The 275,050-nt window shown below is 39.2% G+C and overlaps 1 protein-coding gene, 1 long non-coding RNA gene and 2 other non-coding genes across 9 annotated transcripts; 3 read left to right on the top strand and 1 right to left on the bottom strand.

Moving 5' to 3' along the window:
* Positions 1-33,541: 33,541 nt before the first annotated feature.
* Positions 33,542-274,227, bottom strand: TMCC1 (transmembrane and coiled-coil domain family 1). 6 transcript variants are annotated; one of them, XM_027042708.2, is made up of 6 exons: positions 274,084-274,227; positions 224,412-224,471; positions 220,091-220,780; positions 57,878-58,812; positions 40,393-40,528; positions 33,542-37,556 (listed from the first exon to the last, which is right to left on the bottom strand). In XM_027042708.2, the coding sequence occupies exons 3-6, from the start codon at positions 220,655-220,657 to the stop codon at positions 37,242-37,244; spliced, it is 1,953 nt and encodes a 650-aa protein (XP_026898509.1). In that variant the 5' UTR covers positions 220,658-220,780; positions 224,412-224,471; positions 274,084-274,227; the 3' UTR covers positions 33,542-37,241. The 6 variants fall into 6 exon arrangements, with proteins under 6 accessions (XP_026898509.1, XP_053074882.1, XP_053074884.1 ...); XM_053218907.1 differs by having other exon boundaries at positions 220,091-220,356; positions 224,416-224,471; XM_053218909.1 differs by lacking the exons at positions 220,091-220,780; positions 224,412-224,471; positions 274,084-274,227 and adding an exon at positions 152,113-152,325.
* Positions 152,299-157,668, top strand: LOC128314861 (uncharacterized). Its single transcript, XR_008297003.1, has 3 exons — positions 152,299-152,432; positions 152,748-152,865; positions 157,471-157,668. It is a non-coding gene; the product is annotated as an uncharacterized LOC128314861 (long non-coding RNA).
* Positions 196,959-197,062, top strand: LOC113594671 (U6 spliceosomal RNA). The gene has a single exon (XR_003415094.1). It is a non-coding gene; the product is annotated as a U6 spliceosomal RNA (small nuclear RNA).
* On the top strand, positions 231,319-231,422 carry LOC113594679 (U6 spliceosomal RNA). The gene has a single exon (XR_003415099.1). It is a non-coding gene; the product is annotated as a U6 spliceosomal RNA (small nuclear RNA).
* Positions 274,228-275,050: the final 823 nt, after the last annotated feature.

The following is a 275,050-nucleotide window of genomic DNA, read 5'->3' as shown; positions in this document are numbered from 1 at the left end:
GCTGAAGTGAAAGTGCTGTGTTGACTAAGACAAGGCACTTGGCCTCTCTGAGCCTTAGTTTACTTGTCTGTAAAACAAAAACAATCATAATAGCACACAGGCCCCTGGGAGGTTTTAAGATGTAAACAACATAACTACCAGAAAGCCTGGTGTGAGGTACATGGCAGGCACTGGGCAAATGCCAGCTTCTCCCCTCGCATTGAGCAATGGTCCACGGGGCCCCTTTTCCTGTCTTGGGCTCCATGGCAGCTTGTGAAGCCACAGCCCACTGAGGGCTAAGCGTTGTACCCAGCACTGCCCTGCATGATCTCATGCCATCCTCACATCCGGAGGATGTGCCAAGGCAGGGGTCATCAAACCCATTTCAGAGATGGAGAAACTAAGGGTATTAGCAAGGTGAGGATTTAAACCCAGATCTGTCTCCAGATTGTGTACATTCTCCCCTCCAGACTCATTAGCTGGAAGTTCCTTCAGGTCAGCATGGGTCACCCGGCAGCCATCCTGTATCCCTGGCTGGGCAGAAGAGGTGCTGATAAGCACTGGGGGAAGGAAGGCAGGAACAAGGAAAAGAACCCACATCTTCCCTGTCCTTACTAAGATGCAGTGGGTCTCCTCCCAGAAGGGATTTTAGAGGAAACCAAGGGGAGATGCATGGTACCCAGGAGGGTGGTTTGGGTGGCACCCAGCATTAACTAACTTCGAATTAACTAACCTGGATTGATCAGTTCTAGACTGACCACCAGCTAATCCTGAATCACGCTATGATTTGGGCTCTTTTTGGTTTTTGTTCAAGACTTCTGATCATATCAAGGAGAAGGTCTCTGTTTGGGGCTAATGTGCCTTTAATGCCTCTCTAACATTTGTCATTGTCCTTTTTTAATAGAGAAAAGGTCTTAAGCTCATTGACATTGACATCAGCCTTCTAGAATTTACCTACGGCCCCTTATTTTCTGGGTTTGGCAAGTGATACTCGTTTTTTCCAAGTATAATAATGATGTAAAGCTTGCTTGATACATGCATTTATTGCAGTTTTTAAAATGTGTGTTAAAGACAAATATGGAGTAGGCTGTAGTCCGTATGGTACAACACACTGAAATATGGGCAACATCGATAAAATCCAGTACCTTTTTAGATGAGGACACGGCGGCCCAGGTAGGGTCTTTGCCTGGACTCCTAGTGGTCGCTGACCAGGCTGGCCCAAGGACCGCAGGCCTGGGCTTTCAGCACCGCCTGGGCGGGGGCTTCCCCATCCTGCCCTGTCCATCCTCAGCAGAGCCATGAGGAGGAGGAGGAAATGTTTTTCTCCTTCAATTGGAAAAAACAACAGTGGGGCCAGGGCTATGCTGGGAGGGGCGCCTCCTGCCCTTCTGTCCCTTGGGCCTGGCCTAAGAGAATGCTTTCCTGCAGGAAATACTCCTGACTCGCTGACGGCTCTGAGCACTGCTTTGGTGACAGGAAGGTGCTGGAAGCAGAATCCTCCGGGAGCCCACAGCACCCCCAGCATGGGCCCAGATAGTGCCAGGAGCCATCACTGCAGCTTCTAGGGAGCTTTACCCATCTCATTTCCTCCCAAAAGCAAGAGGTAGGTTTTATCATCCCCATTTTACAGATGGGGACACTGAGGGCCAGGAAGGTGCCACCACTTACCCGTAGCTACACAGCTTCTTGGCCTTAAACCCTGTTCTTGGCCACTGTGTCCCTCTACCCACCGCCTTGGAGCTGGGAGACCTGAGGTCCAGGCTCAGTTCAGTCTCTAACCACCTGTATGACCGACCGTGGTGGCGCCATCTGTCTTTGAGCCTCAGTTTCCTTATCAGGAAAAGGCGAATACAATCCACCTCACATGACTGCTGTGAGGATGGAAAACATAGGCATGTCAAAGTGCCCAGCATATCAAGAAGTATGGTATCCACTGACTTTCTAGCTCTGAAACACGGGATCCTCTCCCTCAGACTCCTCAAACTGATTATCTGTGCCCCACTCAGGAGACCCCCCCCAGCTATGATAATAGAGATAGATATTATCTCTACAGATAGATAATAGAGATGATGATATCCTCATAGCAGCTGCCACTGATGTGTGTCATGCTGGTGCCATTAAGGGCTCAGATGCACAAGATCAGTTTAATTAACCCTCCACCTGGTCTTCCACCACCACCTGCACTCATTAACATGGAAGCCAAGGCTCAGAGAGGTCTAGAGGCCTGCCTGATGTCACACAGCAAATAGGTGGCCCAGAGTGACTCCTGCCCCCTCTCTAGCCAGCCTTGCCCCTCCACACTGGATCTCCTGTCATTACTACCATGTCCATCTGGAGTGGCCCGGGAGGGGCCAGTGTGACCCTAGAGTGGCCTTGCTGACAGGACATATAGTACCCATCACATTAATGTGTTTAAATTACAGACAATTGGTGCTGCTGGTGTGGCTTTGTTGACACTTCCCCACTGCAGACGCCATGGAAAACTAGGGGGTTTTACCCCTGCTTTGGAGTTCTGGAGTGTTCTCTCCTCTGCCTCTATTGGATGCCACCCTAGGAGTGGGTCAGGGAGGGTGGTAGTGGCTTTCTAGGTCAGGTTTCAGGGCTCAGGAGGGGTAGCCTGCCCTTGCCTGTGAGGACGAGCCCCCTGGTCATTGCTCTCTGTCTTTGTCTCTCTCCCCATGGGGCTGGAGGAAATGGTTCTCATTCCTGTGTGTGAGAGATGCCCTCTCCCAGCTCCGGGCACATGCTTGCCCTCTGTGGAGCGGACGCAGCAGGCTGGGGTGGGGACCCGGAGCCCCCATGCACCCATCCCGGGCGCCTGGCCTGCCGAGCCCCCACGTAGCCCCTTTGTGCTCTGTGAGCTGGATAATGGGCGGCATTCTCAGACGTCCAGTCATGGGTCTGGGCCCGTGAAAGGACCCAGCAGCTCCACACTGAGGCCTCTGTCCAGCAGCAGCAAGGGAAGGGCTGGCTGCCCCAGGGGGCCCCACCCACATTCCCAGGCTGCCATTTCCAGGGGACAGCCCCCCCGGGGCGGGGCTGGCTGGGGGGCAGGTGATCCCCCAGCAGACAGCAGGTGCTCGGTGAATGTGTCCCTGATGACAGGAGCCACAGGGAGGCAGGGAAAGCCCAGAGCTGAGGATGATGGGGAGTCACATGGGCTGAGCACCTACTGTGCACTAGACATTTCCCAGCCAATCCTTGCAAAATCCCCATAGGCCTGGGCTATTGATCCTATATGATGGATAAGTACACTGAGGCTTAGAGAAGCAAGGCAGTGGCTCTGGATTTGAACTCAGGTCCATCTGACCGTGTTCATTCCAGCAGATGTTGAGTAAGCACCTACTGTATGCCCTGGGGCAGTAACTATGCCCTTAGGCAGCAGGGCTAAGGATACACAGAGGACTTTTAGACAACCAGGCCCAGGGGAGCAAGCAAGGCAGGCTTCCCAGGGGAAGTGGCACCTGAGCCAGGTTTATGGAGTACTCACACAACTATTGAATATCCAACATGAACTTCATCTCATGTCTTCATACTGCAGGGACTGTGAAGCCTGGGCTCAGAAAGGGAAAGTGACTTACTCCAGGCCATCAAGTTGTTCAAGGTAGAGCTGGAACTTTTACCCAGGTCTGGTTGTTCCCTTTTCTCCAGGAGTGGGCCCAGTGAGAGTGCAGGGGAACCCCAGTCAAGGCCGTAGGGTTGTCACCCTGTGGTTCTTGGACCTGGGTTCAGATCCCAACTCTGCTTCCTATCTATGTGAGCCAGGATAAGTCCCTTCACCTCTCTGGGTCTCAGTTTTCACACCTGTGAAATGGGTAGAAGAATCCCTTACCTTTCCCAGCTATGGCAATCAAATGAGATAATCCCTGGAGAATGTGTAGCCAGCACCTGGCCTATGGTAAATAATCAATGACATTTGCTATTAAAGACACTGATGGTAAGGAGATGTTACTCCCACAATCCCCCCAGCTCTAACTTTTGGGAAGTCCTGCCCTTGCCCTGTCCTAGTGCTGGATGGCACTCAGAGCTGGCTTGGGTTTTTGTCAGACACCCACTTCTCCCTGTCCTGCCTCCTCCCACCCACAGCCAGGGCCTCATCTCAAGACCCTTTTGCTCCCTCCAGACTATACCCTCCTCTAGGACTCAGTTTTACCTTCTGTAAAATAGGATGATATATCTGCCCCCTCAACAGAGTTGGTCAGTGATGTTCAGCCTCTGCTTGAGGTGGGAGATAGGTTTTCCTTACTGGCTCACTGGAGTCGCTGCTCCTCCAGATACCTCACCTCCCCAGTGCCCACCACCCCTCTCCTCCCTGAGCAAGTGCATGGCAGATAACAAAATAACAATAAATGCCATTTCCATAGCCAGTCTATGAGCTGGGCCCAATTCTAAGCACCTTGCATCTATTAACTTATTGAAACCTGCAACAACCCTACAAAGAGGCTGCCATCATCATACTCATTTGTTGGTAGGGAAACTGAGGCACAAGAACATGCAGTGACTTGCCTGAGGTCACCAGCTGGTATATGAAGCCTGGATTCCAGAGTCCTTGTTCTTAATAACACAGGGTGACTGGGAAAGGCTGGCATGGATGAGCAAGGGCCCCGGTCTTACTGGCCCTTTGGCCTATACAACTCCCTAAAGAGAAACCAGTGTCCAGAGATGTGTTTCCTTTTTTGTTTTCTTGGTGAACATTTACTCATCCCTCAAGACCCAGCCCAAATGTCACCTCTTCTAGAAAGTCTTCCCTCAGGAATTCCTAGGCATCCCTCAAAGCCTACTCTAAGACCCTTCTGAGTAGACTTCCTTGAGCCTTGAAGTGGCATTAGAAGCTCCTCCTATCAAATCAGTTACCACATAGTATGAAGACATAGTCTTCCCCAGTGGACTGAGTGATTCCCTGGATCTTCCAGGGTAAGACACATGGTTGCTATGTTGGGATGGCTGGCTGGCTGTATCACCACCCGAGGCTATCTGCCAAGCTGACAGCCCTTTTTTTTTTTGTTGGAGGCCCCCTCCCTGGGCATTGCCGGACAGACTCTGCCAAAGCTGCCTCCTGACCCCTATTTATCCACGTGGCCACACTGACCATCCACCTTCACGAGACCAGGCCATCCTGCTTTGCCCACTAAGCCTGGGAGACCCACTGGCCCCCAAAGTGAGTTCTCACACCGGCTTCCTGGTACAGTTCCAAAGGCCTACACCTCCATTCCACCTCCACACACAGGCAAAACCCTGGGTGGGATCGAACATCGGAATGGAGCCCTTCTCCCTTCCTGCCTTCCTCCCTCCCTTCAACAGTCATTGACTAAGCACCTACTATGTACCAGGAATCAGGCGTATTATGGGAATCCAAAGGCATGGTCCCCATCCTCAGCTCAGCCTCATGGGGAAGACCATCTTTAATCAAATAACTCAAATAATTATGTCACCACAAAGGACCACCTGTCTTAAGAAGAAGCGATACCAGGTGGTTCTAGGAGAGTTTCTCATAGGCTGATGAGCCCACCTTGGGGTCAGGGAGGGCTTCCCTGGGGCAGTGGCCCTTGAGAGCTGAGATCTGCAGGATGCTGAGGAGTGAGGAAGGTGAAGGGAGAGCTTTCTCAGTAAGGCCTACAGGTGAGTGGCAGCCTGAGCCCTGGAGGAACAGAGTAGAGGCCCACAGGCTCCTGTGGGTGGAGCAGAGAAAGTGTGTCGGGGGGGTGGGGCAGGGATGCTCCACCTGAGGCTGGGGGGCTGGCGAGGCCGGGAGAGCCCTCTATCCACACTGCAAGCTTGGGAAGCCATAGATGGCTTTAAGAATGGCTTTCAGAGGGAGAAGGGTAGGATCAGAATGGCCAGAGGGAAGTCAGGGAGGGGGCTTCTGCGGACATCCAGCCGGGCAATGCCAGGGGCCTATACAGGGGCTGGCTGAGGCAGAAAAGGAAAAGATGGCTTGAGGGCTGTGTAGGAGGTGTGCTTGGAGGCCTGGGGTACCTGGTGTGGGGAGGGGTGAGGAGAGGGAGGCTCCAGTCCTGGGGAGTTCCTGAGTCTTGGGCTTTTGCACCCTGGGGTGCCTCTTTCAGAGTTGGAGAACACTGTGGAGGAACTGGTGGGTGGGTGATGCACAGCTCACTGGGCGGGGGGAGGGGTGGTAAGTTCGAGGACCCCCCTTGACCATAGGAGCCTCCATGGTCACTGGGTGCAGACTCTGTCCTGCAGCCTGCACACAGACTCTTCCCTGTGCCCACACTCCCAGAGCTGGGTGCACACCACCTCAGGCTACTGGTCCTAAAGGGGAAGGGTCTTCTCGCAGGCAGCTTCCAGAGAGGCTGGGGCCTGAGCCCACTGGCCCAGCTCCCCGCCACCAGGAGAGAGGCATCAGGGGCCCCACGGGACTGCCCTGGTAATGAGCTTCCTCCACAGCCTGCACCGGCCGGTAGCAGCCCCTGTGTGGGGATTCCCGGTTTGTGTGTGCGTGTCCGGCAGGTGGGGAGATGGGGGCATGTGCCCAGATGGGGCGATATGCACATAAGCAGGGGTGCAAATGTGCTTTTGTGTGCCTGGGGTGCACATTGGGGTCAAATGTACACAGATGGGGATTCAGGTTCATGTGGGGGATGAATGTACAGCAAGGGTCTGCTTCTACCTTTGTCTACATGTAGTTTCTGATGTGAGCGGCTGTGTGGGCCCATGATCTGGGGTGCCCGATGGGAATTCAGGCCCTTGGAGGTCATCATGACCTCTCAGATCCTGGTGCTGCTGCTCCCCCGGGTAGAGGAGGGTTTCCTCATGAAACCCCATGATTTTTATGATCAACCTTCAATAACCCAATCACTGACTCGTAGAGTTCAGCCTGACCTTGGGTGGCTGGCTTCTGACCTTGGATGGTCTAGCTTCTGACCATGGGTGGCTGGCTCCTGGCCTTGGATCGATGGTCCTGCCTCTGGCCTTGGGTGGTCTAACCCTTAACGTTGGGCAGCCCAGCCTGGGAATAATTACTCAGTCTGGCCAGAGTCCCCTGTGTTGAGGAACTTGGAATTGGTTCTTTAGGGACTTTTGGGTGATGCCATTCCCCATCTTACTCAAGAGCAGCCTCCGCTGACCACAGCTGTGCGTCTCAGCATGAGCCGCCATCCTTTGCCTATACTTCCCCTCGTAGCGTCTCTCACCCTTAGTCAGAATCTGAGTTCCAAAGTTCCGGCAATCCCCAAGTCCCTGGTGTGCAGACTAAGCCCCACCATGACCCTGAACTTCCTTCCTTGCCCTGTCCCTCTGTCTAAGTCTCCAGGATGTCCCCAAGACTTGTCTCTGACTTCTTTCAGGCAGCCTCCCCAGACCTCCTAGGCTAGGTTAGACCTCCTCCCTTGGACCCTCATGGTGCCCTGTGCTTTCACTGTCAGAGCTCCCACATCAGATGACAATGTCTGTTGCTCTGTTTCTCCCACCAACCAGTGGGATCGCAGGAGCTGGATCTTACTGGGGGCATCCTTGTTTCCCCGACATCACTAAGCAGAATGTTGGACTCAAAGCAGGCTCACAAGGATGGATGGATGGATGGATGGATGGATGGATGGATGGATGGATGGATAAGAGGAAATGAACAAATGTTCTTCCATCACTTCCTGGGTCAGTGCCCACTCCATGCAGCTCAGGACAGCCTTGACCTTCTCTTCCTCCCACCCTACTGGCCTCCTGCAGATGTCGTCACCTGCGCTCATCCACCTGCCAGGGAAGGCCAACACCCCTTGCTCTGGCCTGGGGAGAGTTTGTGTGTCTAAAATGCAGATTTTCCAGTGAGGACATGATGTGGCTGGGTTGAAATTTATAGGGTAATGGTGCCAGCCTCACCTCCATTTCCTCAGCTGAGGGCCATGGACAGGGGAAAGCCACGTCGGTCCCTGAGCAGAACAGCGTGGGAGGCTGTGGGGCTAGAGGGATTCCGGTTCACATCCTGCTTTGCCACTTCCCAACTGGGGGAACCTTGGTCAGAGCCCTTTTCCCCCTGAGCCTCTGTTTCCCCATCTGCAAAAGGGGGTAAGGCTGTGCCTCTTGGTTTCACGGGCATCTTGTCATCCCTTGTACACAGCAGAAGGTCGAGACCTACCAGGCCTGAAGTAGAAAAAGATTTTGGAATAAAAGCAGCTGATGTTTATTGAGGCTGCCCAGGAAGAGACACTGCTCCAAGAGGGTCACATGGATTATTGTATTTACCACCTTAGAGGGAGGCAGTTTTAGTTTCTCTTCTACCCATTTTACAGAAGGGGGAGGTGAGGCATGGCAGAGTTAAGTGACTTGTTGAAAGTCACGGAGCAAAGGCGTAGCACAGGCTGGACCCAACCCCAGCCCCCACTGCCATGTGCTCAAGGCGGAGCCTAGGAGCTGCCGACTGCTCTGTCCCTTCCTCCCACAAGCCCAGAGGTCACCAGCTAATCACCCTCCATCAGTTCAGGTCTCTTCCACCCCCAAGACTACTGCATCCATCCAAGCCCCACCCCCTCCTGCCTGGATGCCTCCTCCCACTCCTTCCTCTTGCCTCTCCCCAGATCACTTCTCCACACAGCAGCCTAAGGGATGTTTTCAAATTGTAAATCTGTTCATGTTGTTTTACTCTAATTGAAATTCTGCAAAAGCTCTTAGGGTAAAGTTCCATCCCTTTTTCCTCGTCACAGTCTCTCTGCAGCCATCCAGCCTAACTCCAGGCCCACACATGCTTCTGCTGGTCCCACCACCCAGCTGGTTCTCCCTCTTGCCTCCCTGCTCAGCTTGAGGGTGGTCAGACACCCTCGCACCCCCCCTGCACAGAGCTCGTGGCACACGAGTTAGATGATTATTTGATTAACATCAGCAAGATGTCTCAGGGGCAGGGCCTCATCTGTCCCGTTCTCTGCTGCTGCCCCATGGCCAGACCCTCCAAGTAGGTGCTGCTGCGTCCCTAAACGAGCAATGGGAGCACCTTCCAGCTGGTTTCATGTCCAACAGAACACAGACTTGGGCACAGGCCTGGGTGGGGGCACAGGCTAGTGGAGACTTTGAGCAGCTGCCTGGGGAGCAAGTCCTATTTCCAGCTCCCAGAAACAGGAAGTGAGTCATGGCCTGAGAAGGCCTGCCGGACGCTGGGCACCTCGGGTGAGATTGATGAGCGCCTGGACGGAAGGGCCGGCCACACCTAGGGAAGCAGGAAGGAGCCCAGAGGAAGTGGATAGGAGGGGAGACCCTCTCCTCAGCAGAGCAGGCGGCCATGTGGGGCCCCAGCGGAAGTGGGTGAGGTCACCACAGATGCAGCTACTCAGCCCATTGTCCCATCACACCTGGGAATGGCTGGTGTGGCAGGAGTGGCCACAAGTCCCAACCCCCCAACCCAACTGACACCCATCCTGGATCCCCCAGGGCGGGTGTGAACTTACCTCATTTACTCCCCATATGAGCACAGGTCTCACTGGCCCCATTTTATATAAGGCCAAAGAGAGGCAGGGGCTCGCCAGGGCCACATCAGCAGAGAGGTTAGCATGAGATTCAAACCCAGCTCTGTGTGGCCATGGAGATTCACATGGAGATACAGGGGGTATAGGAGATTTGAGACACTGGAACTGGCCTGGAGGCAGCCATCAAAAAATTCTGGGGCAGGTGTCTGAGGCCCTGGCTGGAGCAGACCAGGGTTCTAGTCCTGGCTCAGTCTCTACCTAAAAACAGAGCCAATCAGGTACTCCTTCCCCTGGCCTCAGTTTCCTGGTCCTCAAGAGGCTTAGCTGCCCAGGCCAGGGTCAAAGTCAGGGGTCTGAGGCTGAGAAGTTCCTCCTGAGATGGGGCTCTCTGGGTAGGGGGCCAGGGGACTCCTTCCTCCCTGAATTACAGCCAGGGGCTCCAGGGACCCCAAGGATGGTTTTGGCTGGGTGCTGGGAACACCACTCTGGGAACCTCCATCCCAGACAAGGGATGGCACTGGCCATCTATGGGCAGTCCTATCAGAAAGGGGAGAATTCAGGGGCACTTCCACTTCCTCAGTGGACCCATGTCACCCCCATCCCTGCCTCTGCGTTCTCACTTCCCCTTCAGGGCCCGTGGGCAGAATTGGGCATCCTCTGCTGGAAAAGGAACCAAGGGCTTCCATAGCCCCAGGACCCCGGCTTGGACAGGCAGTACAGCTACAAATGGGCATCCTGAGGCCGAGCCATGGAGGGTGTGCACCCCCAGGTCATGGGATCGAGGAGAAGCAGAATCGGGCAGGATGAATCCAACACCTGCCTTGGGGGGCAGGGGGTCTGAATTTTCTAAGTTCCCTCGAAGAATGTGTATTATTTGTGTTAAATATAAACATGGGGCAAAAGCCATGGGTAGGGGGATGTGAATTCTGGTGGATTTTTGCAGGGACTCACAGGCCACCTGCAAAGGGGGGGGGGGGGACTTTGAACCCAGCCCAGGACCCGTCGCCTCCCCACAGCTCAGAGGGAGAGATTCAGCTCCATTCTGCAGTGGGGACATAGGGGCTCAGAGCAGCTGGCCACCTGTCTGGGGTCGGAAACCCCAGACCCTTCCCCTCTGGCACAACTTCCAGGGCCGAACTCACTTGAGTGGTCCTCAGGGCCCCCTTCGAAAGCACCATTGGTGGAACCCCAGCTTTGCTACTTCCTGGCAAGTAACTGCCCTTTTCTGTGCCTCAGTTTCTCTTGGTTATTGGTGAGCCAGGCACATGGTGAGTGATGGTAAGGGTCGGCTGCCGTTTGACAGACATTGACCATAGTGCCACGTGCATGCATAATGGGGTGACGGGAACAGAATACTCTGTGTTGGTGCCCAGGGTCTGTGAGTTACTGTCCATAGACAAGCCCCCATTTATTATCCAGCCAGAAAGGTGCAGGTGTTTTCCAGGAAGTGCCTCCCTCTGCCTCCTCTCCCTCTTCTCCAGTCCTTCTCTCCACACCAGACCTCAAGGCCACCAATGGAGCTTAGGCAAAGGAAGCCTAAGCTGAAGCCGGGACCCTCTGGACCCCCTTGTGCCCACCCAGCATTGCCCCCACATGACTGGGGAGAGGCCAAGAGGTTAAGTGAGGAGCCTTAGAAAAGCCTCTTAAATGCTGCCGTCACGGCATGATTTACAGCAGGTTTGAGCCCCACCCCCCCCCATAATTCACTTCTATTTGCAAGACCCTTGCCCCTGTCTCAGAGGATGCCGGGAGAAGGAGGGGGTGGGGAGTGGTAGTGTTATTTTTAGCACCAGTAGCTGAATGGATCCCATGTGATTCATCTGTCCAGGCTCTGCTTTCACCTTTAGGCCCTGGACCCTCCCAGCCAAAGACCCCACCGCCTGGGCACCAACCCCAGCTCCTGCCCTTGCTAAGCTGGTTAAAGTACCCGCAGTGCACCCCCAAGACCTTGCACTGGTACCATTCAAGTTAGTCCCGCCAGGTGGTGCAGTTATCCCCATTTTACAGAGAAGAAAACTGAGGCCTAGGGAGAACTCAGTGCCCGAAGTCACAGCACAGAGTCCCCAAAGTCCAGCCTTTGTGCACTGTCCCATCCACATCCTCTCTGTGCCTGTGCCCCTGCCCCGGCCCCTCCCATCTGAGTCTGACTCTCCCTCTGCTTTCTCCCCTACTGCCTTCTCCCTCCCATATCAAAACTCCTGAGCAGAGAGTGAGGACCGTAGGGCAGAGACTGGGTCCTCCTTTCCCTGCTCGACTCAGGTGGTGTCCCCTCAGAGCCAACTTTAGGCCCCATGCTGAGCTCAGAGGCTCATGCCGAGGAAAGGGCTGTAAATCAATATGAGCGGCTGACAGTGCAAGACAGAACTAGGTTAATGACAGCAAGAAGGTGCTGACACCACTTTAACCGTGGTTGGGGAGGTCAGAGAGGGCTTCCTGGAGGAGGTGATGCCTGAGCTCAAGGAGACATAGGGGCTACCAATGGGGGCAGGTGTTGAGGTGGAGACAGCCAGGGGAAAGACCCAGAGGCAGGAAGAAGCACAGCACATCTCTCCCTACTCTTGTCCTGCCAAACCTTCCCCCTCACCTCCCCTGGCTGACCTCCTCCACCCACACCCATCCTCTCCTGGTGGCTCCTCCAAACACCGGAAGACGAGGTAGGAATCCAATCCCACATGAGGAGAAACTGCTCCAAAGGGGGAAAAAAAACCCACACATTAATTCCATTGTTTCCACTCCCAGATCCTGCCTGACAAATAAAAACAAAACCAAAACCAAACCCCAGCTGGGGAGACTTTATCTGGTAAAGCTTTCAACTAGGGGGTGTTGAATGGTGGATCCTCCCGGACCCCCACGAGGTGGGGAGAGGAGACCCCGTCCCCCTTGGCCATGAGTAGGAAATACCTATGTGCACCTCAGTGCACACGACACAGTCACGGTGCTGTGGGTGCTGGTGCCCTGTCCTAATCATGTCACTTAGTCCCCAAGCAGCTTCCCCTCCACATTCATAAAACTGAGGGACTAGTCCTGCAGCAGAGCTGGGATATGAACCTGGGTCCTTCTGATCTATGATCATGATCAGATCCATGATCTGCTGGGATCACAGCATGGATCCACAGCATGGATCAGATCATGTGATCTGCTGGGATCACAGCACCATGGTCCTGGGGGGTCCCTTAGAACCTTCCCCCCAGGCCTCTCACAGCCCTGTGGGCAGCACCACGCCCCTAGGTGCCAGTTTCAACACCCAGGGCTTCCCATCCCCCATAGTCCTCTGAGGGGGGTGTAGTTAGGCCCCATCCCCCATAGTCCTCTGAGGGGGGTGTAGTTAGGCCCCATCCCCCATAGTCCTCTAGGTGGGTGTAGTTAGGCCCCATCCCCCATAATCCTCTGAGGTGGGTGTAGTTAGGCCCCATATCCCATAGTCCTCTGAGGTGGGTGTAGTTAGGCCCCATCCCCCATAGTCCTCTGAGGTGGGTGTAGTTAGGCCCCATCCCCCATAGTCCTCTGAGGTGGGTGTAGTTAGGCCCCATCCCCCATAGTCCTCTGAGTGGGTGTAGTTAGGCCCCATCCCCCATAGTCCTCTGAGTGGGTATAGTTAGGCCCCATCCCCCATAGTCCTCTGAGGGGGGTGTAGTTAGGCCCCATACCCCATAGTCCTCTGAGGGGGGAGTAGTTAGGCCCCATCCCCCATAGTCCTCTGAGGGGGGTGTAGTTAGGCCCCATCCCCCATACTCCTCTAGGTGGGTGTAGTTAGGCCCCATCCCCCGTAGTCTTCTGAGGGGGGTGTAGTTAGGCCCCATGCCCCATAGTCCTCTGAGGGGGGAGTAGTTAGGCCCCATGCCCCATAGTCCTCTGAGGGGGGAGTAGTTAGGCCCCATCCCCCATAGTCTTCTGAGGGGGGTGTAGTTAGGCCCCATGCCCCATAGTCCTCTGAGGGGGGAGTAGTTAGGCCCCATCCCCCATAGTCTTCTGAGGGGGGTGTAGTTAGGCCCCATCCCCCATAGTCCTTTGAGGGGGGTGTAGTTAGGCCCCATCCCCCATACTCCTCTGGGTGGGTGTAGTTAGGCCCCATCCCCCATAGTCCTCTGAGGGGGGTGTAGTTAGGCCCCATACCCCATAGTCCTCTGAGGGGGGTGTAGTTAGGCCCCATCCCCCATACTCCTCTGGGTGGGTGTAGTTAGGCCCCATCCCCCATAGTCCTCTGAGGGGGGAGTAGTTAGGCCCCATGCCCCATAGTCCTCTGAGTGGGTGTAGTTAGGCCCTATCCCCCATAGTCCTCTGAGGGGGGTGTAGTTAGGCCCCATCCCCCATAGTCCTCTGAGGGGGGTGTAGTTAGGCCCCATCCCCCATAGTCCTCTGAGGGGGGTGTAGTTAGGCCCCATGCCCCATAGTCCTCTGAGTGGGTGTAGTTAGGCCCCATCCCCCATAGTCCTCTGAGTGAGTGTAGTTAGGCCCCATCCCCCATAGTCCTCTGAGGGGGGTGTAGTTAGGCCCCATCCCCCATAGTCCTCTGAGGGGGGTGTAGTTAGGCCCCATCCCCCATAGTCCTCTGAGGGGGGTGTAGTTAGGCCCCATCCCCCATAGTCCTCTGAGGGGGGTGTAGTTAGGCCCCATCCCCCATAGTCCTCTGAGGGGGTATAGTTAGGCCCCATCCCCCATAGTCCTCTGAGGGGGTGTAGTTAGACCCCATCCCCCATAGTCCTCTGAGGGGGGTGTAATTAGGCCCCAATCCCCCATAGTCCTCTGAGGTGGGTGTAGTTAGGCCCCATCCCCCATAGTCCTCTGAGGGGGTTGTAGTTAGGCCCCATCCCCCATAGTCCTCTGAGGGGGGGGGAGTTAGGCCCCATACCCCATAGTCCTCTGAGGGGGTATAGTTAGGCCCCATCCCCCATAGTCTTCTGAGGGGGGTGTAGTTAGGCCCCATTCCCCATAGTCCTCTCAGGTGGTACACCCACCTTAGGCCCATCTGAGGGATGGGGACGCTGAAGCCCAAGCACTGTTCTGGTGGCTCCAGAAGAGGCAGGGGACCCCCAGGGCAGGCTTGGCCCCATGTAGGGCCTGGGTGCCTCCTCCTTCCCTCTTCTCTCCAGGGCTGACCTCGACAGCCCCTGGTTGGGCTTTTCCCAGAGCTGAAGCCGGAAGCACAGGTCCTGAGTGTTTGTTCAGGCCAGGCTGGGGCTCCAGGCAGGCGAGGCGGAAACGGCCGCAAGATGTTTGTCCAAGTGGGGGCTCAGGCTCTGTTGCCAGGAGGAAGGGCCAGAGAACCAGAAGGGCCAAGTCAGCATGCCCTGTGGCCTGGGCGCTTGCCTCCAGGCTTCGCCCTCGTCACCCACAGGGGCTGAGCTGCACCCGGTAGGCACTTGGTGGATAAGCAATCATGCCCGAAGCAGCTGGGGCCTCTCCTTCAGCCAGGGGCTTAGGCCCGCACCCCAGTCCCCCTCATCTCCTCTTCTCCCCCCACCTCCCCCATCTACCCCTCAAGAAATGTGCTGGCTCCACCTCCCAAACATATCAAGAGTCTGACCCCTGCCCACTTGTCCTACCACCAGTTTCTAGCCAGGACCCTGCAGCAGCTTCCTCCCTGGTGACCCCTTCTCCTCTGGAGTCTATTCTTCCCTTAGCCTTGGCGCCAGAGGGATCCTATTAACATGTAAATCAGATCTTGTCTGTTCTTGCTCATCGTGCCTCACCCAGGCCCCCACGTCCTTGGGAGCAAAAGCCATCTGTTCTGTGCCAAATTATGAGCCCCCAAAATTCATGTGCTGAAGTCCTAACCCCCACCACCTCAGCATATGACTGTAATTGGAGAGAGGGCTAATTCCAGAGGTGGTGACTGAGTTAAAATGAGGTCATATGGGTGGGCCCTACGCTGAGAGGACTAGTGTCCTCATAAGAAGAGATTAGGATACAAACGTGGCCGCACACAGAGGAAAGACCGTGTGAGGACAGAGCAAGAAGGTGGCCACCTGCAGGCCAAGCAGAGAGACCTCACAAGAAACCAAACCTGCCAACACATTGATCTTGGACTTCTGGCCTCCAGGACTGTGAGAAAAGAAATTTCTGTGGGTGAGCTGTGGTACTTTATTAGGGCAGCTGGAGCCGACTAAAACGCCATCCAACCCCCTTGACCGCCCCCCCCACCCCGGCCCCCAGTTCCATCTCCTGCTCTCCCCTTTGCTCTCTGCTCCAGCAGCGCCTGCCTTCTCCCTGGTACTCGCGTGCACAGAGAGTGTTCCCACGCCTTAGCGGGCCTTAGCCTTCCTGTTCTGGCTGCCTGTGTGCCCTCTCTCCACACCTCCCCACGGACTCCATTCCCTGCTCAAACACCCCCTTCAAAGACGCCCTCCCCAACCAGAGGGCTCTCCTGCCATACTGTGACCTTCACCAGAGCAAGGGTTGTGTGCCCTGTGCCAGAGAGTGCTCAACACACAGTAGGTGTGTTGTTGAAGGCGAGCAGGCGCCTTTTAGCAACACTGCCCCATCTTCCAAAATTCAGGTCACAAGGGGCATCAGAAGCAGAGCCAAGCCTGCAGATGCCCCATGGACTCAGGGGGTGGCCCCCAGTGGTCCAGCCATGAGAGGCCCTGCCAGGTGCGTGGGCTTCTAAACCCAGCACCTGTGTTCATTTGCCTCTTTCCCCATTCGTCTATCAATGATTCTTCCAGAGGCGCTGCCGTAGACTGAATGTGTCCACCGCAGGTTCATATGTTAGATCGTAACTCCCAATGTGATATAGGAGATAGGGCCTTTGAGATGTGATTAGCTCACGGAGGAGGAGCACTCATGAATAGGATTAGTGCCCTTATAAAAGAGACACTAGGGGCACCTGGGTGGCTAGGTCGGTTAAGCATCCAACTCTTGATTTCGGCTCAGGTCACGATCTGTTTTTCTCTGTCCCTCCCTGGCTTGTGCGTGCTCTTTCAGAATAAATAAATAAACTTAAAAAAAGAGAAAGAGACACGAGAAAATGTCCTTGTCCCTCCTGCTCTGTGAAGGCACATTGAGAAGGCAGCCATGTATGAACTAGGAAGTAGGCTTTTACCAGACACCAAATCTTCCCAGCTTCCAGAACTAATGCCTGTTGTTCATAAGGCACATAGTCCATGGTATCCTGTTATAGCAGCCTGAGTGGACCAAGACAGGCTCTTTATTTGAAAGGGAGGCTGAATGGCCAAACAGGTAGGACTCAGGTTGAACCCCAGTCCCCTCTCTCTTGACCTGGGGTACCAGCTCCTTCCCCTGTGGGCTGGCAGTCTGGGAATGACTGGAACACAGGAAGGTTCAAGGACTGAGGGGACAGCCATCAGTCCACTAAGGTGTGCATGTGGGCTGACTCTGGCCCCAGGGCCCATACCTGTACCTAAACAGTACTTGGAAGGCTGGGAAACCATTGGGACTTCCTTTCATTGGGACATACTAAAGGTGAGGGGTGCTCTGGGTGTTTGCTCTTTTGTTTAGTCAATAAACACTCTCTTGAGGGGTGCCTGGGTAGCTTAGTTGGTTAAGCATCTGCCTCTTGATTTTGGCTCAGGTCATGATCTCATGGTTTGTGAGTTCAAGCCCACTTGTGGCTCTAAGCTGACATCATGGAGCCTGCTTGAGATTGTCTCTCACCCCCTTTCTCTGCCCCTCCCCCATCAAAATAAATAACTTTTAAAAATTAAAAAACATGATTAAGATGATTCCACACCCACTGGAATGGCTGAAATTTACGACTGACACCAAGAGATGACAAGGGCTGGGGCAATGGGAACTCTCCTACACGGCTGGAAGTCTGTGTGTGAAATGGTGTGGCCCCTCTAAAAACCCACTCAGTAGTTTCTTAAAAAGTCAAAGTAGAACTTATGCAACCTAACACACATCCATACAAAAACCTGTACACGGGGCGCCTGGGTGGCTCAGTCAGTTAAGCCTCTGACTTCAGCTCAGGTCATGATCTCATGGTTCACGAGTTTGATCTCTGTGCGGACAGCTCAGAGCCTGGAGCCTGCCTCAGATTCTGTGTGTGCCTCTCTCTGTCCCTCCCCCACTCACACTGCCTCTCTCACACACACCAAAATAAACATTAAAAAAAAACTCAAAACCTGTACACAAATGTTTATAACAGCTCTATTAATAATTGCCCTCAACTGGAAGCCATCCAGATGCCCTGCAACTGGTGAACAGACAAACCAATGGAAGTATAAGCCCTACAATGGAATAAAAAGAAACACACTACTGATGGACGCAATAACATGGGGTGAGTCTCAAACCCTGTTTCAAGTCTCCACGCTGTGTGATTCCAATTATATGACATTCTAGAGAAAGCAAAGCTGTAGGGACCGAAAAAAAAAAAAAAGTATCAGTGGCTGCCAGGGTCTGGGGTTGGGGTCAGGGATTGACTGGGAAGGGGCACCAGGGAATTTTCTGGGAAGCTGGAAATGTTCTATCTTGTTCTGGGAGTTGGTTACAGGATATATACGTGTAAAAACTCATCAAACTTCACCTTTGAGATCTATTTCCCTCTGTATAAATTGTATCTTCATTTTAAAACAAAAGGGGTGGGTGAAAACCAGGCCTCCAGGCGGGCACCGCTGGGGGCGGAGTCGGGTCGCGGGTAGACCCCAGGACAACGCTGTGGGAGGGACCAAGGGCTCATCCCAGGGGAGGGCACGGGCACCAGGCTCTCCGCTCCACACCAGAGCTCTGGCTCTCAGCCGGTCCGAGCCCGGGTAAGGGGAGGCCTGAAGCAGCGCCACCTCCGCGCCCCCCGCGCCCCGTCTGCGTCCCGCCCGCCCAGGCCGAGAAAGGCCGGACGCTGGCCGGCCAGGGTGGGCGGGGGTCCATTGTCCGCACGTCCGCTCCAGCTCGCCCTCTGCCATTGTCCCCGAGGTGGGACCGTCTGCACGAGCCGGGGTCTGGCCTGTGGACGCGGAAAGGAAGCGGGCTGGGGGTGGAGTGCTTAGGCTGCGCGCGAAGACTTCTCCAGCCCGCACGGACCTTCCTAGCTTGGAAGGGGACCCAGGCCAGGCTCTGCGGCCCTTCAGCCAGGGGTCGGCGCGAGCCCCGCCGTGCCCCTCGCTCCGCTCTTCCGGCTGCGCGCGATTAGTGCAGCACTCTCCCTAGAGGGCGGGGCCACCATTAGCTGCCCCCCCCCCCACCACCTTGCCTACCCCCATTAACCCGTTCGGGGTCCTTGAGCTCCTCAGAAAACACAGCTTCGGGAAAGGACACTCCCTCGCGGACGGTCACCTGGGAGCAAAGCTGGGACGAGGGATAAAGGAACCAGACCCAAACATTCCTGCCCTCGCCAAAGGCCCCGCTCTGTGCCAGGCACAGTGGACACATTGGGAAACCAGACAGACAGGTCCTGTCCACAGGAGCCCCCATTCCAGTGGGGGAGTGGGGTGCGCAGCCACAAGGCAACGACAAATAGATGAATGCAAACCTGGGGAGACTCGTGCGGGAGGACTCATGTTCTGGGGGTCGGGGCGGAGGGCCGCGTGGGCGAAAGACCCAAGATGAGAGAAGGCGCGCAGTGGGTTTGAGGCCAGCGGGCCGAGGCACGTGGGGAGTAGGGGGTGAGGTCAGCGCCTTGAGGGAACCCAGACTTTAGGGGCGTGGCCAGATTTGAGGGTCCAATCTAATGAGTGGACGGTGGGGCTTGAACCAGCCGCTTGCTGAGAAAAGGACCTTTTTTTCTAGTCGTGCTCTATCTCTTGCCCTCTCCGGGCTCAGTTTCTCTAGTTGTAGAAAGTATCTGATCTGGGTTGGAAGCTCTGAAATTCCGACTTCTTTCAAACCTAAGATTAATGTGACTTCACATTGTTTCGCACAAGAAATATGCATGCAGCTGTTCACAGAGGCAGACGGACTTAAACATGCTGAGAAATCAAACCGGCACAGCCAGGGACGCCCTGGGTGGGAGGCTGTCGCTGGCGTGTGGCTGGACCCAGGGACATTAGGAGCCACTGCCCGAGGAGGGGAGTTTAAAGGACTCGGACACGAAGGGTGCGTTCCCCGAAAAAACAACCAGGCGGCGACAGAGACCAGGCTTGCTGCATCAGTTTGTTTTGAAATCCTTTCAGTTACAGAGAAGTTGTGAGAATAGTATAGAGGACTCTTGGACTCCCTTCGTAACACTGATTCACCAAATTTTAGCATTCTTACCCACTCTCTGCATATTCAAGTCCCGCTCCAAGCACCGGAGAGTAAGTTCCAGACGTGACGCCCTTGAACCCTATAACCTTCAGTGACTTCTTCCCAAGAACAAGGGCATTCGGTTACACAACAGTTTTCAAGATCAGGTGATTTAATCATGGTGCAATTCCATTACTTAACCTGCAAAACCTTATTCAAATCTTGCCAATTGTCTCAAAGGGGTCTTTTATAGCATGCTCCCTCTCCTTGCCCCAACCATGATCAGGATCCATTCTAGGACCACATTTAGTTGTTTGCTTTTATTTTAATTGAAATTTATCCACTAAGCTTTCCTGGGCTGAAGTAATTTGAGAAGATGGATAGAGAGAGTTCCAGCCTCACCATTCTTAAGTGAATGACCCTAGGCATTGGAAGTGCCAGGTTCCAGGCAAAGCTCATGGGAGAGGCTGGAGGGGAGCAAAGAATGCATTCTGAGACGGAATCTTTCTTTTGTCCTTCTTGGCCTGATCCATTTTCCCAGGCCCTTGGCCATAGGGATCATCCTCGTCACCCAACATAGTCTTCAAATGGACCACTGACTCTTTGAGAATGCAGTTTGTTGCTTTGGGAAGGAAAGGCAAATGCCCCCAACCGAGGCCAACAAAAGGCCAGTCGGAAGTCCTGTTCTCTGTCTGGAGAGGAAGAAGGGCTCTAAAGGGCTCCAAAGACTGGGAGAGAAAGGCTCTTGCCAGTCAAGTAGCCCCCATGTTTTGCTTGCAACAAAATTGCAGGAGGGCCCAATCCTCTAGTCGACCAATAGAGATTAAGCATAATTTCTTTTAACTTTTACTATGGGAAAAGGGAAACACACACAAAAACAGAGGAACCAGTATAATGAATGCGTATTTACCTATCACCTGGTTGCAACAAAAAATAAGGCCTGATGATGGATTACTATTAATGTTGGCATAAAACGCAAAAGGAAGTTAAAATAATTTTAGAGTTACGTTACTCCAATACTACTCCTTCTTTTCTGTCGCCTATTTATGTGACAAGACCTCTGAGTGTTTATACCTGTAAAAATGAGAACACGAAGAGATGAAGCTGAACACTGTCTCATCATAGATATAAGGAATATTTATCCACTGGTACACAAAACCAGGGTGATCTAATCAGCTCATTAAAAATACATTCAAGTAACATTTTGCTTAATAAATATTTATCAACACATAGTGTTTTGATCAGCTGCATAGTAATAATATTTGTAATGTTAACTTTCTGAAATAACATGAAAAAAATTTTTAAATTTTATTTTAGAGAGGGAGAGAGAGGGTGAGTGGGGAAGAGGGGCAGAGGGAGGGAGGGGGAGAGAGAGAGAGAGAGAGAGAGAGAGAGAGAGAGAGAATCTTAAGCAGGTGTCACACTTAGCACAGAGCCCGATGCTGGCCTCAATCCCATGACTCTGGGATTATGACCTGAGCTGAAATCAAGAGTTGGACGCTCAACCAACTGATCCACCCTGGAACTCCCAAAATAACATTTGTTAAACACTTATGGCCACAGAACATTTTATTTAAAAAAAATTTTTAATATTTTTGAGAGAGAGAGAGACAGAACATGAGCAGGGGAGGGGCAGAGAGAGGGAGACAGAATCCGAAGCAGGCTCTACGTTCTGAGCTGTTAGCCTAGAGCCTGACGTGAACCATGAGATCATGACCTGAGCCAAAGTTGGACGCTTAACCCACTGAGCCACCCAGGCACCCCCACAGAACATTTAACATTTTTGAAACTTCACTTTACTTTACAAACTTTTGAAACTACTTTATTTTGTAGTTTTGGTACAGAGAAGTAGGATCATGTGATCAGGTGTAAGACTATGTTACCCGAGGCTGAAACTTTGTGGGGACTGTGGAACTGAATTCAAGTTTCAAAATATTCATTATTTTGAATAGTCAACATATTCAAGAATAATGAGGTAAGGGACACCTGGCTGGCTCAGTGGGAAGAGCACACAACTCTTGATCTCAATGTCATGAGTTGGAGGCCCATGTTGAATGTAGAGATTACTAAAAAAAAAAAAAAGGATAAGAAATTTAAAAAATGTTTAAAGAGCAATGAAGTAAATAAAACTTCATAAATAAAGAAGAGCTTATTCATGTACTTTTTATGTGGGTGATTTGGGGTATCCAATCAGTATGCTTTTTAGATTCACTGGAAATATTACCAATAGTGATGAAACACAATGCCAATATTTAATATATCCTGGGGCACCTGTGTATCTCAGTCGGTTGAGCATCCAACACTTGATTTGGGCTGAGGTCATGATCCCAGGGTCGTGGGATCGAGCCCCATGTCCAGCTCTGCACTGAGCGTGGAGCCTGCTTAAGATTCTCTCTCTCTCCCTCTGTCCCTCTCCCCTGCTCACACTCTCTAAAAATAAAATACATACATACATACTTAAAAATTAAATATCCTGGAAAGCACATTCTTTACGTCTGACTAAACTTTAAAACATTGTAGATGTCAACTTCAAATTGTGTGAGAGGGTGCACGATGTTTCCAAATTCCTTTGGGGAGGCCACTGTAAGTCAGTTTGCAGTTCTCTGATGGATGGCACCAGGGAGCTGGGTCTGAAGTGTGGGAACCCATTGCATACCGGCCTCCCTCCAGACTCAATCTCCTCTTGTATTTGTGCCATAACTGGGAGATTTCTAGTTCAATCACTGACCATTTCACCCTAGATACCTCTGGTTCCGGAGCTGGCAGCACATCCTGAAGTGCCCTCATGGGATATGTGTTGTAGGATCCTGGGGCCCCAGCCATCATGTATCCATCGAGGGGCTGTGGGGTCCCTGAGGAGAGGAACACAGCCCCTCCCTGTTCTCCTCATAGACTTGGGAGTGCTGACAGATGCGTAAATGCACCACCAAACTCACTGTGTAGCTGTTACAGAGGCCCAGCCTAGCTGGTGCTAGAATGGATACTTAGAAAAGGGACTGAAGACCACTTTGCTGGTCTGTATGGGGGAGGTGGTAAGAGGAGAAGCGTTGGTCAAGGAGGACTTCTGAGAAGAGGCACTCTTGAAGGAAGGCTAGAAATTTCCTAAGTGGACAGAGGGACAGAGAACCAGTGGGAACAACATGTGCAAAGGTGTGGAGGTGACAGCAGGTGGCTGTAGCAAGTGGGAGCAGGGCTTCCAAATAATAGCAACACTAGTTTACATGAATCGAGCCTGTACTATGTGTCAGATTCTGTTCTGTTTACTTTGATGCATTAACTCATGAACCCCTCATCACCTCATGAGGCTGGTGTATTATTATCTCCATTTTCCAGCTGCGTCAAAGAGGCAGTGAGAAATGAAGTGATTTGCCTGAGGTCACAGGGAGTCGGACTTGGGCGGAAGGCAGGCTGCAGGCTCTGCCCACATCAAGTGACTTCACAGAGACTATTCCCCGGAGACCCTGCTTCTGTTCTCTGTGCTGACCACCAGGCTTTGCAGGATGAACCAGGCCTTGAGTGTGACCTGCTGCACACTCCCAGAGTGGCAGAGATGCTGTCACCAGTCTGGGCTGAGCCTTGTGGAAAGCAGTGAGATGGCCCCGTGGTGAACCTGTGGCAATTCCTTGTGGCCCTGGTGTGTGTGTTGCACCTCAGGGCCCTTGGCCACCTCTGCTGTCAGCTGCCCACTGAGCAGAAGGCAGACAGGCAGGGACTGTGGCTCTGTTATGTGGCTCTCCTCTCCTGTTTCTCTTCTCCTCACTCCCTCCTGCTATCTAAAAATCAAGGCCTCACCTTGCCCATTGATTCCACCGTTTTCTACCTGGCTTATGTTGGGCAAGACTCCAAAATCTCCCTTGCTTCATTAGCGAGATACCTTATATATTAGATTGGGCCACATGAAATTGCTGAGTTTGTTGGGCAAAACTCAGTTGAGTATTGGAAATTTCACATAGTTCTGTCTACTTGCATCTAATAGGAATACTGGGAGGATTAAACAAGATGATACAAATAATAACTTAGCTCCTAGAATGAGATAGCACTGGACAAAGTCAGCTGTGTGTCCATGCAGGTGTCCTAGCAAAATGCTGTGCTGGTGTTAAGGGCACAGAAGGAAATGAGAGGTGGTGTGTGTGTATGTGTGTAAGTTTATTTATTTTGAGAGAGACAGCGTGAGTTGGAGGTGGGGTGGGCAGAGAGAGAGGAAGAGAGAAATCCCAAGCAGGTTCCGCACTGTCAGCACAGAGCCCGATGCGGGGCTCAAACTCACAAAACTGAGATCATGACCTGAGCCAAAACCAACAGTCAGACGTTTAACTGACTGACCCATTCAGATGCCCCAGAAGTGGTTTATGTTTTAAGGGGCTTGTGGGAGACACATGAATAGACAGGTTAGATCAGGCCAAAAGGGGGGATTAGTTGGAATTATATTGGCACATCTGACATGTCAGACCATGGCGAGGATAGCGTGTGTTGACCGCAGGAACAGCTGGGGCCCACACCCTCGGTGCGGTGGTGTGTGTTGTCTCCCCTGTCCTTGCTGGCCTGGGGTCTCCCTGCCAACAGCTCTCCCTTATGAACTTCACACTTACCTTCTTCTATGACACCAAAGCTAGGACTGACCCTGTCTCAGGTCCCAAGCCTGACAGTCCCAGACTCAGAATAATGGTGATTCTCATGCAGACTGCATGGCTGAATCAGGGAGGTGTGGTTCTGTAAAGGTATCAGCAGGCAATCCCTTCTGGGTCAACCATCACATCTGTCTCCTGGCTGCAAGTAAGAAAACCCAACTCAAAAAGCCTTAGCAATAAAGGAAATTTAGCGGCTCATGCCATTGTGAGGTTCAAGAGATGAAATGGCTTTAAGCATGGCTGCATCCAGGAGTCAAACTGGTTTCATAAGGAACTTATCTCCTGTCTTCATGTCTTGGCTTTGCCTTCCTCCCTCTTGACCTCATGTTTGTTAGACAGGCTGTGCCTGGGGCAACTCTGGGCACACAGAACTTGTGTGGGTAGCAAAGCTGGGGGAAGAGTCCTTCTTTCCCAACACAGTCAGCAAGAGCCTCAGGGCCGACTCTGAACAGCCTGACTAGATCACTTGTCCATCTTTTGGGCCAGGGGTCATGTGGGGTTAGTCTACTCTAACTATGGGGAGCGAGAATGGAGTGAGTGTTTCATGAAAGCAGATTCAGTCACCAGGAGAAGGGGAGTGGTATGGTAAAACCACACATAAACCAAGAGAAGCCATTCAGTGACGCAGGTGCTGCAACAGAGACAGCCACAAAGGCAGGGACATCTGAATGTACGAGGGGGAGTCAGGACAGGCTTCACAGAGGAGTGGTGGCTTAAGACTTGGAAAAATTACACACAGAATTACCATATGACCCAGGAATTCTACTCCTAGGTGTAGACACCAAAAGAACTGAAAACAGATACCCAAATAAGTACATGTACATACACGTTTATAGCAGGATTCTGAACAGCCAAAAGGTGGAAAAAACCCAAGTTTGGCTGATGATTGGATAAACAAATTGTGGTCTATTCATACAGCAGAATGTTATTCAGGCATAAAAAGGAATGAAGTGATGACACATTCTACAACATGAACTTAAAAAAAATTTTTTTTTTGGTAATTTTAGAGGGAGAGTAAGCAGGGGAGGGACAGAGAGAGAGAGAGAGAGAGAGAGAGAGAGAGAGAGAGGATACCAAGCAGGTTAGCAAGGAGCCCGACGAGGAGCTCGACCCCATGACCCTCGGATCATGACCTGAGCCTAAATCAAGAGTTGGGTTGCTCAACCAACTGAGCCACCCAAGCGCCCAGTGAATGAACTTTTTAAACATTATGCTAACTGAAAGTAGCCAGGCACAAAAAGTCACCTATTGGATGATTCTATTTCACCCCCACCCCACTCTGGTGCTTTATTCATTGTCCTGATGATTCCAGTTTAAATGAAACATCCAGCATAGGTAAATACATAGAGACAGGGCCCAGAATGTGATTAGCAGAGGGTGGAAGGGGAATGGAGAGCTAGTGCTGAATGGCTCTGGGCTTTCTTTTTGGGGTGGTGAAACTTTTCAAACCGGACAGAGACAGTGGTTCCACAATACTGCAAATGTACCAAATGACATTGAGTTGTTCCCTTTAAAACTCTGGTTAATTTTATTATGTGAATGTCATCTTAATAAAAAAGGAGCATTTGATCAGGAAAAAAAAGTCAAAATGGACAAATAATGCCTGCTCTCTTGTATTTACCTCAAATGGATCCAGTTTGAGGGCTTGGGGAGTGGAGGGCAAGTACAGGTGAGCAAGACTGACCGCAAGTCGGTGATTGTTGACTTGGGTTCATTGTACTATTCATTGTTTGCCTGTCTTTGAAAGTTTTCTTAATAAAGTTAAATAAAAGAATAAGAACTTGCTAGGTGACAAACAAGGACGGGGATGGTCACTCCAAGAAGAGGGAAAAGTGCATGCAAAGGTGCAGATGAGTGAAGAGGCACCAGGCATGGCCTGATGGGTGGGGCACCTGTGTGAGGACCTGGGACAACCAAGTCCGAGGTCACACAGCCAGTGAAAAGCCAAGCTGCCTGCCTGCTTCCTTTTTTCCTTTCTCTTTATCTCTCTCCTTTCCTTCCTTTCTCCTTTTTCCTTTTTAAGAATAAAGTCTTGGGGCACCTGGGTGGCTCAGTCAGTTGGGCATCCAATTTCAGCTCAGGTCATGATCTCACAGCTTGTGGGTTCAAGCCCAGTGTTGGGCTCTGTGCCGACAGCTCAGAGCCTGGAACCTGCTTCAGATTCTGTGTCTTCCCCTCTCTCTGCCACTCCCCTGTTAATGCTCTGTCTCTCTCTTTTCAAAACTAAATAAAAACAAACAAACAAAAAAAAGTCTTAGGGCGCCTGGGTGGCTTAGTCGGTTAAGTGTCCGACTTCGGCTCAGGTCACGATCTCACGGTTGGTGGGATTGAGCCCCACCCCACCAACCTCCCCTTCCGTAGTCTGCCTGGGATTCTCTTTTGCCCTTTCTCTCTGCCCCCCCTGCCAAATAAATAAATAAACATTAAAAAATAAAATAAAATCTTGGTTTTAGGCAGAAAGAGTCTCAAAGTTGCTAGGTCAGCAGTTGCAAAGCTCAAGCACATATCTTCTCTTATGCGTGGGGCCTCATTCAGAACCCATTTAATCATACTTTGGACATAATTTTGAGTTGGGATATATGGAATTCCACCCCATGGTAGATGAAAAGCAGTTTTTAGAGGGGAAATGGAAGTCTTTTCAGTAATGCAAGCACGTGGGAAATAATGAAATGTGATGGCAGCAGCCTGGGTTGGGAGGTTATAGATAGGAAAGCTAATGAAAAAAGGTTATTAGATAAAAATAGTCATCAAGGAAATGTAAATCAAAACCACAAAGAGATGCCACTTTACACACAGAGGAGGGGTATAATTAAGAAGTCAGATAATAACAAGGGCTGGTGAGCATGTGGAGACTGCTGGTAGGGATGTAAAATGATTCAGCCACTTTGGAAACAATCTGATAGCTTCTCAAAAGGTTAAACATAGTTACTATATGACCCAGCAATTCCACTCCTAGGGAAATGAAAACATATGTTCATTCAAAAACTTAGGTCTGAATGTTCATAGAAGCACTACTATCCACCAACTGATGAATAAGAATGTCGCATATTCATACAATGCAATATTTTTCAGCAATAAAAGGAATAAGGTAAAGAAGCATCTCAAAGGACCACACATTGTAGAATTCCATTTATATGAAATGTCCCGAGTAGGCAGATCTGTAGATAGAAAGTAGATTAGTGGTTGCTTTGTGCTGGGAAGAATGTGGGAAGAGGGTGACAGCTAAGGGGGGCAGGGTTCCTTCTGGAGGTGATGAAACTGTTCTGGAATCAGTGATGCTGGCATGCAACTCTGTGAATATACTAAACACTATTGAATGGGTGTTTAAAACATGTTAGATGAGTGAATTGTATGGTGGTGGGAGTTCTATCTCAGTACATTAAAAGAAACTATTTAAAAAAGGTATAAAGGTAGTCTAGGATGTTTTAAGGCAGGAGCAAGAGCGTCACAAGTGTGCTCCTCTGGGCTGACAACCTGGTCATGGCGATAAAATGAATTTCAGCAGGAAGTGTGTCATATGTTTTGGAAGATACCTACTGAAAATGAGTAAGAGGAAAAAAAAATTCCAGTGTTTAAAGCAGTGTGAGTCAGGGTCTCTATTAAAAGGAGGCTGTCAGGGACCACCTGGGAGGCAGAATGGTGCTTCAGGGAGTTATAACACTTGTGGGTTAAGTTTTAACATGCACAGATTACACATACTCTTTAATTGAGAAAAAGATTCATTGGCAAATTCAAATTTTATGTATAAATATTTTGGGAAGCAAATAAAGCAGTCTTCAAATGAAAAACTGGACTATATTATGATAGGGCATTTATTTATTTTAGGGTGTGTGAAATGGATTAAAACTTTGTTGATGTTTGAAATGCTTACATTTTGTGCTTGAAACACCAACTATTAAAAACACATGTTTTTTAGGGATGCCTGGGTGGCTCAGTCGGTTAAGCATCCGACATTTGATTTCGGTTCAGGTCGTGTTCTCATGGTTGTGATACTGGGCCCCATGTTGGGCTCTGCAATGAACATGGAGCCTGTTTAAGATTCTCTCTCTCTGCCCTTCTCCCCTGCTTGCTCTCTCTCCCTAAAATAAAAAAAATACATTTTTTAAAGGACATGAGAAAATTTTAAGCTGCCTGCAACGATTTCTCTCATAGCCCATTGTAGGTATGAACCTTTAATCATTACAATAAATGAAAAACTAAACGTGATAGAACAGATGTTCTTTCTGTTGAACGCTGGTTCTTGAGATGTCCTGATGCACTAAGAATTCTGACCAGTTGAACACAACTTGCAAATCTCAAAAAGAGCAGCACGCTTTGAGCATTGGCCCAATTATCATTTTAACGCTCCCATCAGTGTGCTATAGGTCAACACCATGATACTTTACATTTAATGTTTCTTTTAGATCACAAAATGTTTCAAACAGTAAAAGAGAACAGAACACCCATGTACCCACTGTCATGCAGACATTTTGTTACATTTGCTTCAAACCCATCCCCTGGCTTCCTGCTCCACCCCTCCTCCCCTATGCACAATCCTATTACGGTCATACCCAGATCTCAGCTACAAATCCGCACTTCATCCTGTCCCAATATTTAACCCTTTGAGTGATTACGGCCAATGCTCTTTAAGGAGATCATGAGCTGGGCAAAAAGTGCTAAGAGTATCATTTTATTGACGAGAAGTAAGGTGACTTTATAGTAAGGACATGAGGGTCCAAAAAAAGTAAGTTATTTGCCTTCTCAAGGTTATACAAAGTCTGAAATCCACAAATCTTGACTCCTTGTCCAGTAAAATTGAATAGTAGAATTAGCATAGGCTTTTTTTTTTTTTTAATGCTTATTTTTGAGAGAGCGAGCACGAGTAGGGGAGGGGCAGAGAGGGAGACACAGAACCCCAAGCTGGCTCCAGGCTCCGAGCTGTCAGCACAGAGCCCAACAAGGGGCTCAAACTCCCAAACTGTGAGATCATGACCTGAATGAAGTTGGGTGCTTAACTGACAGCCACCCAGGCGCCCTGAAATAGCATAGGCTTTAGAGAGGCAGAATCAGCTGAGTTGAAATCGTGACTTTGCCATCGATGAAATGACCTATTATTGAGGAAAAATCCAAGCTTCTTTGTCGGCAGCATGGAAATTATATCAGCTCCTCTTCAGAGCAGGTCTAAGAATTGAAAGTAAAACAAGCAGCACTGGGCCCGGCACGGGATAGGGATTCAATAGTGATTTTTGAATTCCTACTATTAGGGTGCTGGGTGGCTCAGTCAGTTAAGCATCTGACTCTTGATTTCAACTCCGGTCCTGATCTTATAGTTTGTGGGTTTGAGCCCTGCATTGAGCTCCGCACTGACAGTGTGGAGACTACTTGGGGTTCTCTCTCCCTCTCTTTGCCCTGCTTGCACGCTCTCTCTGAAAATAAATAAACTTAAAAAAAAAATTCCACCTTTTAATGAGCACCTGTTAAGTGTCAGGCATCATTCCTGGCATTGAGGATATAGCCATGAACATTACAATGTCCCTGCCACTGTACTGATTAAGAAATCACCAGTAAAATCATTAGCCAACTGTATGTGCATCCATTTGCAAGTTTTTGTTCCCTATGGCCATGTTCTCTTTCTTGTTTGGGTTTTCTTGACACATACGGACTTTTCTGTTTCCCAAACCAACTTCAGAGCAAGGGCTGGCCAGGGACAGCCCACATTCTGGCTACTGGGCCCATCAGGTGAGGATGGGAGACAGGCTGTAAATATGATTATAAACATAAGTAAAATCTTAAGTAGGCTTCATGCCCAGTGCAGAGCCCAACGTGGGGCTTGAACTCATAACCCTGAGATCAAGACCTGAGCTGAGGATCAAGAGTTGGATGCTTAACTGACTGAGCCACCCAGGTACTCCATACTGAAGAGAGCCAGATGAAAGAGACAGGTCCCTCTCTTCAAGGACTTCTTGGTCTATTAATGATATTAATAACTGAGACCATTTGTGGAGCACTGATTTTGAGGTCAGGTGCTGGGTGAGACATTTTAGTCTCACCCATCTAAGGAATAGTGTTTTGTTTTTTTTAAAAAGTAATCTCTAAGCCCAATGTGGGGCTTGAACTCATGACCCCGAGATTGAGTCACATGTTCTACCAACCAAGCCAGCCAGGTGCTCCTGCTGTACCTTTTAATAGAGTCTCAATACCTGCTCAGATGTCATCTTCTAAAGGAAAATTCGACTGGACAGCTTAAACTCAAATTCATAAAGGCAGAAGGACTAGATTTTGCCAAGTCATCTTGCTCTAGGATGGAAGCATTCTAATTCCAAAGGTAACAAAGATTTTTTAAAAAATAATAATTGAAGTCTGAGCTTCTCATACCCCCAATTCTCATACATCAACTAAAGTTTTAAAGCTCCTCCTATTAGAGGATCAAAAGGCAAACAACCAAACACCTCAGGCAGCATTTCTCAATCACTGACAGACTTGGACTGGTGTTATGAAAAGGAGCCACTTGTTCCCTTTGAAAGGACAAGGCTGGGTCCCACTTCTCAGGACCTTGGACGGCTTCTCTTGAAACTTTAGCAGGCAAGGCAGGCTGGATTTCTTACAACCAGGCCACTGCCCCAGCCCAGCCCCTGCTGTTTTTAACTTTGTTGCTGATTCACATTGTTCTAGGGAGCCTATACGTCCTGCAAGGCTCACATTCATTGCTTGAACCACTCGCCTTGGCCTTTTTCACCTCCATGGTTTTAATGATGTTTCTTCAACTTGGAACACCCTTCTCACTCATCTCTACTCATCCAGAATCATCATCTGTCAGCCCAGATACCACTGCCTCTTCCACTGAACTTTTCCCAACTGCCCTGTCAGAACTGCTTCTTCCTCTCCACTCCCACACATGGCTTCTGACTCTATTACAACATGTATTTCATTCTACCATGTTCCTTTTCTCTTGATTTAGCACATCTCCTTAGTCCAGGCTTGCACACAGTGGCTCTCAAATGCTGTTGGATGAACGAAGGGCTGAGCTGAACAGGCTGTATCAGCTACTGAGGTCACATCCCCTCTGGCAGTGGGACATCCTTTTGACCACCAGACCTGGAAATCTAGGCTTCAGGAAAGCCCAGTAGGTGGTCCAAACTGGGTCCAGAGCTCCTTCTAGGACAATGCTAAAGCAGAAAATGACCTATTATAACCTGGTATCAGAAACATTATCAACTCTTCATTTCTCCACAATGGACCTATTATTTTCACTTTAAAAAGTTTTGATATTTTTAAGTTAAAAATAGACAAATACATTTCACATTTAAGAGATTCACATTTTACAGAAGTCAAGCATGAAAGCACCCCGTTCCCTCTCCCAGAAGGGACTCCCTGGGGACAGCTTAATGTTCAGTTTCTTCTGTACACTTACATACATACATTTACACAAACACGAATCTTTTCACATAAACAGGAGACAGTATACTATCCCACAACTGGCTTTTTAATTTTTTTTTTCTTTGAGAGAGAGAGAGAGAGAGAGAGAGAGAGGGACAAAATCTTAAGCAGGCTCCACGCTCAGTGTGGACCCTGGGATCACGACCTGAGCCAAAATCAAGAGTCGGATGCTCAACCAACTGAGCCACTGAGGCGGTCCTAAATTTTTCATTTTCATTTAATGCACTGATTTACATACTTAATTCTGAATGCTTACTGGCCATTCATTTTTCTGTGAACTACTTCATAACCTTTGCCTATTTTTCTACTGAGCTGTTTTCTTCTTGGTTCATGTTAACTCTTATACTCACACGCTGTAAACATTCATCTTTTGTTAAATATGTCGCAGACTATTTTCTAACACAATCCTTTACCATTTCCTAACACTAGCTTTGGGCAAGCCATTTAACCCAGGTTTCAGTTTCCTTACCTAGACAATGAGGACACTGCCTGTGTAAGACTGTAGGGAGAAGTGAGAGCTGCATGCCCAGTGCTAAGCATTATGCCCGGCATTCAGGAAGTACTCAAACATGTGAGCTACTCTTCACTACCTAGACTTGAGGTCACAAGCTGATTAGGTGTTTAGCTTAGCCCATAGAGTTTAAAAATAGTACATTTGAATCCTTTAGGTGAGACATACATTTTCTAGTTGGCCACACCCTCACCTGTCTCCCCAGTTTGTTTTCACAACAGCTTCTCAGATTTGTTACCAGGCTTCCACTCTCCTAAGTTTTTAATGAAAATAAAACAGGCTTTGAAATTATGCATTGTACATTATATAATTATTATAATCAGGCTTGCTCTGTGTACCAGTTATGCACTGCACAACACTGATATATTGTTCACAGTGTAACCCACAGTGGGCAATGTACAACGTGCACTTCTGTACATGGCAGTCCAGTCCACATTTCAAGAAGTTTAAGGCATTCTTGCAGCAATTTAAAAAGCTTTCACAAGAGGCACTCTTTACTTTTACAACACACACTAGGTAGGATCAAGGTGGGAATGATACCTCTAGCATTTAGATAGGATAGGCACAGAGCTAGTAAGCCGGAAACATGGGCCCAAATATCTTGACATTCAGATTGTGGCTATAAAGAACCAAGTCATCAGGTCCCTGCTTGATACCCTGTCAGAGGTAAGATGAGAGCTTCTCGATTTCCAGAGGCTTTTCAGTGATCAACAAGAAACCATATTAAAAATTACTACCTCCAGGGGCACCTGGCTGGCTTAGTCGGTAGAGCATGTGTCTATTGATCTCAGGGTGGTGAGTTCAAGCCCCATGCTGGGCATAGAGATTACTTAAAAAAAAAAAAAAAAATGCTACCCGTATAACAAAACCATAGATGGGATTTGGCTAGGTTATAACCCCTTACATATATATAAAACTTCAAATGTTACATGTTTCACAAAGTGTGTTTATACACCCATCACAACACTAACAAAGCCTACTGAAGAATGCACGGGGATTAGGGAAGATATTCAATGGTATTATAATAGTATTGTAGGGTGACAGTTGGTAGCTATACTTGTGAGCATAGCATAATGTATACAGGTGTCAAATCACAATGCACCTGAAGCTAATGTAACACTGTGTGTCAGCTATACACACAACTTTTTTTCAATTAAAAAAAAAAAGAATGGACAGGAATTATTATACCTATTTGGTCATCACATGAATTTGACGGAGGGCATACTGCCTCTAAAAAACTCCCTCCAAATAACTAAAAGGCAGTCTTACCTACCAGTTGAAAGGAACTATGTCAAAGTGACAGTCTAAAATGTATGTAAAGTCCTGGGAGACAGTGACAGCCACCCATCAGTTATGGTCTCATAACGCATGCGTGCGTACACATAGCTTCTAACCCACAAACTGGTGGAAAGTTTTCAAACTGACAAACTTGTCAATGGAAACTGTAATAAATATGCAAAAATAAAGACCAAAATAAACCCGAGTCCAACCACCTCGTTAATAGCTGAGGTCTTTATTTCAATTTGTATGTACAGTAAAAGTGCTGCTGAGAATATGCAGCAACCAGACAAAACATAAATGTAATTCTCTCTCAACAATTAGCAGCTTAAGATCTATCAACTACAGTGTTAACGTTCACGCGTTCACAAGTGTCATTTCTGTACTTTTCAAATCGTGCAAGTGAGTTTTTATTCTTACACACTTTGATAAAACACACAGTCTAGTAGTCAATCCTACTGAGGGTATCACCTAGCATACACAACACACAGACAGAAATGTTAACTCTTAGAGCCACATTCAAAATCCCCAGTTTCATTTGGGGGTGGGAACCATAATTTTGTCTGTGTCAATTTGCTGATTATAATATTTGGTTTTGTTTTGGATGCATATTTTCCAAAGCTGAAAGGCAACTCCTTGCTGGAGCTCACTTGGAATTCAGCATGTCATCTGACTGTATCCCAAAGGAATAGGAAGTCAGAAACAAAACCAAATGCAGTGAAGACCACATAAAAATATGCTCATTATTAGGGCATGGCTAGCAAGGAAGGCTTGATCGCAGTGTTCTTCTTGGTTATCAGATTTTCAGCTCAACTGGGTGAAGGGGGTACAGGGAAGAAAGAAGACCCGGTCAATGAAGTGTAAAATTTAACCTACTTTTGCTTCTTAAGGAGCCTGTGGAGTAGAAAGCCTTCCTTGCTAGGATGCACGGAGTATATACCAAGGAATTGAAATTGGAGCAGACAGAAGTGCCCTTCAATTGAACCATAAAAAAAGAAAAATGTTAGTTATTCTACAGCCTGAACAGAGTCACCCAGGCTACCACAGCCAGCCTCAAGCACCAGCACTAACAAGTAATCCAGGAATGCTTCATTTCAAAGGGAATGCGTGTAGTCTTTAAAAGAGAAGAAGTGTTAAAGCAAGGGGAAATTTCCACTCACAGAACAATTGTTAAACAACCATTGGAGTGAGGTTATAGAAGGGCTCAGAATAGAGGAGAATCTGGGAATAGCCACAGTGCAAAGAAACACAAAGGCAACAGGTGTGGGCAGCGGGAAGTGGGGGAAGGCATGAAAACAGATGCATGGTTACAAATAGCATTAAATGCAGCTAACTGTTGGGCCTGGTGAAGAAATCAAGGGACAACACAGCTAGAAAGCTGTTACTGTGCCTGACCTAGACTGTAGCTCCTTCCTAAGACAGTTTGAGAGGATCGTGGGCAGTTAGCACAGGCCTGCTTGGCTGGGAGCTCAGGGGTCTGTCCACAGGCGAAAACCTTCCTTTGATAGAAACTGTCCCAACACAAATGGGAGCAATATCAATCCATCTATCACAGTGTCTTCCAGTGCCCACAAAAAACTTAGTAGCCTCTACACAGTTTAGGGGACTCAAAGGTTCTTACAAAAACTGGAGGATTGTGGCTAAAGCCTCTTTTCAATAGCTTTGTGGGGCTCTCTTCCCTACTATGAGTGATAAGCTAAAGCAGAAAGTTAGCAGAAACTATGCTAGTTCGACAAGGTCATGGTGTCCTTTGGCACTCCTGCCTGAAGTCACTGCAATATTTTTAGGCAAAGTTAACATTTAAAATACATAGGCATGGGAACAATTTGTTTTTGGCCTGAACATGAATTGGTTCCAATTATTTTTTAATAGAAAAATCATCCCTGTGGTCCCTGCTCTGGGCACTAATTTTGAGAGGTCAACAGAGCTAACAGGTTGTACTACAATCATCTGGGGATGGAGTGAAGATTGGGGTACCTGAGTTAAAATATCAAAATGGTTATGGAAACAACATGCTGACTCTGAGAAGGCCAGCCTGCCAAAGCCACAGGAGGCTGGAGCTGTCATGTAAACCATCCTCTCAGACAGAGAAGGCAATGCTAATCTAGTTCCAAAACAATTTCCTCGTATGGGAAGAATAGCAAAGCATGCTTTGCTACTCTTTTCAGGGCATATTATGTGCCCCTTGCTCATCACTTGGTTGCACAGAACTGAGGCCAAGAGGGAACAGCATTTGCGATTCAATACTATGAAGAGATTAACCAAGCTTTCCAGATATGTTCTAAAGGCCCAGTCCCATCCTGGTGGAACTGGTTATAGCATGGGGAAGAAGGCTCAGTTCTTTCTTCTAAATTGTCTATAAAAGTCCACTGAGCACAAGTACGTTAGTAAGTCAGTCTAGAGGACTAGGAAGCTGACAACATTTTACACCACAAACTTGGGTCCTTCAAACCTGACAGATCCTTTTCTGTTCTTTAGGGAGAATCACCTTCAGTTGATTCTCTCAGGCAGACAGAATAAAGCTTTGAAATTAAGGATGCTGGGGCCAAAATGCAGACAGAAGGTTCCACATCACTTTGGTTTCAGTAATTAGGGGGTGTTAAGAATAAATTAAGGAAACACGAGGAATTACGTATGACTCTCATAATATAGTCTCGATTTTTCCTAAAGATAACCCCAGCCCAAAGTCACTGGGTGAACATTTTCCTGGGGGCAAAAAAATCTCTACCCTATCATGCTGGTTTGTGGAAACAGCCTCCTCCTCTCCCTGCACACCCTTTTCCTCTCCAACCAAGCCAAACCCATGAAGTGGTGGGGTGGGGGTGGCAGGACACCAAAAAGCAGCAGCCAGAGGAGGAAGTCTAAGCTGCATCTCAAATCAAGGGCATCAGAGGGGAGCATTTATAGCAAGTCTTCCTTTACTCAAACTGTTTCAAGACAAGAGGGAGCAGCACACTTAAATATCCACACATTTCTTCATTTAAAAACATCACTTCTTTATTTCAAAGGAAAAATAAAAGACCCTCCCAACCCTTTCCAAAAAAACCCAATAATAATAATAACAATAATAAAAAATCCTATTAGAAACCATAAGGAAGCACTGAGAGTTTGAGTATTACATTCTTCAAGTATGCTGTTCGGATTTTTTTTTAAAGTTGGTGACTATACACATATTTAAAAAAACCTTAAAAGTGCGGCCAAGGGATTTTGCTTAAAATTAAGTATTTAGAGGGCTACTTCAAAATACTGTAGTAGGGCTTTGCAGTGATCCTTTGGGGCATGATGCTCTCACTTTTGTATCCTAGTAAAGGTTAAGGGACCAGGTTCAAAAGTGATCATACTTCCAGGGTTAGCATGAGTGGCCAACTTGGGTGAGAAAGCCAGGGAGAGATCCATGTGTTCATCCACGGACAAGGACAATCCACCCTGAATCCAAAAATTCAGACATGGAATGTGGTAGGATTTCACAGTAAAGTTAGTCTGGGAGGGGGAGAGGTGGTGAGCCCAGACGAGGCAGGGTGTTAGGTTTAACTGGTTTCCCTAATCAGGTTTTTGCATCTTTTTAGTGGGTTTTAGTGCAGTCCTTCAAGCCACAATTTAGAATGCCCTTCAGTGTGCTCCAGATTGTTGGTTCATATTAAAGGACTGTTTAAGATTTGCATCCCAAGGAAAATCATGCTACATAAAAATGATCCAAGATTTTTGCCCAAAAAACTTCTTGGATAAAATCTAAAAAATACTATTGCAATTGTGTCTCTTGAAGAAAAAAACATTATTCTAAATGTAAACAGATTCACTCAACTCTTTTGTTGTTGTAGAAAACTTCAGAGTAGGTAAGTTGCTGTCTAATTCTTCGCTGCATGCACTCGCCAGAGGGTAGGGGAGCACTGCCTTCTTGTGCCAGCATCATCTGGGGGAAGAAAAGAACCGTTCCACATAGCTGAAGAGGGCATCCCAGTGCTTCCAGAGAAAGGCAATGAAAACCACAAGGAATAAAGTGCTGAACGTCCTGTTGCGAGTCTTCATGAGAGGAACCACGCAGTTGGCTACCGTGGAGACAAAGACCAAAAGGACCGCCATGACTGCCAGAAGGATATTGATGAGTTTACCCAGAAGGTTCCGGGCAGTGGCATTCTCCAGCCCTTCCAGCTGTACCACCTGCTGCTGCTGCTGCTGCAGCTCCATCTTGGAGATGCGGGTCTGGCATGCCTCCAGGGCCTCCTGTGGGCCAGAACAGGGAATAGTTAAGCCTTCTGCTCATACGTACTCCGAGTAGCTGACATGCCCTTCAAGCAAGCCAGATGCTTCTTGAGCTATGCCGGTGATTTTAAATATGTAAGTCATTATTCAAGCAACTTTTATTCACCTGAACTGCTCTCCATTGCATTCTTTGTGGGATGGCTCACAGGAAGTAGTAGCCACACTTAGATTTGGTTTTAAACATTAAAAAAAATTTTTTTTAATATTTATTTTTGAGACACACACACACACACACACACACACACGCAGAGTGCTAGTGGGGGAGGATCAGAGAGAGAGGGAGACACAGAATCTGAAGCAGGTTCCAGGCTCTGAGCTGTCAAGAGAGCCCGACGCGGGGTTCGAATTCACAAACCATGAGATCATGACCAAAGCCGAAGTTGGATGCTTAACTGACTGAGCCACCTGGGTGTCCCTGGTCTTAAACATTAAAAAAAAAAATTTTTTTAATGTCTATTTACTTTTGAGAGAGACAGAGACAGAATGCAAGTGGGTTAGGGGCAGAGAGAAAGGGAGACACAAATATGAAGCAGGATCCAGGCTCTGAGCTGTCAGCACAGAGCCCAAATGTGGGGCTCGAACTCACGAGCTGTGAGATCATGACCTGAGCTAAAGTCGGCTGCTCAACCAGCTGAGCCACCCAGTGCCCTAGTCTTAAACATTTTAATGACAAGACTTCAAATATACAATTGGCTTTTTTTTTTCCCATTTAAAAATCACAAATTTAAGTTGCATAGTTGTGCCACATAAAACATTTCAAATAGGATACATAGTTCCTCTTGATACTTTCCTCAAATCCAGGTCCTAGTCTTAAAGTAACACTGTCAATTTAATGTGTTCATCCTTTCACTTATGTTTAAATGCATACATATTTAAGCCTAGGGAAACGTATGGAATTATTTTTTGACTTTCTATCTTAATATAAATAGTATCACAGTATGGCAACTAATTCATAACTTGTTCTTTTACTCAACAGTGTGGGTCCTGGTGATCCTTTCCCTGTCAATGTGTAGAGATGTACCTCATTCTTTTTAACTGCTACGTAGCATCTTACAGTAGGGTAGGTATTTCATAGTTTATTCAGCCAGTTCCCAAGTGGAGAGATTTAGGTTATTTCCAACTTTTCTACCGTAACAACTATAATGTGAACATCCTCTGAACATCCTTGTACACACTATCTGGTGTTTTCCAAGTTAAGCAAACCACAGACATCAGTGTAAAGGGCACTCTGATCCATCTCCCTAAAAAGAGTACACTTTCCCCCTTTTAGGTTGATCTCTTTAAAAGAGGGCACTATGCTCAAGCAGTAGACCAAATATCTTAAGTAAAAGGTTCCTTTCAAGCCATGAGTTTATATTAAATTTACCCACAACGTTCAGAGGACAGAACCTATCTCCTTAGCTAAGGTCAGGTATCCTGTAAAGTTCAGTAATGGTGGGAGCCCGAGGTTTTTCTGGTCTTGGTTTCAGTGCGTCCTGGTTTCCCAGGACTTGAGGTGAAGGCTAGGCAACTTCAGGCTGAAGCAAGCTAGTGAATGGACAGTCAATGAATACTACCCAGCCCAGAATGATCATGGGAAAAAAACTAAAACATGAACAGAATTCTGAAGTCTGGAGAAGTGGCAGCTGGGCAAATGATCTAGACATTCTCTTGATTCGTTTGGGCTGTAAAAAAGATTCCTGGACCACTTCCCTTCTCTAAGACTAGCTTGTTTCAAGATGCTTTCATATGAAATCAGCAACTGTTCCCCTAGAAATACCTCCCAAGATAAGAAAAAGTTACATATTCTATTTCTTCACAGCATACACTAGAGGGCTAGTAACCTTAAACGTTACTGCCTCATGTGTTATTCTCACAAACTGCTTGGCAATGTGCCTGTAAAAGGCTTGGGTTTGGCAACTAGGACAAAAGCCCTTTTTATAGAAGAAGACAGACAAGGTGGCCATGAATCTTGTCAGAGCAGCTCCTGAAGCAGGAGCCAACAGATGTAATAATGCATGTAATCTTCTATATATACTGAGACCTCAGAACATTTCCTAAGAACTCAAGCAAGCATACCACCCCTAAATGGTATAGACTTTTGAGAAATGTACCTCATTTCAAGAATAGGTAAATTACAGTTAATATAACCTCCTCCTGATATTCTATGTTCTGCATCTTTTTTCCTGAACTTTTCAAATACTATGGTAAAATACACCTAACATTAAATTTATCATTTAATTTTAGCCATTTTAAAGTGTACAATTCAGGGTCATTTAGTAAATTGATAATGTTGTACAACCATCACTACTATCAAATTCTAGAACATTTTCATCACCCCCAAAAGAAATCCCCTATCTCTGTTATTCCCTTTCCCCACTCCCTGTAGCCCCTGTCAACCACTGATCTACTTTCTGTCTCCATAGCCTATTCTGGACATTTCATGTAAATGGAATCACATAATATGTGGCCTTTTGTGACTGGCTTTTTTCCCCACTGAACTTAATGTTTTCTACATTTATCCATCAGTATTTCATTCCTTTTTCTTCTTCTTCTTCTTCTTCTTCTTCTTCTTTTTTATTGTGGTAAAAGACATAGAACATAAAATCTACTACCTTAACCATTTTTAAGGGTACAGCTGAATGGTAGTAAATCCATTCATAATGTCATGCTGCCATCACCACCATCCACCTCCATAGCTCTTTTCATCTATACTCATTACACAAGCACCCCTCATTTCCTTCAATCCCAGCCCCTGCCAACCACCATTCTACTTTTTGTTAGTCTTATGCTTTTACATGTGATCCTTCATGCTAACCTGGATGTCCCGGGCCCGTTCATAGGACTGATATGCGATTTTCTCTTCCATGCTGGCCAATTCCTGCTTCAAGTTTAAGATTTCATTCTGGTGGAGCTCTGTTAGGTCATTTAGTTGTTCTTCTAATCGTTCACATCTAAGAATGGGGGAAAAGTTAGAATTTTATGCATTCTGTATTTTTCCTGGTATTACTCTCACATCCCATCACCCAAATCCTTTCTGCAAAGGAAGAAAACAAAAGCACAGAAAAATTAAGTCAGTGGCCTGGGCTAACAAGGCATGCTAGTGGGTTCAGTTCTCAGTCCCTGGAATGGACAGCTTGTCACAAGGCCATATCATAGCAGCAACATGGTTTTTCCACAATCTTCTCAACACACAGTATTTGCAGCGATGCCAGCAGCCCTGGTTAGCTTTGAGCATATTCATAATAAATGAGGCAGTTCTTACTCTGCTCTGAGCAGCAGAGGGGAGAGGCAAAAAATAGAGGACAATTAAGCAGGTCTCATCACAAGATAAACAGCACATAAATGGAAAATGACCTTCTAGCAGTCACCAGTAGCTTATTCTGATACTGGGTAAGTCACTCACCTGGATATTCATGATTCAGGACCTATCATCCCCATGGCCAAGCACAGCGTCTAGGTCATCTTAGTCAACAAATACTGAGAGTCTGATGTGTACCAGGTATACTGTGGTAAGCAACACAGAATGCCTACCTTCAGTAATTTACATGCTGAGGTGTGTGGTGGGGGAGGGAGGTGAGGCAGAAAAAACAAGACAATTGCAGGTATGGGTAAGTAAAACGTAGTCAGTAGGGGTATACGACAGAGTGCCTGATGGTAGGTTAAGCTGGAATGTCAGAGAAGAACTCTTTCCTGCTCGGCACTCTCCAGCAATGAGAGCTGAAACTTGAATGATGATATGAATGGACTTATAAAGATGTGGGGGGAGGAGTATCTCAAAGCAGAAGGAATAGTAGGTATCAAGTTCTCAAGATGGGAACTAGCTTGGCAGGTTTGGGGGACACAAAGCAGGCCTGTGTGGCTACAGCTGAGAAAAAAACAGAATGGAGGGAGATGAGGTTCCTTGGGAACAGGTCCTTTTCTTCATCTTGTATCTCTAGCACTTAGGACTACCTATGAGAAGGTTATTTATATAAAGATGGAACCTGGGCTGGGCACCTAAGGACCAGCAGGATTGAAACATGTTTAAAGGACAAGATCAAAGATTTTAGGTGGAAAAAGAACATGGGTAAAGGGCAGGAGGTAGAAATGTACAGGATAATTGGAATGATGGATCTATGTTGGAGAGAAAAGGGAAATCTGGCCGTAAAAGGTAGGCATGGGAGTTGGAATTCTGGAACAGATAGTAAATGGGCCCAAAGCAGATTGCTGATTGGGGAAGGGTGACATGAACACAGTGTTTTAGTTAAATGGGTTATGTAGAGGTGAAGAGGACAGACTGGGGTAGGTTGTGTCTGAAAATCCCAGGAACCAAACAAAGAGCTACGTAGGTAGAAGGACAGTTGAAAACTAACCATTAAAAAAGACTTGAAAGGTAACAAGAAATACATTCTAGGTTATGGTGAATAAAACGTAAGCTTCTCTGATAGACAGAGGGCTCAGCCCAACAGAATACACTACCCCTGAATGCTACTTGGGCAAGCACACACCCAACATTAGCACAGAAGCCTCAGAGGGCTTTGTATTAAAAAAATAAAAATGCCCGAACTCAGACACTTAAAACTACCTTGCCCTTTCCTTATTTTTAACCCCATATATAGTACACAAACTTTTAAGGAATACACAGAAGTTTTCAGTTTAAGGTAACTCATGTTGCAGCATCACTGATATTCTCCCTTCCAATAATCTGTATCATACATAATTACATCCTAAACTCCATTCTTTCTCTAAGAAATGAGGATTTTTTTAAAAAAAGGCACAGCCAACACTTTTTATTACTTATTTTTTAATTTATTAGTTTTTCCCCTTTTTTTACTTTTTTTCCACCCTTTATTACTTATTATTTTATTACCCTTTTTATTCAGTATTACTGAATCCTACTGAGTTCTCCTTTACTTTGGATAGGCATTTGTATTGCTTGCTTTCACACCAAAATTCTGTTACTAATGTGATGGGACAGATCAGAAAGTGTTTCCAACCTTTACCTGTAACTAGGGCCAACATTCTCTGTGACTGCCTTTTCACTTCATCTGCTGCCCAAGGCATGTTTTCAGAAACAGGCACCACCTCCAGAACTGATTTTCTACCATATTTTAAGTCCACCAAGTGCCATAAGATTACGTTGATATACTATTGCCTTTACAGGCTCATCTTATCTTAGCTCACTGCTCTGTAGTGTTTTTAGTGTTTGATTATTTCATCGTTCTCTCTCCTCACCAGAGATGGGAAAGAGACTTTATAAAAGGAGTGCTCCAGGGGTGTCTGGGTGGCTCAATCGGTTAAGCGTCCGACTTTGGCTCAGGTAGTGATCTCACAGTTCATGGGTTTAAGCCCTGCCATTAGGCTCTGTGCTGACAGCTCAGAACCTAGAGCGTGCTTTGGAATCTGTGTCTCTCTCTCTCTCTCTGCCCCTCCCCTGCTTGCACTCTCTCTCCGTCTCTCAAAAATGAATGTAAACAAACAAAAAAAGGATTGCTGCAAAGTTACCAGTCCTTTGAGATTTAAGGGAAGGGCTGGGCCTAGCAGCAAATAACCCTCCTAAGCCAAAGAATGATGTTGGGTGGCAGGGAGGGGAGCATGGCAGTGGTGGCAACAAGTCTGCTGATAAAAACAGACCCATGTGACATCTTTTGGCATGTGTTTCGTAATTGTATAGTTCTTTAGGCCTTTCAGGAATGTTGGAGAATCTTATTTGATATTAAACATGGCTCACACATACCATTAGAACAGAATAAAAAGTAACAGCAGCAGCTGCCATTTATTCAGTGCCTACTATATATCCAAATTCATTTGTAAAACCCAAGAAGGCAGTAGGTATTATCTTCACTTTACAGATAAGGAAACAAAGCTCAGAGAGGTAAAGTGACTTGCCTAAGGGAATACAGAAATTAAGTAGGGAGCAAAGATTCGAATCCATGTTCTTTGATTTTAAACCCAAGTTCTTAACCTTTTACACTGTGATGCCACTTCGAAATGACTCAAGAAGCCCAGATGAGCTAAACTCCCTTTGTAGGTAAGAAATCTGAGTCAGGTCTATAGCTGATCCAAATTACATTGCCATACAGGAGCTAGACTCAGCTACAATGACATGATTGTTTGGAGCCTGATGTCAAGGTGGAGTCAATGGAAGGAGGAGTGTAATAAAAACGCTATAAACCCAGAGTCAAAAAGAGAATAACAACAAATGCTGGGGAGGATGTAGAGAAATCTGAACTCTCACAGAGCTGGTGGGAATGTAAATGGTGCATCAGCTTTGGAAAACAGTTTGGCAGTTCCTTAAAAAGTTAAACACAGAATTACCATAAGACCCAGCAATTCCACTCCAGGTATACACTGAAGAGAGATGAAAACCTACTTCTACCTTCTTAGGTATACACAAACATTCACAACAACATTATTCTTCATGGCCAAAAAGTAGAAAGAACAAAATGTCCATCAACTGATGAATGGATAAAATGTAGTGTAACCACACAATGGAGTATTATTTAGAAATAAAAATTAAGTAATGACACATGCTACAATATGGATGAGTCTTGAAAACATTATTCTAAGTCAAAGATGCCAGTTATAATAAACACTGGGGAAAAGTGATTACAGGTATGACAGCCAGGAAAACTTGGGTTTGAGTCTTAGGTCTGCATCTCATAAGCTATATGGTCCTAGTTAGGTTAGCTCACTTTTCTGAGCAAGTTCCTTCACCTATAAAATGATGGTAATAATCTTAATCTTTTATACTCATTTGAGCATGGAGAGGTCATTAAAAAATGTCCAGTTTTTTCCTTTCTGTCTTCACAGTTTTACCAAGGAATATAATGGCCTTTTTGAAAATGTTTCTACTTATTTTTTTAATGTTTATTTACTTATTTTGGGGGAGAGAGAGAGAGAGAGAGAGAGTAAGCAAGCGGGGCAGGGGCACAGAGAGAGGAAGAGAGAGACAATCCCAAGCAGGCTCTGTGCAGTCAGTGTGGAGCTCAATGCGGGGCTTGAATCCATGAACCATGAGATTATGACCTGAGCTGAAATCAAAAGTCTGATGCCTAACCGACTGAGCCACCCAGGCATCCCTGAAAATGTTTCTACTTATTAAAGAAGGCATCACTTGAAAACATGCTCCCTGAAAGGAATTCATGCATAATTTGAAAACCTTTTTAGCCAGCCAAATATTTCCTGTGGTGACTGATTCATGGCCTTAATCTCATTTTAGGCTCATTGCAGTCCACATCAATAAATATCTCACACTCAATTTTACATCTCTAAGATTATCACTATTTCATGTACCTCCCTACCCCTCTAGGGTTGTTGAAAGATAAAAATAGGTTACCTTACTAGAAAGAATCTTAAACTCTGGGGTTTAGAAAAGATCTTAGAAATCTAGTTAAATCTCTTTCAATTGAGGAATTATTTCTATAACATCCCTGACAAGCAATCTCTCCTTGAATACCTCCAGTAGCAGGGTTTCATTTATCTTAAGGCATTTTTTCCCATTAGAGAAGTTCTTTTTAAAATTGAGCTAAAACCCCTAGCTACTTGTAATTCTCACCCCACAGTCTTTAGAGTCGCAAAAAGCAAGCTACTCCCATACCTGTATTACCCCTGATACCTCCATTCAGCAAGAGGAAATAGTTCCCGATATATTTGTATAGAACAAATCCCTGGTAAAGTCTTGACTGCTCTTGTATCTGTCAGTATTATTTGGTGGTGGGGCGGCGGTGGGGGGGGGGGGGGAGGCGGTGTAAAAAAGGGCTAGTTTAATTAAATACAAGGAAGAGGCTAAACAGGGCAAGGAAAGTAGGGGCATCACACGAAGGCACAAGTCCCTCGTCAGTATTGGTTTTTTTAATTTTTTTAATGTTTACTTATTTTTGAGAGAGAGAGACACAGAGTGTGAAGGGGGAAAGGTCAGAGAGAGAGGGAGACACAGAATTTGAAGCAGGCTCCAGACTCTGAGCTGTCAGCACAGAGCCTGACGTGGGGCTCAAACTCATAAATGGTAAGATCAAACCTGAGCTGAAGTCAGATGCCTAACCGAATGAGCCACTCAGGTGCCCCAAGTATCATTTTTAATTCATTCCGCTGACAGTGGTTTCTGTCAGTGCTCTTTCTTTCCACATGCTATTTGTAAAGATATGCTTGTCTTCTACTATCTTAATTCTGGGTGAAGATACAGTGGCCAAGACAGGGCAAGGCCAAGCCAGAGCTCACAGACTGCTGCTAGAGAACATCCCAGCCCCAAACCTGGGAACTGTCCTTGCTAGGGCAACATACACTTTTTTGTACAATATAAAAGGTCAGGTGAGAAGATGAGGTAAGAATCATGAGAGCCTTCCGGCTCCTGTGAACAGTTGGCGGTAGGAAGGCCACGTTGGTGGATGAAGGTTTAAGTTAGCCTATTCAGTCATTTCATCTACTGTTTAGGAGCCCCATATCTACACACCTAGTTGAAAAGCAAAATGCATTCACATTTATGTTTTATTTATCCTAATGTTTCTGGGAGCACCCATCATTTTTTTTCAATATATGAAATTTATTGTCAAATTGGTTTCCATACAACACCCAGTGCTCATCCCAAAAGGTGCCCTCCTCAATACCCATCACCCACCCTCCCCTCCCTCCCACCCCCATCAACCCTCAGTTTGTTCTCAGTTTTTAAGAGTCTCTTATGCTTTGGCTCTCTCCCACTCTAACCTCTTTTTTTTTTTCCTACCCCTCCCCCATGGGTTTCTGTTAAGTTTCTCAGGATCCACATAAGAGTGAAAACATATGGTATCTGTCTTTCTCTGTATGGCTTATTTCACTTAGCATCACACTCTCCAGTTCCGTCCACGTTGCTACAAAGGGCCATATTTCATTCTTTCTCATTGCCACGTAGTACTCCATTGTGTATATAAACCACAATTTCTTTATCTATTCATCAGTTGATGGACATTTAGGCTCTTTCCATACTTTGGCTATTGTTGAGAGTGCTGCTATAAACATTGGGGTACAAGTGCCCCTATGCATCAGTACTCCTGTATCCCTTGGGTAAATTCCTAGCAGTGGGAGCACCCATCATTGATTGAAGGGGACAAAGATAAAGTAAACAGAAATTTGCCAAGTGGCAAGTGACAGGCAGATTAGGGTACAAAATGTTTCTTCCTTCAAAGTTTTAACACTTTTTTTAGCTTTTAAGTAATTTCTATAGCCAATGTGGGACTTGAACTCAACTCTGAGATCAAGAGTCGTGTGCTCCACAAACTGAGCCAGCCAGGCACTCCAACACTCTTTAATATTCCTTTGAAATGCAACCCTTGCATCCCACATTCTTTTCCAGAATTTTAGATCCAAATTCATGTAAGAAATTTAGATTTTTTAGTGTATGTATGTATGTATACACATATATATATAAATATATATATATATTTTTTAAGTCTGTACTTAAATTAGTACATGCTTTACTGACTTCTTTCACCCATTGAGGTCCTTCCGCCCTTGAAGCATATCCTTTAGTATTTCTTTCAGCAAAGGTTTCTGTGAATGGTAATCTTTGTCTACACATGTCTGAAAGTGTCTTAATTTCACTTTCTTAAAAAATAAATTAGGTGGACAGCATTCTAAGATCACAGTTATTCTTCCCTAGCACTTTGAAGGTATTGTTGCATTGTTTTCTGCCAGTATAAGTCTCTTATTTGTTTGGTCCATTTCACACTGAGTTTCTTTCATAAACTGGATTTCCTTGTGCCATATGCAACTTTTGTTTCAAAGTATTTTATGGAGTTCCCTCCTGCATGTATCTCTTTCAGGTTCCTCTTTGGGCTGTATGATTGATGGCTTGGGTTGTGATAAAATAGGTTTTGGATACTTTCACTTGTGAATAGCTAAGATGATTTATTAATAACACCTTAGGCTGCCCCTCACACTTTTATCTGTATGTAAGATAGAAATTCTGTAATTATATAACACTATATATAAATATGTAATACTGTATGTGAATCATAGAGTATATGCAAAAGTCCTTAGCACTTGTTCCCGACACTCTTTTTTTAAAAACATTTATTTCTTTATTTTGTGAGAGAGAGCCAGTGAGACAGCACCAGTGGGGAAGGGGCAGAGAGAGAGGGAGGGTGAAAGAGAATCCTAAGCAGGCTCTGTGTTGTCAGCACAGAACCTGAGGCGGGATTCAATCCCACAAACTGTGAGATGATGACCTGAGCCAAAATCAGTAGTTGGATGCCAAACCAACTGAACTACCCAGGCGCCCCTACCAACACTCTTGAACATTATTATAAGCCAATGTTTATCATACAATGGTCACCAACATGTCAAAGGTTCTGGAAGCCATTTTCTGACTGGATTTGGTTCATCTCATATTATATCTGAACGCTCTCTGTCTTCACTCCTCCCACTTTGTGCCCTCTTTGTACTTCTGTTTATATGCAATCTGTATGCAATTTGTACCAGCTGATGGATCTGCTCAGACTGGGTTTTGGATTCAAACCCCGGCTCTGCAACTCACCAGTGTGGAAGAGGCAATCTACCTACTCCAAAGGGCAACTGTGAAGACTGAACAAGAGTTAGAGGTCAAATGCCCTACACAAAAAAGGAGCTCTGTGGGAAAGATCACAGATATACATTTGGTTTCATTTTTGTCTTATAATCCTCCCAGTTCCCTCCAACAATTCCTAGTGAGGAAGTTCAACAGGACTGCTTGTTGATTGCCATGCAGTCTCTCTCAAGTGCTCTGTGGCTCTACTGTTCAAGGCTTCCTATTTCTGATTTTTTTCTCTCCTCTAACCCTCCATTTCTTCATCTATCAACACATTCTCGATTTACATTTTTAGAAGTTTTCACTGTTCCAGGATATTCAGAGTTTTTCCTATGACATCACACAAAAGGGTTTCTGGGTACACATTCTGTCCTTTTCAAGAAGAAGAAGGAGAGGCACACGCCTCTCTTATTTCATCATCAGGAGGGCCAGCACAGACATACAAATGGGTTCCTGCTATCTCCCTGACTCAAGTTTGCCAGATAACCAAGTCCATTCACTGGACTATTCCAAGCTTTCCTTTAAATTGATGAAACTGTCCTACCTATCTTACTTTCAAGACATCTGTTTTGTACGTGTGAGAGGGAAAGTATCTCAAGTAAGTTTCAACTGATCTTTGCAAATCCCTAAAAAGAGTCGAGTAGAAATGGTTAATTCTCACCATAACCTTGTAAAAAATAAAGTCCTTCAGAGATGGAACAATTTACTCACGGTTACATGAGAAATTAATAGCAAGATCTCCTCAAGCTGAGAGTCTTCCCAAGTATGAAAATATACTACTGTTCCCACAGACAGTACTTTATTAACAATCAGTTAAATAGCAAAGTAGCATTTGGGTAAGTAGAATGAGCTCCATGTCCCCACAGATGAAAACAGAACAACCAACAGGTTAGGAGACTTGCCAAGGTGATACAAAGCTGCAGAATTCAAGGGTGAAGCAAGACCCACAAATGGGTCCACTTGAAACAGCTGCATTAATTCACCAACTAATAACTACTAGCAGTTGCTTCCCTCTTCAAGTCATAATAATTACCTGGAGAATGAGGACTTTCTGAAAGAACAGAAAAGTCACAGCTGTTATTATGTAGCTGAAAGCCTATTTACACTTACAGTTTTTTCTAATTAAAATTTTTTCATGTTATTTATTTTTAATAAGAAACCTTTATTTATTTATTTACTTACTTATTTTTGAGAGAGAGAGCATGTGTGAGGAGTAGAGAGAGAGAATCCCACAAAATGCAGAAAGAGAGGGAGACAGAGTGTGGAGCCAGGAGTGGGACTCGAGCTCACCCGAAGGAGGTTTAAGCTCACCTGATGCAGGGCTGAAACTCACAAACTGTGAGATCATGACCTGAGCCAAAGTCAGATGCTTAACCGACAGGGCCACCCAGGCCCCCCTCATGTTTGTTTATTTTTTGAGGGAGAGAGAGAACACATGAGCAGGGGAGGGGCAGGGAGAGAGAGAGGCGAAAGAGAGAATCCCAAGCAGGCTCTTCACTGTTAGTGCAGAGCCCATGATGGGGTTTGATCCCACAAACCATGAGATCATGACCTGAGCGGAAATCAAGAGTTGGATGCTTAACTGACTAAGCCACCCAGGCACCCTGCACATTTTTTTTTTTTTTTAAAGTGGGCTCTATCCTCAACGTGGGGCTCAAACTCATGACCCTGAGATCATGAGTCACATGCTCTATTAAGCCAGCCAGTCGCCTTTACACTCACACAGTTGTGTTTGGGTTACCATAGTTAAGCACCTCCGATCTGCAGGAAACATCAGGGAGGAAACCAAGAAAGCCATAAACTCTGGGGCTTTTGTAAAATGCTATGAACAAAGAGGTTGGCAAGATGCCCTGGGTGTCTTGGAATGCAGGTCTCCCAGGTTGCTTCAGCACCTTGAAAGAACTTTAATGGGCCTGTCACTGCTAAAACACTTTTGCTGATTTGTTCACCCAGGTCATGGAAGTTTGTTCCTCAGCTTTTTTCACAACCTCACAACCCACAATTTGAAAGCACAAACCTGATCAGGCATAGCAATTTGCAGTCAAACATTTTTCAGTGCCATCAGTCATTTTTATGTGGCTTACATAACCTATATGTGAAATTACGGTCTGAAATCAGGCTAACACAAAGAGCCCAGTAAAGATGATGTGGTGTCATTTTGGGTGGAGGAGTGCAAGCAGGGGAGGAATTTAGGGTTCAGTCTACATCTAGTTAATCACTGTAAGCATCAAAACATCAAAACACTAGCACCAGTAATAACAATAACTACACACCTCCACCCCCCATGCCTTTTTATGTGTGGCATCTGCCTCTGATTCATGAAGACATTTCTACCTTAATCCTTACCTCCTTTGTCCCTAGGAGGTACTTTAATTTGTAATTAAGGAATGGGAGACTGAGAAAGATGCAGTAACTTCCCCTTGTTAGGTTAGTGAGGTGTACTGAGAATCTGAACCACTCAGTTCATGCTTCCTCTTTTTAGAGTTTACTGTTGCCTTTTAAAAAACTTATTGTTCTTATACGACTAATCAAATGCAAAACCTAAACAACAACAAAAGGAAGAAAACATCTATTACTACAGTTCCCACTACTCTCATTAATATTATAATCTCTTTTGCTTTACTTGCTAGTGTTTACTTCCTACCAAAATCCTAAAACAAGGAACTTGGATCTCTAGGGAATTCATAGAAAGAACACCTCTGTCCTTTAATTAAATATTAACATCAAAGACTGAGGTGGAGAGGGGAAGGGAAGGTAAACTGTGTACAGCCTTTTACAAATGTGATTTTTTAAAATCAAGAACTCTCTGTAAGGGATTTTAACCTCTTGATATGACACCAGTTAGAGCTCTCTGGACATGAAAGGAGAGGCAATTCTTGATCCAAGTGTATGATTTTGACTGGCATGTGTCTTCCATGAGACTTCAGTTTAAACACAAAGAATGAGATTAATAATCTCATTTTGAGACTTTTTACTCAAAAGTTCTTCTGAAATCATGACTACAACTCAAAGAAAATTTCAATACGGTTTGAGTTCAACTATTAGCAAACAGAAAGCCTTAAGACTGTAAGATCTTTTTAAAATGTAGGTTATGTCATATTTTGGCAGATGAAATCCACCTCCCCCTGAAGTAAAATCTGCTCTATTTACAAAATATAAAAACACATGTAGATTTTGTTGTAGGTAAACAATAAATAATAATATATAAATTGATAAAGTATTTCAGCCATTGGATTAGTACACACAGTAGTCATCTTCTTAGATCAAAGATAACCTGGTGCTCTTTTGGGTCAAATTCCTGATGAATGAGGAACTGGATGAGTGTCAGGCTGGGAATGCTTCACCTAGTGCATCACTCTTTGGGTGTGGCTCAAAAGTTCAGAGCCATCTCTGAGAGCTAGTGGTGCTTCTCTAGTTGGGCAACAGGTCACTAGGACAGGATGGCTGAAAATCTTGTAGAGCAGGTATTAAGAGAAACAGGAAGAACGAGGTCCTGGTGCTAACACCAATAGGGACCTGAGGTAGCTGCTGCCAGTGTTTGACCAGAAAAGAGACACATAGGTAGGGTAAGGGTATGACCTATAGTGGCAACTTGAATACATTCGTGGCTGAATTAGGGAAAGTAGATGTCTTGTCCTCACTTTTTGTTACTCATTTGTGTTGAAGCCTGAAAAGAAGCTAGGGAACACTGAACTAGTCTTTAGTTGGAAAGTAAAAAGCATAGAATTAGTCCCCCAAACTTTCAGGGTAGGCAGTGCATTATCTTAAAGACAAGAAACAGCAGATGCCTAAAGCATATAGGGAATAAATATAAAAGCTGGTGGGGCGGGGGCGGAGGTGGGTTTCTAGGCAATTTGGAAACTTGGTAATGACAGCTTTCCAACATCCTGGCACACCACAGACTATACTAGGTGCTTCCACATACATTATCTCCTTTAATAATCTCAACAACCATGTACAATAGATATCATTACCTTGTTTTTATAGAGAAAACTAAGTCTCAGATGAGTTACATACTGTCACACAGCTAACTAGTGTCAGAACTGGCAAGTGAATTCAGGCTTGTCCAACCTCAATTAATTACTGAAGTAAAATAATTTTTCCCTCCCTCTCTTCCTCTCTCCTTCCCTCCTATTCTTCCTCTATGACCTCTTCAGTGGCTAAACTGGGAAGAGCAGCACATCTGTAAATCTCTTTTATGGAAGGTCTTATTCTTCATAAGGACATAGTTCAATTGGGCTTTTTTCTTCATAATAGCTAACTTGATCCAATATTCTCAGTTTCAATTTCAACTTACTGTTCAAACCTAGTCTACATATACTCTGGAGACTCTCAGATCAATTTACAGTTGATATTGAGCTAACACCTGGAATAATGGAGCTAAAATCGGTGTCTCTGGTCATATCTTTCTCATGTCTAGTGATGGTAAAATGAAATTATATTTAACTGACCATTTGTTTAGTTAAAACTCCAATGGCCTGTGCTAATTGGGTTAGCCTCGCTACCCATGGTTCCACTGCATGTGATGACTGCTCACAGCAACTGCCTTCTTCTATATTTTTGCTCTTATGATTCAGGGCAATTTAAAATATCCCTGGGCTTAATACAAAGAGTCTGAGAAGCCAGTTTCCAAAGGACAGTAATCCTCTTAAAATAGAAGCTTTCAAAATGGTATTACTGCTTGTGAACACGAGAAGGGTTTTTAGCCTGCCCTACATGACACTGCCATATACTGGCAGTAGCCGAGTAGGGTTGCAGGCCAGATCTCCTAAGGAAAAAACTACAAAAGGAACCTATAAAACTGTCAATGAATGGTTTCCTGGTTCTCCCCTATTTTCAATGCATTTTGCCATGGATCAACTTTTTCCTATGGTGGCTTATTAATATATTACATCCACCAGGGGAACAGAGCTAGTCTTCCAGTTTTTAGCAGAGTAAAATATACGTTAAGCCATTTTAATGTGTGACCCGGCAAAAGTCACTTTATCTTTCTGGGTCTCAGTGTAGTCATGTATAAAATGAGATTAAACTAGATATCTAAGGGCCCCTTCTATTTCTGAAGTACTACATGAACCCAGGTTCCACTAACAAACCTGTGATAATACTTTAATGGGATGCACAGGCTATGTGGACAAGAAGAATCTGAAGTTAGTGTAATTCCATCACCAAAAAAAAATGTCTAAACCTTGTATCCTACTTTCCCAAAATATATGCTCTCACTCATATCTGAGAGCCCAATGCAAAGCTCAAAGACTAAACACCTAATTCCTGATCAAAGGTTGATGCGGAGTTCATATCTAAGCTTTGTTACAGTAGCTTCCTGGGCTGAGTGCATGTGGGTGCTGAAGACATACTCAGCATGGCATAGTTATGTGGGTGAAGAGAGAGAGACTGTACTCCACAGGCGTTTGAATGTTTTTGATTATTTCACAGTAAGTAGATGGCCTTGGGTAAAAATCTTAACTTGGCGCTATTCACAGGTAGAGAGCAATGGGAAGCAATTAAGTGAGTGAAGATACTGAGAAGGGACTCTGCAAAGGAGGAAATAAGGATGGAAGTGAAAGTTTCCTTAGGCAGGTTTCCCCTATTACCTACACTGCTGTAGAAAACTTTGAAGAGCTTTTGTATTCACAGAATTTTATAAAATGTGTTAGAAACAGTGACTCAGCTTTTAGTGAAACACACACTTTGACCTGGAAAAGGGCCCCCATACCCGATGCAGTCAATGCTTCCTAGAGCTAGACTATAGGCTAGTCTTTTAATCATACAGGATTCAGGGTGAGCTTGGGGAAAAAAAGAAATTGTCCTGGCATGAAAACAAGCACTGGCTTTGGAGTCAAGTAAAACTGGGCATGATTCCTGGCTTTACCACTTAGTGAGTAACCTTTTGGCAAAATTTAAAACTCCATTGGGCCTCACTTTCCTCATCTATAAAATGAGGATAATACAACGCACCTGAAGGGCTATTGTGAAGATTAGCAAATTTATATAAACCATCTGGCATTATGTACACCATAGGAATTCAGTAAATGCCGTCAGTGACAGTGTATTCCTCCTCATTTAAGTAACAAGCAACAACTGTACATGGCCTCCCTCCTGTCAACTCATGTATGAATAAAATAAAATATAGAAAATAAACAGAAATGCATCTAGTGCAGCCATGTACACTTTAATTGGTCACAGAAGAGTCCCTTGGGGGGCAGGGAGGAAGAGTCCCTTACGTCCATCCCTAGATAGCCTACTTCCTTCCTAGATAAAAAGCCAAACCTACATACAACAGAGCTGAAGTAGAAATTAGTAAAGACAGGCTGTTGCAGGCAGCTCAGTAATAATGTAGAGATACGGAAAGGAAAAAAAAAATTTTTTTTATAAGAAGTAGATGAAAGAACTTTAAAGAGCAAGCTGTCTAGGACTACTTACTGCAGAGGCACATAACCCTACCACTCTCACGGACCTGAGAGTATCACAGAGCTAGAACACTACTGTTCTAGCTATTTCCAATCAAGTTAAGGTTTGGTGTGGTATTCTGTTAAAAGAAGGTAGAAAAATTCTCCCCAAATGCTTAAAACATGAAAAGTTTTGATGCTTAAGAATAAGCTTCAATGTGTGGGGAAAATTGACCTACCAGAAATAGTTCAAAGATCAACAAAATTAAGTGTACTTACTGGTTAAAAACATGTAACAGAGGAGAAAATTTTAACTGCTCTATACATGGAAATAGTGGTGCAACAAAATAGTTGAGTGAAACAGTTGTGACATTTCTGCTGCCTTTCCCTGGGGAAAAAAACAGGCTTTTTTTCTTCAAGATTCTGTTCTAAGGGATGCCTGGATGGCTCAGTCGGGTAAGCATCTGACTCTTGGTTTCAGCTCAGGTCATGATCTCACAGTTCATGAGTTCAAGCCCCACATCAGGCTCTGTGCTGACAGTGAGGAGCCTGCTTTAGATTATCTCTCTCTCCCTCTTTCTCTGCCCCCCCCTTCTGCTCATGATCTCTCAAAATAAATAAAGTTTAAATTAAAAAAATTAATGAAACATACCATTCATTTGTTTATATTCATTTAATCTTCCCTTTATATATATATACATACATACATATGTATATACATACATACATATGTGTATATATATACATACATATGCATATATATATACATACATACAGTATATATGTATGTATATATATACATTGTGTGTGTCTGTGTGTGTGTGTATGTGTGTGTGTATGGATTCTGTTTTAAGGAAAGACCATTCTAAAGCTGAAGTGATATGACAGAAGTCAGATTATACATTATACTATGTCTTCCCCTGGCCCTCCAAGTTTTACCTCTGGTTTTGAAAATTCTTAAGTTTTCTTTATGCTCTCTTTATTCCATAAAACTAATCACTAACTATAGAGAACCCAAAGTGCAATGAAAGAAATGCACTTCTCATTACCTCACAAGTGGTTTGGACTTGATTCTTACAATGAGGTGATAATGACCAGGTAAAGTTTTGTCCCGTCTGAATTATTTATTTACTTTTTTAAAACATTTTTTTAAAAGTTTATTTATTTATTTTGAGAAAGATAGAGAACAAGCAGGGGAGGGGCAGAGAGAGAGGGAGACAGAGGATCTGAAGCAAGCTCCGTGCTGACTGCAGAGAGCCTGATGTTGGGCTTGAAACCAAGAACTGTGAGATCGTGACCTGAGCCACCCAGGTGCCCTTGAATTATTTTAAATGGATACAAAACTGGGCCTTGGGAGACCTGTTTTTCCTCTCTGATTTTCTCAAATTGGCCTACATCTGACTTGAAGACATAACAAGCTCTGTATGACTTTTAAGCTCTGAAAGAATTTAAAACCAGGAATGTTTAACCATCCGTTCAAAATAAAGGGATCAAAGCAGGCAACTGTGTTTTTAAGCAACTGACTGTGGGATGCCCAGGTCTCAATGTTCAGAGGGGTCTATTTTATTTTATTTAAAGTTTATTTATTTTGAGAGACAGAGACAGTGTGAGTGGGGGAGGGGCAGAGAGCAAGGGAGAGAGAGAGAATCCCAAGCAGGTTCTGCGTTGTCACAGCAGAGTCCAACTCGGGGCTCAGACTCACAAAACTGTGAGATCATGACCTGAGCAGAAACCTAGATTTGGGGAGCCACCCAGGCGCCCCAGAGGGATCTATTTCAATAGCAGCAGTAGCAACTGCCACCTAACATCAATCAAGCACTCAGGGGACCAGGCACTGAGTTATGTGCTTTACATAAATTTTTCCATTTAAATGTCACAATAAGCATATGAAAGGCTGTTATTATTCCTATGTTACAGATGAGGAAACCAAGACTGAGAACTTTAGAAACTTGCCCAGTTTTCAAGGTTAGCAAGTGCAGACCTAGAATTTGAACTTGGAAGTTAGGTTTCACACTGTATAAGAGATCAGGTGTTTTATTTTTAGAGTATATTTGATTGTTAGACTGCTCACTTTAGATATCGTCTTTTAAGTATACGAAAGAATATATAAAACACAAATAATAGTAATATACTTGCTTTTAGAACTCTCTCCCACACTCACCTTTCTTCTCCCTTAAAGTCTCAAGTTAGAAGTCAAGGACAGAAGAGCAAAGATAAGAGGCAGGACTGAATTACTGAATAGTATTTTTACCACCTGAAACCACCCTCAGCTGTAACTCCTCTCAGAGCTAAGTGATGCACATGAACAATTTATTACAAGCCTTAAAATTTTCTCATAAAAGCAAACTTAAAAAAAAAAAAAACAAAAAAAAACAAAAACTTTTTTTTTTTTTTAAGAGGTGAAATGGACCTTAAGAGATCGTCTGTTCAACCCTTGGTATTAGAGTGGAAGAAATGAGGATTCTCTTGAGTTAGTATGTGGGATAGAACCAAAACTCAGGTCTTTCAAGACCTCCCCTGACCTGTGGCTTCTGTAAGACTGGCCCTTAATCTGTATCAATGAGGTGGCCTGTCTCTGCCTGACAGACTTTGGATCTGAATGAGTACTCCATGGGGGATATTTCTCTTTGCATGTGATGGAAACAAGGGGGAAAAACACGTATTTAGAGAACTGAGAGTGGTCTAATATGAATATGGATTGTAATATGGAACAGAAGACCAGCTTTTACCTTTAGCACAGATTATGACTCGAAGCAGTTAGCCCTTTGAGAATTCGCTAACTACTGTAGAACCGTTTCATGTTTAAGTCCACACCCATTCAAACACTTGCCAATTCATAACAAAGGTAATGGACGTTGTTTATCTGGATATATTTTCAGTCTACTCTCTCCACACCAAATGCTTACATAAGTGCATTTAAGGCCAAATATCTACAGTGTTCATTACATTTTAGGCAGGCTATATCTTAGATTTTTCTTAGATTTCTTAGCGTTCAGAGGGTTGTAGATCTTTGAATTCAATGTAGTACAATTGTAGGTTGCAATGATTTGTGGTTCTGTGATTATAAATAGGTGAAATGTCTTAGAAAGTGCAGGCTTCATGTGAAAGTCCTAAACTGGAACAGAATACTAGAGAGCTACAGTAATTGTCATGCTCTAACCAAAATGCTTCATTGGTGTATGATCTTAGGAGTCATTTAACTTTGCTGTGTCTCTATTTTGCTCTCATAGGAACTATGTGGATGCCATAGGACATATCTAAAGTGCTCTGGACACTACAAAAAAAAAAAAAAAAAAGGACACCCTTCTCAGACCTTTTAAAGCCACTTCCCCATATCCAAAGGGAGGGGAACTGCAAACAGAAATAATTTAGGATTTTAATGCCATATAACTTACCTATATCGCTCCTCCTGTAAGGCCTGCATTATTAATGAATAGTCTCTCTGATAATGTTCCTTGAGGGTCTCAAAGGATTCCTCCAGTCTGGCCTGGGTTTCCCGGATCTCCTGGATCTCATGTAGTAGTGCATCAAATCCTGAGCTCTGCATGTCCAGAGTGTTTGTTTTGGAGCTGGATGCTCCTACAGCAATGCCTCCAGTGGTGCTATTGGCTCCCACTGAGCCTGAAGTGGCACTAGAACAATCTTCCTCACTACCATATTTTGGGCTTGATTGAAAGTTTGAAATCACCCCCAAAGCCTTCCCCCCATCATCCACTTGCCCTTCCTCTAAAGAGTCCTTCAGGTTAGGGATGTTGTCTGCACTGCCAAATTTATTCCGGATTAGTGAAGCAATCTCTCTGGGTTTTGAGACTACGGCCCCTGCTGCTGAATGGGTTGCCTGGGAGAAGCTAGAAAGTCCACCTTTGACACTGTCCACCACACCTTCACTGAAGCCAGTCACCTTTGCTCCCACATCCTTCAGACCCTGGTGCATGTCCCTGAAGACATCCTTCGGCTGCCGGGGAATCCCATTCTGCTCCACCTCTCGGAGCTTCCTGTGGTAGTGCTCAAGCTTCTTTTGTAGCTGGAGGATGGTTTGGGCAGATTTCTGGTTCTTCTTCTCAAAGACCTGCTTGATGCGGGCAGCCTGCTGCTTGTCTGCACTGTTGGCAAGCTTCAAGTACTCAGCAACGTTGTCATCCCGGGCTGTTTGTGCAATCTTGATCTGTTCTGTGAGCTTCAGGATCTTCTGCTGCAGATGAGCAATAGCAGCCTTTGTGCGCTGAGGGTCCGGTGTTCCATCCACAGAGTCTGTGTGGATACTGCCATCAGTGCTGGAGGCCACTGCACTGGAAGTCTGGGCGAGGCTGCTTACTTCCAAACGCTCAATCTAGTGTAAAAATAAGAAGTGGATGTTAGAAGGAGCCCAAGAGGACTACCTCTCCGGAATCAATGGGCCAAATGTATTGAAAATTTACATACTCCCAGATCTCAGCACAGATAGTTGACCAAAGTCCTCCTGTCCTATACAAGCCCCATCTCCCTCTTGGGTACTGTCCTTATACAAGTATACTTTGCTTTACACAAAACAGACATATGAAAAAAGATATGCACAAGATGTAAACTGGGGGTGTCTTCCTTTGTTAGAGAATTTATCACAATATTCAAAGCTCCCCTAGTGGATTTAAAGCATGATTTAATTTACATTCTTCACACATACTTTTGTGAAACAAGGTACATCTGCATTTCAATTTAATTTCAATTTAATTATATGAAAAGCATTTTAGTATTCAGACATCACTAATTCCAATCCACGCTCTCAGATTATGGTCATCCAGAATGCTGGTGACAACAGGTATTTTACTGGCTAGATATAAAAGTCCTATTTATCACAGTGTCTTTTTATCCAAAGTATGTCAAGGTGATGGAATTATTCTCTCTATTCTGATAGGGACCCTCAATTGGTAGCTGGAAACAGGTGGTGGTAAGAAAGAGAAGTTACTACTGAAAGTGCCAAGGATAAATGTGGTATCCTGTTAGAGTTAATATCCCAGATCACAAGTAACTGTGATAAACTTGGGCAAGAGAAAGTGAATACTCAGGGAGAGGGACAGTGAGAGGTAAGAAATTAATCAAGTCAACAACTAAGTTCAGGTCTTCTGGAGTTCAAACTTTGTGAATTCTATCCAGTAAAAGGTTTTTTATTAGACAAGGGATTCCAAAACACACACAAAAACTATCCTTCGTATGGGTGAGCAACCACTCAAAGGAGATAAAGAAGAAGGCAAGCTGCTCAGATTTGAAAACTGAAACTATCCAATTTCAAAGCTGTTAGCCAAAGCTGGGAGAGGTCAGGTTTCCCTAACTCAGGATATAAAAACAAAAACAAAACAAAACAAAAAACCTTGGGTGTGGCCTGTGGTACATTAAAGTAGGGCTCATGCAAAAAGTCCTTAGAAATTGCTCTCTACTGAGCAGGAACAGAAATAAATAATAAAAGAACCATTTCAGGGTAATAAAATTCCCAGTATGAGTGTCAAATTACAAATTACCATCTTGGAGGTTAACATCATAACCCTTTACTTGGTCCCCAGCCCTAATCTGTAACCAGCCAACAATTTGATAGAAAGAACTGTAGGCTACCCTCTTATACCAAATGTTAAATATTCGTGAAATGCTGATAATTAGCTTGTCAGTCTTTGTTTTATCTTGGTTATATCTCCTCAGTTTGCCATCTGAGCAGGAATTATGGTGCTCTAGAACTCTAAAAACATTAGTTCATTACTGGAATTAATTTTTACTACTGATATGAATAAAAACTATTTCCTTTTTAGATGAACAAATGAGAAATAATGTGCATTTAAATAAAATCAAAAGATAATTTAAAACTGAAATGAATAGCAAAATGACATTATGTTCCCCTAATAACAAAAATGTCCAGAATAGTTAGGGACTAGCAAATAATTATTTTGTGTAACTTCCTCCATCGGCCCCATTCATTTTTAGGTGCAAGCTAACGAGCAGTGAAAGGGCCAGAGGGAAGCAGCAGAAAGGAGAATGAGCCAGAGTCCCAGATAAGCACGTTGAAAAAAGTTGAAAATGGAGCTTAGAAACTCTCTCTTCAGTTGCACAGGGTTTCCAATGCATGATTTTCTTTCTGAATGGGATTTCAGATCCCATAACTATAGTACGTAATAGACTCTGATTGTGTATTATGTTTAATAGCTTAAATCTACCACAGGAAAAGGAAAGTAAATATGAAATACCACTGACCCAAGACTACAAGCTTATGCATTGTCTAGTTTTCTTAGGTTCTTTGTTATCTGAATATCACCTCACATGTAGTCTCTTGTGTAAAGAAGTGCAGGTACAGAAAACAAGTTTAACTATTACTCAGGGAGGATAAATATTGATCATACTGGTGAAAATATGGCTTTGGGAATAAAATCAAGGTTTTATTATATCTCTAAACTTGAAAAAAAAACCACAGTAACATTTCAATATAATTATTTATAAAATAGATCACAGTTTGGTTGTGATTTTATTTCCCTACACAATAACTAAAGAGGTAGACCAGACTCTTTAATCTGACTTCTGTCCTGAGCTGTCTGGGGCCACACTGTATCTTTCCAGTATATGACTCCCACTCAGAATCATCAATATGCCTGTAAGAGTGTATCTGACAGAACCTACTGTCCTCAGCCTTCAAAGAAAACTAACCCCACAGCTTCTGCAGGAGGGAAGCATAACAGTTGAAAGTATGAATCACTCAATTACTCAGTAACTCTTCCCAATATTGGCAGGCACTATCCTTAAAAAGGAAGGAGAGAGAAGAGGGAGAAATTGTGTGACAGGTGGAGAGGGGAAAAAAGAGGGGAGAAGAGAAGAGGAATGGAGAAGGAAAGAAAAAGATAAACTGAACTATAGATTTACAGGACAGGGGGTGTGAGTACTCTCTTAGTATCTTTTGAGCTATGAACAAAAGCCCTCAGAGGTAAGAGTACTTAGCTGGGAGTCACAAAGGCACCAACTGAAAAAGTGGTTCTCTTTTTCAAAAGCCTTTGCTGGCATATCAGGTATCCATATATAACAACATAAAATTAAATTCCACCTCATTCCAGACAGACAATTAAAATGCAAATGTGAAAAGCAAATTCTATTTTTTAATTTTTATTTTTTTAATGTTTATTTATTTTGAGAGAGAGTGCACGTGGGAGCATGAGTTGGGGAGGGGCAGAGAGAGAGGGAGAGAAAGAAAATCCCAAGCAGGCTCCACGCTGTCAGCACAGAGCCCAACATGGGCTCGATCTCACAAACTCTGAGATAATGACCTGAGCTGAAATCAAGAGTCAGATGCTTAACCAACTGAGCCACCCAGGTGTCTCTAAAAGCAAATTTTAAACCTTTGAGAAGGCGATATTGGAAAATAGGGAAGGACTTTCTTAAACATACATGAAAAGGCACAAATCAGAAAAACAAAGTTATTTAATTTGGCTACATTTAGTATAGTAGTGAAGCATGGTTTCTGGCATAAAACTGCTTGGGTTCAAATCCAGCTTTGCTACTTACTACTCATGTGACCTGGGGCAAGTTGCTTAAACTCTGCATCCATTTCATCAACTGTAAAATGGGAATAATACTAAGGCCCACTTCAGAAGACTGTTTTGAGAATGAAATGGGTAAATAAACATAATAGTGCTCAAAAACAGTCCTGGACACAGAGTAAACAGTTACTACTGGCTATTATTTTTTCTATCATTCTAAGTAGTTCTTTTAAAAAATTCAAGTATTAAAAGATTCTAGAATATACTTCCTTTTAAGATCTTTCACATTTCAGGCATGATCATGGAATATACAGAGTCTGAACCAAAGGAATAATGTAATTCAAGGTACTACAGTACAAGTAATAGTCATCTTTCTTGACTGTTGGTCTTGTGGCTAGGCAGCTGGCTACCTAATCTTGCAAAGCTCACAACAGGCCTATAAAGTAGACAACGTTATTACTAATTTACAAATGAAGTGACTGTGAGGTACTTCTTATTACCTTATCAAGTGGCAAGATTATTTATTCAATAGGGCTTCATGTGACCATAGGCTGAAGGGCTTTCATGAGTGATCATACCTACCAGTGTAGCAAGTCCTGGACACTTATGGCTGGGGACAGTATTAATTTGTACAGAGAAAATCTAGGAGCAAAAACCAGTCTGTTAAATGTATTTTGACTACTTATTGGAAGCTGGGCAAAGTGCTACACAGCTAGAGGTATGGTCAAAGGCTACAATTCATGATCTTACTGTTGCTATAACAAATAGATATGCTGCTTTGTTTGCACTTTGTTTCTTACTATTAATGCATTTGCCAGGGCGCTTGGGTTGGTTAAGCGTCGGACTTGATTTTAGCTTAGGTCACGATCTAGCAATTCGTGGGATTGAGCCCTGCATTGGGATCTGTGCTGACAGTATGGAGCCTGCTTGAAATTCTCTCTTTCCCTCTCTCTCTGCCCCTGCCCTGCTCATGCTGTCTCTCTCTTAAAAATAAACATTAAAAAAAAAAAAAAAAAAAAAAGAATTCATTTGCTAGGGGGTGCCTGGATGGCCCAGTCAGTAAGCCATGTGACTCTTGATCCCAGGGCTGCGGGTGTGAGCCCATGCTGCGTGTAGAGATTACTTAAAAATAAAATCTTAAAAAAATTAATTTGCCACACTTAAATGATCTTTTAACAGATTTTAGTTAATTGATCCGAAAACAGTTCAAGAGAAAATTTAAACGGTGATGCCTCAAAAGACCAATTAGTCAGGGGCAGAGTTGAGCTATCTTGGGGAGAATATTTGATAAAAGTTTTATAATGGCTTGCAATATTCATTTGCAAATACATTACAGATCTATCTACTTTCTCTGAGTATATGGAAGTGTCAGAATATGGGAGCACCCAGCTTTGAGAACAATCATGTATGAAGGAACATGGTGGAAAGAGCAAGGAGTAGAAAGACCTAGGTTCACACCTGGCTTTGCCACCTTACTAGCTAGGTGTCTTTGGGCTACCTACTTGTTCTCTTTGAGTCTAAGTTTTCTTATCTATTCAGTGGGGTTATCATTCTCTTGTGAGATTATCTGAAAAAATGTTAAATATATGTGAAATCAGATTATGCCTGCCAAACATCGTGAGCATTCAAAAAGTTACCTTTTTCTATTCCTTACCTGGTTTATTACTCAAAGGTACATATTTGTAACTAGAAAAGATTCAGAAATCCCTGACTTGACATCACTGCCTTCAATAAAAGCCAACAGCCCCATCCTGTCTACTTAGCGGAATGAAGTCTTTATAGACTTCATAGACTTTATATCTGTGCTTTATAGAATACTGGCTCTCTTTCAGGAAATTTCTGCACACTACATAATCGACATCATTTCTGAGAAAATTAAGCAGGCATTTTAGAGTAAAAGAAGAAGGGTGGGAAGTGGAGAAGTCTTTGTAATTAATCTGAAAACAAATAGAATCTGGACTATTTTGGTTTTTCTGAAAGTGGATCTTTTCCAAGGCCGATTTCATCGAACGGGTTGTGCAGTGTAGCCTTTGCAAATTGAATACTTGGGCACCTGCAGATGCAGCTCCATTATTCTTCCAAAATTTTTCTCACAGGTATTGGGGCCACGGCTCTGACCCAAAACTAGAGTGTGTGGCTCAATTCAAGTGCACTTATATTTAGTGGGGGCAACAGGATAGAATATTGGATTGTTGAGAGACTACCCCGCGCCCCAAATCCAATATAAACTGTAATCCCTAGAGATTCATAATCTTGGTCTTAAGAACCAGACAGAAATCGATCTCCTAATCAATGATAAACACAAAGATACTCTGGTTCATCATATAAATTTTTCTTTTTCTGTCAGGCAGGTTGTGTTGAGAAGGTACAACAGAGGAAAGAGTCCTGCCTTAGGAGCTATTGAATTCTGTATCATTATCTCCTGGAGGCTTGCCTTTGCCAACACCCCCAACACCTTATCCTTAACAAAAAGAAAAGAAACCTCAAGTCAATTAGCACTTTGTGCAGCAAGTATATATTTATTACGGGAAGACTTTTCACCTATCTCCAGCGTCTCACTGTAGAAATGACATGCCCTTCCCTTCTCACAGTAAGCACAACTCTGTTGAGCAATTCTGACTGACATTTAGTCTGCTGTGCAATGAAGAGGAAATCTCAAGTGGGAGTAGTAGAAAATAAAAATGAACTGAAGTTCCACCAAACCCATAGCCAGCAAGCTTTTTCTCTAAGCGTTCCATTTTTACCTTGGAGCTAAAATCAAGATTCAACTTACAGCCTTAAAAACAGGCCTTTTTACCTGTCACAAAGTTTTTTTTCTCACTTGATAAATAATCCTTGTACACAATGGAGTTTTTCCTGTAAGTTCTAGGGATCACTTTTTCATATTTTTATACAGAACTTTGGTTATATGGAATAGTCCTAGGTTCTACAGAGATGTGTTTAGACTACCACAGAGGGGAATAGTGGAAGCAAGTGAGTAGGGTTCCTGGAACCCTGATTACCACTGCTTTCATCTATGTTATATGGGTATTCTGGGAAAAGTTTGCTTAGAAAAATAAAATAATGTTTTATTGCTTAATACTCATGATAATAATCCTGGCCACTTCTAAAGTTGGTACTGTAGTTTAGTTTGTCCCAAACTTCCTTTTTGTGCATTAAGAACCACTTAAGGCCCTATGCGCTTTTTTACAACCAGCACTTTTCAGATCCATTTTCTATAAATAACGAAGTTTTAAAGTAACTTCATGGGGAATACCGTGTATGTGACAATGAGTAGAGGACACGCTCACTGAAATGTGAATTCTGGTGGAGTTTGCACACTAGTTTTGTGGCTAAGGATCCTATTACGTGCCTCAGCAAATGACAAAAAAAAAAAAACCTGTATCATGGATCATTTGAAAACAATGGAAACCTTAAATTTAAATCCACATAGGCTTAGGATCACACCTGTATAATCTGGTTCTTCTGACATGGCATGCTGTTTCACACCTCTGGGCTTCTGGCCATATAGTCGAGGGCATGTTCTTTCCTTTTCTGGCTAACTTCTATTCATCCTTCAAGAACCACTTCAGATGTAACCTCTTCCAGGACATCTTTCCCAACAAACTCCCTCTCCCAGCTGGATTAATGGCTTTCTTCATATTCCCATGTACCTATACATACACTTCTCTCAATGTCCTTATCACATTATGTTGAAATGATCGGGTGGCTTGCTTCTACTGACCTAAGTTCCTGAGGCCAGGAAACAAGTTATATTCATCTTTGTACCCCAAGAAGCTAACACAATTTTTTGTGCAAAAATATCTAGGAAATGTTTAATATAAATGCTCACCAGCACTGCCTTAACGTGCTTCTATCTCTCATATGTCATACAGTGACTAAGCTTATGTTACTACAAATGGAACAAATGCCAGGATTTTTGTAAGAAAAATAGTTTCCAATAGATGATACTCATCCCTCCAAGGCTGCTGAGGAAAAATCAACTGTGTTGAATATCAATTTAGATTATTAACATCCTATCTGGTCTACCCTGCTCTAACCCAACTGCAAAATATCCATTACAGGATCTAGGATTGCTGCTCAGAACTGCTATGTCACAGGAGCACTGGTTTCCTGGCTTACATGAAAGGCATCATTGAGGATTAGCACTGCCAGGCCTGATGTTTGGACTTAATAGATTCATATAAGCCTGGTCAGATGATTTATTGTCATTTTAACAAAGCTTTGCAGAATGTTTCCTATGCACAGGGCCTATGTTAGGCAGTGGAAGTACCAAAAAAACAAAGAAAACACACTTAAGGAGCCTGCAATCCTAGTAGTCAATAGTATGCTCCTTTGTGATGGTTAAATGTTATTTTTGTAAGTACAGGTGCTTTGAGCTCCGAAGGAACCTGAGAGGTCAACCAGTTAAGAAAATTTATTTTACAGGTGAGTAACAGATTGTGAGAGAAACCTCTCTCCCCGATAACTAAAAGAAAAAATAACATATACTGAAAGTGAGAGGTTCAACTTAACCAGGGGGTTTCAAGTTTCAGTTCATGTATGCCACTGGAAGTACCCAAACAGAGACTTCATGCCTGAATGTTAAAAATGTCACATGAGGATATACTGATTGACATTTGCTATAGATGATCCAAGTTTCCTTCTGAGATTATGATTTATTAGAAAGAAATAGTGACTTGGGCTATGGATTATTCAAAAACTATTCTCACAAGACTTCAGAATGATTAGTCTGAAGCACACAACTCGGCTAAGGCTAAAATTAGTTTCTATTTTCTGAGCATTCACTAGCCAGCAAAAGAAGAAGGTGACACAGAAATGTTTTCACTGCTGAGGATTTAAAAATACATATAAAATCCATGTGTGGATTAGCCAATTTGTAAAACTTGCCACCAATGAGTTCCCCATTACAAGGTAATTCCCTACAAATACTTTTATAACACAAGTTTCCTTAAAACAAAAGATTTCTAAGTCTCAGCTTAATCCTATTTATTTCACTCAATTTTGATAAAATGCTAAAGCAATGGAAGAATGTGGAAAACCCCATAGGGTGTGTGATAACTGGGCTATCACTGAACTTTTCAGGCTTGTTCGGTAGCTTAAAGAATGGAGGCTCTAAGGAGGGGATGTCCAAACCACACATCCCCAATCCCATTTCAGGGCTTAAATGCTCTTCTTTCTCTTAAAATGGTCTTAAATACCATTTATTTGTTGACGAGTTCCAAATGTATGCCTTCAGCCCATACTGTGCTTAACTCTAGATCCAGCTACCCACTTAATATCTCTTCTTGGATGTCTAATGGTCATTTCAAATTTACTATGTACAAAACTGAATTCCTGATATCCCCAAAACCTGCTCTTCCTGCAGTCTTTCCCATCTCAGCCAATGGCTACTTCATTGATCCATATGCTCAGATCCAAAGCCTTGGAGTCAACTTTAAGTCCTCTTTCTCTCACATACTCTATCCAGTTAACAGCAACATTAATAATCATAGTTGCTAATACATAAAGTATTTACTATATGCCAGGCAAGGTTCTAAATCTTTTGTATGTTCAGTAAATTGTATGGTTCTTACAATGACACCACTATAGTTTAAAGCTAAGAAAACTAAAGCATAAAGCATAAATAATTTAAGTTGTTCAAGATCACAAAGTAAAGAAGGGGAAAAGCCAAATGTTTAAACCCAGACAGTCTGGTTCCAGAGTCTAAGTTGTTACCCCCTATGTATATTACATTTCTCCAGCAAATGTTTTGGGCTCTACTTGCTAAAGAGACATAAAATCTCACCACATCTCACTGAATCTCCACTGCCACCACTCTGGTATAAGCCACAATTAACTCTCACCTGGACTGTTGCAGGAAGTCTCTTAACTATCACTAGATTAATATTTTTATAATCAATAATCTGTACAGCAACTAGAGTGATCCTTTAAAAACATATCAGGTCATGGGACGCCTGGGTGGCTCAGTTGGGTACATGTCTGACTCTTGATTTCAGCTCAGGTCGTGATCTCATGGTTCATGGAATTGAGCCCCGCATCAGGTTCTGCACTGAAAGACAGTATGGAGCTTGCTTGGGATTTTCTCCCTCTCTCTCTGTCTGCCCCTCCTCTGCTTACACGCGTGCACACATTCTCTCTCTAAAACAAACAAACAAACAAAAAAACCACACATAAAAAAATATGAGGTCACAACAGTCTTTTACACCTAAAACTTTCCAGTGTTCCCTATGTGAGTCAGAGTTAAGGCCAAAGTCCTTACAATAGCCTGAACAACCATGACCTGGCACATGCAGCACATCCATTACCTCCCTATCTGTATCTCCTACTATTCATCCCTTACTCCACTGCCACCAGCTACAATGGCCTCCTTGCTGTTTCTGGAATGTATCAGGCATGTACCTATTTCAAGGCTTTTCCATTTAGTGTTCCTCCTGCCTGTAATACTTTTCCCCACAAACCTGCACAGCTTATTCCATCATCTCCTTTAAGTCTTTCCTCCACTGTCACCTTAGTAGCATCCCTTAGGTGTCTCTGACATCCTGTATGGATGCTGGTCCTTCCTATCTTGGCCAATTTTTTCACAGGTGATAAGCAATAGCAAGATTTCAGTTTTTCTGATAAAGTACAAATAAAGTAAAATTACATAATGAAAATGGCTAGTTCAGGGACTTTGCATATGAATGGAAGACTAGTTCTCTGATGTATCTAGGTATCTGTAGGGTAAAATGTAGGGACAGCCTAGAGAAAATCAGGAGTACATAGATGGAGAAAGGATATCATGATGCTATGATATTAAGGAAGCAGATTATACAAAAGATTGAGGTTTCCTACCATTTAATTCATTTTGCAACTATTCTTTGTTTTCCTTATATAAAGCACTGAATAAAGGTGAATCCCTGCTCTCAAGAAACATATAATCTAGTCAGTGAGACATGAAAATGATCAACTAAAATACAGGTTCAATTAAGTAAATGATGTAGCAGATATGAAGGCAAAGTACTTCTTGAGCATAGGAAGGAGTCACATATTCAGAAGGAAAAGGGAACAGAGGAGGATTCTTGGAGGAGGTAAAAAAAAAAAAAAAAAAGAGCCTTGAAGGAAGAAGTTAGAACTTTTTGATATAAAGAGAAGTGATAAAGAAAGGCGTTTCAAGATGACAACGCAGTATGAACAAAGGCCCAGAAGAAGGAAATATAGTAGCTTCTTTAAGATAATTGAGTAGTTTGTGAGGTTATATAAATAGGGCTCTGGCAGGAGATGAGATCCCAAGGTAGGTCTAAATCACTGTTTTGCACTTTATTCCAAAGGTACTTCCAAAGGGTTCTCAATGCTAATAGTAGCAAAATCTCCTTTGGAATCTAGACTTATAGATCCAAAAACCTGCTTGACTATATTAAAATATGCATGTCCAAAACCAAACACCACAATTCCTCCTACAAACCTGGTTTTCTTATAGTGTTCTCCATCTCTATCTCTCACCTGGTTATAAAACAAGGCCAAGCCAAGGCCAAACTAAACCAAACCAAAGTCCAGGAACCATTCCTGACATCTTCTGCCTTCTACCTATATCCAATTCAACACCAAGTCCTATCTATTTTACTTTCCAAATTTCCATCAAATTATAATACTCTCCCATCTATCTCTACCACCGACAAACTCTTGTTATCTCTTTCCTGGATCACTGACTAATCTACCTGAATTCAATCAGGCTTTCAGTTAAGCTGGAGAATTTTTTTTTTTTTAAGTGCTGAGGCGCCTGGCTGATTTAGTCTGTAGAACATGTGACTCTAATCTCGGGGAAGTGAGTTTGAGCACCACATGACACAGATTTTTTTTTTAAATAAGTTCTAAATCACCAAATGCTTAAATTCTTTTACGTAGCTTACCACGACTTTTTTGGGGGGAGGGGCAGAAAGAGAGGGAGAGAGAGAATCCTAAGCAGGCTCTGCACTATTAGCAGATAGTGGGGCTTGATGCTGGCTTGATCTCTTGAACCAGGAGATCATGACCTCATGAACCAGAAGATCATGACCTGAGCTGAAACCAAGATTCAAATGCTTAACTGACTGAGCCATCCAGGCAACCCCCACCTGCAGCTGCCAACTCTTAAAAGAACAAGTATCTGAATGTGGTCTATCAAGTCAGTCCTACATGATTTAAGCCCTGGATCTATTTCTCTAGCTTCATCTTACAGCATGCTTCCCCCACTCTAGTCAAACTGGTCTTTTTCAACCCCTGCAACTCATCCCTTCTTCTCACCACAGGGCCTTTACATATAGAATACTGCTTACTTGTCCTTTCTTCAACTCTCAGCCAGGAAGTTTGCTAGATGTTTGGGCATGTACTAATGAACAAAACAAAGCATCTCTGTTTTCTATGAGGCTTAACGTCTGAGTGGATAAGAATGGTAGAGATGAAATAACCAGTAATCAAATAATATAAATTATTGAGAAGTACTACAAAGAAGAAAAAAAAGGGTGCTATGAAAAAAGGAATAATGTAAGGGAGGGAAAACTACTTTAGATTGGGAAGTTATAGAAGAATTCTTTGAACAAGGGCATTTGATCTGAGGTCTCAAAGACAGAAAAGGAAGTTATTACTTTAACCAGGTCATAAATGAGGAAAGGTATTATTACCGTTTCATGTGCCAAGAGAATACAGAATTTGGAATTTTATCATAATCAAGGTAAAGAAACAGTTAAGAAAGCAATTCCAAAAAAGACAGAGAGAAAAAAAAGGATTTGTCCTTCACTTCTTAGAATTCACTTGGTTAATAGTTGAGACTATGTTACCAAAAAGTCTTAAGGAAGAAGAGGATGCTGAAGGAATAAAAGATCAGTAAACAGGAAGGGGGCCACCTGCCCAGTAACCTAATGAAGTATATGGATAATTGTATTTACAAGGCTTATATAACCAATGAGTCAGCAAAAAGTCAGATGTCAATGGATCTCTTCTGTGCCCACTCTAAGCAGCTAGGAAACTTGGCTCTCTCTGCTGGAAAGAAGAGGAGCCCAAGAACAAGATCTCAGGTTAGGCTAATAAAACAATCAACATATCTTCCAGCAATACTTACCTAAGTTAGGATGAGGAAAAGTAAACCTTCAGACTTAGAAAAACCTAAGACATAGGATCCAACTTAAAGTAGATTAGAGCAAAGTGATTCTGGTAGGATTTCATAGATCTAATGCAACTCATTTCTTTAACTTGTCATGAAATGCTTGTTAAAGATTCCAAAATCAAGACCCCCAAATCTGTTTTAAAAAAAACCTCGATTTTAAGAAGCAAATGTCTTTATCATTCTTGGGGTCCATAAATATTTAAGAGTTACTTTCTACAACTATCTTTTCTCTAACAAAGGCTAATATGTATGAATGATAACAGAAAAAGTTTTCATAATGACAGAATTGAGTCTGGCAAAGAAAAACATAAAGAGAAAAACATAAATAGAACATAAAGGGATTAAATTATAGTACAGACAACGAGATACAGCACTAACCACCACTTGCTATTGAACAGCAACGATAATGAACCAAGACAAACACCCACCAACGCACTGCTATGAAAATAGCAGACTCCTCATCCTGCCTTCCTCCACCTCCATACTTATGTTCTCAGGCTATTACTGTTCCAGAGGCAACAACTCGTTAAGACCAGGGAGCTTTTATTTTTCCTTTTCTACTTTAGGCCATAGGGAAAGCGGGGGGAAACAAAGGGGGGGGGGGTTAATTATAACTGTTCAAAGAAAAGAAACGATATCTGTTAGTCAGCATTCTTTGCTCTGGAAGTTCCTGGCTTCTGCCTGTTCATAGACATCTGAGAAAACTTGATGATTACCTCTGAAGGTCACAAATGAATGATCAAAAATAATATTTTCCCTTCTGGCTTCTTGGATCACCCCTTTCCATCACATATGATTCTGCAAAATGTGTTAGTTATTGCTAAGAGGCAATTCTATGTAGTTGATATAGAAAAATAAAAATAATAATTAAAAAAACCCAAGAAACCCTCCCCCACAAAACACAAGCAATACATTTATCTTACCAAAACCCCCCGTCAGGCAGTCTGCTGATTTTGCTTGCCACAAAGCTCATCCTTCATTTGGGTACTGCGAGAGCAAGCTTGGATAGTGAAAACAAATCACAACCTCTCTTGACTATGTGCTCTTTCCATTTGTCCCAGCTTCCAAACTGCAGAGGAGCTGTGGCATAGTCTGTCACGGCTGCACATACTTCGTTTCCGAGAATAACGCTGTAAATGAGGACAGCTACCACTGGGAATGCATTCCCCCACCAAAGAGCCAGCCGAAATGAAGCTTCTAGTGCATCCCTGGGCTTCTCACCTTCACAGCCTCAGAGAAGTGCCTTTCACAGAACAGGCAGGTAGAGCCGCACCACATCAACATCCTTGCATAGCCAATCCTCCGCAGTGCCCACCTCAGCCTATGTACAGTTCCGGTTCTGTCTTGTACATCAACTCTTAGAGCTTTCTACATCTGGGAGCCTGGGAGGGCTCTGTGCTGAATAAACAGAAAGCTTCTGCCAAACAAGCATCGTGTGTGTGTGTGTGTGTGTGTGTGTGTGTGTGTGTGTGTGCGCGCGCGCGCATGCGCTTTGCTAGAGCTGCTAATGCAAATGAATAGTTTTACTCTGAGAATGGAGATCACACAGTATCTGCCTCTTTTCTGGAGCTGTGAGCATCTTTTATAAAAAACAAAAGCATCAAACTGGTTGAATTTAAAGCTACAGAGCAGTAATTCACCATTCACATTTGTCTTCTTGTTTAAAACCAGATTAAGGTTTAGAGAATAGCTTAAAGAAGGTTAAAAACATTCTAAATAAATGTTTAGGGAGCCTGGTTCAATGTTCAATCATCATCATCATCATCATCATCATCATCATCATCATCAAAACAAATCTACCCATGTTTAGATAAAGGACTAGATGATTGCCAAAACAATTTCTATGCTTTCCTGAAGTTTCTTCTCTTATTTTTCATTTTAGGTTCACAAAATAATTAAAATGAAAATTGACCAATTATTCACTATGGAGGAAAGGAAAAAAACACTTCTGAATGAAAAGCGCTGGAGTTGTCTGAAGTCTATGCAACAGATTAAAACACCACAATCTTAAGCCCTGCATCACATACCATTTACTGAATACCCATGATACTGCATGAAAGAACTGAACAACTGAAAGAGATTGTTCCTGCACTGAATAAGTCACTTTGGGAGTTAGACCATCAGATCTGAGCTTTTATTTTTTCATTTGTAAAACCAGTTCTGGGGAACGTGCACAGGAAGAATTTTAATGATTATGAAGTACAGTGTAGCATGTACAATGTATAATATGTGGAAACATTTCTCTGAGGTTACTACACAGAAAGGCATCATAAGAAGACAATTTGAGAGTTCGGTGCCTAAAGCTGTGATAATTTCTGTACTTGCATGTAAGTATGGGGCTGGAAGCTCAGGCCAGCACAGTACTAAGAGGTCAAAGAAGGGCTTTCCATCAGCATTCACCAGCTTCATGTAACATTTTTTCATTTAAATCATATGAAGCCCTCTGAATGAAATCCAAAGCACTGTAAATGAATTTAAAGATAATTCTGTGTTGATACCATGGCTCCAGAAATTCATCTTCTATCTCTAGAGACACAGAACTCTGACCCTGACTCTCCAGAACAAAGTAATAAAGAATTTAATGGCTTAATACAAGTTTTGTCTTTGCTTAAAAATTAGGTTGTAAGGTTTCAACAGAGTAAATTTTTGTTTCTACAAAAACAAAAGAAAAAACAATCCTGCACAGCTAGCATCAACACTAGCTAATGTCTGCTTAATTCTGTTTATTACCATTCTTAATATATCTTCTTTTGAGACAATCAGGTTCATTATAGAAAACTTTGAAAACACAAGTGGGCATTAAAGAAAGCAAAAATTATCTGTAATCTCACCACTCAGAGAAAATCCAAACCAAACACTGACGTAAGGCCCTTCTAGTCTCTTTCCCTAACACTGAGATTTTTGAAACATATGTTGAAAACAAAGTGCTATAAGATGAAAGCTGTCTTGTTGGATGAGCCACTGCATGGAAGACAGTAGCCCTGAAGTTGCCCGTTGTATATTTGTAGGAGTCATGATTTTACCACCCCCCCCCAAAAAAATCCCTAAACAGTTTTTGAGGACCCATGAAGACGCCAATAGATTCACCAGAGTTGCCAGAGAAGTATACCTCATTGGCTATGTTAGCCTGGGTACATCTCTTCTTGGCTCTCAAAGTAAATCCCAAGGGGCAACAGAACTTCAATTTTGCTGACTTTCTGGTTTTCTCAATTTTTTTTTCCCTCTTCCTGATTTTGTTTTTGTTTCTGGCTAATGCACAGTTGATAAGTTATTCCTCATTGATGGATATACCTACTGAGAATTGGATTTTTATGGTCCCACCATTTGGTGGTCTATGTAGTAGAATGACAGAGATCTATTTTCTGTTGAGTGAAAAACCAAAAGAGAATTCAGTTTGTTAGACTTTTCTTTTTGTCCACTTGTCTATTTTGAGCTCAATTAAGAATGTTGCACATAATATTAAAGGAGAATAGCTCTTAGAGATCTGAACTGATGAGGTTGTTATGTTTACTTTTGACCCATGACTAAAGCTGTAAAACTGAAGCCACAGCTCTGTATGTAATTCAGAAAGAACTTGACCTCTTAAGTATGAAATGTTTTCCAATTTTTAGAGGATATTGATTAATTTGATTATAATATCTCTTAAATTAAGAAATTCTGTTCTCATTGGTTTTGTAGAGCTCAATAAGCACTTATTTATCAAATTTTTAGAATTTCCAAGAAAATAAAGTGAACCTATAATACTCCAAATATGTTAGACAAGAAAAAGAAATCCTATCTACAGAAACTACTAGTTCAGAAACATTTTAGGAGTCCAATTTCATATAATTAAGATAACTATTGTACAAATCAAGATGAGTTTTGTCAGTTAAGTGTAACACTGCATACATCTTAATTTACTTGGGTTTGTTTTCTCAGATAGAAGGTAATCTGAATTTCCTATAACAGACTTACTGATCAAATAAGCTAGTATTACTCTTCCTATATATTTGATATTTAAAAAATTGAAAATCTGTATTCATCTAAATTGAATAATAATGTTAACAAACTTTTTATATCAATGACAATGATGTGTTAGCTTAAATATCTCCAAGATCTACTGGGTATCTACCCAAAGAAAACAAAACCAGTAATGTGAAAAGGTAAGCACACTGCTATATTCACTGTAGCATTATTTACAATAGCCAAAATACGGAAGCAACCTAAGTGTCTATCCATAGATGAATAGATAAAGAAAATGTCGTGTGTGTATATACACACATATATGTGTGGGGGGAGGGGGAGAATACACACACACACACACACACACACACACACACACACACACACACACACACACATGGGTAGGGGGAGAATCCCAAGCAGGTTCCGTGATGCCAGTGCAGACACACACACACATACATAAAAAAGAATGAGATCTTGCCATTTGTGACCACATGGATACTCCCAGAAGATATATGCTAAGTGAAATAAGTCAGAAAGACAAGTATCCTATGATTTCACTAATATGTGAAATTCAATAAAACAAAAAGCAGAAAAAGATCCATAAATACAGACAACAAACTGATAGCGGACAGAGGGGAGGGTGTGGGAGGGGGATGGGAAAAATGGGTGAAGGGAAGTGGGAGGTGGAGGCTTCCAATTATGGAATGAGTAAGTCACAAGGAAGAAAGATATAGCATAGGGAATATAGTCAATGGTACTGTAATAGCACTGTATGGGGACAGATGGTAGCTATACTGTGGTGAGCACAGCATAATGCAGAGCTGTCAACTACTATGTTGTACACCTGAAACTAATGTAATATTGTATGTAAACAATATTTCAATAATAAATTTCTCCAAGATCTATGGTAATTTAAAATCTTGGACTAATGTTAAATCAAGCTAATTAATAAGTAATTCTTGGTGCCCAAATAATTTCTAAATAAAATAGAATACTAAATGTTATTAAGCATAATTCTAAGTTGATACATGTTTACTTCTTATTTGTATATGCTATTAGAATAGCTCTATCTTTGGGTCATGTTAATAAGCTGTTCATCTTGCCACTATAAGATAGTGTAAAAGAGAGGAGTGCAGCTATATAAAGTCTGCTATGTGTATCCATGAGTTTTACTACTCTACTAACATGCTTGTGTTTGATAGACAGTTCTAATTATCCCCCCCTTCTGTCCAGTTTTCTCTCTGAAATGCAAGTTGTGTTGATATAGGTGGTTGGAACTATATTAGCAACAATAGTGATAGAGAAATACAAGTCCTTTTGCTTTTCAAGGAAAAAGAGCATTTTTGTCCCAAAGTAAAGTGGCTGCCTGTTCCAGAATTTGAAAAAAGGATAAATCTTAGACAGTGAATTTGACTTGCCATGGTTTATACTACTGGGATCTGAAAAAAAAGCCAGGAAATACGTTCAAATTTTGGCAAAATCTGATTCACTTTTGATGAGCTCACTTCCTTGGCTTGGAGATTCAAGGCTTTATCTACAACATGAAAGATTATTTTTTATCTTCTGTGTTATTTGCATTGATAGCAGAATAACTTTCTGGCTTTACATTTATTATTTTTTTTAAAGTTATTTATTTATTTTGAGAGAAACAGAGACAGTGTGAGTGGGGGAGGGGCAGGGAGAGGGAGGGAGAGGGAGAGGGAGGGAGAGGAGGGAGAGGGAGAGGGAGAGGGAGAGGAGAGGGAGAGGGAGAGGGAGAGAGAGGAGGGAGAGGGAGAGGGAGAGAGAGGAGGGAGAGGGAGAGGGAGAGAGAGGAGGGAGAGGGAGAGGGAGAGGGAGAGGGAGAGGGAGAGGGAGGAGGGAGAGGGAGGAGGGAGAGGGAGGAGGGAGAGGGAGAGGGAAGAGGGAAGAGGGAGAGGGAGAGGGAGAGGGAGAGGGGAGAGGGAGAGGGAGGAGGGAGAGGGAGGAGGGAGAGGGAGAGGGAGAGGGAAAGGGAAGAGGGAGAAGGGGGAGGGAAGAGGGAGAGGGAGAGGGAGAGGGAGAGGGAGAGGGAGGAGGGGGAGGGAGGAGGGGGAGGGAGGAGGGAGGGAGGAGGGAGAGGGAGGAGGGAGAGGGAGGAGGGAGAGGGAGAGGGAGAGGGGAGAGGGAGAGGGAGAGGGAGAGGGAGGAGGGAGAGGGGAGAGGGAGGAGGGAGAGGGAGAGGGAGGAGGGAGAGGGAGAGGGAGGAGGGAGAGGGAGAGGGAGAGGGAAAGGGAAGAGGAAGAGGGAGAGGGAGAGGGTAGAGGGAGAGGGAGAAGGGGGAGGGAGAGGGAGAGGGAGACGGGAGAGGGGGAGGGTGAGGGGGAGGGAGAGGGAAGAGGGAGAGGTGAGAGGGAGAGGGAGAGGGAGGAGGGACGAGGGAGATGGAAGAGGGAGAGGGAGAGAGAAGAGGGAGAGGCAGAGAGAAGAGGGAGAGGGAGAGGGAGAGGGACGAGGGAGAGGGAGAGGGAGGAGAGTAGAGGGAGAGGGAGAGGAAGAGGGAGAGGGAGGAGGGAGAGGGAGGAGGGAGAGGGAAGAGGGAGAGGGAGGAGGGAGAGGGAGGAGGGAGAGGGAGGAGGTGAGAGGGAGGAGGGAGAGGGAGGAGGGAGAGGGAGGAGGGAGAGAATCCCAAGCAGGTTCTGTGATGCCAGTGCACAGCCTGATGTAGGGACTCCAACTCACAAACCATGAGATCATGACCTAAGCCGAAGCTGGAAGCTTAACGGACTAAGCCACCCAGGTGCCCCAACTGGCATAGATATTCAATACGAGTGACTAACTAGACAAGACAAAAGAGACTAAGGATTAAATCATCATTTTACCAGCAAAGTTATGTTTGGACCCTGACTGAGAAAACAGGCTCCTTAATTCAAATACTACCCAGAGATGTATCATGCATACTGTATATGAAGAAATTGCTTAATACTATTTTTTCATTGAGTGTTTTTCAGATTTCTCAATACTAATTAACGTTTACTTGAATATGCCCTTGATGAAAAGCAAAACTGAACACAACTTCATTAGAATGCAATATATGAAATAAATTTACATATTGCTGAATAAATAACAACATAATTTGGACAATAATAGACACAAAATAACATACTGAAGTTTAGAATTTACTGACAAGAAAGTATTTTTCCTTCAATAATACAAACCTATGATAGTACTTTTATTGTGTTCAACACTGTTGAGTATTGGGGGGATGCTGTAAATTTCATAGGGAAATAGATTTTATCCATCCAAAATTCCTGGGGAAAAGATGTCTTTTAAAAAGTTCTTTATTATTTCAAATAGTATTTCAACATTTCAAACATATATAAAAGTGAGGAAAATGAATCTTTTGCACTCTTCATCCAGCTTCAATTATTAACTCATGGCCCGCACTTTCCCTCCCCTGCAATTATTTGGAAGCAAATTCCAGACAAAAGATGTTCTTTATAAAAACCAAGGCTACTCATAAAAATGGAGAACAAACTGAGGGTTGCTGAAGGGGTTGTGGGAGGGGGGATGGGGTAAATAGGTAAGGGGCATTAAGGAATCTATTGACATCATTGCTTCACTATACTAATGTGGATGTAAATTTTAAAAAATAAAAAATAAAGTTAAATAAATTGCTTAACTGCAAAAACAAAAAACCAAACCAAAACAAAAACACCAAGGCTAATTCCAGAGGCTTTCCTATATTATTAAAACTGTCAGATCTATAAATATTACTTTATTTTTTGGATAAAATGCCTAATGCTCTCCTTCTCTTTTACTCTTCACTATATTTTATTCATGAAGGATCTACTGGGGAATAACGTCCAAAGACCATGAAACTTGTTCTGCTCCTAGACTGATCTTGATGTTGACGCTTAATGACTGATTGGGTAAGTTTTTCCCTAAGTGGCAAAAGATGGGGAAAAGTAAAGTTGAGTCAAAGAAGAAAAATGATAAATCTAAGAAATCAATTATTAATTGTAGTCATAGATGGCAGAGAAGAGATTTGCAAGCAAGGCTCTGAAGTTAAAATGTGTTGCATCAAGGAGTCTCTTCTGCCCTCTTCCACCAGGCAACCAGTTCAGCTAGCATAAACTTCCTACTGGGATTCAATAAGAGGTAGATTTTTCTTAAACTCCAGCAGCTCTCCTTGTATAAAAGTAAACCTCTACAAACAGCAGTAGGTGGGGGAGCAATAAATGACAAAGCAAGAAACTGGAAAGGTGTTTAAAATCTCCTGAGATTAGTATGGTCATATGAACTTCTAAATAAGGCAAGTTACTTTCTTTTACTGCTTAGAATGAATTAGTTCAGAAAGGAAAGCAAGAGAGGCTTTTGCTGAATGTCCAAGCCAATATCAGAATTATGAGATTTTAGGAAGAATATAAGCACTGACCTTTAGAAACTAGCTAAATTACCTGTTTATTTGGGCTCTTCCTACCTCAAAGGAATCATGTACCATAATGTGATCTACCACATAAGGGGTTCAAAGGTGCTATGCTGTTTCACAACTGTAAAACATCATAAAGCCCTGATAGAGGTCAAGAAGGGCCAGGTAACCCCCAAGTACTGCTTGCAAAGAAACTGTAGAATCGTACAGAAATTTATTTCGTAAAATGAAATAGTATAATGAAATAATATTTTTATGTCATGAGACACAGTATAGAATACTCCAACCTGAGGTCCACAAAAAGGTCAAGTTGTTTTCAGGATTTCCAAAGGACAAATGGAAAGTGTACATACACCCATGACAAAGTTATATGAGCAGATTACAATGAGAAACATTTAATTTTGTCTGGAATTATCACTACTTCAGGTAGTATCACTGCACTAGTGCTGTTCAGAAATGCTAACTGGCTCTACTTTTTTTTTTTAAGGGAAATAATATATGCTGTTTGTAAACAAATGTTTTCAAAATAGCAAGCTCACAAGGAGAACAAATATAAAGAGTCTTTGGTGGGACCAGGTTGATTTAAGTTTTAGTTCTAACCTGCAATGTTGAAAAACAAAACAAATCATTTAAATTAATTTAAAATTCATTCATTCATTTAAAATATAAAGTAAATCATTAGAATTATACCCAAGCATATTCTATGTCTGGAAAACTACCATCTGGAGGCAATACATAGGTAATGTGTTGTTTTAGAAAATGCTTTACACCACAATGAATTTTCTTGCTATACTCCATGAATGTCAGAGGTGCCATAAGCCATCTCTTGAAAATCCTTACTTGATCTATTTTATACCTTCTAAATCCCAGGTGAACAACACATCATACTGAAGTCTCAGGAATAAAAAAATTAAGCACATTTTACATATTCTCAAAAAATATGAAAATTGCTTGAAATGAAGAAAAATGGCATTCCATGGGCAATTTCAAGTCCATATAAGGAGAATCAATTGATTCTTTGTAAAATATTACTAGCCACAGATGGCAGAGTGGGGGTGGGGTGCGGTGGGTGGGGAGGCAAATATGAAGCTATTATATTTTAAAGTAACCTGGTTCATTATTCTTTGCTATTTAATTTTCCCCTACACTGCACAAAGCTCTAGTGGTTCCAAATATTCTTTAATAGCCACATGATTCTAAATAAAAAGATATAACTGGGGCACCTGGGTGGCTCAGCTGGTTGAGCATCCAACTTAGGCTCAAGGTCATGATCTCACTGTTCATGAGTTCAAGCCCTGCATGGGGCTTTGTGCTGACAGCTCAGAGCCTGGAGCCTGCTTCAGATTTTGTGGCTCCCCCTCTCTCTGCCCTTCCCCTGCTCATGCTCACTTGCTCTCTCTCTCAAAAATAAATAAAAACATAAAAAAAAAGGGGGGAGAGGTAACCAAGAAAGAGTAAGAAGCAAGATGAAGACAGATACTATAAATATTAAATGACTATTTATGAAAACATAACTCTTTCCAAACTTCTTCAAGTTTTATTACCAAAAAACAGTCAAATGGCCAATTTCTCATTCCTTTACCCTTTCTCTTAATAAACCATTAGTCTATAGTATTCTATGGTTAACATCATGAAGCTTAGACAACAGACCTTATTATATTAGTAAGATGGTGTTGGAAGGTTGCTGGTCTGCAGAGGAGATGGAATTGAGTCCCTGCATTGCCACCCATCAGTTGTGGACTCGTGTGATTTATGGAGCTTAAATGATTCAAGGCCTACTACCTATGAAACAGGACTGGCATTTGCAGGGTTGAGGGATGGAGATGAAAAACTAGAGAAAGCATAAATAGGATAGTTGAAGAGAACAGATGAACTGTCAAGGGGGAATGAAAAGACTATAAGCATAATATTCAGCAGTTAACAGCTGAACCGAGCATATACTTGATACTGTTAAATGAAGGAATAAGTAAGTAAATCTTTGAGATTAGTTGAAATTTAGGACAAAACAGAAAAATTTTACTCTGTTGTAGATTAGATGATCTCAGAGTTAATATTCACTTGCTTTCCATTTCTTAGATATTAAGTTGTAAAGCATTCTGCTGTCTTTTTCAGTAGTTTTAAATTGAGTGGTCACAAGCTTAAAGAAGAGAGGTGAGAGACCAGAAGGAAGAACACTGAAGCATGGTAAAGACTGGAGTAAAGTGGAGGCAGAGGTAATGCAAAAGAAAAGGCCTGGTGACTCTTCTGAAGAAGGAACCAATAGGATCCGCTGACTGTATATTAGAGATTAAAGAGAAGAATGAATCAAAGATGAGGCCCAAATTTCCAGCCTAAGAGAATGATGATGCATTTCCAACAGGGAAGATTAAAAGAATAGTTCTGGGGCAAGAAAATTATGAATCAAATTCAGATATTTTGAATTGCAATAAGGAAAAAACAGTCACTTATGTTTCCAAATGGTTGGAAAGAACGTAAAGCTGAAATTTTGATCCAAAAAAAGGAAAAAAAGATCTCCTAGAGATATTTCCATGACTGTCAATATTTAATAGAAGCCAAATATGAAACCAAATATTTATATACTCTTCTATTCAAACGTATTTACATTAAATGTGAACAGCATGTTCAAGTGAACAAGTCTGCCGAGGTGAAAGCAAACAGACTTTTCTGAATTCCAAATTCATATCAGGCTTAGAGCAATCAAAATGGCTAAATGAGAATCTGTACCGTTTCTGAAAAATAGCACAAGCACAGGTTCACTACCAAAGTTAAAGCTAAGAAACAACTCACTCCTAGAGTTTCACTGAACTGGATCAATGTACACATAACAGATGTATACACAGTAGTAATAATGATTCTAATTATAAAGGAGAAAATGGAAGAAGATAAGGAAGGTAACACAGCTTCTTCTACTGGGGTCAATAAATACGTCCTAATATAGAGTGTATAGAGAATTAATGTCCCTTCAGATCCTAATTTACATACTAATGTTTCCTCAAAAGAAATTCCTAGCTGTTAAAAACAAAACAAAAAAAAAACAAAACAAAAAAAAACGGAATGGCACCAAATGAGAGCTGTGCAAACGGCATCAGTGTACTAAGGGCATATTACTACCCCTAATGTCTGTACAGCTGGGGTTCTCACTTTCTAATGAGGAAGGAAAAGGAGAAGAGGGAAGAGTAGAGGGAAATATGCCTGGGGACTGTGCTCCCAAGCAAGGTTACTCCTGACATTTTGGCCATCATGGCCTCCATGGGCTCCATGCACTAAACGCCAGCATCACTCATCCCCCCAAGTCTTTGTGTCAACAAAAATACCCTCTCATATTTCCAAAAGCTGGTGGGGAAGTGAGGGTTGGGGGGGGTGCGGTTGATAGGTTACTGGACATCTGAAATCTGACTATATTTTATAATTCAAGAGTTTTCACAAAAGATGGCTTATTTTTTAATTATCTGTAAGCCTTCAATCTTGATTTTACTTGTCAGAATCCAACAACAGATGCCATCATGTTCACTGGCCTGATTTCCTTGACTCAACCTATCTGCAATACTTTTTAAAAAATCTAATATAAAGATAAAATAAGTTGTTCCAAAGAAGAGAGAGGGAGCCCTGTTCTGAGGTTTCTGTATTCAGAATAATTAAAAGCACACAGACTTGTATAGTATTTGAATGGGTAAATTAACACAGGAGACCACTAAATTCTCAACAGTAAAATAAAGACCTGTGGACACAGGTCAATAATCTTTAGTCCTAGTGAAACTACTCATAAAATAAAGCTCCCTAAAGACTATATAAGACCAATTCATTTATGATCATTTAAAAACAATAAGGGGGGATTACATATGGAAGGCCCAATATTCACTTCTGGTTCTCCAGGGCAAGGCAGACAGTGTAGGCTCAATAAATGTCTGTTGAATGTACCACTAAAAACTAAAACCATAAATCATATCACCTCAAACACATGCTTATATTATTTAAGTCTACAGCTAGTTGTGGCTGATTTCTGAATTGGACTCTTCCATTTTTTGTATTCAATGTTTTTACAGAATTACTTGATTGCTAAGCAGTATTTGTTTACAAATTGATTTTAATTGTCTAAGGGTGAGTTAGTTTGAGATTCTACAACCACATAAAAAATAGACACAAAAAAAATAATAAAAAGCTCACAGAATCCTAAATTAGAGTTGCAAGAAACCTTAAAAAATAGTCTATCCCAGGATTAAGTGAATTTGTTAGAAATGTCTGAGGGACAAATTTCTCATATAAGACTAAAGCAGTAAAAATGGAAGACCTTTGTTTTTAAGCCATTATTTAGAAAATTAACATGGAACTGTCTCTAGTTTGTTTCTGACTTCAGTAGCCACTCAGGAAATAAATATTTTCTATCTTTCCACGATGTGTTCTGACAAAATTAGTTTTATCTCCTTATGGTTTAATAAAAATTAACTTGTATAATATTTAAAATTAAAAATGAGAAAAGGCTAAAGCTTTGTAAGGTATTATAAAATTTGCAGACCGCTAATCTAGGGGGTTGAAAAGTCCTACTAAATTCCAATTCCTAATAACTAGTGTTGTCTTAATAACCTTAAGGGGAAAACTTTAATAAGACAAATTTGCCCAGAGTCAATTGACCACAATGTTCTTTTAGTGTCTCTTTGTAAAAAAAAAATTGAGATGGGGATATTGTTAGGCATTTCATTTATTCTTCTCAACTATTAGGAACTCTGTTTTCTCTCAGGGTGTTTCATGTTGTAATTATATTAACAATAATCTGAAACAATATCCTAATATTTAGATAATATTAATAATTTTTGCTTTCTAGAATTTTAATTTCAAAGAATGACTAAGACATCCTGATTCTTCCAAGGTATTGCAATGTAACAGGAACGTTATATGATTTAGGTTAATTAAGATCCCATCAGGCAGACTCTTTTTGGTGCGGTGTCTAAATCACTTTAAAGTGTTAACGAGATTTGCTAGAGAACCTAGTCATAGCATTTAATTTAGTTCCTGTTTGCTTTCTCTTTAACTGAAAATGGTGTTAAGAACAGTTGCCCTTTCCATAAATTACACAAATGTGGTACAGCTCATCACATAAAGTGATGACTTCTGCTTTTCATTTGAGAATACCAAAGGTTCCAATTCTATGGTTCAAAGTTTTAATTATTCTTTTCAGCTGCTTGACATCTTCAACTCTGATTAACCATAGCAATCTCTTTAAGCCAAGGATTTAATGAAGAGGTTGAACAGGACAGGAAGTATCCTGCAGCAAACCATCAGAGACCATGTTCCAGGCTGATATTTATCAGTGTTAGTACTCTTTTCATTCTTTCATTAACTTACTCAGTTATGAATAATCAGTTATAATTTCTCCCCAAAGATATCAAGAAAAACTCCGTTAAAGGCACTGCTGAAATCTACATATGCTGTCTTCAGAGTATCTCTGATCTACTAGCATAGTAATCCTATTAAAAAAGGAAATAAATTTACCCAGGGATAACATAAATTTTGAAAATCTGTTGAATACCATAGTAATTAAGGCTTCTTTTATAAGGTACTTATTTATGTACTTCTGGTCTTTAATGGTAACAATCTAGTGCTAAGTAGACTGAAAATTTGTTTTTAAAAGAATTTACACTACCTAGAAAATATCTTTTTACACCTAATTTTACCTTAAGACTCTTAATGGTTTAAAAATTTTTGATCATCAAGTAAATGTTAAAAGTATACATACACACCTATTTCACTATATTTTTTTTACAAATTTGAAATTCCAATTTATTAATTGGTGGATCACAGAGATTAATCTCATATAACAAAAAGATATACTGCTCTCACTTAAGGCAGATTTTGTTTCTTCAAAACAATATGCAAATTAAAGATTTACATATAGGGTAATATTTATTACATTTACTATTACACTGGACTTAAAAATGGTTATTAAAAAAAATGGTTAAGGAAATTATAAAATGAATGCTTTTCAAAGCAAATAATCACCCTACCCAAAGTAATAAGGCTTTGTCTAAATCTAGATTTTCCTATATACTATTAGTTCCAGTTTAAGTAAGGTAAAATCCCTCATTTACTGTCTATAAGCAGCTTGTAATTAAAGAATCAGGGGCACCTGGGTGGTTAAATTGGTTAAGAGTGGGACTTTAGCTCAGGTCATGCTCTCATTGGTGAGTTCGAGCCCTACATGGGGCTCTGTGCTGACAGCTCAGACAGAGCCAGGAGCTTACTTCGGATTTTGTCTCTATCTGCCCCTCCCCCACTTGCAAGCAAACGCGCGCCCGCACGCTCGCGCTCTCTCTCTCTCTCTCTCTCTCAAAAGTAAATAAACATAAAAAAAAAAAAAGAATAATCAGTTAAGAAATTGCTTTTTAGGGGCTCCTGGCTGGCTCTGTTGGCAGAGCACGTGACTCTTGATCTCAGGGTTGTGTGTTTGAGCCCTACATTGGGTGTAGAGACTACTTAAAAAACCAAAAAAAAAAAAAAAAAAAAAAACCCCACCCCCAACACCCCTGCTTTTTAAATCTAGTAACTGCCTATAACACAGAATCTATGCAAAATTTGAGGCCTGAGTCTGTATTTCTGAGAGCCAAAGGAAAATTTTATTCTTTAAAACAAATCTATACATGTGTATACATGTGTATTCATGTACAAGACATTCATCTGAGCCTCCTAAAATCTAAAGATCTTGAGAGGTTATCTTGTGAAACAGGTTTATATTATAGATGAGAAATAAAAGCTTTGGCATGTTAACTGAATCCCCCAGTTCCTACTTAGATGTGGTAGGGCTGGGACTATAAACCAGGTCTCTTGAGCCTCAGTCTCTCGATAACATCATTCTCCATTTTAGAAACAACAATGCAATCTAGTGCCCTTGCCTCCAAGGTGAAAGTTTTCACACTGATCAAAACTACAACTACGTGGTCAGTGAGAACCAATAAGATTTTTGCCTTACTCTAATCCTGCTTTCATGCTCCAAAAGAAGATCCTGGGTATAGTTCTTCAGAACTTGTTCATTGTATGGGGTATGAACAGTTGCCACCTGGATGTCCTGCACTTGGCTTTTCTCTCTTTATCCAGCTCCAAAACTCAGAGGTAAAGTGGCACATAATTAATTCAGTGGAGAATAACAGTGAGTCAAGATGCAAGCAATTTACCACAACTCATACAAGGGAAAACATAAACAGGCAAAACTTGGATTGTTTCATAAAATGACCTATATTTGATGAAATATGTATGATAAAATGTATGCATCATGAATGTAAACGTAATGATGTAGAATCTAAAAGCAGCTTTAGTTTAAGAAGAAGGATGTAATAAAAGTTCTCTCTTCCACTGCTGCTCTCTTAAATTTTGTAACCTCACTGGCAGTTTTGTTCTTCAAAATGAAAATGGAACGCTCAGAAATTAAAAGAATTATCTGAAGACGCAGAGTTGTGGTAAACTTTCTCTGGATTACCCACTCCCCCATTTCATTCTCACATTCTTATCTGTGTAGTCTGTCTTTCTTCCTCCCTTCATTTATATTCAAGTTAGTTAACATACAGTGTAGTATTGGTTTTAGGAGTAGAACCCAGTGATTCATCACTTACATATAACACCCAGTGCTCGTCCCTGTGATCTTTACTTCTTAAAGATTTCTTTTCTTGTTAACAGCTTCCTACTGTTGCCAGTTCTGTTCCTAATAGCTCTTTTATGAGAATCATCTTGGAGTATTTGATCTTTCATTCTGAACACACCTCATCTAGTGTGTTCACCTCTATCCAGTTCCTTGATAAGAAAGAAGGCTGCACCATATTTGGGGGGAGGTGAGACATCAAAGATATTTAATGTTACTGAACTTCATGTGGGCATCAAAATGATTCCTTCCCATTTTAAAATGACAATACTGTAACACATTTACGTATATCTTGGTAAACTTCTCTGGGTATACTAATAACATAAATTCCATCAGTGTATCAGAGAGTGTATATATTTTACACTTTGGGAGAAATTACCAAATTACCCTTCAGAAAGATTGCAACCATTTGCACTACTACCAACAATATAGTTCTAGGTATCAAACTTTGGTATTTTGATTACTCTGGTAAGTGAAGATCTCATTTTAATTATCAATTGCATTCTTTGTATTAAGGATAAACTTGACCATTGTTTGATATGTAATTTGACCATACGTATTCCTTTTTCTATGAGTTCTTTTGAATCTCCAAGAGAATCTTTCCCTGCTTGCAATCAGGACATAATATGCCTAGATTTTTGAAAAATAGACTACAGAGGAACCACTGGAAATAAAAAGTCAACTTGAGTTAGGCTTTTGCACTCTCCAGAAATGATTGTCTATAAACTTACCCTCACAAGTTTCCACTGAACATAAAATACTTTCTTTCAGCCAAGTATCAATCTAAATAGTTGGTATTCTTTACTTATTCTCAGACTTCCAACAACCACTACACTTTTCATTAAGGGCAAATGAGAATTAAAGGACATAGTCTAATTATATTTCCTGGGTTTATACATCTCAAACTTTCCTATTTGTCTGGAAAGTAATCTGGATTGTTCCCCCAAACTATTTTAAAATCAAAAATAGGCTCCTAAATATATCTAACAGAGTGAAATAGAGGATTAACAGAGGATTCCTTGTACTTTAGGTACTGAAGATGCACGTGCATGCAGTTCATACATACACACTCCCACCCCCTTCCCCCTACATATGGGGATTAGAACTATAAATGTGAAGCTGACAATTATAGTGATAGAGAAGGGAGTATCTCTGAGGTTGGCTTTTCTGCTTTTTTGACCTCAAGACTATATACTGAAGAGAAAATGTTTTCCCTCCTACCTTGAACCCTGTCCCCAGTCCACCTTACAACACACATACTCCTATCTATGTTCAAGGTAAAATTATATGAATTTAAGCCCAATTGAGCCTACTTTTAAAGGCCCACTGTTACTTAACTGCAATCAAATTACTGACATTACTTATTCCCAGGCTAAACATAATTTCCCTTCTCTAAACTTGTAACCTGTATAATTTTTCGACTTTATATTACCTTCCTATTTTTAGTTATTTTTGTAAGTTTTTATATTTTCTAATAGAGACCATGAGTCCTTAAGTCCTAGATTGTGTCCTACACTTTGCTGAACTCCTTAGAGCACCCACCACAGTACTTTATACTAAATGGCCAGTCACTGTTTCATTCTTTTATTAAAAGTGAGTTCATATTTATAAAGTGCTTTGAATACTGCCTGCACATATGTAAGTTTACTAAATAAAATGAAAGAAATGAACCAATTTTCCCCCTCTACTGAATTTTGTCTGTCAACACGATTTTTCCCATCTCCTACCTTAAAGAAACTTTTGACCGCATTTCCTCTACCAGTTATTGCCCACTGCTCCCTATAGAAGTAAAACTATTAAAAAGGTCTAAAACTCAGTCTCCAAATTCCTCTCTTCCCATTCTCAAACTCACTTAATTGGTTTTATCTCATCATTCAACTAAAAACTTTTTGGCAAGATGACCAATCATCCCTACATTACTATATCCAAAGAGGAGTTCTTAGTCCTCACCTTACTTCACCTATCAGCATCATTTGACAGAGCTGATGTTTCTCTTGTCCTGTGAAGAGTTTCTAAACTTGGATTCTAGGACACCATACTCTCTTGATTTTCCCCATCTATCATGAGCCAGTTTTCCTCCTCTGCCTCTTCTCTCCTTTATTTATATTCAATGTCTCTCTTAATAGCTTCATCTAGTCTCTTGACTTTAAATACCGTCTATTGTGATACTTCCTTCAATTTTATTTTCAGCGCAGACCTCCTAAATTCCGGACTCATACAGTCGTTTATCTATTCAACATTCGCACTTGGATGTCTAACAGACATCTCAAACTGAACTCTTGCTCTTCCCACAAAACCTGCCCCACCAGCAGACTTTCATCTGTTAATGTATTCTTCTAGCTGTTCAAGTTAAATCCTCGTAGTCATCAATTTCTCTCTTATATACCTTATATCCAATCCATCAGAAAATCCTGTTTGATCATACATTCAAAATCTAACCAATTCACATTATCTTCTGCTATTTTACTTTAGTCTGACCCATGATCATATCTTGTCTGGATTACTACAATGGCCTCCTCCCTGGCCTTCCTTGGCACCACATAATCTATTCTCAGTACGAAGTCAGAATGATCCTTTAAAAATATAGGGCACCTAAGTGGCTCAGTCGGTCAGGCATCTGACTCTTGGTCTTAGCTCAGGTCACGATCTCAGGGTCTGTGAGTTTGAGCCCTGCATCAGGCTCTGTGCTGTCAGTGTGGACAGTGCTTGGGATTCTTTCTCTCTCCCTCTTTCTCTGGTCCTCCCCTGCTTGTACTTTCTCTTTCTCAAAATAAATAAACTTAAAAAAAAAAAAGTCAAATCATGTCACTTCTCTGCTTAAAATTCTTCAATGTATTCTCTTTACATTCAAAGAGAAAGCCAGTCTTTAAAAATGGCTTCAAGGGCATTTCTGATCTGATCTCTGTGTGGGAGATTAATAGCTACAAATTCATCCAATCTAGTATGCCATTCTTTTACAATTTGACTTCCTCATTCCTTCCATCAAAAAGTGGAATCTATTTCTCCATCCTGTGAAACTGAGTTTGGTCATGGACTTGCTTTGGCCAAATGAAACAACAAATGTGACAGAGCAGAGACTTGAAATGTGTTTGTACATTGGGACCTGCTCTCTCTTGCTGCACTGAGATCTCCAGTAGGCCTTACATTTCAGTTAATGACAATTCCATCCTCACAGCTGTTCAGGCTAAAATCTTTGTACCACATGAAGGCAGGCTCAACTGACATCCAGCACCAACTACAAGACATGTAAAGGAGGCCATCTTAGACCACCCAACCGTACTTGAGCTACCTAGTAACTTCCCGGCCAGATCCCACAAGAACGACCCAACTAATCCCAGCTGAAAGAGCTGACTCACAGAACTGTGAGCAAATAAAAAAGTTGTTTTAGGTCACTAAATTTTGGAATCGTTTGTTATACAGCAACAGACAACTGAGAAGCTCTATTGCATCATTGACACCCCAATTCCTACCACTGCCCTCCCTTCTTGCTCTAGACATACCAACCTGTTTTCTATTCCTGATATATATCAGGAACACTCCTGCTTTTGTTTTGGCTGTACGCTGTACTGGGAATGCTCATTTCTCAGACAGATGTATGGCTAACCCGCTTACTTCTATGAAGTCTTTCCTCAAATATCTTTTTAAACGAGGCTTACAATTACTATCCTATTAAAAATAACAGTCTACCCCCAGCACTTTCGAGCTCACTTACATTTATTGTCTTTATAGTCCATCCTCTTTCTCTCAGGTTTATTATTTGTTATCTTCCCCAACTAGATTGTAAGGTTTAGATGTGAGGGGAGTTTTATTTTATCTTTTAAAAATTCACTGTTTAGGGGCGCCTGGTGGCGCAGTCGGTTAAGCGTCCGACTTCAGCCAGGTCACGATCTCACAGTCCGTGAGTTCGAGCCCCGCGTCAGGCTCTGGGCTGATGGCTCAGAGCCTGGAGCCTGTTTCCGATTCTGTGTCTCCCTCTCTCTCTGCCCCTCCCCCGTTCATGCTCTGTCTCTCTCTGTCCCAAAAATAAATAAACGTTGAAAAAAAAAATTTTAAAATTCACTGTTTAATATAGTGACAGCCCAATGTAAATAACACTTATTTAAAAGGTAAAGCATCTATATATGGCCAAGTGATTACACATGTATGTTCTGAATTGCCACTGTAAATTATGGGCATTTGCATAGAAAACTCAGGCAATGTCAACATTGCCAAGGAGTTGTCTGGAATGTTTGTATTACATATATGACTTAAACATACAGATGTGTGGTGTTGCAGGGTTATTAGGAAAGGAAAAAGGGAATTATTCATCTTTAGAACTGGTCAACGTCTTGAGATATTTTGATCTCATTAAAAAAACAGATGTAAGTTCAATACTGTCCAGCTTTCTAAAATTCTCCCATTTATTTCCTAGAGTCAGATATATTAATCCCTCTGGAGTCTTTCTTCAAAATATTCATTCTGTAGTTTAGAATGAACTCTTCACAAAGCATGTTGCAGTCTCATGCAAGGAGAATATATACATATGAACCTCAATCCATAGAAGTTTGATATATCCAGACAGTCAGAATTACAGAAACAAAGCAAATACCTCATTTCTGAATATTTTAATCATTGTTTCACTGAGACTACTTAGTTCCCATAGTCGACAAATAGTTTGGTAAGTGAGAGGGAGACATGGGTAGAGAAGATAAGAAAACAGTTGCATCTACAATCATTTACTCAGGTACTCAATATATATATATATATATATATATATATATATATATATATATATATATTTTTTTTTTTTTTTAGCAAGTTTTCTCTACTCATGAATTAGTATAATAATGTAGAAAATTAACTAAAAATGTTTAAATTATGTTTTCTGTTCCCCTCCTCCCTTTTGATTATCAGTAAGTGGGGAAAGGAGTTAATTTCTGTTTTTACTATCAGTCTCTACCTCCTACCCTTTTAGGGCTCTAGTACGAATTCTATCTCACCACCCCATTCAACCTAGGCTAACATTCTTAATAACATAGATAAGTAAACTGACCTTTTATAACCCTAGAACAAACAGAGATGTGCCAGGGTTTTAAAACCCAAGATACAAAACAAACAGAAAAAAAGGGTAGAGAACAGAGCCACAAATCTCTTAATGAAGTCAGTATTTAAATTATTAACCATAAGGTGTAAGACAGTAATTTAATATCAAACCTCAGAGTGAAAAATCTGGATCTTAAATCCAATGGCTCAGGGCAAACAATATTAATGTACATTCAGAATCAGGTAACTTCAGAATTCAGAATGTAACTTCAGAATCAGGTAAAACTATAAAAAATCTGTTTTGCTTTAGCATGAGCTCTTAGAAAATATCTATGTATCACTTATAAAACCAACTCAAACAATCATGGTAAAATCAAGCCATGGGCCAAGTTTTCTACTCAAGATTACAGATCAAATGTGAAAATGGTAGTTGTGTTGTATAAAGCTGGATCATCTTCCTATCCAGCTGTATCTCAGGGACCTGTTCTTCTGACCTGGAGACATAAACTTTAGCACTGAGATATGTGCACACTGCCTTTCAATTCAGAAAACTGCCAAGTCTTTGGGAAAAAATACACTGAAAACAAGTAGCTGAGGGATAAGAACCTTTGTTTCTAATGTAGTATTTCAAATGGCTCTAATCCAAATTCTTATTTTTTATGCATGCCTAGCATCTTCAAATTTAACCCAAGTTTTTCCCAAGCTAAAACCCTGCCAAAGGCAAACAAAATTCTTTTGTTCATTGAAGGAAACACTTATTTTCTGATAACTATTTTGCCTGAGAGAGTGAGGATGATATTTACTCTGCACTGAACCAGCCCAGCACACGGGAGAGTCGGAATACTCCAGTATGATCTGAGCATGCCCACACAGCCAAAGAGTGCTCTGTGCATTCTGCCCAAATAGCTATGGGCAAAATGCACAACTAGGAAACACATAACATGCTTCTTGATTATTGCCATTTCACACAAGTCAGTCCAAAAATAGCAAATGCCCATGGCTGAGACCTACTGCTGAAAAATGCTGAGTTTTCAGCAGCTCAAAGCATTTCCTGTGTCTATTTAACCAGCCCCCACTTAAAGCTGTAGAATATAGGATTAAGGAAGAGGTTTAAAAAAAGAGACAGATACACACACATATACAACATACGGTTTCCGAGGAGACTGAGGGTTCCATGCTTGTAAGGGAGAAAGAGGAGGAATATGCCGAATAACCCTCGGGTTTCTCCCAGATTTGAACATGCTGTACTGTGGCATGAGGTCAGCAGAGACTGACTCCAGCCCTGTGAGGCTGAATTCTACCCTGACAAAGCAGTATCACTGTAATATGAAGCAAAAGGATCCAGGGCATGTTGGCAGCTGTACAGACTGGCTGTTCTAGAAAGTAATGACAATTCCAAAACAAGAGATCTATGCTGTCACATGAGATAATCTTCAGCCCAGTTAAGCAATAAGCACCAAAAATACTTGAATCGCAAACACAGGCAGCTCAAAATATAAAAGGTAGGAAAGAACTTTTCTCCTTGAGCCTATTTTGCATCTGGAGGAAATGAACAGGAAGTGGGAAATTTGAAAAGCTACTGGTTAACTAGATTTGTATCACTAATAATACATTGATTTTGATCTGAGCTGAGGCACAGTCTTCTGGACACTGTGACCTAGCTGAGGAGCCCCAAAACTTCTCTGTGACTTTACAACAGAGCAGGGAAAATATCCTGAAAATATATTTTTGGTAATGGATAGATGCCAGAACTGAAGATATGGTAAATAACCTCATTTTTCACACATATCCAGAAGTCAAAGGTTGCTACAAACCTAATGCACATTTATGGTTTCTTTTTAGGTCACTAAGAATCTATACAAGTGTACTGTTAGAAATTCTTGCCTGAAGTAAGAGGAACACTAAAGAGTCTTACCAGGCAAAGGAGCCAGAACACAGAATTTCCGTCAAGAGAAAATATAAGGCAATGCACATGTAATCCTTTAAATTTTGTGGACTCCCTTACGTTATGAAAATTCTACTCTAGATCAGAAGTGACCCAATATTTTTAATAAATAAAATTTAGCCAGGAAACAGCAGTAAACACAGGACACAGAGATGAAACAAAATGGTATGAAAGAACTAACAGTAAAGTAAATTAAGTTCTTGAACAGTTCAGCATTAGAACAGAGTAAATGAAGTTAGAAGAATTTTTTTTTAAGTAGAGATCAAGAGTGAGATCAAGAATCACATGCCATACTGACTGAGCTAGCCAGGTGCCCCATCAAGTTAAAATTTTAAGTAAGTTGAAATTTACCTTATGCCATACTACTGCCTAAAAAAAAGTCTTTCAAAGCTCTCTGTTACTTATATGAAAAAGTCCAAACAACCAGGTATGTTACACAATGATCCTGATGATCATCAGATCCCTGCCTCCTTTTCCCGTTCTATATCTTCTGTGTTCCATTCATAGAACCGCCCATTACTGCCATTTTTTGGGCACAGAAACGGAAAAGTAGGGAGGTTAATAACTTGCTCAGAGTCAAATGGCTAAATGGTAAGGCTGGGATTAAACTAGACTGTACAATTCTGACTCCACACTCTTACCTACTAAGTAGTGACGTTTACAGTAAGAACTCTATCTTTAAGGCATCAGTAGAGACAGAACATGAGCACCTACAAAGATGTTCAGAAAAAGAGAGAAAAGTGAATCACTACAGGATGGAGAAAAGCTTCAAAGGAAGGGGTAGAACTTGAGCTGGGCTGTTCATTCAATTATCTGAGGCACTGTTCTGGAGAAACATCAAAGAACAAACCGATTATGCCTACATCCTAGCTGAGGAAAACAGCTAATAAACAAATGTAATAAAATATATAATATGTCCGTTGGTAATAAGTGCTATGAAGAAAAATAAAGCAGAATAAAGAGGACAGAGGATGAGGGACCTTCTCTAATAATATCTGACCAGAGATCTGAATGAAATCACGTGAATATCTGGGGAAAGGTGTTCCAGGGAGATACCAAGTTCAAGGGCCTTCAGACAGGAATGGTTTTGGTGTGCACAATGAGTGAACAAGGGAGAAAAGACAGAAAATAAGGACAGAGAGGCCTGGTGGATAAAAGCAGGGTGAGACTGTGTTATGTATGACATTGTAGGCTACTGTAAGGAAGTCAATGGGAGTCTTGAGCAGAGTAAGGAAAGGTTTCAGGTTTAACAGGATCACTCTAAGAACAGACAATGCTGGAGTGAGTGAGGGCCAGAGGACATGTACGAAGAGTGCTTAGGAAGCTATTACAATAGTCCACGCAAGATGACTGAAGTCAAGTGCCTATGACATGTTATCTGACATCCATTGAGGGAGCAAGAAACAGGTATTAACAAATACATAATGGAAGTGGGATGGGGAGGGATAAGGAAGAAAGAAAGAAAGGAAAGGCTTTTCACTTACAAGATATATTAGCTTTAATTTTATAATTATTAGCTTACCAATATTAGATTTTAAAAGGACATATACATAATTTAATTATTTATAGATTTCCCAATTTTTGATCAAGTTTTTTTTCTCTATATTTGTACCCAAATACATAATAGGTAATTTTACCATTTCTAATAGAGTTTTCTCATTCATTAAACATCTTACTTGGGGCACCTGGGTGGCTCAGTCAGTTAAACATCCAACTTCAGCTGAGGTCATGATCTCATGATTCATGAGTTTGAGCCCCATGTTGGGCTCTGTGCTGGCAGTGCGGGGCCTGCTTCAGATTCTCTGTCTTCCTCTCTCTATGCCCCTGCCCTGCTTGCACTCTCTGCCTCAAAAATAAATAAACATTAAAAAATATTAAAAACATTTTTTTACTTAAAGATGTAATCCAGTATCTTATTAAGTCTGGGAAACAAAAATATCATCAAATAGGGGAAAAACTGCTACTGGGTAGTTTCAAAATGGGTAGTTTTAAAATACTGGATATGTAGTTTCCCATACTAATAAGTTTTGCTTTAGGTCACTTTATAGAGACCTCTGAAAGAATAATTTACTTTGAACATGAGTTTTTGTTTTGATGTCCAGACTGTCAAAGGAAATTTTGATTCCTATTGCAGGATATACAGGGAACAGTGCCCAGAGAGGTCATTATCAACTGAATAGGAATAATGGCATTTCTGAGTTCTGAGCTTCTTTATGATTTTAACACAAGGCCAATAGAAAATAAGTTTGTGAGGGCAATAAAACAGATGCATAGGTTTTAGTCTACTGCCAAAGCCAGGAGACATGAACTAATGTTTTTTATTTCCTCCTATGAACCAGAATAAGAATAGAAGGGGGCATCTGATAAATTATATAAACCTGTACAGATAAATACAGCACTATATAGCCACAGACTTTAGGCCAAAAGTGAATAGGCATTAGCAGGGGGACAAAAAGAGATCACCATTCATACCTCATCTACAGAGGAAATAGTGTGACTAACAAAGGGATGAAACTGTTACACTCCTTAATTACTCTCTCCAAAGTTCAAGAGAAAATTTTTTAAGAGGAGGGATCCTGTATTAATTTATTCAGTAAGTATTACCATGTGCCAGGCCCTGTGTTTGGCATTTAGGGATGAAAAAAAATGAGTAAGATGAATAGGTCTTGCTTGCTACTGACTTTAGAGATCATTTATGTTTGTATTTTCTATTTCTCAACATTTTATAAAAACTCACACCCTGTTTAGTACCTTCTCATTCTATACTCTGTGTACTCTCCCCAGTCTGGAATCTTTCATTGTTTTGTTTCTATAATTTTATTTTGGACCTAAGAATCAATGCTGCTGTCCTCCTACCATCTTTTTCCAGCTTATGCATTCATTTCATAACCATCTCATTTCTTGTGTTTACCACTGCTTAAAAACAAAAGAATAAAGAAATTAGCAAAAACCAAAAACACCCTCAATTTCTGTAGGATATTTCTGAGTTAGTATTCCTACCTTATATCTTCATTATATAAAAACTTCATTGGAGGCTTTTTTTTTTTTTTTTTGGACAAATTACTTCTTTGGATGCTGTCTGAATATATGTTCCAAAAGTTTCCTTTCTAGACCCCAAATTAATCCCACAGTTATCTGCAGTGCTACATGAGCTCTTTTGTATGTTTTTCAAAATTGAGATATAGTCAATACATATAACATTGTATTAGTTTTAGGCGTACAACACAATGATTTGATACATGTATTGCACAATGATTACCACAATAAATTTAGTTAACATCTATAACCACACATGGTTACAAAAATTTTTTCCTTGTGATGAAAACTTTTGAGATCCACTCTTTCAGCATCTTTCATATGTGAGTGCTTTTGGATGGAAACCCATTCCATGCTGAGGGTCAATTAATGATAGAGTTATGGGGAAAAGTAATTGGGTACACAAAGAATGAATTCAAATCTCTGTCAAGATGTGGGTCTATAATTATCGATACTTATAGAAAAAGAACACATTTTCAACACGTGTGAAACAATCACAGTTTACGTTTTTTAAAAAAAATGACAGGCAACTTGGGCGCACGTGGGTGGCTCAGTCAGTTAAGCATCTGACTTTGACTCAGGTCATAATCTTAGGGTTCATGAATTCCAGACCTGTGTCAGGCTCTGTGCAGACTCGCACTCTGTCTCTCTTTTTCTCAAAAATAAACATTAAAATAATAATAATAATAACAGGCAATCTTCAATTACTCCAAGCACTCACCATCTGTGAGAGACAATAATTTGGAGGTCCCTAATGAGTCAACACTCCCGGTATTTATGCCCTGTGCAGTCCTCTTTCCACACGGACTCTGGGCTTGTCATGGGACGAACTGTAGCAAATGGTGCTTTAGCAAGCATGATGCAGAGACCTGCTTAGTGCTTGGAAATTGGAGACTGTTATTCTGAACACTCCAAAGAACCCACTGGCCATGCTGCAAAAAAGCCCAATCAGCCACATAGAGAGTAGTAAGAGTAGAAGAATCAAGGTCACTGGCCAAGAGCCACAGCTAAACTCTTGAGTCAGTGGCTAATACAGACTGCTAGCCACATGAGTGAGGCCATTTGGACGCTCTGGGCATCCCCAATATCCCAGCCAACACATGGAAAGCAGAACCACCTGGCTAGACCACAGAATCATGACAGATAATAGTTACCACTATAACATGGACTTTTTAAACATGTGTACAGTTGTATGGATTTTAAAACATGCACAGATTTATGTAACTACCAGCACAATCAGGATAAAAAGCAGTTCCATCGTTGTAAAAGACTCCATTGTGAAAAATCCTCAACATCACTAGTCACTGGGGAAATGCAAATCAAAACCACAATGAGATACCACCTCACACCAGTCAGAAGGGCTAGTATGAAAAAGACAAGGAACAAGCGCTGGTGAGGATGTGGAGAAAAGGGAACCTTTGTGCACTATTGGGGGTGAAGGGGAAGGGATGTAAATTGATACAACCACTGTGGAAAATAGTATGGAGGTTCCTCAAAAAATGAAAAATAGAATTATCATATGATCTAGTAATTCCACTACTGGGTATTTACCCAAAGAAAACAAAAACACTAATTCAAACAGATATATGCAACCCTATGTTTACTGCAGCACTACTGACAACATCCAAGATAGGGAAGCAACCCAAGTGTTCACTGATCAATAAACGAGTAAAGAAGATATGGTGTGTATGTGTGTGTGTGTATGTATATATATATATATATATATATATACGTATATATATGTATATATATACATATATATATATACATATATATATACGTATATATATGTGTATATATATATATATATACATATATATATACACATACACACACACACACAATGGAATATTACTCAGCCATAAAAAGAACAAAATCTTGCCACCTGTGACAACATGGATGGACCTAGAGGGTATTACGCTAAGTGAAATAAGTCAGACAAGGACAAATATCATATGATTTCACTTACGTGTGGAATGTAAAAAACAAAATGAATAAACAACAACAAAAAAAATGAACGGCCCCTTAAAATACTCTTAGAGAACAACGTGGTGGTTGCCAGAGGGGAGGTGGTAGTGGGGAATGGGTGAAATAAAGAGTATTAAGACGTACAAACTTCCAGTTATAAAATAAATCACGGAGATGAAAAGTACAGCATAAGAAATATAACATCGTATGTCAATTATACTTCAAAACTAAATACATACATAAATAAATGACTCCTTTGTGTAGTCACACCTAACCCCACCACTAATGCATAATCCATTCTTTTCACCACGGTTTGTCTTTTTGAGAAAGTGATATAAACAGAATCATATAGTATATAACCTTTAAGATGATTTCTTTTACTTAGCATAATGCCTTTGACACTCATGCATCCAGAATGTTGTATGTATCAATGGTTCATTTCTTTTTACTGCTGAGCAAGAGTATGGATGTACCACCGTTTGTTTATCCATTCACTTGCTGAACTACATCTGGATGGTTTTCACTTCTTTGTAATTATGAATAGAGCTGCTCTAAAACCCCGGTGTGAAGGATTTTGCTGAGACAGAAGTTTTTTTTTGTTTGTTTTTTTTTTCAACGTTTTTATATTTATTTTTGGGACAGAGAGAGACAGAGCATGAACGGGGGAGGGGCAGAGAGAGAGGGAGACACAGAATCGGAAACAGGCTCCAGGCTCTGAGCCATCAGTCCAGAGCCTGACGCGGGGCTCGAACTCACGGACCACGAGATCGTGACCTGAAGTCGGACGCTTAACCTACTGCGCCACCCAGGCGCCCCCAGAAGTTTATGTTACTACAGGTTAAAAACCTGGAATGAATTTGCTGGGTCACATGTAAGTGTATATTTAACTTAAAAAGAAAACAAACTGTTTTCCAGAGTAGTAGTACCATTTTCCTTTCCTAAAACAAAGTATGAGGGTAATTGTCAGCATTCCTGTCAGTATCTGAAATTGTTAGTTTTTATTTTAGCCATTAGACTAATGGTATCTCATCATGGTTTAAATTTCCCTAATAGTTAATTTCCCTAATAGTTGATAATACTAAACATTTTTTTCATGTATTTATTTACCATTGTACATTCTCTTTGGTTTAAAAAAAAAAACAAACTAAGATATTCAACCATTTTTCAAATGGGTTGTTTGTTCTTTCCTGGTCATTTCTGGCAATTTTAAAAATATATTCTGAATATGTGGCCTGTGTCAGAAACGTGATGTGCAAAATTTTCTCCTGGGCTGTAGCATGCCTTTTCATTCTCTTAATAGTGTTTTTCAACAATAAAAAAACAAAAAACAAAAAACAAAAACTTTTAATGTTGATGAATTCCTGTTTATCATTTTTTAATGTTATGAATTGGGCTTATGGTGTCATACCTAAGAACTTTTTGCCTCATCCCAGGTCAAAGATTTTATATGTATTCTAAAAGTTTTATGTTTTACATACAGATTTATGATCTATTTTGTGTTAATTTTTGCATAAGGCATGAGATCTAAGTACAGCTTCATATTTTTGTAGATGGATGCTGAATTTGTCCGTCTTTATTTAAAAAACACTATCCATTTTCCATTGAATTATCTTTGTATTTTAATGAAAAATGAATTGGAAGTATTTATGTGGTTTGATTTCTGGACTTTCTATTCTAATAATCTATGTATCTATCCTTTAGCCAATATGATACCATCTTGACTACTGTACCTTTATGAGAAGTTTTAAAAATGGGTAGGATAATTCACTCAACTTTATCCTTCTTTTCCAAAATTGGTTTGGCTATTTTAGTTTCTCTGCCTTTCCACATAAATTTGAGAATAAGTCTGTCTATAATTACAAAAAAAAACTTGCTGAGAGTTTTTACTGGAATTGTATTAAATCTATGGAACTAGAGAGAAATGACATTTTTAGAATGCTGAATCTTCTAGTCCCTGAATATATCTATGTATTTATATCTGTATTCTTTCATCAATGTTTTACAATTTCAGCAAATAGATCCTACGTGTAATATGATTTTTACATTTATACTTAAGTATTTTTCTCTTGCTGCTTTTATAATTAGTAAATCCTTCCCCCCAATTGTTCATTGCAAATACATAAAAGCTCAGTTGGTTTGTGTGGGTTGGCACTGTATCTTTGGATCATACTGAACTCATTTATTAGTAATTCTAGGAGGTTTTTTGTTTGTTTGTTTGTTTTTTTGGTGTGTGTGGATTCCTTGGAATTGTCTATATAAGTAGTCATGCAGCTGTGAGTGGGGGCAGTTTTATTTCTCCCTTTTCCATCCATATGCCTTTTATTTCTTTTTCTTGTCTTATTGTACTGGCACCCACTTCAAGTACAATGTTAAACAGGGAGTGATCAGAGAGGACAACCTTGCCTTCTTCCCAATCTTAAAATTACAAGATTCAGGCTTATACCATAAAGTATAAAGTTAGCTGCAGTTTAAAAATTTTTTTGTTAGATGTCCTTTATCAGTTGAAGAAATTTCCTTCTACACCTAGTTTGCTGAGACTGTTAAATAATGAATGCAGGGGGGCACCTAGGTGGCTCAGTCTGTTAAGTTTCCAACCCTTGGTTTCAGCTCAAATCATGATCTCATGGCTCATGAGGTTGAGCCCTACATCAGGCTCCATGCAGACAGCACAGAGCCTGCTTGGGATTCTCTCTTTCCCCCTCTGTCCCCCTCAAAATAAACAAATTTTAAAAAATAACGAACATTATTAAATTTTGTCAAATGCTTTTCTTGTATCAAGTGATAAAAGGTTTTGATTCTTTGGGTTGTCAACATTGTGAATTACATTGTTTTGATTTTCAAATACTGAACTAGTATTGCATACCTGACATAAACCACACTTAGACATGGCATATTATTTTTTACGTACATTGCTATGTTCAATTTGTTAGTGCTTTATGGAGTATTTTCTCATCTATGTTCATGAGGGATACTGGTCTGCTATTTTGTTTTCTTGTATAGCTTTTTCTCTAGTTTTGACATCAGAGTAATGCTGGCCTCATAAAATAAGAGTCCCTTTCTCTTCCATTTCCTGTAAGAGATCACACAGAGGTGGTATATTTCTTAAGTTTGTGGTAGAATTTGCCAGTGAAACTATGTGATTTCTTTCTCAGAATGTTTTTTGTTTTTGTTTTATTTGAGAGAGCGAGTAAGCAGGTGAGAGGGACAACAGGAGAGACAGAGAATCTTAAGCTGGCTCCACACTCCACACAGAGCCCAATGCAGGGGCTCTGAATCCTTGACCTTGGGATCATGACCTGAGTCAAAATCAAGAGTGGGACGCTCAACAGACTGTGTCATCCAGAAATGAAATTTGTAGCTTAACTACAAGGAGCACCTGGGTGGCTCAGTCAGTTGGACATCCCACTCTTGATTTTTGGCTCAGGTAATGATGTTGCAGTTTGTGAGTTCAAGCCCCGCATTGGGCTATTATGCACTGAGAGCTCAGAGCCTGCTTGGGATTCTCTCTCTCTCTCTCTCTCTCTCTCTCTCTCTCTCACACACACACACACACACACACAAAATAAACTTAAAAAAAATAAACTATAAATTCCATTCTTTAATAGTCATAGAACTATTCAGGCTATCTTTTCAACTTAGGTGACTTTTGGTAGCCCATTGTTTTGAGAATTTGGTCTCCTTCGTTAAGTTGTTGATTTATGTGTTCAGAGTTGTTTATAGTTCCTTATAATCATCTTTTTTTTTTAATGTTTATTTTTGTGGGGGGGAGGGAGGAAACGGGGAGGGAGAGAGAGAGGGCAAGGGAGAAAGAGAGAGAAAGACAGAGAGAGAGAGACTGTGCAAGTGGTGAAGGGGCAGAGAGAGGGGGGGACAGAGGATCCTAAGTGGGCTCTGTGGTGATAGCAGAGAACCCAATGCAGGGCTTTAACTCCTGAACCCTGAGATTGTGACCTGAGCCAAAGTCACTTAACCAACTGAGCCACCCAGGCACCATAGACAATGTCTTTATTTTAACCCTCATTCCTGAAGGACACTTTTGCTTTTGCTAGATATAAAACCTTAAGCAGATAACCACCACCACCACCCCCGCCCCCGGCACTTTGAAAATATAATTCCACTTCTTTCTGTCATCCAAGATTTCTGATGAGAAATCTGTAGTCCTTTGGAGAGTTGTTACCCTATAAGGACTGCATCATTTTTCTCTGGTTGCTTTCAAAATCTTGTCTTCTGTTTTGGTGTCATGATAGTTTTAGTTATGATGTGTCCAGGTGTGAGTTTGTCTTTATTCTTTTTAGGATTTCCTGAACCTAAAGGTTTGAATCTTGAATCTACAGGATTAGGTTATTTGCCAAATTTGGAAAGTTTCTAGTCATTAGTTCTTCAAATATATTTTCTGTACCACTCCTTTACCTCTCCTGCTGGACTGTTAGACCTCTGTCATTGTCCCACAAGTCCCTAAGTTTCTCTTCAAGTTTTTCCTCAACATTCCCCCCCCACCCCAATGGATAATTTCTACTTATCTATCTTCATGTTCATTGACTCTTTTCTCTATCATTTTCATTCTGCTATTGATCCCATCCAGTGAATTCTTTTTCATTTATTGTATTTTTCAGTTCTAAAATGTCCATTTGGTTCTTTACCTCCTTTATTTCTTTGTTGAGACTATCTTTCTGTTCATTCCAAGAATGTTTGCTCTTACTTGCTGGAACATTTTTATCATTGCTGCTTTAAAGTTTTTGTCATTGCTTAAGTCTGTGTTCTTGGTATGGCATCTTTTGACTGATTTTTTCCATGTGAACTGTTTTCCTATTTTTTTCAAATGCCAAGTATCCTGGACTTTTGGACATTATTATAAGATTCTAGGTCATCTTAAAATCCTATGGAGAATACGGATATTTTTCATTTAGTAGGCAATCAACCCAGTTTTCTTCAGGCGATAGTTTCTGACCGGCCTTCTGTGTAGTTTCAATTCAGTTAAGTTTTCAGTCTTTGCAGGGCTATTTGGATCTGTCCCATATGTGTACTACCCTGTTCCCAATCTGGTACCTGAGCTGTGGTCTAACCCATATTTCATTTATTAGAGAGCAGATATGCTGCCTGAGGTTGAATTTCTACATGTATAGCATATGTGTAAGGCCAGGAGTTCATAACAAAATTTAAAGAGTTTATTTCCCAAGCTTCTCTCTTTTACAATCTCCCCAGTAATTTTTGGTTCACTAGGGTTCCCCTTCCTGTCATATAGCTAGAAAGCTTGGGCTTTATTTACTTCACTGTCACACAATTTCCAGAGTGCCTATGTCTGGAGCCAAGCAACTGAAGGAAAAGAAAAAAAAAAAAAAAAAAAGCAAATGGGGTCATTCTAACCTTCTTGGGACCAAAGCTCCACTGATCATAAGGAAAGATTCCCTACCCTCAGAGCTTTAGGCTCCTGCCAGACCCCAATCTACTGCCACCACAGAACTGCTTGAGGCTCATGGCACAGGAGAACAGAGAAAAGAAAAAAGAACAACAGAAGGTGTCTATACTTTCTCTGAGCATTAGAATATGCCTTTCTTATTCTCTGCACCAGAACTGATGGTTTCTCCTGGAGTTCTCTCTATTCACATTGATGCCCACTTCTGGGTTTTAGGCTGTGTTGGATTCAGGCATGGGAGAAATGATAAATTCACTCATACTTCCACAGTACTTCGGGATCTGCTTTTCTTTCCTAATCTGCCTGTTACAATCTACCTTTCAGTATCCTCAAATAGCAGCCCTATCCCAGGTTTTTAAAACTGCAGTCAGTGGGAGAGACCAGGCAAAGTGTACTTGCTCCATCTTACCCAGTCCCTGGATCTTAAGCTACTAAGTTTGGAGGTCATTTGTTACATAGCAATAGATCACTGGAACACAATCCAACTCAAGAAGAAATCATTTAAGTGCAATGCACATGAAATAACACATTCTTTACATTTTTCTTCTTTAGAAAAATCACCAGATCATTATCAGGTAGCTGCTACCAATTCAGTAGTGGAATATTCTAGGCTTTCTTAATTTGGTTCCTAAGAAACAGATTCAGTTTCATTACTGGAGTAATCAAAAATGATAGCAATGACAACAGTGGAAGCTTGTTACTTAGTAGAAGTGGGTTTATTCTGCTGTCAGATGCAATTTGTCAATAAAGGTCCTGACATCTTTCTTTCATGCACTGGCTGATCAGCGTTCACAAGAGCTAAGAGAATCATGGGAGGAAACTGGAATGACAAGGATAAATCTGGAAAGTGAAAATGCCTTATGAGAAATTTTTTCCCTCAAAGTTATTCTTGTACAGAATTCCTAAAAGGTTTTTTTATGGTCTTAAAAACAAAAGTAGTTCACCAGCAACCAGCATTTCATTTAGAACAGTCTAATAAACTGCATAATCAAGCAATGATATTTCCTGAGGGAAAAAATCTAGGTTGTCAATCAGCTCCACTGCCTTTTCATAAGCTTTGCCCAACATAAGCAAATCACTATGAAGAAACCAAAACTAGCTGTATCAAATACCACTTCATATCCATAGACAGGCAAAAATTTCAAGTGTCTATAAAGATGAGGGATAATGGGAACTTCTGGACACTGTTGATTGGAGTTTAAATTGGTACAGTCACTCAGGGATGCCTGGGTGTCTCAGTCAGTTAAGCGTCTAACTTCAGCTCAGGTATGATCTCACAGTTTGTGAGTTCAAGCCTCTCATTGGGCTCTGCACTGACAGCTCAGAGCCTGGAGCCTACTTCAGATTCTGTGTCTCCCTCTCTCTCTCTCTGCCCCTTCCCCACTTGTGCTCATTCTCTCTCCCCGCCCCCCCCCCACCAAATAAATAAACATTAAAAAAATTGGTACACTCTATATAGCAATTTGGCAATGTCTAGTTATATAAACATGAATACACCACACAACCCAGTAATTCCATTTCTAGGCATATATATACTAGAGAGATTCTCTTGTATGTGTGTGCAAGGAGACATTTTGAAGAACATTTATTGCAGCACTTATTTATGAAGCAATGAAATATTGGAAATTCCCAACAGAATACTGTGCAACAATTAAATAGAACAGAACTGTATTTACCCATGTGAGTAAATTTCAAAAGGATGACACTGAGTGAAAAAAGAAGTTACAGAATACTATATAGTATTTATGAATACATGCATATATATGAAAAGTACATAAACATATGTTCATGAAAAATACTGAATTCAGAATAGTTATGTTCAAAGAAGGGGCAATGGGGTGAAGAGTGGTATGCACAAAATTAAACTTTATTTAATACAGCCAAACAGCAAGTTTGAAAAAGCCTAGTAATGGTCCTTGAGTGTTTATTACATTATTCTCTTTATTTTTCTGCTTGTTTGAGATATTTATAATATAACAAGCAAAAAAGAAAAAAATATGAGAACATATATACCAGTTACAATGTAACCAGTTACATGAACACTCATGTTTAGTGAAAAAATATTCTGATAATACATTAGCCAAATACATATACATACAATAAAAACTGTGTTTAACAAGGCTAAGAGAACTAGAGGCTATGAAGTACATTTCAAACTATGCAAATCACAGAGACCAAATGTGAACATGTTTAAGAAAACTGATGATCAGGCTAACTTCTGTTATATCCTAAGTAAGGATCTCATGAGTCAAGGTTCTAACAAAAGCTGAGCTGTTGCTGTCTGTGATCTCTCTGCTTTCCCTAGCATCATCTGTTACAATACTGCAAAGCAGGTTATTTGGCACATGTAGTAGCTTGGTACTGATTCTACCCAAAGCTGGGAACTAGTAGAAGCTGGTCTACTACCTGGGGGTGCTTTTGGAACCTCTGGGAAGGGGAAGACTAGACTGAGTAGGGCCAAAAGACTTGGCTCTTCCCAACAGAATTCAAGTGGTATATTACAGCCAGAGCAGAAATGGGAGTTGCTGCTAGCTTTAATAGGACTTGGTAGAGAAGGGAACAGGGAATCTGTCTTTCTAACCCCATAAATGACCCAGAAGTCTGCCAGGTCACCTAGACTGAGAATGCAGATCTCTTACAACACAGAGTGGGCAGGTAACATGCTCCAGAATCACTGTGTTCACTTGGTACCTACGAGCACAAATGCCAAACTATTCTACAGACTCCTCTGCATCTATAACTGGCAAGATATGTCTATAATTCCTAGGAAGACTGCCAGGATGCTACATTGTAGTCATTCAGGATAGAAAAGACTGTAGCAGTAATTTTAGTTATCACACTTTAGTTAGTTATTCCCTTATGCTAGTAGTATAATGTTGGGCAAAAAATAAGTCTAGGCAGTTGAAACACTGTGATAAAATTTCTCCTCCTTTAAAAAAAAAAATGAAGGTTGGACCAAGTACCAATAACCATTCTTTTGTGTGTTTTTTTGTTCTGTTTTGTTTCTAGCTGTGAAACACATGGCTTTTGCCATATGCTTTTATTTTTTTCTTCCAAGTTTTTATTTAAATTCTAGCTAGTTAACATACAGTGCAATATTAGTTTCAAATGTAGACTTCAGTGATTGATCACTTACCTACAACACCCAGGGCGCATCACAAGTGCCCTCCTTAGTACCCATCACCTGATTAACCCATTCCATCGCCTGCAACTCCACCCCTCCTAGCTCCCCCCACCCTGCTCACCTCCCCTCCAGTAATGGTCTCTATATGATAACCATTCTTTTGAAGTCCTAGCAGCCTTTCTCTTTTTTACTTTCAGTTGCAAAAAATTTCAAATATATAGAAAAAATAGAATGCTATAATGAACAGCCATATATCTACCACCTAGATCCAACAACTGTTAACTTTCTACCATATTTGCTTTGCCTTACACACACATACACTGCTAAACTACTTAAATTGCATATGGTACTCCACATCAAAATACTTCAGCATTTCTATACAAAATTTAAGGTCATTTGCCCAAATACCTACAATATCTTTATCATGTCTACTAAATTTACCTTACCTAATATCATCTAATATCCAATGATATTAAAAGGTTAAAAACTGTACAAACTTCCTAAGTGAAATAAGTCAGAGAAAGACAAATAAGACATGATTTCACTCGTATATATTTAAGAAACGAAACAAATGAACAAAGAAAAAGACAACAACAACAAAAAAACCAGACTCAACTATAGAGAACAAACTGGTGGTTACCAGAGGGGAGGCTGCTGGGGGCGGGGATGAGTGAAAGAAATCAAGGGGATTAAGAGTACACTTATTGTGATGAGCACTGAGTATTGTATAGAACTGCTGAATTGCTATACTGTACATCTGAAACTATTACAGATTACTACTAATCTGTACTAATTATTACTAATTGTACATTAATTATACTGGAGTTAAAAATATCATTTCTAAGAATTAAAATGTACAAGCTTCCACATGATAGAAACTATAGTTTTAATGACACTTTTTGAAAAATACACATGGGACATTTGGACTACTCACAACAGTTCCACTGTCATGAAGGATCTAAGCCCATAGGCTGGAAACCATTGGTCTATGATTCCAAAGTCTTAGGGAAGGAAAAAAATAAATAAATCAACTTCACAACTGTACTTCTTTTTCAAAAGAAATAATTTTTAATTTTCACATTTGGCTCCTCATTTCTAATACTGTATGTTTCAAAACACATGTCCCTGCTTAGGTGCTACATTAATTAAGAATACTGAGGCCTTGGGGCACCTTGGTAGCTCAGCTAGCTAAGCGTCTGAATCTTGATTTCAGCTCAGGTCATGATAACATTCACAATGTGGGTTTGAGCCTCAGGTCAGAGCCTGCTTAGGATTCTCTTTTCCTCTCTCTCTGCCCCTACCCCCCACCCCCACCCCCGCTTGGGCTCTCTTTCATAATAAAGGAACTTTAAACATTTTTTTTAACTTTGTTTATTTTGAGAGAGAGAGAGAGAGAGAAAATATGAGAATAAATGAATCCCAAGCAGGCTCCAAAGCCCAATGGGAGGCTCGAGCTCACAAACTGTGAGATCATGACCTGAGCCAAAATCAAGAGTCAGACATTCAAGCGAGTGAGCCACCCAGGTACCCCAAAATAAATAAACATAAAAAAAAAAAAAAGAATATTGAGGCCTGGAATGGATCTCTGTATTATTATTACATTCTGTTGCAGTACCAATTAGTAATTCAAAATCTACCTTCAAAAAAAATCTGAAATGACTTGTAAAATCTATGTATTTTTTTATAAACTCAATAAAAATTGTAATTAAAGAACAAAAAATACATTAGAAGACAGGGAGACAGATAAATGAATTAGATACATAAAAACTAAGGCTAGGGGTACCTGCGTGGCTCAGCTGTTTAAGTGTCAGACTCTTGATTTTGGCTCAGGTCATGATCCTAGGTTGTGGGATCAGGCTGAGTGGGGCTCCGACTATGCGCTAGGCATGAAGCCTGCTTAAGATTTTCTCTCTGCCTCTCCCTGCTCTCCCTTCTGGTGTTCTCTCAAAAAAAAAAAAAAAAAAAAAAAAGGAAAAAGGCTAGTTACTGCAATTGAATACTTCTGAATTTTCAGGCAACCACAGCAAAAATGAAAATACATTGTACCTTTTTCATTTGCTGTTATAAAAGCACTTAAGAATTTATCAGTATATTTAATTGGAGGCGAAATATGTATGTGAATTTTTTTTAATGCTTATTTTTGAGAGAGAGAGAGCACAAGTGAGAGAGGGGCAGAAAGAGAGGGAGAGAGAATCATAAGCAGGCTCCAGGGCCTGAGCTGTCAGCACACAGCCTGATGCGGGGTTTGAACCCATGAACTATGAGGTCATGATCTGAGCCGAATTTGGACACTTAACCAACTGAGCCACCCAGGCACCCTGCATGTGAATTTGTATATAAGAAAACTGATTAACAAAATCTTTAACAATGATTTCTACAAAAAATGGAAAGGCATTCTTTGTATATGATTCTTATATCCATCTGTAACAAAAATCAAGGGCTTATTATAAAATCATAGTTCAGTGAGTGAGTTTCTATAAATTCAGGCCTGCAGCTTCCTAGTAATCTGACTCGATATTGGAAGAGGGCTGGGATAGTCTAAGGGACAGATGTGTGGCATTTCCCTTAGCATACTGTTGCCAAATATCAAGGATCTAATCTGGGTTTTTGACAGAAGTAGGTCAGCATACATTACAAGGTTGAGCTCACTGGTGAGTGGTCAGGCAATACACTTATAACCTTCACGTATCAACAGCCTAAAAAAATTTTGTCCCTGATTCTGTTTCCCTCCACACCAAACAGGTTTAATGCCCTGTGTTCACAAGGTGTGAGAAGTCTGGCATCACCTTACTGCATAAATTAATGAATGGAGGAAAGAAGCCAGAAACCTAGGCAGTATAAGTTCCGATTCCGTGCTCCTAAACACTACATAAGACCGGCAAGCTAGATTTTACAATCATATATTTACTTTCCTCTTCTACTCTCCATCATTTATTAAATGCACATGTGGTGACAAAATTAGCACACAGCATCAGCTTTTGCTAAAATAATGTTTCTCAACTCAACTGTCTTTTCTTCAGAATCCTAGCTTTGTCATTTCTGAGAAGCAAAGCAGTATAAATGAAAACTCAGGCCTTTGTGAACTCTGATACTCTTATTTCATCTTCAAGTGCTTCAGACTGTCTCACAGAGAGCATGGGCTCTGTATGTATTAGTTTTCTTCCCTATCCATACTTTCATCTCAAATATATTCTCATAGACATCAATCACCATGAATTTCTACGTAGAAATAAAAAGTTTGCAAATCAGAATTAGAGGTCAAAGTCCTTTGCTCCTTCCTGTGCTAGCTGATGATATCTCCAACAGCTCAACTCCATCAAAGAGAAGCATGTCTACTGCTCGCTAATTTAGTAGCAGCAGGATAACAACTAGAGCCTGAACTTTGTACTTGTTGTCAAGAAGATAATGGCACAGGATAAATCAAGGAACAAAAACTGTTCTGTTTTCTTGTACTCTTTTTATGGTCTATCTTATATTTGCAAATAATGTTTCTCATCTCAACCATGGGGAAAATAAGAAGTATGCAATGAGCTGAGAGATTAAAGCCACAAAGCACTTAAGAGTGCTTAGTTCCACAACATTTGGAGATTGGCCACAGACACTTTATTGGTAGGTGAGAAAAGTCTTCAAAGGGTATAAATAGGAGAACTAATTCTAAGAAGTAACCTCCTCATGGTTCAAAGCAGTCTATGCATCTCTATAAGCTGCAGTAGTATTGTAGCCTCTTGTACTTACCTCTTCCTTCCATCTTGATTTCATGACTTCACTAGTTGGTGTTCTGTCTTCCCTTTGTCTCCAGTTATATAACTGTGCTTCACAATATCTAGCTCTCCTGGGATTTATATATTAGTCAAATGGAATACAGTATACCTTTGACCTTATTAATGTATGGTGCTATTCCATCTTGCTTCTGAGATCACCTATCTGAGGACTCAACACCCCTTTGGAATTTTATCTTAACCTTCCGTATGCCTAATAATTTAAATCTCACTGGTCCTACTCTACTCTCTTCCCTTCCTCCACCCACCAGGATCTATAATCTTTCAAACTAAAATCAAGGTGGTATAAAGAAATCATGGATTAAATTAACTGTTCTGATTACTGACTGTACAACTTTCATAATCACTAAACATTAGTTTCTTCCTCATCAAGATAGGAATGTAGCACACCTTGAAGAACTATTTTGAGTACATACACACATACTATCAGCTACTACTTCTACTACAACATTGGATAATTGTCAAATTTCAAGCATAATCATCCCTTCTATGTATATGGCTCTTTACAAAAATTTACAAGGTAATTAATTTGACACAATCTCCATGTTACAAAAAAAAGGCTGAGGCTTACACAAACTTCTGAACCTGGTAGGACCTCAGTACATATCAGCTACTATTCCGAAGGTTAAGTGACTTATTTAAGGGTACATACTTAATATAGGTTAGGATTATCTCCAAGAAATTCTGACTCTTCACTAACATTCTTTTCCCTACTTTGCCATTTAGTTAATTATCTCTACTTCTGTGCTTTTGTATTCATGTGGACGAAATAAAATTATAAATTGTGTATCTCATGTTCTCTGTTTTAATGACTTTTATTATTTGTTCCATATTGGCTATCTTTATGATATAAATTTATAGCTGTTTTTACTTAAACTTCTTTTAAAGTTTCTCTATACATTTATTCTAATAACTGAAGGTTTCATGACTTATTTCAACAGAAAAGGTTGAGACCATAAGGTCATTTCTTAATCTACCACTACAACTTCACCTTCTAAATTCCATATTCAAACTTCTTGAAAGATATCTATTACTTAGGATTTCTGTCAGCCACAGGCAACTGACTCTGTGATCTAAATCACCTGACCACACACTCTTCACATAATTTACCTAGAAGCCAAATCAGAATGCTTTCATTTGTGCCATTTACATCTGTCCTTTGAAAGCAATGCTTAAGAATTATTTCCTTTGCCAAGACAACTCAATGGAGAAAAGAATAGTCTTTTTAAGAAATGGTACCAGGATGAGTGACTATCAAGAGGCAAAAGAATGAAGCTGGACCCTTCCTGATACCATATATAAAAAAGGAAATCAAAATGAATCAAAGATCTAAATAAAAGAACTAAAACTACAGAACTCTTAGAAGAAAATAGGAATATGAAGAAAATAAATCTTAGTGACTGTGGATTTAATCAATGATATCTTAGGACACCAAAATCATAAGGAACAAAAGAAAAAATACATAAAGTAGACATAGTCATAATTAGAAACTGCTGTGCTTCAAAGAACTCCACTAAGAAAGTGAAAAGACAACCCAGAGAATGAGAAAAAAATCTGCATATATCAGAGACTTGTACACATAATATATAAAGAACTATTACAACTCAATGTTAAAAAGCAAACCTAATTAAAAATAGACAAAGGACCTAAACAGACATTTCTCAAAAGAAGATACACAAATGGCCAATAAGCATCATTAGCCTTTAGGGAAATGTAAATCAAACCCAAAATAAGACATTATTACATACCCACTTAGCATGCCTATAATAAAGAAGATAATAACAAGAGTTGGTGAGAATGTGGAGAAATTAAAACTCACACATACTGTAAATGAATGAAAAATGATGCAGTACCTTTGGTAAACAGTCTGGCAGCTCCTCAAATGATTAAACATAGAGTTACCATATGATCTAGCAATTCTACTCCTAAGTATATTATTCCAAGAGAAATGAAGACATATGTCTACACAAAAACTTGTATACAAATATTTATACCATTAGATATTCAGTATTATTCATAAAATCAAGAAAAACTCAAATGTCCATCAACTGATGAATGGATAAAGTGTAATATGTCATATTACTTGATCTATACTACAACATAGATCAATCTTGAAAATAGTGTGCTAAATGAAAGAAGCTAGTCACAAAGGACCACATACTAAATTAATCCATTTAAAATCAAATGCCTTTTGGGACAGCTGGGGGCTCAGCTGGTTGGGCATCCAGCTTTGGCTCAGGTCATGATCCCATAGTTCGTGGGTTCGAGCCCCATGTTGGGCTCTTGTGCTGACAGCTCAGAGCCTGAAGCATGCTTCGGATTCTGTCTCCCTCTCTCTCTGCCCCTCCCCAACTTGCGCGCGCGTACGCGCTCTCTCTCAAAAATAAACAAACATTCTAAAAAATAAAATGAAATAAAATAAGTCTATGCTTCTCCTTGACCAGCTCATGAGAGTAAAAATAAAATAATGTCTGTGTAAATCTATAGAGGCAGAAGCTAGATTAGTGGTTGCTTAGGGCTGGGGTAAATGGAGAGATTAGGCAGTGATGGCTAAGATAGGTATGTATGGTTTCTTTTGGGAGTAATAAAAATGTTCTAAAATTGATTATGGCAATAGTTGCAAAATTTTGTTAACTATAGTAAAAGTCATGCAATTGTGCAGTTTCAATGGGTGAATTGTATGGTATGTGAATTATATTTTAAGAAGTTGTTAAAACCTGTTAAACTTACTTAAAAGCTGTTAAACCTTTAAAAATCACTCCTCCATGAAATATTTCTAACAGGACTTGTTCTCTCATCAACCACACCTACTCTTAAGATCCATACAAGTTTACTACATAGGTGTACTTGATTAGAGACAGAATGATATATACTAAAGAAAGTCCTAGCCAAGGAGAGAAGAAAATATAGATTGAATCCTGGTTTGGGCACCAATTACCTATGGAGAAAAGTTTCACTATGGCCCAGTGTCCTCACCTCTGAGGCCTCTTAGAAAAATTCTTGGCTGAATCAACTGAGAAAGATCTTCATGTAATTTGTACAAATTTGAACTTAGGGAGCACTTAGGAATTCTAGGGGGCACCAGAATAAGGGATAAGGAATTATCTCCACTAAAAGACTCCAATAAAAGACTTCTGGAGACAAGTGTCACCTGTACTCCATGGTATTTGCTATAGTATATCTGTGGAATAGACAGCTACTTCCCTATAAATTTATATGAAGTATTCAGACAAAAAATTAAATCATAAAACGAGAAGCAAAACTGTAGTCACGTTACACAAATGAGCAGTATATGTGTGACTGATACCAGAATTAGAAATATTTATAAAGCTCAATTATTCTGCAATGCACCATGGATTCTTTTAGATAAAGAAACATCTCTTCACCATAAACAATGTATTACTATTTTCATTACAACTGCTACTATCAAAGCCACCAAAAGAATAGTGACCTTTTTTATGTATCAGGCTATTCATATACATTACTTCATTTAATCACTAAAATAACCTGCATTTTAGTTATTTATTGGCTTAATTTTTAAAGCTGAGGAAATTAAGGCTCAGAGAAGGTAAACCACTTGCTTATTACCTTTGCTATTCAACTGATCTTTGATGTTCTCATAGCCTGATCTACCTCAAATGACAAACCAAATCCCAAGGAAGATGTTTTTTTTTTTTTGTTTTTTTTTTTAAATTCTACTTATCCTAAAGGAAAGCAAATACCTTGCTAGCTTCATTTTGGTTCCCATGTCTTTAGAGCCATATTGTGACAGTAGCTCAACAGAACTGGATGGCTTGTAAACTACATATAATACATGGTACCATCTCTGGGTACTGGGTCCTGCAGCTCTCTCACCTAGAATGTCCTCCTATGTTTCTCTATCCAAGATGACTGTTATCTTAAAGGCTCAAATGCCATTGCCCCCATGAAACTTTGAGTTCCCTTTGTGGAAATTCTCTTCCTCTTCCCAACTCTCACAGTATTTCATGAATGAATAATAAAGCACCTGCTCTGAGCCACATCCTTTGTTGGGCACTGAGTTAGTTAGAGAGACTTACTGTATTTTTCAGACCAAGGAAATTAATTATATGTATGTTTTGGTCAGTGTACAAACACTGGCAAACAGGTTAATCTGTCTGCAAAATGCCCTGTCCTGCTAAAGAAAAAATCCTGACTCATAGCTTCAAAAATAAAGATAACTGAAGGTGTGAGAAGCATTCTCGAGTTCAGCTTCTAAACTGTAAGAAAAATTTTAAAGGCACAATCTGCTTGTTATTTATTAACTTATTTTCCAATTCAAGTTTTAAAAATCACTGTTTCTTTTGTAAAACCCAAATCCAAGCTTTTGTGTTTTGATAGGTTTCAACTGCCAAGTTTCATTTGCTTAAAAAACAAAAAACAATTACAGTCATAACAGCATGTAATGAAACCGATCACAGTATAACTTTAAAGACTTTCTTAGGGATGCGTGGGTGACTTAGTTAAGCGTCTGACTTCAGCTCAGGTCATGATCTCATGGTTCATGAGTTCAAGCGCCATGTTGGGGAGCTGGGAGCCTGGAGCCTGCTTTGGATTCTGTGTCTCCCTCTCTCTGCCCCTCTCCCACTTGTGCTCTGTTTCTCTGTCTCTCTCTCTCTCAAAAAAAAAAAGTAAATAAATAAACCTTAACAAATTTTTGTTAAATAAAAGAAAAGCGTTTCTTGCAAATTATCCAAGTTTCTAGATTAGTTAATTTGACTAATACTGTGTTCCATGTACCAAGTTAAATGCAGAATGGGTGATTACACTGCTGATATTTAAATCTTACAATTTCACTTTGTAACTTTAACACTGGTAACAAGTAGGTGTCTGGTGGTCAGGGAAGATGTAGGAGGATGAAGAGCCTGGTTTATTGCAGGGAGTTTTTAGAAAATGAAGTACTCTTAAGTTGAGAGACAACTCAGTTATCTTTAATACTTTCTAAAGAAAGTTGAGGCGCATGGGTGGCTCAGTTGGTTGGGCGTCCGACTCTTGGTTTCAGCTCAGGTCATAATCTCACAGTTTGTGGGTTTGGGCCCAACATCGGGCTCCACGCTGATGGCTCAGAGCCTGCTTGGGATTCTCTCTCTCCCTCTCTGCTCTCTCAAAATAAACTTAAAAAAAAAAAAAAAAACTTTCTAAAGAAAATAAAAATAGCATGTATATATCTCCTTCCTTATATCATTACCCAGATTTCCGTTTATCAAATATTTAATATATAATCTTAATATATTACCACATATAGCGTTTTACATATATTCAGTATAATCCTAATAATAGCCCTAGGAGGAAGTTATTACTACTACTACCTCCAACTCAAAGATAAGCTGAGAGGATAAGAAACTTGTTCCAGGTAACAAATAGGTAATGAAGAAGGACTTTGAACCCAGCTTTTTAGCATATAAAGCCTATCTGTGAACTACTTTCATGATAATTTTTGTTAATTATTTAGAGTGCAGCAAGAATCTTCAAGAGACTTCTCCACTATCACACAAAAATGAAGAAAACAAAACTTCTTAGAAAATATGCACTTCACTATCGTGCTAAATCAAATTAAACTAGATTTCAAGGTACCAGCTACCTTGTTGTCAGAAGCACTATGCAATCTAGAAGGAAAATTCTTTTCTTGGAGTACCAAAGAGCAAAGAGAAAAAAATTTCCCAACAGTTTTAAATATGCATTTAAGTTTTCTGAAACTCACTCTTCTCTTTGGCTTGTATGATGAAATTACAAAACATTTTGTTGTCATGTCCTGCACAAACTGCACACCTTCTCTTGTGGGCTCATATCAGAATAACACCAACAGAGTCCCAGCCATAGTGCTAAAGCAGAGAGCTTTACTCCGCAGCTCAACTTCTGCCAAGAGCAGTTTCACACTTCTCTAAGCCTAGTTGTTTCCACAAGAATCTTCCCCTTCAGAGCAAATGCCCCAATGGGAAACCCTGTATGTCTACCCCTGTGGTGTGTAGCCTCTAGGGCAGCGTTGCCAGACATTCTGGATCCTAAGGGTTTTAGGCTCTTTCTCTTCCTCCATTTCAGCAGCACAAAGCACGTCCCTGCTACCAAAGGAGAGAGAGATACTGCTGAATCTCTCTCCTTTTTGTCTATTTTTAAAGTCCCTGAAAAGGAGAAAAAGAAATTAAGTACTCTTAGAGAAGATTTTATAAATATACATGTAGCTTTAAAAACTTTTAATAATTTACAATATGCAGACTGATGATTACTGTGTAATATCAAGTACTAGACATCCTTGATCCTAAATTGATCCCACTAATAGACTCAATGATAAATAAGATAATCATATTTATATATATCCCAATAAAGATACTGGGAGGCTAAGGAAATTCAATGAAGTATTGCCAACCATCTTACAACAGAAAATGGAAGAATATAGGGAATATATGAAATATATTCTCACTAGTTTTAAAATTAGAGGAAAGCACACCAGGAAGAATCCCAAGCAGGCTCCATGCTGTTAGTGAGGAGCCCGACACGGGCCTTGAACTCATAAACCATGAGATCATGACCTGAGCCAAATCAAGAGTCGGATGCTTAACCAACTGAGCAATCCAGGCCCCCTGAACCCCTACTTTTTGTGTGTAACCCATCTCATATCTCTGCAATCACCTCCTCCCTGGGTGTGGGCACCCTCACCCCACTTGGGCTTGGACACCCTGTGCTAGGATACATCATTCCACCATGGATGCACTGTTCACCTTACTAGGACTCTGATATCTCCTGGGCTCTGAAGCACTGCAGTAACATCCTGATTCCCACCCAAACTCTGCAGTGGCTAGAACACTCTTTTCTCTTATAATAATAACTAGGAAGCAACCTTTAGACTGAATACTATCCTGGAAAGTCCTTGAAGTATCTGGGAAGAGGACTTGAAGAAAAATGAACTTTAAACAATTCTCACACGGCATGAGATTTGGAACTGTATTGTTTTGAATACTTAGGGAAGTAGTCTTATGTGGCACTCCAAGCCAATGAACAGGTCACATTAGATACACCTAAAGATATTCTGAGCATATTACCTAAAGAGACCCAGTACTTTGTGGCAAACCCAAAGCCAAATTCCTCTCCAATCTGTATTAAAATAAATGGCCACACCATTATGCCATTCCTCTGGTATTGTGATTCAGTTCTTGCCTCCTACACACAAATAAATGGATGAGATTTGTTTACAAAAACAAAAGTGCTGGGGTGCCTGGCTAGCTCAGTTGGAGGAGCTTTGCAACTCTTGATCTCATAGTCATGAGTTCAAGTCCCATGCTGGGTGTAGATATGACTTAAAAAATACATAAATAAACTTAAAATTTTTTTTAAAAGCAGAAGTGACAAACAGGAAGATATAATTTCATACAATGTTTTGTAAGTCACTATAACACCTAAGGTTTATTAAAATACCTACAATGGGGGCACCTGGGCGGCTCAGTGGTTAAGTGTCTGACTTCGGCTCAGGTCATGATCTCACGGTCCGTGGATTCGAGACCCGCGTCAGGCTCTGTGCTGACAGATCAGAGCCTGGAGCCTGTTTCAGATTCTGTGTCTCCCACTCTCTCTGACCCTCCCCCGTTCATGCTGTCTCAAAAATAAATAAATGTTAAAAAAAAATTAAAAAAAAAAAATACCTACAATGTACCAAGACCTATATTCAAGGTGCTCTGTATGCCTAGCAAATTTGCATTTTTACAATAACCTAATTTGTTTCTTCTTGCCAATAAGGAAACTGACGTTTAGAGAAATCAAAAGTTGCACTAAAAAGAAAAAAGTTACTCTACTTGTTCAAAATATAATAGTAAGCAATTTGGGTAAAAATCAAGCAAATTTGTTCAAGAATAAAAGACCTCTGGGAAGAGGTTCTCAAATATCAAATATGAATAATTTAAGTGCTGGTGCTATATTAAAAAAATCCCAAAGAAGAGCCAGCCTACTACTTATAGTTAATGGTATTAATGAGAATAAACTATTGTAGTCATAGTATAGGCATTAAATACAAAATCCTTCTAGCCAAATATGAATACAGAAAGCAGAATGGGGGAAAAAAAAAGATTTGGGGCTCTGGGAACCTTAACACAGGTAGAACATGTTCAGTTTCATTTTGATCCTTCAAAAGAAAAAACAAGGTATCTTCACTGTCTGAGAGAAGAAAAACCATAAAATGCTTTAATATGAAGAGTTAGCTAATTTGGTTCTGGATCTCAGCTCATAACATAAAGCCATTTAGATTGATCCTGAATTTGGTTTGCCAAGGCTAAGTTTTAACTATCATTATAAAAGTTTTATTCTGGAGTAGTAAAACAAGATAATAGGGAGAAAGGAATATTTAATATGTAGCATGATCTATTTAATGTTTTTCTGCATAGATAGGACAAATACTTTATCTTAACGAGGCAAATGCATGTCCCAGAAACATACACATATACGCACACAGGGACAGATTGAATCCTGCTAAGACCATCTCAGCTTGCTTTTCTTCTTTTTTTAAAGACCATCTCAGCCCTCTAATATGACGATTCTGTGATTCAAATATTCTGAGAACCTGGGTACCTGGGTGGCTCAGTGGGTTGAGCATGCTACTTCAGCTCAGGTCATGATCTGGAAGTTAGTGAGTCTGAGCCATGAGTTGGGCTCTGTGCTGACGGCTCAGAGCCTGGACCCTGCTTCGGGTTCTGTGTCTCCCTCTCTCTCCACCTGCCCCCAACTCGTGCTCTGTCTCTCCCTCTCTCAAAAATAAACAAATATTAAAAAATTTAAAAAATATAATCTGAGTACCTACTGGGTGCCTGGTTTTGAATCTTGCAAATGTTAAGTGCCTCTCTGTGAAGTTACTTCTTCAGCAGGACACAAGTACTACATTATGATGAACCTTTTGAAGAAAATAAACTCCCTGTTTCAACAGACAGCTTCACTGACCCGTAATAGGTATAGTTTCTTGGACAAGTCGTCATTGACTTAGAGGACTGTTTTCTCTTGGATACATTTCACATGTCTCAAAATCTTTAAAAATATTCATATCCTTTGAATCAGGTGTCCATGTTTTTAGAAGCTATTTCTATGGATACAGACCTTTGTACCACACTTCAATTTTTTATGTAAGAAGTAGGAAAAGAAATCCCAAACATTGTAATGTATTTTCCATTCTCAACATTCAAGCTGAATTCTAAGACTCAAGCTGCCTGTCCTCTATTTACCCTTTAGGAGGGTGAGGCCTTAGTACCCCTTGTTCTAAAACTGAACTGCATTTGCATGTATGGGAGGGGGAGGGGGCAGTAGAAGATATTTATTTAACATGCATAATTTAAAAGTTTGCACAAATGTAGGCAGAAGTTACTACTGACACTGTAAGACTACCTGAATCTTGGTCTCACAACACAGCAACCCTCTATTACCCAGCTGTAAGCAATTAAACTATGCCAGTTCTCTAGGTAGCATTCTGAAAGGAGGAATGATTCTATCAGCAAGAATGCTTTTTCCATGCTCCTTTGAGCTGTGTGACCCTATCTCTTTCCTTCATACTTGGATTTGGGATGTTAAATCCATCAACCATTATATCAATATCCCCATATTCACTGGCACAGAACTGTCAGTGATTCATTACACATATCCCTGCAGAGGATTTAAAAAACAAAACAAAAACAAAAAACAACCCAAAACAGTCATTCACCACCAGAGTCAATACCAGAACTATGTTCTCCTTGGGAGATTATTCTTTAAAGCTTTCATTCTGGATTGAATATATCCCAATTCTTCAGCCATTTTGAAATTATCAGTGAATGTTGACACGATAGATATGTTAATAAAGCTAATTTAATACATTACAACGATAAGCTCCAAATGTCAAAATGAGAAAAAAATCAATTTAAAAGAAAAAGTCACCTAAAACACACTATGAATTAGTAGCCAAAATTATCTCGTTAAAGAGGGGATGGTCTCACATTTTTTGTCAAATGATTACCTAAAAATGTACAATTTTTCAAATAACTTAGATTTTTATCTAAAGTCCTAACGACATATAGCCAATATTTCAAACTAGGACATGAAGAAAAAGTTATTTTAGAAGGCAGGAACAAAGAAATCATGATCTCTAAGGCACTTGTTGTCTTTTATAATCCACATCAAAATGTGTATTCTAGAATTCAATTTTACTTTTAAAAAGCAACATACATTTGCAAAAGTGCTTAGCAAATTAAATCTAGCAATATATAAAAAAGATAATTAATACATTACAACTAAGTGGGATTCATTCCAGGAATGCTAGGCTGGCTCAACACATGAAAATCAATAATTGTTGTAATTCACCATACTCATAAGGCTATATAAGAAAAACCAGATGTCATATCAAGAGATGCAGAAAAAGCTTTCGTTAGAATTCAACATGTATTCATGGCCTCCCAGCACACTAAGAACACAAAGAAACTTTCTTAAACTAAGAGGGGTATCTATGAAAATCCTATAGGTGGCATCATACTTAATGGTGAGAGAATGAATGCTTCCCCCCTAAGACCTGGAACAAAGTAAGAACGTCTTTTTTCACAATTCTAATTCAGCACTGTACTAAAAAGCTAATACAATAAAGAAAAAAAAAAAAGAAAGAACAGGCATACAGATTGGAGGAAAAGTGACATAAGTATCTGGAAAACCCCAAAGAATCTACCAAAAATCCCCCCCAAACCAACAAAAATATACAACTTCCTTGAACTAAAAAAAGTTAAGTTTAAGTTTAGCAAGGTCACAGGATATATAGAAAACACAAAACATATAGAAAATATAGAAAAGTCAACTCACTATTACTATGTCCCAGCAAAGAACTACTGCAATCTCACATTTATAAAAACGGTAACATTTATGGTAACACCAAGAAAATAAATGGTGTCAGAAAAAAAATTTTTTTAAGAACGCTGATACATACTTTAGATCTTACACAAAAATTAATTCAAATGGCTCAGGGGCCTAAATATTAAATTCGATATAAAACTTAAAAAAAAATATATAGAAGGGGCGCCTGGGTGGCTCAGTCGGTTAAGTGTCCAACTTCGACTCAGATCATGATCTCGCAGTCTGTGAGTTTGAGCCCTGCATTGGGCTCTGTGCTGACAGCTCAGAGCCTAAGCCTGCCTCGGATTCTGTGTCTCTCTCTCTCTCTGCCTCTCCGCACTCATGCTCTGTCTCTCTCTCTCTCTCTCTCTCTCAAAAATACATAAACTTAAAAAAAAAATTAAAATACATATATACAGGAAAAAAATCTACAGGACCTAAGGTTTTACATGCAGCACCCAAAGCACAAACCATTAAACAAAAAAACTGATAAATTAGACTTCAAAGTTAAAACTTCTTGCTTTACAAAAAACATCTTCCAGTTGACCCAGAATTCAAAAGAAAATAATGTCACAGTGTTAGAGAACCACAGGCCATGAGATCATCAGAATCCTAGGGGGTTTTGGGTTGCAGAGCTGAACTATCTTATTTGTGAATTTAGTCCACATCCAATGAATTATCCTAACCCAACTGTCTAAAAATAAGACTGAAAATGTTTGGGGACCTCTTATTTCTACTCTGAAAGTGAAATATATACATGTAGGAATCATCACCTCCGTACAAGATTTTTTTGAAAACAAGTTTTTAATGTTTTTTAATTTATTTTTGAGACAGAGAGCATGAGCAGGGGAAGGGCAGAGAGAGAGGGAGACACAGAATCTGAAGCAGGCTCCAGGCTCTGAGCTGTCAGCACAGAGCCTGATGCGGGGCTCGAATTCACGAACCGCAAGACCATGACCTGAGCTGAAGTCGGACGCTTAACCGACTGAGCCACCTGGGCGCCCCACCTATGTACAAGATTTTGAGAGGAATTTTCTTGGACTCTGATTCAGGCATATTCTAAACCATATTTATTTGGAGTAATGTTCTCCTTAGATCTGCAGAAAGCTTAAACCTCTCCCACTAGAGTAAAGACTGAGAGCTAAAGATGGATTGCTGACTGCTTGAAATAAGGAGCAAAGGGAAAGACAGAAATGCAATAAATGTTCTCCTCATCCTTACTTACTTCTGTGTAAATGGCAAAATCAAGTCAAAATAACTCTTCTACTTGATAAAACCACTAATCCCTATGTAAGCTGGAACTGCTTGGTAGGTCTGAGAGTAGACTGATAGAAAGATAATGAGAAAGCAATGCTTTGATGTGTTGAGATTCCATGCCAGAGTGGTAACTAAATTCATTCATTCATTCATTCATTCATTCATTCACATACACAGTCATCCATGCATACATTTTAACTTTATGGCATTTGTTAAGGCTCTGTGCTAGTATCCATGGAGTATATAAAGATGATTATGTTGCTGGAAAGCTTTACGTAAACTAAAGCCTCATATAAGAAAATGTACACTTTAAAATATTTAGCATAATACCTGGCATATAAAAAGCAATCAACAAATGTTGGCCACTATTATAAAAAAAAAAACCATGGTTACATGATATAACAACATTCACTAGACAATTCTTATGATAATTTTAAGTTTATTTATCTTCAGAGAGAGAGAGAGAGAGAGAGAGAAAGTGAGAGAGGGGCAGAGAGAGAGGAGGGAGAGAAATCCCAAGCAGGCTCCATGCTAATGTGGTGCCTGACATGGGGCTTGTTCTCACAACTGTGAGATCATGACCTGAGCCAAAAGCAAAAGTTGGACGCTCAACCAACTGAGCCACCCAGGGGGCTCCATGATAAATGCTTTTTAACAACAGCCTACTGAGATATAATTCACACATCATGCGGTTCATCTATTTAAAATGTACAATTCAACGGTTTTTAGCCGATTCACAGAAAAGTGCAACCATCACCACAATCAATTTTTGAACACTTTTATCACCTCAAAAATGAACCCTGCCTGAACCTTTAGCCATCACCTTCTTATTCTCCCAGCCCTCCCCATCCTAAGTAATACACAGAAGTAGTACACAGTTCTGTAGTACACACAAGTATTTCAATTGGATGCTTTTTAAAAGTGAAGCCTTCTTTTGAAAAGCAAATAATCACTCCTTAGTTTTACAAATGCATAAATATTTTAATTTGCTTGAGGTATGTTATAATAGATGCCAGGACACAGCTCTCCTTCATAATCCAGTTTGAAGATACTTTGTAACAAAATGAAATTTTATTTATTTTTAATTTTTTTAACGTTTACTTATTTTTGAGAGAGAGAGAGAGAGAGAGAGCACGAAGAGGAGAGAGAGACACAGAATCCGAAGCAGGATCCAGGCTCTGAGCTGTCAGCATAAAGCCCGACGCGGGGCTTGAACTCACAAATTGCAAGATCATGACCTGAGCCAGTTGGTCACTTAACAGACTGAGCCACCCAGGCGTCCCCAAAATAAAATTTTAAAAGTCCAAAATCCAAACTTCAGAAAATGATTTTTAAATGCCTATGTATTTAGACATATGGACCTTAATGTGTCCATGAGTTTATTATTAAAAAACAACAAAAACAAAAACCAAGCTTAGTGAGAAAAGTGCCTAATGAGAAATTACTTAAGCAATGAGATGTAGGTATTTTGTTATCATTTATTATAAATCCCACTGATTAAATGTTTCTTCCTCCCTCTTATTGTATCCTACCCTGAGAAACTTAACCACCCACATTTTTTCTAACTCAAGAATAAGATTTGAGGGCTAAATTGCAAAGAAAAACATGGATCTAATTTAAGACTATATACCATAGTTCTAAATGAAATTAATCTATCCCACATGAGAAGATCAGGATAAAATATAACACTGCTATTTATTTAGTTCAAAGTATTTCTATTCTCACATTTAGAAGAGTCAGGCAGGCAAGGTTTCTTCATCCGTACAATAAAGGAGTGGGATTATGTAATCTTTAAGGTCTCTTCCATATCGAAGAAACTATGATTTTCTCTTTCGTCCTTTTGAAAGAAGGCATAAAGAGCTGTACCATGACTTGCCTAAGGCTAAACAGAAGCTTGTCAGTATGGCTAGGGTTAGATCCCAGATTCATCCCTGTATTCACTAGTGATATACAGAGAAGTCAGACTCAGTTCTGATCTAACAGAGTTCACAGTCTAGTAGGGGAGGAAAGGCAAGTGAATGGTAATGGACGTGAAAGAGTTTTAGGTACAGAGCCAGGAGACGGTAAAGGGGTATAAGCTGGGAATTTTGTCTTTTCTTCTTTTAAAGCCTTCACATCTCTGCCAAATCTGATTATCTTATAAAGCAATGTAGGCTAGAACTCATGTACTTATATTCTTAAGATTACACCTGGAAACGATGTAAAGTTTCACATTTACTCTTGACCAGAGGTAAAAATGAACCAAAAATAATTAAAGCACTTTTCTCTTTTTACAGCACATACATGATACTGATTTAAAGAGGGGGGAAATTGCAAATTTTATTTATTTTTTTCAACTGTTTACTTATTTTGAGAGAGGGAGACAGCACGTGTGAGCAGGAGAGGGGCAGAAAGAGAGGGAGAGAGAGAATCCCAAACAAGCTCTGCACTGCCAGCACAGAGATGTATGCAGGGTTCAGTCTTAGCAACTGTGAGATCATGACCTGAGCCAAAATCAAGAGTCAGATGCTTTACCAGCAGAGCCACTCAGGCATCCCCCAATTTTTTTCAGTGCTCTTCATTATTGATCACAAACTTTCCCTGGATCAAAGCAATGAAGAATATCTTATGTACTTTTTCCCTTAGCAATTAAAGATCTTTTTATAAGGTGATGATTACCTAAGGATTATTTTAGCCAAAATACTCTTTCTCATTTTATTATGTTTGTCATGAACTCAAATGAGCCTATCCTACACTGCACTTCTGGTGCCAAATGGAACTTTATTTCCCTTATATTATTAAGGGGAACATTCTGTCCTTGGCAAGCAAATACTTTTGTCTGAGGTTGTTAACTATTTGGGGCTCCAAGGGATTCTGTAATTATCTCAGGCCCAACTAAATGAAAGAGCAAAAAGTTAAAACTGTGGATGTATTTTCTGACGCCTTAAGGATATCAGTTTTATACAATACTTTATTATTGAGAGAGGGCAAGTGAGCAAGGGGAAGAGAGAGTGAGAGAGGAAAAGAGAGAGAGAATCCCACGCAGGCTCCACACTGTCAGAGCAGAGCTGAACTCACAAACCATGAGATCATGACCTGAGCTGAAGTCGGATGCTTAACCGACCAAGCCACATTGATACAATACTTTAAACACTATCAAAACATTCCTTAGCTACAGATTTTAATTATAAAACTTCATCAATTTAGAAAATTTAGAGTGAAAATTTTCCCACACCCATAGGAATCACACTCTGAATTTGAGTTCAGTGATACCACACAGTAAAAGTGAATTTGCAAATGTAATTGTACACCTGAAGAAAAAAATGGAGTATGGTTAGATTGAAACTAAAATTAAATTTTTGGTCCCCTAAGCAGTCATAATTATCACTCTAATAAAAATGAAGAGATGTGGACAACAGAAATATCACTGGCACCACCTTTAGGAGGTTATACAAATCAATTAAGAAAACATATGTACTATTAGTTTTCTGTCAATGTGATACAACCAGACTACCAGAATATAATGTATCAAAATCTCTGGATATCTGACGATCTTCTCTTTAGTACCTCCTTAATTCTAATGGTTCCCAACTAGAATGCTCTCAGAAATCAACCTGATCATAGTGAGAATCGTGGGAATAGCAGAGGAGAGGTATTGTAAGGTAGTATCTGATCCTTGCTTAAAGAATAGGTAAGATTTGGCTAACACGATTAGGGTGGGCTGGGAAGGGAAAGGGAGGATAAAGTGATCCAGGCTGTAAGAAAAATCCAAGTGAAAAACAGAAGCCTGCCGAGTAAACAAAGAAAAATTCAATGAAGCTCAATATTAGACTCACTGGCTAATGAAGTTAAGCTAACTGGTGCTAACTCATGAAACGGCTTAAGCAATAAGCTGAGGAATATGAATTTCCCTCTAAACACAAAGGGAGCAGTTAAAGGCCGTATAGCAAGAGAAAAATGGTAAGAGAGATAGTTTAGAAAGATTTATGTGATGTATGGGCAAAACATTTGGGAAAGGCAAAATTGGAGACAGAGGCAGGTAATTGTTAAAAAGCTATTATAATTGTCTTGCAAGTGATGCTAGCCTGAACTAGGTTACTGACAATGCAAACAGATAAGAAAGCACAGACATAACAAGACGTTTTAATTACAGCAGTATAACTCAAGTGGAGAGACAAAGAACATAATATTAAGAATGCAAAAAATATTTACAATTTATTTAAAAGAAAAAAGGTTATTTTCTTTTCTATAAAAAGAGATCCACAAACATGTAGAAATTCACAGAAAAAAAATACAAACAGCCTATTAAACATATAAAAAGATACTCAACATTGTTCACAATAAAATAGATATAAATTAAAATGACACAAAGAAACCATTACTCACCTATCAGAGTAACACAAATTGGTAAGGTGAGGAAACAGGTATTCTCAGATAAAGCTGGTGAGAATGCAAAATAATGCAATCTCTTTGGAAGGAAGTGTCATATAATTTAACAAAGTTAGGGGTGCCTGGGTGGCTCAGCTGGTTGAGCGTCCGACTTTGGCTCAGGTCATGATCTCACATCTCGTGAGTTCGAGCCCCGCATCAGGCTCTGTGCTGACAGCTCAGAGCCTGGAGCCTGCCTTGGATTCTGTGTCTCCCTCTCTGCCCCTAACCCACTCACATTCTGTCTCTGTCTCTCTGAAAAATAAATAAACATTAAAAAAAAATTTAATTTAGCAAAGTTATTCTCACTTCTAGCAACTAAACCCAAAGACACATTGGTATAGAATATGAAAGATATATAAAAAAGTCTATTCACTGCAGCATTTGTTATAGCAAAGCCCAGAAATAACTCAAACGTCCAAAAAGACAAAGCTGGTCGAATAAACTATAGTCTAATTCTGTAAGAGAATACCATACAGCTTTACAAAGGAATGAGGATTATCTTCTTATCTTGTTACTATAACATCAAGTTAAAAAAAAGTGTGTAAGAATAGTATACTGACATTCTTCTAAGGAATGTGCATGTTTATGTGAGTATGTGTGTATGTGTGAATTTGGGGGTAAATATATATACACTCATGTTTATGCTTTTTTAAAAAGGAAGGCAAAGCTTCCCCATCCCCCTGCAAAAGTTACCTGTTGAGGGAAGAAATGGATAAGTGGAAAGGACAAAGAAAGAAACTAAACTGCTCTGAGTGTATACTGTTTTGCAGATTTGAATTTGGAACCATGTATGTGCTTTATTTAAGTATAAAATCAAATTAAACTGCAACGAAAAAAAAAATCCCTAAATGTAAAAAGTGAATGAAACAAGCCCATGTCAAGTTGGTAAATTAATAACACAGAAAAGATAATTATTTCAAGTGACTTTAAAACATTTTTACCTCAAAGACAAAAAGAACTACAAAGAAATATTACATTTCCAGTTGTCAAATTGGCATAACACAGAAGCAATGGGCATACTTAGTGCTCAAAATGGCACTATTTCCCACCAAAAGTAATGAGCTCATTGGAAGAGCATAACTGATTCTATGTCTGGAGAAGAAACATTTCTTGGCTTTTTTTTTTTTGGTTACATGAGGACTACTGGGGTCATGTCAAAAAGTCTACACGCCACTTTCAAGAATAACGTTAGGGCACTGATCAGTTTATTATTTAGCCAGAAATATCAGTTTATTATGATGTATATATATTGAATATTCTTTCCATAACAATGTCAGTAGGCTGAATAAATCCTCATACTAAAAATACCATGAATGTTCTATTAATACACTATCTTTCTTACCACAGATCACCTTCAACAAATGTACATTAAGGGGCACCCGGGTGGCTCAGTCGGTTAAGCATCAGACTTCAGCTCAGGTCATGATCTCGCAGTTAGTGGGTTTGAGCCCCCCGTTGGGCTCTGTGCTGACAGCTCAGACCCTGGAGCCAGCTTCAGATTCTGTACCTCCCTCTCTTTCTGCCCCTCCCCACTCACTCTGTCTCTCAAAAATAAACATTTAAAAAAGTTAAAAAAAAAAAAATACAAAAAACAACCATCTGAGGGCAAGTGGGTAGTTCAGTCGGTTAAGTGTGTGGCTCTTGATTTCAGCTCAGGTCACGATATCATGGTTCATGAGTTTGAGCCCTGTGTTGGGTTCTGTGCTGAAAGTGTGGAGCCTGCTTGGGATTCTCTCTCACCTTCTCTCTCTTACCCTGCCCTATTCTCTCTAAATAAATAAACTTAAGTTAAAAAAAAAAAAAAAATTCTAGAAGGGCTCCTGGGTGGCTCAGTCGGTTGAGCGTTGGGACTCTTGATTTCAACTCAGGTCATGATCTCACGCTTTGTGAGATGGAGCCCCATGTTGGGCTCCAGGCTCAGCATGGAGCCTACTTGGGATTCTCTCTCTGTCCCTCCCCTACTTACATGCACACACACTCTCTCAAAATATATAAATAAGCTTGAAAAAAAAAGAACATAGAAGCTGTAAGCAAAATAAGTCAGAGAAAGACAAATACCAAATGATTCACTCATATGTGGAATTTAAGAAACAAAACAAACGAGCAAAGGTGGAAAGAAGAGAGAGAAAGAGGCAAACCAAGAAACAGACTCTTAACTATAGAGAACAAATGGATGGTTACAAGGGGGGAAGGTGGGTGGGGTAAAGTGTGAAATAGATGATGGGGATTAAAGAGTGCACTTGTGGAGCATCTGGGTGGCTCAGTTGGTTAAGCTTCTAACTCTTGATTTCAGCTCAGTTCATGATCTCATGGTCATGAAATCGAGCCCTGAGTCTGGCTCCTTGCCAAGCATGGAGCCTGCTTAATATCCTCTTCCACCCTCTCCCTCTACTGCTCCGTTTGTATTCTCTCTCTCAAAAAATATAAACAAACAAATAGTACACTTGTGATGAGCACCAGGTGATGTATAGAAATGCTGAATCATATTGCATACCTGAACTTATTTTTTTAATTAAAAAAAATTTTTTTTCTTTTATGTTTATTTATTTTTGAGAGAGAGAGAAACACAGAGAGTGAGTGGGGCAGGGGCAGAGAGAGGGAGACACAGAATCCAAAGCACGCTCCAGGCTGTGAGCTGTCAGTACAGAGCCCGATGTGGGGCTTGAACTCACGAACCATGAGATCACGACCTGAGCCGAAGTAGGACGCTCAACTGACTGAGCCACCCAGGCACCCCAACCTGAACTTATATTACACCACATGTTAACTAAAATTTAAATAAAAACTAAAAAAAAAAAAGGGGGGGGGAATCTAGAACTGAAAATATAATGGTGAACATGGAAGATAGTGCCCCCTACCTTTATGAAGCTTACCATCTAGTTAAACAATGGCAATTCAAAATATTGAGATTGTACCCTGGTAGTACTGATAGTACCCTGGAAGGTAGTAGAGGGTGCTAAGAGGATGTAAAACAGGGGAAACTAACTAAGAGCTGGTGGATCAGAAAGTCTCTCTGAAGAAATGACATCTAAGCTGATACCCAAAGGACATCCACAAGCTTTTGTATGTTGTTTGCTTGCTGTGGATGAATAATGGGGAGTGGGCAAAAAGAGGGTTAGGAAAAGAGTGTAAGCATAACAACTAGAGCATGACTCACTGAGGATCAAATAATAATTCAGTGTGGCTGGTGGATAGCAAGGGTGGGAAAGGTGAAAGATGAGGCTAAAGTGGCAAGGAGAGGCCATGTCATGAGCAATCTCTCAACAGATCATGTTAAGAGAGTTTCAACCTTATCCTGAGGGAGCCAATGAAGAATTTTCAGGAAAGAAGTGCCTTAATTAAATCTGTCTGCAGCAAGAAATACAAATCAAAACCACAATGAGATACTACCTCATACTTGTCAGAATGGTGAAAATCAACAACTCAGGAAAACAACAGATGTTGGGGAGGATGCAGAGAATGGGGAAACTTTTGCACTGTTGGTGGGAATGCAAACTGGTGCAACCACTCTGGAAAACAGTATGGTGGTTCCTCAAAAAATTAAAAAGATAACTATGCTATGACCCAGCAATTGTACTCCTAGGTATTTATCCAAAGGATACAAAAATGCTGATTTGAAGGGGCACATGAACCCCAATGTTTACAGCAGCATTATCAGCAACAGCCAAATTAAGAGAAGAGCCCAAATGTCTATCAACTGATGATTGGATAAAGAAGATATGGTAGATATATAAACACACACACACACAATGGACTACTACTTGGCCATCAAAAAGAATGAAATCTGGCCATTTGCAACTACGTGGATGGAACTAGAGTGTATTATGCTAAGTGAAATATCAGAGACAGACAAATATCGTATGATTTCACTTATATGTGGAATTTAAGAAACAAAACAGATGAACATAGAGGAAGGGAAGGGAAAATAAAATAAAAATAGAGAGGGAGGCAAACCGTAAGAGACTTTTGGCTATAATGAACAAAGTGAGGGTTGCTGGAGGGGAGGTGGATGGGGGGATGAGCTAAATCAGTGATGGGTATTAAGGAGGGCACTCAATGGGATGAGCACTAGGTGTTATATGTAAGTGATGAATTACTGGGTTCTACTCCTGAAACCAATATTATGCTGTATGTTAACTAACTTGAATTTAAACAAATAAATTAAATAAACAAAAGAAAACAAAACACTGTCTGCAGCATCCAGAATGGATCAGATAAGCATAATGATACAGAAGGAGACCAGTGAAAAGACTGAGGTAGAAATCCAGGTGTGATACTATGGATAGAGACATGTACGTTCAAATACAGAATCAATGGCCTTTACTGGTTGAGGTGGGAGAGATATGCAGGGAAAAAGAATTACAAATGGAAGATAGTGACTAGGTTTCTGTCCTAAGCAAATGGGTTCATAGAGAACCACTTAAAAAGAAATACTGGAAAGGAAGTAGGTTTGGGAAAAGAAAGGGGAGGGGAAGAGGGGGATCAGTTTGGACCATGTTAAACACTGGGTGATTCTGAAACCAGAAGAGATGTCAAATAGGCAACTGGCTTTTTATCATTTCCCACATTCAATCCATTACCAAATCCTGTCAGGTCCACCTTCAAAAAATATAGCACAAATCTGTCCACCTCTCTTCAATACCACTGTTAACCACCCTACTGCAAAGCATCATTATCTCCTTCCATGGTCTCCATATATCCACTTCTATTTTCCAGTCTTCATATGGTAGCCAGAGTGGTGTTTTAAAAAATATAAATCAGGGGGCACCTAGGTGGCTCAGTTGGTTGGGCATCCAGCTACAGCTCAGGTCATGATGATCTCACAGTTTGTGAGTTCGAGCCCTGCATGGATGGGTCTCTGTGGTGTCAGTTCAGAGCCTGGAACTTGCTTCAGATTCTGTGTCTCCCTCTCTCTCTGCCCCTCCCCCACTGATGCTCTGTCTCTCAAAAAATGAATAACCGTTAAAAAAATTTTTTTTTTTTTTATATAAATCAGGGGCACCTAGGTGGCTCAGTCAGTTAAATGTCCGACTTTGGCTCAGGTCATGATCTCATGGCTCTTGAGTTCGAGTCCCGCGTCAGGCTCTGTGCTGATAGTTCAGAGCCTGGAGCCCACTTTGGATTCTATGTCTCCCTCCCCCACTCTCTCTCTCCCTCCCCCCTGCTCATGCCCTGTCTGTCTGTCTCTCTCTCCTTCAAAATAAATAAACATTAAAAAAATTTGTTAAATATGTAAATCAGATCATGTTAGTCTCTACTTTAACCCTTGAAGGGCTTCCTATGAATTTTAGAATAAAAACAAATGTACCATAGTCAAAAATTCTCTCCATGATATGTACCCTTTTTCATCTTTTATTAATTGCTCTCACTTAGCCTTACCTACACTGACCAAGTATTCCCCTGCTTTTAGGGGGGGAAAAATTTTTTTTTTTTTTGGCATTAGGGAATTATCTCACTTTCCTTTATTCTCCTTTCCTCCTTTCAACAAACACACCAGTCTTGTTCCCTGCCTTAGGTCTCAAATATCACCTCCTCAGAGAATTCTTCCCTAACCATGCTCTATCACATTACCTTGATTTACTGTCTTCATTGCACTTACTAGAACTGTAATCTTGTTTATTCCCGATAACATAAGCTCCATGAGAATTGAAACCTGTTTAATCTTTTTCACTGCTATACTTTGTGTAGATGGAATACAGTTGATAACCATTTGCTGAATTAATTAACAAATATATGAATAAAATAAATGGAACTGAAGGTCAGCTCAGAAGAAAAATCTTAACTGGAGATACTGATTTGGGCATCTTCCACACATGAATAACAAATAATGCCAATGAAACAGATATTTCCCATGGGAAGTACAGAGAATATAAGAGGGCTTAAAACAGAGCCTGGAGGAACATCAACATTTAAAGGATGAGCAGAGGAATAGGGGCACCCCAAAAGAAGCAAAAAGCAAGGGCCAGAGAAAAAGGAGAAAAACCAGCTAATATTCCCAAAGTGCTGGAGGCTGTGGAATATTCTTTATTAGAAAGGGAACTTGGCTTTAAGATAAAGTATGTACGTATTCAATGGAGTCAGATATACAGTCAACAAACATTTCTTAAGCGCTTACCATGTGCCAGAACTATGCTAAGGAGTTAGGAAACAGAGATATAAAATTAAACAAGAGAGGTGCCTGGGTGGCTCAGTTGGTTAAGCGTCCAACTTCGGCTCAGGTCATGATCTCATGGTTTGTGAGCTGGAGCCCTGCATCAGGTTCTTTCACTGACAGCTCGGAGCCTAGAGCTTGCTTTGATTCTTTGCCTCTCTCTCTCTCTTCCTCTTCCCCCCACCCCCCCACCCCCGCACTTGCACGCATGCAAGCACGCGTGCTTCTCTCTCAAAAATAGTAAATAAACATTTATAAATTAAATAAAATTAAACAAGAAAATACATGTAACACTATTCAATGACTACTCAAGAACTGACACAATCTTCTCTAAGTGTGCTATGGACAAGTCTCAATCAAATCTTAATTATCACAACTGCTGAGAAGATTAAATAAGATCTTGTTCATAAAGTGCTGAGTATAATATTTGCAACACAACAGGCACCCAATAAATCACAGCTACCACTATTAAATGATCTTCCCTTCACTGATGAAAAAATGTACAAGAAAATGCCAGCACACTATAGCAATTTACAGTAATCTTCCTAGGGGAATAATCCAAATCTATTCTGAGAATACTAAATAAATAAGCAAAGGGATGGGAATTTTTATGGGGAAACTACTGAGAGGAACCATCTCAAGGTTTTTTCCAAGGTTCCAGTTTGGTTTCAGCACAGACACAGAAGCATTTAAGTGACTTAAAAGTAGGTCAACAGACTCACAGACTTCAGTGCATAGCTATTTATTTAGCTTCTCACCCCCCACAGAAAGGACTCAGAGAAATACCACATACCTGCCTTCCCCCTCAAAACACAGGCTCCTTGGGCTTATCTTATTCTAGAACAAGACTTCTTGACTTTTCTAAAAGTCGACTGGTTAGAAGGAATAGTATCACAGTCCAATTGTATATCATTTTTTGTGATTTTATTTTGTCAGATTATATTCTTCAATTATCCCCATGAGAGTCAGAAGTTTGCCTGTTTTTAAATAAAGAATAAATGTACACTAAGCTGAAAGAACACAAATTCCTCTGAAACACTAAACAAGAAAATGCCAGAATACTTCTCACTTAAATTCCAATTGGGAACATGAGGCTGAAATACCACTGATCAATAGGAACCTTTATTTTGCGTGCTATGCAGTCCAACCCCCAACCCAAATGCCTCCTTCCTACCAGCACACACTACTTTCCATTGATTTCCCTCTACTTTAGTTGTTGCTTCAACTCTAGCAATCAAGGCTCCAGTGATATCTTCTGGCCAAAGGAAAATTATTTTTCTTGTTTCTCTTTTGTTCTTCTCTAACAGACCACTAGTTATTTTGTCCAGACCATGTGGGCAGCAGGGCTACAAGGCCTTTTGCCAGTCATACATGCTTAGCAAGCAAAAAGTAAACAAGACACATTCTTCTAAGCTGAAATGTTCTAAAAGCAAACCACAGCCATTTAAGTTTCTTAATATTCTCAGGTAGTCTAGTTACTAGACAGAGTACATTAATAGACCTTGGTCTGGAATAAAAACTAACCAATTCAAAATTTAAACACAGATCTAAGTTTTCCTTTAATATTAAGGCCAAAAGAGCATGGAATTGTAAAGTAAGACACATCCTAATTATATCACTATACATTTGTGCTTGGGCCTCTGTAACGCTAAAGATACTTTTCCATTTTTGGCCTTTGGTCTAGGTGGAATTTCATAATATCTGATCCCTTTGAAATACAGCATAATTGCTAGAGATATACTCCTTTCTCAATATAATATATATGGTCCTTTAAAAAAAGAAAAAACACAACAGCCTAACTCCACCCTGGGGGTTATGTTTTGTTGTTTGTGGGTATTTTTTTCTTCTGAGACTCCAGCATCGAACAACCGTTTTTTGATTTGGTAATTTATTCAGAATTCAATGACTTACAGTACATCGTTCATTGTAACATACAGACACTACCCAGCAGCAATAAATCAACTAAGTGATTGGTCCTGTGCTCCCACAAATGAGTTGATAGTAGAAATTAAATGCCAAGATGTAGGGGCACCTGGGTGGCTCAGTCAGTTGAGCAACCAACTCTTGGTTTCGGCTCAGGTCATGATCTCCTAGTTTGTGAAATCTCGAGCCCTGTGTCAGGCTCTGCACTTACAACAGGAAGCCTGCTTGAGATTCTCTCTCTCTGCTCCTCCCCCATGGGCTCAAGCTCCTGCATGCACGGGCACGTGTGATTTCTCTCTCTCAAAATAAATAAATAAACATTAAAAAAAATTTCAAGATGTAATTTTCAGTTTTAAATTCCCTTGCTGACAAGGGAATTTTACTTTTAAGACATTACTGTGAAATTAAAAGATCTCATATTTTAACTTCATTTTCCACATAGTTGGCTAAAGCTAAGGAAGTCTCTTAAAATTATCTTTTCTATAAACAACCATCAAACAATCATTGGGTCCTTAACAATCTTAAATTCTTTCTCTTTCTCCAGGTTGCATTCTCATCACCTGTATTCACCATTTCACTAAAAATTCTCTTTCCAATACATTATCGTATTTTAAAGAGGTAAAAGGTATCACTTGTGGTACATTTCTGGTAGGGGGAGAGGGAATCAGGGAACCTTCTCCCCTCTAACCACCCCCCCCCACAGCTTTGAAATAGAATAAACATATTATGGCACATTTAACTTCCATAGTAGTTGGTTCTTTAATATCAAGGTAAATATCCTCAAATAGTGGTGGTTATGTAATTAAGTTATAAAACGAACATACTCAAAGTCTTCATGCTCAAAGATTTACCTCTCTGAATTCCTTTTAGACCTTAGAAGATCAAGCAGCCTCAAGAACAGGAAATATCATGAAGTCATATCTTTCTAAATAAAATGCCAGTCATATCAACAATCTATATTTTCAACCAAAACAGAATAATGTGCAGTAAGGTAGGGCTCTTTCTGAAAAAAGGTTTGATCACTTAATAGTTTCAGGAGATCTAAGGACTATTTCTGGCTCCAATGATGATATATCTTACAAGTCAATTACTTTATCTCCCCAACCAGCAATAAGAAGATAATACCACTTTGGTACTTTTATCCCTTGCCTGTCATGCCAGAATAGTTTATTCAATATTTCTAGAACCAAAAAAAACTTTGGTCTGAGTTCACTGCCTCCTTCAATTGCATTTCATTTCAATCCCCTTTTTCACTGCCAGGTTTTTCAAAGAAGCTGCCCACACTCACTAATTCCATTTCTCCATCCCATATTCGACTTTCTTATCACTCTGTTATCTAGCTTCCATTATGTTCTAGTGAAATTTCTCAGTAAGATTTTGTTTTGCCAGCATAATGGGAAAAGCACTGAAAGGGTCAGCAAAGAAGTTGGATTCAAGCCCTCAATTTGACATTTATAAGCTCTGTATATTTAAACATTTCATTTCACATCACTCATTGAGCATCACTTTCCTCATTTGTAAAATGAATGGAATAGATGAAAATCTCTAGAGTCTCTACCTCTACTATATCTACAGTTGTATGATTAAGTTCAGTCAATCTTCACTTTAATTTCTCTTTGGCATTTGACACTCAACATCACCTTCATTCCTTTAGTATCTGCTCAAGAGCCGATTCAGTCTTCACCAAAGACATAATATACACAAACTCAAACTTACACCCAAACAAAGTAACATCAGCTTGACCCAAATCTTCTATTTTCTTAACAATTAAATTCCTCATTACCCAGGGTCTTGGCTTAAAATCTGTCTTCCTTCTTCCATCTCAGTTTCAATGAATTCTGTTGATCTTTCTTCTAAATAATGGACATTCTCCCTTTTTGAATTTCATCATTCATGCCTGATTAAAAGGCTACTACTACCTGTTCTCTCAATCCTGGTCTGTTCACTCTCCATACTATTCAGTTTTCTTTTGCACTGTTCAACATGGTAACCACTTACTACAGGTGGTTATTTAAATCAAGAATTATATTAAATTTAAAATTCAGCTCCTCAGTCACACTAGATGCAGTTCCAGTGCTCAATAGCCACATGTGACTAGTGACTATTATACTGGACAGCACAGATATATTCTCATTCACACACAAAGTTCTATTGGAAGGAGCTATTATCTTAGACAAAATTTCTTAGCACACTATTTTACATCATAGGTTTCCTTCTACCTTAAGAACATGGGCTAGAGGGGCACCTGGGTAGCCCAGCTGGTTAAGCATCCGACACCTGATCTCAGGGTCATGAGTTCAAGCCCTTCATCAGGCTCTGTGCTGCGTGTGAAGCCTACTTAAATTAAACAAACAAACAAAAACAAACCTGGGCTAGATTTCTTTTTTTAAGCTTATTTATTTATTTTGAGAGAGAAAGAAAGAGTACAAGCAGGGGAGGGGCAGATAGAGAAGGAGAGAGAAAATCCCAAGCAGGCTCCAAGCTGTCAATGCAGAGCCTGACGCAGGACTCAATCCCATGAACCATAAGACCATGACCTAGGCTGAAATCAAGAATCAGAGGATTAACTGACTGAGCCACCCAGGTGTCCCCAAACTCTTTGATTTTAGTTGAATTCAAAAGACATTAACAAAGAAATATCTCTTGTTTTGGCAGTATAAGTGCCAAACTTGCTTGGGATTCTTTCTCTCCCGCTCTCTCTCTACCCCTCTCCTGCTCATGCCTGTGTGCGCGCTCTCTCTCCCTCCCTCAAAATAAACTTAAAAAAATAAAATCAAAGAATTTTAAGAAACACTGAAGTCTTAATATATCTACAAAGTGGGACAACAATATTTGTCCTATCTACTTCATAGGATCAAACTGAGTAAGAGGTATGGATAACTTGGATATTTTAAAAAGATTTCATTTATTAAAAAAATTTTCTTAATGTTTATTTTTGAGAGAGAGAGAAAAGGGGACAGAGGAGAGTTAGGAGGTTAATGCAATAAATAGATGAGAAAGAGAATGGTAGGAGAGACCAGAAATATGCAAATTGTAGACATATTAAAAAGTGGAGCTAAGAAGATCTGCTGATGCATTAGGAATGAGAATGAGGCATCAAATTAAAGATTTTAGACCTGAAGGATGGAGATGCCAATAAACAAGAAGGAGAAGACCAAGAAACCCAGGGAGGAGAGAGGAAACCAGGAGCTTAGTTTGGGACACAGTAAGTTTGACATACCTATTAGATATCCTGATGGAGATCTGAATACAGAGTTCAAGGAAAAGATCAGGACCGGGAATGTACATTTGAGAACTGTCAACATTTAGATGGTATTCAGCACCATTAGACTAAATAAAATCCCCAAGAAAGCAGTAAATTGTACTGAACCTAGGGTACAGCAGTATTAATTAAAATCAGGAAAGGAGAAGCGCCTCAGTGGCTCAAACAGTTAAGCATCTGACTTCAGCTCAGGTCGTGATCTTGCCATTTTGAGTTCAAGCCTCTCCTTGGGCATTGTGCTGACAGCTCAGAGCCTGGAACCTGCTTGGGATTCTGTGTCTCCCTGTCTCTCTGCCCCTCCCCGCTCCCACTCTGTCTCTCTGTCTCTTTCAAAATTAAATAAACATTAAAAAAAAAAATCTGAAATCAGGAAAGGAGACTAGGACTGAATGACTAGTGAGGTGGGGGAAAAACCCTGAGTGTGGTATCATGAAAGCCAACAGAAGAAAGTGTTTCACTGAGGATAGAGTCTCAAAGTGCCAAATATTGCTGAAAATCAAGATAATTAAGAATTGATCATTGGATTTAGTAACATAGGAGACCTTGACAAAGCACATGCACTGATGAAATTACAATGCCTATATTTTGAAGTCTTCAAAGCTGTAGAATTAGAGTGGTACTGATAGAGGTAATAGTCTCTCTCACTGCTTACTCCTCCTTTGACTCTTATGGGGAACTACTTTTACTGGTATAAAAGGAGTTGGAAAAAAAGGGAGAGGAACATCTCTAAGGAATGTGTGTCATTATCTTTTCTATACTCTTCTGGTGGTTGCTGAGTACCATTTGATTATCATATGAGTTGTGTATGTTATTTCTTTATTTGTTTTGAGGACAGACAAAGGAAGGAAGCAGAAAACAACTCCCACTTATCAGCACTATTCCTAACAACTTTAATGATAAAAGCTAAAAAAATGTTTCAAAATCCCAACTTAGAAACCAGGATGGAAATTCCATTTACACTGTGTCCCTTAAACTATTTTACAGCAGCCTTTTTTGCCCTTGACTTGAGAAATAGGCAAGGTGGTCCTTGAAGCCACTATATTCACAACTGTACAAAGTCAGACACAAATATATTTTATTGTTAATGCAAACTAGGTTTGTCAAACCTAGTTATAGCTCAAATATTGTGTCACTAGTCTCTTCAGATGAATGAAGCATGAATCCTTTTTCTCAGCTTAAACTCTTAAAGGTGTCAGATACCTAACAGTCTCTATATTATCTAAATATCTAAATGTACTTGCTCACTTAATAACAGAGAAAGGGATTCTAAGTAGTGATGTTTATGCAGGAGTGTAAATGACAAAATCTGTAAGGGAAGAATTTTCTAAATCTCCAAGTCCAAGAAAAATGCAGCCAGATCACAAAAAACTTTCCAAAAGTCAGTACAGCTCTAGCATTTATTTTGTGATAATTCTTTCACACAACATATAGCACTTATTAAAGGTGGTAGGTTATCACCCCTTGACACAGAGCTTTATTTATAAAGAGGAGGTGGGGAGAGAATCCTCTATTTTCCAATATGTGCCCAAACAGAAAAAAAGGAAAGCTACTTTCATGGCCCTGACTATTTAAAAGTACTTACAGTTGTAAAATGTGGTCTGGAATATTACCTTATATTTAACAGTTTTAAGTACTATTCCAAACATATTTGTATCCATTGTTCATTTGTTCCTATGAGGTAACAAGAGTAAACATAATGCCATTATAAGATTCAGAAACTAAAGCACAGAGAAATTAAGTGATTTGCCTGAAATCACAAAGTATGGAAGAACTTTGGGTTTCTACTTCTTGGCTCTTTCCATCACATCGAAAAGATGAATTCAGAAAAGTGGATACCTGTAATTAAAGAACCAGAGTAAGGTGCCAATTTATTGCCATTTCTGATTTTTTGACTTGTCTATCTGGGGAAGAAGATAATAGTCACAGATATTCAACAAATATTTATTTGGTATCTACTACACGGCAAGTCTTATCAGACATGAGATTACTTTGCAGCAGAAAGGAGGCTCGATTAGAAGTAGTCATGGGGTGCCTGGGTGGCTCAGTTGGTTAAGCATCTGACTCTTGATATTGGCTCAGGTTGTGATCTTGCAGTTGTGGGATCAAGCCCCATGATGGGCTCCAGGCAGGACCTGCTTGGGATTCTTTCTCTTTCTCTGCCCCTCTCCAACTCACTCTCACGTTCTTGCTCTCAAAATAAATAAATAAACATTAAAAAAAAAAAAAAAAGAAGAAGAAGAAGAAGTAGCCTAGATGGTGATGGGTGGGGATGGTGGCAGTAAAATGGGAAGAGATGGAAGAAAATAGACAAGGAGACTAGTGACTTTTTTTTTTTTACTGTTTTTCATAAATTTGCTCATGAAACAAATATTTATTTAGCACTTATCAGATATCAGATACTATTCTATGTTTCTACACATAGAAGTGAACAAAACAGACAACCATCCTTATCATAAGGTTTATACCGGGGGTGGAGCACATAAAAGAAAAATATACAATGTATCAGATAATACTAAATACAAGGGAGGGAAAAAGAAAAGAAACTGAAGAGATAAGGAGAGTTGGGGAAAAGGTGTGTGTTTGTAAGAAGCAGTTTCACTATTTTAAAGAGAACAGTAAAAACCTTGCTGAAAAGGTGACCTCTGAGCTGTGACCTCAAAGATGTACAAGAGAAATCTATACAGATACATATCTTCCTTGACCTATAATAGAGTTGCATCCCAATAAATCCCATCGTAAGTTGAAAATACTGTTAGGTGGAAAATGGATTTAATACACCTAAATTATCAAACTTCATAGCTTAGCTCAGCCTACCTTAACTGTGCTCTGAATGTTTACATTAGCCTACAGTTGGTCAAAATCATCTAACACCAAGCCTATTTGATAATGAAGTGTTGAAGAGCTCATGTAACTTACTGGATATTGTATTGAAAGTGAAAAACAGAATGGCTTGTATGGGTACAGAATAGTTCTATCAGTTGTTTACCTTTGTGATTGTGTGACTAACTGGGAGCTACAACTGCTGCCACTACCTACCATCACAAGAGAGTGTCATAGTACATATTGCTAACCTGGGAAAAGATCAAGATTAAAAATTCCAAGTATCACTCATACTGAATGCATATGGCTTTCATACATCATAAAGTTGAAAAATCATAAGCTGAACCACTGTAAGTCACAGGGACCACCTGTATTTGGATGAACAGCTTTATAGGTACAAGGAAAAGCAAATGCAAAGGAATGGAGGCAGAACTGTGGTACGTTTGAAAAATAGCAAAGGGGTGCCTGGGTGGTTCAGTCGGTTAAGAGTCCGACTTTGGCTCAGGTCACAATCTCACGGTTCGTGGGTTCGAGCCCCGCGTTGGGCTCTGTGCTGACAGCTCAGAGCCTGGAGCCTGCTTTGGATTCTGTCTCCCTCTCTCTCTGCCCCTCCCCAGCGCACACTCTGTCTGTCTCTCTCTCAAAAATAAATAAACATTAAAAAAAAAAGTAGCAAAAAAGTAGTGGAGCTAGAGTGATATGTATACAAGAAATTAGTAGTAAGAAATGAAGTAGATGTTAATCTTTATATACAACCTACTATCTCCACTTACTAAGTTCCAAGGTCTAAGTTAGAATATACACAGAATGTACATTATATGCTCTAAAATTTCTTAAAGTCCTAATGGTTGGGGGTTATTGAATATGATGATCAATAACGTCATTTCATAAGACTCAAAATTCAAATAATCATTCACCACTAGCTACTGAGTAGAATGGATCAGATTTCCAACCATGTCCAAAGAGAATTTGTTGAGATCAAACTTTGTGGCTAGTTTCCTAAGTCTCAACACACATACATACTCTACATCAAAGAAAGAATGGGCAGTTATATTCAGGTGTTGTTTGTATCATTTCATTGTGTATCTTCAAATGATTAAAAAACAGGGAAAAATATTAGACAAGTACATTAAGAGCTTGCAGTTAAAATTCCACACAATAAGCAATAATATTAAATGACCCACATATATCATCTCAAGGATAGTTTTCTAGATTTGCCTCTCTGTTCACTCCACAGAAGTTAAGCCATTTACGCTAGCAATCGCATTACCCTGGTTTAATTTCTCCAGAAGAAATATAAACTAAATCTTAGATTTTGAAAGGATGTTCATATTAGAATTCCCTTAAAGCTGATACTGTATTGAAGTTTCCAGTAAAGACAAAGTGATAAGCTTCTTTTGATAAAACAAATGGAAATTTAATGGAAATATCCTGTGTTACCACAAGGCAAGTTCCATTTGCACAGTCTTCTTTTTAACTGATGCATTTTGCAATGGGATTCTGTTACAGGTCTGTGTATAGAGCAAAAGTTAAGTTCTAACTAACCCCAGGGTGTCCAAAAGAGCAAATTTTCCTTTTAATTTTCTCATGTAAGCCAAAATGATTAAGAACAAATCTGAATATTTCATATTATTTTTACATGCATCTTGTAAATACATATAACAAAATGTGTTTCCTATCTTTAAATCTTTTCTTTTTTTCAACATTTATTTTTGGGACAGAGAGAGACAGAGCATGAACGGGGGAGGGGCAGAGAGAGAGGGAGACACAGAATCGGAAACAGGCTCCAGGCTCTGAGCCATTGCCCAGAGCCCAACGCGGGGCTCGAACTCACGGACCGCGAGATCATGACCTGGCTGAAGTCGGACGCTTAACTGACTGTGCCACCCAGGTGCCCCGATGTGTTTCCTATCTTTATACAGCATTCCCAAAATATGCTTTCAGAATAGTATGATTAAATTAGCCCAAAGAGGTTCATTTAAAGAATTCTTAAAGGGTTAGGGATTCTATACTACAAACTTATGTGTTACACAGGGAGGTTATCTTCAATTTGCATGGATGGTTAGGAGAAAGCACCAAGCCTAGAAGAATACCATCTTTTAACCATTAACCTTTAAGTTAACTATTAGCAATCGTTTTCACTGAAAAATAATGAGCTTGAAATTCATGTCTACATTTTGAACTTTTAACATATCTGACTAGAGCTATTATTTAAGAAAGTTATGTATGTGACAAATAGTTTTAAAAAGCGAGTCTACCTCCTACTCCCAACCCAAGTGTTCCCAGGCAATCACTGTTATCTATCCAAAAGACATACAAAATTATGTACATACAAAAAGGGAGGTGGGTACGTGTGTGTGTATTTTAAGTCACAGTTTTAAGGAACAGTCACTTCTTTTCAAAAATACTTATGGAATGGGGTGCCTGCCTGGCTCGGTCAGGGGAGCATGCAACTCTTGATCCCAGGCCCATGAGCTTGAGCACCACGGTGGATACAGAGATACCTTAAACATAAGTAATATAGCTTGAAATCTGGAATTGTGAAGTGTCTATTTTTACTTTTCTTTTTCAGGATCACTTTGGCTATTCAAGGACTTTTGTGGTTCCACACAAATTTTAGGACTGCGTGTTCTAGCGCTGGGAAAAATGCCGGTAGTATTTTCATAGGGATTGTATAAAATGTGTAGATTGCTTTGGATACTATAAACATTTTAATAATGTTTGTTCTTCTAACCCACGAGCATGGAATTCTTTTTCCATTTCCTTGTGTACTCTTCAATGTCCTTCGTAAGTGTTTTATAGTTTTCACAGGACAGATCATTTACCTCTTTAGTTATAGGTCTCTTATTGCTCTTGGTGCGACTGCAAATGGGATCGATTCCTTGATTTCTTTTTCTGCTGCTCATTACTGGTGTAAAGAAACGCCAACAGCAATGTTTATAGCAACATTATCAACAATAGCCAAACTATGGAGAGAGCCCAAATGTCCATTGACTGATGAATGGATAGAGAAGATGTGGGGTGTGTGTGTGTGCGCCTGCGTGCGTGCTGGAATATTACTCAGCCATCAAAAAGAACAAGATCTTGGGGCGTCTGGGTGGCTCAGTCAGTTGAGCATATCCGACTTCCGCTCAGGTCATGATCTCACAGCATGTGAGTTCAAGCCCCGTGTTGGGCTCTGTGCTGATAGCTCAGAGCCTGGAGCCTGCTTCCTATTCTGCGTCTCCCTCTCTCTCTGCCCCTAACCCACTCACATTCTGTCTCTGTCTCTCAAAAATAAATAAACATTTAAAAAATTAAAAAAAAAAAAAAAAAGAACGAGATCTTGACATTTACAATAACATGGATGGAGCTAGAATGTATTGTGCTAAACAAAGTAAGTCAATCAGAGAAAAACAAATACCATGATTTCACTCATATGTATAATTTAAGACACAAAACAGATGAACATATGGAGGAAGAGAGAAAAGAGGGAAACCAACCACAAGAGACTCTTAATGATAGAGAACAAACTATGAGCTGATGGAGGGAGGTGGTTGGGTGATGGGCTAGATGGGTGGTGAGTACTAAGGAGGGCACTTGTTGTGATGAGCTCTGGATGTTGTATGTAAGTGATGAATCACTGAATTATACTCCTGAAAACAGTACTGTACTGTATGTTAACTAAAATTTAACTTAAAATAAATAATAAAACTTAAAAAATACTTATGGAATGACAGAATAATGAAAATACCATCACCTTAAATTCTTAAATTAATACAGTACTTTACAGTTTTCAAAGCACTTTCAAGTATATCAGCTCATTGATCTTCAAAACTAGGAACTCTTGGTAAACATTTCTACCTCAAAGAATCACCTAATTGAGTCATTTACTATATCCATCTTTCTCAGGAAAATAAAACTCAAATCAACACCAAATGATAGTTGTTGTATACTTAAAAAACAAAAAAAGTTGAGGCATCTGGGTGGCTCAGCCGGTTAAGCATATGACTCTTGGTTTCGGCTCAGGCCATGATTTTATGGTTTCATTGAGTTTGAGTCCCACATCTGGCTCTGTCCTGACAGTGCAAAGCCTGCTTGGGATTCTCTCTCTCTCTTCTCTCTCTCTCTCTGCCCCTCCCCTGCTCACGCTGCCTCTGTCTCTCTGAAAAACAAATAAACTTAACAAAATATATTTTTTAAAAAAAGCAACACACTTGCAAGGAGATTAACTCTCTTCTGTCAGTAGCATATTCCACTGTCCCACATCCACAGCCTATAATTTACCATAGTTTTTAAAATTTAAAGAGTTGCCATACATATATTTCTAAATTAGTTTCTCTGTTTTAGCTGATTATTGCCAATATATTTGAATAGGAGAGCCATTCTCTATACCTTACCTATTCCCACTGCAACCACAATATACAGAATTGATCTCACTAAAGATCTCACTTTACTAACAGAAAAGCAGTATCAGTCTTCCTAGTTTGGTTATGTAATGCATCAGAATGATCCTTCAATGCTGATGACACCACTACTTGATTTAAGTCTCCTAAAAGTGGGTTAATAATTCACAGGAAAATATAGCATTTAACTGCTGGCTAATAAAAAATACCAACATTGTATTTCCCAGTATGAAACCAGTTTGAAGAGATAAAATTAAATAAAAATGGCCTTAAAAAAAAAAAAAAAAGAGATGTTGTGCACATTTCCATGACTTAAAAACATCCATCCAGTACAGACTCCCTTGCCTATGTGTTTAGGGTTTCAAACTACATATAGTACCACACTGTACTCATATAGTACTTAACATTAAAAGGGTTCTTTTAAAAGATACTTTTTTAAAAAACTGGGTAAAATCTGTATAAAATTTACCACTTTAGCCTTCAAAATAGTTTTTAAATGTTTGAGAGAGAATGCACACAGGCACACAAGTGGGGAAAGGCCAGAGAAAGAGGGGGACACAGAATCTGAAGCAGGCTCCAAGCTGTCAGTGCAGAGCCTGACATGGGGCTCGAACCCGCAAACCATGAGATTATGACCTAAACTGAAGTTGGACACTCAACCAACTGAGCCACCCAGGAGCCCCAGCCTTTAAAATACTTTTAAAAGACCTTAATTAAGATGGAAATGAAAAATCGTTCTTCCTTTTGATAAGAATACATTCACAGAAAAATTATGTTGAGTCATATATATTATCATCAAGTCCTAAACCCAAAATAAATCAGATAGAAATTCAAAAGAAACTACTTTTGAAAAAAGAATGTTTTTATTAAGAATTCAAATTAGCATCAATACGTCCCGAAATCTTAGGTTTCTTACGTGGATACAAAACTGATATCAAGTAATAGAACACTACCAAATGTAGGAAAGAATAACAATTTTAGACAATAATATTTTCAAGTGCTCTGCAAGTCTGGATTAAATAATTTCAACAAATCTATGGGAGAACAGGAGGGAAAAACCCATATTAATCTCTTCACAGGCCAAACCAAGATATAACGGTATGATTTTTTATCTTCTAAGTTTTTCACCATATAAGAAATTTTAATATAGAAAGAGAAAGCACTCAAACCAAGTAGGAAAATAAATGTGGTATGCATTGAAAAAAGAATCAAGTCATCATTAATTTGTTGTTATTTTAATTATCTTTGACATGGAAACTACATCCTGTGTTGCTATACCTGTCCTAAAGAACTTAAGCCTCCCATAAAAATGTGAAAATAAATGTGAACCCCAAACTGAGATAACTATTTACATCCATATCTAGAAACGTAAAGCCCAAGTTATTATCTTAGAACAAAGTGTATAGCATTTATCTTTCATTTTAGAAGGGTCAGTAAACATATGTTCATATTTTCTTACGTATGCATAAACAAATAGGGGAAGGATAAATAAGAAACTGGTTGCCTAGGGTGGCAGGGATGTAAACCAGCCGAAAAGACACAGTTGGAAGCAATATTTCACAGGTAAGTTTTAATTTTTGAACTTATGAAAATCATTACCATTCAAAAGTAAAATAAAAGGGGAGCCTGGATGACTCCGTCAGGTGAAGCATTCGACTCCGGCTCAGGCCATGATCTTGTTCGTGAGTTCAAGCCCTGTGTCAGGCTTTGTGATGACAGGTCAGAGCCTGGAGCCTGCTTCAGGTTGTCTCCCTCTCTCTATGCCCCTCCCCCACTTGCACTCTGTCTCGCTCTCAAAAATAAGTGAACATTAAAAACTTTTTTTAAAAAAGTAAAATAAAAGGGTGTAAGATTTCACTAGAATAGTCTATCTTAAAACCATTTTTCAAAGCCTCCTCAGCTTTTATCATACCTTCTAAAAAACTGAAGCTTCTGGAAAAAAATAATTTTCTATTACTGATTTAGCACAGAGGCTGATTCGGGGCTTGAACTCACTAGCTACGAGGTCATGATCTGAGCCAAGATCAAGAGTCTGATGCTTACACACTGTGCCATCCAGCTGCCCATCTATTACTGATTTAAAAGATTGGAGAGCGGTGGTTAGAGCCAGAGTGACTTAAGACCTTCTGATTGTATAACTCATCGTATTTCATCTCTTAAACATTATTATAGAAACTCAGGAGTAACTTTTTCTTCTTAATAGAAGTTTTTTAAAAGGCAGTACAGTCTAAAGGTTCACATAAATGCATGCAGTTGAGCTACAAACTATATATAATATGGCTTTATTAAATCAACTATCTTGTTCAAATCAATGTTTTTCTAGCCAAAGGAAAAAACTTCAATTGCAGGAAACACTTACCAAGTTTGATAAATTTAAATCCCATCAGATACTAATTTCAACTGCAGGGGAAAGAGCTGCTCTAAGGAAGTTACCCAAGTTACTAACTATACTGTTTTCTATCACCATGTATAAACATATGGAGAAACATCAGTGACCACGACAGTAGACTGACTAAAACACCAGAAGTTTAGGGAGATAGTTGGTAGGTAGATACAGAATCGGTTTGGAATTAGACCTAAATTTGAACCTGACTCCACCTCCTGCTGATCTGGGCAAATGCTTTAGCTTCTCCAAACCGATTTCTTTAATGACAAAATGAAGTTGATACCACCTAACTTGAAGTTTCATTAGGAGAATTACATGGTTAAGTCCACATTGGCAGGTTCCAGACTATTTTGACTAGCTCGTGTAAAGGACTTAGGGCAAAAAGAAAAAGCTTTCCTTAGTGAATATTTTTGAAGTCACATGTGAGAAAACTATGCAGAAAGAAAATAATCTAGGGTGCCTGGATGGCTCAGTTAAAGCATCCAAACTTCTGATTTCAGCTCAGGTCACGATCTCATGGTTTGTGAGTTTGAGCCCCGAGTAGGGCTCTGGGCTGACAGTGCTGATGGAGCCTGCTTGGGATTCTGTCTGTCTGTCTGTCTCTGTCTCTCTGCCTCTCCCCTAATCTTGTTCTCTCAAAATAAACTCAAAAAAATTATTTAAAAAAAAAAGAAAAGAGTCTAAAGGGTAAAGAAAAAACTTTTCTGGGAGTCAGGTAACTGGGATCTAGTCAAAAAGAGTAAGAGAGCATCCTTTTTAAAAATGAAGATTTTTACTTCATCTATATCTTAGTTTACTTCCTCCTTTTACAAATTCAGATGTGAACATCCATTAGCCTAGAGGAATCATCTAGGGAAAATATCCAGTGTAAGTAAATATGGCTATCAAACTTAAGATAAAAAGAATCTAAATAGGTTTAAAATCACTGCAAATATTTATAAGTACTTTTTTTCAAAAATTTTCCAACAGAATTTATAGATGATCACATGAGTACTTCTTTTTGTTAAAATAGGAAATTGCTTTTTAAAATATGAGATCATCTTAAGACAACTGTATACCTGTGGAAGATTATTTCTTATTGGCAAAAATACTCATTACTAAAGTTGGAATCATATGAAATTGCCATTATTCAACTGTTTCTGACCTACAACAACCTAATTTCACTTTCAGTGTTCAATGTGCGCCAAAAATACCATACACTGGGTTAAGACAGGTCCTGTGATCGCAGGTAACATGGGTTTAACTGAAAAGACAGAACAGAGGTACAGTGCATTCACTGCAATTAAAAAAAGAACACTATTGGGGCGCCTGGGTGGCTTGGTCAGTTAAACGTCCGACTTCGGCTCAAGTCATGATCTCACGCGTGAGTTCAAGCCCCGCGTCGGGCTCTGTGCTGACAGCTCAGAGCCTGGAGCCTGTTTCGGATTCTGTGTCTCCCTCTCTCTCTGCCCCTCCCCTGTTCATGCTCTGTCTCTGTCTCAAAAATAAATAAACGTTTAAAAAAAAAAAAAAGAACACTATTGACCTAACTATTAATTTCTCTTTCGTATATCAGCACCCATGTAGACTGAAACGATTAAGAATATTTTTTTATATTCATTATTGAACATATACTATATATTAAAGGCGTGTGATAGAAAACAAATTTCCTTAGATTTGATCCTAATCATTTAGTGTAGGGCCTAAAAACCACCTTAAAGTGGAGGAGAGGGGTGTTTAAAAAAAAAAAAAAAAAAAAGGAATTGAAAGAGGTAGTTACCTCTCTGAATGCTTTTTATATAATGTGCCTTTTATTTCTTCATGTTACAGAGAAGATGTGCTCCTAATTCTACCCAAAAAGTGTCTTTTCTATAAATCACAGCCAGGCATAAAGCATATATTATATAGCATAGTGTGAGAAGAGTACGGTTCAAAAAGTAATTGGGAGAGAAATATCAGTAGCAAAATACCTAGAATGAATTTATTTTCTAATTAGAAAATTATCACCTGGCTCTGAACTATTTCAGACACTCTTGTGCAGAAAAATCACTGTCCTGAGAACCTACACATCTGTTTTTTAAATGTAGTACAAAATTTGGAAATATATAAACTAAAGGTTGTTCAAAGAGAAACAAAAAGTGATTCTTTTTATTGTTTACAAGAAACCTGGAGGCTTCTTGGCCCACTACCCCCAACACACATACCTAGAAACCTAGAATTAGGGGAAGAGAAGCAAGGGAAATGTATTTTACTACTCATAAAAAGTCCCTTGTTAGGCTTGGCGATCCAAGAAAAGAGATGAAATCTGACATGCGGATGGACCCAAGAGCCTTGCTCATTTTTGCCTGAATGCACACATTCTACACTGAGGTCACCTGTGAGGAACTGAAAGGTTTTCCCTTAAGATAATAACACATTTCAGGATTTAACAATTCTAACAACCAAGAAAGTGAAGAATGTCTACTGATTTACTATTTGTTTAAGCTTCTGTGCAGGGAATGATTGTGACACAATTCAACCACCAAGTGCTACATTTTAAAAACAGACTCAAGAACAGAATGATTTTTGAAATAAAGCTCAACTCTCAGCACACCTCTTTCCAAACTAGATTCTGTACTAGCTAAACAGAGAACTCCAAGACTGACTGGTCCAGAGAGGGTTGACCACGGCCAGGGCTGATTCAGAAAATCGGCAGTCCCTCTTCCAAGAGAGCTTTGCCTGTTGTTGTTTTTTAAGTTTGTTTTCCTTAGGTTAATAGAACTTTTCCCTCAAAACGGCACAAATGAAACCTGCTTTTCAAGCAGAACTCTGTAAAAATGTGATTTGTGAGCCCACTGGTTACTGCTTTTCACACACTCCTTCATTAAGTATGTGGGTTTCTTAACTGCTCATTTTAGTATTTTCACACAGGTCTTGGCTTCCTGCACTGTTTTATGGAAGTTGTCCTCGTTTTATACTAAATTTCGTACAACCGGACGGATTCCACAGACCAATAAGGCTTTCTCATCTTGGTCAACAAGCTGCTAGATTAATTGCTAATTAAAGATGCACTTTTTTTTATCCACTATCCTCTTTCACGCACACCCTCTTGGAAACTGTACCTCAGAAGCAAACTGTAACTTCCTCCAAATTCAGGGAGGACAGCTCTGGTTTTAGGAGAACAAAATCTGGAGTTGCCAGCGCAGTCAGCCTGAAACCTTTGTGTCTGTCAGAGGAAAGAACAAAAGGCAGCGCTTCCTCCCCCTGCCCCTCCTTAGCTCTGGAGGAAGGCAGGCTTGACAGAACAGTTCTAGAGAAAAAGGAAACCACGCCGAACCTAGGGAGAGTTTCCCCTAAACAAACACACAAAGCTACCCAAGCTACCCACCTTGGATAGCTGCCTCCTGAGGCTAAAGCGTTGAACCATGGTCACCCTGAGTAATCTTCAGACAAAGCAATCCACGAAGGGAAGCGTTTGTTTTTTTTAAATAACAGCTTCCCGGAAAACTCGGTGGCGAAACATTCTGAAGACTGTCACAGAAGTCCAAAGATTTTCCCTGGGAGTCTTAGCAAACTTGGAAGCACTTCATTGTTCCATCGGGAGATACCGCAAAGCCTACGTCGGAGAGGGCGGGCGGACGGCGGCAGGGAGGGGCGGAATCCTGGAGCTGCTTCGCCCAGTGCCAAGCTCGGGCGAGCACACTTCCTGTGAGTCAGCCGTGAGGGGTCCAGACACAAGGACCACCCCTTCGCTTCCCACCAAATCCTTAGCCCGGGATGCCGCTGCGGTGCCACCTGAGACTCCGGCGGGGGCGGGGACGGCAAAGGTGGGGGGCGGGGGGGGGGGGCGTGCGGACCTGATGTTCTGGTCTGTGTGGCGGGGAGGAGTGGCGCGCCGGGGTTAGGAAGCATCTGCCTCAAGCAGAAACCTGGCAACTGCGACAATTCCCCCCACCGTCCAGCCCTCCTGGCGGAGGAGGTCCCCCGCAAAGAGCGACACCCCCTTCTCAACCTCCACCTCAGGTAATCTGCTGGGTGAACCAGTGGGATGAAAGGAGGTGGCAAAAAGCCCCGGACTGTAGCAGCGCTGCTCCGGAGACTCCTCCCAGCTGGGCTCGGCAGCTGTCCGGCTTTGTCTAAGGTAATTGGCCGAGCCTTTCCTCTTATTCACGGGGAGGAGTCCCGCCTCGGGAAGGAATGTCAGGTGCAGAAAGGCATACTTCGTGGGTGACTTCAACTTCATTACAGAGTGACTTCAACTTCCTTACGAGCAAAACAAACGAAGGCTGCCTCCTGAGGTAACTGCATTCTCCCATAAGAACAATGTAATTTTTTAAAATCTACACACATAACAAAACGAACAGCTCAGAGTGAATAAATGTAGGTAGAGGTATGAAAATGGCAATCTGAGGGCAGATGCAAAGATAAAAAATATTTTGCTATCGTTCGCCAGTCTCTTCCTATTTGATTCTGCTTCCAGATAATCAACGTAAGGACAGATTCATTTTAGTGAAAATTTCTGCTCCTCTCTGAATTATTACTCTTGAATGATTTTAAAAATGGACCAGAACAGAACTTGTTGGCATATATTAATTTTCCCTGCTCCAGTGATTCTCAATTCCCGGTAAACGGCATAACACCTTATGCTACATGTAGCCTTTGTTGGAATGAACCTACTATGTGCAGTCCCTGGGTTAGGCATTTCAACTCTTCAGATAAGTAAAGCAGGAATATTCTAAAGCCTCAGTATTAGCATGAGGAAACCATATAGTGTTACTACCTTTTTTTTCCCCTTTGGGTAAGAAAAGTAAAAAATGAATTTGAAAAGCCAGATCTTAATACAATGGTTATTCACAACTATGCCCTTGTCATAGACTACCAGTTTCCAAATATCACCAAATATAATGTACAGTTTTTAAAACTTCACCTCAAATATCACATACATATTTCATAATACCTTAGGAAGAGTAGAAAAGATGTACCAGAGTCAAACAAGTAACAGGATGCCACAACTCCAAAAAAGTCACTGTAACCAAAATATATACATAAAAATTATATTCCAAAAACCTTAAATGGAAAAGGGTTAAACATATTTAAACTTTTTCTGAAATTCCAAAGCTAGGAAAACTTTGTGACTGAAAGCAAAGACTCCTTTATATGTAATGCTCAGAGTATGCAATGTAACCTAATATTTAAACTGACTGAAATTTAAGTACAAGTGGAAAGTAGGCTGATAGAAAACCTGAGTTCTGTGTGGTTTTTTGTTTTGTGTGTTTTTAAATGGTGTGATTACCAGTACCTCCATTTTTTTTCCCCCTATACAAAATGAAACTGAGTACTCAAAAAACTCCTGGGAATGCAGGAAGACCTAATGAGATACTGGGGTGGAAATAATGAAGTTCCTTACAGAAAGACATACTGTCTCAAAGATAAACATGAGGTGTTTCTGATATAATCAACTAGAATCCCAGATAATTGCTAGACTGCAAAGAATTGCAAGATTCTTTCTAACCCACACCTCCAAGGGGAGGTGGAAAGGGGATAAGTAATTACAGAAAACTGTCAAAAGTCTACGCATCCAGGTACACAAAAAATATCAATCATGAATTAAACAGGATATAAATCCTCAAAGGTCCCAGATACACATAAAAAGACTTACAGACTAAAAGAATGGTGTCTTCATTCGACGAGGAACTTATTTTTTGCCTAATAAAATAAAGATAAACCTCTAATTAATTGTTCAAATGCAACAAGACCTGTTAAAAAACATTTGAGTGTATGAATGCAATCCAGTCCTTAATAAAACAACAAAAAACTGAAAAGATCTTCAATAAACATAACTGTTCGGGGGGAAATCTCTGCATATGATCTATTTTGAGGTGTCTGGCAGCATTTTAGATGAAAATAGCAGACCAACATCAAAGATTATGAAAGAAGAGCTAGAAAGACAAAATGTATGACCTAGAGAAAAAGCAACAGCTCTGCAATAATTCTCTTATTACTCCAAGACCTGAATAAACAATGTAATTTTCAGTAAGCTGTGACTGAAAATCCCCATCTCCTATACTCTATGTGGAAACACACAGGAACTGTCCATGGGGTTCTTAATCAATCTTTTCTGGATCACACACTTTTTGTGGATCTCTTCAAAGCTATGAACTCAGTCACTGGAATGACATACATGAAATTCATGAATGAACAGACACAGTGTTTTTGACACAATTCCAAATGATCCATGGATTCCCCTAAAGCTTGTCCACACATCCATTTTAAGAACTCTTGTTTCCATCATAACTAAAAATGAGATGAACATCAATCACTTTCTTCTACTTTCCACCATAGGTAAGAGTTCTAAGTAGGCTTCAGAAACAGAAAAAAAGTCTGCCTTTGACATGTTGGCCTCAGTTCCCATTCATTACATTTTCCATATGTGTTTGTCAAATAATAATAATCTACTTCCAAAGCCACAAACAGTCTTTATGAAATGGTATTTTATTTTCGTTTTTAGCATCTTCATAGAAAAACCAAGAAAAATATTTTATTCTCCTTGTTTTATGTATCATATATAACCCCACAATTATCTTACTACTACACTTCAACCTTTTGTGTATGTATAAACCTACCTACATGTGCTTGTTTTTACCAAACTAGGACTATACTGTTTTCTGATTTGCTTTATCACTAAAAAAAAAAAAATCCAAAACAATCAGCAACCAAAAACATACAAAATACCTTGGATGAATACTTATAAAACTTAAATAATCATCCCAATTTAGTTGGTTTCCATATTCAAAACACTTGCCCCTCCTTTTGCAACTTCATTCTTAAAATTCTAAACCCATTTTTTAAATAAATTGATATTAAAGTTGTATACTACTGAATTCCATGTAATACAAACTACACTTTTGCAGAGAAGTAAACTAAAGTTCAAAGAGGTTTTCAAATTTGACCCTAAAATCAGAGTTGGTATTTGAGTCAGAACTAGAACCCCAATACAAATTTCATTGTGTTGCTTTTTTCCATTACATCATGCTTCCTCCTTTTTTTAATAAACTAAAACGCACTAAAAACGAACACTACTTAATATATTCATACGGTACACTTTTTTAGGAAACCGAATAATTATTCTATTTAAAAAATGTGAACCTTTATACTTTAAGTTAAATGAGTTTCCCTAAAGCCTGGCACAACTTAATATGCTTACAGTTTCTTTCCCTATCTCCTTAGTGTCCATTCTTATAATAGTGTTATATAAAATAAGTTATATTGTTCAAACATTGTGCGCTTTAACCAGCGTCCTGTAATAACCCAGTAGAAGTAACAGTGCCAGCTACCAGTCAATAAAACTAAGCCTAAATTTAAGAGGCGAAATTTCAATATGCAACACCATGTCATTTCAGAAAGCCCCCTTTCATTCATGCACTAAACCAGTTATGACACCCTTTACTTTTATGGAGGTCTTAGTAAGCAAACAGAAAACCTAAACAATTGTCATAAACATGGCAAGTGCTATAATAGCAAGAACAGTAATGACACACGGAAGGAGTAATGAACCTTTATGGGACAAAAAAAGTCTTAAATCTGGAGTCTAAGGTTGGAGAGGAATTTTGCCAACAGACAAAAAAGGAGAAGGGCATCCCATGCAGAAAAACAAAACAAAACAAAACAAAAAACTCCACAAGTTAACACAGAGATGTGATTCAAGTGGTTAGTAAAACTTAGTTTTTCGCATTAACAAGGCAACATGTTAGCCTACAGCATTCAGCATATTTTTTTTGTTTGCTTGGTCTAAAGTGTAGACTGTAACAAAATTAAGTTATTCCTCCTTTCTAAATTTCATGTTGGGGTTTACCATTTTTTCTATAAACTGCCCAAATGGGAATAGCCCATCATTAACAAATAATAATGTGATAGGTTCACTCTTTATGTAAAGTTATGACTCTTAGTTACTGCCTGCATTTAAGGCAAGGAGGAAGGAAATCTACTTCCAAAAAATTTAGTAAATCATGCTGCCAGTTTTGGACACACTGGTAATTCAACCCCCTTAAATGATACAAGATTTATATCTTGCAAAAATTAATTTCACTTGGCAATCCCACACTAGATAACAATACAGATACCACATTTCATCTACACAGATTAAGTAACTTGTGTAGTTATTTATAAAAGCCCCAAGCCACTGTCATAACTCTGAAAGTGGTAAGAAGTTAAAAGATGTTGATGATCAAAAAATCTGAATACCTCTTGTATTCAATTCCATTAACTACCTCATGGCGATGACTGAATTTAAAGAGCAGCCAACCACATCAAAAAGCATTTTTATTTTGATGAACTGAACATGGCTCTTTCAAATAGGCTAAATTAAGGTTGCCTCCTTTTCTATCAGCAATATTTTAGGGTTTGCATTTATTTCCTCCAAAAAAATTCATGCCATGCATCACCTGCAGTAAATATATACAAGGCAAAGGGAGAGAAGAAAAGGTAGAAGAGCGAGAGAGGAAAGAGTTTATTATGTGCCAAACAACTAACAACCAAGTGCCAAACAACTAACAGGGCTATTATTTACTATGTTGCAAAGAGCACTCAGTAAGATCATATGTACAGAATAATTAAACACTACAGAAACAAGTCCTTCAAACAGTTTACAAGGTGTTCCAACTGCTGGTCCCTGCTTTCCCTCTCCAGACATCTCACACTGCTTTCAACTTGATAACTCCAAATCTCAACTTAGATGTCTTTCCTCTAGGAAAGCCTTCTCTTCAACCTTCACCAACCCTGTTATCCACCTCATCGGTTGATTCTTCCTTACTACACTGTAGAGTAATCCTCCCTTATCTGTGGAGGATACATCCAAGACCTTCAGTGGATGCCTAAAACCATGGATAAGTACTGAACCTTATACATGCTGTGTATTTTCCTAAACTACATACTTATGATAAAATTTAATGTATAAATTAGGCACAGCTAGAAATTAACAACAATAGGGGCACATGGGTGGCTCAGTCAGTTAAGCATCTGCCTCGTGATTTCAGGTCAGGTCACAATCTTAAGATTCGTGAGATCAAGCCCTGTGTTGGGCTCTGCTCTGACAGTATGGAGCCTGCTTAGGATTCTCTCTCTCTCTCCCTCCCTGCCCCTACCCGACTCATGCTTTTTCTCTCTCTCACACACACACAAAATAACAATAGCCAGTAATAAAATAGAATAATTTAACTATATACTGTAATAAAAATTATGTGAATGTGCTCTTTCAAAATATATTATTGTACCTTCCTTTTGTGATGATGTGAAATGATAAAATGTATACATGATGAGATGAAATGAAGTGAATGATGTAGACATTGCATTAAGCTACTACTGACCTTCTGAACATATGTCAGAAGGATCATCTGCTTCTGGGCTGCAGTAAAAAGCAAAGCCATGGATAAGGGGGACTGCTGTATTACAATCTGTTTGTCTGCATCCGCCTCATCAAAACAGAAGTTTCTTAGGGGCAAGGACCCTAATATGCTCATAGGGGTATTCTGGCAGCTATTAGGTCCTTAAATATTTATTGAATAAATGGCTTAAAAATATAAGGCAGTGTTCAATGGCTCTACACAACTTCAAAAGTTTCTAAGACATTCTGGGTCTCCCACTCTGTCCCTCAACCATCTCTCATACCCCCAAAGTCCCTGATATTTCCACCTAATTAAATTCTACTTACTCTTCTATTCCACTTTTGTAAGAATTAATTTTATTAACCATTTGTCAATTGCTTATCTCCCATTTATGAAAGACTTTACAATTTAGTATTTTTGAATAAAATATTTCCTGTGAAAATTCAGAAAATAGAGTAAAATATAAAAAGTAAGAAAACTTTGTTCAAAATATCACCATACAGAAGTAACTACTACTAATGTTTTGATTGATTTTCATCTGGGATTTTTCTTGATCTTTAAATATGTAAGTAATTTATGAATGCTTAATTGTTGTAACCGCTGTTATTCATTTATCCTTCCTTTACAATGAGGTTATATACTATTTACCTATAAAAAAAAAGTATGCTGTATTGGGGTGCCTGGGTGGCTCAGTCAGTTAAACATCTGGTCATGATCTTATGGTTCATGAGATAAGAGCCCTGCATTGGGCTTTGTGCTGACAGTGCAGAGCCTGCTTGGATTCTTTCTCTCCTCTTCCCTCTACCTCTCTCCCCACCCTTGTGCTCATGCACGCACACTTGCTCTCTCTCAAAATAAAAAACATTAAAAAAATTATGCAGTATTATCTTCAGGTTAGCTTGGTTTCTTAACTAATATCATAGTACACATATTATTTAAAACTTCCTTTGCTATGGTCTGAATGTTTGCGTCCTCCCAAAATTTATAATGTTGAAATCCTAAAGCCCAATGTGATATTAAGAGGTGGTGCCTCTGGGAGGTACTACACTCATCGGTGGGGTTAATGTTCTTGTAAAAGAGATCCCATAGAGCTCCCTAGCCCCTTCCAACATGTGAGGACACAACGAATAGTCTGCAACCTGGGAGAGGGTCCTCATGCTACACTAGCACCCTGATCTCAGACTTCCAGCTTCCAGAACAGTGAGAAATAAAATTCGATTGTTTATAAACTACCCAGTCTGGTATTTTGTCATAGTGGCCTAAACAAACTAAAATATCAGCTTTTAAAAGTTCAACAATTTACTCAGAAAATTTTGTTGGAATATATGGATCTCTACTATTGCTACATATTATTTCATAGTAGACACAGAATAGTTTAGTTTATTATTCTCTTTTTCTTGATGACCATTTAGATTATTTCTCATTTTTGCTAGTACAAACAATACTGCCTGTACATGCCCACTTCTGGACATGTGGTATGTTTTCTCCAAAACAGATACTAAGATATGATCCTACCCATTCAAGGTCCAGCCCAAACTCTATAGAAGCAAACCCTGTCCATTTTAGCTCACCGTCATTTCTGCTTCTGCAGAACTCATAGTGATAGTTCTTATACTTTTGTATTTGCTACTTAGGTCCTATACCGTTATTTAGTTTTTTAAGCATTAAGCATAGAATTATATCTTATATACATCTATATACATGTATTATATCTCATATACATTTTGTATGCCAACTACATAGTATCTTAGAGTAAACAATAAATATTTGTGGAGTGCCCTGAAAACCTTAAAAGAAACCTTAATCTTGTCTGGGAGGATAGATATGTAACTGTTCCATTACCTTATTTCTTTATTTCAATATAAAAGATCACATAAACTTTAATGTTTAAATATTACTGCTTTCGACCTCATTTTCTCCATCTGTAGACCTTACAAAGGAGAAAACCAAATGCCTTACCCAAGTCCAAAATACTGCAACTCCCTTTTAATTTCATGTCTTATGAAGAGAACCATTATCTGGCAGAATTTATACTTCAAAAAGTGATACTAGGGAGAATGACAACAAATTGGCAGACTAGTAAATATAGGCCTTCCTTCTCCCGTAAAGGCACTGAGTTAACAATACATGGACCAAAATACTGGGATGAACTCTAGAGAATAGGTAAAAGCTATAGCACCCATACATGATAACATGATAAACAAGACATGATAATAGTAAAACGTGTAGGAAAACTTACAGTGTTTGGTGCACCCATTCATGCTACTTCCCCTGCACAGCATAGTGTGGAAGACCCAGGAAAAAAAACCCCATGCCAAGGTTTTTCCTTCAGGAACACAAACAGACTAAATGTCCTACATTCTGGCTTGCCCGAGGGCTGCCTGAAGGACTGGTTTCTGTTTTGCCTGACTCAAAGCGCTGCAAAGACTGGAAACAGAGCTGGAAGATGCTGCAAATAACACGAAAGCAGCACCCTAGAGTTGCATTTCTGCAGGCAAATGCCAGGGTGGGCTAAAATCACAAAAGGTTTGGGAAGTCCTGGAACCTCCAGTCAGGCTAATTAGTGAAGATATTCCTATGCAGAAATCCGGTATACAAAGACTGGGATAGGCAGCTGTTTTTCAAATGCCTATATCCCGGCCAAAAACAAAACAAAGTACACACACACACATACACACACACACACACAGAAACAGATATACTTGGCCCAATTAAAGGAACAAAATAAAACTCCAGAAACAGACCTTACAGACCTACTTAAAGTACCACACATCTATAAGGTATCAGACAAAAAATTTTAAATAAATCATAAAAATGCTCAAAGAACTAAAAGAGAACACAAACAACTAAAAGAAAACAGGAAAATGAGAATATCAGCAAAGAGACAGAAACTACAAAAAGACACATTCTGGAGCTGAAAAGTACAAAAAACTAAACGGGAAATTTCACTAGAAGGGCTCAACATCAGAAATGAACAGGCAGAAGAATCGGTGAACTTGAAGGCAGGTCATCTGAAATTGGAGTCAGAGGAGCAAAAAAAAAAATAGAAAAATGAAAAGAACCTAAGGAACTTATAAGAGGGAAACTACTAAGTTGACCAAGCTTTGCCATTATGGGAATGTCACAGATAGGAGAGAGAAGAAAGGGACAGAGAGCCTTATTTGAAAAAAAAGTAGCTGATAACTTCTTAAATCTGAGGAAAGAAATAGACTCACAGATTAAAGAAGCTCAAAATGCTCCAACTAGGATAACTCCAAAGAAAACTACACTGAGATGCATTTTAATCAAACTTTATCTAAAGTCAAAGACAATCTTAAAAGCAGCAAAAGCAATTAAATTCATCACATACAAGGAAGCTTCCATAAGATTGTTAAGATTACTGAGCAGACACTATACAGGCCAGAAGGAATGAGATGATATATTTAAAATGCTGAAAGAAAAAACCAAAACAAACAAAAAAAGCTTTCAACCAAGCATACTGTATCAAGCAAAAAAAAAGTGGGGGGGGGGGGGGCGGAGTTAAGACTTTCCCCAATAGGGGCGCAAGGGTGGCTCAGTCAGTTAAGGGACTGAGTCTTGATTTTAGCTCAGGTCATGATCTTGCAGCTCATGAGTTCAAGCCCGTGTCCTTTTCTTCTGTCCCTTTCTTCTCTCTGCACAGACAGTGCAAGAGTCTGCTTGGCTCTCTCTCTGCCCCTGCCCCACTCGTGCTTTCTCTCACTCAAAATAAATAAACTTAAAAAAAAAAAAAAGACTTTCCCAAATAAATTATAGCTGAGAGACTAAACTAATAAACTAAAGCTGAGGAATTAAAATGATAAACTGAAGCTAGTGCATTGCAATTAGATCTGTTCTACAAGATATGCCAGAGGAAGTCCTTCAAGTTGAAATGAAAGGACAGTAGACAGCAACATAAAACCGCATAAAAATATAATGGTCTCTGGTAAAGGTAAATACATGAACAAATATAGTAACATGTACACTCTAAATCTGGTGCATAGAATTTTAATGACAAAAACATAAAATTGTGTAAGTCTATGTTAATGGGTATACAATATGTAAATATGTAATTTGTGACATTAATAACATGAAGCAGAGGATGGAGTTGTAAAGTAGTTTCTGTATGTGATTTAAATAGTTTATGGGAATGTAAGCTGGTGCAGCCACTCTGGAAAACAGTATGGAGGTTCCTCAAAAAACTAAAAATAGAACTACCCTACGACCCAGCAAATGCACTACTAGGCATTTATCTAAGGGATACAGGTGTGCTGTTTCAAAGGGACACATGCACCCCCGTGTTTATAGCAGCACTATCAACAACAGCCAAAGTATGAAAGAGCCCAAATGTCCATCGATGGATGAATGGATAAAGAAGACGTGGTGTATACACACACACACACACACACACACACACACAATGGACTATTACTTGGCAATCAAAAAGAATGAAATCCTGCCATTTGCAACTATGTGGATGGAACTAGAGGGTATTATGCTAAGTGAAATTAGTCAGAGGAAGACAAAAATCATATGACTTCACTCATATGAGGACTTTAAGAGGTAAAACATGAACATGAGGGAAGGGAAACAAAAATAATATAAAAACAGGGAGGGGGACAAAACCTAAGAGACTCATAAATATGGAGAACAAACTGAGGGTTACAGCAGGGGTTGGGGGGGGATGGGCTAAATGGGTAAGGGGCACTAAGGAATCTACTCCTGAAATCGTTGCACTATATGCTAACTAATTTGGATGTAAATTTAAAATAATAAAAAATAAAATTAAAAAATAAAAAAAAATTAATAGTTAAAAAAACAGTGCTATCGGGACACCTGGGTGGCTCAGTCAGTTGGGTGTCCGACTTTAGCTCAGGTCATGATCTCACAGCTCCTGAATTCGAGCCCCACGTCAGGCTCTGTGCTGATGGCTCAGAGCCTGGAGACTGCTTTGGACTTTGTGTCTCCCTCTCTCTCTCTCCCCTCCTCCACTCATGTTCGGTCTCTGTCTCAAAAATAAATAATCATTAAAAAAAATTTTTTAAATAAAAATAAAAAACAATGCTATCACTTTAAGATGTTTTTAATTAAGACGTAATTAAGATGTAATTGCAATGATCACTGCAAAGAAAGTACCTACAGATTATAAACTAAAGGAAATAAGAAAGATATCAAAGCATTATCACAATAGTAGTCCCTCTTTCTAAATTCTGCTTTCTGTGGTTTCAGTTACCTGTGGTCAACTGCAGTATGGAAGCAAATGATCCTCCCTCATATCAGAAGATCAACAGTAGCTTAATGCTATGTCTCAATGCCTATGTCATTCACCTCACTTCATTTCATGGCACAGGCATTTGATTATCTCACATTAGCATGAGAACAAGGGTGAGAGTACAAGAACAATAAAGACTTTTTGAAAGACAGACCACATTCAAACAACTTTTATTATAGTATATTGTTATAATTGTTCTACTTTATTGTTGTTGTTCATCTCTTACTGTGCCTAATTTACAAATTAGTTTTTATCATAGGTATGTATGTATAGGAAAAAACATAGTATATATAGGGTTCAGTACTATGCACAGTATCAGGCATCCACCAGGGGTCTTGGAATGTATCCTCCACGGATAAGGATTGGGGGGAACAATATTTATAAAAAACAAAACACAAAGGAAAGCAGTGAGAAAGTAAGGGAGGGACAAAAAAAGCTGGAAGATATACAAAAAACAATTAACAAAACAATAATTTTAAGTCCTTCCTTATCGATAATTACTTTAAATGTAAATGGATCTACACAAAACCTGAACACAGATGTGCTTATATATCTGCATATGTGTATCGGTAAACAGATGTATACAGCAGCTTTATTCATAACTGCCAAAACTTGGAAGCAATCCAGATGTCCTTCATTAGGTAAATGGATAAACTGTGCTATATGCAAACAACAGAATATTATTCAGTGATAAAAAGAGATGAGCTACCAAGCCATGAAGACTCATGGAGAAATCTTAAAATGCATATTACTAAGTAAAAGAGGACAATCTGAAAAATTGCATACCATACAATTCCAACTATATTACATTCTGGCAAAGGCAAAATGATGAAGACAGTAAAAAAAAAATCAGTAGTTGCCAGAAGCTGGAGGTGGGGGGTGAAGAAAGGGATAAAGAGGCAGAATACAGGATTTTTAAGGCAGTGAAAATACTGATACTTTAATAGTGGATGCATGTCATTATACATTTGCCCAAACCTATAGAATATATAAGACCAAGAATGAGCCCTAATGCAAAAAATGGGCTTTGGGTGATTATGATATGTCTGTGTAAGTTCAACAATTGTAACAGATGTATGACTCCAATGGGGGAATGTTAATAATGGAGGCTATGTGTGTGTAGGAGCTGGGGTCATCTGGGAAATCTCTGTAACTTCCTCTAAAATTTGCTGTGAACCTGAAACCGCTCTAAAAAAAATGAAATCTTTTTAAAGGATGCAAACGGATTAAGCTCCCCAATCAAAAGATCTGACTGAATTAAAACCACAGGATCTAACTATATGCTGTCTACAAGAGTCTCACTTTAGAGCTAAGAACAAACACAGGCTAAGAATGAAAGGTTGGAAAACGGCCCATAAAAATGGTAACCAAAAGACAGGAGAAATGGTTTTATGAATATCAGACAAAACAGACTTTAAATCAAAATCTGTTGCAAGAGACAAAAGAGGGCATGATAAACCAAAAACATCTAACAGTTATAAATATTTATGCACCAAACCTCAGAACTCCTAAATATATGAAGCAAATGGAAAGAATTGAAAGGAAAATAGCAACACAACAGACTTCGATACTCCATTTGCAAAAATGGATAAAATAATGAGACAGAAGATCAATAAGAAAATATGATTTCAATAACACTATAGACTAATTAAAACTAACAGACATATACAGAACACTCCACCCAACAACAGCAAAATATACATGCCTCTCAAGTGCACATGGAACATTCTTCAGGACAGACCACAGGTTAGGACACAAAACAAGTCTTAACAAATTAACAAAGTTATCTTTTCTGCTCACAATGGAATGAAATGCAAGGAAAACCAGAAAGTCTACACTTGTGTGGAAATTAAACAACACACTCTTAAACAACCAATGGGTAAAAGAAGTCACAAAGTAAATTAGAAATACCTAAAGACAAATGGAAATGAAAATACAACATATCAAAACTTATGAAGTACTTACGAGCAAAGGCAATGCTAAGAAGGCACACTAGAGTAGTAAATGAGTACATTTAAAAAGAAGATCTCAAATCAATAACCTAACCCTACACCTGAAGAAACTAGAAAAACTAAATCCAAAGCTATAAGAAAATAATAGATTTTAAATCAAAATCTGTTATAAGAGACAAAGGAGGACATAATGATAAACCAAAAACATTAGAGCAGAAATAAAGAATAGAACAAAAGGAAAAAAATCAGTGAAACTAAGAGTTGCTTTTTTGACAGGATCAACAAAGTTAACAAAGCTTTAAACTGGATTAACTACATGAGAGAGAGCAACAGCAAACGAGGGTGCACACACAAGCAAAAGAACTCAATGAAAATCAGAAACGAAATCAAGGACAGTATAACTAATGCCACAGAAAAAAAGGATTTTAAGAGAATACCATGAACAACTATTAGGCCAACAAAATGGTTAACTTAGGAAAATATGCATAAATTTCTACAAATACACAACATAACCAAGGCTGAATTATCTTGAAGAAATAGAAAATCTTAACAGATCAGTAACAGTAAAAGAGAATGAATCATTAATTTAAAAACTCTCAGGAAAGAAAAGCCCAGGACCAACCAGATGGCATCAATGGAGCATTCTACCAAATCTTAAAGAAAAATTACCATGAATCCTCCTGACACTCCTCAAAAAAAAGTTTACAAAGAGGGAACACTTTCAAGTTCATTCTGTAAGTTCAGAATTACCCTTATCCAGGGCTCCTGGGTGGCTTCAGTAGGTTAAGCTTACGACCTGGCTCATGTCACGATCTCACAATTCATGAGTGGTTTATGAGTTCCAGCCCCGCGTAGGGCTCTGTGCTGGTAGTTCAGAGCCTAGAGCCTGCTTTGGATTCTGTGTTTCCCGCTCTCTCTGCTCTTCCCTCGCTCAGACTCTGTCTCTCTCTCTCTCTCTCAAAAACAAACATTAAAAAAAATTAAAAAAGAATTACCTTATCCCAAAGCTAGACAAAGACACTACACAAAAACTGCAACCCATACCAATATTCCTAATGAACATCAATGTAAAATTCCTCAGCAAAATACTAGCAAAGTGAATTCAACAGCACATTAAAAGGTATATACACTAAAACCAAGTGAGATTTAATCCTGGAAAGTCAAGATCAACATATGAAAAGTGATTAATGTAATATGCCACAGTAACAGAAAGAAGGAAAAAAACATGTATCATCTCAACTGATGCAGAAAAAGCATTTGACAAGACTCAATACACTTTCATGATAAAAATGCTCAAAAACTAGTATTAAAAGGAAACTACCTCAACATTTTAAAAAGCCATTAATGGAAAGCCCACAGCTGACATCAGACCCAATGATGAAAGACTGAAAACTCTAAGATCAGAAATAAGGCAAGGATGCCTGCTCTTGCCACTTCTATTCAACATACTACTGGAAGTCCTAGCTGGAGAAATTAAGCAAGGAAAAGGAATGGAAATGAATAGACACTCAAATTAGGAAGGTGAAAAGTAAAATTATGTCTGTTCACAGATAACATGAACTTATATACAGAAAACCCTAATAAAAAGAAGTCGGGATTTTCACAGAGATGTTAACACTAATAAATGAATTCAGCAAAGTTGGAGAATACAAAAGCCACACACAAAAAATCAGTTGTGTTTCTATAACTAACAACGAATAACCTGAAGAAATTAAGAAAATAATTCCATTTGAAATAGTATCAAAATATTTAGGAATAAGCCTAAACAAAAAGAAATGAGTATACACTGCAAACTACAAAACACTGCAGAAGCAAAGTTAAAAAGACACAAGTAAAAGGAAAGATATCCTATATTCATGAATTGGAACACTTAACACTGTCAAGGAGTACACACTACTCCAATCAGTATACAGACTCAACAAAATCACTACCAGTATCTCCATGGCATTTTTTTTGCAGAAATAGAAAACTCCATCCTAAAATTCATATGTAATCTCAGAGGACATGAAATAGACAAAACAATTTTGAAGAAGAACAGAAAACTCATTCTTCCTGATTTCAAAACACTTTACAAAGCTACAGTAATCAGAACATGGTGAGACTGGAATAAAGACAAAGATCAATAGAAAAGAACAGAAAATACAGAAATAAACCTTTGCATATATGGTCAAATGATTTTTAATACAGGTGCTAAACCCACTCAATGGAATAAAGGATAGTCTCTTCAGCAAACTGTGCTGGGAAAACTAGATAATCACATGCAAGAGAGAAATTGTACCTTCATCTTATACCACATACAAAATTTAACTCAAAGGACACAAAAGGCAAAAATAGACTAATGAACTATATTAAACTTAAAAACCTTCATGTAAGGGAAACAATCAACAGAGCAAACAGGAAACCTCCAGAATGGGAGAAAATGTTTGCAAATCATGTATCTAATTAAGGAGTTAACTACGTAAAAAACTGCTACAACAACAAAAAGCAACTGATTAAGAAATAGACAAAGAAACATTTAGAGAAGAACTAATGCCGATTCTTCTGAGACTGTTCCAAAAAACAGAAATGGAAGGAAAACTTCCAAAATCATTCTGTGAGGCCATTGCCTTGATTCCAAAACCAGACAAAGACCCCACTAAAAAGGAGAATTACAGACCAATATCCCTGATGAACATGGATGTAAAAATTCTCAACAAGATACTAACAAATCAAACCCAACACTATAGTAAAAGAATTATTCACCATGATCAAGACGGATTTATTCCTGGGCTGCAGAAGTGGCTCAATATCCACAAATCAATGTGATACACCATATTAATAAAAGAAAGGATAAGAACCATATGATCCTCTCAATAGATGCAGAAAAAGCATTTGATAAAAGAGAGCATCCTTTCTTGATAAAAACCGACAAGAAAGTAGGGATAGAAGGATCATACCTCGAGATCATAAAGGACTTATAAGAAAGACCCACAGCTAATATAGTCCTCAATGGGGAAAAATAGAGAGCTTTTCCCCTAAGGTGAGGAACAGAATAGGGGTTGTCCACTCTCACCACAGCTGTTCAACATAGTACTGGAAGTCCTAGCCTCAGCAAACAGACAACAAAAATAAATAAAGGGCATCCAAATCAGCAAATAAAAAGTAAAACTTTCACTCTTCACAGATGACATGATACTCTGTGGAAAACCAAAAGACTCTACCAAAAAACTGCTAAAACTGTACATGAATTCAGCAAAGTTACAGCATATAAAATCAATGTACAGAAATCGGTTGCATTTCTATTCAATAATGAAGCAGCAGAAAGAGAAATCAAGGAATTGATCCCATTTACAATGGCATCAAAAACCATAAAATACCTAAGAATAAACCTAACCAAAGAGGTAAAAGATGCGTATGCTGAAAACTATAGAAAGCTTATGAAAGAAATTGAAGAAGACACAAGGAAATGGAAAAACATTCCACGCTCATGGATTGGAAGAAAAAATCGTTAAAATGTCTATACTACCCAAAGCAGTCTACACATTCAATGCAATCCCTATCAAAATAACACCAGCATTCTTCACAGAGCTAGAACAAATAATTCTAAAATTTGTATGGAACCAAAAAAGGCCCTGAATAGTCAAAGTAATGTTGAAAAAGAAAAACAAAGTGGGAGGCATCACAATCCCGGACTTCAGGATGTATTGTAATACAGCTGTTGTAGTAATACAGCTGTAATACAGCTTTGTAAAGCTGTAATCATCAAGACAGGATGGTACTGGCACAAAAACAGACCCATAGATCAATGAAACAGAGTATAGAATCCAAAATGGACCCACAACTATATGGTCAACAAATTTTCAACAGAGCAGGAAACAATATCCAATGGAAAAAAAGACAGTCTCTTCAACAAAGGGTGTTGGGAAAATTGGACAGCAACATACAGAAGAATGAAACTGGACCACTTTCTTACAGCATACACAAAAATAAACTCAAAATGTCAGACAGGAAACCACCAAAATCCTAGAGGAGAACACAGACAGCAACCTCTTTGACCTTGGCCAGAGCAAGTTCTCACTAGACACGTGGCCAGAGGCAAGGAAAACAAAAGCAAAAACGAAGTACTGGAACTTCATCAAGATAAAAAGATTCTGCACTGCAAAGGGGAAACAATCAACAATACTAAAAGGCAGCCTACAGAGTGGGAGAAGATATCTGCAAACGACATACTGGATAAAGGGCTAGTATTCAAAATCTATAAAGAACTTACCAAACTCAATACCCCCAAAAATAAATAATCCAGTTATGAAATGGGCAGAAGACATGAACAGACATTTCTCCAAAGAAGACCTACAAATGGCTAAAAGACACATGAAAAAAATGCTCAACATCACTCATCATCAGGGAAATACAAATCAAAACCACAATGAGACACACCTATCAGAAAGGCTAAAGTTAACAACTCAGGAAACAACAGACACTGGTGAGGATGCAGAGAAAGAGTAACCCTCTGACACTGTTGATGTGAATGCAAACTGGTGCAGCCACTCAGGAAAACATGGAGGTTCCTCAAAAAGTTAAAAATAGAACTACCCTAGGATCCATCAATTGTACTACTAGATATTTATCCAAAGGATACAAAAATGCTGATTTGAAGGGGCACATGCACCCCAATATTTATAGTGGCACTATCAACAATAGCCAAATTATGCAAAGAGCCCAAATGTCCATCAACTGATGAATGGATAAAGATGTGGTATATATATACAATGGATTATTACCCCACAATCAAAAAGAATGAAATCTTGCCATTTGCAACAACGTGGATGGGACCACAGTGTATTATGCTAAACAAAATCAATCAGAGAAAGACAAATACCTTCTGATTTCATTCATACATGCAATTTAAGAAACCAAACAGATGAACATAAGAGAAGGGAAAGAAAAATAAATTAAGATAAAAACAGAGGGAAGCAAACCAAAAGAGACTCTTAACTACAGAAAACAAACTAACAATTCCTGGAGTGGGTGTGGGGATTGGAAAAATGGATGATGGGCATTGAAGAGGGCACTTGTGATGAACACTGGGTGTTATATATAAGTAATGAATCATAAAATTCTACTCCTTAAACCAATATGACACTATATATTAACTAACTTAAATTTAAATTAAGTCTTCAATGGTGCACCTGGGTGGCTCAGTTGGTTAAGCATCTGATTTCGGCTCAGGTCATGATCTCGTGGTTTGTGAGTTCCAGCCCCGGGTCCAGCTCTGTGCTGACAGCTCTCTTTCTCTCTCAAAAACAAATAAACATTAAAATAAAATTTTCTTAGGAGCATCTGGGTGGCCCATTCAGTTGAGTGTCCGATTTCGACTTGGGTCATGATTTCATGGTTCATGGGTTTGAGCCCCACATCAGGCTCTATACTGACAGCTCAGAGCCTAGGGCCTGCTTCAGATTCTGTCTCCCTCTCTCTCTGCCTCTCCCCTGCTCACACTCTCTGTGTCTCTTAAAAATGACTAAAACTGTTAAAAAATTAAAAAAATTTTTTTCTTAAATAAAATTTAAATAAAAAAAAAAGGGCAAAGGACTTAAATAATTATTTCTCCAAACATAAATGGTCTGTAAGCATATGCAAAGATGATCAAAATCACTAATCAGAGAAATGCAAATCAAAACCACAATGAGGTATCACCTCCTACCCACTAGGATGATAACTTATAAAATAACAGAATATAAGTGTTACTAAGTATGTGGAGAAATTGGGACGTTTGTGTATTGTTGAGGGGATTATAAAATAGTAGAACTGCACCATTAGAATAATAGTGGAAAATGGTATGGCAGTTCCTCAAAAAATTAAAAATAGAAGTATCATAACCCAGCAATCCTACTTCTGATTATATGCCCAAAAGAACTGAAAGTCAGGTCTCTAAGAAATATTTGCACACCTGTGTTGATAACAGCATAATTCACGACAGCTAAGATGTGGAAGAAAACCAAATATCCATCAAAAAGCTGAATGGAAAAACAAAAATGTGGTTATAAATCAAAGGAATATTACCGAGTATTTAAAAGGAAGGCTATCCTGTCACATGCTACAAGATAGAGAAACCTTGGGGACATTATGCTCAGTGAAATAAGCCAGTCAGAAAAAGAAAAAAATGCATGATTCTACTTATAGAGGCATCTAGACTATTCAAATTCATAGAAAGAGAAAGTAAAATAGTGGTTACCAGTGGCTGGGGAAAGGAGGGAAAAGGGAGAGTTGTTTCATGGATATAGTTTCAGATTTGCAAGATGAAAGACTTCTGGAGATCTGTTTGGCAACAAGGCGAATATACTTAATACTACTAAATTACACACTTAGAGTTATGTGTTTTTTACAATTTTTTTTTTAAAACACGAAGCTAATTGTATTTCTATTTCCAAATATGCCCCTTGATTCTGCACTTTTGGTTCCTTAAACTCCTCCTTCCTTTTCTTGCATTTAGTCATGGAGATCAACCAACAGATGTCTTTTTCCAGAAAAATGGGATCTTCTCTAAATAATAGGACATTCTCTCCAGATAGAAATGAAGAGTTTTGACAATAACACATCACTGCAGAGCTTTAAATACCCAGTACCAAAAAAAACAAAAAACAAACTTATTGTCAAGAATCCTTACAAATGAACAGCTCCTTTCTGGTTTGTTCTTTAGAATACCTTATTATTTATAATCACACAATATTAAAAAATTATTCTTTAAAAAATAATCAACTTCTTCAGTCCTCATTTAAATTTTATTGTTCATACTTGGCATTTTATAAAGAACAATTACATTAAAAATAACTGCAACATTAAATGAAATAATTCTGAGGTTTTTGTTCTCTCAAGTGGTACCCCACACAATTGTTTACAATGCCAAGAGCGTGTTGAATATGACAGTACCGCAGTCGGAGAGACAAAGGAACAACTCTTCCCTCAAGACTAAAGAAACCTCTCTAGCAGTGAAAACTGAGAACACAGGTTACAAGAAAAGACCCAAGACCATAGATATGAATGGTGAGCAAACCAAGAAACAAGAGAAGGTTGTTTAGGATTGTTATGTCTTTCCTTTTTCTTTTTTTCTTTAAGTTTTATGTACGCAATCTCTACACACAATGTGGGCTCAAACTTACGACCCTGAGATTAAGTCACACGTTCTACCGACTGAGCCAGCCAAGCACCCCTTGTTATGTCTTTCTATTGAGAGGACCATTTTAGCATTATGAAATATCATTCTTTACCTTTAGTAATACTTCTTGCCTTAATATCTAACTTACTTGATATTAACATGGTTTAATCACCTTTCTTTCAGCTAGTGTTTGTATGGTATTATTAGTGTTTTCTGGCCTTTTTAGTTCCATTTTACTATTTATTTTGCATTATCTCCTATGTTCTTTATTCTTCTTTTCCTGCTTCTTTTCTATTAATCAACTATTTTTAATATTCCATTTTATTTCTTCTTTTAGTTTGTTTTACATCTTTGTGTTTTTCTTTTAGTGGTTACTGAGAAAATAATACACATTCTTGACTTGCTACAGTCTAGTTTAACCACATTCCAAACAATATAAGACCTTAACAACAATCTGACCCATTAACCCTCCTCCAACCTTTTTGCTATTGTTGTTGTAGATTTTATTTCTATAATCTTTTAAACCTCTCAACATCATATTATAATTTTTTTATTTTTTTTAATGTTTATTTACCTTTAAGAGAGAAGACAGAGTGCAAGCAGGCAAGGGGCAGAAAGAGAGGGAGACACAGAATCCAAAGTAGGGTCCAAGCTCTGAGCTGTCAGCACAGAGTCCAACATGGAGCTCGAAACCATGAACCTGTGCTGAAGTTGGACATTTAACCAACTGAACCACCCAGGCCCCCCAACAGTAATATTATAATTTTAAAGCTCAACTATTAACTAAGGAAATATAGATGCAAATTATATACAAGTAAACAAAATTAAGCAATACTATTCCAGCTATATTGATATTTGCTGAAATTCTCTACAGATATGTAGTTTGGCAGCCAGGTCTTCAGGGAATGTGTTAGTGTCCAAATTCATACGCAATGTGTATCAAATCAGCACACCATGGAATTTATAGCCTCTGGCCTCGGTAGCGTGAAATTTCTATAACACCAAAGGAACCCTGAGGTAGCTCTTGAATCTAGAAGTTACACTAACTGGGGACCTCAAGTCTCCCTCTTACGTAATATTAGGCTGTCATTTTATTTCATCCTTTCCTCCTACCGGAATGTTTCCAAGAATGCTGTAAGATCAAATTCCTACACTGGACAGAAGGGGCTGTTAACCTGTTGAGATCCTTTAACGCTGTTACATTGAATTCCACAAAATTACAATTTTTGTAAGCCAAAACTTCTTTCTCAACTATTGGCAATATCATATGGTCCAAAGTAATATTTAAGTGTAAGACTTAATAAGACCCAGGGTTTAGTTTAACTTAATCAAGATTTCCTTCACCCAAATCAAGATTTGTAAGAATAGTTTTAATTTCCAAAATCAAATTTTAAGAAGATTATTCTGCCTATAACATTCTAGGCCAATGAAAAGAGAATAAGTTCATATTTAGCTACTTAGTAAAGAGAATTTGAGGCAGAAGATAACTACAAAGGTGATTTTGCTATAGAAATGCTGTCCTTTTAGGGGCTACATGGAAGAACCAAATGAATTCCAGTCTTTGTCTTTTCTATTTCACAATAGTGGCTCTCTATATTTTTCTTTTTTCTTTTGTAATTTAAAATGTGTGTAAGCATGTCTATAGGATAAATTTCTAAAAGCGGAATTATTAGACAAAAGGAATTATACATTGTTAGTTTCAAGTGTATACCATGATTTGATATTTGCATGTATTACAAAATGATCATCACAGCAAGTCTAGTTAAACATGTTACCATAAATTTTTTTCCTTGTGATGACAGCTTTTAAAATCTACTCTTAACAACTTTCAAATATGCAATACAGTATTTTTAATTATAGTAACCATGTTGTACATTACATCCCCATGATTTATTTGTATCTTTTGGTCCCCTTCACCAATCCCTAATCCCTTACCTCAGGGAACCATCAACTTGTTTGTTATCTATATTCATGAGCTTGGGGTGTTTTTTTGTTTTTTGCTGTTCTTGTTTTTTGAGTTTCTACATATAAGTGAGATCATACAGTATTTGTCTTTCTCTGACTTATTTCACTAAGCATAATGCCCTCATGGTCCATCCATGTTGGTGCAAATACCAGGATTTCATTATTTTTTATGGTTGAATAATATTCCATGTATCATACATATTAAATACACAAGTACACATACCACATTTTCTTTATCCATTCAGTCACTGACGGACACTTAGACTGTTTCCGTATCTTGGCTTTTGTTAATTTCAAAAAAAAAAAAGATGAAACTTTTTGTGACTTGTAATTTGGGGACAAAGAAGACTTTAGAGGGCATATCTATATCAAAGTCCCTCAAATTTCTATTCTAATAAAAGTTTCTCCAGAGGGGAGGCAGCAGTAGATAAGAGATGTCAATAAAAATTTGGAAGGTAAAAAAAAAAACAGGTGGTCCGGTAATAAATGACTTAGCTTCCAGCTTTTTTCCAGTTAGGTAAAGGCTTGGCAGGGTAGTGGGTAGTATGGGGAAATCAACAAGAAGCAAGCCAATTTATGCTAAAACTACAGAAAGGTCAGAACTGAACAAAAGTATTAGGGGCTCCTTTAAAAGCCTGGGTGGCTCAGTCGGTTAAAAGTCCAACTTCGGCTCAGGTCATGATCTCACGGTTCATGGGTTTGAGCCCCACGTCGGGCTCTGTACTGACAGCTCAGAGCCTGGAGCCTGCTTAGGATTCTGTGTCTCCCTCTGTCTGCACCCTCCCCTTCTTGCTCTCCCCCCCCCCCCAAAAGGGCATAGAGTTGAACCTGGAAACAGAAGAATTGGTTAAAAGTATTTATAATGAGCAGTCAGATAAGCACATCACTCTTCTAACACACAGGTGATCAGCCCAGAGGTTTACTTTCTGGTGAAACTGAAACAAGGGACCAGAAGGATTCCAGAATGACAGACTCTAGACAGAACTGAGGACTGGGGTGAGGGACCATTCTGAGGACAGAAGGATTCAAACTGATAGATGACAATTTCAGTCCTCTTCCCTGTCTCCCAAAACACACGTAGCCAGGTATATTGCCACTGCCATCATCCACTCACCCTCAAAGGCAAGAGTTTGAACAATTCCTCTGGAAAAACCAACTGAAGACAAGACCCAAGACACTGACAACTAGAAGAGCTTACAATAAAGTGGGTCTCTGCCAAATTACTGTATAGTAAAAACCATCAACCCAAGAAAGCCTTCACAAAGGAGAGCTTCCCAGAGCATTTTAATGCCTCTCTCAAATAAGGAAAAACCATGAATGACTAGACTTTTAAGAAAAGCCTCTATTAAAGAAGACAGAGACTAAAACACCCAGAAAAAAAGAAAACTCCAAAGAGAGGCAATATAGGAAGCAAAAGAAATTATCCTCAGAGACAAAGAAATCTATAAAAGAAGAACAAGATGTAATGGGGGAAACAGTATTCAGGGGTGCCTGGGTGGCTCAGTTGGTTAAGCACCCAACATCAGCTCAGGTCATGATTTTACAGTTTGTGAGTTTGAGCCCCACATTGGGCTTGCTGTTGTCAGTGCAGAGCCCATTTCGGATCTCCTGTTCCCTTCTCTGTCTCTCCCCTGCTCCTGCTTACACTGGCTCTCTCAAAAATAAATGTTTAAAAATAAATAAATATTAAAAATGTTTTTAATAAAGAAAAAAGAAAAAGTATTCACAGAAGAGGAAAAAATACTTAGAAAATAAGATGGGGAAAAAATACTTAATAGAAGGATTAGGAAATAAGTTTTAAGGAAATTTCCCAGAAATCAGAATGTGACAGAAAATAAAGAAAGAAAAATGCAAACAAAACCAAGGAATGTAACAGGAGATCCAATTTTCGACCAACAAAAAGAATACAAACTTAAGTTGGGAAAAAGATTAAACAGTGTAAGTGAACTACAGCTATATGCAATACATGGATCAACCGCAGACACATTATTTTTGCAAAAAAGCAAGTCATACAAGACTCTCTAAACTAATACCATTTTAAAAACCCCAACAAGTACCACTAAACAATAGTTTTGTTTAGTGTCACATACATACATAATTAACTACCTTTTAAAACGTAAAAGTGAATGAAATACAAGATTTTGGACAGTGGGAGAATCACATATAGTTTCAAGAGCATAGTGATGGTAACATTCCCATTTTTAAGTTGTGTAGTCAGTTCATAGGTCATTTGTTTATTATTAGTTTTTTTTTATATAAGAAAGCAGCACCTTTTTAAAAAAAATTTATTTATTTATTTTGAGAAAGAGAGCAGGAAAGGCAGGGAGAGAGGAAAAAAGAGAGAATCCCAAGCAGGCTCTGCACTGTCAGCACAGAGTCTGAGACGGGGCTTGAACTCACGAACCATGAGATCATGACCTGAGCAGAAACCAAGAGTTGGCCACTTAACTGACTGAGCCACCCAGGCACCCCTTAAGTTTTTTTTAGGTATGAATAAAATATTACATAATAATTTTTTAATACAATAAAAATTTTTAAACAAAATCAAGTTTTCCAGTCAGACAAGTGTGTGGCAAGTTAGTGGGAGATATGGGGAAAATACATTTTTGGTTAAGATGGAACAAAAATTAATACAAGATAGTTTTCTAAAACAAGTACTTTCAGATCTTTTTTTGAGTTCTCCAGATCAAAAGGACCCACAACTATCTAGCCCAACAAAAGCCACCTCACACCAAGAACATCTTTGTAAAACCCAGGACAATAAAGGCTTTTTAAAATTCTAGAGAAAAAAAAAAAAGATGTTATCCAAAGGATCAAGAATCAGTATGGCATCAGATTTTTCAGAGCAATACTAACAACTAAGACACAATGCTTAAAAATTCTATGGGGAAATTATATACAACATAAAATCCCACACCAAGTCAATGAAGTATCATAGTAAATGAAGGATTAAATAAAGGAATTTTGAAATGGGCACAACTTCTAAAAAATGATCTCTTATGCATCCTTTTTCACAAGGTTCCTGGAGAATATGCTCCATGAAAAATAATAAGCCAATCAAGAAGACAACATTAAATCAGAGAAACAGGGAATCTGTTATTGATTAACAGATGAAGGAGTCCCAGGACAAAAGGTGTGCAACAGTCTTTGAAAGCAATCCATTCAAACTGGAGAAGTAAGGGCATCAAGAAAAAGATGAAAACTAGGAAGAATACACAACGTTTCTGAAAGTATCGAGAGGACTTGTAGTTCTTTCAGAATTTGGAAATGACCCAATTACAGCTAGAAAGAACAATCAAAATGGAAGCAATTAACTCCAGGGACAACAAAAAAATTATATAGAAAGGAAAAAAATGTAACCATGTTCTACTTATAAGGTTCAAGTTGTTGGAAGGGAGCAAAATGTGCCACCCTGCAATATGTCTCTTTGGCATGTGGATGATTCTAGGTTGATTATTTTTAAGAATAAGAAGGCTCACAAAGAAATTTTGACTTTCCACCTAAATGCCTGAAAGTATTTAGATAGAGGGCCTGCTCCAGGAAGGAAGCTATCACCTTAGATAACTACAGTATAATCTGAACTTGGCATGGTAGACAGGGAGGAATTTAGCAAAGTCTGTTAATATTCCTCTCTATAACCCATTGTTTCTGTATGATCCAGCAAACATTTGTTTACCATTTAATGTTTTTCATTTTCCTGTGAACTGTCTTCTTCTCCCTTGAAGTCTCAGCCCCTACCCACTTCTCCTTAGCTCTACAGGACATATAAGCCTCAACTGCCTAACTGCCCATGAGTCTCATTCTTATGGAGCCCATATACATATGTAATTAAATATGATTTTCTGTTAATCTGACTCATGTCAATTTATTTATTTATTTATTTTTAAAGTTTATTTATTTTCAGAGAGACAGAGGAAGCTTGAGCAGGGGAGGAGCAGAGAGAGAGAGAGAGAGAGAGAGAGAGAGAGAGAGAGAGAGAGAGAGAGCGCAAATCCCAAGCAGGCTCTGCACTGTCAGGACAGAGCCTGATGCAGGGCTCAAACCCACAAAACTGTGAGATCATCACCTGAGCCGAAATCAAGAGTCAGATGCTTAACTGACTGAGCCACCCAGGTGCCCCTCAATTTAATTCTTATTAACTCCAAAAGAACATTGAAAGAGAAAGGAAAAACGTCCCATCCCCTATAGTTTTGGTATAGTTGGCAGGATCTTCACTAGCTGGAAAACTTCTTCCTCCTGAGACTGCTGCAGATGAAGAATCCTGGGATCTCTGACAAAAGCCCGCAGAAGGTTAAGATTTCTTACCAGTCATCCTCCTAGACCTCTGTCCGTGGGGTCTGGCAGAAGTGAAAACAGTGAAAGCCCTTTGTTTCTTTCCTTTCTAAATTTACATTAGGAGAAAATATTTGTGGAAAATACTTGGGCATAATAACTCTAGTACAGTTGGTAATGAATATTCTTGATTTTTTGAAGGATTCCTGAAGGATTCTTGACTGATCCTTCAACTCCCAGAGATGGTCACTGTTTTTGTCTCAGTGGTGTCATTTGTCATAAGGAGTAAAAACCATAGGATAGAACACAGGCATATACCCTATAGGGCTGTTCAAGCCGGCCTCAGAGACTGGTGAGTTGACAGATCTCGCCAGACCATCATCTGTTTAAACAAACTTTGCTGTGGGTCCCCTAAGTAAAAACTAGATGAGGTTTTTCATTTCATCTTGTTATATAAATGTCCTGAAAGTCTGGCTTTGTGACCAATGAGAATATTCTCTCTGGTCTCCTCCATCTGGAAGGTGTACTTGGTGGGGTACACCTTGGGGGCCAACTAGACCAGGGTTCCCAGACTTGAAGTCACAAAACAGCACTTTGTCCGGCCATGACAGTTTTCAGGGAAGTTGATCATAAAGAGTCCCAGACCTTAAGGAGCCTTTGTCATCTCAACCTTCATTGCTTCATTAGTGCTGGAGAAGTCCCATTCCAGTATTACCTGTCTGGTGTTACAGATTAGGGGGTTTTTGATTAGAAGCATCTCATATTCCTGTGAGAGACGGGAGATACCGTTTTCACTACACCATCCTTACTGCCTGTGCAAAGAAGGCCTCTGCTCTCTTAGACTATCTTTGAGAGTGAACTTTCTGGACCTTGTGAGCGCTGCATATTTTAAACTCTCTTCAGAGATGCTTCTTGCATATTTGGTTGAGTCATAAGAAGGCTTACTGGTTTGAGTCACTAATAAAATTAATAGATCCTATTCAGCAATGGCCAGATGATCAATCTTTTGAATAGGAAAAAATTTATATTTAACAACTTTTAGAGAGCTCTCACCCTAAACAGCTGTCCTACTGGCACCTGTGGAAAGATCAAATTAAAAATTGCATACAAAGATATACAACAGTTTAGCGTTAGGGACTCCTTTTTATAAGATAAATGAATAGAAATTACACCAAAAACTAAAATCTACATCCAGGGGTGCCTGGGTGGCTCAGTTAAGCATCTGACTTCGGCCCAGGTCATGATCTCATGGTTCATGGGTTCTAGCCCTGCCCCCCACCTCCATGCCAGTCAGGCTTCTGTGCTGACAGACAGCTGGAGCCTGGAGCCTGCTTCCGATTCTGTGTCTCCCTCTCTCTCTGCCCCTTCCCTGCTTGTGCTCCGTCTCTCTCTCAAAAATAAACAAAGATTAAAAAAAAATTTTTTTTAATTGACATCCAACATAAATTCCCCCCTTAAAATCCAAAGAATTAAGCGTGGCACCTTCTGGCACACTTGGTAATTTTATGTCTGAGAACTAGACCCAGAAACTGTAGGTATGTTAAAAAAGGAAAAAAAAAAAAAAAGGGCAGCAAAATCTTACTAAGATGGTTTTGAGTCCTAACAGCATGGCTTGGCTTTCTGCCTACCCAGGACAGGCCAGGCTATGGATTCTTTCTTTTGGCTATCTGTGGGAGTGACTAGATCTTAAGAAGGTAGTAACCTTTGCATGCTCTTTGAAGATGCCCGCCCCTTAAGTCCATGAAGTTGTTGAATACTACCAGAAATATTTAGTTTGTCTCAGCTAAAAACTGACAAGATATTTAAAAAGATTTTAAGTAGCTCTATGGTTAAAGTTGCTCAGAAATTAGAAGCTTATATTCAAAGCCTGACAGGAACTTTTTTTTCATTCACCTCCACTAAGCTAAAATAAAACTATGCACCCAAAGGGAAAAGAGCAATTTGTAGATAATGTAATTGGATGTGCAGATCAGCCCCTTGATATCATTTAGGCTGCAACCCAATTCTTTGGGAAAAAAAAAAAAAAATGAGAGCAGCTGTCCTAATCTTACAAATATTTCCAAACCTAAAAAAAGCTCTACAGGCGATCCAAAATCCATCAATTCCTTTTTACCAATTTTAAAACCTCCCTTCCCTACTTATCTCAAACTTGTAAATTACTAGCCTCAGTAAACCAAAGTCCTTCTAGGAGGAATTCACCACCTTTCTCCAACTCTTAAAGGTGTAATTCTTGCCCTGTCTTTGAAATGTAAACAATCCAGGAGATATCTAAAACAATGCCCATACTCTCCGAAGAATAAGGGGGGAGAAAACAAAGAGGTAAAGATGACTTTTAAAAAATACAAACTGCAAAAAGGGCTCTTTTGTCCAAACTTTAGACCACAGACTCCTTAAGATTACTTCCAGGGACAAATACAAATCTTAAACATATTCTCCACAAGGGCGCCTGGGGGCTCAGTCCGACTTCAGCTCAGGTCATGATTTCACAGTTCATGGGTTCAACCCCCGCCCCACCCACCCCGCCCCGTCAGGCTCTGTGTTGACATCTCAGAGCCTGAAGCCTGCTTCAGATTCTGTGTCTCCCTCTCCGCCCCTCCCCATTCACATGCTTCTCTTTCTCTAAAATAAATAAACATTTAAAATAAAAATTTTTAAGTCTTCTCCACAAACACTAAAAGACTTTACCCATCTGAGCAAGTAAACTTTATTCCAACTGTTACTTATAAACTAGTGAGTTTTATATAGTCTAAAATAAAATCTCTGTGTTTGTCCATATATACATCTATGTAAGTACATTATAGATAGGATATACAGATATTTCCCTACCTCTGGAAGGTATTCCCAAAATTAATTTGCAAAAGAGCTCCATGTAACTGACTTAAAAATAAGCGCTTATATAAATTCACTCTAAACTCTCAGAAGTATAGAAACTAACCCAAATGCTTTCTTTCTAAGTCCATATGATCTGAGAAAACTCTTTGGTTTTAAAAAAAAAAAAAAAAGGCAGTTTAATTTTCTTGGTTTAATTAATGCAGACATGTCTTTAGGGTTATCAACATTAAGTGTAATATTTTTACTCTACCTAGGTTCACTAATCAAGTTCATGTTATATCTCTTGACAAAATATGTCAATAAGAAAAATGCTTGGGATGATAGCTGCCTTTGTCTAATGTCTCATGAAGTTTTTGTGAATAATGTAACCATCATTACTGGAGCCCCTTGGTGGCTCAGTCAGTTAAGCGTCTGACTTCTGTTCAGGTCATGATCTCACGGTTTGTGAGTCCAAGCCCTGAACCCTGCGTCAGGCTCTGTGCTGACAGTGCAGAGTCTGCTTGGGATTCTCTCCCTCTCTCAAAAGTAAACAAGCAAGCTTAAAAAAAGGTTTTTTTGAGGGGAGGGTGCCAAGGTGGCTCAAAACGCGATCTTGCAGATCTTGAGTGTTAGCCCCACATTGGGCTCTGTGCTGGTGGTGCAGAGCTTGCTTCGGATTCTTTCTCTCTGCCCCTTCCCCACTTGCCCCCTCTCTCTCTCTGAGAATAAATACACTTAAAAAAAAAAAAGTTAAAAAAAATACTATAGCTTATTAAGTGTTCAAAAGCATTTTATCTTAAAAAAAACAATGTACATAACTTAATTTAAAAATACTTTATCGCTAAACTCTGCTAACCATCATCTGAACTTGCAGTGAGTTGTAATCTTTTTGCTGCTAGAGGCTCTTGTCTCAATGTTGATGGCTGCTGACTGATCTTGGTGGCTGTGGCAATTTCTTAAAAGTAGACAACAGTGAAGTTTGTCACAACTGACTCTTCCTTTCATGAATCATTTCTCTGTAGCATGTGACACTATTTGATAGCATTTTACCCACAGCAGAACTTCTGTCCTTGGTTGTCATTTCAACAATCTTCACAGCATCTCCACCAAGAAACTACTTTCTTTGCTCATCCATAAGAAGCAATTCCTCATCTGTTCAAGTTTGATCATGAGATTCCAGCAATTCCGTCACATCTTCAGGCTCCACTTCTAATTCTGGTTCTCTTGCTATTTCCACCACGGCTGCAGTTACTTCCTCCCCTCAAGTCTTGAATCCCTCAGAGTCACCAATGAGGGTTGTATTCAATTTCTTCCAAACTCCTGTTCATGTTAATGTTTTGACCTCTTCCCATGAATCACGAATGTCCTTAATGGCATCTATAATGGTGAATCTTTTCCAGAAGGCTTTCAATTTACTTTGCCTAGATCCATCAGAGGATGGATCTCTATGGCAGCTACAGCCTTATGAAATGTATTTCTTAAACAGTAAGTCTTGAAATCAAAATGACTGATCCGTGGACTGCAGAATGGATGGATGCTGTGTTACCAGGCAAAAAAACATTATTAATCTTGCTGTACATCTCCATCAGAGTTCTTGAGTGACCAGGTACACTGTCAATGAGCAGTAATATTTTAAAAGAAATCTTCTTTTCTGAGCAGTAGGTCTCAACAGTGGGCTTAAAATATTCAGTAAACCATATTATAAACAGTTGTGCTGTCATCCAGGCTTTGTTGTTCCATTTCTAAAGCACAGGAAGGATAGACGTAGTATTCTTAAGGGCCCTACAATTTTCAAATAGGAAAGGAGCACTGGCTTCAACTTAAAAGTCACCAACTGCATTAGGTCCTCCTACCAAGAAAGTCAGTCTTTGAAGCACTTTTGATGCTTTGAAGCCAGGCACTGACTTCTCTCTAGTTACGAGAGTCCTAGATGGCATCTTCTTCCAATATAAGGCTGTTTCATGTACACTGGAAATTTATAGTTTAGTGCAGCCATCTTCATTAACTATCTGAGCTAGAACTCCTGGATAACTTGTTGTAGCTTGGACTTGGTACTTAACACTTTAATATTATAGAGACAGCTTCTTTCTTTAACCCTCATGAACCAACCTTTGCTAGCTTCAAACTTTTCTTCTGCAGCTTCTTCATTTCTCACAGCCTTCACAGAATTGAAGAGAGACAGGGCCATGTTCTGGACTAGGTCCTGCCTTACAGGAATGATCTTCTACCTAGACCACTAAAATTTTCTCCATATCAGCAATAAGACGGTTTCATTTTCTTATCATTTGTGTGTTTGCTGTAGTAGTACTTTTAATTTCCTTCAAGAACTCCTCCTTTGCATTCACAACTTGGCTAATTGGTGCAAGAGACCTAGCTTTCATTCTACCTTGACTCTTGACAAACCTTCCTCACTAAGCTGAGTCATTTCTAGCTTCGGATTTCAAGTGAGAGATGTGTGACTCCCTCTTTAGCTTCAACACTTAGAGGCCATTGAAGGGTCATTAATTGGCCTCATTTCATTATGTTGTGTCTCAGAGAATAGGAAGGCCCGAGGAGAGGGAGAAAGACCAGGGATCTGCTGGTCAATGGAGGAATTAGGACCCCCCACATTACTCTGGCTTATATGAGCATGATTTATGGTGCTTCAAAACATCAAAGATCACTAATCACAGATCACCATAACAAATATAGTAATAATTAAAAAGTTTGAAATATTGTGAGAATTACCAAAACATGACACAGAGACATGAAGTGAGCAAATGTTGGAGAAATGGGGTTGATAGATTTGCTGAACACAATTCAATTCATTAAAAAAAAAAAAAAAAAAAAGCAGTACCTGCAAAGTATAATAAAGCAAAGCACAAAAAAATGAGGTATGCCTATACTTATTTTACTGGAAATTAAAATTTCTAAGGGCTAAGAATTCTAACTAATGTATGTAGTTAAAGCTACTAAAAATTATAAAGGAAACAAGTCTATATACAAGGAAAGTAGCATGTGTTTTCAAGAAAAGGTATGAAATATGGAGGTACTTTTAAGGGAAAGAAAGAAAATTTGTCCTACAGTAAAACTAGTTATGAGACAGGAAATTATAAAATATGAATGTAAAAAACAAAGTTGTAGGTTTGTAGAAAAGGAATATTTGAAGAGAAATTTTAATGAGGTCAAGCTGGTTAAAATTAAAATGAATTTATTTAACAATGAGTTTTATATCAAAAGTATACTGGTGTGAAATCAGAATTTGATTTTTCTCTTATAAAAGGACAAAGTTGGGGTGCCAGGGTGGCTCAGTTGATTAAGTGTCCAACTCCTGATTTCAGCTCAGGTCATGATCTCATGGGCTCAAGCCCTGCATGGGGCCCTGCAATGACAGCATGGAACCTGCTTGGAATTCTCCCTCTCCCTCTCTCTCTGCCCCTCCCCCGACTTGCACACACACATGCACCTGTGCTCTCCCTCAAAAATAAATAAAAAAATTTTAAAAAGGGCGAAGTTTTCTTGGTCTGCTCTCAATAACAAATTATAAAGGGATTTTCTTTACCCTTAAAGTAATCTGCCTACTAGAAAACAGAATTCCTGTGTTTTATCAAAATATTGCCCTATGCTTCATGTTGCTTAATCAGTTTTTGATTACTTAAGAAAACTGAATATTACATATTCTCAATATTAAAAGGGTTAAGTGTTTCCTTTATGCAGCCAGTGAACTTTCTATATTTGCCTGCTAAGTCTTAATTGCCACTTGGATAAATAGATAACTATGTACTGTTCCATAGTGACCCATTTTTAAAGTTTTTTGATATCTTTTGACAAAGTTCCCCCAAATCAAGGAACCTCAAAATAGCTTTGGAAGAGCTCAAAATAGCTTTGGAATTTTTCAAAGGGCCCCTGAAAAACAAATGCAAAAAAATAGCATCTTTTTTTATAAGGAGAGAGAGAACAAATTAGGCTTATTTGAGGGTGCCTGTATGGCACAGTCAATTGAGCATCTGACTCTTGAGTTCAGCTCAGGTCATGATCTCACAGTCATGAGATCGGAACCCCACCCCTACCCCTACCCCACTCTGAGCATGGAGGCTGCTTGCGATTCTCTTCCTGCCCCTTCCTCCCCCACTTGATTGTGTGCAGGCGTGCACACTCTGTCAAAAAATAGAAATTAAAAAAATTTTAATTAAAAAAAATTTTTAATAAACTAGGCTTATTTGATGTTATTACATGGGAAGCATTTGTCAAGTAAGTGATGATAAATCTTATATTGTATGGGTAAATATTATTAATAGAAGTGTTCTAAAAACTATATAAAATTTCTAAAATCCTGATATGTCCTGGTATACTATTATCAATCATAATTCTAGTTATTATCTTAAAATGTTGTATGTCACAGAAATAACCAATTTCCTTGTCAACTCCATTGTAATAAACTCTAATCAGGTTGTTAACCACTAACATTTTTAAGTCTTTTATCATTTACATAGTTGTTTTTACTCAGATACTTTTACAAAAGTGTTCCTGAAAAATGCTTTATATTCAAGGAGATTCATGGAAAAGACTCTAGAACACAGGTTTCTGATAACTTGAAGATCATAAAATTGGACTGAGTAAAAATTTCCAGAACTATCAGGAAAACTGGATTCAAGCAAAAGAATTAGTTATCTATGGGACTAAATAAACGGAGGAGAATAACTATAATTTTTATAACTTTTTGTTTGAATATTGTTGGCTCTTTAATCTTGTTTCCCAGATATAAGGAAACCTTTCCTCTGAAGCCAAATATAAACTTACAGCAATTAGGTAAATTATATCTTTATAAGCATGTTTGAGACATTTATATATTTCTCTGTACCTGATCCCTCCAGAATTTAGAAACTCTCAGTGAATATTCTTATTTTTATGGCAACATATTTATTTGCTTAATTTCAATAAGAATCTGTTCTCCTTATAACAAAAGACAATTGTAAACACTGGTTATACTACCAAAACTTTGATTGGAATGTCGTATTTGAGAGAAAGATGCAGACTCAGATATGACCAAACAGCTTTAAGGAACCAAGGAGGACTACAGACACAATAAAGCCCCTTGGAAAAACTGGCCTGGTACCTTGCTTACAAGGTTCCTAGCAGCCTTCCCAGGTGAATAAAAAAAGGTCACTTCCTGGAAGGTACAGGAACCTCAACATGTTTTGGGGACATTGAAAAGCGAGGAATTATATTGTAGGCAAGGTCTAATGGCAAGTATTTGGCTTGGTTTCTTAGCCTTTGGAGGCTGTTAAAAGTCCAATCTGAAGTTCCCTTTATACACAGTTTCACCAAAGCAGATTTAAAAGAGTCTATGGCGGGGGGGGAGGGGGGGGGGCAGGGAAGGGGGCGCAGCGCCGGGGTGGCTCAGTCGGTTGGACAGCCGACTTCAGCTTAGGTCATGATGTCGTGGTCCATGAGCTCAAGCCCCGTGTCCGGCTCTGTGCTGACAGCTGAGAGCCTAGAGCCTGCTTCGGATTCTGTGTACCCCGTCTCTATCTCTCCCCCACTCATGCTCTGTGTCACTCTGTCTCTCAAAAATAAAGGTTAATTTTTTTTTTTTTTTAAAGAAAAAAAGAGTCTATATGGGGTACCTGGGTGGCTCAGTTGGTTAAGCATCCAACTTTTGATACTGGTTCAGGTCCTGATCTTGCAGTCATAAGATCCAGCCCTGTGTCAGGCTCCACACTCTGATTCCCTCTCCCTCTGCCCTTCCCCACTCTCTCAAACATTTAAAAAATTAGTAAGAAAATATAAGAGCCTATATGATCAATTGCTATTCTTGCTGCATTTATGCAAATAACCAGGCCAATTTACTAAAACTAGACTTATTTTGCAAACAAATTACTTTTAACTTGGCTATCTTTGGTAGAAATGAGAGTGGTTATAGAGAGAAAAAAATGTTTCAATAGCACACCTTTGTGGATACTAGATTCTAATACTGTTCATTCTAAATTGACTAGATCTTGAATTCTTCTAGTTTCTCCAATGTCTGGCTACAACTCTCCAAACTAATGTTTTTAATTTTTCTCCGACCCTTCTGAGTTAGAATCATTGAAAACTAAAACTGCCCTTCCTAAAGTCTTCCAAACTGAACAACTTGATGTAAACCTCAGAGAATTCACCCTAATAATTCATGTTTAGACAATCTTTGTACATGTTGCTATACCGGCCACTGACAAAGTTTGCCTGAAGACACAATGACATAATTAGAGACATTCAAACTATAAAAGATGCTTCAACCCTGACATCTAGAAATCTTCTCAACTGATTATCCTCAAAACTTACAAATTGGCTGATAATTGTTCCAATCATTAACTATTGTTCTTCTTTTCTTCCTATAGAAATGTCTTATTAAGTACCTGATTGCAGGTGTAACACAAGCCTACCTCTGGAAGTCTACCTGCATTACTACCTCCTGAAATGAGTTTAACTGAACTTACCTATTGTCAAGACTGTGACTGATCCACTGAGATGAAACTATCTACCAAGTCAATTTCAGGACTGTAGGGGAGCACAATCTGCTACACCAAAATGTGTCTCTCTAGCATGTGAATGATTCTAGGCTGATTATTTTTAAGAATCAGAAGGCTCATGGGCTCAGTCAGTTAAGCATCCAACTCTTGGTGTTGGCTCAGGTCATGATCTCACAGTTCTTGAGTTCAAGCCCCACAACGGGTTCTTTGCTACAGCGTGGAGCCTGCGTGGGATTTCTCTCTCCCTCTCTCTCTGCCCCTCACCGGGGCTTGCTCTCTCTTTCTTTCAAAAAATACACAAACAAAAAAAAGGAATCAGAAGGGTTACAAAGAAACTTTGACCTTCCCCCTAAATGCCTAAAAGAATTTAGATAGAGAACCTGCTCCAAGAAGGGAGCTATCACCACAGCTAACTATAGTATAACTTGAACTTGGGAGTGGCAGACAGAAAAGAACTTCGCAAAGTCTGTTAAAATTCCTCTCTATGCAAAAAAAAAAAAAAAAAAAAGAAAAGAAAAGAAAAGAAAGAAAAGGGGGTGCCTGGGTGGCTCAGTCGGTTAAGCTCCGACTTCGGCTCAGGTCACGATCTCGCGGTCCGTGAGTTCGAGCCCCGCGTCGCGCTCTGTGCTGACTGCTCAGAGCCTGGAGCCTGTTTCCGATTCTGTGTCTCCTTCTCTCTCTGACCCTCCCCTGTTCATGCTCTGTCTCTCTCTGTCTCAAAAATAAATAAACGTTAAAAAAAAAAAATTCCTCTCTATGCCCCACTGTTTCTGTATGATCCAGCAAACATTTGTTTACCAAACATTCACTCTTTTTCATCTTCCTAGGAAGATTCCTTTCATCTTTCCTTTGAAGTCTCAGCCCCATACCCAACTTCTCTTTAGCTCTGGATAGCATATAAGCCTCAACTGCCTGACTTCCTATGGGTCTCATATTCTTATGGAGCCCCATAGTTAGGTAATCAAATATGATTTTCTCCTGTTAATCTGCCTTATACCAGCCAAAAGGACCTCAAAGGACAGAGGAAAAATTTCCATCCCCCAACCTTGTAAAAATATTTACATTGGCATATGTAAACAGTATCAAAATTTAACTAAAATTTTAATAAAATGTGGGCAGAGAGAAAAGAACTTAATCATCATCTTCTTATAGGCAATCAACAGATACTATCTACAAGAGAAAAAAAAAGACATAAGCATGCTATTTAGAAAATATTGAAATAAATTCCAGGATAAAAATGATTGCCTGAGGAAAAAAAAGAAATAGAATATAGAGTTCTGGTTATTAGAACCCTGTAGTGGTTTCTTTTTTTTTTAATGTTTTATGTGATAAACATAAAGGTTAAAATAAAGTTTCCCTGTGTTACATACGGTGAAGAAAACATTTGTTTTTGAGAACTCTGAAAATCTGAAAAATGGTAGTATATCAGTCTACGGAAACTCCTTCACAAAAAATTTAAGCAGATTTATAAGCAGGTAGAATGTTTTATAGTTCTAATTACATTGAAAAGCAAAGAGATGACTTTTAAATTCTTGGTTTCAACAATTCTCTGAAAGACTAAGGACAAAGAAACATATCTGAAATAATATTAATTTCTTAATTTCATTTGTTCCTGTAGCTTACTGTTGGTCTAAGGTCACAATTCAGTCTTCCTTTGTGAAAATGCTTTTCAGAGTTTCCAGCTGTAATTTCAAAAGCAGTACTAGGACAATACAGAATTGTAAAGCTACAGACAATGAATGATAAGAGAAATAAACTAATGGGAAGAAAAAAATCACAAGCATTCCAATCTTTAAGGAGAAAGTCTCTCTTTTTCCTTAAGAAAAATAGACTTAAAACATTCAATCAAAAAGAATGGCTTTGACATTTTCACACTTAGCATATGATATTGTGATCTGTAATATTTTGTGGTCTTCTATCCACAGTTCTTGCTAATAGATCCCAAAACTCTTGGAATTTCCTGCATATTAACAGCAAAGGGAGCATCTTTTGTTATAATATTCGGTCTTTTGTCCTTAGATCCTGAAATAGCTTCAGAGCATAAAGGTGAAATGAGTGTTGTATTACTCATAACAACCTCCTCACCCTGTTCAACCACATCTGATTTTTTTTTAAGTTTATTTTTGAGAGAGAGAGAGAGAGAGAGAGAGAGAGAGAGAGAGAGAACGAATGAACTCGGAAGGGGCAGAGAGAGAGGGGAGAGAGAATCCCAAGCAGGCTCTGCGCTGTCAGCGTGGAGCCCAACATGGGACTCGAACCCATAGTGAGATGATGACCTGAGCCGAAATCAAGAGTCAGATGCATAACCAACTGAGCCAGCCAGGCACCCATCAACCATACCTGATTTTATGTTAAGGAGGTGTCTTATGGAATGCCTCCACTTAACTTAGGATGGGAGCTGGTTGCCAGAGGAACCAACCATGTGCTCAGACTTGGAACTTTCAGCCCCACACTCCCTCATCTCCAAGGAGTAAGGAGGGCTTGGAGATTGTGATCTGATCAACCATATCTATGTAATCAAGCTTCCACAAAAATCCCTAACCCATGGGGTTCTGAGAATTTCTAGGTTGGTGAACAGATGGGAAGTCCTGGGAGAGTGACACACCCAGAAGGCACGGAAGCTCTGCCCCTCTTCACACATAACTGCCCTTTGCATCTCTTGGCCATTCTGGAGTTATACCCTTTTATAATAAACCTCTAATACAGTAAGTAAAATATTTTCATGAGTTCTCCGAGCCACTCTAGCAAATTTATGGAACCCAAGGAGTAGGTCGTGGGATCATTTGATCTGTAGTCAGCTGGTCAAAACCTGGACTTGCCAGTGGCAGCTAAACAGGGAGGGGAAGCAGTCTTGTGGGTCTATGCCCTTAAACTGTGGGATATGAAGCTATCTTCTCAGATAGGGTCATTATTGCATTAAACTGTAGGACACCCAGCAGATACTGCAAAGAAGTGCTTGGTGTGAGGGGAAAAAACCCACACATCTGTTAATCAGAAGTGAAGTGTACTGTGTACTATAGTAAAGAAGAGACATACAGGAGTGTTTTTTCTTTATATAAAACATCAATTGCTTTTGCAAAGATTTTTTTTCTTTTTGCCAGTTTCAATGGCAGCTATTTTTTTTAAACCTAATTATTAGGTAAATCCCACTAAAAAAGGAAAAAATAACTATTTGGTTAAACTGCATATTTGGTAAACTTAGTCTGTATGTGACAAAGTGTGACTCATCTAAATAAGAAAACTGTTTATTCAATTGATTTTATTTAGTAAAATACTAGAACTACAAATCCTTATAATGATGAAAACAAGAAGCAAAAGTCAAGCTTGTCTTGGATTTCTGTACCAATCCAAAAATCTCTGCACCCAAATGCAACAAAAGATAATGACATAGCAGTAGGAGCAAAAAAATTTTTTAAAAAAAGGATATACATCCCAAACCAGTATGTAGACCGAAGGCAGGTAATTTATACTATGGCCTAAATTCTCCTGAGCTATAATCAGATCATAAAACCTTTATTCCCATTCTCACAAAGCTAAACTTCTAACAACAGAAAATAGCCTGGATTCCATCTTTCTACCAAGAAACTCAAGCAAGATCACCTTATTTGCAAAGGCCCTCTGGAGGAACATTCCTAAGAAGAATATATTAACCTCACGAGTATTTATCTGTTTAAACTTAATTTGATTCAATGTTTGGTATAACTCATCACAAATCTTGTAAAGACAATTTGTGACACCCAAGGAATATGGAAAATGGAAAGAAATTTATCAAAGAAATATTTCCACTAATAAACAATCAGTTGCAATAACAAAATGGGTAGATTGTTTTCTTCAGCTGTTCTGCATTTTTGTAGCAGACAACAGTTCCAAGCAGTATAAAACGTAGACACTGTTCTTTAACCCAGAAGAATGTATAGTTGTGTCCTGCACAATCTACAATCGTTTGAAAACAAGTTAAATGTTGTTGGAAAACCTCCAGTGAGCTAAAGCCAGAAAACAATGTTTAAGATATTCTACTTCTACACTAAAAGATGGTGGTTATTTGTGTATTTGCATAGCTGCTTAACATATGAGGCTTTTATTAATAAACCAAGTGTATGCTCCCTAAGATTGTATCATATTCTAATAAGCTTCTATTTCACTAAAATTGTAGAAAACATCTCCCAAAGAACATCCCACAGGCCATCCAATGGCCTTTCATTTTGTGTCTTTTATACTTTAAAAAAAAAAGTGCGGGGCGCCTGGGTGGCGCAGTCGGTTAAGCGTCCGACTTCAGCCAGGTCACGATCTCGCGGTCCGTGAGTTCGAGCCCCGCGTCAGGCTCTGGGCTGATGGCTCAGAGCCTGGAGCCTGTTTCCGATACTGTGTCTCCCTCTCTCTCTGCCCCTCCCCCGTTCATGCTCTGTCTCTCTCTGTCCCAAAAATAAATAAACGTTGAAAAAAAAAAATTTATAAAAAAAAAAAAGTGCTACTAAGATGGAAATCTTCTCAACAAACGCAGGATTAGAAATTTAAAAAAAAAATCTCAAGTTCTAATGATGCTAGACACTCTTAGATGCATTGAAGCACAAGGGCTTCTGCCTCTCTGTGAGCAATGACACAGAACAGGGTATTACATCAACCAGGAAAGAAGAAAATCACTACCACAACAAAGAAACTTAAGTAGGTGCTCTGTAGCACTATAGTCACATCCACAATACTCAAATCAAGTACAGTGAAAAAGCTGTAAGCTTATTGCTGGCTTATCTTTGCTAGCTGGATTTCACAAAACCATCCCCTCGCCATAAAGAAAAAAGAAAAAAGAAAAAGGGCAGATGGATGCTAAAGTTTTGTTTTGAAGGCAATACAATTTTGAGCTTAAAAAAGTGAAGCTACTCAATTACATCGCAGAATAAATTATTCTTTAAAAAAAAATTTTTTTTTAATGTTTACTTATTTTTGAGAGAGAGACAGAGCACAGTGGGGAAGGGTCAGAGAAAGAGGGAGACACAGAATCCAAAGCAGGCTCCAGGCTCCAAGCTGTCAGCCCAGAGCCAGACACAGGGCTCAAACTCACGAACCGTGAGATCATGACCTGAGCTGAATTTGGATGCCTAACCGACTGAGCCACCCAGGCGCCCCCAGAATTACTTATTCTTAGTGAAACAGTACTTATAGATTTATTTTAGTAACTTACAGATTTTAGAGGGACTGTGATACTATACGCTTTAAAATAATGGTTCATCCTTAACTTGCTTTCATGTTTTCTCCCTGCCTCTCTCCTTTTATTTGGTATACTAAAGCAGAGTAAAACTCTGTTGATAAAGTTCATTGTTGGAATTCCTTACTTACAGATTTATTCTCCTATATAGTCAGGATATTACAAGAAAACTTAAAACTTTTTCCTATGTGGAGATAGCTTGTGAAGCAGAAACCATAAAAAAATTTTTTTAAGTTTATTTATTTCGAGAGAGAGAAATGGAGAGAGCACGAGCGGGGTAGGGGCAGAGAGAGGGAGAAAGAGAATCTCAAGCAGGCTCCAGGCTCCAAGCTATCAGGACAGAGCTTGGCACTCATAAATCATGAGATCAAGACCTGAGCCAAAATCAAGAGTTGGAAGCTTAACTGAGTGAGCCACCCAAGCACCCCAGAAATCATCAAATTAAAAAAAAATTTTTTAATGTTTATTTATTTTTGAGAGAGAGATAGAGCGTGAGCAGGGGAGGGACAGAGAGAGAGGGAGACACAGAATCCGAAGCAGGCTCCAGGCTCTGAGCTGTCAGCACAGAGCCCAACATGGGGCTCAAATCCACAAACTGTGAGATCAAGACCTGAGCCAAAGTCAGACGCTCAACCAACTGAGTCACCCAGGCACCCCAAAATTCTAAAGACAGAAGTTCTGAGCAGGTTTGGGTGAAGAAGTTGAACAATTTCCTGTTTAGTCCTGTTCCAGATTCACAGCCTAAGTTTCCTACAGTGTTTTAAATGTAAGTGCTCCATCTATGAATTCCTATCTATAGTCATAGAATTCAGGAGTATCAGAGGTTGTTTAGTCCAACTCTCAACTGGAGTCATGGATATGTCCTACAACATGCATGATGTGTGTGTGGTTCTCCAGCTTTTGCCTGATCTTCCCCAGGCAACCTACCTCAAAACTGACAGTTCTGTTGTAAAATCTGTTCTTATATTATGGTTAGCATCACATTCCTAAGGTATATATAAATGCTTTTCATATACATGCACCTGAGTATGTATGCAAGACAATCCAATGGACTGTGGTAAGAAAACATTGTAACTTCCGTTTGTACTTTTATCTCATCATTTTTTAAAAAAACTTTGTTAATATTTATTTATTTTTGACACAGAGAGAGACAGAGCATGAGTGGGGGAGGGGCAAAGAGAGAGGGAGACCCAGAATTCAAAGCAGGCTCCAGGCCCTGAGCTGTCAGCACAGAGCCTGACACCGGGCCCGAACTCACGGACTGCAAGATCATGATCTGAGCCAAAGTAGGACGTTCAACCGACTGAGCCACCCAGGCGCCCCTATCTCATCCTTTTAATTTAATTTTTATATTATATGATGTATGTAATTTATAGAAACAATTTTATTTGTACAATTTAAAACATAAAAATATTGGAGACATGCTAAAGGTGTGGGTGGGCAAAATAATTTGGAAGCCACTCACTACTCTTGACAGTTAATGGCCTTTCTTTTATTATTTTTTTTTAACATTAGGTCGTGGAATTACCATTTGCACCAACACGAATAGACCCAGTGGATATTATGCTAAGTGAAATAAGACTGACAGACAAATACCATATGATTTTAATTCTATGTAGAATCTAAAAAACAAAACAAACAAAACAGCAACTGGTTCACAGATACAGAAAACAAACTGTAGGCTACCAGAGGGGAAAGGGTTGAGGGTAGGCAAACCAGATGAAGGGGATTAAGAGGTACAATCCCCTCTATAGGGCTATAGGGAATATAGCCAATAATATTATAGTAACTCTGCATGATGACAGATGGTAACTAGACTTATTATAGGGATCATTTCATTATGTATGAAAATATCAAACCTCTATGATGTGCATCTAAAACTAACAGGATATCATATGTCAATTATACTTCAATAAAAACAAAAGAATTAGTCCCATAACCTGGCTGGTAATTAAAAATAAGACGGTGGAATTATATTAGGAATAACCAAGAAAACCGTGTTTAAAACACACTGCAGGCAGTAAGAAGCATTGGTGTAATGCAGAACAATTGGCATGTTATTTCAACTAACATACTTTCAGCAATACCAGAAGGTATCAGCAGAGGGCCTTTAGAAATCATAAATAAAGCTTTCTAGTGACATCTTTCTCAAGTAAGCCAGGAAATTAATTAATTCCCTGCTACTGATACTTGCTAAAAAGATTTATGTTCAAATTAAATTGTCAACATCTGATTAAGACTCTGGCTCAGAAATCAAATATGAGAATTTCTCTCCAATTAAAAAAATTCACATCCAAACCAGGAAAGCAATATTCAAATGTCAAATATTGCTTTCAAGATTGCAACTCTGCACTGTAGAATGAAATTTTTCTAACAGCCTCAATGAAAGTGCTAATACTACTTTTAAAAAATATAGGGGCACCTGGGTGGCTCAGTTGGTTAAGTGCCTACTTCAGCTCAGGTCATGATCTTGCAGTCTGTGGGATCAAGCCCTGTGGCAAGCTCTGGAGCCTTCTGTGTTTCCCTCTCTCTCTGTCCCTCCCCTGCTCGCCTTGTCCCTCTCTCTCAAAAATAAATACAAAAAAAAATTTTTTTTAGGGGCACCTCGGTGGCTCAGTCAGTTGAGCATCCGTCCAACTCCGGCTCAGGTCATGATCTCACAGTTAGTGGGTTTGAGCTCTGCGTCAGGCTCCGTGCTGACAGCTGAGAGCCTGGAGCCTGCTTCAGATTCTGTGTCTCCCTCTCTGTCTGCCCCTCCCCTGTTTGCACTCTCTCTCTCTCTCTAAAATAAACAAACATTAAAAAAAATTTTAATTTTTTTTAATCTATGTGAAGTATAGAAACATCATAACACAAATATGCTAGAGAAACAACATTTTCTATCTTACCATCCTAAAAAGAAATAAATGGCTAACAACAACTACAATAACTTTTTCTTCTTAGGCCCCTACAGACCCAGACCACTCCTCTGTCATCACATCTGATTTCCTGGGAGATAATTTATTGCAATCCCAGAGACTTCTTTTACCTTAGTAAGCTGAATTTCGAGCTAGAAATTCTTTTTTTTTTTTTTTTTTTAAGACAAAACCTCTTTGGATTTCAAGTATCACCAGACATTAAAGAAAACACCTTACGAAAAAGAACTGAGCACTGATTAAAAAACAAATGTACCTGAAGATCTAAGTATAATAAATGACTGGATTTTTAAAAATGTCACAAAAATACAGCCATACATTAAATAATACTACAAATATAAAATAAGAAAAATTAGGTGCTGAAGGTAGGAAATATTAAGTGACATTCTCCACCCTTAATACTGTATTAAAAGAAGATATAATTTGAAAGCATTTTAGTCTTAAAAGCAAATATTTTAGAAACAGATAAGTTTTTCAAAAAAGTGTTCTTTTCTAACATTCTCAAAATTACTAAGCATCTGTATTTTTAAAGCACTATCTATAAAAATTTCAATTGTGCTGAATTAAATTCTATGAATTTCACCAAATGAAAATTAAAATTATGAAAAAAAGTCACATTGTAAAAAGGAAAAACAATTTCAAAATGGAGTTGTGTATATTGAAAGAACAGGACAGCACCTTAGAATTAGGGAAGTGATAGCTCAGCTCTAGTCCCTGCTAAATACATATCTGGATATTGTGTTCTGCACACCACCATTTAAGAAGAATACAGAAGAAGTGGAATAATCAAGAGCTGATGGACCAATATGACTAAATATTCCAAATTATGATGTGCAAGAACAGCCCCATGCTTGCTTCAGCAGCATATATACAAAAGTGGAACAATACAAGTGATTAGCATGGCCCATGCACAAGGATGACATTGAAATTTGTGAAGCATTCCCTATTTGTCATGGACCTCTGAGGTCCTTAGTGAATTGCTGAAACCACAAATTTATATCTGTGACTGTCAAGAATTTACTTGATGTGTAGTTTTCCAATGGAGCCCAGGAAGACTCCAAATTCATCTAGCATCCCAAGAATCCCCGTAATCTCATACCTAGGAAGTACTTTTAAGCCATTCTTTTAGGCCAACCTTCTTCTTGAACTTATCTACTCTAGGCTTATATGTGATTATTCTTGCCAAGACCCACAACAACAGAGTAGTGGTCAAAGCATGACTTTTGGAGCTACGCATGGTTCTGACATCCAGTAAATTTCTAACCAATTGTGTGAACTTGGTAAGTCACTTCAACCTCAATCTTCTGTTTTCCTCACTTATAAATAAAACAGAGACAGTAATATTTCACAGTACAGTGTTTATAGTAAAGATTCATTATTGCATTCTAGCATTTAGAATGCCTGGATCAATAAATATTTGTTGAATTAAGAAATAGAAAGAGAGCCTGCATGGCTCATTAGGTTAAGAGTCCGACTCTTGATTTCGGCTTAGGTCATGATCTCTGGGTTCATGAGTTTGAGTCCCATGTTGGGCTCTGCACTGACAGCATGCAGCCTGCTCAGGATTCTTGCCACCCCCGCCGCCCCCCCGCAAAATAAATAAATAAGCATTTAAAAAAGAAAGAAAGAAAAAAAATATCCCAAAGACTAGAGATTATTAGCCTAGAGAAGGGATTATTCAGAAACACACATTATGAAAGAAATTCATGCCTGCAGAGGCATTACATACTGTGACTGGCCCTAACTGAAGCAATGCAATTTAATACAGATTCCAGTTTAATATGTTAGATTTGTCTAACAGAGGCATGCCTGGTAGAATGGGCTTCTTTGGGAGATTTTGAGAAGCCAGATAACCACTTGGGAAGAATGTTACAGAGATGAATAAAATGACTATAGAAGTCCCTTCCAACCTAAGATATTGTGTTAATGAAAGGTTCAAAAAGATAAGTGGAACTTTCTTTCGTACAATGCTCCAGAATTCTTGTCTTACCCCTCAGATAGTTGTAGCAACTTGGCAGGAGAAGCAACACCAAAAACACAGAATTAAAAAGAATCATTGCTACTGTCACATTATCTGCCAGTTAGATTACCTGAAGCAAAGATAAATAAATAACCTTGCATTTCCTACTTTCAGGTACTGTTCAGAGGTTAGACTCTGGAGGTGGTGACTTCTGGAATTACAACAATTTCACTGTGGCCTTTTGACAGTGGATATGGAAAGTAATGGGAAACTTCTATTCTTCTATCTAAATTTCTACTTTATTCATTTCTACTATAAGAGTTAATTATCAAGCTTCAAATATTACTTTAGATTTCTAAGACCAATTGATTTTTTGTTTTTTTTTTTCCCTTAGGTGTTTTAGGAAAATTAGTCTCCTTAGATGGATATTCCAAAGACTTGGAAGGTTAACCAACTTTTTGGCAGTCTAGGTCCTTCTAAGATCTTCTATACCCTCTGCCTTTATATCACACTGCTCACATTAAGTACATGATAAAAATGTACACTATTGAGCCATATGTGCTATAATCAAATGAGCAAAAAAATTAGACTTAGCTATGTACTAGCTCTCTGGTCTTAGGCAAGTTTGAAATTTTGCCTAGCCCTAATTACTTTATAAACAAAACAAAACAAAACAAAACCAGGAGATCAGACCTACTTCAAAAAGCTGACATGCAATATAAATTACATTATATACATGAAAAAGGTCTTGTATAGATACTTGATAAGCTGAGTACAATCCTAAATAATACTATTAAAACAAATTCATTTCCACAAAACATTCTTGCAAATATCACGGACAACCATGTGGAAAAGATTCTCAATCACTGAATGAGTCACTGAAATTCAGTATTCTCAGGGCAGGTTTCTTGGTATTTTAAAGCAATAAGAAAGATGACGGAGGGATGGTTCTTACCTTCATCCCCCTTTCTTAGCTATAATTCTCCAACATTATTTTGTGGTTAACGTGAGACTACAATCATGAGTTCTCTTTTCTACCCTACCCTCAAACCTCACAATGCAGAAATAGCTCCATAGAGACTGTATGGTTAACTGGTTATCTCAGTAAATAGAAAAGGCCTTATTTTAGGGCCCTGTAAATAATTAATTACTCTTTCTTATATTTTTTTAGATATATGAGAATCCAGAATGTCACTGCTCATATTTTAACGATGAACAGTATTAAGGTAACTCTAAGGAATCATTATAATTTTATTTCTATTGCTACTCATCTGAAAAAGAAGACAAGAATTATTTAAAAGTAATAACATAAGAAATCCAACAGGTAGGGGGTGCTTGGGTGGTTCAGTTGGTTAAGCATCAGACTCTTAATTTCAGCTCAGGTAAACATCTCCCAGGTTCCTGAGATCGAGGCTGTGTGAGTCAGGCTCCGCAATGACAGAACAGAGCCTGCTTGGGAGTCTATCTCTCTTCTCTCTCTGCCCCTCCCCCTGTTCACACTCTCTCTCTTTCTCAAAATAAATAAATAAGCATTAAAAAAAAAAAAAAGAAACCGAAAAGGTAGTAATGAAATCAGTTTTTGTCACTGCTCTTAGATTTCTGCCCTCATTCAAACAAGCTGATCTAGTCACCAATATCTTGAAAAAGAAAAAACTTTCTTTTCACCTTTTCCTTTCTCCTGCTTGACAAAACTGTTATTCTTCAATTTTCTAACATGATCAACAGGATAAAAAGGCAAAAACCCTAAACACAGAATCAGAAGGAATCCAGGGATCTGGAGCTGGTATCACTCATTAGCTGTATAACCTCAAGCAAGTTTTAAGATCTTCAGACCTGTAAAAATGAACTGTAAAATGAGGAGTTTGATTAGGACTGTCCCTAAAGCTCAGCAGTCTATGAGTCTTGCTAATCACTTAGCAACAGAGAGGGATCTATTGGCTGGAAATTAATGTGTCACAAAGTGGCTCATTTTGTAACCCAAAGTTTCTGAATTCTTAACTTCCTCAGTATTACAATTGTGCAATCTGAGTCAGGGCTCCTTACCCCAGTAAGATGTTACTATGATAAAATAAAATATATTTGTCAGATCTTAATAAATATTTTACTTGAAGAATGCCTGGCTGGCTCAGCTGGTTGAGTGTCCAACTCCTGATTTCAACTCCAGTCATGGTCCCAGGATTGTGAGATTGAGCCCTGTGTCAGGCTCTGTGCTGAGCTTGGAGCCTGCTTGGGATTCCCCCTCTCTCTCCCTCAGCTCCTCTCCCCCACTCATGCACATGTACTCTCTTCCTCCCCTCCTCCCTCTCTCAAATTAATTAAATATTTGACTTGATCTTTGGCAGCAGATATGAATATTTTTATAATATCTAAACCAATAAATCCTTGCTAATTCTTTTTGCAAAGAGACTTGTCATAAGATTAATTTTTAAAATCAAACATCTTTTATATATCTAAAATGATTCTACTTAGGAAAAGGGTATTTTCAAAGTCCATCTATATATAAAATGAGAGACACAAATCAATGCAAATATAAAGTATGAAAACTCCAAAGTGAAATATAGTCTGCTCCCGCTGACTCACAAGATCACAGGTCAGAACAATGTAACATCAAAATAAGTCAATTGCTATGACTTCTGAAAAAAAACTCCAATCTGTTCTAGTGATTACCTTATATAATTCATGATCCTGGTCTGTCCTTCTATCTACTTACCTACCTATGAGTCTTTGAGAGCTAACAGTCACAAGGGAAGACAGTTCAACAATTCAAACAAAAAGAGTAGTGGATTTTAGATGCCAAATTTCTGTTCCCTCACAACTAACATTCAAGGCTATATTGCCTCGTGAATAAAAAGGAAAAGCAGAAGTGAGGTCACATATTCCTTTAAAGGTCTAATTATTTTGTAATGTAAAGGCAAAAGAGGTTAGATTTAACTTAAAGAGTGAACACAACTTTGTATTATGTTGAGCCTTCATCACAAAAGCTGCTGTTCCAAACATAGGAATGTAACTCAGATTAAAACAAATGAACAAAAAAACTTTTAGAAGGGACCCTATGATGATAACTTTGCAAAATCAAATTTACTAAGTTCAAGAACACCTTACCTGTACCTTCATTCTTATGACAACCATATTAAATGTCAACCTAAGATCACTATGGATAATCAAAACATCTTTTGGGCCACTACATAAAATACTATAATAAAGGAAACATACACATTTTAAACCTCTAAATGAGGGTTAATAAATCTAAAAGTTCTTTATTTTGGCAACTAAGTTATGCTCTGTAAAGTATCTTTAACAGAAAACAACTCAAAAGCCAAATACATCTCCATCTCTGATTTAACCCCACTTTTCCAAGCTCATAGTATTCCCTTGACAGGAAATAAAATATTCCCTTTGCCTGATACTAAATACATAGAAAACAGCAATATCAATTGGTGTTCAGCAAAAACTGTAATTTTCCAGAATCACTGAATTCTACCCCTGAAACCAATGCTAAACTATATGTTAACTAATAACTTGAATTTAAATAAAATCTTGGACAAAAAAAGATTAAAAAAGAAAAAAATTATAATTTTTCAGCTGCTTTGTGGGAAAATGGGCACTGTCTTACAACTTCTCCCAAACAAATCTTCAGGTTTTAAATTTTGTTTGCCATTAATTTTTTTCTAGCCGTCATTAAATCCTACCTACTCTTCTATTATCTATTCCATTTCCACAATTATCATTTCAGTTCAATATTTACAAAGAGCACCTACTACTATATCACAGTCACTGTACTCAATCTAGCTCATATCGTAATGATCTCCTGTTACTTCTCAAGTCATGCTGTATTTATTAACATCCTGTCAGTAGGACAGTTATCCCCTCATCTCCACCTACTGATCCTGGCCTAAGGGCACCACCTGGTGGTCAGTAACAAGAACTACTCCTCCCACCACCTCATTCCTTCCCCTCTGGGAGAATAATATTCCTTTCAGGTTTTACTCAACTAATTCAATCTTAGAAATCTCCCTTTCATATGAACACAGCTGGATGATATCCTGCTGTGATTTACCAAGGAGGCAGAATCCCTTACTTATATACCCTGCTCTAAATCCACAAGCTCTAAATCTATATTAATATTTTAATAACTTTAAGAATGAGATTGGGAATGAGAAAGAATGGGTGAGCTAATTCAAAGATGAACTCCAGACAGCAGCAGGCACTGAGCTCTCTGTGCCTCTTCCAGAGATGGCCTTGGTTGGGAAGTCCTTTGGGCAGTCTCTGTCCCCATTCCACCTGTGGAAATATGGGCCAAGAGGGACAGCATTCTAAAGCTCTTTCTGCTCCTGAGGTGCCAGCCTGGAGACAAAGAAAGCAGCTGGGGCAGTGCTACATGGGGCCTCCAGTACAGAGGAAAGGTGACAGGCAATGCCTTTCCCTTGTCCTTTGCCCACAGCGATCCAATTCCGTTGCATGGAAAATCCATACGTAAACCTGGAAACCATGATTCTATCAAGATGGCTTAGCCTTTTCAGTGTGAAATCCTCCCAATACTTGGGCTCTTAGCCACCAAAGAGAGGGAATTACCAGGAAGAGTAACCCTACTTCCCCCTTCTACGCTGCCTGCTTGCCCAACCCTTTCCTCTTTTCTGTATTTCCCAGATCGAGCCAGGCATTACAAAAAAATTCTCCTCTCTGCCCATACAATACTGTAAATAACCCACAAAACTTCCCTAACAGCAGCCTAATAAAGGTATATTTTTTAAAAATTTTTTTAACGTTTATTTTTGACAGAGAGAGACAGAGAGAGAACGCGCGTGCGCACGCGCTAGGGAGGGGCAGAGAGAGGGAGGGAGACACAGAATCTGGAGCAGGCTCCAGGCTCTGAGCTGTCAGCCCAGAGCCTGACGCGGGGCTCGAACTCACGAACCATGAGATCATGACCTGGGCCGAAGTCGGACACTTAACTGAGCCACCCAGGCGCCCTAGGTATACGCTTTTTCTAAATTCACCCATAAAGAGGAAAATGATACAGTGAGCTCTGAAGTGATATTAACCTTAACAGAGAACTGGGATGCTAGCTTCAGACTTTCCCTTCATAAGCTTCTTAAGTTTGCATCTACCTTCTCATTCCTTTTTAATTAAGCTTACTCTTTTCTCAGAATTATATATATAATTTGTTATATATTAATAATTTATATCATTTATTGTTACTGTTTTATAAAATAAAGTGTATTTAAATAGCACTGATTAGTATTTTTTCACTATTTAGTTACCACTGTAATTGTGAAATAGGGTATAATATTTCACCTAGATTTTGTAGGAATGGAATTTTGGGGCCAGTCTGGGAATCTACAAACCATTTCTAACAATGAAACTCAAAGTGACTTTTCCCATAGAAATAAATCATTAAATGTTGTTGGTAAATGCTTACGCTACATGACAGTAGCTCAGCTCCACTGAGTTCTGATACCTTAGCTATTTTTTTTTTCCTCTTTTATTCCATCTTGAACATAACTATTAAAAAATATACATTTTCGGGGTGGCCGGGTGGCTCAGTCGGTTAAGCATCCGACTTCAGCTCAGGTCATGATCTCATGGTTCGTGGGTTGGAGCCCCGCATTGGGTTCTGTGCTGACAGCTCGGAGCCTGAAGCCTACTTCGGATTCTGTGTCTCCCTCTCTCTCTGCCCCTCCCCTGCTTGCGCTGTCTCTCTCTGTCTCTCAAAAATAATAAATGTAAAAAAAAAAATTTTTTTTTTAAATATACATTTTCAACATGCAAACCTCCTTTCAAAAATCTATAGTGAGGGCTTCCTGCTTCTAATCACATCATTAGAATTATTTAGTTTCACATTTATAATGCTAAATCAAAGCTCTCTCCCCCCAAACTGACATTTTAAAAATCAGCTACACATAATCGTGCACTCTTCCAATCTTATCTCTCATTACTTCCTCTAAATGTTTTACCAGTCCCCATACTGGTTAGGCCCTAGGGTTCTATCTAGCTCTCTAGAGACTCACAATTGGGGTTTGGTTTTATTCTTTTCCCCTTCTTCTTTAAAGCACACCTGAGCTATTTTGAAACTTGAAATCTGCAGGTATCGTGTTGTCTTAGGATGAAGATTTACCCTTACTGTGCCTCATACTCCTAAGACATCCTCCAAGGAGCACACACTCTATAAAGCCCCTGTCAATAACAGGACCCCATACTTAGCTCTCCCTTCTCTGAACTTCTACCGCCCTTAACTCAGTAACAACTGATTATATTTTGTTCTCTTATTAACGATTTTAGCCACAAAGATGAGTTGTAAGTATGCTGTAGATATTGATCACCCTCAGACCTCCAGGTGGGCAAGCAGAACCTAGAGTGACTAGATCAACTACCCTGGCTATGAACATGTCATCACTTTACCCCGGTGTGCTGGACAGATGTTTATATTTTCTATGTGTGTCATGAAAAAGACTGGGAAGCCCAAGTTTAACTTGTGGCATTTTCAAATTAGAAGTAACAATAAATATTACTCAGTACAATGACCTCATGTGAAAAATGAAGAAAATGAAACCTATGGAGTTTAATTTGTTTAAGGTCACACTGATATTTAATAAGAGCAATAAGACATTCCTAGAATCTAAAACCACAGGCCTCTGACTTCTGGACTTGATTACACCACATCACCCTGCTTCTTTAATTGCCACTTATGTAAATCTTGCCACCCCCAAGACTGTAAGGTCTTTGAGAATAAGGCTATAACACAATTTATAACTCGTTTCTCTCAAAGTGCTAATCTCCAACTCAGGGGTACTTAAGAGATAGCTGTACTGGTGAAATAAAAAGGCTTTATTACAAAGAAATGACCCACTTAATGAAAAATAACTTCAATTTTCATATTCAGAAATTTGTCTGAGTCATGTACGTACCTAAGTTGAATTTGAGAAAGTGGACAAATACACTTGGGGAGAAAAGGTTACCTGAAACTATACCTTAGACTAGGCAATTGACACGACTATTCTAAAAGCCACATACAAACATCTAAGTTTATTAAAAACAAGATAACTGGCCCAAAAGGGAGTCACTTATGCTAAGCCCCACATTACCCAACTGAGAATCTAATTACAGTTTTACCTCTCCCAGAAAGGGACTCATAAACCAACCAATCAGGAATTACCTGATCAGTATTAGTCAGGTAATCTGCCTGATGACCCCCTGCCACCCCCTAAGGAAAAGTAATGTAATCAATTTGCTTTTTTGCCTAGTATAACTTCCTTGTTTCTGTTCCTTTCTGTCTATAAATATAAAATCTTTCACTTTGTACAGCTCTTTAGAGCTCCTTTCTATTTGTCACACACTAGATGTTGCCCAAGTCACTGAATTGCTGAATAAAGGCAGCAAGAACTTTAATTTTACTCAGTTGAATTTTTTAACAATGCAAAAAGTATTAACATTTAAATCATACAACATAAATTTAATCCACGTAAATCAAATTCTAGGAATTGTTCCAAGTATTGTTCCTCACCCATCTGGCACACACAGACAAGAGGTTATGACTCATGGCTTTGATGTGCATGATCATCTCCCATTAAAATGCCAAGAAAGAAAACAATTTCAGTACAATTTCTTTAACTATAGGCTTTTGGGACCTTTTCTTTTGCTCTTCCCTCTGCCAGGCCTATTTTTTCCCCAGATATCTCTTGGCTTCCTCCTATCCTTCAGGTCTGTGCCCATGTATCAATGAGGTCTTCCTTGACCACTCTGCTTAAAATTTCCTGCCCTAGAATTCACTTCCTTTCACAACTGTCCTATTGTGTACAGATTTCTCACACTATCCAAAATACAGCATTCGTATGAAAATTTCTGTAAGTTGAAATGGCATAAAGCAAAGAAGCAATTACCATTAATTTATATGAAAAAAATTTTGATCATTCGCAGAAAAAAAAATAACCTTAGGCTTTTCTGATACCCTAGGACACATCTTGCTAACAGATGCACAAAATAAATTGAGATAAAGCACAGTTGCTCACAGATCCAGTTCAAGGCTATGACAGCTTGATGCTGAGATGCTAAATGTAGTTCCCAAGAAAGGAGCTTGGCAGTGCTACTTTTGCTGCTAGAGTTGTGCCCTCTTTAACTGCTCACTCCAAAACAAATGCTGAGTGCCACTGTCACTTTTTGCCTTTTTTCATAAAAGCAAAAATCCTCTTCAAATTTTTTTCAGTTAGTCAAAATAAACACTAACACAAAAGCAAAAGCTTAATGTTAACTTTTGAGAAGTGGGAGATTACTGTATTTTATTTGCACATTTTATTTACCTCCTCTTACTATATAGTAAACTTGACAAGGGAAAATATTCTTTACTTGTTTTACTCACTCATATATTCTCAGCACCTAAATCTGGAGTGGGCAAAGTATGGGCCATGGCCTGATACTGTCCACTACAGCCAAACCCAGGTATGCCGATTGGTTTACATATTGTGGGAGGCTGCTTTCATGCTACAATGCATTGTTGAGTAGTGACAAAGACCAGATGGTCAAAAATATTTACTACCACTATTTACAGAAAAAGTTTGTAGAGCACTAGCCAAAAACAACATTAGGTCAAACACTCAATAAACATTTACTGAACACAAATGTATGAAAAACAAACAATAGCAAAAAATATTTCTGATCCCTCAGTATTTTAATAAGATATAAAAGAAGAGAAAATAAACTGAGACATCATCATAGAAGCTCTCAGTGCCCTCGCCAGCTCTGCACTTTCATCTGTACAATTTTTCATATTTTATATCATAGATTCAAAGAACAAAGTTGGCAAGAGCACTAAAAATCAGATAGTTGAGTAACTTGCCTAAAATAACTCAGCTAGTAAATGGCAAATCCAGGACAGAAGCCTTTTTCTTTTTAAACTGTTCTCCACTATAATCAAGCAAACTTTAAGGTGACAATTATTTTCCACTCTTCTATTTGAGGATGAGATATAAAATCTAACAATTAATATTACAAGTAATCTGAGTGTTTAAAAGTTTGACTCACCACAAACAATGATTATAGTAGATAAAAACTTGAGGGAACCCAACTAAATGAGCCTATTCTGAATCTGAAGGCCTCCTTTCTCCCCCCCCCAATTCTATTTCCCCCCTTGATGTTATCACTCTATTTTTAAACATTAACAGTATCCTAATACCATGGCACATTTATATACTACATTGAAATTTCAAAGCATTTACTTAATGATAATCTCAATTTATACCATAAACTGTACACTTGACTTCTGGACCACTATGAATCTCACCATTGCTTTGAAACACAGCCTATCTCTAGCCTATAGTGAAAACACACATTCAATAGCCATCTTCTCAAGTCTCATTCTTTCACTGGGTCTTCTATTGCAATAACCTAATAGTTTTTCGAAGATATTTTATGCTGTTGTATAACATTTACCTCATGGCTCATTATTCCTTTCTTCATAGAGAAGCCCTTTCTTAATAATCAACTCCGTTTGCCTTCTAGGGAAACTCTACTTGGGACCTTCAAAGTGACCACTGTTATTTTCTTGCTTTGAGTTCTCTCACTGCTCTATTTAAGACTGCTAAGACCCTGGTTTCAGCCATCATCATTTCTTGCCTAGATTCTACAGCAGACTCCTAACTTGCACCCTAGATTCCCTGTAGTCTATTCACATGGCAGCCAAAGTGATTCTTTAAAAAATAAGATTATAACTCTTATGCGTGAAATACCAATGGCTCCCCATCTTGTTCAATCTTTACAATGTCTATGAAGCTCTACCTGATCTGACCATCTGTGACCTCTCTGACCTCATCTCTTACTACTGTCCTGTGCTCACTCACTGGCCTCTTTGCTATTCCTTTAACATTCAGGCAGACTCTCACCCTGAGGTTACTTCATCTGCCTTGAATATTTATCACCCCCCAGGTAGCCCACCACATGAGTAACTCCTTCATCTCAAATCTTCACTCAAATGTCACCTCCTCAATGAGGCTTACTCTTATCATCCCACTTTACACCTCCCCTCCATACAGTCTTGATCTCTGTTATCTCGTTTTAATTTTTTTGCACAATACTTCCTCATCTCACAACATAACATGTAATTCATTTGTTGTATTTATTGTATTCAATCTCTTTCAATCAAAGTAAACTCCAAAATGGTAGAAATCTCTGACTGTTTTGTTTTCTGATGTATCCAAACTACCTAGGACACTGTCTGGTACATAGTAGGTATTTAATAAATACCGATGAATGACTGAATAAAAGCTTACTCTGTTTCAAAGATTTAGCCATGTGCATTTTATTTTTTTTTTAACGTTTATTTATTTCTGAGACAAAGAGAAACAGAGCATGAATGGGGGAGGGTCAGAGAGAAAGAGGGAGACACAGAATCCAAAACAGGATCCAGGCTCTGAGCGGTCAGCACAGAGCCCGACACAGGGCTCGAACTCACGACCGTGAGATCATGACCCGAGCTGAAGTCGGACGCTCAACCGACTGAGCCACCCAGGCGCCCCAACCATGTGCATTTTCAAACTCACTAATTAGACTTCCTTTCTTGCTCCCCATGTCTATTTACTACTCACTAATTCACTGAACACATAAACCAAGGACAGAAGTATTGGGCACAGGGAGTTCAAATGTGAATAAGATACCTTGTCCTCAGGGCACCTGGGTGGCTCAGTCAATTAAGCGTCTGACTTCTGCTCTGGTCATGATCTCATAGTTCATGGGTTTGAGCCTGTTTGGGATTCTCTTCCTCTATCTCTCTCTCTGCCCCTCCCCCACTTGTGCCCACACACAGACACACACACACACACACACACACTCTCTCTCTCTCTCTCTCAAAATAAAATAAATAAACTTAAGGAAAAAAAAAAAAGATACCCTGCCCTCAGGTAACTCTTGTCTTCACTTCTACCATTAATTCCTTGATCTAAACTACTGTCCTCTCTCACTTGGACTGCTATGATAGCCCTCTGGCTCACCTACCTGTATTCAGTCTGAACCTACTCCAGTCCATTCTATAAGCACAGTCGTATTCTCTAATCACAAAGTTGATATAGTGCTCCCCCAACACACACCTTGTTTAAATGCTTTGATGCTACTCATCCCTGTTAAGTGGGAGAAAAACACCTTAATATTATCTGCAAACATTTGTATGAACTGCACCTATCTATCTCTCCAGCCTTATCCAGTATGCACTTGCATATGTACATACACAAGTATATATACCTGCCATTCTATCATTCATACTCAGCAAACCTCCCCGCCTTCTTAGGGCCTTTGTACCTGCAGTTCAGCTATCTCAAATAAACCTCAGCTTATCCTTACGAGCTCTGTTACCTCCTCAGGAAAGCCATACCCTGACTTCCTTGACTAGGTCAAATTTCTCTATGATAGACTCTAGTAGCACATGTCGCAGTTGAAAACTTAATTTGTTTGAATGACTGTTTAATATGCATCCCCATCTGATTATAAACTCCATGAGAGTAAGAATCACATCTGCTTTTGCTCATCATAATATCTGCAGTGCCTAGCACATATTAGATAATATATATTTGCTGAATAAATGATTAAAACATAAACCAAAATATGGAAATATGAAAACTTTAGAGGAAGAATAAAAAGGGTGGGAAACAAATGCTAGGTTCTATATGTGACAGGGAATGGCATGAGGTAAAGAAGTCCACATGGGCTAGAAGGCCTTGCATGCCATTTTAAGGAAATTTCTTTACTCCTCATGTAATGGTGGAGCCAGTGAAGGACTTTTAAGCAGTGGAAATGGCACCATTTGCTTTGTTTTAGATAGCCCTCACAAGCTACATGCAGCATGAAAAAAGGATTTGAAAGAGCAATGAGACAGCTGAAGGCCCAAACCAGGGCACTGACTTAGGAATGGACAATAGGGACAAACTTGGGGATCATGTGATTGAGGAGTAAAAGAGATCAGAATAACGCTAAGGTTGACAACGTGGGTGACTGGTGGCTCCAGAAAGTCAGATCTAGTGATTCTCAAACTCATGGGACTTATTGCACTAGAATCATGAGGCCTTGATTAAAAACAGGGTTTTGGAGGGGTGCCTGGGTGGCTTGGTTGGTTAAGCGTCCGACTTCAGGACTTCGGCTCCGGTCATGATCTCATGGCCCGTGAGTTCGAGCCCCGCGTTGGGCTCTGTGCTGACCGCTCAGAGCCTGCAGCCTGTTTCAGATTCTGTGTCTCCCTCTGTCTCTGCCCCTCCCCTGTTCATGCTCTGTCTCTCTCTGTCTCAAAAATAAATAAACGTTGAAAAAAAAATTAAAAAAAACAAAAACAAAAACACAGGGTTTTGGGGGCACCTGGGTGGCTCAGTCAGTTCAACATCCGACTTTTGGTTTCGGCTTAGGTCATGGTCTCAAAGTTTATGAGTTCAAGCCCCACATCAGGCTCTGCACTAATGTATGGAGCCTGCTTGGGATTCTCTCTCCCCTCCACCTCTCTACCCCACCCCCCCGCTTTCTCTCTCTCTGAAAATACATAAAAACATTAAAAAAACAAACAAAAACAAAAACACGGTTTTCTAAGCTCCATACCAGACCTTCTAAATCAGAAATTCTGAGAATAGGGCATAAAAATTGTATTTTCAACTAGTGTCCTAAATGATTTCTTTTGCATTCATACAAGTTTGGAAACAACAGAGACAGGAAACATACTAGAAGATAAAAAGGTTTATGAGAGATTATGATGAATTTAATTTTGGAAATGATGAGTTTGAATTACCTATGCAGATAACCAACAGACAGTGAGATAACTAATTCCGAAGATCACAGGACTGGCCCAGTTGGAGACCAATATTTAGTAGAAACTGAAAGTATGACAGCATTTAAGTTCACAGAAGAGTGAAAAGAGTGGTATGGCTATGGTTAAAACTCCAAAGGACACAACATTTAAGATGCAGAGAAAAGGATTTGCTCATTATTCAAAAAATACCTTAAAATGCTATTTCTGCAGGAGATATTTGTATGCAAAATGTTGTCCTACTAGGTGTTGGGAGGGATATCAAAACTAAGATGTGGCACCTCTTGCAAGCCCTGTGGACAGTTCTAGGCCTTCTCTCAATACATCAGCCAAAATGTCAGAGGTCTTATTCAAGTCCGTAAGATTCCTTGTAAGAGTATATGTTTACTAGAAAACACTAATTTGTTTCATTCCCAAAAGTCTTTAACTTAGAGGAGATCCTCAGTCTTCATTACCCACATCAACAACCTAAAGTCCTTCTTCCTTCAAAGCTTTCCCAGATCCTCTGGACAGAATTAATTACTCCTTCCCTAAATACACATTTTTATATTGCTTGTGGCACTTATCACATTGTATCCTGTATTACATGTGGAGGCGGCAGAGTATTACAGAAAGGGGACCAGCCTACAGAAATCAAAACTTCACTCCTTATTTACAAGTTGTGTGACCCTGAAATCATTTATGTTTCCTACTTTGTGAATTAATGACAATAAGGACCTTCATTACCATCTCATAGAAGTACTAAGAAGATCAAGTGAGATACTTCATGTCAAAGTGCTTTATTAAAATTCCTAAGTTACTTTTTTCTTCTATGGGTACATATTCTCTTTCCTGCTAGTTCTAAAAATCTTAAGAGCTGGGATCAAGTGTTATGTACCTATATATCCACTACAGCATTTTTCAGAACATCTTACATGTAACAGACACTCAGAAGTTTGGTCAAATATGTTGAACAGATGATATGAAAGAAAAAAAGAGAGACAAGTTATACCCTACCTCATTCCAAAAAAGACCTGAGGCAGCTGACACGATGTTTCTTTGACCACTCTCCTAACTATCCTGCCAGTAAATGCATTTTCCTTGTTCGTATCATTCCTCTTTCTGAAATAATCCTTTCTCCTACACCCACACACACACACACATCTAAATCTTATTTCTCTTACAAGACCCAAATCAAAGCGCCCACCTCCACTTCCTCCGCTAAGCTTTGTATTCACTCCAAACTAGAAGGACCTTTCATCTTCTCAACTTATCCATACCATTTATCATACAGATAACTTTTATACTGTTTGCTGTATCTCCAACTAGACTGTAAGTTCACTGAGTCTAGGATCTGAAAGTTTTCAAATCCTCGGGAGAACTTTAAAGGTGAATAGTAGGTGTAATAGAAAAAAATCTTTAGTAGCCATTTTTAAAAATCTAAAGGATTTCAGAAAGATCTAAAATAAGACCATCTTATGTATGAAATGCTACCCTGAATTTTCATAAATTGAGTGCCAATTACTGATTGTTTCTGTATTATACATACAAATAAAGCTAATATTTTAAAGTACAGAAGGAAAAAGTACATCGTTTCTATCTCCCAAATACTCAGACCAATGTCCAGCACATTAAAATGGAGAGACCATCTGGTATGGTAGGTAAAAGCAGTTTTTGAATGAAATAATGCCTAGAATACAGATGTTATTAAAACATATCTAATCAAAATGTAAATGCCTGCATTTAGTATTTAAGTTCTGAAACACTCTAGTTGTGCAACATGCTGGCAGTGAAGCCATGGGCATACTTAACTTCTCTATGCCTCTGCTGCTTCATGCAGAAAAAAATAGGGCTGTTTTAGAATTAATGAGAAAACTATATAATGTGTTTAAATATATTGCCTGCTACATAATAAGCACACAATGAATGTAGCTATCATTATCACCACTCCCAGATATTTCTTGATTAATAAATATTTCAGGGGTGCCTGGGTGACTTAGTTAGTTGAGTGTTTAACTCTTGATTTCGGCTCAGGTCACAATCTCACAGTTGTGGGATTGAGCCCTGCGCTGGGACACATGGAGCCTGCTTAAGATTCTCTCTCTCTCTCCCTCTGCACCTCTCTCCCACACTCATATGTATGCACGCTCTCTCTCAAATTAAAATTTAAAAAATAAAAATAAATATTTCATACATTCTACATAAAGGAAATTTAAATATTTTGATTTCTCTATCTCCAACTCAATATAAAAAAGTTACCATAAATTATGGTATTACAACAAAATATGTTGTCATATTACTCAATCAGTAAAAATCTAAAAAAGAGTATTTATGGATATCTAAAACTGCTCAAGGCAGAATTTTAATAAAAAAGGATACAAAATTGTCCATTTAGTAAGATTCTAGTTTTATTTGTATTTTTTTAATTTTTTTTTTCAACGTTTATTTATTTTTGGGACAGAGAGAGACAGAGCATGAACGGGGGAGGGGCGGAGAGAGAGGGAGACACAGAATCGGAAACAGGCTCCAGGCTCTGAGCCATCAGCCCAGAGCCTGACGCGGGGCTCGAACTCACGGACCGCGAGATCGTGACCTGGCTGAAGTCGGACGCTTAACTGACTGCACCACCCAGGCGTCCCTCTAGTTTTATTTTTAAATGTTAATCTTAAAAGAACTAAATTTAAATGTTCTAGGTATTTTGCATATTTAAGTAAGTAGTGTATAGAGAAAACATGCCAAAATATTCGCAATACTTATTTTTGTTTTTTCCTTCTTTTACTCTGTATGTTCAATGTTTTCTACATTAAGCATGCTTCTTTCAAATTCAAAACATTTAACTTTATAACTTTGAAATCACAAAGCACTTACAGAAAAAAACTGCTTTTGTGAATTTGAAGATGACCCTTTAAATGATGTAACTGCAGGACACTGGATATGTCAACAAAATTTTTATGTGGGTAAAAGACAGACACTGGTAAATCCAAAAAGGAAGGGAACAAGAACCTTTGTGTTCAACATGTCATGATTGTTCCAACCAGGTCTCATTTCCATCATTAGGTCAAAGCCATGCTTTGTACATATTAGGCACAAATAAATACCTGCCAAATCTGAATTTAAAAAAGGAATCTAGCTTAAAGGCCAAGAACCTACTTTTAAAACTAGACTTGTTAAGTGGCAGATGGCTAAGGCAGAAGCAGCTGGCTTTCAAAACACAATGGCTACATTGGAAAATCAACTCAACATTTGTCTTAGGGTTATGTTTGTACATGCATACATGTACATGCAAGTCTGTAATAATGCTGTTAACTTAAATGGGACACAGATATCAATGTACTCAAACAATTACCACCAGTATTAAAACATTTCATCCTCAACACAAAAATACAGGCACCCATATTTGGAATTTGAAACAATCTCTCATACTAAGATACAATAAAATAGAAGCTCTCCAAACTAATTTCCACTTAATTAACCAACTTGCCATATCATTCTCAAACTTCATTTTCTCTGAAAGACATGCAGATTTTATCCTCACAGGATAATCAGTGTTCATGGCTGGTACACTATGGTACACTCCCATATACACTTAAGCTGCTACATCAGTTTGTTAAGTTATATTCATTTATAACTAAATAATTTAATTAAATACTACATAAACCAATCAGATGAGCATAAAAGGGTTTGTTATTTCTATGAAAACACAGGTGCTTTGGAAAGACTCAAGAAAAGCACATTGCTTTTTTAAAAACGAATTTAAGGGGCGCCTGGGTGGCTCAGTCGGTTGGGCAGCCGACTTTGGCTCAGGTCATGATCTCACGGTCCGTGAGTTCGAGCTCCGCATCGGGCTCTGTGCTGACAGCTCAGAGCCTGGAGCCTGTTTCCGATTCTGTGTCTCCCTCTCTCTGACCCTCCCCCATTCATGCTCTGTCTCTCTCTGCCTCAAAAATAAATAAACGTTAAAAAAAAAAACGAATTTAAAGTGGGCAAAGCCTTTCAAGAGATTAAAATCTAAGAGGCTGTCCCACACTGCTTCACAAGTGTCACCAGGTTATCACTCCACTTTATAAAAACTTAAAAACTAGAAATTATAATCCATGCAATGAGTGCAAGAAAGGTACAAAAGTCCAATCAGTAGGTTTATATTTTAAAATTTTAAGGCCTTGGTTTTAAGTTAAAGTAAAATATTCAAAATACATACATACCATTTTTTGATAATAAAAACTTCAACTGACTTTTGATTAAGTGACAAACTATTATATTGGCTAATATAATATAAACCCAATTATATTGGCTAAGAAGGTAAGTAGAGAACTTTAGGTTCCACCAATTTGTTGTTCACAAAGAGAATGTAGCCTAAACTTCTAAGAAGCAAATAAAAATCTAGTCAAATTTTATAAATCACAACTAATGTTACTGCATTCTGATTTTACACATGAATAACATGAGCTTTATCTCCCAGACTGGTGATTATAAATAAAATTATTAAAACTATAAGAAGTCCATTCTTAGCAAGTATTAACTAAGCAAATAGCAAACTGAATGAATGGATGACTATTCTGCTAATTCTGAAGAATTGTCAGATCACTTAAATGTCTAGAAATAATTAACATCAATTTTTAGAAATAATCTTCTTTTTAAAATCACCGGCCAATCTTTACCAATTGCATAAAAAATAAATATTACCAATCTTTTCATGCCATTAGAAAAATACAAATTAAAAACCCCAATGCAATACCACTCACAAACTAGAATGGCTAAATTTAAAAATGATGACAACACCAAATATTGATGAGGATGTGAAGAAACTAAAATTTTCATACACTGCTGACAGAAATGCAAAATGGCACAGTCACTTTGTAAGTTAAACATGCATCGTGATAAATATATATGTGGTCTTCATTTCAGGTTCCTGACACAGAGCTCCTGAAACCCTTGGATTTCTGGAGTGTGTGCTAATTGGATGACTAGTAGCCCCAGGATAGCTTTAGGATAGATGCAGACTGCCAGAAAGACCAAGGCTCAATTAGAGGAGTGGAACTTTCATCCCCACCTCTCAACCTCCTGGAAAGGGAGAGGTTTTGGAAATGAGGTAATCACCAATGGCCAGTGATTTAACCAACTGTACATGCATAATGAAGCTGCCACAAAACTCCCTAAATGACACGGTTCAGAGAGCTTCCATGTTGGTGGACACTATGTGTTGGGAGGGTGGTGTACCTAGAGAGACACAAAAGCTGTGCATCACCAAACCTCCCCATCTACCTTGCCCTAGGCAGCTGTTGTACTTTGGTGGTCCTGAATTGTATCCTTTATAATAAACCAATAAATGTAAGTAAAGTGCCTTTCTGGGTTCTGTGAGCCATTCTAGTAAATAACCAAACCTGAACAGGGAGTTGTAGAATAAATAGTTGGTTGGTCAGAAGCACAGGTGGGAACCTGAGACTTCCAACTGACATCTGAAGTGGAACCAAGTCCTTTAACAGTGAGAGCTCCATTAACTCTAACGAGTTACTGTCAGAATTTAATTGAATTGTAGGACACCCGGTTGGTGTCAGAACTGGTTGTCAGCGTGGGGAAAAAAAAAAACATACATTGGGCGTCAAAAGTGTTTTTGAGTTAAAACAAGGCAGACACATTTACCATATGAATCAGAGAAATGAAAACATTAAGTCCTACATACAAAAGTTTATAGCAGTTTTATTAATAATAGCGAGAAAATGGAAATAATCCAAATGTCCATCAACCAGGGAACAAATAAACAAATAGATACACATCAGAATACTACTCAGCAAGGAAAAGGAATGATGCAACAACTAATTCTCCAAAGCAGTATGCTAAATGAAAGAAGCCAAACACAAAAGACTACATACTGTATAATACCACTTATAATAAATTCTAGAAAAGGCAAAACAATAGTAATAGAAAGTAGATCAGTGGTAGCCAGAGGCCAAGGATTAGAGAAAATAGGACAGACTACAGCAAAGGGGCATAAGAAATCAGCGCGGGGTGATGGAAATGTTCCACATCATGACTACTGTTTTATGACCACACCTTTTTAAAACTAATCAACTGTATATTTAAAATTGGTGGGTTTTCATGGACACCTCACTGGCTCAGTCAGAAGAGTGTGCAACTCTTCATCTCAGGGTCATGAGTTCGAGCCCCACATTGGGTATAGAGATTACTTAAATAAGTAAAAACAAAACAAAACAAAACTTAAAAAAAAATAATTGGTGGGTTTTCATAAAAATCCTAGAAGGTAGTAATCTCTCTGACATCAGTGGGAGTAACATTTTTTTAGGTATGTCTCCTGAGGCAAGGGAAACAAAAGCAAAAACAAACTATTGGGACACTTCATCAAAACAAAAAACTTCTGCATAGCAAAGGAAACAATCAACAAAAAACTAAAAGACAATCTACTGAATGGGAAATGACATATCCAGTAAAGGGTTAGTATCCAAAATATCTGTAAAGAACTTATATAACTCAATACCAAAAATACAAATAATCCAATTAACAATGCAAAGACATGAACAGACATTTCTCTAAAGAAGACATATAGATGGCCAATAGACACATGGAAAGATGCTCAACATCATTCATCATCAGGGAAATGCAAATCAAAGCCACAATGAGATATCACCTCACACCTGTCAGAATGTCTAAAATCAAAAACACTAAAGAATTGGTGAGAATGTGGAGAAAAAGGAACTCTTGTTTACTGTTGGTAGAAATACAAATTGGTGCAGCCACTGTGGAAAACAGTAGAGGTTCCTCAAGAAATTAATAATAGAACAACAACGGCATCCAGTAATTGCACTACTGGGTATTTACCCAAAGAATACAAAAAACACTAATTTGAATACATATATGCACCTGTATATTTAATGCAGCATTATTTACAATAGCCATATTATGAAAGCAATCCAAGTAACCAATGACAGATGAATGGACAAAGAAAATATGGTACATATACACAATGGAATACTATTCAGTCATTAAAAAGAATGAAATCTTGCCATTTGCAACAACATGGATTGATCTAGAGAATACAATGCTAAGTGAAATAAGTCAGAGAAAGACAAATATTGTATCATTCCATTCACATGTGGAATTTAAGAAACAAGATGAATGATTAAAGGGAAAAAAAAGGACAAACCAAAAGAACACTTGTAACCAGACAACAAACAGATGGTTACCAGAGGGGAGGTGGGTAGGGGGGGTTGAATGAAACAGATGAAGAGGATTAAGAGTACATTTATCTTGATGAGTAGTATTAATATATGGAATTGTTGAAATGACTATATTGTACACCTGAAACTAACACTATACTGTTAACTACACAGGGATTAAAATAAAACAATGAAGTAAAATCGGTGGATTTTTCTGTAAATACATGTATTAAAGAAACAATTATTAAAAATGTTCCCCCCCTGGCTCTCTATGAAGTTTTCTAAAGCAATATAAACACACACAATATGCTTTACTTACAATTTTTTTCTTTTTTTTTTTTTTGAGAGTGGGGGGAGGGTGCACATGAAAGGGCAGAGGGGCATGGCGGGGTAGAGAGAGAGATCCACACCCAATGCAGGTCTCAATCTTGACCCTGAGCTAAGATCATGACCTGAGCCAAAATCAAGAGTCAGATGCTTAAGTGACTGAGCCACCCAGGCGCCCCTAATTTTTAACATAAAAGTCTATAATCACAGAATCACGAGTAAAAAAAAAAAAATTTCTTAGTGTTCTCTGGTACAGATTAAGACAAATTATATAGTTGCACTGTTAGTTATTGTCAACTAGATTGTATAATCAATGACCAAATGTCCTTTTTATTTCAAAGATAACTATTATGGGGGCGCCTGGGTGGCTAAGTAGGTTAAGTGTCTGACTTGGGCTAAGGCCATGATCTCATGGTTCAGTTCATGAATTCGAGCCCCGCTTCAGATTCTATGTCTCCCTCTCTCTCTGACCCTCCCCCGCTCACACTCTCTCTCAAAAATAAACATTAAAAAAAAAAAGGTAACTATTATGCACATAAATTTATATTATTTTCCTCATTTATACCTTTAATTTTAATGATGTGAATAATTATTCTGATGATTGCTATTCTGGTGAATATGTTATTCAGACAGGCTTAACTTCTTAAAATGACCTACTGTCTATTACTCATTTGTTTCTAATGTCACATTTAGATGGAGAGGTTTAAAGGATTCAATATTTATATTTCCAGGCTAAATATTCAGTAAAATAAATTTGCCTGTGCCAGAAGCAGACACAGTATAAAAGTGAGACTGATTAATCATTAAAACTTAAGGAATACATAAAAATAAATCCAAAACACAGCAAGATGGTGACTTATAGGGCAGACCTGGCCCACAAATATGTTCAGTTTGGCTTCTATACTAACAGGTTAAAAATCAGGAAATGACTAAACTCATTTTCAAATTTCTCAAATCAGAAGACCTGGCAAGACTGGGCTCACAGTCCCAAATCACAACCATCAGCTAAAGCTAAGAAGACATTGCCCCTTTAGACAGGACTTGTACTCTCCACTTTGTCCTAGCCCCATAACATGACTTCACTCATTGTTACTACCTGCCTGGCTACATGTACCTAAGTTTTCAAACCTTATCAGAACTATTTCTACTATGTGCCTTAACTAAGTTATTTTCATAAAACTAAGTTTTACGAAAAGAGCTCCCCCTAAATTTGTTAAGCCTAGTTCTCCCATCCAGGCAAACCTAAAAAACCTGTTTATTAAGAGTAAATTATAAGAATGCATGCACTTTATGACAGAATGCAAAATGTATACTGAATGCTGATGATGTGGCACAGTATATGAAAATTATAACCAATTTTGTATATTCCCATGCTAAGCAGACAAACCCAGATTCTAGAGCTTTCTTGCCTTCATTAATGTAAGAAAGTCAATTCATGTGCAAAACCAAAACAAGAATCATGTTTGCTCCTCTACCATAAAACTGAGCCCTTAACACACAAAAGGCACATGAAAGATACTGAAGGTTTTAGCAAAAGGGTAAAATAAACAGAACATAGCAATATGTTAGGAAGCAAATAGGAATATAATTATAGGGATCCATTCATTAGCTAGAATGAGTATTATTCATCCCATGTATTTAATGAGAAAAAAAACTTTTTTTTACCACAACTTTGAGGTCCTTGCTATCTCTTTTTAGCTACCAAAAAGAAGTTTGGAGAGTCTTAGATATAAAGAACAGTAAGTTAACAGAAAAAGGAAATCTGGCAGACTTACCCGCTCTATAGTTGCCTCATCCCCTGGCAGACATGCAGCAGCAGCAGCACAAGCTATTTCCATCATAGCAGAGCTGGTTGGAGCATCAGTTGTAGATGAAGACCTGGGTCGGCCCGACTGCATAACAGTTGCCATCTCCTGGCCAGATTTCCTGTTGATCTGGGGGCTTCCCTTTGGGGCCTCTGGCTTGCCCCGCCTACTATGTAAGCTTGTCCCTCTCTTCATCTTGGGTGGCACTCGAATCTGCTGCAGGACACGATTCAGAGCTGTGGGGTGGGTGGGGACACCATCAATCTCAGCACATGCGTTCTGGCTTTCCAGATCCATTTCAGGTTCTGGATCTGCCTGAATTTGTTGCACATCGTGTGGAGACACTGATGACCTCCTGCGCTGGTGCTGGAAGAGATGCTTCAAGCCTTGGCCAATCACATTAATGTTCTCCAAAGCATTGTGGGTCATTTTAGACAGCTTCTGTTCTGATTCTGTCTGCTTTCTGGCCTCGGCATCTTGGGATTTGCCTCCAGGATCAGGGTCCTCATATAACTGTTCACTGCCCGAAGGCTCCATCAGTAGATTTAATATGCTTATTTGCAAACTCAAAAAATTTTAAACACACCAAGACTGTCAAATTAGGTAGGCATTTGCTTCAACAGTAACTACACATGCAGCTGTGAGACGGAGGCTTCATGCCTATCTAATGCTTAAAAAAAAAAAAAAAAGAAGAAGAAAAGCAAAGAAAGAAAGAAAAGAGCATCTTATTATAAGTCCATGCAGAATTTTCAGTGTTAAAGAAAAAAACATGCCACTAGCCAAACAAACAGGCAATATCATTAAGCAATCTTTAATCAGAAGATTAAAAGACAGTTTTCTAGATAATGGGTAATGATTATTTTCTAGAATAGGAAAAAAGCTAAAAATAAGTACACAGCAAATGAAAATAGCAATGTTAAAAAAAAAAAAATCCCTACAGGTTTCAACATATGAAGAACTGAATACCAGAGGAGTCATCTTGGAATGGAAACCATAATAATAGTTTACAGAACAGCCATTACTTGGGAAATCAAGAAGGAACAGACCATTCATACGTACAGTCTAGATAAGGCAATTTAATTCCTCTCAGTCACAACCACAGTTAATTGTCCATATGCTGAAACTCAGCAAAGTAAATTCAAAGAATAATAGTGACAAGTGGACATCCCAATCTAACTGTGGATTTTAATGGAAAAGAGAAATTTCTTGTTACCAATCATATTCATCAGTCACTGGTAAACAGGGGTGTTTATTGAGAAGAAAATGGAAACAAAAATCTTGCAAGTTGAATTCTCCGCTGAACACAAAGGACCATCTGGCACCACATGAGCAAATGATCCAGGCAGAATCTGTCTCTACAGAAACTAGAGCTTTGCCCTGTACCAACTATCAAGAAGAGAGCTTCAGAGTCACTCCAGAGGTGGGGAACAAGAAGCAAGACAGTTTACATTTCAAATGGACAAGTGTTGAACAGCTGGGAGTTGGTCCCCACCCCCACCCTACCCTATGAAAAAGAGATTCAAAGAAATCCCTTTCTTTGAATAGTGTCATCTCTGACAGAAGCTTCTCACATATCCACACAAATTAAAAGCAACGAAGTAACACAGTAACTGGGTAGACGGAAGAGTAGAGAAAAAGAAAGGTTAAAATGCAATCACACACCAATATTAAATGCAGGAAATTAAAAGGAAGCTGAAACTAAGAGATGTAAAGTCAGCAAAACTGCCATGGTTATGGAAATCACATGCAAAAAAAAAAAAAGGAAAGGGGATGGTAGGGATGAGATTTAATGGAAAGAAACAGTACTTCTGTATTGAGGTTCTGCAAATAAATAAGTTTGTATTAATGCACAGAACCTGAGGACAAAATATGATATAGGATGTTCTTTTTTTCCCTATTTTCCCTCAATTTTTTGTTCAACGAGCTTTAAAATTCCCTATACTACCAAGTACTTTGAACAGCCTAAGTCACTACTAGTAAGGCCCTATGGGGGTCATGTTCTGGGGATATGGAGACTCCTTGCCACCAAGTAGCAATCTAGAAGGCATAAACTAGCTGGAATGTAAGAGTTAACTGTGAACTAAAGGATACTAGAGTTCAGAGGGGTAGGAATGCAAACCCTCTAGTTTTCTTCTTGGTAACTACTCTCAGAAGGAAGACCTTCTTACCGTGTATATGGCACTGTCATTGTGGCTCTGCTGTCCATATTCTTTCATACTTATTTACTCATCTCCTGACCTCTTCATGACTCAGAGGCATAAACATCACGACAGACTTAAAGACATTTATCTCTCACAGTACCTTCCCACTTTCTAAATACCACAAAATTCTTTGCTCCTAAATTAGGCAAATGAGTAGCAGTCATGAGAACAGGAAATTTCACTGCTTTTTGCTTAAACTCTTTGTGGTCATGCTGAAATCCTGCCATACCACCGGGGCCTCTTGCCCTTTTCCTGATTGCACATTGCTTTTGTTTTTCCTCTTCCCATTGAGGGAGCTCAGAATGAAACCCTTAATCCTTATTAGTTAATGACTGTCTTGGCCTTTACTGGAGTTTTCTGGGGCTCCTTGAGGGCAAAAATATTGCCAATATTGCCAGTAGTACATATATTTAATTATACTCACCTTCACTCATGAGTTTGTGGAGCACACTAATAGTTATTGAATTATTTCCACCCTACAAAGCATTGAGCCCCTCAGAGAAGAAGGGTTATGTAACCAAGATACTCCAGTAACTAATCTGGGCAATTGAGACCCTGAGAAGATGAGAAGATGTGAAAGCAGCAGACTAATAAGGTAGTAATTTACCTTTCTCCTTATTTGTATTCCATTAGCTAAATAATACAACTGATTTTTTTGTTGTATCTGGAAGCAAAAGATAGAAGTTTCTCCCATGAGAGTAAAAGATACCACAATAAAGGAATGGTGTCAAAGTTAGCTGGAAAACCAAATAAATAACGTAATTTTACTTGTCCTATATATAAAGATGTTACCTGTAAACCTGTTTCTTTGGGCAGTGTTATAAGCTAATCAAATGGCCATCTGATAATTAAAAAAAAAAGGGGGGGAAACATAATACATTTTTAACATAACTTCATTTGAGATTTCACTAGCATCTGTACATCATCTTTATTTTCAAACAACTGGAAATGATGACTGATTACAAATAAAAAAATAACAGCATTCCTAAGAAAACCTAGAAACAAGAGTGTCAATTTCCAAGCCAAAGCTTGCACAGGCTATCTATACAGCTGCAAAGGTTATATACTACAACAGTAATAAATTCTGGCATTTCTAAAGGCAAGACATACCTTAATCATACTAAGTAGAGGCCTATTTAGCATGGAACCCTAAAAAAGCAAAATTAAGCTTTAAACATCAAGTTCTAATATAAGAATTTTTAAAAACAACCTGTTGCACTGACTCTAAAATGTACTAGTATTTATACTTGTATCTATTATCTGCATTACTGCTGTGATAACAATACAAACAAAAAATATGGTCAAAATTTTGAAGCTTGTTAAAATTTTCTGTAGGTCAACAGAAAATCTTTAAGGCTACCTTTTGATATACACCAAATATGATGGAAGGTCAAATACTGTGTCCAAAATACCAAAGACAGTGATGGTATACTGCTGACAGTAAGAATGCAAGCACTAAACAAATTCAATAATGTCAAAATTTTTTAGGACTCCTTTATTTTCTCCTTTAAGACAGCAAATTCAAATGAGTAACCCTGCTCAGTTTATAAAACTCTCCAAACAATATATTGAGATGCCTGGTTTAACACAAGTTCAATCATAAAGTATCATAAGATAGAAATGTTGGCTTCACTTTTATTCACTCAGCTTCTCTGAAAAGTAAAGTTTTTATAAGTAAACCAGAAGAAGTAAAGAAAGAGAAAAGAGAGTAGAAGGATGTAAGGAAAAAGAGGGGAAAGAATACAAAGTAAGGAAAAGAGAAGGAAAAGGTAGCTATCTACAGACCAGGTATTTCAGAGAACTTTGTTAAATTCTCCGAAATTTTAACAATTTTTCTAGAAAGACATAATACACCATTACTTCACATTCAAGAAACAATCTACTCTGAATTAAAATCAGAAATAAGTTTAAAAGTTATGTTTTAAAACTCTGGCAAATGTTTAGGAGGGTGCTCTGGAAAACCATTCAAATTATATATAAATTATCTTTATTTCTTTACTTTTTTTTTCTTTTCTGATAGATATGGTGACCAAAGCTTTTTGGCTTGGCTATCAACCAAGTTATTTCACTAACCATAAAGAGTTGTATACTTGCCTTTATCACTCTTCTTCAAGCACTTCTAAGGTGTACAGGAATCCTTTCAGGAAAAGCTGAAAGTGAACATTAAGAATTACAAAGTGAAAAACTTAGATGGGTAGCTTATCTATTACATATACACAGAAAAAAACTGAGTTTATATGTTTATGTTAATATTTATCTTTCACTGGTAGGAGTAGGGTAATTTTTTCTAATATTTTTCAGTGTCTTCTAATTTTTCACAAATGTTATGAAGAAAAATTATAATCAACAAAGAAGATATTTTTGAAAAAAGTGCTAACTTGTTAGTACTTAAGGAAGTGCACATGTAATAAATAGCAATGAATATTTTTACACTCTCATACTGAATTAGGAATGGCTATTAATTTTAAACTTAAAATGAAATACAAAGCAAGCACATAAAGGCAATTTTATAAGCAAATATTTTTTCAAGTAGTTCGCAATTCTAGATCTGTAATATTGCATTCAAAGCTAACTCTTAAAAACTGTATCTACCATGTACAATTGAGAATCAAGATGCACGAAAATTGAAATTTTTGTGGAAAACGACCTTCTGACAGCCATTACCAGAGAAACTATTTAATTAAGCAAGTATTGGGGGAGCATTTGCTTTATGCTCAGCATTATACAGACCAAGTGAAAGCATATTACCCTGCCCTTGAGGAACTCACAATCTGGGACGGAAAGTCAGATTCACGTACTTAAAACAAAAGGAAACTAGCACAAAACCATATTATTAAGCTAAAATGTGTGAAGAAAACTGCAATTAATATTAGAAGATCAGTTAAGAACAGATTTGTTCAGGAAAGCTTCATGAAACTTTTAACTGAGCTTTGAAGGATGAGAAAATGGATGAATAAGCAGGAAGATATGGACCAAGATTTCCATCTAGAAGAGCAGTAAACACAATATGTTTGGGGGCCAGTAAAGATGCTAGATGACTCTACTGGTCTATATACATTCCTAAGGCAACTGAAGAATGGGGTAGCTCGTGGGTAGATGTGAGAGAGGACTTCCTATCACATAGTCTTTTGTACCTTTTGAATTCTGTGCCTTACGACTATTATTACATATTGAAAAATAAACATATTTTTAAAAAGGAAGGAATCACATGTGTTAATCTCTGGGGTAAACATTTAAAAAGTAGTAAAATAATACATAATTACTATGATAATAGAAAGGAAATACAAATTAAAATGCCCAAATGAATGCAAAAAGGAGGGTAGATCACAGAACAAGTAGAACTTAATATAAAAGCAAAACATAAGGTGTCAAATAGAAGCTCAAATATTCCAGTAACTACACTAATATAATCAGACCAAAAGACAAAAATTATTGCACTAATAAAGAACAAAACTCAACTATTATGGTGTTCACAAAAATCACTCCTAAAATAAAAAGAAAACAGTTAAAAATAGGGGCGCCTGGGTGGCTCAGTCGGTTGAGCATCAGACTTTGGCTCAGGTCATAATTTCACGGCTCGTGAGTTTAAGCCCTGCACTGGGCTCTGTGCTAACAGCTCAGAGGCTGGAGCCTGTTTTGGATTCTGTGCCTCCCCCTCTCTCTGCCCCTCCTCCACTCCCACTCCGTCTCTGTCTCTCTCAAAAATAAACAAACATTTAAAAAAAGACGGGGAGGCACCTGGTTGGCTCAGTTGGTTAAGCGCCTGACTCCTGGTTTCAGCTCAAGTCACAATCTCACAGTTTCATGAGTTTGAGTCCCACTTTGGTCTTGGGATTCTTTCTCCCTCCCTCCCTCCCTCTCTCTTTCTCTCTCTGCCCCTCCCCTGCTCACACTGTCTTGGTCTCTCTCAAAAATAAATAAACTTAAAAAAAAAAAAAAGAAAAAACAGTTAAAAAGTATAGGAAGGTCATACAGACATAAACTAAAAGAAAGCCTCTCTAGCCATATTAATAGTACTCAAAGTAGACTTTAATGCAAAAAGCATTTATAGGTGTATAATTCATAGAATTCAAGTATAACTCATGAGTAAGATATAACAATTTAAGATTCATATGCACATAATAACATAGCCTTCAAATATATAAAGTGAAAGTTGGAAAAATTACAAATAGTGAAAAATATCCATAATCATAATGGGGAAACTTTTAACAACTCTGAGTAGCTGACCAATGACTCAGAAAGAGATTAGAAAAGGATAAAAATATAGATTTGAATAGCATGATTAACCAGACCTACACTACCCAATAACTGAAGAATAAATACTCTATCAAGCACAGAGATCTTTTACCAAAATTGATCATATGCTGAGCCCTAAGGTAAGTCTCACAAGTTACTCTGTGACCACAGTGTGGATTCCTAATGTTCAGAGAGTGAAAAGAATCACACTCTTCCTACCCAAACCCCATTTTCTCTTGATCTAACCTCTAGCAATACAGCAGAGATGGGAAGTTGAGCCACACGGGTGAAGGCGGGAAGGAAATACAGGCTTCCAGTTATGGAATAAGTCATGGAAATAAAAGGCACAGCATAAGGATACAGTCAATGTAACAAAGTAATATCGATGTAAAGACACAGATGGTAGTTATACTTGAGGTGAATGAACATAGCATAATGCATAAGCTTGTCATATCACTAAGCTGTATACCTGAAACTAATGTAACACTGTTATGTCAACTATACTCAAAAAAACATACATACATAAATTTTTAAAATACAGCAGGGATAGAGCAACACAGAGGCTGGACAAATACCCAAAACCCGGAAAAAGGGAAAGCTTTCTCTCCAACTAAAGGAAATATAGTCCCAAGAGCATGGGAGAATTCCATTGCAGTTAGGAGGATTTAAAATATAATTTTGACAAACTGCTTAAGACTGAATGTGGGCTAACATGAGGCTGGAAAGCCCCTGGGGGCTGCAATCATAAGAGTTCTCACCCTGATGTACACTTTTTTCCAGGAACTTCAAAAGAATCTCTAATGCAGGGGCGTAGATCTGAGAATATGCAGAAAAAGCTCCTCATCCTTGCCCTCACCCATACCTATGGAGCTTGAAGAGTAGAATAGCCAATGCCAATCAGCCGAGATCTATTTCCCCCATCTCCCTATGGAACAAAAGGCTTAATCTGCAAAGAAAAATTCATCAACTACCCAGAGGACACTGATTGAATCCCACTAGAGCTGAAGGAAAGAAAAAGAGACTGAGGATACTGACACACAATTTTCACTCTCTGTAAAGTAACAATAACCTTAATGCAGGGTGAGAGAGGTTTGAAAAACCTTAACTTTAAAAACCTTACGTTTTAGGGGTAACTGGGTGGCTCAATCGGTTAAGCAAATGACTTTGGCTCAGGTCATGATCTCCTGGTTGGTGACTTAAAGCCCCAAGTCAGGATCTGTGTTGATAGCTCAGAGCCTGGAGACGGCTTCAGATCCTGTGTCTCCCTCTCTCTTGCCCTTCCCCACTCACACTCTCTTTCTCTCAAAAATAAACATGAAAAAAAATTTTTAATTAAAAAAATTTTAATAAAAAAATAAGTAAAATCCTTAGGTTTTAAAAATTAATCTAGACACTGCAGGTGGGTAAAAAGAAAGAAGAGGAGAAACTCTACCCAAGGAAGTGGAATGTAAAGTTTTGTGAAGCCCACATCTACAAGACCCAGATTCTAACATCTGCCTAAATCTGAGGCTTAACAGACCATCAAGAATTCCTCTTATCCTCCATTACCACACTAACAAGCTCCAAATAAAAATAACAGTGGAATATAGCTGCAAGAGACAGGCTCTGAGAAACAGTATAGAGGGAAAATCCAAAGCTAAGCATGGAGATAAGGGACGCTAGGAGACAAAGGACACTAGAAAAACTTGAAGTCTCTGGGTTCCCATGGCAAGAACAAATATCAACTCTGGTAACCATGGCAATAATAAACTTCAAATATAGCCCAACCCCTAACAAATTAACACAAATTCCACCTTAAATGAGAGCAGAAAAAGGGATGCCTGGGTGGCTTAAGTGAGCATCTGGACTCTTGATTTTGGCTCAGGCCATGATGCCAGGGTCTAGCAGAAATTTGCAGTCTTCTTCAAGCATATAAAATATTTACTTCAGTATCTCCTATCCTATACAATATGTTCAGCTTTCAACAAAAAAATTATGAAGTATGCCAAAAACACAGCTTGAAGAAACAAAGCAATCATCAGAACTAGATTCAGATATGACAGATTTTGGACCTAGAAGGGAATTTACAAATTCAGAGACATGGAAATTATAAGAAAGGATCAAGTGGAAATTCTAGAAATAAAAACAGTAACAAAGAACAAAAGTTTATTAGTAGACTTGAAACAGCCGAAAAGAGAATCAGTGAACTTGAAGATAAGCTAACAGAAATTACCCAAATTGAAAAGTAAAGAAGAAAAAACAGTAGGAAAATAAAACAGGAGAGAACATCTGAGAACTGTGGGAAAATCAAACAATGTAATATACACATACTTAGAATGGCAGGAGACAGAAAGAATGGAGAAGAAGTATTAGAATGCCCAAGAACTAAGCAAAATTAGTGACAAGGCACCAAACTACAGACTTAAGAAGCTCCAAAAACAAATAAGATAAATATATCCTCCCCCACCAAAATACACATGCCTGGGCCTATCATATTTAAATTGCTGAAAGGCAAAGAGAAAATCTTGAAGTTAGCAAGAGAGGGGAAAACATATTGCATACAGAGGAACAAAAATAAGGATTATAATAAACTTTGTCAGAAACGTTGCCAAGTAAGACAATGGAGTGACAACTTAAAAATGTTGAAAGAAAAAAACTGCCCAGCCAGTACTCTATATCAAGTAAAAATATTCTTCATAAGGAGAAATAAAGACTCTCTCAGACAAACAAAAACAAAGAATTCATTGCCAGCAGACACACCATACAAGAAATATTAAAGGAAATTCTTCAGGCAGAATGGATACAGGTGAAAAGCTTGGATCTACCCAAAAAATGAATAAACGAAAGTACAATAAAGTCTTTCCTCTTTCAGATTTTTAAAAAAAAATTTTTAACGTTTATTCATTTTTGAGAGATGGAGAGAGACAGAGCATGAGTGGTGGAGGGGCAGAGAGAGAGGGAGACACAGAATCAGTAGCAGGCTCCAGGCTCTGAGCTGTCAGCAAAGAGCCTGATGTGAGGCTTGAACCCACGGGCCACGAGATCATGATCTGAGCTGAAGTCGGACGCTTAACTGACTAAGCCACCCTGGCACCCCTCTCTTTCAGATTTTTAATTACTCTAAAATACAATTGTCTGGAGCAGTGAACAACGTACTGGTTATTTATAGCATATGTAATAAAATATATTAACAACAGTGACAGTGAAAGGAAGAATTAGGAACATAAAATATTAAGATACATGCACTACATGTGAAGTGGTATAATTTGAAGGTATACTAAAATTATTTTAAAACATATACTGTAAATCCAAAGACAACAACTAAAAACCATTTTAGGTGAGTATAAATAAGTCAACAGGGAGGATATAATACTAATAAAAAGCTCAATTCACACTACAGAAGGCAAAGGAAAAAAGAAATGCAACAAATATAAACAGCTAGCAAGATGGTAAGTTTTAATCTAATTATTACTAAATAGTTATTAATAATAACTAATTAATAATTAATTACTTTAATAATATGGTCTAAAAAAACACGAGTTAAAAGACAAATTGTTAGACTGGATGAAAAAGCATGATCAAGCTAAAAGCCATCTACAAAAAGTCCACTAAATATAAAGATTAAGGAGCGCCTGAGTGGCCAGTCGGTTAAGCATACAACTTTGGATCAGGTCCTGATCTCATGGTTCATGAGTTCGAGCCCCATGTCAGGCTCTGTGCTGACAGCTCAGAACCTGGAGCCTGCTTCAGATTCTGTGTCTCCTTCTCTCTCTGCCCTCCCCCACTCACACTCTGTCTCTCTCTCTCTCTCAAAAATAAATAGACATTAAAAAAAAACTTTTTTTTAATATATAAAGATTTAGATAGGAAAAGGTAAAACAATAGAAAAAGATACCATACACTCACCAAAAGAAAGTACAGCCAAATCAATTTCAAAGCAGACTTCAGAATCAGAAAGACTGTCTAGGATAAGAAGGCCACTACATAATGATAAATGGGTCAATTCTCCAAGAAGAATGTAACAATCATAAATACATATGCACTCTAAAATAAGAGCTTTAGGGGCACCTTGGTGACTCAGTCAGTTGAGCATCCATCCGACTCTTGATTTCAGCTCAGGTCATGGTCCTGGGGTGGTGGGATTGAGCGCCAAACTGAATTCCATGCTAAGCATGGAGCCTGTTTACATTGGTCTCTCTCTCTCTCTCCCCCCCACCCTCCCTCCTGCCTTCTGCCCATTTCCCTCACTTGTGCTCTCTCTCTGGAATTAAAAAAAAAAACACATACAAAAAAACAAAAAACTATTAAAATAAAAACTTTAAAATACATGAGGCAAAAACTGATGGATCTAACAAGAGAAACAGACAAATCTACAATTACAGTTAAAGAGTTTTGGGGTGCCTGATGGCTCAATTAGGTGAACGTCTAGCCCTGCATTGGGCTCCACACTAAGCTTGAAGCCTACTTGGGATTCTTTCTCTCTCTCTTCTCCTCTCCCCTAACTCTCTCTCTAAAATTAAATTAAATTAAATTAAATTAAATTAAATTAAATTAAATTAATAAATAAATAAATAAAAAGACTTTCAACTCAGTAACTGTTAAAACAAGTAGGCAGAAAATCAGGAAGGAGACCTCAATAGTACTACCACCTAACTTACGTGACATTTGCAAAACACTTTACCCAATAACTGGTAAATATACATTCTTTTCAAGTGCACTTGGAACACTCACAAAGACATATTATATTCTGGGCCATAAAATAAATCTCAACACTATTTTTTTGTGCTCGCTTCGGAAGCACATATACTAAAATTGGACCGATACAGAGATTATCATGGCCCCTGTGCAAGGGTGACACGCAAATTCATAAAGCATTCAGTATTTTTACAAAACAGAAGAGACTCATAAATATGGAGAACAAACTGAGGGTTACTGGAGAGGTTGCGGGAGGGGGGATGGGCTAAATGGGTAAGGGGTACTAAGGAATCTACTCCAGAAGTCATGGTTGCACTATATGCTAACTAATTTGGATGTAAATTTTAAAAAATAAAAAATAAAATTTAAAAAAATAAATAAAATATTGTTTTTTATGATGTAAAGTACATTCTCAGATCACAATGAAATTACATTAAAATCAATTAGCAAAACATCTGGGAAAGTTGCCCCAAATACTTTGATATTAAACAATATACTCCTAAATAACCCATGGGTAAAAGAGGAAGCCTAGAAAAAAACAGAAATATTTTCAAATAAGTGAAAATGGAACATCAAAACTTGTGGGATGTTAAAACAGTGCCCAGAGAAAAATTTATAGTTTTAAATGCATATACAGTAAAACCCTGGATTGCGAGTAACTTGCTCTGTGTTCTGCAAGACGAGCAAACATTTCTAATAAATTTTAACTTAATGAGTGATGTCTTGTAATACAAGTAGTATGTGACACCGAACATCACATGATTACATGATCGCAACTGAGCCAATGGTTCTTCTCTCTCCCGCTGTCTCTCTCTGCAGGATTGTGGATGATTGTCTCCCATGCTCAGATGCTCCGTCTCAGGCCACAGCGTTTGGCAGAAATCAGGGTTTTTCAGAAGGTTGGAAGGTACCCACAACTGGCACTAGTGTATTTTTTTGTCACTTCAAAGCACCTATAGACAGTCCTTTGCTTTTCCATACAAGAGTAAGCTTAGGAATGCTTTGCTTCATTCTAGGTCAGGCTGCCTGCAGACATAGACCCTTTCCTCTGCTGCCTTGTTGCCAGTTACATTAAATACAGTATCTGACAGCAGTTTATTAATACTGTACTGTAGTCAACATCTTTGTGAGTGTATACAATGGCCCCCATGCAGAAAAAGATTCCATTGGGCCAAAAGATAGCAGTGATTCCATTAGTGATAGTGAACCCTCCTCCTCTCACACCAGTCAGGAAGGTTTTCAAAGGTAAGTGCAGGCTAATTTATTTTTCTTTATATTTTGTATTTTCTCTACTATTTTATATTATATTACAGTATTGTAATCATTTTTATATGAATATTTTTGGGTTGTAGAATGAATCATCTGAGTTTCCATTATTTCTTATGGGGAAATTCACTTTGATACACAAGAGCTCTGGATTACAAGCATGTCTCCGTGATGAATTATGTTCACAAACCAAGGTTTTACTGTATTAAAAAAGACCTAAAATCAATAATTTAAGCTTCTACTTTAAGAAACTCAGAAGATCAAATTAAATCTAAATCAAAGTGAAAGTGAAAGAAAAAAATAATAAAAATTAGGGCAGAAATCAATGAAACTGAGAACAGAAACACAATGAAGAAAAATAAATGAAAGCAAAAGCTAGTTCTTTGAAAAATCAATAAAATTAATGAACTAGTTGTAGCCAGGCTAACCAAGAAATGGGAAAGACACAAATTACCACTAACTGGAATAAAAGAGAGGGGACATTAACACTGACACAACAGATATTAAAAGGGTAATAAATACAACAAACCCCTCTATGCCCATAATTTTGATAGCTTAGATGAAATGAACCAATTCCTTCAAAGGTGACACAAACTACAAAACCTATACAAGGAGAAATAGATAACCTGGATAACTCTGTATCTAAATAAAGTGAATTTGCAGTAGTAACCCCTCAAAAAAAGGGAAACTCCAGACCCAGATGGTTTTACTGATTAATTCTACCAACTATTTCAGGAAGAAATAATGATTCTGCAAAATCTCATAGAAGAAGGAACATTTCATTTCCTGAGGCCAACATTACTCTAATACTAAAATAAAACAAAGACATTACCAAAAAAAAAAAAAAAAAAAATTACAGATCAATACTCTTAAGTGAACATATATATATGAAAACCAAAAAAAAATATTAGCCCCAGGGATGCAAAGCTGACTCAACACTAAAAAAAGTAATCAATGTTAATTCACAGTATCAGACTAAGTAAGAAAGCCGTATGATCATAACAGATACAGAAAAGGCATTGAAGTAAATTCAACATTTATGACAAATACTCTCAAAAAAATTAAGAGAAGGGAAATCCCTTAGCCTAATACAGACTATCTATGAAAAATCTACAAAAATTTAGAAAAATAACATAGGTGGAAATAACATTGCCATGAATTTTAGGAGTGAATGAAGATACAGGAATATACATGCAGAATGTGGACTACTTGTCATTTAGCATCCACACAGAGCTTATATTAGGCATGAATATATATACAGAAAATGTTTGAAACCTACAAATCCTATAATGCAGATGGAGGAATAAATTCACTAGGTTTTGGGTTTATTTTTTAAACTTCATTTTCAGGAACGTACAAATCAAATCCAGGGTTTGCATTGGTAGTTTTTACCTTGTCTTTCTGCCTCTCCCCTCTTCTCTTACCATTCCTGAAAGGTATCCACAAGAACATCCTTGGTTCATTCTGCCTTAGTTCTAATACAACTTGTGAACTTATAACCACCTGAATCTTTTGATCTGCATCCCAAAATCTGGTCTAAGAAGGAAACTGATGAAGAAGTGAATCCTCTACTTTAGCATTCTGACTTAACTCATGAACTAATAAAAATGAAAGCTCTTAACCGTCAAAATACTCCCTTCTTTGATGACACCTATGATCTGAAAATTAGACCCCTTTTTGTTCTGAAGACATAGCCTGGTCCCCACAGAAAAGAAAAATGGAGAGAGGGGAGGATATATATGAGGCTAGTTATTCAGCATACGTAAAGGATAGCTGTTTTAAAAACAAGCCTAGATTATGAATCACAGTGCATTAAGAATGCTCTAGAATTCCTATATGGGTCAGGTCTTAAATCCCATTTTGTGTTGTGTGTGGGTTAAAGATGTACAAATAAGTACGAAACACAGAAAAACCATATTAATAGAAGAAAAAAGGGAGAGAGAATATCTTGATGAAAAAGTATAGATAATCTATAATTAATCTGTCTACAGATATTCCCACCAACTCCCAAAAAGATTACTCTTTACTCCCATGGGTAATTACAATCTCAAGAAGAAGGGGAGGAAAGGAAAGATATCTGGGTTTTCTAAGAAGCCTATAATCCTCAAATACTTTTTGAAATAAAGATGCACAAGTAAATACTATAAAGTATAAACCAGGTATCTATTATCAAAAGTGAATAGTTAATAACCAATAAAGGGAATGAGGCAAATCCTTCCAAATGAAGCTGAAAGAGGGAGCATTTAATCACCTAGTTAAGCAGTTTTGACAAGGGTTCTCAGAAGAGGCCAGAGAAATGTCCCCGAAGAGTCTAAGAATGTACAATGGCAAGAGTCCTGAAATAGCAGGGAAAATATCTTGAAAAACCTTCAAAAGAAAAACATCATGTGACCTGTGAGGAAAGGTGGGGGCGGGAAGGTCGGTGTCTCCCAGATACTTCAGTGTAAGGGCAGGCAAAAGGGGGGAAAAGTTTTCTCGTGTATGTTCTTTTCAAACTAAGAATACAATTCTTTAAGTTTCCTCCTATGGCAATTCTCTCTCTCTCCAAACATAACCAAAAGAAACTTAAATATCATATACTTCAAGCTATTTTTCATTTTTCATCACATACAACAACTAATGCTTTGAATGATGTCAGCTACATCATACTTGGTTTTACAAGGGACTTCCTTCTGAGACCCAAGCATAGAAAGGACTATCAAAATAAAATTCCTGACTTTGAACAGCAGAGGAATAAGTAACAATAAATGAACCAACTGAAGACAATTCCTATTAAGATCATTGAAAATCAAAAAAGAGCCAAAATAGATTCCACAAACCTTCTGGTACAATACATTTATACATTAAATCTTGAAAAAGTTTATCTTTTTTAAAAAATCCTAATTTCAAATTTCTTACATCAAGTATTCACAATTTGTCATTTGAAAGAAACAGGAAAAAACACGATAATCATATAACATGTTACATTTCAATACACCCTGAGTATGTCAAATTTTGTTCACCTGCCCCAAAGCTAATCCTAAATCTCTCCAGAATAAATAAATGAACACAAAGTTTAGAAATAAAATCTAATCATGTTTTTCAGATTTTAAAAACGTCTCCAATTTATGCTCTTTCTCCTTCACTGTAAGTCATTTGAGATGGTTTCAATGGTAACACATACCTTATGCATTGCTACACTGAAAATTTATTCAACCGTTCTATTCTTGAAGTCATTATTTCTTCCCATGCTTCTATTTTGTAAGGGGCAACATTTTTCAGCCACCTCCTAAGGGAATTCGTGATTCAGCAACATCTTTTCCCAACCCAGTCATTCACACTCAAAACAAAATTTTCTGTTGACCTCCACGTTTCATACAGCACTACTGACCAAATGAATAGGTAAGAAACTCAAGAGTTAATAAAGAAATGAGAAAGACACATTAAGTTCAATAGACATTTATCACTTTGAATAATGCCTTCTCCTCAGTCATAAATACAGTTTTATCAAACTTGCTTGTGTATACTCTGTAAATATGGCCAAAGAAAGAGGACCTTACAAAGAACAGGTAGGTACAGTGACTTCTTAAGCTGTTTAGTCAATGAATGAACATACAAACATGAAAATGTAAAATACTAAGAAACAGTGTCACATTAAAGCAAGAAGCAGGGTCAATGAAAGAATGTCTGGTGATTCAGGGATTCCTTTCACAGACTGTATTTTATCTCAGCTTTCTTCTTACTGCCTGACTTTAAAAAAATATTATACGCTCACAAAAATGTTTACAAATCTCTAGCACTTTCAATTCTAAGAAACTGTTTCTCCTAATGAAGAATACTTCCAAAAGAATGATTTTCCTAAAAGGGGTCACATGTGTTTATGTATCTGTATGTTATTAAACAGATTCTCCAGGGCTAATGGACATTCAAAGGGATGTTTCTTTTTTAAATCCTGGACAAGACTGTCTTATTAACAATGAGAGAAATTCAGCAGTGTTAAGACCCTGATCTTTGGAGTGAGCCAGTTATTTAAAGACACTTACTAGCTGTTTATCTTTCTGTAAAATCTTAGATGTTAAGTCTCAGTTCCCTCATTGGTAAAATAGCAATGAGACCTACTTCCTAGAGTTGTGAGAATTATATAAAATAATGCACAGAACATATTTTTCACAGTCCCTGGAATTAATTGTTCCCTAATGATATCTACTAATAACAATAGAAAGAATAAAAGAAAAAAAATAAAAACACAGAGCTCTCTCCTTTTCCTGTAATAATTACATTACCCTCACTCCCTCCCCAGCATTTCTCCTTGCCCTCAACCCAACAATAAGAAACTACACAAGTAAATTAGAAATACCTAAATATGATAACCAAAAAGTTACAAATTAAGAATTATAAGTTTCTGATTCACCACATACCAATTATATTTCCATAATCTTTATTCTATTTCACATCTCACTAATACCTTAACCAGATAAAGTTCAACTCTGGCAATTCAATTCTCTTTTTAATCTAAAAAGTATTTATATATTCAGTAAACTACAGAAGTCAGTCTTCAAGAATGTTCAGGAAAACAGGAATAGTATTTTCAGTAGTGAGTGTAGAACATTCTAAATGCTCAAAACATTATTTAAGTTTATTTAGTTATTTTGTAGAGAGAGAGAGAGAGAGAGAGAGGGATTGATTGAGCAGGTGAGGGGCAGACAGAGAGGGAGAGAATCCCAAGCAGGCTCTGCACTGTCAGTGAGGAGTCCGACTCGGGGTTCAAACTCACAAAACATGAGATCAAGACCTGAGCCGAAATCAAGAGTTGGACACTTAACAGACTGAGCCACCCATGCGCCCCCAGGTGCTTCTATTCTGTTAGGTTTTAACAATATCATCAAAAAGTACCAAGTTCTTACCAAGTGTGCCAGGACTCGTAAAGTCCAGTAAAACACAGCACAGAAACTAAAAAAACCTAACATGAAAAGAACAATGTTATAATAAGAACAAAAATAACTGACAGGCCTCAAATGATTTATCTGCTAAGCATTGTATTTGAAAGCATGGAAGAAATGAATATCATGTTACTAACTCCACCATTCTGCTAGTCCATTACAGCTTTAGGGTATAACAGATATAAAATAAACTGCACCTATTTAACATGTACAATTTGATAAGTTAACAAAACATTTATATCCATAAAACCGTCAACATAATCAAGATAACAGACATTTCCATCAGTCCCAAAAGTTTGTTCATGCCCACTGTGTAATCTTGTCACTCCTACCCTCCTCTCCTGTCAACTATCTTCTGTGATTACAGAGAGTTTTCTAGAACTTAAATATAGTATATCTGCTTTATTTTATTTATAAGTCTGACTTCTTTCATTTAGCCTAATTATTTGAAGAGCCATCCATGTTGTTAAGTATCAGTAATTCTTTCCTTTTAACTGCTCAGCAGTTAAAAGAGAGGGAGACATACAACCCAAAGCAGGCTCCAGGCTCTGAGATGTCAGCACAGAGCCCAACAAGGGGCTTAAACTCATGAACCACGAGGTCATGACCTGAGCCAAAGTCAGACACTTAACCAACTGAGTCAACCAGTGCCCCTATATTTTTTTATTTGAGAGAGAGAGAGCATATATTAGAGCAGAGGGAGGCACAGACAGAGAGACAGAAAACCTCAAGCAGGCTCCACATTCAGCACAGAGCCCAACATGGGGCTTGATCCCACAACCCTGGGATCATGACCTGAGCCAAAACCAGGAGTTGGATGCTCAACTGCTTGAGCCACCCAGGTGCCACCATATTGCTTTCATTTCTCTTGGATAAATACTTAAGAAGTGAAATGGGTGGGTCATATGGTAAGTTTACACTTAAATTTTAGAGTAACTGCCCAGCTGTTCCAGTTCACATTCCCAACAGCATATGAGAATTCTACTTGGTCTGCATTCTTACTAACACCGGACCAATCTTTATAATTATAGCCATTCTAGTATAACAGTACATTATTATGGTTTTAGTTAACACTTTTCTAATGATTTATGAAGTTAAGCATCTTTGCACATGCATATTAGGCATCCATTTATCTTCTTTGATGAACTTTCTATTCAAGTTTTTGTGAGGTTTTTTGCCCTTTTTTTACAAGGTTGTTTGTCTTATTGCGTTGCAAGAGTTCTTTATATACTCTGGATACATATCCTCTGTCAAATACGTTTTGCAAATATTTTCTCCCAGTCTGAGGGCATGCCTTTTCATTTTGTTTTTTATTTATTTTTTAGTGAGCTATATCCGACAAACAACATTATATTAGGTTCAGGTATACAACATAATGATTTGATGTAAGTATATTTTGCAAAATGATAACCATAACATATCACCTCACACAGTTACAAATGTCTTTTTCATTTCCTTAACAGTGAATTTCAAAGACAAAAAGATTAGGGGCGCCTGGGTGGCTCAGTTGGTTGAGGGGCCAACTCTTGGTTTCTGCTCAGGCAATGATCTCACAGTTTGTGGGTTCGAGCCCTTCATCAGGCTCTGCGCTAGCAGAGCAAAGCCTGCTTGGGATTCTGTCTCCCTCTCTCTCTCTCAAAATAAATAAATATTTTTTTTAAAAATACTCAAAAAGATTTTAAATTTGAGGACATCCAATTTAGTAATTTTCCCCCTTCATGCTTTTTGTGTCTTAAAAAACCCTTGCTAGCCCAAGTTCATTAAGATTTTCTCTGGTACTGAAAGACAAATACCGTATGTTTTCACTCTTACGTGGATCTGGAGAAACTTAACAGAAGACCATGGGGGAGGGGAAGGGAAAAAAAAAAAAAAAAAGAGAGGGAGAGAGCCAAACCATAAGAGACTCTTAAAAACTGAGAATAAACTGAGGGTTGATGGGGGGTGGGTGATGGGCATTGAGGAGGGCACCTGTTGGGATGAGCCCTGGGTGTTGTATGGAAACCAATTTGACAATACATTTCATTAAAAAAAAAAAAAAAGATTTTCTCTGGTACTTCTAGAAGTTTTATGATTTCAGGTCATACATTTAGGTCTACAGTCCATTTGAAGTTAATTTTTACATATGCTATGAGGTAAGGGTTGAGATTCTTTTTTTGTGCATTTGTATTTGACTATACCAGCACCAATGATTGAAAAGAGTGAATATTCACAGAATTAAAATGACTCCACTTCCATTCTATACAACCCTTTCCCCTAAAACAAGTCCCTGGCTTAGATTCCATAGTCCATCATTATTAACATTCCCTTATACACATATTCAATTTCTTAGGCCTTCTTCTCCTTCCCTCAACCAGCAACACCCCAATCTTGGATAATTTACCTGCCTATTTCACATACAAAGTGACAAGAAAAGTCATGTTTCCATGCTGACCCAATGACACTGTAAATTCATGTCCACTAATCTCAAATGGGCATTTGATTCTGTAATTCTCTAGTATATTCACTCCCCCATTCTTACAGAGGACTGTTTCACACTTCTTAACTCTCTTCAAATCTAACATCCCTTCTTCTATCCTTAGTCCCTTAATGGCCTACCTTCCTGTGTCATTGAAAAAAATAAGCACTTAGACAAACCTAAACCACATCTACTTCTCCACCGGCATCTGAATCCAATACCATCAGCACTCCCTACTGCTAGTAAGGATTAAATGGTGGTATTCCCACCATGGTCAACTTCTCTACTTATATGCCTATTCAAACATAAACTATAAGCAACTCTTTCTTCACTCTAATCAATTTCTCCCTATCTATACTGGATTATTCCCATCAGCATACAAACATCATACAATTTTTCCCACTTTAAGAAAACATCTCTTGACCCTATATCCACCTTCCAGCTAAAGCCCCATTTCTCCCCAAACTAATCCCCTCCAAAACCCCTGCCCCCTGTCCCTCCCCAAAAAACAATATAGTGACTTGGATTATCTGATGCTGCACTAGGATATGATGAGTAGGAGTCAGTAAACCGGGATTAAGTCTCATCTCGGCCATTAGTTTGCAACATATCCTTAAGCAAAGCAATTAATCTGAGCTTCAATTTCCTCTTGTATAAAACGGAGATACTGGACAAAAATTCATCTCTAAATATCCCTAGAAAATTCTGTATATATCAGCATCTGAAACATCTTTAATGAAAAGGAAAATACATCAGTTGTGCAGCTGAAAAGCTATGAAAAAGATACTCACTAGCCTAAAGAGGAAGAAACCATGAAAAAGTTAACCAAATAACTCAAAGTACAAACTTTACCATAGGAAAGAATACAAATCATTATTGATCACAGGAAAGTGAAACAACTGACCTCCCAAATTATCATCTGCTAGTTCTTCAAAGTATTTTACTTCTTCCAAGGGAACCAAAAGGATTGATGTGGATAAGAACACCCAGCAAAGCAAGTAACTACAGGAACTTTTTCAGAACGACATTAGAAAAATGCAGTTATCCTACCTGTTGTAAAAAAAATTTCTGTTCAAAACAAGGAATAAAAGTCCTAACAGATCTCACCATCAAACTTACCACCAATTAGAACAGCCATGTGTTTTCCTAAAAAGTCAAACCTACAGTTTTCTTAGGCACTCCAAAGAGGAATATCAAACTGGAGAAAAGAAGAAGCTCCAAAAAAAATAAATTGCACATACAATTTAAATATTCTGGGTAAACAGAAATGTTCAAACATTGAGAAGTTTTTTGCCCTTTTTTTTACAGGGCAAAACGTGAACTAAAAGAACTAAAAAATGAACTCCAGAATTAAAGAAAATTACATGCATAATTTTACAAAATCATGTATTTTAGGGTAAGAGAGTCTTAATAATTACCAGTTTAAATGCTTTCCCTACAAGCTCATACTTCCCTAAAGCCCAAAGAACTTAAGTGATTTGCCTGAGGTCATACTACTAAGTGTCTCCTGCCACATCAAAAACCCAGGTCTCGGGACGCGTGGGTGGCTCAGTCGGTTAAGTGTCCGACTTTGGCTCAGGTCATGATCTCACAGTTCATGGGTTCAAGCCCTGCATTGGGCTCTGTGCTGATGGCTCAGAGCCTGGAGCCTGCTTCAGATTCTGTCTCTCCCTCTCTCTCTGTCCCTCCCACACTTGCACTCTGTCTCCCTCTCTCAAAAATAAATATACATTAACAACAACAACAACCCAGGTCTCAAGAGAGGATTCTGGGAAGATGGCAGAGTAGGAAGCACCAGGAATGGCTACCCACCTAGATGACAACTGCAAGAGCAGAATCTGTCTGATGTAACTATTTTGGAATTCTGGAGTCTATTTACGGCTTGCAAATCCAGGGGAAGGCTTACATGATAAATCCAATCAGTTTCAACTCAGCACAGTAGTAGTAGCTACCCAGCCCCTACCCAGCCACATGAAGGGCAGCTGTGCAAAGTTCCTACAGCAGCCTGCACAAACCTTGTGGGAGCTAGGGTGGGAGGCGGAAATAAACAAACAAACTCTGTCCTCCAAATATCAGAGGTCTGTGCCCTGGTCACTGACTATTGTTTCTGATCACAGAGGTGGCAAAGAAGCAGGTGGCATTGTTGTTGCACTTCCCCCACCCCCAAGCTATCACAAGGCCCTCCCCTCTTCAGCAATAGTGACTTCCAGGGCATTTAAAAAGCTAGCATCCTCTTCTCTCCTCTTTCATTTTTCTATTTTTCCTCTACTGGGAAACAGACTCTAAAACCTAAGACATTCAAAATCAACTGCATACACAGGTAAAATCAGAAAGTGACTGCACATTCCTAGGGAAAAGCACAGGATCAGAAAAGACCTGAGAAGACCGTAAGTTTACACCTCAGACTGACCCTTGGCATGGAGGCAGCCTGCAAAGATAAAAAAAATAATAACAGCAAACTCAAAAACAAAAACAAAAACAGCAAACTCTAGGGAGGCAGGAGAACTTGATATCCAGAATTACCACACTATTTGATTCAAATGTCCGGTTTTCAGGGCACCACTCAGGGCACCGAGTAACCGGTTAACTTTTGATTTCGGCTCAGGTCATGATCTCAAAGTTCATGGGATCAAGCCCCAAGTTAGGCTCTGCACGAGAGTGCAGAGTCTGTTTGGGATTCTCTTTCTCCCTCTCTCTGTGTCTCTCCCTTGCTCAGGCTATCAAAATGAATAAATTTTTTAAAAAATAATAAAAATAAAAATAAAATAAAATGATTAACACTTAAAGAATTAAAATCTCTAGACACTTTAAAAAATGCTCAGTGAGAAATGTGAAATCAGGGCGTTTGGATGAAAAACCCTTTTCCACCACACAAAACAAGAAGACAGACATCTTCCCCATGAATTCTGGCAAGGTCAATTCCCACCCTTATTCACAAAATTCTTGGAGAGCTTCCTTGGCCTAAAAAAAAACCCACGCTATTTCACAGTGACTGAGTAAAGCCTGGGTATGGATATGGTTACTTAGGGGACTTGCCTATTTTGATGGTAAGCAAACAGTTCCTTATGGTGTTTCAACAATTCTAAGTCATAAAAAACAGCGGGTATTATAATTCATGACAAAACAAAAGAAGCAAGTAAAGACATCTTGTTATAAACAGAGGCTAAAGTATCAGAAATTATTAGCAATTTAGGAAAAGATAAATATTTATAAAGAAATTATGAGAGCTAAAGAGGAAGAAACTCATTATTCAGTTTCCAAAATGGCCAAATGACTTAGCATGAAAATTTAGTAACAAACCTAATTCATTTTTCAAAATTATTAATCTTTTCAACCAAGTTCAACAAAAGACTGCCAAAGCAAAGAATCTAGAACTAAAATTTTATTCTCCTGAGAAACTGTATATTCTGCTAAAACAACTACATCAATCAACCTTTCACTTTATGATTTTTCTCACATAAATTTTTCTTAAATTTTGGCATCTATGACCGAAAAAGGCTCAACAAGCAATAAAAAACAATTAGTAGTCTCATTACATTGCGGGTACAACCATTACGGATAAGTTTGGCAGTTTCTCATAAATGTAAATATTCAGGGGCACTTGGGTGGCTCAAATGGGTTAAGCAGACAACTCTTGATTTCGGCTCAAGTCATGATCTCACAGTTCATGAGATAGAGCCCTGTGTCTGGCTCCACGATGACAGCACAAAGCCTGCTTGGGGTTCTCTCTCTCCTCTCTCTCTCTGCCCCTCCCCCCACTCACATGCACTTTCTCTCAAAAATAAACATTAAAATTTTTTTTTTAATTAAACATGCAGTTTTCATATCTTCCAGCAGTCTCACTCCCTGGCATTTATCCCAGAGAATGAAAACATATGTTCACATAAAAACTTATGCATGAAATGTTCATGGCAGTATTATTGATAATACACCAAACTGGTAACATGAATGCCCCTCTCCATAGACAAATGTTTAAACAAACTGTGGTACATCCATACTACGGAATATTCATCAATAATAAAAAGGGAGGAGCAATTGATATTGATACATGTAACAACTTAGATAGATCTCAAGGTCATTATATGTTTAGTAAATAAAAAAAGCCAATCTCAAAAAGTTATATACTATATGACTCCATTTATACAATATCCTCAAAATAACAAAACTACAGAGATGGAGAACTGATTACTGGTTGTCAGAGGACAGGGACAAGGACCAGATGGAGGTAGTTTCTCAAAATAGTGTTCTGAATTTATGCAATAAACATTAACTGCCCTTGGACTTTCAAGTTTTTAACTCCAGCCCTGTCTCCAGTGAAATTATCTGCTAGCTTTCCCCCCTCAACTAGCTGATTCACTAAATTAGCAACAGCTAGTAAGGCAAAACATGCCAATGAGGTACTTCCATCTCTCAGTCATTAAGATATCCTTGCAGAAAGTTTAAGAGTAAGAAACGAAGTTAAGATTCAGAACCCACAGCAACTCCAATGTTAGCTGGTTAACAGAAAATCTAGCTATCAGTACTGAACATGCAAAGGCTATGTACAGGAGCCCAAGAATGGCACAGTGATAATGTGTGTTAGCTAAAAAATAAAGTCAAATGGACTAAACATTACTGCATTTTGATTCTAAACCTTGTTAACTGATTAAAAGGCACAACTTACTTGAATAACTTTTGAAGGAGAAATACTACCATATTAAATGCACACAATTTCAAAAACTTAAAATGCAAAAAAGCATTCCTTTTAAAACTGAGAAACCAGGGGATTTAGAAAACACCACCAGTGTGCCTAACCAATGCCTTTCATTTGTTCCAATTTTTATAAATCCAATTTGTTCTGATTTTTCTAAATCAGAATTGGGACTAAAACAGTACTCCTGGACCTTTACTTATCCCAAAATTTATCAGGTGTTTCTAGAGGTAATTAAAGATAAAGTATAATAATCTATTGCTGAAAGCTTACAGAAGTAATTATTTTTTGCAAAAATGTGGTAAGAATATAAGCCTGAGCTCTACCCAAAAGGAAAAGTTTCAAAGTACTGCAGCACCAACCATCATTAAGTAATTTTCTAACCTTCAATTTCCTCGTGTATTACCATAGTACTTATCCTCAAAGAATCATTGTGAAGATTAAATGTAAAATACTTAGGGGTGCCTGGGTGGCTCAGCCAGTTAAGTGTCCAACTTCTCAGGTCATCATCTCATGGCTCGTGAGTTTGAGCCCTGTACCAGGGTCAGTGCTGACAGCTCAGAGCCTGCTTCAGATTCTCTCTGCCCATTCCCCACTCATGCTCATGGGCATGCACGCACCCTCTCTCAAAAATAAACATTTTTTAATAAAAAAAAAATAAGTGTAAAACTTAGAACAGGGTCTGATATGTATGAACACACTAAAATGGAGTCAGGAGACCAGCAGGAGAAGCTCTCATCCCCAAACACTGGTAGTCAATTGCAGACCCAATAGGAAGAAAGTTACTATGCAAATCCATACTATTTTAGCCACTGCTTTACTTTCCCAGCAGAAAGAAGAAAGGTTTTCCTCCTCCCAGCAATAGCCCAGCCAATGAGACTCAGCCAATGAAAAGCCACTACACTCTGAACTCCCAATGGACTTTTTTTTTTTTTTCTGAGACCGGGGGGGGGGGGGGGGGGGGGGGGGGGGCAGGGGGTGCCTGAAGGGGAGGGGCAGGGGGAGAGGGAGAGAATCCTAAGCAGGTTCTACCCTCATCTCACCACCAAGAGATCATGGCCTGAGCTGTAATCAAGAGTTGAATGCTTAACAGACTCAACCACCCAGGTGCTCCAGAACTTTGTTTATAACAGCCCTCCCAATTCCCCCTTTCCTCTAAAAGGGCAGTTGCGATTCTCTATTCTCAAATAAACCTATTTTTGCTGGTAAAGTAACTGAATTTTCTTTTTAAGGTTAACATACAGAATAAGCATAACTAAGTATTAGATTCAATTTTTTTTTTTTTATTTTAGGAAATGCCAGGCACCTATATAGGCAGTGAGAGCAGCAACCTGGCTCCTGCTAGGAATGCTACAGCAGGTGTTGCTCATTTCCCTTGGCACAACAACCTTAACTTCTTTCTTGCTACCCACATTTTTTTTTCTTAATCTGAGAAGAAAAGGAAATCACCAGTCTAACCTAATCAGAAATTAATAGGAAGCTGGAAGAATCAGTAAATTGAAGACAAAAGACAATAGGAAACTACTGTTTTTTATAGATTTAGAGATCTCTTTTTATGACATCACCTCATATTTGTATATCACATTGTAGTTTCAAACTCCTTCTTAACACTATCTCATTTGATCCTCACAACAATCCTGTGAGGCACTTGCTGTTACTTCACATTTTACAGATAAGGAAAATGAGGCTTAAGTGACATGCTGAAGGTCACAGAGCCAGCAAGTGGAAGAGCTGGAAATTGAACCTCTCAACTGCTTTACCACAGCTCTCTCTCTAAATGGGGATAAGTTCTACAATGCTAACATTACAGCTTTTTGAACAGTATCCTCCATGATAATCTCAGCAAATCATAATGAAAATTTAGAATAAATCAAAGAATCATAGGACCTTAAGGATTATTTTAATGTAATCTCTCATTCTACACATGCTTTTACAAAAAGAAAATGTTTTTTAGTACTCAAGATCAAAAAAAAATTTTGTTTAATGTTCTCATGTTTCAAAACCTGGAACATTTGTGGGGATTAAGGGGCTGAGAAAAAGAATAAAAGGATTAAAACATACAAATCCCAAGTTACCCTCCGTTTCCCTGACTACCTCTTGGTTTCCAACATATTTGTTGGGGGGGGGGGGGGCGCGGGGAGACTCTTCTTGACAGGCACAGTTCAAATTTAAGATTTCTTTCTGAGAGTCCACATAAAAACTTGTATACAAATGCTTACAGCAACATTATTCATAACAGCAAAAAAGAGAATCAATCAAAATGTCCACTATTAAACAAATGTCCATGCATAAAATGGACTATTATTTGGTAATGAAAAAGAACTGAAACATGCTACAGAATGGATAAACTATGAAAACACTCTAAGTGAAAGAAGCTAGGGGCGCCTGGGTGGCTCAGTCGGTTGAGCATCTGACTTGGGTTCAGGTCACGATCTCACTGTCCGTGAGTTCGAGACCCGCGTCGGGCTCTGTGCTCACTGCTCAGAACCTGGATCCTGTTTCAGATTCTGTGTCTCCCTCTCTCTCTGACCCTCCCCCGTTCATGCTCTGTCTCTCCCTGTCTCAAAAATGAATAAAACGTCAAAAAAAATTTTTTTAAAAATAATAAGTGAAAGAAGCTAGTCAGAAAAGACAACATTTTGTAGAACTTCATTTATATGAAATGTTCAGAATAGGCAAATCCATAGAGACAGAGCTGCCTAGGACAGGCAGCGAAAATGCAAATACCCTGGAATTAGTTGTACAATTCTATGAATATACTAAAAATCACTGAGGTGTACACTTTAAATGGGTGAGTTCTAAAGTATGTGAAATATACCTCAATGAAGCTAATAAAACAAAATGTTATGAAAGGAAAAATGGGTCAGGCTATGTGCTGACAGCTCAGAGCCTGGAGCCTGCTACAGACTCTGTGTCTCCCTCTCTCTCTGCCCCTCCCCAGCTCATGCTCTGTCTCTGTCTCTCAAAAATAAAAATAAGCATTCAAAGAAAAATTAAAGAAAAAAAAGCCATCCGACTGGGTGGCTCAGTCATTTATTTAGTGTCCAACTTCGGCTCAGGTCATGATCTTACTGTTCATGGATTCGAGCCCCACTTCAGGCTATGTGCTGACAGCTCAGAGCCTGGAGCCTGCTTTGGATTCTGTGTCTCCCTCTCTCTGTGCCTCTCCCTAGCTAATGCTCTGTATCTCTCAAAAATAAAAATAAACGTTAAAAAAATTTTTTTAATTTAAAAAAAAAGGAAAAATGGGTACCTGGTATACAGAAACTCTCTATTATCTTTGCTTAACTTTTCCACAAATCTAAAACTTCTAAAATAAAATATAGATATATAAATTAATAAACAAGATTACATAATAAATAGCTACAGTACCAGGTGCAGGCTAAGGTAGCACCACAAAACTTCAGAAAGATTCACGCACAGTGCCTCAGATAAAAAAGTAGTGAATAAATATTAGATGTAAAAAATGAGGCTAGGCCTTGTTCACAGAGTTACACAATAGCACAGGTAGAAGAAGAACAGAACAGACCTAGAACAAGCTCATCACTCATTTGGCCAAACACATTCCTTTTCCCACCTACACAGAACTTTCCAAATAAATTTCCTTTCAGACAACCCAAAAACTTACAGGAAAAAATCTACACAGAAAAGAAAATGCCTGTAAACAACACTGTCACCTTATCAATGTGAAACTACTCCCTCTTCACCCTGGATTAGGTATTTTTAGAAAAACATTTTAACATAATTATGCCTTATCTATTTCTAAAGGTTAAAGACCTTATCCTCTACGATCAGACCTTACTACAGAGTTCAAGACTCAAATTACTGATGAAACATAAAGTATGTCAAGATTTGTTCTTACTGGCTTCTTAAAATTAATAATAAAGCAAAGTGTTCAAAAAAAGGATACTGACTGGAAAGGGGCATAAAGAAACTTTCTAAAGGGAGGAAAATATTCTACAACTTAATCAGATTGGTATTTATAATTATATGTATATATAATTAAAGATATATATTTATATTATATATAAAACATACATTATATGATGTAAAATTCACTGAGCTATGTATACCTCTTAGATTTGTGCATTTACTAGAAATTATGCATTTTTAAAAATGGAATTAAAAAAATAGTATTCCAAAGAATTATCTCATTATCCCAAAGCATATGATATAGTAAGAGTCAAATTTTTGTCTTCTTTTAGTAAAAATAATCAAGCACACAGAAGTAAAACAATCTTCCTTGGTATCTCAAAATCAAGAAGAAAAACAGGTCTTCCAACTCTGTTATATCATCAATCTAACCTTTGTGCCTCAAAGACAATGAGATTGAATCTTGAGATTCTTCTGAGAGTGAGAAAAGAGAAGAGGGTAGATAGAACCAATTCTAATTACATCAACATACTCACCATCCTCAAATGCCATAACCTTATTCTTCAATGAGAAAATTATTTTAATTTTTTTAAACGTTTATTTATTTTTGAAAGAGACAGACAGTGGGAGAGGGGCAGACGGAATCTGAAGCAGGCTCTAGGCTCTGAGCTCTCAGCACAGAGCCTGATGCAAGGAGCAAACCCATGAACAATGAGATCATGATCTGAGCCGAAGTCAGATGCTTAACTGACTGAGCCACCCAAGAGCCCCAGAAAATTATTTGTAATTGTTTTTTAAGTTTATTTATTCATTTTGAGAGAGACAGGGTGAGTGGGGGAGGGGCAGAGAGAGACAAAGACAATCCCAAGCAAGCTTCACACTGCCAGCATGGAGCCCAATGCAGGGCGTGAACACACAAAACATGAGATCATGACCAGAGCCAAAACCAAGAGTCAGACACTCAACCAACTGAGCCACCCAGGAGCCCTGAAAAAAAAATTTTTTAAGTAAATTCTACATCCAAGGTGGGGCTCGAACTCATGACCCTGAGATCAAGTATCACAAGTTCTACCAAGTGAGCTAGCCAGGCACTCCAAGATAAAATTATTTTTATCCAGAATTGGTTGTGAAATAATGCAAAGAACACAAAAGAAGTTCTCAGGTTCACACTCCCTCTAAAAGCTATCACAATGCTACCTCGTGCTTCATTCTATAGTTTTTCCAAGGAAGTTATAAGGCAACCATACTCTCTTGCCTTAAGTTTTGTCCATTTACGTGTCTACTGTAAGAAAGTGAAGAGTGTACAGATAGGCCTCAATGGACTGAGATAAAGTATGGCTCTTATTTCACAGTCACAAAATTTTAGCGTTGGACCACATCTGAGCTGCCAATTAGCCATTTAATGAATAAACTAAATCCTAAAACAGTTACGGGACTTGCCTAAGATTTCACAGCTGGTAAGAGGCAGAGTCAAAGCTGAATCCAGCCTTCTATTCACCATACTACACCTATATCTCTGCCCAGTTAAAAGCTGCATACTATCTTACCTAAAGTGGTAATTACACTCTGGGTAAAAATGGTTCATATTATCCAAATTCTCATACCCACCTGCCTCACCACACTAATATTTTAATTAATTTATAATCAGAATTGTAACTGTCAACCAGTTATACAGTACCTTCTTTTCTCAGCAGTAAAATCCCCTTAGTAAACCGATTTAATACCAAAAGGTTATTTGGCACATAAGTAATCATGGCATACAGAGAAGGATAGTTTTAAAGAATACATGCAGCAAATTCTTCATGGCAAACCACCTTATTTCGCCAAAGACATTCATATAGCCATTTATCCAATCAGCAAACACTGAATTGCCGACTAGACGGCAGGTACTATATTAGGCCTAAGGAAAACAAAGACATAGATACAAGGGACTCTGGTTTAGGTAGGCAGACAACAACAACAGATTGTGGTAAGAGCTATGGTGGAACAGCCAAGGTCCCAGAGGAGGAACATCTACTCCAATCTGGAGGGTCAGGGAAGTCAGACCAGCTTCTTACTCTCCCAAGCATTAAATTAACATTTGCCCTAGAAGCTCAGGCTTCTCATTCTTGAAATCCATGATTTTAAACCCAGGTCTCTTACTGACATAAAAGTCTTCAAAATCTATGTCTGAGTCAAAAGAAAAACAGCATTACAATATTATCCTATTTATTTAAAACTGTTATAGTCAGTTATAGTCACTGTTACATAACTGCATTTGTATATATTTTCAAAGAGACATGTATGGAAGGATATTTATAAAAACTTTTATGGTAATCATTCCTGTAGGATAGGATCTCAGATTGTTTCAATGTTTTGACACTTTATCTGAATTAATTTTAAGAATTCTCCTACAGGGGTGCCTGGATGGCTCAGTCAGTTAAGCGTCCGACTTTGGCTCAGGTCATGATCTCGCAGTCCATCAGTTCGAGCCCCATGCCAGGTTCTGTACTGACAGCCCAGAGCCTGGAGCCTGCTTCAGATTCTGTGCCTCCCTCTTGCTCTGCCTTTCTCCCTCTCGCTCTGCTCCTACAAGAGTGCCTGGCTGGCTCAGTTAGCAGAGCATGCAACTCTTCATCTCAGAGTCGTGGGTTTGAGTCCCACACTGGGTGGAGAGATTACTTAAAATAATTAATTTTTAAAAATACTCCTATAATTTTTTATTCTACCATAACCAAAGTAGGTGGGACAGAGCAAGCACACAGATAAAAGCTGAATAAACTATTACTGTACTTATATCAACCTGTCTCCCCTATTCAGAGTATTATTTGTCGCATGAGGGACACTAATGCCACATACTTGAGATCTTTTATTTACACTTGTAAGAAGGGCCACTTCTGGGAAAGTTTCTGGAAAAACAAGAAAGGTAGATGGGGACCAAAAATAAATGGGCTATAATCACAATGCTAAAGGTGTTTAGACTTCATTCTGTGGGTGACAGAAAAACACTGAGGGGGTTTTGACCTAAAGATTAACAATCAACTTTTTTTTTTCAACTCCATTCTTTAACCAGGTATCTCTGGTAGCAACTGTGATACATAAACAGGAAACGACATAAAGACAAAGAGATGTGTTAAAACGTTGTGACTATGTTTAAAAACAAAAAAAAGACAAATGCAAATTTTTAGCAGCAGTATCTCTGATGGATAAGACTATAGGCAGTCTCCTACTTTCAGTGTTACACATTTCTATAATACCTGCACTTCTTAAAATAAGCATGTATTAGATTTATAACCAGAAAAAAATAAGAATGGCTATCACAATAGCTCAAAGGGGATGCAGGGAAAATGATGAAAGTTTGGATTACAGGTTCTATAAGAGCAAGAAACTGATCTTACTTACCACTCACTCCCTAGTACCTTGTACTGTGCCTAGCACATATTAGGTGCTCAATAAATGTGACAGAAGAGTGAATGAGTGAACAAATGAACATCCTAAAGGCTCAACGAAGAAGAAACATTTCAGAAGTAAAATACACATTTGTTTATCAACATAAAAGCCAGAACAGGAAAAAATTAAAGATATCCTCAAGTTTTGTGGACTAATTGGCTAAGTGAATGATGAACCATTAATCAAGATAAGTAAAACTAGAGGAAGTATAGGTATACAGGAATGCAAAGAGATCATGGCAAAATGCCAATGAATTTGGTAGAAGGCATTAAGTTTCAGGAACCAGTAGGGAGTATAGGCTGAAGATGGAGATTTGGGAATCACCCATACAAACTTACATCAGAGATCAGAGATACCACATACTTGTTATGGATTCTCATGTTCGTAATCAACAGAATAGGATAGGCAGATCAAAATAAAATACGTGCACTATTCTGGGGGCCCTGGTACCCTGATTTTTTGCCCCACTGATATGTATGTATGTATGTATGTATGTATGTATTTTTGAGAGAGAGAGAGTGCAAAAGGGGAAGGGGTAGACAGAGGAGAAGGGTAGACAGAGGGGTAGACAGTGGGGCTCAAACTCAGGAACCATGAGATCATGACCTGAGCCGAGATCAAGAATCAGACACTTAACCGACTGAGCCATCCAGGCTCCCCTGCCTCACTGATTTTTAAACTTAGATTATTAAATAAATACACCTTAGGTGTTAGAGTCTTAATCTCTCATTTGCTTCCCAATAGGATACAAAGACCCACAGCTATACTTTATATTGTTATCATTTGCTACAAACAGAATTCTGGGCTCACAAATCCAGGACAGATCAGAAATTCAATACACATGGCATTATTCACTATAAACATATAAAATTTATATACTGGTTTTATTAAATATTATCTACTGATAAACTATTGTAAAGTAATAGTTTGTCACTGACTTTATTTTTGAATACTTTTTCATCTTATTTCCAGGATTACAACATGACACTTTCAACTATCCTTACCTATGCAAATCTCTTCCTCCTCCAGTTCATTCTACCTATGAAATAGGGACTTCCCCATTTCCTTTGTTTCAGCTCTACCTCTAGAAATCCACTCTTCCTATCTCAAACTGACCATACTCAAAACTAAGTTCAAAAGGTCAACAAATGGGTTAGACTAGTCTCATAAATGCAGAAACATACAATATAAGACTAATTTGTCCCCATGCTTTTACATGTTATCTTTCATGCCTGTAGTGTTATTTCCTTTTTCCAACATTTATCTAAATAGAGGCCATAGGTCATATCTTAACCATTTCAGCATTCACCTATTCTCTTCTTTCTTTGAGTTTCCATAATACAAATTGAGTGGCCTTCAAAAGTTAGTTATGTTTTCCTCTATCTACATTGAAAAATAAGCCTTTTAGGGTGCCTGGATGGCTCAGTTGGTTAGGTATCTGACTTTGGCTCAGGTCTTGACCTCATTGTTTGTGAGTTCAAGCCCTACATGGGGCTCTGTGCTGACAGCTCAGAGCCTGGAGCCTGCTTCAGATTCTGTGTCTCCCTCCCTCTCTGCCTCTCCCCACTCACACTCTGTCTCTGTTTCTCTCTCAAAAAATAAACATTAAAAAAATTTTTTGCTTTAAAAAGCAAGCTTCTTGAAGAGAGATTCCCTATCAATAGTGAGGATACAGTTGGCATTCAATGAATACTTACTAACAAAATGGAAGCTCTGAATTTGTATCTTACATTTTTGGCTTCCTAATCCTCCTGTGCCTCCACATTGTCATATACCAGAAATAAAATGTATTCTTTTTTCATTTTACTAACAGATATTAGACTAACTTAAATCTAGATTTATTTCATTTTTAAGTTTTTTTATTTATTTTGAGAGCAAGAGAGAAAAAGAGAACAAGAGAGGGGCAGATAGAGAGGGAGAGAGAATACCAAGCAGGCTCCGTGCTGTCAGCACAGAGCCCACAGAGCCCGACTCAGGGCTCAAACTCACAGACCTGGAGATCATGACCTGAGCCAAAACCAAAAGTCAGATGCTTAACCGACTGAGCCGCCCAGGCACCCTAAATTTATTTTACTTTTTAAATATTTTCTTAAATGTTTACTTATTTTTGAGAGAGAGAGAGAGAGAGAGAGAGGGAGGGAGGGAGGGAGGGAGGGAGGGAGGGAGGGAATGAGAATCAGTTGGGGAAGGGCAGAGAGAGAGGGAGACACAGAATCCAAAGCAGGCTCCAGGCTCTGAGCCAGCAGCAGGGAGCCTGATGCGGGGCTCAAACCCATGAACCGTGAGATCGTGACCTGAGCTGAAAATGAAGGCTTAAACAACTGAGCCACCCTGGAGACCCAGATTCTAACAATTTTAAAGATGAGGAATGAGACTCTAATTAGGTCATACAGGTAGTTGGAAGCAAAGGCTAGAACCAAGGCTTCTAACTTCTAGAAAAGTTATTTATTGAGTGACTGATACACATGGAGAATTCTGTGAGGCACTGTATTAGACCAGTGCCCACTCTTGTGTACCAAGACACTTCCCACTGATGTTCAAAAATATTTAAAACATTAATTAAAGCTTACATTCTAAGGAAATTTCTGTATTAGGAGAAGACACTGTCCACATTTCTAAAAAATATGTTAAAAATAAGCAGGCAGAGGGGGGAAAAATCTTTAAATTAGGAAAGAATTTAGAATTTCAAACAACTTACTCTTCCTGTCCTGGCTGTTGTTTACTGTTAAAAAGAGTAAGACCATCAAAAGACATCTCTACCCAAATTTCATGACCTAATAGTTTAAGAAAAATAAGCCTTATTCCTGTTGGCAAATGATCTGCTTTTGTCACATCACACTAAAGCATTAGCTCTGTCACAGGATTAGAGTACAGCCATCTGAGGACAAAAGTCCAGGCAGAAAAAGAAACCATACTGGAATTTGATACAGACCCCTCAGGAATATGGCAGTCAGCTGTTTCAATAGCACCTTTCATCTAAGAATCTCAAAACAAATATTATTTACATTATCAAGAATCAAAACGGTGGCACCATGGCTCAATAAACTAACATATCAATGACCTATAGGGAATTCAATACTGATGTTCTGAAACTCAGCCCTCGGTTCTAAAAAACAAGACCTAGTTACAACTAGGGGGTTAGGGGCACCAACATCCCATGCAGTCAAAAATCTGCATTTAACTTTTGACTCCCTAAGAACTTAACCACTAACAGCCTACTATTGACTGGAAGGCTTACCAATAACATGAACTGTGATTAACACATATTTTGTCTGTTATATGCATTATATACTGTATTCTTACAGTAAGCTAGAGAAATGGAAATATTATTAAGAAAATCATAAGAAAAAATACATTTATAATACTGTCATGTTTTTATCAAAAAAATCCGTGTATCAGTGGACCTGCATAAGTTCACACCCATGCTGTCCCAGGCTCAAGTGTATTTGGATTTTGTCCCTAATTCCTGGCACAGAACTCCTAAAACCCTTGGAATTTCAAGAGTGATAGGAGCACTCTTGTTATTCATAACAAGCCTCTTTTAACCACAAAGCAATTTGTGCTAACAAGGTGACTCTTGGTGGACCCTTACATAGCTAAAGATGGGAACCGGTTGTGAGAGGGACCAATCCACATGATTAGAGGGTTGAAACTTTCAGGCCCTGCCCCCATTATGGGGAAAGGGAGAGTAAACCACCAAGGCCAATGATTTAACCAATCATTCCTAGGTAATAGAAACTTCTAAAAAAAACCCCTGAACAACAGGGTTTAGAGAGCTTCTGGATAAGTGAACACATGGAGGTATTGGGAGGGTGGTGTGCCCAGAGACAGCAGGGAAGTTCCCCATACCTTGCCCAATGCATCCTCTCCACTGTATCTGAGTTGCCCTCTTTATAATAAGCCTATAAGCGTAGGTAAAGTGCTCTTCCTGAGTTCTGTGAGTCATCTCAGCAAATTATTGAATCTAAGGAGAGGTCATGGAAACCCCAGAATTTTTTGCAAAGTTGGAAAGGAGTACAGGTGGCCCCGGACTTGCAACTGGTGACTAAAGTGGGGACAGTCTTAGGAACTGAGCCCTCTAACTTGAAGGATCTGACACTAACTCCAGGCAGACAGTGTTAGAACTGAATTCAATTGTTGGACTGGTATCACAAAATTGGACAATTGGTGGTGGTATGGAAAAACCTACACTACACAAGTAGTTAATTCCACTCTATAAAGTTAAAAAAAAAAAAAAAGATAAGTGGATTTGTTGATACCATCTCCCAGCTTACTTTGCTGCACATGTATAAATAAAAGACCCCAAAATTTAAGCAATATTGTCAGAACAGTTTCTACTGATATAATTAGTAATAATTTTATGCCATCTGGGGTGCCTGGCTGGTTCAGTGGGTGGAGCACGCAACTCTTGATCTTGGGGTTGTGATTTCGAGCCCCATGTTAGATGCAGAGATTACTTAAAAAAATAAAATCTTTAAAAAATAATAATTTTTTGCCATCTTTGTGCCAGGCATTAACCTTAGGTCAAATTATTTCCAATGTATGCAATTCTGAAAGATAGATATTGCCCTGATAACATATGAGAAAACTGAATCTCATCATTAAATTTCCCACTGCACGCAGCAAGTAGCAGAGTACTAAATCTAGTTATAAAACACAAACCCCTGCCTTCTTCTATGGCAACCCTTACTTTTTATAATGTAGTATAAAATTATAAACTCTCTAACAATCCTTAAGAACATTATGCTAGTCTTAAGGGTGTGTGCCAGGCTTGAGATTTTTGAGTAACAGCACAGGCCCCATACCTGTTGGTGTTCACATGAAGCAGTATCCTAGACACCTAGGCATCCTAGTAAAGAAAAGCCAAAGAGCAAAATAATGCTGTGACTCTTTGTGGAGCCAAACCTTCCCCCAGCTTTATCAGTCTTCAAGCAAGTTCTCCACCAGCCACTTTGCTGAACAACCTCACAACAAAGCTGCCCTCAGGAACTGATCATAAGTCCAAGCAATTCCTAGGACTCCTAGAATGTATGTATGCCAATCTCCAGTTTCAGACCTAGCTTGCCCAAAAGAAGACTATTATGGAAAATTTATTATAAGTATCCATAACACAACTGTGAGTCCTGAGAGGGAATGCAAAGAAGTCTCCCCCCCAGCCTTATCTCGCAGTCTGTTGTTAAATCACCTGCCCCAATTCAGTAAATGAAATGTGGAAGGAAGAGGAGAAGGGAGGGAGGGAGGGAGGGAGGGAGGGGAGAGAGACAAGCAGACAGACTAGCCTCAAGAATTGCTATCAAAAACATAATACTGACAGTCCATATACAGATCTAGTATTCTAGTTTTCTACTTTATACACTTTTTAAGAACTGCCTTTTTTGGCATTGTATTCTCTTGCTGGTTGGAAAATATTTTATTTTTTTCTTCCCCAATTATCAAGGAACTAAAGTCAATAAGACTTTTCACTACCTTCTGTTACCAATATGAGCACAAAAAAGAGAGTCTAGAGATTAGCAAATCTTAAGAGCTGGGAGGGGCAAGAAAGAGATCATGTAGTTTAAACTCTTACAGGAACACTTATATCTCCAAAACACAATCATCCAAGCTATACTTGAATATCTCTAATGACAGAGACCTCATAATTTTGTCTATTCCACTATGGGACATACCTTATTGTGCAAAAGGTCTTTTCCATAGTGGGATGAAATTCACCTCCAAATTACCTTCTACCCATGGTCTGTCCTCTGGAGCAAGAGAGATGATCAGTCAGCTCCCTTTTGCTTAAAACAACTCTTAAATTTATTTAGATAGTTAAGTTTCCAAGTATTATCTTCTGTGGCAAAACAGCTCCTGATTCTTCAACCGCTCTTCATTAGATACAGTATCTAGGGAACTCATTCTTGGTCATAATCATATGGACAATTTAGATTATCACTGTCTCACTGAAGTGTAAAATCCGTAAGTGGACACAATACATATAATCAGACGGTACAAGAACAAAGGGACTATTACTTCCCTTAATTTACCACTGTACATCTATAAATGTTCATCAATGTTAGCCTCTTTTCACAACCACATTATACAATTAACTACCTTAGAGGATGGTGGCTTTCAAATGAAAAATCTATTTTAGGCAGATCATTTCTGTTAAAGAGTAAACTTTACATTTCTATCACACCTATCACTTTCATACTTCATCCTGCTTACATTGCCTTGGTTTTCTTTGATGCAACACATCAGATAACACTCCCAGTTTTAGCATCATTTACAAAATTTTTGGTAAGCATGCATATTGTACCATTATTTAAGATCTAGATCTATAATGCTTAGCAAAAGAAGAACTTACAAGCCTGTATAATCACACTGTGCTTTCTGTTTTAAGAGACAGCAAGCGAGCACAAGGAGAGAATCTTAAGCAGCGTGGAGCCCAACATGGGGCTCAATCTCATGACTCATGAAAGATGAGATCATGACCTGAGCCAAAACCAAGAGTCAGACACTTAACAGATTGAGCCACACAGGCAGCCCCACACTGTGCTTTATAACAAACAAATAAGCAAACCAGATTCAAAAGACCAACAAACTGGGAAGAGACATTTGCAACACATACAGTAATACACTGATTTCATTACACATTTCCTACAAATTCATAAAGGGAAAAAAGCAATCAATTAATCAATGAAAAAAGAACCAACGTCTAACATTAACAACCAGATCACAGAAAAACAAAGATAAAATTCAACTTCACTCATAAAGAGCAACGTAAATTTGTGTGATTAAAGTTTTTAATTTTAAATTGAATTCCAGTTAACATTCACTTTATTAGTACACTTTATTAGTTTCAAGTGTACAATACAGTGATTCAACATTTCCATACATCACCCAGTGCTCATCCCAAGTGCCCTCCTTAATTCCCATTATCTATTTCACTCATCCCTCCACCCACCTCTCCTCTGGTAACCATCAATTTATTCTTGATAGTTAAGAGTTTATTTCTTGGTTTGTCTCTTTTTTGTTCCTTTGCTCATTTGTTTCTTAAATTTCACATGAGTGAAATCATATGGTATTTGTCTTTCTCTGACTTATTTCACTTAGCATAATACTCTCTAGCTCCATCCATGTTGCAAATGACAAGATTTTGTTCTTTTTTATGGTTGAATAATATTCCATTGTACACACATACACCATTTTTTATCCATTCATCTACTGATGGACACTTGGGTTGCTTCCATAATTTAACTACTGTAATAATTCTGCTATAAACATAGGGGTACAGGTATTCCTCTGAATAAATGTTTTTATATTTTTTGGATAAAAACCCAGTAGTATGATTACTGGATCATAAGGTAGTTTCTACTTCCTTTTTTTTTTTTCTTTGTAAGTAATCTCTCTACCCGACACATGGCTCAAACTCACGATCAAGAGTTTCATCCTCTACTAACAGAACCAGCCAGTCACCCCTCTATTTTTAACTTTTTTAAGGAGCCTCCATACTGTTTTCCACAGTGGCTGCACCAGTTTGCATTCCCACCAACAGTGCATTAGGATTCCTTTTTCTCCACACCCTTGCCAATACCTGTTGTTTCCTGTGTTTTTGATTTGAGCCATTATGACAGGTGTGAGGTAAAGAGCAATGTAAATTCAATCTGTAATGTAATAACATTTTTTACCTATCAGAGTGACAAAGATCAAAGTGTTGATAACATATCTGATTTGTAAAACGTGGAAACAAGTACCCCACAGATTGCTGATGGGAATATATATTAACTCCAACTCTTTAGAGCACAATTTGGAATTATCTATAAAAATTTTAAATACACCTACCTTTTCTTTGGAGCATGGGTATTCACTGCAACATTTGTAATAGCAAAAGTAGGACACTTAGCTGTCAACCTACAGCCATTTCTCCCTTCTTTCAGAACTCCTATCTGTTCAGGCTGGTAATGTACCCAACCCCAAGAGATGAGCCATGATTAGTTGAAACCCACTATGGCTATCATATTCTCTTTACCAGATAATCACTTCCTCAGACACTCCAGGGGTCCGGGGCAGCAAGCAATATGACCTTCACTGAAATGTAAGGAGACATTGCATATGGCGTTGCTACTCAAAACCACAGCATCTGCATCATGTGGGAGGACATCACTGATACAAATTCTCAGACCCCACTCTAAACCTATGGATCAGAATCTCTGTCAGTGGATTCCAGGAATTTGTATTTTAACACATTCCCTAGGTCAGTCTTACCCACACTCTTAAAGTTCATGAAGCACTGTTTAAGACTTCTGGGAATTATTTTCTCCCATTTTTTTTTTTAACATTTATTTATTTTTGAGACAGAGAGAGACAGAGCATGAACGGGGGAGGGGCAGAGAGAGAGGGAGACACAGAATCGGAAGCAGGCTCCAGGCTCTGAGCCATCAGCCCAGAGCCTGACGCGGGGCCCGAACTCACAGACCGCGAGATCGTGACCTGAGCTGAAGTCGGACGCTTAACCGACTGAGCCACCCAGGCGCCCCGCTGAGCCACCAGGCTCTGGTCCACTCCAGAGTTAATTAAGTTCTTCAACCTCTTCTTACTTCTATCTCTTCTCACTCCCTTGGACCTCATCCAGCCCCCTGGCTTAAATACAATCTTTTTGACAGTAACCTCCGGTGGTACACCTCTAGCAGATCCTCTCTCTTGAATTCCAGACTCATAAACCAGCTACCTACTCAACATCTCTACCAAGTCTAGTAAGCATCTATAATATATGTCCAAAACTGAGCTCCTGTACTTTCCTTCCAAGAAGGAAGGAAAGTAAGGACTGAAGACTTACTCCTTCAGTCTTCCCCATCTGAATAAATGGTGTCCTTAAGGAACTTAGAGCAAAAACCTTGGAATTGTTCTTAACTCCTTCCTTTCTTTCTATCAGTAAAACATCCAATCTATCAGTAAAACTAGTTGACTCTACTTGAAAATCAGACCATGTGTCATCACATACACTGCCACCCCACAATGCAAACTGGCGTCTTCTCTCATTTGAATTATAGCAGTAGCCTCCTAACTGGTGTTCCTTCCTTTACCCTTGCCCAATCATTCACCACCAGCCTATTACCAATACAGCAGCCAGAGGCATGATGTTAAAATAGAAATTGGATCATGTCGAACCACTACCCAAAACCCTCCAAAGATTTCCAATTTCACTTAGCATGAAAGCTAAAGACCTACAAAGGACCAACAGCACCAGCAGTAGCTGGGAACTTGTTAGAAATGATCCCCACCATGGGTAGCCTGGGTAGGTCAGTCAGTTAAGCATCCAACCTCAGCTCAGGTCATGATCTCACAGCTTGTGAGTTCGAGCCCTGCATGGGGCTCTGTGTTGATAGCTCAGAGACTGGGACCTGCTTTAGATTCTGTGTCTCCCTCTCTCTCTGCCCCTCCCCCCACTTGAGCATGCTCTCTCTCTCTCAAAAATAAACATAAAAAAAAATGAACCCCACTTCAAACCTACAAAATAGAAACTGAATTTTAACAAAAACAACCTACATAAGCCATATGCACAGTAAAGTCTGAAACGTATTTCTCTAAGGCACCACAAGATAAGCATCTACCCTCCCCAATTCTTACCATTTCCCAGGCAAGCTTCAGTCTCAGGACCTATCACTTGTCATCTGCTATGTCTAGAATGCTCTTCTCTCATTTATCTGCATGACTTGCTGTTTCACATCTTTCAAGCCTTTACTCAAATGTTCCCTTCTGTGAGCCATTTGCGACCACTCAATCCTTCCCCTTGATATGCCCTATTCCTCTCTCTTGCTTGTACTTTTCTCATTAGAACTTGTCATTAGAAGTTACTTATCTTGTTTATTCTATCTCCCCATATAAAACGCAAAAGAAGCTCTATGAAAGCAGACATTGTTTTTCTTCCCCAGTACCCAGAATCCAGTAAGCCCTCCACAAATATTTTAAATGCATAAAACAATAAAACAAATGAGATTTCTCTTCAAAACACTATCCAATAGATTTTGTAAAGTAGTTTCTTACTGTACAAACTGACATTTTCTTAGCATCACATTCAACAAATCCACTTTTTAAAATACACTTAGCACCAGGGAGCCTTGGGTGGCTCAGTCGGTTAAGCATCTGACTTCAACTCAGGTCATAATCTCATGGTACATGAGCTCAAGCCCCTCATCGGGTTCTGCGCTGTCAGTGGAGAGCCTGCTTGGGATTTTCTCTCTATCTGCCCCTGTCCCACTCACGTGCTCTAAATAAATAAATAAATAAATAAATAAATAAATAAATAAATCTTTTAGAAAAATAAAAAATAAAATCTACTTAGCACCTACCATGTAATTAGGCACTATAAACACTACTGTTCATACATTAAGTATGGAGATTTAAAATATCCGATTCATGACAGAGCTATACCATCAAAAAAGTCTGCAGAAATAAAAACTGCATCTTTGAGTGAAGAGAACAAGTATGTCTACAGCTCTCTGCAACACAGTAACAAGACTTTACACTGGTAAAATAGTCTTCCACACAAATTTTCTCACCTGTCCCTCAACAATCCCATGAGGCTTGTGTAAAGCAAGTAATGATAAGCTCACTTTAGAGATAAGAAAACAAATATACTCTCACTCAAAGCATGGCAGTAACAATGCCAAAACCCGGACTGAAGTCTCTCAATTTTCTGATATCACACCTCCCCTTGCAACTGATATTGAAGCAGACTACAAAACCATACAGCCATATTTTATGCTGAAGATACTAAGCTTTCCCAGTGTCTTTGCAGAATGAGAACAAACTCAGTTCATCAGAATCACAATCTCAACTTGAGGAATAAGAATTCGAATGGATTCCTATTACTTATAAGTCTAACCCAGAGTCCAATGACATTCAGGAAGAATGTTAAGAAATGAGCTGCTATATCACACATCAAGGAAGTTCTTATTAAGTTATGACAATTGCTTTAAAAAAAAAGAGAATGGGAGAAAGGAAGATGTAACAAGTGAATGAGAACAAAGTTCTATAGAGGAAAGAGTCAATGTTAAGTCATTATTGTCTGAGTGCCTAAGTGATGCAGTTTTGCAATAAAAGGAAAAACACATAACTCCTCAAAATCCCAGCACAATAGCTTTCCTTTCTTTGCATAGATGAGGATGAAAGTGTTTCCCAAAAAGCTATTTTTAAAAAAGATACAGAAACAGAAAATCCACATGAATAGAGATCCAACCTGGAAGAATGGAGACTGTGTCTTCTATATCTTGTGATTAAGAGTAGCTGCTCACCAAGTGTCAGCATCTGAAGACTGTGCTAACTGTGGGTGTGTCCTCGAGAGAATAATACCTGCTGGGACAGAGGAGCAAGAGAAGGAGAAATACTACTAAATGCAAATGACTGGCAGGCAAACAGTTACCTGTTGTCAGTCTGAAAAATTTTTTAAGTTGGTATTAATAACATTAAAAGATCACACTGTGGTAATACAAGTGGCCAAGCCCAGGTGGCACTGGGATTATCAATGACAGCTGCAATCAAAGGTACACTTCAGCAGGTAATCCAGCTCTCTGATTAGTATTAAATAAGCAGTATAGTAAAACAAGATATAAAAATCTATTTCATGCTTTTTATAGCAAGATGACGGTCATATAATACAACCAAACCAACACAGAAAACTATTAGGTAGTTTGGCAAACATACCAGGCACTCTGGTGCCTTATAAAACAAATATTATAGAGATGTCTATGTCAGAAAGAAATAAAAAAAATAAATAAATAAATAAGATGCAAAAAATACATAGGTAGGTCTGGCAGAAAAACAAAGTTAATGTGGAAAACAAGAGACAAAGTTAATTTAACACATAGTGTGGCTTTATGTACCCTTTAGACAGCTTACAGAATTAGGAATCTTTTATTTTGGCAGCAAATTAAGACAGTATTTCTTGATACCTGCCATGTCACTGCATTTCTATCAAGCTACAAATTATAGTATAGTAGGCTGAAACGAAATACACTTTATGGGATTAACAGTAGATAACCCAATGCAGAAGAAAAGATTTGGGAATGTAAAGACATAATAATAGAAATTATCCAAAATGAAACCCAGAATATAAGGAAACTGGGGAAAAAAAAGGACACAGCATCAATGAGCTATGGGACAAACTCAAGGAATCGAATAATCTAATAATAATATATGTGTAATTAGAATCTCGGTGGGGGAAGATTTGAAAAAATAATACCTAAAATTTTCTAAATTTGACGAAAATTATAAACCTACAGATCCAAAAGCTCAAGAAACATGAAGAAATGTAAAACTCTGCCAAATCTATTTCATTAAAACCAGAGACAAGGGAAAAAAATCTTAAAAGCAGACAGAGGAATACAGAATGGAGAAAAATATCTGCAAATCATATACTTAATAAGTAATCAATATCAAGAATATACAAAGGATGCCCACAACTCAACAAGCGCGCACGCGCGCGCGCGCACACACACACACACACACACACACACACACACGAGTGCGCGCGCGCGCGCACACACACACACACCCACCCACCCACCCCAATTCAGGGGTGCCTGGGTGGCTTAGTCGGTTGAGTGACCAACTTCGGCTCAGGTCATGATCTCGCGGTTTGTGGGTTCGAGCCCCACGTCGGGCTCTGTGCTGAGAGCTCAGAGCCTGGAGCCTGTTTCAGATTCTGTGTCTCCTTCTCTCTCTGCCCCTCCCCCACTCATGCTCTGTCTGTCTCAGAAATAAACGTAAAAAAATTTTAAAAATATATTGTAATTTAAAAAAAAAAAACAATTCAAAAATAGACAAAGGACCTGAATAGACATTTTTACAAAGAAGATATATAAATGGACAATCAGCACATGAAAATGTTCAACATAACTTATTATTAAGGAAATGCAAATCAAAACCACAATGAGATACCACCTCATGCTCATTAGGATGGCCGCTATAAAAACCACACACACAACTTGAGACACCTGGGTGGCTCAGCTGGTTAAGCATCCAACTCTTGATCTCGGCTTAGGTCTTGATTTCAAGGGCCTGAATTCAGACCTGTGTTGGGCTTCATGCTGGGCATCGAGCCTACTTTAAAATTAATTCATTTATTCATTATTAAAAATGCTAGCAAGAATGTGGAAAAACTGGGACACCTGATGCACTGTTGGTGGGAATGTAAAACAATACACTGTGATGGCAGTTCCTCAAAATTTAAACATATAATTATATGATCCAGCAATTCCACTTCTGGGTACATACCCAAAAGAACTAAAAGCAAGATCGCAAACAGATATTTGTACACTCATGTTCACAGCAGCTCTATTCATAATAGCTAATGTGGAAACAACCCAAATTTCTACTGACAGAAAAATGGATGGTGAAATGTCATCTATTCATACAATGGAATATTCAGCCTTAAAAAGGAAAGAAATTCTGACACATATTACAACATGGATGAACCCTCATAACATTATGCTAAATGAAATAACCCAGTCACAAAAAAGATAAACACTGTATGATTCCACTTCTATGAAGTACCCAAAGCAGTCAAAATCACAGACAGAAAATAGAATGGTGGTTACCAGGGACCTGGAATGGAGAGTTTTGTGTTTTTTTTTTTAATGTTTGTTTATTCTTGAGACAGAGACAGACAGAACATGAGCGGGGAAAGGGCAGAGAGAGAGGAAGTCACAGAATCCGAAGCATGCTCCAGGCTCTGAGCTGTTAGCACAGAGCCCGATGTGGGACTCGAACTCACAAACTGAGATCATGACCTGAGTTGAAGTCAGATGCTTAACCGACTGAGCCACCCAGGCACCCGAGAGTTATTTTTTAATAGGTACAGTTTCAGTTCTGCAACATGAAGACTCCTGGAGAAAGACGGTTTGGATGGTTGCACAAATGATATGAATGTACTTAATACCACTGAACAGTACCCTCAAAAATGGTTAACATGGTAAATTTTATGTTACCTGTATTACACCAGAAATTTTAAAAACTGAAAGAAAAATAAACTGTAGCCAAAAGAAGACAACCACATATTATGCACAGAGGCATGAAGAATGATAGCTAACTTCTCACTGCAAACAATGTGGGCCAGATGACAGTAAGACATCTTTAAAATAGTTAAAGAAAAATATTGTCAACCCAGAATTCTATATGTAGTGAAAATAGCTTCTGTAAATCAAGGCAAATTAAAGACTTCTTCAGACATACAAAAGCTAAAAAATTCATCACCAGCAAAGCTGCACTACAAGAAATGCTAAAGAAGTCCTTCATTCAGAGGGAAATGTACACTAGAAATCTGGAACTACACAAAAAAATAAAGAACATTAGAAATAGTAAACAGAATATAGATACAGTACTTATAAAGTACTTGATTAATAGAACTAATTTCCTAACACAACATCCCTGTAGAGAAAGTCAATATTATCTTTTCTACAACAAATTGTCCCAAGGCACAAGTTATTTGTCCAGTATTAGTGAGTTTTTAGACAAGGGAAATTAAAATATTCTTGGTTCCAGCCCAGTGTTCTATTACACAAACTTTTGAAGGGCTTGCCTATAAAGACACTCTTGGGATAAAGTATGAAAATGGTTAATATATAATTTATCTATATTCCATTGTCTTCACGGAACCTCAAAGTCACTTAGAAGCTTACAAAGCCAATGTTCCTTGCTTTCAGGAAGTATGAAAAACATTAGACTTCAATGAATTGGTCAGGCTACCCTAAACTGGCAAAAGAACACTTCTGCCAAGTCTTCCTGAGGAAAATGAATTTATCAAAGCAAAGGTGTTGAAGCAATAACTGCAAAACAAAGCATCAGGGTTGGGTGCTAAAATAGGAAAAAGAAAACACTAATATTTAATGCCACTCTAATATAGTCTAAACCTCAGAGGGAATGTGGTTAATAAAAATAAAACCTCTATACCACTGATGCCAAATAGATTACAGAATGGGAATCCTGCCTACTATCCTTCTGAATATAGAATGTTAAAAACAACTCATACACTCGAGAGATTCCTTTAGACCACAAGCAGATCTTATTATCCAGCTTCACAATGAGCGACTACTTGCTACTCAGAAATATAACTAAATGGTACACAACATAAATCAGGATGTTCCTCTAACAGAATTCTAGGGAAGGCTACCCACTGTTGCCCCAATGGGACCAAAATTCTTTATTCTGTAAAGACAACAGGAAAATTATGTGATTTCACTATTCACTGATGAATACCATGCCAAGAGAAAGTAGCACTGTAAGCACTTTACACCAAATGAGCCATTGGGTAACTTTCCCTTTAATATGAAAATAAAATTTATCAAAAGAAATGCATTAGTTAAAACATGTTCAAACAAAAACTTACACATGAATGTTCAGAGCAACATTATTCATAACAGCCAAAAAGTGAAAACAAGTCAAATGTCCATCAACTGATAAATGAAAATGTGTTATGTCCATAAAATGGATTATTCATCCACAAAAAAGGAATTAAGTACTGAAATATGCTACAACATGGATAAATATTAAAAACATTATTAAATAAGAGAAACCAAAAACAAAAGACCATACATTATATAATTCCACTTAAATTAAATATACAAAACAGGCAAACCTGTAGGGACAAAAATCAGTCTAGGGATTGCCAGGGGATGGGAAGAGGAACTGCTTAATGAATATGAGGTTTCTTTTTGGGTTAATGAAACTGTTCTGGAATTAGATAGTAGTGGTGGTTGTACAACATAGTGAATGTACTTAAAAGCCTCTGAACTGTACATTTTAAATGGTTAAAATGATGAATTCTGTGTTTTATGACTTTTAGCTCAATAGGAAAAAAAAGTTTGAGTGTTGGTTGTCTAGTACTTGTATCTCCCACTACTTAACAAAATGCTGTGTTCATAAAAATCATTCAAAAATACTTCTTTAAATTTAAAATATTGACATTCTGGAAAAGGCAAAACTGTAGAGACAATAAATAGATCAATGGTTGCCCAGGGGCTGGTATCAGGGGAGTTGAATACGTGATGGATAAATTTTTTAGAGCACTGAAACTATTCTATAGGATACTGTAATGGTTAACATAAGAGATTAAAAGTTTGTCAAAACCCATTCTGTGTCACAGCACAGAGAATAAGCCTTAATGTGTGCAAATTTTAAAATAATCCCTTAAGAAGTAAAGGGATCTCAGCATAGAATGCAGAATGTGACAAAACAATCGAAATCTATTATAGGGGTGCCTGGGTGGTTCAGTGGGTTAAGCGTCTAACTTTGTTTTGGCTCAGATCATGATCTAGCGGTTGGGAAGTTCAAGCCCCACATCAGGCTGAGCTGTTAGCACTGAGAGCCTGCAGCACTGAGAATGTGTCTCCCTCTCTCTCTCTCTCTCAACAATAAACATTAAAAAAAAATTCAAATCTATTATAAACACGAAACAACCTCCCAAAGTAGGTGGAGGAATAAGGTGCTGACCAAGTAATGCTGGAAATGAGTGGAGTCTATAAGACTAAAGGCAAAAGGAACTATCCATAAGCACTGTGCTCTAGTTAATAAAGTTATTTCCCACTGGTATACATATTAAAAAAATTCTGAAACCAAATGTATACTGGAATTGAAGAATTAAGTAAATGGATAGTGGAGGTTAGAATGATCCATGTGGTAAGGAATTAGAATTGGAAACACCTGTATGAATTCATGTTCAGCTTAATATAGAGACAAATGGTTACATATAGAAATACTTATAGATGTGTATATTAACAGCTTAATTTATACACATGAATCTCCTTTCTCTGTCATTCAGATGGCCTAGAAGCAACAATACTCAAGTAGCTACTAGCACATCTCGCATTCAAAATCTTAGTTTCTAATACCATTTCCCCATAAAAGGAACTAGGGCTCCTTGGAAAATTGGCTGACTATAGGAACTAGAACATGATATATAAAAGAGGAGTCTGAAGCATTTTTTGTTGCCAGAAAGAAAGTGCTCCTTCGCACATAATCATGTGAGTACATCAAAGGGAAGGGATACAGAAGTCAAGTGAAAGAGTTCCCAATGCCCAAAGCTCAAACGACAGAAGCAACAAAATTTATGTAGATACTCCACCTTGAGGTAGAGTGTAACTCATCACTCATTAAGTATAGGCTACACATAGTAACTTTCTTCCAGAATATGGACAGAAAGAGAAGAACAAAAAGGTTAACTTTATAGTTTAGAAAACAAACACTACCTCAAGCTGGGTGATCAAAGTTAACATCAACACCAGCAAGTGATATCACTAGTATGTACTTCTGGTTTGTGATGAGAATGACACTTTACCTCTGTGGTCTTTCCAAAATCACAGTACATTAGTCTAACCATTAGAAAAGCATCACACAAATTCCAACTGAAGGAGAGTCTACAAAAATACCTAATCCGTTATCTTCAAAATTGCCAAGGTCATTAAAAACAAGGAAAGTCTGAGAAATCATCAGAACCAAGAGGAGCTAAAGAGACAAGACTATTAAATGTAACATGGCATCCTGAATGGGATCCTAGAACAAAAAAAAAGGAATATTAAAAGAAAAACTGTAGAACTTAGTAATAATGGATCAATAATGGTTCATTACTTGTGACAAATGTACCACACTAATATGTTAATAGTAAGGGAAACTAGATAGACAGGAACTCTCTGTACTATCTTCACAATAATGAAGTAAATATAACACTTCTAAAAAAAAGTTTATTTTAAAAGGTTTTTTTGCATGTTTTTTGTTTTTTTTTTTTGAGAGAGAGAAAGTGCAAGTGGGAGAAGGGCAAAGAGAGAGGGAGACACAGAATATGAAGCAGGCTCCAGGCTCTGAACTGACAGCACAGAGCACAACATGGGGCTCAAACTCACAAACCGTGAGATCCTGACCTGAGCTGACATCAGACACTTATGATCTACTGCATGCCTGAAATTTTCCTCAGTGCATCAGGACACAAAAGATACATGAAACAAGGTGCTGGCCTTGAAGAAGCTTATTGTCTCACTGTGAAGTAAGAAAAATGCTTGTGAACAAGTATAAATTTTAAAAAAAAACTGAGAAGTGTAGCTAAAAGTATATTAGGAATATAGAGAAGGTCTAGAATTATGAAGGTAGACTTCATCAAGGAAATGAAAGATGAGTTTGTACCTTAAAATGTAATTCAGGGTACCAAAGTAAAAATAAACAACAATAAACTGGTGTACTCATAAGAACAAGAGGGTAAAGAAATTAAAAAAATATTAAAAGAAATGAAAGACATGAAGTTTAGCCCTGAAAAGTAAAGACCTGAGTGGGAGACAACAGCAGTGTTCAAATACTTTGAGTCATGTGGCAGAACAGAGTTACAACATACAGCCATTTAACTTACTAGCTGACCTCTGGTAAAATGTGACCAACACTCAAGGACATAGAGAATGACAGCTGTTTGGTAAAGCCACAACAGGAAATGCCAATTTGGAAAGACAGGAAGCAGGTGGCCAAGTTCTTCTCTGCAACTTTTCAAAGGACAGTGTGCATGTGAGCCCACTGAAGCAAAAACTTTAAATCTGGCAAACATTTATTGACCACTTACCATGTGCCAGGTGCTTCTATATATATTATCTCATTTAATATTCACAACATATTTATAAACATTAATATAATAGAGGCTTAATGTAAAAATACAATAAACTAAACTCTGCAAGGAAGCAGAAACACATTAAAATTTGCCACCATCTACCACTCTCTGATACGGATTTGACAGCTGTTTTAAAAAGCAAAACTATTTGAAGGCCTGGATATCTACATAATAATTTCCCTCTTGCACCTTCCTTCAGTAATGCACAGTGGCTCTCAGTTTGCAAAGTGCCCAAGAATTATATATTGCTATATACACAAAAACATGTATACAATACTTTTTAAGCAATTTACGGGATTTTCAAATATAGTTTTCATTTCATGTGATTTTTGTTTCAAGTCCTGGCTTTAGAACTGATCCCTGGGAATGAGGTGCAACCCACTTTAGGCTTACGCCATAGTCACTGTAAGGCAGCATCAGGGAAAAAAGGTAGAAAGGGTGAATCCTATTACAACATGAAGAACATTCTAACAATTAGAACTATCCAAAAATGGCATAGGCTATCTCAAAGTAATGAATTTACAATCATCAAAGGTTTCAAACAGAAGCTGAAAAACCACTGAGAACATTTTAGAAGAGAGCAACTGGGTAGGAAGTTAAGATCTCTTCCAAGTCTTAGATTCTATTATGGGTAGACTTTTAAAACATGACAGAATAGGGCAACCTACTTAAAAACAAAATGAGCAGAGTCACAAAGGCAAGAATGACATAGTATGTAAAGTTCAATGCTGGGGAACATAGGACCAGTTCATTTCCACTTGCAGATCTTTGTACTTGCTGTTTCATTTGCCAGTAAAATTCTTCCATCTTTTAGGCCACAAATGAAATATCTACTCCTTAGTGAGGCCTCCCCACCAGTCACTCACTTGTCACATCTTGTCTTATCTTCTTCATAGCTGATATCAGGAATCAGCAAACTTTTTTTATAAAGGGCCACACTAGAGCCTACAGGCCAATATCCAGCCTGTCCTATGTTTTAATATGAGCCCCCCCCCAAAAAAAATGAAAAAGAATATTTTGTGACATGGGAAAATTACATGAAATTCACATTTCAATGTACAAGTTGTTTGGTTTTTTTTGTTTATTTGAGAGAGAGAGAGAGAATGTGCATGCATGGGTGAGGGAGGGGCAGAAAAGAGAGGGAGAGAAGGAAAATCCCAAGCAGGTTCCACATTGTCAGCTCAGAATCCTACTCAGGGCTCAATCCCAGGAACCATGAGATCATGACCTGAGCCAAAATCACTAGTGGAAAGCTTAACCGACTGAGCCACCAAGGCACTCCTACCAAGTTTAATTAGAACACAGAAACACTTGTTTATGTACTGTCTGTGGCTACTTTGCACTACAACAACAGAGTTGAGTAGTTGCAACAAAAAGTGTATGGCCCATAAAGCCTAAAATACTTTCCGGTCTCTAACAGAAAAAGTTTGCTAACTGCTGATTTACAGCATTACCCAAAATTATCCTGTCTACTTGTTTGTTATCCTCATTCTCACACAAACCGAAAAAAGCCCAATAACAAGGACCTTGTCTATTTTGTTCCCCACCACTGCCCAGTATTTAGAAAAAATTCTGGAACAAAGTAAGGACTCAATAAATATTCTATGAAGAAATAAATCATAAATGTGATTTTGAGGAATTCATAAATGTCATTTTGAGGAATTTAAACTTAAGCCCTTAGCCATTATAGGTTTTGTGCATATATGACTCTGGCAGAAAAGGGGAAATATTCTAGTGGAGAGAAGGAACAAACAGCTTAAAGAAATGGTGGGTCACCAACTAGTCCAGGTCATTGGGTTTCTTCATCAAATTGTACAGGTTTTTTTGTGCTTATAAAAGATTCCCTCAACTACTGGAAGGTGTAACAACATTCTGTCAGCGGACGGCACCTCTGTTTACCGTAAGATGCAAATCCTCTGAGAAATCTAATTTCCTATACATAGTATACAACATCCACACTATGCCAAATCTTAATGTTCATAATTATAACAGATCTCAATCACGTGCTAATGAAATTCTAATATCTAAATTTTTCCTACGCTGATCAGCAATCTATTCTGTAAGCAACTGAAAACTCTTTAGAAATTAAAAGGTTACCACCCACAGACCAGAAGCAGCTTTTTAATCTTTCTATACTAGCCAGAGAGTGGGTGTGTGATTTCAAAAAAAAAAAAAAATACAAGCCAATTCTGTTGGTAGAGGACAAGGTATTGTTACGTTAAAATCCCACCTAAAAGCATCGTGTGTTACAGGACACTAGTAAAACTACCACCTACTCACAATTCTGGTCTCACTGTTTTAATCTACAAATGGAGGAAAACAACATACCTACCCCCTGCAGGAATCTTGTCATTAACATTTTCATAAGGTTCTTTCCTCCAGGCTTTGCAACAATTTCTATACACAGGTACTTCAAAGACAAGGATTCAGTTTAACGAATCTCTTCCAAAATTTAAGATACCGGTCAAAAGACGTAAACATATCAAAGTTTGGTTGTAAAGCAGCTACATGCTTTTTAAGCCCTGGATTTTTTTTTTATTTTTATTTTTTAGAATTAACTAATTTAGGAATTCAGACCTTTCCTAGAGATGCCTATGAGTATGTCAGACTTATAGCAACCATTTTGGATTAGACTGTGTGTTCTTCCTTTCTTCTGTGACAAGTCAGGATGAAAAGGCAGACTTGCAAAAGCGGTGACTAGAATCTACCAGGACTCGTGGATGGTGTCATCAAAGAAAAGGGAGAAATCAGCCAACAGCTCAAATGGGCTGCTTCAAGAAACTCAGCTGCAGATTCACCTGGGAGAGCCTCATCATCAATGTTAAGGCAGGAACCAAACCTACAATTGGACCAACACTACACACACCTTTGCTTAAAATGAAAAAAGCAGGGGTTTGCAAGCTATAAACGGATATCTGCCCTTTAGGGAAGGTGCAACTCACTGAGCCCCCTCTTCCTAAATGGATTAATAAAAGGCACTCCGAGGCCAAACCCAGCCAGCCTAGTCTCACGGCCCACCTTGCAGCACCTATTCTCCCTTTCCCAGTACAGCGGGCTCCTCCCCCCTCCCCCAAACGACAAGTTCAAAATCAAAACAAAAGGTGCAAAACTGGTTTCAGGTGGCAACAGCTGGGCCCCAGTGGCCAACTTCTGGGGACACCGGGACGAGCGAGGGCTCATAGGACCCCAGACCCCCACCAGAGTCTACTCCCAAACAGTCCCTCAGGCCTCGGCCCAACTCCTCACACTCCCCTCCCTCCCCTTGGCCCTGGAAAGGTGGGGGCTGGAAAGGGGGGGGGGCTGGAAAGGGGGGCGAAGAGAGGGGGTGGGGAGGGAAGCCCCAGGGTCGAAGTGACAGCGGAACGAGCTGGGAAGGAAAAAGGCCCGGCGGGATGCTGGAGGACGAGTCTTAGGCCCGGAGCTCCAGCCCCGAACGGAGGCGACCGAGGGTCCGAGCCGCGCCAGGCCGCGAGCGGGAGGCCGGGCCCGCGTCGGCCGCGCCTCTGGGCCACGCTCCCCTCACGACTCTCCACACCCGCGGCGGAAGGGCCGTGAGGGGCCGCGGCCGCCGCCAGCGTCCGGGGCGGGAGCACTCACTCACCGGTGCGGAGGGGAGGGGCAGCCGGCGTCTCCGCCAGCGCCGTGGCTCGAGCTCAAGCGCCGGCTCCTGCCGCTGCGGCCGCCTCGCTCGGTCCATCCCCCCCAACCACCCCCCTCCCGGCCCTCCCCCCGCGCCGCCTCAGCCGCCGCAGCCGCCGCTGCAGCCGCCACAGCCTCCTCAGCCCCGGCGCGGGAGCGCGAACCGGCGCGAGAGGGCAAGAGCGCGCGCGCCCGCTGCCACCGCCCACAACCTCCGCCCCCAGCTGGCCGCGCAAGCGCGAGGCGGCGACGGGCGCGCGCACGCTGCAAGGGGCGGGGACGGCCCCCGGAAGGCGTGGCCCCGCCCTCCCACCCACGCGGTTGCTGGGCCGGAGAGCAGAACCTTGGCAGGTGATCCTGTGCTAGTCCGGATGGGTTCCTCCGGGCGTAAGGTCTAGAAACTAAGGCCCTCTGGTCTGACCCCTTTTTCTAGGGAGCGAGGGCCCAGAGCTACACAGGCTTGAGCAGACTTACAGCCGCCGTTCCGGATCACACACCTGTTCTTCCTACCTTGATTGAAATGCCTTCCTCCCTTCTCCGATCTAGCAGGTTTTCGTCCGCTGCTGGGAAAAAGACCGAGACTGTTAATATTTGCCGTCTGGTAATACCACTGAAGGGACCACAAGCGGCCATCAGCCTATGCCTTTATTATTCCATTTTTCTAATTCATTTATTTGTTCATCACTTATGTATTGAGGCTTCCGTGTGGTAGGCCCTGTTCCACTTGCAGGGGGTACACTATGGAAATAAAAGAGTCCCTAGCCACACGAAATTAGGTCTGGTGAAGAAGGACAACGTTAAAGGGAGAATCACAAAACGTTACAACTTGTAATTAGTAAGATCTCTTCCGGGAGGTACGTGGTGTTAAGAAAACCTGGGAGGGTGGGGTAGGAATTTAGTCAAGGATATGCAGGCTGGAATCCAAAGGC

This window comes from Acinonyx jubatus, chromosome A2 (assembly GCF_027475565.1).
Source record: "Acinonyx jubatus isolate Ajub_Pintada_27869175 chromosome A2, VMU_Ajub_asm_v1.0, whole genome shotgun sequence".
Lineage (NCBI taxonomy): Eukaryota > Metazoa > Chordata > Mammalia > Carnivora > Felidae > Acinonyx > Acinonyx jubatus.
The sequence above is the reverse complement of the archived record's forward strand: the minus strand, read 5'-3'. Positions and strand labels throughout refer to the sequence as shown.

Bases quoted from the DNA above. Each gene is read 5' to 3' on its own strand.
- TMCC1 (XM_027042708.2), bottom strand. From the start codon at position 220,657: ATGGAGCCTTCGGGCAGTGAACAGTTATATGAGGACCCTGATCCTGGA. The intron at 58,813-220,090 runs GTAAGTCTGCCA...TTTTTACACTAG, and splicing joins ATGAGGCAACTATAGAGCGG to ATTGAGCGTTTGGAAGTAAG. The intron at 40,529-57,877 runs GTAAGTTATATG...CCCCATTCTTAG, and splicing joins TTACAGGAGGAGCGATATAG to ATGTGAACGATTAGAAGAAC.